Below are 237,952 nucleotides of genomic sequence, written 5' to 3'. Positions count from 1 at the left end.
ATATACTGACAAGCTCCTAAAACAATTTACAAGTTTTGTAGTTCTATATGTTTGTATTCTATAAGGTATAGTAGCTGAACATGTTTGTTTTCTACAGGTATTCATCATGGGATACACTGAGAAGCTTCTACAACAATTTACAAGTTTAGTAGCTCCAAGCATTTGTATTCTATAAGGATTAGTAGCACCACATGTTTGTGTTCCACAGATGTCTATCATGGGATGTACTGACAAACTCCTACAACAATTTGAAATTTTAGCAGCTCCCTACGTTTCTATTCCATAAGGTTTAGTAGTTTCACATGTTTGTATTCTACAGATGTTAATCATGGGATATACTGATAACCTCCAAGATTAATGTTCAAGTTTAGTACCCCCATATGTTTGTTTTCAATAAGGTTTAGTAGTTCCATATGATTGTGTTCCACAGATGTCCATCATGGGGTACACTGACAAGCTCCAACAACAATTTACAAGTTTAGTTGTTCCATGTGTTTGTATTCTACAACATTTAATAGCTCTACATGTTTGTGTTCTAAAGATGACCTTCACAGGATATATTAAGAAGTTCCTACAACAATTTACAAGTTTAGTAGCTCCAAGCATTTGTATTCTATAAGGATTAGTAGCACCACATGTTTGTGTTCCACAGATGTCTATCATGGGATGTACTGACAAACTCCTACAACAATTTGAAATTTTAGCAGCTCCCTACGTTTCTATTCCATAAGGTTTAGTAGTTTCACATGTTTGTATTCTACAGATGTTAATCATGGGATATACTGATAACCTCCAAGATTAATGTTCAAGTTTAGTACCCCCATATGTTTGTTTTCAATAAGGTTTAGTAGTTCCATATGATTGTGTTCCACAAATGTCCATCATGGGGCACACTGACAAGCTCCAACAACAATTTACAAGTTTAGTTGTTCCATGTGTTTGTATTCTACAACATTTAATAGCTCTACATGTTTGTGTTCTAAAGATGACCTTCACAGGATATATTAAGAAGTTCCTACAACAATTTACAAGTTTAGTAACTCCATGTGTTTCTGTTTTATAAGGTGTAGTAGCTCCACATGTTTGATTTCTATGACCTTCGTAGGATATACTGGCAAGATCCTGCAACAGTTTACAACTTTAGTAGGTCCACATGTTTATGTTCTACAAATGTCCATCATGGGACATACTGACAAGCTCTTAAAATAATTTATAATGTTTTTGCTACATACGTTTTTATTCTATAAGGTTTAGTAGTTTCACATTTTTGTGTTCTGCAGATGTGAAACATGGGATATACTGACAACCTCCTACAACAATTTTCAAGTTTAATAGCCCCATGTGTTTGTTTTCAATAAGGTTTAGTAGCTCCACATGTTTTGTTCTACAAAAAACAATAACAGAATATACTGACAAGGTCTGACAACAATTTTCAAGTTTAGTTCCTCCATGCATTTTTTATGTTATAAGATTCAGTAGCTCCACATGTCTGTATTCTCTGATACTCTTATAATATACTGACATGCTCCTACAATAATTTACAAGTTTAGTAGCTCTGTATGTTTGTATTCTATAAGGTTTAGAAGCTCCATGTGTTTGTATTCTATAAGGTTTAGTAGCTCCACATATCTGTGTTCGATCACATTCCTATGATATACTGACATGCTCTTAAAATAATTTACAACTTTAGTAGATCCACATATTTGTGCTCTACAGACTTCCATCATGAAATATACTGACAAGCACCAACAACAATTTACAAGTTTAGTACTTTGAAGTGTTTGTATTCTACAAGGTTTAGTACTTCCACCTGTTTCCATTCTATTACCTTCCTGAGATATACTTACAAGCTCCTACAACAATATATAAGTTTAGCAGCATAATCTATTTGTATTATCCAAAATTTAGTAGCTCCACATGTTTTTGTTCTTAGGATATACTGTCAAGCTCCTGCAACAATTTCCAACTTTAGTAGGTCGACATGTTTGTGTACTACAAATATCCATCATGGGATAAACTAACAAGCTCCAACAACAATTTATAAATTCAGTAACTCCATGTGTATGTGTTCTACCAGGTTTAGTAACTCCACATGTTTGTGTTCCACGACCATTACATCATATACTGACAATCTCCTACAGCAATTTACAAGTTTAGTAGTTCCATATGTTTGTATCCTCTAAGGTTTAGTATCTTCTCATGCTTCTGTTCTACAGATGTCCATCATGGTTTATACCAACAATCTCCAACAACAATTTACAAGTTTAGTAGTTCCATGGGTTTTTATTCTGTAAGGTTTAATAGCTACACATATTTGTCTTCTACTGATGTCCATCATGGGATACACTTACAAGCTGCAACAACAAATTACAGGTTGAGTAGTTCCATGTGTTTGTATTCTATAACGCTTAGTAGCTCAACATTTTGGGTTATACAGATGTCCATTATGGAATATAGAGAAAAGCTCCAACAACAATTTAGAAGTTTATTTCCTCCAAGTATTTGTATTCTACAAGGTTTATTAGCTCCACATGTTTCTGTTCTTCAGATGTCTCTCTTGGGATATACTGACAAGCTCCTAATACAATTTACAAGTTTAGTAGCTCCATCTGTTTGTATTCTGTAAGGTTTAGTAGCACCAAATATTTGTGATCTGCAAATGTTCATCATGGAACATACTGATAAGCTCCTACAATAAATTATAGGTTTGGTATTTCCACGTGTTTTTATTCTATAAGGTTTAGTAGCTCAACATGTTTGTGTTCTATGACCTTGAGGGATATACTGACAAGTTCCTATAATAATTTATAAGTTATTAGCTTCATGTGTTTGTATTCTGAAAGGATTAGTAGCTCCACATGTTTCGGTTCTTCAGATGTTTTTTATGGGATACACTGAAAACAATCAACAGTTTAGTAGCTCCATGTGTTTGTGTTCTATAAGGTTTAGTATCTCCACAAGTTTGTGTTCTACAGATGTCCATCATGGAATACACTGACAAGCTCCTACAATAAAGTATAGGTTCAGTAGTTCCATGTGTCTGTGTTTTATAACATTTAGTGGCTGTTTGTGTTCTATAGACGTTCTTCATAGGACATACTATCAAGCTCCTAGAACAATTTACAAGTTTACTAGTTCCATGTGTTTGTATTCTACAAGGTTTAGCAGTTCCACGTTTTGTTCTCTTACCTTCCAGGGATATACTGCAAGTTTCAACAATTTCCAAGTTTAGAAGATCCATATGTTTGTATTCTGTAAGGTTTAGTAACTCCACGTTTCTGTTCTAAAGATGACCTTAATAGGATAGATTAACAAGCCCCCACAACAATTTAGAAATTTAGCAGTTCCAAGTATTTGTATTCTACAAGGTTTAGTAACTCCACATTTTGTATTCTATAACTTATTTAGGATATACTGACAAGCTCCTGCAACAATTTACAAGTTTAGTAGTTCCATGTGTTTGTGTTCTATCAGGTTTAGTAGCTATACATGTTTGTATTCTACCAGGTTCAAGTCGCTCCACACGTTTGTTTTCCACAATCTTCATGTGATATACTGACAAGCTCCTACAAAAATTTAAAAGTTTAGTAACTCCATGTGTTTGTATTCTATACAGTTTTGTAGCTACACATATTTCTGTTGTATGACCTTCTTAGGATTTACTAACAAGCTAATGCAACAATTTACAAGTTTAATACTTCCACATGTTTTTCCTATAGATGTCCATCATGAGAAATACTGACAAGGTCCAAAAATAATTTAGAAGTGTAGATCCATGTGTTTGAATTCTACAAGAATTAAGACTTCCTAATGATTGTGTTCTATTACCTTCCTGGGATATACTGACAAGCTCCTATAACAATTTGTAAGTTTAGTGGCTTCATGTGTTTGTATGACACAAGGTTTAGTAGCTACAGATGCTTGTGCTCTATGAGGTTCATTGGATATACTGACAAGTTTCTAAAACAATTTATGAGCTTATAAGCTTCATGTGTTTGTATTCTAAAAGGTTTAGTAGTTCCACATGTTTCAGTTGTACAGATATGTATCATGGGATATAATGACAAGCTCATAAAACAATTGAAAGTTTAGTAGCTCCTTCTGTTTGTATTATATAGGGTTTAGTTTATCCACATGTTTGTGTCTTACAGATGTCCATCATGGGTTATACTGACAAGCTGCTAGAACAATTTACAAGTTTAGTAGTTCCATATGTTTGTATCCTACAAGAATTAGGACTTCCAAATGATTATGTTCTATTACCTTCCTGGGATATACTGACAAGCTCCTATAACCATTTATAAGTTTAGTATATTCATGTGTTTGTATTCTATTGGGTTTAGTAGCTTTACATGTTTGTGTTCCACAGATGCCCTTCAAGGGCTACCCTGACAACCTCCTAGAATAATTTAGACGTTTAGTAGCTCCATGTGTATGTATTCTATAAGGTTTAGATGCTCCAAATGTTTGTGTTTTAAAGATGACATTCATAGGATATACTGACAAGCCTCTACAAACTTTGCAAGTTTAGTTGATCCAAGTGTTTGATTTCAACAGATTTTTGTAGCTCCACATGTTTGTGTTGTACAGATGTCCATCATGGGATATAATGTAAAACTTCTTCAACAATTTACTAGTAACTCCATGTGTTTTATTCTATAAGGTTTATTAGCTCCACATATTTGGATTCTATGAAATTCATAGGATATTCTAACAATTTACAACTTTAGTAGCTCCATGTGTTTGCATTCTGTAAGGTTTAGTTGCTTTACATGCTTGTGTTCAATAGATGTCCATCATGGGATACATTGACAACATCATACAACAATTTACAAGTTCAGTAGCTCCATATGACTGTATTCTGTGAGGTTTGGTAGCTTCACATGTTTGTGTTCTGGAAATATCCATCAAGGAACATAGTGACAAGCTCCTACAACAATTTAGAAGTATAATACCTCCATGTGTTTGTATTCTACCAGGATCCTAGCTCCATATGTTTGTCTTCCATGACCTTTATATGGTTTCCTGACAAGCTTTTACAACAATTTATAAGTTTAGTAGCTCCATGTGTTTTATTCTATTAGGTTTATTAGCTCCACTGTTTTTGCTATATGACTTCCTTAGGATATACTGACGTGCATTTGCAACAAATTACATGTTTAGTATATCCATGTGTTTGTGTTGTACCAGGTTTAGTAGCTCCACATGTTTGTTTTCCACGACCTTCATGTGATACATTGACAAGCTCCAACAAAAATATACAGGTTTTATAGTTCCATGTGTATTCTATAAGGTTTAGTAGCTCCACATATTTGTGTTCTACAGACATTCATCATAGTATATACTAACAAGTTCCAACAACAATTTACAAGTTCAGTAACTTCATGTATTTGTATTCTACAAGATTTAGTAACTCCACATTTTCTGCTCTACAGATGCCTATTACGGGATATACTGACAAGCTACTCCAACAATTTCTGTCTTTAGTAGCTCAATGTTTTTTCTATTCTCTAAGGTTCGGTAGCTCCACGTTTTTATTCAACAAGTGTCCATTATGCAATACAATGACAAGCTCCAACAAGAATACACAAGTTTACTAGTTCCACATGTTTGTGTTCTAGAGTTGGCCATCATGTGATATACTGACAAGCTCTTACCACAATTTAGAAGTTTAATTGCTCCATGTGTTTTTATTCTATAAGGTTTAGTAGCTTTACATCGTTGTGATCCACAGATGTCCATCATGGGATATAATGTCAAGCTCCTACAACAATTAAAAAATTTATAGCTGCATGTGTTTGTATAGTATGAGGTTTAGTAGCTCCACATGTTTGGGTTCTATGTCATTAACAGGATATACTAACAAGCTCCTAAAACAATTTGCAAGTTCAGTAGTTCTATGTGTTTGTGTTTTACCAGGTTTATCAACTTCATGTGTTTCTATTCTACCAGGATATAAGTTCCACAACTTTCTGTTCCACAACCTTCATGTGATATACTGAATAGCTTCTACAACAATTTACAAGTTTAGTACTTCAATGTTTTTGTATTATATAAGGTTTAGTAGCTCCATATGTTTGTGTTGTAAGACCTTCTTAAGATATACTGACAATCTTCTACAAATATTTATAAGTTTAGTACCTCCATGTGTTGGTATCATACCAGATTTAGTAGTTCGACATGTCTTCTATCACCTTCTTACAGGCATGCCAATGACATTTATGAAAAAAAGAGGAAAAGGTATATAGCCTGGCGCCAGAGGCGCAACAGCGCGGCGCAGCCTCACCTGACTAGGGGCGTCCAGGGGCATGCCCCCTGGGAAATTTTTAAAAAATGGATGCTATTTGGTGTGATTTGGTGCAATCTGGGACATAATTTCTTTATGTTTTTTGACATTGCAATGTTGGAAAAGTACACAATATATATCATATAAAATAAAAAAAGGAAATTAAAAGACTAAATCAAACTAATAAAAACTATAACTTTCATTTACAGTTTTTAGCAGATTGATTTATTCTTTTAATTTGCATTCATTTTTTAGAAGATATATCAAAATATCTAAAATTAACAAATAAAATAAAAAGTAAATAAATGAAATTTAAGATTGTTTATTTGCTATTTATTCAGTTTAATTTTTTTCTAAATCAAAATATATTAGTAATATGAGTTAATAAAGCCAAAATAACTCAGTAAATATTTCAAATACAAATCATTTCATTATTATCCTTTTTTGTCATCAATAACATCATCAACTACTGGTATGCTGCCAATTAAATGTTTTACAGTCATTGCCAATAACTACTTCTCTGCTGCATATATTCCATACAATTTTCAAATCACATAAAATTACTCTTTTGACTAATCATGACTACCTACAGTTCAAATTGTTCATCTATGCAATCTTGTCATTATACTACTGGTACCTTAATGTCAGTGAATTTTCCATTCTTTCACAAATTGACAATACAAACTAAAACAGCATATGAAGGAAAGCTATGACATTGCTTAAAAATTCAACTACTGATATGGTTCAATATTAAACTACTGATATCAGTGATATGCCTCAGAAATTAAATTTTGTACAGTCACTGACATCAACAACTACTGCTCTGCTGCATGTATTCCATTAAAATTTTAAGTTACTTAAAATTATTCTACATGACTACCTACAGTAAAACTTGTTCATCTATACAATCTTGTCAGTAAATTACTGGTACCTCAATGTCAGTATATTTTTCATTCTTTCACAATACAAACTGAAACAGCAAATCAAGGAAAGCTTTGACATTGCTTCAAAATAAAATTAATGATATGCTTTAAAATAAACCACTGGCACTGTATGCTGCAGATAATAATAAAATGTTTTTCAGTCACTGATATCAACTTCTGCTCTGCTGCATAAATTACAGTCAAATTTCAAATCACTTAATTTCCTTCAATCAATCTTGGCTACTTTCCTCTTTTTCGAGACAAGGGTTTCCAGTGCTCTCTTCCGAGCTTTTTTTCTCTCCTTCTCTGAATGGGCAGCTCTCTGTGCCTCTGCGGCTTTCTGGACTTTTTCTTTAGCCAAGGTGGCTGGGCCAGATTTCACAGAACCATAGGCCTCAAGCCTTTCTGCCCTTTTCTTCTGATTCTCCCTCAGCTTTGAGGTATACTTTGAAGCTGCTGATCTAATGTCCTTACACATTCTCTTGTCTACAGGATCAAAATGAACATCTTTCCTTTTAAACATTTCAATCGCTGTTGTTTCTTTGGAGCATAGAGAATATTTTATTGTTTGGTATGCACACGATACCAGACCACGAGACCTGCAACGAGATGAAACGAGACTGCCTCCAAGATGGCGGTCAGATTTTTTTTTTCTGCAATAAACATTGAAAAAATACGATTTCTCCTCAAAAACCACCTACCCAGCACCCAAATCGCTCATATTTTCTCCTCAAATTTACATGAATCTCGTGGGTGATCGTTGGCCATTTGAAAACTGCGGAAATCCGCGTTTCAGCGGAAAAATGGCACGCATGTTCTTAGGATATACTGAAAAGCTCCTACAAAAATTTACAAGTTTGGTGGTTCCGTGTGTTTGTATACTATAACATTTAGTTGCTCCACATGTCGGTGTTCAATGGCATTTACAGGATACACTGACAAGCTCCTGCAACAATTTACACGTTTAGTAGCTCTGTGTGGTTGTGTTCTACAAAATTTAGTAGCTCAATGTGCTTGTATTCTACTACGTTTAGTAGCTCCATGTTTGTTTTCCATGACCTTCGTGTGATATACTGACAAGCTCCTACAATAACTTGGAAGTTCATTAACTCCATCTGTTTGTATACTATCAGATTTAGTAACTCAACAAGTTTGTCTTTTATGACCTTCTTAGCATATACTGAGAAGCTGATGCAACAATTTACAAGTTAATACCTCCATATGTTTGTGTTCTACAGATGTTTATAATGGGATATACTGACAAGTTCCAAGCACTACTTACAAGTTTAGCAGTCCATGTGTTTCTATTCTATGAGATTTAGTTACTCCATATATTTGTGTTCTAAAGATCACCTTCATATAACATACTGTCAAGCACCTACAACAATTTTGAAGTTTAGTAGAACCATGTGTTTGTATTATATAAAGTTTAGTAGCACAGCATGTTTATGTTCTAGTGTCTTTGATAAGATATACTGAAAACCTCCAACTACAATTTACGTGTTTAGTAGCTCCATGTTTCTGTGTTCTACCTAGTTTAGTGGTTCGAAATGTTTGAATTTCACGGCCTTCTGACAATCTGCTACAACAATTTACAAGTTTAGTACATCCATCTGTTTCCATGCTATAAGATTTAGTAGCTTCAAATGTTTGTCTTCTATGACCTTCTGAGCATATACTGAGAATCTATTGCAGCAATTTACAAGTTTAGTTCTTTGTTTGTTTTTGAATTTCGCACAAAGCTACTCGAGGGCTATCTGTGCTAGCCGTCCCTAACTTAGCAGTGTAAGACTAGAGGGAAGGCAGTTAGTCATCACCACCCACCTCCAACGGGGATGAGAACCCGCAACCCTCATATTATGAGTTGCACAAATTAACACGCTTGGCCGTGCCGGGCCTACAAGTTTAGTAGCTCCATGTTTGTGTTCTACAGATGTCCATCGTGGGATATACTGACAAGCTCCAACAACGACTTAGAAGTTTAGTTCCACGTGTTTGTATTTTATAAGGTTCAGCAGCTCCACATGTTTGTGCTCTTGAGATGTCCATTATGGGATATACTGACAAGTTCCTAGAACAATTTATAACTTTAGTAGTTCCATCTCTTTGTGTTCTACAAGGTGTAGCAGCTCTATACGTGTTTGTTTTACAAATGTCCATCATGGGATATACTGACATTCTCTAACAAAATGACAGATGTTTACCAGTTCCAAACGTTTTTATTCTATTACCTCCCTGGAATATAATGACAAGCTCCTACAACAATTCATAAGTGTAGTTGCCTCGTGTGTTCATATTCTACAAGGTTTAATAGCTCCACGCTTGTTTCTACAAATGTCCATATTGGGTTATACTGACAAGTTCCTAGAACAATTTATAACTTTAGTAGTTCCATCTCTTTGTGTTCTACAAGGTGTAGCAGCTCTATACGTGTTTGTTTTACAAATGTCCATCATGGGATATACTGACATTCTCTAACAAAATGACAGACGTTTACCAGTTCCAAACGTTTTTATTCTATTACCTCCCTGGAATATAATGACAAGCTCCTACAACAATTCATAAGTGTAGTTGCCTCGTGTGTTCATATTCTACAAGGTTTAATAGCTCCACGTTTGTTTCTACAAATGTCCATATTGGGTTATACTGACAAGTTCCTACGACAATTGATAAAATTTACAAGTTTAGTACATCCATCTGTTTCCATGCTATAAGATTTAGTAGCTTCAAATGTTTGTCTTCTATGACCTTCTGAGCATATACTGAGAATCTATTGCAGCAATTTACAAGTTTAGTGGCACCACATGATTGTGTTCTACAGATGTCCATCATGATATACACTAAAAAGCTCTAACAACAATTTATAACTTTAGTAACTCTATCTGTTTGTGTTCTACCAGATTTAGTAGCTCAACATGTTTGTTTTGTACGACCTTCATGGGATATAGTGACAAGTTCCTACAACAATTTTAGTTGTTTAGTTTAGAAGTTTAGTGGCTTCCTGTGTTTAAATTTTACAAGGTTTAGTAGCTCCATGTTTCTGTTCTTTTGATGTCTATCATGGTACATACTGACGAGCTCCAAAAACAATTCAAAGTTTAGTAGCTCCATGTGTTTGTATTCTATAAGGTTTAGTAGTTCAACATGTTTATGTTGTACAGATGTTCTTAATAGGATACACTACCAAGCTGCAATTACAATTTAGATAGTTTACTAGCTCCATTGTTTCTATTCTTCAAGGTTTAGTAGTTAAACATGTTTGTGTTCTATCAACTTTGTGGGGTTTACTGATAAGCTCTTACAACAATTTATAAGTTTAGTAGCTTCGTGTGTTTGTATTCTACAAATTTAGTAGCTCCACATGTTTATGTTCTAGAGATGTCCATCATGAAATACACTGACAAGCTCCTACAACAATTTTTAAGTTTAATAGCTCTAGGTGTTTGTATTCTATAAAGTTTAATTGTTCCACATGTTTGGGTTCTATAACATTCATAGGATATACTGACAAGCTCTTTCAAAAATTTACAAGTTAAATAGCTACATACATTTTGTTCTTCCAGGTTTAGTATCTCCATATTCCACAACATTCATGTGATATACTGACAAGCTCCTGCAACAATATACAAGTTTAGTAGTTTCATGTGTTTTTTCCCTGACATTTAGCAGCTCCACATCTTTGTATTCTAGAGATGTCCATCATTAGATATAGTGACATGCTCCAACAACTATTTACACGTTTAGTAGCTCCATGTCTCTGTATTCTATAAAGATTAGTAGCTCCACATATTTGTGTTCTACAGATATCCATCATGAGATATACTGACAAGCTCATAAAACAATTGAAAGTTTAGTAGCTCCTTCTGTTTGTATTATATAGGGTTTAGTTTATCCACATGTTTGTGTCTTACAGATGTCCAAAAATTTACAAGTTTAATAGTTCCATGTGACTGTATTCCATAATGATCACTAGCTCCACGTTTGTGTTCTGCAGATGTCCATCATGGACTGTGATGAAAAGCTTCTGCAACAATATAAAAGTTAAGTCGCTCCACGTGTTTGTATTCTATAAGATTTAGTTGTTCCACATGTTTGTGTTCTAAAGATCACCTTGATAGTGTATACTAAGAAGCTCCTTCAAGAATTTTCAAGTTAGGTAGCTCCAGGTGTTTGTATTCTATTAGGTTTATTAGCTCGATATGTTTGTTTCTTTATACACTGCTGGCCAAAATCTTAAGGCTAATGAACAAAGACAAAAACATGCATTTTGTGTTGTTAAAATGAACTACTTATTTGAGTAAAGCTTCAAAAATGAAAATAAGAAAAGGGAAAATGACAATAAAAACCTTTTTAGCATTTAATAGGGAAAATGTGAACACCATAAAATTATCCTAAATACTAGCTGGTCAAAAGTTTAAGAACATATCAAAAAGAAGTCCTAAACAGGGTAGGAAATGCCCAACAAGAAGTCTCAGTAGTGAGTTGCAAGGCCATCATTGCAAACAACTTAAAACATTCGCTTTAGCATGGTCAATATAAGCATTTGTAAAAGGATGGCTGGAATGTTATTTCAAATGGTGTAGATGGCTTCACGAAGATCATGCACTGTTTGAAATTGACATCCATTTCTATAGACTTCTCCAGCCATCCATCCCCAAACATTTTCAATGGGGTTCACTTTGGGTAAACACACTGGATGGTCCAAAAGAATCCCGTTATCCGCCATGAAAAAGTCTTTTGTCCTGCAGGCATTGTGGATTACAGCATTGTCCTGCTGAAAGATCCAGTCATTTCCACACAAGCGAGAGCATTCAGTCAATAAGAACGCTTTTTTCAACATGCCAATGTAGTCACCTGCTGTTTGATGCCTCTGTATAACCTGAAGCTCCATTGTTCCATGGGAGGAGAAAACACCCCAGATCATGATGGAACCTCCTCCACTGTGTCGTGTAGAAAATGTCTCTGGTGGGATATCCTCATTGTGCCAGTAACGTTTGAAGCCATCAAGATCATCCATGTTAAATTTTTCTCATCAGAGAACAAAACCTTCGACCACTTTTCTACATCCCATGTTTGGTGCTTCTCAGCAAAGTTTAATCGAATTGTTTCATGATGTGGAAGGAGGAGTGGCCTTTGAAGACGTTTATGGTTTTTAAAGCCTTTCTCTTGTAGATGCTGTCTTATTGTTCTTGAGCTGCATACTGTGTCTGTAAGGGCCTTAATCTGGTTCTAAGATCGCCTGGTGTCTTGCCGGACAAACTCATCAAATCCTCCTGCTCAATTTTCTTGGGTCGACCACTTGAAATTCTCGTTTTGTATCCCTTAGGGTCTTTTAAGAAATTTGCAACAGCAGTTTTACTACACCCAATCTCACCAGCAATGACACGTTGGGAGAGACCTTGCTTTTGCAGCTCGACAATTCTGCCATGTTCAAACTCTGCTAACTTTTTAGTCTTTGCCATGTTTTACCCAATGTCACACAGGAAATGTCAGTGGGAGATGTTGACAAAGCTAATGCTTGAACATAAATGACTAAATTTCGGTACGTGTTTACCGATTGACTCTTCGTTTCAGTATGGTCTTAAACTTTTGACCAGTTAGTATTTAGGCTAATTTCATAGTGTTCATCACATTTTCCATATTAAATGCTAAAAAAGTTTTTTTATTTTCCCTTTTCATATTTTAATATTTTGAAGCTCTACTCAACTAAGTGGTTGAGTCTAACAACACAAAATTCATATTTTTTCTTCATGTTCATTGGCATTAAGATTTTGGCAAGCAGTGTAGGTCCATCATGGGTTATAGTAACAAGCTCCTACATCAATTTACAAGATTAGCAGCTCCACATGTTTGTGTTCTACAGATGTCCATCATGCAATGTATTGAGAAGCTTCTAGAACAATTTACGTTTAGTTGATCCATCTGTTTGTGTTGTATATGGTTTAGCAGCTCCACATGTTTCTGTTCTCCAGATGACTTTTACAGGATATACTGACAAGCTACTAGACCAATTTACAAATGTAGTATCTGCATGTGTTTGTATTCACAAGGATAAGAAGTTCCACGTGTTTGTGTTCTATGACATTTGTAGGATATATTGACAAGTTTCTCCAACAATTTACAATATTAGTAACTCCATGTGTTTGTGTTCTACAGATGTCTATCACGGGATATACTGACAAGTTCCAACAACAATTTACAAGTTCTGTAGTTCCATGTGTTTATATTCTTTGAGGTTTAGCAGCTCCACGTTTGTGTTCTGCAGATGTCCTTCATAGGATATACTGACAATATAAGTTACATTAAGCAAGTGATAATGACATTTTAATGGGACAGTGAAAGATATTGTTTCCTTATACATACAAAAGTTCTAAACATTTAGACTGAACAACATTAGTTGTTTGTGAGGATTTTCAACCTATCTGTGGAAAATGGAATGTAATAAGCAAAGTAATGAATACCAATTATTTTAATTAGGTTTAGTGTTGTCTAGTTTTAACTGAGAATGCTGTAAGAATGATTTTACAGAAAGTTTGTAATTATATAAACACTGGATAACTTTAACAAGTTAATAGTTTTATGAATCCAAAATAAATCTGATTTCATTTCTGCTGTATATAAAATATGATGTCTTAGCCATAGTATAATATCATAACAAAAACACATTCTTGTATACAAGTCAGTTAACAACATACTTGATGTTTGTTTCTTAAACTTGTTCTAAAGCTTCATCCACACTATAATATTTAAAACTAGGAAATGTAACAACACATCTTTTAAAAATTGATGTAATGTGCATTACACCTTAATATAAAAATATTTATTCTTCAGACTAATACTACTTTTGAGATTATATAAGAAAAGTTTAACTTGACTATGTAAGAGTTACTACTAAAATAATAAATTCTTCAGAGTTCAAGATGTCTTTGCATAATCCTATTTTTTAGTTCATTCTGAATTTTTTCAACCTATAAAGATAAAGAAATATTAATATTTTTTATTTCTGTAAACAAACAGATAAAATGTAAGGTAACTCTATTTAATAAGAAAACAATATCAACTTTTATGTCTTTAATTTTCTGTGGCATCACAGAAATAAAAAGAGAGAACTGTTGTTATTCTTAGCATGTCTCAGTTATAAAACAGGATGTTCGATAGTACTAGTTGTACCAGACCACACGTAATACACACTAGTTGAGTGTCGTTATTCTTGATGTCTCAGTTATAAAAGAGGATGTTTGACAGTACTAGTTGAACCAGACCAGATGTAATACACTGTACTTGGCACATCTCAGTCAAGACTGAGAATGTTTGACAGTACTAGTTGTACAAGACCACACGTAATACACACCAGATGACTTGTTATTCTTGACATGTCTCAGTTATAAAAGAGAATGTTTGACAGTGCTAGTTGTACCAGACCACACATTATACACACTAGTTGACTGTTATTTTTTGCATGTCTCAGTTATAAAAGAAAATGTTTCACACAACTAACTGCACCAAACATCTGCTACACACCACAGTTGTTCAGAAATTTACCATTTCAGTATCAAAGCTGGAGACCTACCTTATCTGCATACTGTTGAACATTCTGCTCTCTATTCTTCTGTCCTGGTTTTTTATCACCTTCCCTGCCAGAGTGAAGTTCCATTTCAGCTTCAAAGTACTTCAACTTCTTTACACGATGCTCAAAGTGTTCAAGTTCTTCCTTTAGAAACAAGTTCAGTGGTTACTGTGTTTATTAAGAAAATATACAGAGACTGTATCAGTAGTACAAGTAATTAATTACAGGTATTTTGTCAGTGACAGGTATAACTAGTTACATGGACTGTGTCAGTCATGAATGTAACGAGATACAGAGACAGTGGATTTCATTATATCCATAAAGGTTTGAAATATACTGTTCTCATTAGTGAAATGTGTCAGTGGTAGAAGTTACTAATTACAGGGACTGTGTCAGTGACAGATGTAACTAGTTACAGGGAGTTTGAAAGTGACACATGTAACTAATAACAGGGACTGTGTTAGGGACAGATACTACTAGTTATAGGGACTGTGTACTTCATTAAATCCATGAAAGTTCAAAATATACTGTTTTCATTAGTGAAATGTGTCAGTGGTAGAAGTAACTGATTACTGAGACTGAATCAGTTACAGGGAATATGTCGGTGACAGATGTAACTAATTACAGGGACTGTGTCAGACATAGATATAACTAGTTACAGGGACTGTGTTGGACACAGACATAACTCGTTACACTGACTGTGTCAAAGACAAATACAACTGGTTACAGGGTCTATGTCAGTGACAAAAGTAGCTAATTAATGGGTCTGTCTCAGTAATAGAAGTAGATAGTTACAGGAACTGTGTCAATGACAAATCTAACTAGTGACAGAGATTGTATCAAAGATGGATGGAACTAGTAACAGGGACTGGGTATTTCATTAAATTTATGAAAGTTTGAAATATACTGTTGTCATAAGTGAAACGTGTCAGTGGTAAAAGTAACTAATTACAGGAACTGTGTCAGTGGAAGATGCAACTAGTTACAGGAATTGTGTCAGTGGTACAAGTAATTGATTACAGGTATTGTGTCAGTGACAGATGTGGCTAGTTACAGGGACTATATTATTGACAGATGTAACTAGTTACTGGGAATGTTTCAGAGACAAATGTTACTACTTACAGGGACTATGTCAGGGACAGATGTAACTAACAACAGGGACTGCATCAGTAACAGATGTAACTGTAGCTAAATACAAGGACTGTGTCAAAGACAAATGTAACTTGTTACATGGACTGTGTCAGGGACAGATGTTACCAGTTACAAGGACTATGTCAGTGACTGATATAGCTAATTACAAGGACTGTGTCAGTGACAGATGCTACTAATTACAGAGACTGTCTTGGTGACAGATTTAACTAATTACAGGGACTGTGTCAGAGATACATGTAACCAATTACAGGGACTATGTCAGTTACAGATGTAACTAGTTACAAGGACTGTGTTAGTGATAGAAGTAACTAATTACAAGGACTGTGTTAGAGACAAATGTAACTAGTTACATGGAGTGTGTCCAAGACAGATGTAACTAGTTGCTGGGACTGTGTCAGATACAGATTTACCTAGTTACAAGCACTATGTTAGTGACAGAAGTAAGTAATTACATGGACTGTGTATTTCATTAAATACTTATAGGACTGAAATATGCTGGTCTAATTAGTGAAACAGGTCAGAGGTAGAAATAACTAATTACACAGACTGTGTCAGTGGAACAATTAATTAATTACAGGTTATGTGTCAGTGACAGATGTAAGTAGTTATATGGAATGTCTCAGTGGTAGAAATAATTAATTACAAGTATTGTATCAGTGATAGATGTAAGTAATTACACGTACTGTGTTTTTGGTTTCTTCGATGAATGAGATTAGTGAATGTGTCAGTGACAGATGTAACTAGTTACAGGGACTGTGTCAGTGACAGATGTAACTAGTTACAGAGATTGTGTATTTTATTGTTCTTATAAGATTTGTCTATAGACTAAAACAAACATTTGGGTAGATTTGGATTATACACGTTAAAGTTGGTTTTAAACAATGTGAAAAAGAAAATAAACTTTATCAGCATAAAACAGTGCTAATCATGAGCAGTAAACATTTCAAAGCTGTATAGAATTTATTAATGTAGGAATATTATTTGGTATAGTCTGTTATCTTACTAAACAGTAGGTAGAAAATCGGAGCCTGATTTACTTCTTGATATTAAAGTCACAACTTCCTACCCTATCTACTCAAACTTTTATTGATGTATATGAATAAACCTGGCATCAAAACATTTGTAAAGAATTGAGTTTTAATACTGTATATGTTGAGGTTCTTATTTTGTAATAAAATATTTTAATATCCTCAGTTTCTCCACGTATCAGAATTGTAACATTTTCTCTCTAGGTCTTCCCATTTCACTAATTTATTTACCCTCTTTCAATGAAGTATGGAATTTGAAGTAAATTAGTAATTATAATATAAATGTTACTCAGGTAAAACAATTTTTAAAGCCTTCAATTTTACTTGTTTATATATTTATAAACTATAAAATCAAACCCAGTTGCTGCAGTCATCTTTCCCATCCTCTGTTTCACAAATTGCCAATAGTTCTATCAGATGTTTGATGCTATACAGGGATTATGTATAGTAACAGGGACTACTATTACTGTTACAAGTGACTGAACTACACTAATTACAGTGACAGATGGTACTGATTTATTTCTTGTTGTTAAAGTCAGAACTTCCTACCCTATCTATTCAAACTTTTATTGATGCATATGAATAAATCTCATAGACTGTAGTCTCCTATAAGATACTTAGGATAAACAACTGCAATCTCATGTTGCAAATGGCAGTCATTCTGGGAAAAATAAATAAATAAAATTTAGATTTAATTCCCCCTTTTTTATGGTGGTTATGAGGTCAGTCAATTTGATTGACCCCATACAGAGATAGAGTAGAGAAAATTACAGATAAAGTATGTTTTTTCTGAAAAAAAATATTGCTATTTATTTACAAAGTTTTAAAGATTATACAATTTAATTCTGATAATTTTCAGATGAAGATACCTATTTTTAACCTTAAAATCAAAACCACATTGAATGGTCAACAATCTGAGTGTAAAAATTCATGAAGAAATATTTGATGAGAATATTCGATTAAAACATATGACCTTGTAATGTTTACTGATAGTGTGTGAATTTTCATGAAGGTATGCACACATTATCAAAAGTTATAGTATGACTAACCTAATAGTTACTTTAATGGTATGGAAGGAGTTAAAGATTTAGCTGTTGTTTTTTTTTAACTGAATATGAATCTCTTCAGGATATTGAACTTACTTTTAGTGATGATAACTCACTCGGAGTGAAGTCTGCTTTTTGGGCCAAATTCCATAGCTGCTGAACACGGACTTCCTCAAATTCAGTTTTTTCTGGGCCTTCAACAACATATTTCACTAACCTTTCATACCCATTCTTGACTTCCTTATGCTTTTCTTGAATCATCTGATGTGCTGCACTTACATTCTTCTCCGCACCTTCTGACTCTTCTCCTTCCAGTATTGCCTCGACAGAGTTGTCCATTTCGTCTGTTTAACGGAATATTTGTTTTGAGAATAATTAACAAAACTGCATTTCCAAATCCCAATTAGATAATACAGAAGGCTTAACACATGTTTATTTTTGTTCTACATATCTGTTCTGATTAATTTCATAGAAGGACAGCTGTTTCAACTTCATTTTAACATCTGGAAAATTTTTTAAGTCAAGTAACAAAATGTTTGTTCAGTTATGACATTCTAAAAACAAAGTTAAGCACATTAATAAGCTTACAGCTTCAAGTATGATTCTGTATCCTGCTTATACTTCACATATAATGTATAAGCTGTTCATATTTTGCACCAAGTATTTGTATGGTCAAACACATTTCAGCTGAGAAGCTCTAATAAAAATGTATTACTTTTATATTTAGATAACAAACAGGTGGAATGTGATCTAATCAGGGTAGGTATTTCATGTTTATTGGCACAAAGCGACTAAGCTATCTGTGCCAAACAAGATTTAGTACATTATAATGGTATATGAAAATTAATGTAAAAATATGTAAAATATGTATAATTAAGACCTAACATGCAGACGAAAGTATTATGTTCAAACTTGTTGTCAGTCACCTGAAGTTGGCTTTTCCAGTCCTGGGTTCAGGTCAAAATAAAAATTAAAATATGTAAAAGAAATCATGCTAAAACAGTATATAGTCTAATAAAAACATTAAGTTAAAGAGACCAATGACTCTTAAAAATGTAAAAACATGAGTGAGGCAACCAGTATCACTGATGACATGGTTAATATCAAGGGCAAACCTACCTTAAAAATATGTTTAAAATGGCATCATTGTTCTTGGTTGTAACAATGGCATGATAATAAAATATTTATGATTGTGACCACACAGACCACACATTGGTGCATCAGTACCAGATAAAAGGAAGTGGTGAGTTAAAAAACTCTGACCAATGCATAGCCTAGCCAAAACAACTTCCTTCCTTCAATCTTTACAGAAACAAAATGGCCAAAAAGCTAAAAAAGGCTTGATTTGAAAAAGCTTATTATTTCGTTGCAAACTGCAGGTCGACTGCCAAATGGTGTACAGTCAAGTTTTCATAACTAGACCATATTCCGTGTACGGAACAGGTATGGTGGTGATAGAGCCAGAGCAGATGGACTTTGCTGCTCTGTCAGCTAGCTTGTTCCCACGAATACCAACATGACCTGGTATCCAAAAAAACTGGAGCGATATAGATGATAGAGAAATGGGCCAGTTTGATTTGGATATTAATAAGAATAGGATGGTAACTAACATGGATGATGTAAGGGCCAATATACAGCTGAGTGAATAAGTACAGATTGTACAATTTGTATATTTCATAGTTTCAATATGATTCAGGGCAAGAGAAATGGCATACAATTTGGCAGTGAACAGATAAACTGTAGAGGGGATTCTGTGTGCTACAACCGAACTGTAACAAACCATGGCAGAGCCTACAGAGTTACCTGGTTTTGAACCTTCTGTATATATGAGAATTGATGGATCATTTGAAAGATGTTCAGCAAATAAAGAGTGATATTTCCAGTCAGGAGTACTGGCCTTCCTCAGATGACTCAAAGATAGGTCACAGTTGATGATAGTAATTAGCAATGATGTAAGAGGCCAATCTGTTGATACTGTTATGTTATTCAAAGATAGATCCAATTTTTCTGATTGTGCCTGAATAAGAAGGCTAAAAGGAACAATGGCAGATTTTCTATTATAAAAAAGTGTGGCCCACTGATGATGGAAACACAACCCGAAGTAGGATGCTGTGGTAAAAAGCAAAGTTTGGAAGCATACATAAGAGACAGTTGCAAATGGTGAATATACAGAGGGGGTTCATGAGACTTCACATACAAACTTTGGACTGGAGAAGTATGAAAGGCCCCAGTGCATAGCTGAAGCCCCTAATGGTGGATAGGATCCAACATTTTCAGTGCTGAGATTCTGGTAGAACCATAAACCTACAGTCAAGTTTGGATCGGATAAGGGCAAAATAAATTTTAAGCATGGAGTATCATTCTGCTTCTCAAGAGGTGAAAGAAAGGACACAGAGGATGTTCAGTGCTCTTATACATTTGATACAAAGTTGTTTAATGTGGGAAATAAAGTTTAACTTACAGTCAAATATAAGACCCAAGAACAACAAGAAGTACAACATCATCAATACGAAGTTCTGGATCTGGATGAATACCCTGTTGGTGGCAGAAATGTATATAAACAGTTTTAGGGAGAGAAAGGTGAAAACAATTTACTGTGATCCATTTAAGTATACGATTGACTGCAGTTTGTAGCTGCTACTCAATAAACCTCATGTTTGATGACTGACATGAGATGTGAAAGTCATCAATGAAATGACCATTTGCAACTGTAGTATGTAGCTGTTCAATGACAGGATTAACCTTTATAATGAAAAGAACACAGCCCTGAGGGACTCCAAGATCCTGCAGGAAAAAACAGGAAAGTGTTGAGCCCACACCGACCTGGAATTGGCAGTTCATTAAAAAATGCTTAATAAAAAGTGGCAAATTGCCATGCAATCCATATGAGTGAAGGTCTCGCAGAATGTCATTTCTCCATGTTATATCATAAGAATCTCTAAATAAAAAAAATAGAAACAAGATGTCGCTTCAAAAAGACTTCTCTGACTGATGTTTCAAGGCAAATTAAATGGTCTATCATGGAGCATTGTCTTCAGAACCCACACTGAGTGGGTGAGAGAAGGTTATTTGATTTAGGAATCAAATAAGATGAGCATTAATCATCTTCTCTAAGGTCTCACTAAGACAACTCATCAAAGCAACTGGCTGGTAATTCGAAGGAATCTTTGGATCCTTCCCAGATTTCAAAATAGGGAGTACAACAATATGGAGCACAAGCATCAGGAAAGACATTCTCCTGCCATATCCGGTTAAAGACAGCCAAAAGAATAGTAAGAGAGACAGGAGAAAAGTGGCATAGCATTTTCTAACATATACCCTCAGGTCCAATTGATGTATTGCCAAAATGATGAAGTGCAAGTTTGAGTTCCACCAGTGTAAGAGTGGGATTGTAGACAGAGGGATAATCAGTCAAAAAGGAGAGAAACATGTTCAACTCATGTTTTACTAGCTAAGAAGGAAGGGGATGAGTTTGAAGAGCTAGATACATGAGAGAAACATTCACCAAAAGTATTGGCAATGCTCTGAACATCAGCAACTTCATGGCCATTGAATATTAAGATAGAGAGGGGGGCAGAAGAAAACTTTCCATTCACTTTCTGGATCTTGTCCCACATGAATTTTGAACTGGTGGTTGAAGAAATGCTGGAGGTGTATTTTTTCTTGCTTTGAAGTTAACTTGCCGAGACTGTGCATGGGCTTGTTGAAATGTAATGTGGTTTGTAAGAGTGGGATATCTACGAACTTTATCCCAAGCACGTTTCTGAGCTTTTCATGTTATAGAACAAGCAGAATTCCACCAAGGACAGGAATGCCATGGGAAAGATGTTGAGGTCTTGGGGATGCACTGAGCAGCTGCTTGAATAATACAGTTAGTTACTGCTGCTACACTATCATCTTTTGATGATTTACATAAGATGGCAGGATAAAGTTTTGATAGAGCAGTGAAAGAGAGCTAGTTGGCCTGGTCCAACTTCCACTGGAAGGCACACAGGTCAAGTGGCACTGACCACAGCCAATCTCTCTTAATATGATAGGAAAATGATCACTACTCCATGGATTGACATCAACCTCCCAAGAAAAGCAAGTGAAAAGTAAAGGGTTAGCAGATAGAAATATCTATAGCAGTAAATGACTAACTGGGTGCATGAAAATAAGTGTAAGAGCCAGTATTGAAGAGAGACAGGTTGTGATTCAGGAGTACTTGCTCTATAGCATGACCCATCACATCAATACTAGAACCACCCCTGAGGGGGATTATGCTCATTAAGATCTCCCAAAATTAAAAAGGGGGTTGGGAGTTGCTCAATGAGGGCATCAAGGTCTGATGGATGATAATTTTTTCTGGGGGTAAGGTACAGAGAGCAAACAGTGATGGTACGACCCAAGGAGATATGGATGGCTACAGCCTCCAAGGGCATATTCAATGACAAGGACCGGATGGTCACATATTGATCAACCAGCAGTGCTACTCCCCCATGTCCTTGTCCTATACATGACCTGTCATTTTGGTATAAGGAGTATTGTCAAATTGTGACTGTATTAGTAGGTTTTAAAAATGTTCCCTGCAAAGAAAGGCATTTGGGATGATAAAAGTCAATCAAATACTTGATGTCATTCACATCTGATTGAAAACCTCAACAGTTCCACTGGATTAACATGGCCATTTTTATTTATTTTGGAAGAGTATATGGCAATAAGACCCTCTGCTTGCAGCCTTGCTTTTTTCTTTATTGGATGTGGGTCAGTCACTCTCTAGTGATCCTGCTCTGGATCAAGTTGGCAGATCGGTGTTTATAGACATATGTTCCAGTGATTGACGACATGAATGGTTTGTTTAATTTTTGGGATGTCAAGAGAGGAAGACCCCACAGAAATGCCTGAGCTTGAACAAAGTGAAGTTGGGCAATGGTTGGAAGATGTGGTTGGGACAGAGATAGAAGTAGATACTGATTTGTTAACTTTGTTGATTTTGGAGGGTACTAAATTAAGATGTGCTGTTAAGGATTCTGTAGGAGGTACAGAAAGGTCTCTAGTAGTGGAATGGATTACAGCAGCATAAGTCAAAGATGGAATTGGGAATAGTAATTTCTGAGCCTCTGGGTAAGTAATATTGGGAACTATCTTTAGATATTGTACTTCTTTCTCTTCTGCCCATTTAGGGCAAAAAGTAAAATTGGAAGGATGTGGACCATCACAGTTACAGAGATGCCAACCATTATGATTTGAGCATAATCATTACGATATTGGTGTGTACATTACAACTATATGCTCATACAGACAAATATTACAACTTGTTGCAACTCCCAAATTATTATATATTATATAGGCCTATACAATAAAATGATAAATTGTTCCCCTAGGGCTTGAAAGGGGTGAAAAGAAAATTTCTAGTGAGATACAAATAAATTTTGATAATAAATAAAAGACATAGTCCAAATGGCTACTGCCGATAATCATGTTTGTGCTTGAAATAATAAAAAATATTTGTATCTCCGAAGTCTACCAATACTTTGAGTGTGGTGCTTCTCCATACTGGGTACGTGGGGGAATCCATAGTTACGTCATCAGCGCTTGTCAGCCAATCAGCGCTCGCATAGAAGAGTATTTCTTATTTTCTAAGTGGCATAGAAACACCACTGTGATTGTTCACAAGATGGAAAAAAAGAGACCTCGTTCACCAGATTGTCTTGTTTCTGGCAAATCTAAAAGGACTCTGTCTACAATCACTATGCTCAGTCATTTGAAATAGCTGGCATCTCTGCAGTTAATACAATGCAGTTCTAGTTGGCATTCAAAAGCATCATGATCTTTACCAGCACAAGGGGCACCTGTCAAGGAACCACAGCAAGATGTTTTTGAATGACCAAATCACTGACAATGTAAACATCTAACAGGGTTAGGAATATAAAGCCGTACCTTAAAATTCAGATATCCTGCCTTGACTCTGGTAGGAGGATGTGATGTTTGCCAGTAGTTGGATTTTTCTCTATGCTGTCATGCTTGTTTGTTTTTTTTTATTTGAGGGGTATCCATAATAGAAAAAGAATATTTTGGTGCCCGCTGACCCCATCCACCATGGAACCCTATGAGGGGAAGCACTACTGTGCCATGTAAGGTCACTGCAATGACACCAGGGTTTCATAAGCAATATACGTGAACACCAGTATCAGACACAATGTCCACTACACCTGTTAAGGACGTCCTAAGCTAGCACTCAGTTGACCCTGGCCCAAATGGACAAGCCGATTGATCTTGGGAGCCACCCCAAGACTGCCCATCTACAGCAATTCAAGGCCAAAGTGGTGTGTTGGAGTTGGGCCCCTCAACCACCAGGGTCTTCTCCTCTCCTTCATGAATCACCACACATGGCAAACATGTAGGTGGATGTTTAGATCCCAGAGGAGGTAAACTGAAAGTACAGAGATTTCTCTGGGAGGTCTCCTCACCACATACAGGATCACCACATCAAGGGGGATCTAATCAGGGTTGTTTTCAACAACTTCAGAGCTAATTACTGGTGGATTATGATCTAATCAGGGTTATATTTTCAAGAAGTACAGAGATAAATACTGATGGATTCTGATATAATCTGGGTGTATATTTTCAATAAGTCAAGAGCTAAATCAGGATCATATTTTCAACAAATGCACAGTTAATTACTAGTTGATTCTGATATAATCTGGGAATATATTTGCAACAAGTAAAGAACTAATTATTGGTGAAACAGATCACCTGAGTTAATTGGACAAAAGACTGATGAAATAAGCCATATTCATTCATTTTACAAAGTAAAGAACAGCAAATCATTTTATTGTTTTAACATTATGGAGGTATAAATATTTTATTTTAACAGTGGTGAGATAAAAAAATCATCTTATTGTTTTAACACTGTGGATGTATTACAAATTATGTTATTATTTTAACATTAGAGAGGTATAAATATTTCAATAGTGGTGAGGTATAACAAATTTTATTGTTTTAACACTGGATGTATGACAAATTATGTTATTTTAACATTATGAAGGTATAAATAATTATTTTATTTTGACAGTGGGAAGGTGTGACAAACCATTTTATTGTTTTAACAGAGGGGAAGTATGACAAATTGTTTTGACAGAGGGAAGGTATGACAAGTAATCCTATTGTATTCTAAAGATGCTATTATTTTAACATTACAGAGGTATAAATATTTTATTTTAACAGTGGTGAGATAAAAAAATCATCTTATTGTTTTAACACTGTGGATGTATTACAAATTATGTTATTATTTTAACATTAGAGAGGTATAAATATTTCAATAGTGGTGAGGTATAACAAATTTTATTATTTTAACACTGGATGTATGACAAATTATGTTATTTTAACATTATGAAGGTATAAATAATTATTTTATTTTGACAGTGGGAAGGTATGACGAACCATTTTATTGTTTTAACAGAGGGGAAGTATGACAAATTGTTTTGACAGAGGGAAGGTATGACAAGTAATCCTATTGTATTCTAAAGATGGCTAGTAATGGTATGGGTATTAAAACTTTCATTAAAATATAGCACAGAACAATGTCTTGACCTTCTTAGGCCATCTTCAGGTTAAGAATTATCTTTAGAATCAGAATCTTTTAACATATTTTATTCAAACTAATAATTGATGCATGTGACAAAAGCATAATTTATTCTGACAACATGAGCTTGTGATAAAACCTTAGAGTATGGCAGGCAGAATCTAACTGTAAAATGTTACCACTATAAGTTAAACCTTCAGACACCAGTAATTTAGTTCAATATAAACTCACACTAAGCAAAGAACATTTGTTTTGAATTTCAAGATATTAAATATCCTTCATTGATTGCTATTGAGGGAGTTTATCTCAAAGAGTCTGCACTTACATTCCCTTCTCATTTTCTAATTAAATTAATTAGGTAATGTAATTATGTAGAGTTGAGGTATGAATGTTTGGCTGTTACTGGTATGAAAAGAAACAGTTCATTTAGATTTTAACATATTAACAAAACAATTGAAAATGTCATACTGTATTTTGTTGTCAGCAGTTTCTTCTACAGAAATGCTACAAATATCTAAGAGAAAGAATAATCAAGAATGCAGTAGCAGTCTATAACATCACCAAAAAAGGGCAAGAAGCAATAGAAGTGGTTTGGACACACAGTAAGAAGTATGAAGAACATGCAGTGAGAGGGACCTTGGAAATTATAGTGGAGGGACAAAGAAGAGATGCAGTAATGGACAAGGTGTAATGGTCTAAAATGAACATACTGCTACATTGAGGATTCAACAACAGTTAATAAACACAATCCTGGTCATGATTTTGCACCAATACTAATAAACAATTTACCACAAATATTAATAAATCAATAATAATGGAATCAGGAAAGAAGCACCAGAAAGATAAAAACCTATTTCCAAAAAATACAGCAAATACAATATTCAAACAATACGTTTCAACACTAACAAGAATAAAGTAACAAACAGTAGTAACTATATAATTCAATAAATCTCATGACTATATTTCCTTTAGCAATGGTATTAATTCACTGAATAGGTCATCAGAGTACAAACTTGTGTGACCATATATTTACATCATAAAGACATGTACTTATTTACTCTAAATACAAATAATTATGTACAAGATGTGTTAGTGTTTTAATGAAACTAAATATTCACAGACAAACTAAATCATAGAAGGAAGTAACAAGTGAATAATGAACACAACCATAATCACAAGAGATATAAAGAAGGTCAATGGAAATACAATTGTAATCTATGGACAAGGAAGCACCAAGCAGATGATCCCATATCAAAGTGGGATTCAGACTGAAAGAAGTGGTTGCTTCTGTATAAAGGACTTGTATATTTATCAAGCTTATGTATTAACAAATTTCACTTGTCTTTACAAGTTGAAGATAATGATGTTATATTACTCAGTGAAAACCAAAATATCAGTTTGCATGTTATAGATGGTAAGCAATGTTATAATTGTTATAAACAAATAAGGTAAACATAAGTTATTAATTACATTTAACAAGAAGATATATACTCATACAAACAGAAAGTACATTAACTATTCATTTTATTCTTACCAAAAAATAAAATACTTTAGAAATCAATTATTGTTATTAGTTGTCATGACACTGGCCATGCAGCCAGTTGTTGTTTATATATAATTTGACAGCTGTGTGTAACTCAGATATTTAGATTTTAAATGGCCTAAACCAGTAAAGTTAGATGCACAGTAATACAATATTGTGGAAATATGTTGTGTACAGACATCAAATACTTGTGGGTGAAAACTTAGTCAATATTTTAAAGCATAAATTACAAAAATAGATATTAATTACTAAAAAGAAGAGAATTGAAAAAATTGGGCATGACCAAACTAACATTTGATGATCTATTTTCTGCATGACAAGAGTCCTCAAGGGTATTCCTACCGATTGGAGGTTGCTACAGATCAGTGACACACTGTGAACATATCTCATCTTGTCAGAAAAACTAGGTATTGTTGATATAAAAACAGAAACAGTTAATTTAGTACAAATTAACATTTACTGTTTAAAGAAGTCAGATACAGCATCAGCCTGCAAAACATCCACATGGAAGGCAATACAGCAGTAAGTCTACAGATTTGCAACACTAAAATCAGGGGTTTGATTCCCTTCAGAGGAAAAAACAGATAGTCCAATATTGCTTTGTCTTAAGAAAAGACACAAACACTGTTTACAACCTTTATGCATTTTTTTTTAAACATGGACTGAATAATTAGGCTTAATAATAACACAAAATTAAATTTAAAAAAATAGTTACTAACCGTGACAATGGCTGATATTCATTTACTGTACACATTTAGTTCATTGTGATTGTTGTATAAAGCCAGTGTCTTTGCTATGCAATGAAACCTTCATTAAACAAAATATATATTCATTAAATAATACCCTGTACTGATTTTTCAGACCAATACCTCCTGACAGTGAGAATGTGAAATAAATATTTTACATACTATGAAAATAGGAATTTTACTTTTACAGTAGTAATATGCAAAACATTCTATTCCTATCATCTTGTTTTAATTTAATATGTGACAAATTATTCTTGTTTCTTTACAGATTCCATGATGTCAAACAAACAAAAGATACAATAATGTCTATGTAAATACTTATCACTGTTTAATTAAATACCCTCACTATTTACATCTACTTTATAGAATTACTTTAGTTCTCATATTTTTTTTTGATTTGGCACATACCATTCTGTAATTCAGCTCCCTGGTTAGCTTTCTCCACCAGGGTGTGGTACTGCTCAATTTTCTCCTGATGATGCTGAAATTCTTCCTTTAATTTCTTAAGTTCTTCATCTGTAAAACTTTTGTTTATTACGATGGATACAAATATGTACTTTTGTAATACTAAACTCAGTTCTCTTGTAAAATTCTGTATTACTGGAAATTTAAGATGCAACTTTTTCACATTTTTCCAAACTCAAAGTTAGACTTAAATTAGAGATATTATTTTTCACTCTTAGAAAGTCTCATAAACATTGAAACATTACTTTCCTCAAACAACAAAGATTTCCGAAAAATCTCCTGTATCAACAAACAGATTGGACAATATTTTAAAAAGAACTTAGAAAGACTGAAAATACACATGTAAAATGTCGAATTTGTCGATGTTGGTGCCTCTAGCGGTATAGTTGGATAACGGCGTTCTCACTCTTTATTTGACTTTCCTGTTGTTCAAACGCTATTTTCTTGTGTTATTTATTTTCATTGCATTTTTTACCCATAAAAAACATTTTACGTAGGATGCCAAATATAAAACAAAAGTTATTTTACATGCCAATCACATTGCAAATCATGCAGCCAGTATACAGTAAGTGAGGCAAATGTATATCACTGGTGTGGTATGAAAACCAAGTTGTTTTCTTGCAAGAAAAGTACAAAGTAATTTTTTGGCCCAAGAAAAGGAAGGCATCTTGAAACTGATGCTGCCATTTTAACATATTTCAAAAAGTTATAAAATAAAGGACAGACTGTAACGAGAGAAAATGTTAGAAGCTAAAGAATATGCAGGAAACAGTGCTATTTCTTTCAAGGCTATTTGTGGCTCGTGTGAGAAATTTATGAAAAGAGAAGGTTTATCATTAAGGCAAAGGAAAACAATTAGTCAAGATTGCTGTAATATTTTGAAACAAAACTTATTTAATATGAATGTTATGTCTATGCCAAAGGAATCAATATTCCCTAAACAAAATTGGTAACACAGATGAAACAGCAATTTTATCGACATGCTGTCGATGTAAATGTTAAACATAGGTGAATATCAAAACCACTAGTCATGAAAAGATAAAGAGTTGGTGTCATGCTATGTGTAACTGCAGATGGAAATAAATTACCACCGTATGTCATTTTAAACAAAAAATCATTGCCAAAAGAACATTTTTTGCAAAGATGTAATAGTTTGCACACACAAAAAAGTGCATGGATGACATCAGAGTTAATGGAAGAGTGGTTGAGATGTGTATGTAACGTCAGCCTGGTGCATTACTAAAGCAATGGAGCATGCTGGTAATGGATGCATTTCATGACCATCTTGAATAAAATTAGGGTAGATTAAGGAATAAAATCAGCTATCTTGTGATAATTCGTGGCAGAATAACAGGTTAGTTTCAACTTCTTGATGTGGCCATTAACAGGTCATTCAAAGATCGTATCTGTAAGCATTATGATGTTTAGCTGAATAAAGAGAATTATACTTTGACACTGAATGGCAAAATAAAAAGGGCATCAGCATTAACAACAGTAGAGTGGATTTCAAATAGATTGGAGAGAAGTATTGAACAATATTATTAGAAAACAGTTTATAAAGTGTTGTTTATCCAATGTGGAAAATGGAAGGCAAGAAGGCATTCTTTGGGACAATAGTGGATCAAGCGATGAAGATACTTCAACTTCAGAATATAACAGAGAGTCGGAAGAAACATCAGAGTAACATTCTTATTAAATAAAGAAAGCTGGAAGAAACATTATTGTAATGAAATTTTTAATTTCCTGTATATTTTATAATTATTTTTTGTATTTCATTTTAAATACATTATTCATATTTTTGATTTGTTAATAGACTCTTATAAAACATATTTAGTCATTTCTAATTATCATGCAAATTTTTTTGTGAGATATGTCTTAAATTCAAAGTAATATGATATTTACATATAAACTCGAATCTCAAAGAAATAATTCTCACATAATTAGCAGATGCAACCTCTATGTTGTTGATGATAAAGAAAAATAAAGAAGAGGTTTGGTGAATATATACTGCAGTATTACTAGTTTAAACTTAAAGTAAGTAAATAAAACAATAAACATATTTGTAACTTGGATTTAGGAATGACTGGTACAAAAGAAAATGAACATAACAGAGATGTTAATGTTACATTCTATACAAATCCCTTCTTTGCTCCAAACCTTCCCTACATTGTATTTTCACAACAGAAAGTGTAATATAAACACTTCCTGATCCTGTTCCCTTTGCAATAGTCTTTCCTACATGTATTCATAAATAATTTACATAGAAACCATCTTGTATCAAAAGATGGTTTCTACATATCTCCTCAGAAGCTACACAGCTTAAACATTAGTAAAATAGTCACTATTTACATTTTAAAACTGTTACCTGTAAATCCTGACTTTTCAGCTTTCCACCATAACTTGTTTAACTTTTTATCAGTAAAGAGTCTCTTGTTGAGAAATTCAACAGACTGATCATTGTACAACTGATCATATTGACTTTCTGGATCAAGTTTAGTATCACTTCCCAGGCCATACTTTTTCATTATACCTGAAGAAAAAATATCTTCAATATCTGTCTTTTCTAGTTAAAAAAAACATAGGACACAGAATCTCAGTCTTTCATGCTATACAAGTATTACTGAAATAGCAGTGGTCTTCTCAACCATTCAATAAGCCACTGAGATACATTTGAATCAAATCCTTCAACAGTTTTAGTCTTTATGAGCTAATTCATAATTTGTTTTTATAAATATTAGAAACAAAAATCCCAAAAGAGATACTAAAGATGACTCAATGTTAGAATTTAACATTAATATAGATTTTCTATTCTACCACATACCTTCTCCTCTAATTTTTTACATTTTCAAAACACCTAAGACTTAAGTAAGCAATTAACCTTATGTTCATTAACTTTTTATAGATAGTATGAATGTGGCAGTAAACAACACTCAAAACTGACAAACAGACGTGTGCTAGGACATAGGTCAAAGATCTTAAAGAGTAATATAGCACTTCAAACAAGTATTAAAAGTGTACATCTTCTGTCAAAAACAGTATAGAATTAGGTAATGATTCCTTGTATTATTTGTACTACTTGAATATGTTGTGAAAGTTCTGTAACCAAAATGTCTATCCCTATAAACTAATCACAAGAAGGTAAAGCTTTCCTACCATTTTATCTCACAAAAAAGCTTAAATCAAAATGTCTATTTACAAGGAAACTGGTCCTTATTAGGTTATGAATAGATTGGAAGCATGTTATCTATCTCTACAAAATACTTGTTTTGGGAAGAAGGAAATATTTACCTAACCAAGTATGTCTTGAAAGTAAGAACATATTGTATCTCTCTTAAAAAAATACTTGTCTTGGGAAGAAGATACAATTTACCTCACTGAGTATGTCTTGAAAGTAACAAGAACATATTGTCTTTCTCTAAAAAATACTTGTCTTGGGAAGAAGGCAATATTTACCTGATTAAGTCATTTAAGTAATAAGAACATATTGTCTATATCTAGGTCTAAGGAAGGAAGGACTTCCCAAACATTGGTTTCAAATACTGACTGTCAATTTTGAAACTATTAGTGCTACTTGGTACTGGAATGCAGTGTAGTGCTTGATTTAGGGGAGAGGGAGGTGGTGTAGGTAGCAAGTTTGAAAGAAATTACATATAGAGAAAAGTTGGAAGCTTAACTTGAAACTAAATACTTGTTTCCTAGTTTCCACTAATGTAAGTGTAAGTTAATGAAATAAATGTTTTCTATTTATTAACAGAGTGAAAACCCTAAGGCTATTGAGTATTAATTACTAACTTAATAGAGCCAAAAGTGGCAAATTTTAAACTTGCCAGAGATGTGAACTAGAATACAATTTGTATTGCTAACTGTTTTACTTAACAATAATAAGTATTATAACAGGTTCTTTGTGTTAAAGACTTAGTTAAGTTACTAGTAACACATCTTTTGGTTATGTGCATACAATGTGGTAAAAGAAATATTTAAAACTTTATAAATCTCATTACAATACAGGATTAATAATAAAACACAACCAGTGAGTTTTCTTCTCAGTTCAGCTTCTTTTAATCCATCCTTATCTTGTCCATCAGCTTTCAGTTTTTTCAATGTCAGCTCTTCTTTGTCCTGAACTTTTAGATCCAAATACAATTTTTTAAGCTTCTGTTCAATCAATCTCTGGTGGAAAATTATATTTAAAAAAAATACAATTGACAAGTACATAACTATTTGAATTCACACAAGTTCACTCAAATAACAACTCAAGAAATGTTTACAAAAACTTAAATAACATAGATGACATACATACAGGGGGCCACGTCATTCAAGGATGTCCCTGCTACAACCAGTTTTCTGGAAAGTAAACATTTACATCTATTCTTCATTTATTAGGAAATCATAAATTCCCCTCTTAAGTTCTACAATAAATATTAATTTTTTTACCAGTAACGTAATATTTCTACTAAAAATTAATGATATTCCTCTGCAAATAGTCCAATTCCTTATTAACCTGTGACCACCAGGAAAACAGTAAAGCTTTTTTTTTTTTTTGGTACCAAGCTGTACCTAAACCTCAAATGACAATTACTGTTAATTACACTGAAAAGAATATTTCGGTAAACAAACAAATGATTACTTTTGGGTTCCTATACAGTCTGCATAATGTTGGCAATAACTTTTGAATGTTGGCGAAGAAAAACTAAAACAGAATTAATGCAATTACGACAATACGCTGATAAAATTTTCTTTATAGTGCTATTCAACCAACGATCGTCTATAGTTCGTAACACTTAAACTTAAGTGAAACAATATTACTACAAAAACAAAATAATACACACCCTTTGAGCTTTTTCCCATATTAAATTAATTGTCTGCATGCGAAAAGGCTTTTCAAGAGTTCCATATTGGGTCGTTTGGACATTCATTTCTTCTGAATATTTTGACTTTGAAAACGCAATGCCTACTCCTACAGTTCCAAACAAAGTTACAGACCAAAGATTAAAGACTTTCATCCCCATAGAAATAAAAATTAAGCTTAGGCGTAACCTGCCTCTCATACTTTTCACAAAACGTATTTTAAAATAATGGAACGTAATTAACTCAACAGATTACGTATATAGATAATAATATTTTCTACGTAAAAGTAACTTACGCAGACGGTTAATAATATAGTAATTTTAATATTAATATGATAATAAGAATATTATTACACTTGCAGAAGAATCACGTAACCACACATCTCAAATAGCCAACAAACAACAGCGTTACCTAGTGGTACTAAAATTGAAAAATTGTGGAGGGAATTTAAGTTTAGAAAAGTTTCAAAAAGATTTTGGGATCTGAAAACCAACACAGGATGACAAAGAAAGAACTCAGTAGCATTTATATACTGTCTTCAATTACTATTTACACCTACAAAAGTGAAGTAAAAATATGATATTAGAAAAATTACTTATTTCATTTGTTTGAAGGCTTTAGTTAGTTTTGAATTTTGCGCAAAGGAGCATGAAGGTTATCTGCGCTAGCTGTCCCTAATATAGCAGTGTAAAAATAGAAGGAAGGCAGCTAGTCATCACCACCCACCGCCAACTCTTGGGCTACTCTTTTATCAACGAATAGTAGGATTGACTGTCACATTACAATGCCTCCACGGCTGAAAGAGCAGGCGTGTTTGGTTTGACGGAGACCTAATCCGCGACCCTCGGATCACGAGTCGAGTGCCCTAACCACCTGCCCATGCAGGCCCTGTTTAAGGGTACTATATAATCTTACATCTGCAGTAGATAAGATCCAGGGATTTTTTTTTTCATTTTCACAAGTTTTCGTAATCAGATTGGTAAATTAAAACTTATCCTTAAACTTTAAATGAAATTATGTGTAGTACAAAATCTTTGACAATCAAGTTTAAAAATTGGCCTCTAGTCTTCAAGTTATAATAAAAAAATTTAGTTCAATTAACATTTTGCCACACCAATTTAACAACCATTGGTAGCATAAAAAAGTGACTCAAAGAAATATGTACAAACATAATATAATGTTATGGGACAATAAGAAACCTGTTGGTCCATCTCGGATGTATCATCCTCTAAATTAAACTAAATGATATGTAATTGCTATAGTACTGATCGGAAAATACGATGTGTTGATATTTTTGTTGAAGCAGAACAAAAACTCTCAGGTCATTACGCAACATAAAGGATGTAGAACAGGGGTGTGCAACATTTTTCGTCGGTGGGCCATATAACCAACTTCATCAATCAAGCGGGCCACTTAAAAAACAAGCTTATTCGTGTACATGCACAATAAATAAAAAAAAATTCTCAAAATGCAAGCAATAATATTTTATATTTTTGCATGAGTGATCATTTTAGTGCGACACTTGAAATTTAGAGTCCTTGCAGAGCTTGTCAATATCAGCTTTGACAGAAGTGGTTGCCACTCTTAACTGACTGGTCAAATGTTCATCAGTCAGCTGACTTCTACATTTGGTTTTGATGAGCTTCATTTTGGAGAAAAATTGCTCACAGCAGTAGGTGCTACCAAAAAGGGAGGCAATTCTTTGTGCATGACGGGACAAATTGGGAAACTTTTCACGTACACAGAGTTTGTAAAAGTCTAGCAAACTGTTTTCAGAGAATTTCCTTTTAGTGTCCATGTCAGCCTGCAGTTCAATGAGTTCCATTTGGCAATCATCAGGACTGTCTTCCACTGCCAAATCAAAAGGTTGAGCGAACAATTTCAATCTAATTTCAGTTTGTCTGAAATCTGGAAATCTGTTTGCAAACTCATCACGCAGCTTTTGTACACTGGTTCCATATTTGGTGCAATCCAGATTAGAAATTCCAGTTTCCTGGTTGCAAGACATGTAAAATGGGTCAATATGGCTCTTCTCAACTGAACCTGGAAAAGTTCCAATTTCTTCTCAAAAGCACAAATATGCTCAAACAACTTATTCACAAGTTGACTTTTCCCTTGTAGTTTTAAGTTTAAATCAGACAGATGCTGTGTAATGTCTGTGAGGAATGCTAAGTCATTCAGCCAGTTCTCATTGCTCAAGAAGTCCACATTCTGACGTTTGCTCTCCATGAAGAACTTAATCTCCTCTCGCAGATTCCAGAATCTCTTCAAAGTAGCAGCTCTACTAAGCCAACGTACAGCAGAGAAGTACAAAACATCTGAATACTCACTGTCCAGCTCATCTAAAAAAGTTTTAAATTGTCGATGATTTAATCCTCGTGTTCGAATATAATTTACGCATTGGACGACATTTTTCATGGCTTCTGCAAAATCCAGAACTTTGGTGCACAAGCTCTCTTGGTGAATAATGCAATGGCTTACAACTACGTCTTGTGCTCCAATTGCAGTTAGAAATTTTTTGGTGAATCCATTTGTCCTACCTGTCATGGAAGGAGCACCATCTGTTGTAACACCACATAATTTATAAGGATTTAGTTCAAACTTTTCTACAACCTTAAGCACTTGTTCACAAATATCCTGTCCTGTGGTTGTGGAGAAAAGGCTTGCCATATCTAAAAACTCTTCGAAAACATCAAAGCCTGCAGTAACAGCTCTGATGAAAATGACAAGTTGGGATGTGTCATTGATATCAGTGCTTTCATCCAAAGCCAGACTGAAAGCTTCACACGAATTCAATCTCTCTTTCAAAGTTTCTTTGATGTCCTCTGAAAGATCTTTTGTCCTGCGTGAGACAGTAAAGCGGGAAAGGCTAGTTTGCTCCACCAAATATTCTTTCTCTGGACATGCATATTCTGTGAATATTGTTAAACAATTTTTAATAAATTCTCCATCACTGAAAGGCTTTCCCTTTTCTGCCATACATTCACAAAGCTTAAAACTCAGTTTTGTCACCAGTTCTGAATTTTTCTTGAAAGTGGTAAAAACACCTTGTTGCTTTTCAATGGATGTTTTTAAATGTTCAATTTTGTCCTTTCGTGCCTGACCAACAATTTCATCAAACTGGGAGGAGTGCTTAGTTGCGTAATGTCGCTTAATATTGTACTCTTTCATGACTGCAATTGTAGTTTGACAGACGAGGCAGACAACACCTTGATTATGTGGGACAACAAGATATTTTGTGCACCATTCACTGTTGAATAACCTTCCCTCATCATCAATTTTTCGTTTCTTAACTGCTGACATTTTACTAGCCCTGAAATCAAAACAAAAATTATTCTCACGAAAATAGCAAAGTAGAAAAAAACATAGAATTTATTTACACATGGAACCTCTTATGGACAGAAACACATGTTTCTAAATTGGCATCCCGATCATAGCCTTCCGGTACTTAAATTAATTGAGAATAGCAAAATACAGTGTGACCTCGCCTATTCGCGGTTCGCCATTCGCGGCCCCGCATATTCGCGGGTTATGCGCGAACTGCGTTTTGTAGGTCACAGAGACTGAAAGGGCTTTTCGAGGAGATTTCTGTTGTATTTACTCAATCAAGCCGTTTTATCAATTGTCGTCTTCACCAAACAAGATTGGACTGCTATTGGCTGACTGCCTCAGCTTCCCCAACAACGCAAACGGCAAAGCACAGCCCGGTAACGCACGGTACAATTTAGTGAAATACATAACAGTATGCAATATTGCTACATTATTACTGCATCAATGAGTATAAGTATCATTAGTGTTTGGGAAGCATTTCATATAGTATATAATCGCATACATATACGTTTTAAAACTGCGTCCAATATTCGCGGTTTTCGCTATTCGCGGGAGGGTAAAGAACGTAACCCCGCGAATAACGAGGTCACACTGTACGTAGAATCAGATGCATCTGAAAGCAAAAATTTTAATAAATTCAGTAAAGTCACAACAATATGCTAAATAATAATCAATTTACCTTCAATCTCTTGTAGTAACTGTAAAAGGTAATAAAATTTTCACCAATAATGAATGACGGACAGCAGAGGTTAGGGAAAATTGTCGCCAGTGGGCGAAGGCGAGGTTCAGGACATGACGTTGAGTCGTAGACAATAGTGCTAGTGCACGTCACCTATTCATGCCCTAAGGAGGCCGACCAATCGAATTCGGCCTGCTCCTCTCTAGCAAAGATAATTTTAGAAGTTTGTCGAGTCGAAGCCTGGGAATCCCGTAGGATCGATGCTTTTAAAAATATTCCATTTGCGTTGGATTACAGATCAGGCCACATGGTTAGATTACAACAACTAGGGCCACACTAAATGGCTTGGCGGGCCGGGTTGTGGCCCGCGGGCCGCCTGTTGCACACCCCTGATGTAGAACGTGTTAAATAGTGTCGTGTTACAATAAGTACTCTAAATACTAAATTGGACGTGTTCAATACGCTGATATACAAGTAAGCTCCGTGAAGGTCCGTCATGGCCATGTGGTTAAGGTACTCGACTCGTAATCTGAGGGTCGCGGGTTCAAATTGCCATCACACCAAACATGCTCGCCCTTTTAACTGTAGGAGCGTTATAACGTGACGGTCAATCCCACTATTCGTTGGTAAAACAGTAGCCCAAGAATCTGCGGTGGATGGTAATGACTAGCTGCCTTCCCTCTAGTCTTACACTGCTAAATAAAGGATGGCTGGCGCAAATAGCCCTCAAGTAGCTTTGCGCGAACTTCAAAAACAAACAAGGTCTGTGATTTAACAACAAGTGACACTGTCTACAAGAAAAGACATATCTATTTTTACACATTAATTTAGGTTATAAAGAATATTCATATAAATTCATATAAAAACCACGTCAGACATTCACTCATAAAATTTGACTTATCTGGAGACATCTCTCATTAAAGACAATTATTAAACTAGTATTATTCCTACTTTATAACATAATACATCTGATTACGTAGCCAAGAATCCATAAATGTAGCCAAATGCTCTGAGAGTGAGAAATGTAGTTTTACTTTTCATATATAAGAAAAATGTATTAAATACATTTTGTCTTGTTGACTTGTGGGTTGAACATTTTTGTTTTGTTGTTAAACGTTTCTACTTCTGATATAAAAACAATAAATTCACTAACTTTTTTCCTGTTAAGCAGCGGATTGAACCTCTTTAATTTCTTGCAACACGTTTCTACCCTTGATGTGAAAAGAATGCATTCATTAAGCTTTCTCTTCTTGATAAGAGGATTGAGCATTTTCGTTTTGTTGTTACACATTTCTACTTCTAAAATAAAAACAATGTATTCACTAAACTTTCTATTGTTGACTAGGGGATTAAACATTTTAGTTTTGTTTTTACAGGTTTCTACTTCTGATATAAAAACAATGTCTTTACTAAGTTTTGTCTTGTTGACTAGAGAATCGAACATTTTGTTTTATTGTTACACATTCCTACTTGGGATATAAAACAATGTATTGTTGATAAGAGGACTGGACATTTTTATTTCTCGTTACTCGTTACTACTTCTGATATAAAAAAATGTATTCACTAAGCTTTGTCTTGTTGATAAGAGGATTGATTACATTTTTGTTTGTTGTTACACGTTTCTACTTGTAATATTAAAACACTGCATTCACTATGTTTTATCTTGTTGACTATTGAATTGAACATTCGCGTTCTGTTGTTAGACGTTTCTACTTTTAATATAAAAATGAAATATTTACTAAGTTTTCAGTTATTAAGAAGAGGATTGAACCGTTTTGTTTTGTTGTTTCACATTTTTACTTCTGATATATTTACTTCTTTCTATTTTTCAAAAACAACAATTTATTCACTAAGCTTTGTCTAGTTGACTACAGGATTGAACATATTGGTTTTGTTGTTAGAAGTTTTTACTTTTGATATAAAAACAATGTATTCACTAAATTTTGTCTTGTTGAGTAGTGGATTGAACATTTTTGTTTTCTTGTTATGTTTTTTTTACTTCTGATATAAAAACAATTTATTCACTAAGCTTTGTATTGTTCAGTAGTGAATTAAACATTTTTATTTTGTTGTAACATGTTTTAACATCTAATGTAAAAAAAATGTATTCATTAAGTTAACAAGGAATTCCAAAAACATCAGCTGCGTTGGTTTATATTAAAAAAAGAACTATAGATAATAGAGACAGTATATCAAAACATTCACTTGTGTTCTTTCAGGTTATATAAAAGAGCTATAGATATTAAAGAAGAAACACCAAAACATTCAGCTGAGTTCTTTCAGGTTAAATAAATGTAAAGTAAATTCTTACTTACTAATAGTTGGAATACTAAAACATTGACATATGTTCCTTTAGGTTAAAATTACTGTAGATACTGAAGAAGGAATTCCAAAACAAACACCTGTATTCCTTCAGGTTAAGTAAAAAAACTGTAGATAGTGAAGAAAGAATTCCAAATCATTCATTTGTGTTCCTTTAGGATAAAAAAATACAGTACGTACTGAAGAAATTATTCCGAAAATTCACCTGTGTTCCTTTAGGTTAAATGAAAAACTATAGATACTGAAGTAGAAATACAAAAGATTTACCTGTGTTCTTTTAGGTTAAATAAAACTACTGTACATGCGGAAGACGGAATTCCTCTGACATTTACCTGTGTTTCTTTAGGTTAGATAAAAGTACTGTAGATACTGAAAAAGGAATACCAAAACATTTACTTGTAGAAAGAATACGAAAACATTCACATGTATTCCTTTATTTTAAATAAAAGTTGTATAGACACTGAAGAAGGAATTTCAAAACTTTTACATGTCTTTTTTTAGGTTAAATAAAAGTACTGTAAATACTGAAGAACGAATTTTATAACATTCACCTGTGTTTTTTTAGGTACTGTAGATATTAAAAAAAGAGTTTTAAGATATTTACATGTATTCCTTTAGGTTACATAAAAGTGTTGTAGATACTGAAGAATGAATAGCAAAACATTTACGAGTGTTCCTTCAGGATAAAATAAATACTGTAGATAATGAAGAAGGAATTTCACAACAATCCCCTCTATTCCTTTAGGTACTGTAGATCCTAAAGAAGGAATAACAAAACATTTATCTACATTCCCTTAGGTTAAATAAATATTCTGTAGAAACATAAAAGAATGTCAAAAGTTTAGCTCTTTTTCTCTATCATAAATAAAAGTACTCTGTGTTGTGGAGAAAGAATTAGAAGTGAATCACCTGTTTTCCTTTAGAATAAAAAAAGAACTGTAGATACTGAAGAAAAAATATCAAAACATTCACTTGTGTTTATTTGGGTTATATAAAAGAACTAAAGATACTGAAGAAAGAAAACCAAAGCATTTACCTGTATTCCCTTACGATAAATAAAAGTAGTGTAGATACTAAAGTGTGTTTTTTTTTTGTTAAATAAAAGCACTGTATATAGTTAAGAAAGAATTTCAAAATATCCACATGTGTTCATTTTGGTTAAATACAAGTACCGTGGATATTGAAGAAGGATTTACAAAACATTCTTCTGTGTTTCTTTAGGTTAAATAAAAGTACTATAGATAATAAAGAAGCAATTTCTAAACATTCATAGATGTTCCTTTAGGTTAACTAAAAGTACCGTAGATACTGAAGAAGAAATACCAAATCATTCAGTTATGTTCCTCTAGGTTAAATAAAAGTACTGTAGATACTGAAAAACAAATTCCAAACACCAACCTCGGTTCTTTTAGGTACTGTCGCTACTAAGGAGAATATACCACAAGATGTACTTCTGTTCCTTTAAGTTAAAAATACTGTAGATACGGAAAATGGAATAACAAAACATTCAGCTGTTTTCCTTCAGATTAAATAAAATTACTGTAGATGTTGAAAAACGAATTCTATGACATTCACTGTTGTTTCTTACGGTACTGTAGATATTAAAAAAGGAACTTAAAAACATTTACCTTTGCTGATTTAGGTTAAGTAAAAGTACTGTAGATAATGAAGAAAGAATTTCCAAACATTCACAAGTTTCCTTTAGAATAATGAAAGTACGGTAGATTTTTAAGAACAAATTCCATAATATCAACCTGTCTTACTTTAGGTACTGTATATACTAAAGAATGGGTACCAGAGCATGTACCCGTGTTCCTTTTAGTTAAAAAATACTGTAGATACTGTAGAAGGAATTGTAAAATATTCAACTGTGTTCCTTTAGTTTAGATAAAAGTACTTCAGATAGAGAAGAAATAATTCCAAAACATCCACTTGTATTCCTTTAGGTTAGATAAAGGTACTGTAAGGGAAATAAAGGAACGAATTCTGTAACATTCGCCTGTTTTCCTTTAGGAACTGTAGATATTAAAAAGAAATTTCAAAACATTTACATGTATTCCTTTTGGATAAATAAAAGTACTGTAGATAATAAAGAAGGAATACCAAAACATCCAATTGTGTTTCTTTAAGATAAATAAAAATACCATAGATACTGAAGAAAGAACACAAAAACGTTTACATGGGTACCTTTAGGTTAAAAGAAATATCGTAGATACCGATGAAGGAATTTCACAAAAATCACCTCTGTTCCTTAAGGTAGCGTAGATTTTAAAGAAGGAATAACACAGCATTTACTTATATTCCCTTATGTTAAATAAATGTACTGTAGATACTTAAAAGGAATACTAAAAATTTACCTGTATACCTTTATATTAAATAAAAGTACTGTATATACTACAGAAAGAATTAAAAGACAATCACAAAGGGTACTTTAGATTAAAAAACATAACTGTAGATACTGAAGAAGGAAAAACAAAAGATTTACCTTTGTTCCTTGAGCTTAAATAAAAGAACTGTAGATACTGAAGAATGAACACCAAAACATTTACCTGGGTTCCTTATGGTTAAAAGAAATAACGTAGATTTCAAAGAAGGAACTTGACAACAATCACTTCTTTTCCTTTAGGTAGTGTAGATTTTAAAGAAGGAATAACAAAACATTTACCTATATTCCCTGAGGTTAAATAAATGTACTGTAGATACTTAAAAGGAATACCAAAAATTCACTTGTATTTCTTTATGTTAAATGAAGTACTGTATATACTGGAGAAAGAATTAAAAGACAACCACCAGTACTACTTTAGATTAAAAAAAGAATCGTGGATAGTTAAGAAAGGATACCAAAACATTCACCTGTATTCATTTAGGTTACATAAAAGAACTTAAAATACTGAACAAAGTATTCTGTAACGTTCACCTGTGTTCATTTAGGTACTGAAGATACTAAAAATTGAATACAAAAACGTATGCCTATATTTCTTTAGATTAAATAAAAATACTGTAGCCACTAAGGACGGAATACCAAAAAAAATTACGTTTATTCTTTTAGGTTAAGAAAAAGTACTAAAGATACAGAAAATGAATAGCAAAACATTTACATGCGTTGATTTAGGCTAAGTGATATATTATAGATACTGATGAAGGAATTCCAAAATATTCACTTGTGTTACTTTAGCATAAATAAATGTACTGTAGGTAATGGGGAAGCAATTCCAAATCATTCATCTGTGTTTTTTTTTGGTTAAATAAATGTTATGTAGCTACTGAAGAACGAATTTCCTGACACTAACCTAGTTCCTTTAGGTACTGTTGATTCTAACGGAAAAATACCAAAATATGTACCTGTGTTCCTTTAGGTTAATAAAAATACTGTAGATACTAAAGAACGAATTCCATAACAGCAACCTGCTTTCCTTTAGGTACTGTAGATACTAAAAATTGAATACCAAAACATGTACCTGCGTTCCTTTAGGGTAGAAATATACTATATATACTGAAGAAGGAATTCCAAAAAAATTATCTGTGTTCCCATAGGTTCAATAAAAGTACGTCAGATACTCAAGAAGAAATAGCAAACATTCACTTTTCTTCTTTTACGTTAAATAAAAGTACTGTAGATACTGAAGAAAGAATTCCTAAATACTGGCCTGTGTTTTTTAGGTTTAATAAAAGAACTATACTTGCTGATGCAAGGAACACCAAAATATTTGCCTGAGTTCCATGAGGTTAAAAAAATACTGTAGATACTGAAGAAGGAATTTCGAAACTTTCACCTTCGTTATTTTAGTTAAATTATACAACTATAGACATTGAAGAAGGAATACCAAAACATTCACCTGTGTTCCTTTAGGGTAAACAAAAGTACTGTAAATACTGAAACACGAATTCCATAATACCAACCTGTGTTCATTTAGGCACTGTAGATATTTAAAAAAAAAAGTAATTCCAAAACATTTTCATGTATTCCTTCAGGTTTAATAAAAGTACACGGAATACCAATACTTCCAATTGCGTTCCTTCAGGTAAAATAAAAGTAGTGTAGATACTGAAGAAGGAACACCAAATCATTTACCTGTACTCATTTAGGTTAAAAGAAATACTGTAGTTACTGAAGAAGGAATTTCAAAACAATCATCTCTGTTTCTTTATATTCTGTAGATACTGAAAAGAAATGTCAAAAATTTACCTGTATTCCTATAGTTTAAATCAAAGCACTGTATATACTGGAGAAAGAATTCCAAATCTTTCACCAGTGTTCATTTAGGTTATGTGAAAGAACTGTTTATAATAAAGAAGGAATACCAAAGTATTTACCTGTATTGTTTCACGTTAAATAAAAGTACTGTAGCTACTCAAGAAAGAATTTCAAAACATTCACCTATGATTCTTTAGGTTATATAAAAGTACTGTGGATTTGTTTTGAATTTCGCGCAAAGCTACGCCAGGGCTATCTGCAGTAACCGTCCCTAATGTAGCAGTGTAAGACTAGAAGGAAGGCAGCTAGTCATCACCACCCACCGCCAAATCTTGGGCTACTCTTTTACCAACAAATAGTGGAATTGATCGTACTATTATAACGCCCCCACGGTTGAAAGGGCGAGCATGTTTGGTTGGACTGGGATTCGAACCCGCGTCCCTCGAATTACGAGTCGAACGCCTTAACACACTTGTCCATGCTGGGTCAGTACTGTAGATACTGAAGAAGAATTGCCATAACATTCATTTGTGTTCCTTTTGGTTAAATGAAAGTATTGTAGATACTGAAGATGGAATTCCAAAACATTTCTTCTTCAGTACCTACTTTACTTTTATTTAACCTGAAGGAACACAGGTGAATGTTCTGGAATTCCTTCTTCACTATATACAGTTCTTTTATTTAGTCTAAAGGAACACAGGTAAATGTTTTGGTATTCCTTTTTCAGTATCTTCTGTACTTTTACTTAGCCTAAAGGAACATAGCTCATTATTTTGGTATACCTTTTTCTGTATCTACAATACGTTTATTTAACCTAAAGAAAGACAAGTGAAAGTTTTGAAATACATTCTTTATTAGCTACAGTACTTTTATTTAACCTAAGGAATACAGGTAAATGTATTGGTATTCCTTCTTTAGTATATATAGTACTTTTTAAACCTAAAGGAATACATGTAAACGTTTTGGTGTTTCTTCTTTAGTATCTACAGTACCTAAAGAAAGATAGGTAAATGTTATGAATTTTCGTCTGCAGTGTCTACAGTACTTTTATTTAACCTAAAGAACACAGGTGAATGTTTTGGAATTCTTTCTTCAGTATCTAGAGTACTTTTATTTGACCTAAAGGAATATAGTTAATTTTTTTTTGGTTTTCCTTGTTCAGTATCTACTATACTTTTTTTTTTAACCTAACGGAATACAGGCAAAAGTTTTGGTTTTCCTTCTTTAGTGTCTACAGTACCTAAAGGAAGATAGGTAAATGTTATGAATTTCTTTCTTCAGTATCTACTGTACTTTTATTTAAACTAAAGGAATACAGGTAAATGTTTTGGTATTCCTTATTCAGTATCTACTACCGTATGTTTTTAAATCATCCAAACAAGTAGCAGCTTATATTCATACTAACGATTACCACAAGCACTTTGCCACCAAATATTACATCGTCATCCACCAGTCTACTCAGCTCAAGCGAAGTCGAAAATTTCGAGAAAGACTGAAACAGGATCCATAATAGTCAAGTTCCATCATAATTAATTCAAGACAAGCCCCTGTGAAGACGAACTCCAACAAGAGCCCAAGACGATGAATGATTAATTTTAGGTTTACGTGGAACTTGTTTTGTTTGTTCCAGCACTTGTTCTGTTCCTAAGCAGCACATAGGAAAAGATATGTTTGAACGTATTGGTTTCATGTAGGAGAGCTATTTCTTCTTTAGCAGATAGGTTTCTATATATAAATGCTGTAAATATGAAGGTATTGGGATTTTATGTAGGATAATTATTTCTCCCTTAACGTACAGGTTTCTACATATAAATGCTGTAAATTTTAAGGTATTATTACATTTCATAATATCAAAAACCCGCTTAAAGTAAAAGTGTATTCTACAGATAGTTTGTATGATAATTAAAATTTTAATTAAAATATAGGAGAGAAACTCTTCTACCTTCTTATGTCATCTTCTGATCAATAAACTTTCTGTATTAAGCTGAAGATGACCTAAGAATGTCGAAACGCTGTTCTATGCATAATTTTATTTTAAGGTTTCTTACCCATACCAAACGCCTTCAGAATACGTCTTTTAGTTGTGTGTGTCTCATTGTTAAGTTTTATACGTTCAACAAAGGATAATAATATAGATTGTAACGTTGTTGCTGTTAGTGACATTTTTCTATATTTAAATGTTTAGAGCTTTTCTAGAAGCTTCTGACGATTAAACAAAATGACAAGCTTAAACAATTCCTCTAATGAATTGATAAGTTGCCAAACACCACTGTGATAAACCATTTTAGGAAAACAATCGTTCTATTATACAATGTAGATAAATATTCACGTTGTGATTATTTGTTTTGTACCAACTCAGCACAGCACGCTGGTAACTTGTAATGTTTTGTTCAATAATTAGAACAACTTTAATTTTGAAAACTGTATGTTATTCTTTTGTTTTTGTTACTATTAACTTCAAGAAGAAAGTTCTCTAATCACAAGCCCAGTGAAACTTAAAGAAACAACCAACAGATTAATCTCGTTTAGCATAATAACGAAATCAATTGGAACATGTTGAAAGTAAATACGATTAAAGTAATTTTCCCCAGTCGTTCAACCATATGTCTGATGTTTTATAATGCTAAAAATGTGGGCAGAACACAGACAGCATTCTGTGTAACTATTTGCCTAAAAACCAACCAACAAATTATAAATTTTGATTATTCCTCCTTTTCTTTCTTCCCCCCCCCAAAAAAAACAAAAAACAAATCTGCACAAAACAGTTATTATTAATCTGTAAAACTAAGATGGCTTATAAGGTGTGTAGATTCATATTTCTTTTGTTATTGAAAGTAAGCTTGGAGTGTAGCTTTGACACTCCTAAAAATGTACGGGTATAAACTGTTTCTTAATACGGTATACCATTTAGACACATTTTGTTGTTATCTCTTTCAACTAATCAGAGTTGCTTAGAAACAGTATCACAAATTATTGCAGTCTATGATAAGGGTTACCGTACCAATATCTTCTAGATAAAGATGTTGATTACTATATTTATTACTTTATACATACAGGAAATGATCATATCTCAGAACTGTAAGTAATTTGCCTACGATTTTCTAGAGTTTATACGATTTGTTTTCGTTAGTTTTGTCAGGTACGATATACATAGTGGCATGATATCTTTAAATTCAATAATAATAAATAACGTTTCAGTGTGATTACTGGCGACGATAGCAAAGTTCACATTAGAAGTATATGTTAACTATATAAACAAACCTTTCAAAAAATAACTCTAAATGCCCTAAACTTTAGTGTTGTGTCGCTCTAATAAGTTTGACCAATTCTTCAATGAGATTTGAGGGTTTAAAATTATATAAATGTCAAAAACTGTAAAGTTGTGTTGTTGTAATAACTTTGACTCACTGTTGAGTGAGATCTGATGGTTTAAAATTATATAAATGTCAAAAACTGTAAAGTTGTGTTGTTGTAATAACTTTGACTCACTGTTGAGTGAGATCTGATGGTTTAAAATTATATAAATGTCATACTCTGTTGTGTTGTTCTAACAAGTATTACCAGCTGTTGAGTGAGATTTCGTGGTTTTAAATTGCATGTATATCATAAATGTTGTGTTATGTTTTTCGAAGAAGTTTGACCAGCTGTTGAGTGAAATATCATGAATGAAAGTTATATAAGATCCATAAATTGTAGTGCTGTGTTGTTCTAATAAGTCTGACCAACTGCTGAGTGAGATTTGATTATTTAAATATATATACGTATTATAAGCTGTAGTGTTATGTTGTTCTTATACCTTTGACCAACTGTTGACTGTGATTTAATGACTTGAGCTTATATAAATGTCTTAAACTGAAGTTTTGTGTTGCTCCAATAAGTTTAACCAACTGTTGACTGTGATTTGATAGTTTAAACTTACTAAATATCATACACTGTATTATTGTACTGCTAGAATAAGTTTAACCAACTGTTTACTGTGATTTAATGGTTTGAAGTTTCTAAATGCCATAAATTGTAGTGTTGTGTTCTTCTTATACATTTGACTAACCATTAACTGTGATTTGATAATTTGAAATTATATAAATGTCATAAAGTGTATTGTTGTGTTGTTCTATTAAGTATGACCAACTGTTGAGTGAGATATGATGATTAACAATGATATAAATGTCATAAACTGTAGTTTTGAGTTGTTCTACTAAGTTTGAACAACTCTTGAGTGATATTTGATGGTTTAAAATTATATAAATGCCATGAACTGTTGGTTGTGTTGTTCTAATAAGTTTGATATGCTGTCGAGTAAGATGTAATGGTTTATAATTATATAAATGCCACAAACTGTTGTGCTAGGTTGTTCGAAAGCATTTGTTTAGCTGTTGAGTAAGATATAATGCTTTAAAGTTATATAAGTGCCATAAATTAGAGTGTGATGTTGTTCTAATAAGTTTGACCAATTGTGGACTGTAATTTGATGATTTGAAATTTTATAAATGTAATAAACTGTAGTGTTGTGTTCTTCTAATAGGTTTACATATCGTTGACTGTGATTTGATGGTTTAATGTTTCTAAATATCCTAAAGTGTAATGTCGTGTTGTTCTGATACGTTTGACCAGCTGTTCAATGAGGTTTGTGATTTAAAATTATACAAATATCATAAACTGAAGTGTTATATTGACCAACTATTGAATTTGATTTTATGGTTTAAAATTATAAATATCATAAACTGTAGTGTTGTTCTAAGGAGTTTGACCATCTGCTGAGGGAGATTTGATGATCGAAAATTATATAAATGTCATAAAATGTAGTGTTTGATCAATTGTTGAGTGAGTGAATTTTGAAGGTTTAAAATAATATAAATGTTATAAACTAAGTGTTGTGTTGTTCTTACAAGTTTGACAAGCTAATGAGTGATATTTGATAGTTTAAAATTATATAAGTACCATAAATTGTGTGTTGTTCTAATAAGTCTCACCAAATGTTGAGTGAGACTTGATTGTTTAAATATATATAAATTTTATAAACTGTAGTGTTGTGTTGTTCTTATACATTTGACCAACTGTTGACAGTGATTTGATGGTTTGAACTTAAATAAATGTCTTAAACTATAGAGCTGTGTTGTTCCAATAAGTTTAACCAACTGTTCACTGTGATTTGATGGTTTAAAATTTCTAAATGCCATAAACTGTAGTGTTGTGTTTTTCTCAAACTTTCACCAGTTTTGAGTGAAATTTGATGGCTTAAAATTATATAAATGCTATAAACTGCATTGTTGCGTTGTTCTACTAAGTTTGACCAGCTGTTGAGTGAGTTTTGAGGGTCTAAAATTATATAAATATCATAAACTGTAGTGTTGCATTGTTTTAATAAGTTTTACAATATGTTTACTGCGATTTGTTGGTTTAAAGTTTCTAAGAGTCATAAACTGTAGTGTTGTGTTGTTCTGATACGTTTAACCAACTGTTCACAGTTATTTTACGGTTTAAAGTTTCTAAATGCCATAAACTGTAGTGTTGTGTTTTTTCAATAAACTTGACCAAATGTTGACAGTGATTTGATGGTTTAGATATATATATAAATGTTATAAACTGTAATGTCGTGTTGTTCGTAAACATTTGACCAACTATTTAGTGTGGTTTGATTATCTGAAATTATATGAACGTGATAAACTGTTTTGTTGTAATGTTCCCGTAAGTTTAACCAACTAACTGTTGAATGTGATTTGACGGTTTAAAATTTCTTAATGCCATAAACTGTAGTGTTGTGTTGTTCCAATAAACTTGACCAAATGTTGACAGTGATTTGATGGTTTATATATATATATATGTGTGTGTGTGTGTGTGTTATAAATTGTAGTATTGTGTTGTTCTAATAAGGTTAACCAAATGTTGATTGTAACTGCGTGGGTTAAAGTTTCTAAATGCCATAAACTGTAGTGATGTGTTGTTCTAATACGTTTGACTAGCTGTTTAATGAGGTTTGATGGTTTAAAATGATATATACATCACAAACTGTAGCGTTGTGTTGTTCTGATACGTTTGACCAACTGTTGAGGGATATTTTATGTTTTATAATTATGTAAACGCCATAACCTGTAGTGTTGTATTGTTCTAACAAACAGACTCCTAACAATATGACATCAGTTGTAACACCTTTCTCTGAGGGAACAAATTTAGTCTACATAACTTTTAACATCTCTTTCTGGTGAGATACTCCTAATAACCTTTCATCAGTTGTAACCTCTCTCTGATGGAAAAACTATAGTAAAAAGGAACTTCAACATTCTTTGTGAATAGTGATCCATAATTACTTTTCATCAGTTGTAACAAATTTTCGTGGTGAATGACGCCTAATAACCTTATGTCAGTTGAGCATAATTCCCTGTTGGATGTCTCCTAATTATCTTACATCAGTTGTAACACTGTCCTGTTGAGTAAATCCTACTAACTTTAGATTAGTTTTAACATATCACTTTGATAAGTAACTACAAATAACCTTACATCACTTGTAAAACGTGTTCTTGATGAGTAATTCATAACAAGTCGATATAACTTGTAACATCTTTCCCTGGAGGATAAGTCTTAATAACTCTAATATAACTGCATAGTGAATACCTAGAAAATGAGCACTGTGGAATGTCATCAAAAGTTCATTACACTGATAAGGCTTGGTCTATAGACCTTTCTTGAATGGGACAAATTAAGAGCTGGCATTTCCAATCGAAATTTTACCTATAGTCCATGACATTATTATTACGTTACAATTTACTTACAAAATGCTTTTCATGAATTCATTTTCCCAACTTTACCACTTTTCATTCTGTAGCATCTTCTTCCTGAAGTTCGCCCTTAAGGTATATTTATACAAAATATCCAGGTTTATGAACTACCTAAATAATATTTTGGAATTAAACTTTTTTCTAGAACACCTTTTTCCTGGGGATCTTCTATATTCTTCTGCAAACAGGCCAATGTTCTGTTGAAACATGTAGTATGTTTGTTTGTTTGCTTTTTGGATTTCTTACACTGCTAAATTAGGGACGGCTAGCACAGATAGCCCTCGTGTAGCTTTGCGGGAAATTCAAAAATGATGATAAATTGTCACAAAAAGCTTTTTAAATATGAAAAAGTGAATTATGTTTGGGGTTATACTACATCTTTTCTAAATCACACCAAACATAATTCACTTTTTCATATTTAAAAAGCTTTTTGTGACAATTTATCATCATTTTAACATTATGTTCTCTCACACATTGTATTGTATGAATAAGAAGAGATACATGTTGTTAGAGTTTCTATCATGAAACAGAGTGCATTGGTACTTTCACATTTAAGCGGTCTTCTCTATACTAGAATGACAGGTTGTGTGATATACAAGTGTATAGAGAAGTGACACTGCTGGTCGACCAGCATGTGCTCACCTTATCTTTGTCACTCAATACATCCTTGGAGGCCATAGCCCTCTGTGTTTCTCTGGGTCGTACAACCTCTGTTTGTTCTCTCTACCAAACTCTTGGAGAGACTTTCGCTCAATCAGAACTTGATGCCTGCCTTGAATAGTTGTTATATCCCTTTTTACTCCTGGAAGACATTAAAGGACACAATCCCTTTTGAGATGGTGCTGTTAATGATGGGAGAGTTCGTTCCTTAGAGTTTATGCTCTTAGATAACATCTTTTCTCTTATCTATACTGGTTCTTATAGCTATTTTCACTGCTTTTACTGCTATTGATATCTCTACTTGCCCCTTCACTTTTCTTGGACGGTTGACAGTGATCATTTTTTATCGTTTTGATGGAAATTGGAATTTCTCCTCCCATTATCTGTTTGCCATTAATAGACTACCACATGGCAGTAGTAACTGACTGTATCATCCAGGCAATTGCTCAATCTATTACTAAGATATTGATACATTTTGCACTGTATCCTCGCCCATGTTGGAGTCCTAGTTGCCAAGAGGCAAGGAAGGCTCATAAATGGGCCAGGGATACCTTGCAATGATATCCTTATCTTTCTAACCACTTCATTTATCAGTGGGTGGAGAGAACAAACAGAGGTGGTACACTTGGGAGGTCAGGACTCAAATCCAAAAGAAATCTTGCATTAACTTCAAAACTAGCATCTCTTCTACCACGAAGTTCCAAAATTATCTGGGACAAAATTCGGTAGCTTATTGAAGAATATGCCTCCCGTCTCTTTTTGATCTTGCTTTTCAATGGCCAGGAAGTTGCTGATACAATAGGTGATAGCTTTTTTCGTGCATCCATTACTTCTGTTTCTTCCCTACCGTTCTTGTTCATCATGTCTCAGGTGGAGAGATTGTCTTTTTCCTTTGATTTTGATCGTCCTTACGCCTCTTTACACTGGTGGAATTCAAGCTTGTTCTTCACTGATCTGACTTATATCAGTTAGATCGGATGATATTCATTGTGAGATGTTGTGCTATCCCTGCTGCTTCTCTTGCTGTTCTTCTGGTTATTTATATCCAGATCTGGTAGAAGAACGTTTTCCTGATTCTTGGCACTGTGATATTGTGCTCTTTTTCTCTAAGCCTGGAAGGGATCCCAAGTTTCCTTAACTATCATCTAACTACTTTGACTAGCTGTCTCTGTATGGTCTTAGAGAGGATAGTTAATGCTTGATTCTTTGAATCAAAGAATTTCCTCTCGCTCACCTTAGTTTCGTCAACAGTGATCAATTGTGAAATACATGATTCGGCCTGAAACACCAGTTAGAGAAGCCTTCTCACGTGGGAACATTTTGTTTCTGTGTTCTTTGACCTTTAGAAGTGTTATGAAACTGTATAGAGGTACAGAATTTTACGGAATCTCCACTCCTATGAATTTTACTGGATTCCAAGTCCATGTGGATTCGACACCTTCCCATTCTTTTCCACAGGAACTCGGAGTCTTTCAGAGTTATGTCTTAAGTGTGACAAACAGACTTTATTTCGACGATTTCCACATCTCAAGTCGGTCGTTGAATATGAGCTTTATTCAGTGTCAGCTTCAGACTGCCCTCCATTGTTTGTTGAAGTGAACCACAACAAATGGTTTAACGTTTTCTTTTCTCCAAAGCCATTTGCATGCATTTTATCACAAACAGTGTATACATCCTGATTCCGAGCTACGTCTTAGTTATTTCCTTCTGCTAATAGTCCCGGAGACAAAGATCTTTGGGTTTATCATTGACAGTAAGCTGACTTTCATTCCTCACATTAAGCAGCTATTCTTCTTCTTTGGAAGCAAATCAATGTTCTATGCTCAAGATTTATTGTGCTATCATTTGTACAAAACTGGACTATGGGTCTTTGTTGTATGTTTCTGCCAGGAACTTGGCCTTGAAGATACTAAACCCATTCACTCTCTGGGACTTTAGCTCTGCACGGGGGCTGTCCTGATAACCTCCTCTTTATTTCTACTGTTTGCAGGTTTCTTTGCAGTATGCTATTAAACTTCAATCCTTACATAGCACTGCACTTGGGGTGGTCTCTTCCTTTCTCAGTGTGATATGCTCTTTTGGAATAGATTCCCAGCCATTCTTTCTTTTGGCTTGGCCTTCACATCCAAAGCTTGCTGAATGGGGTCTGTTCTTGATTGACATTAACATTACCATACCCACCTGTGACCTCTCTTTGAATCGTCAGAGGAATGCACATACTTCCAATTGGAAGTATCATCTTTTCTTTTCTGAACATTTTTTGAACTATTCTTTCATTCCTGTTTATACGGGTGGTTTAAGAGCATGTGGTTATGTTAGTTCTGTCATGGCGTGTTGTGGATCACAGGATCCTCTCAACAATTTCCGTGTTCATTGCTGAGTTATATGTCATTTTCCTTGCCCTGAATTAGATAGAAGATATAAAATACACGTAATGTACAATTTACACTGACCCTCTTAGCACTGACCATGGAATTGCTTTGCTTTAATTCTCACCCTGTTCTTTATTTTATATTCATATACAGTGCTTGTGGATACCTGGTAACGTCGTTATTTGTAGGAATGAGTTGGATGACACAGCAGCTAAGTTCGTTATCTTTGGTGCCATCACAATATTCTATATCCCATATGTGGTCCTGCATTGAAGGCTCGGTTTCGTGTCAGCTGGCAGTTAACTTGCAGTGAGCAACAGTTAGAAGCTTCCTCAGATCAAACTTTCTGTTGCTCTTTGGCTGTTTTGTTTCTGTAAGTCGTCCTAACTAGGCTATGCAACGGTCACAGTTTTTAATCCATCGTTCTCTTTTATCTGGGACTAATCTACCAAGGTGTGGCCTTTGTGACACTTAAATCATAATAGCCCATGTCGTATCGTCGTTACGTCTGTAACTAACAGCACCATTTTAAATTTCACTTAAATTTTTTATCCAAATTTTGGACATTGAAACAATGAAATTTGATGAATTTTTACATTTTATAATAATTTTATTTTTACAATTTTTACGGGTTGCTACGCGCAGATAACCTAGTTACTTGGCGCCAATGAACGCCAAACAACCAACTTGTCATAATAATGAATATGCAACTGGGACTAAAACTACTTATTGAACAATAACTCATCATAAACTATTCTAGAAATATTAAAGCCAAATCTGAGCTAATGTTATCATTCTTAATTAGACCTAGAAACGCTGAAGTAAATATGGTAGAAAATCTACTGTAATTAGAGATAGAAGATGAATAGCTGGTGTTAAAAATAAATACACCAATGACTAAAAACATAGGAAGTTAATGAATTTAAACAATGGAACATATGAATCACAAATGTTGTATGGTGCTATTTTATGTATATGCTCGACGTGAAATGATTGGATTTGTTGGTCCGCAACCATTTCACATGAAGCATAGTACACGAAATATGCGAGTAAGGTTAAAATACATTTCAACAAGCTGTTCATTTGTTCTTCAAACATAAATAACTTGTCAACAATTAAATGTCATCAAGAAATTAGGATATTATGAAGTACAATAATTGTAAGAACGTCAGGTTTAAATAAACAACTCTTTGTTAAGAATAGAAACAAAATAAACCTCAGAAAAGAAAGTATTTCAGTTGTAACTTCAAAGAGCTTTTCTCCAAGAACTGCAGATAAAATACATTAGAAAATAGAAAGTGTTCCCAAATGGAAGATAAAACTGTTATAAGTTTGGGAAACACGGATATTGCATCCAAAGCTGTGATGAACAAGTAAGTAATATCATCCAGGTTGGAACATATTAACTTTTTTGAAATGTCTTTAGCCACGAATAATAAAACTCGATTTTTAGAATCTTAAGCCTCTAAACCTACCTCTGACCCACTAGGGATCATTTAATTGAAAGTACCAAATGAAAATGGTATATTACCTCTGGTTTCATAATATCCTACAGTATCCTAGTGGATAGATACTTATTTAACAAACGTAACACTTATTCGAAGTGTTATTATTATGTGAATGTTATAATTAACATTGCTATATCTTAAAAAAGTTACATGTTTTGCTTCTATTTAAATTACAGTTTTATAAAGCAATGAGCAGATTTTGTAAGCTTCCTGGAATTTTAAAAATAATAAAATCAACATTAGAAACAAAAACTTCAGAATTTACAAAAATAAAAATTTAAAGTTAAGCCCTTAGCTAAACAAGTGTCCACCACGAAGAACCCAATGGGATTTTAGTTTAAAACAAACACGTTGTTTTTGTAACGTGTAACTATACGAAATGGGAAAACTGGTAGTGTTCTATATTAATGAAGTTGTGTGAAAAAGTTACTGTTAAAGCATCTTCACTCAAAAATCTTTACAACATCGAATTTTTACGTCAAGTCAATTTTTCAGTTTATTTAAATAATTTTAGCTTGAACACTTAAGATTAATTTACTCAATTTAGAAATTTATTTGAAATAAATTTATGTTCAATAGGAAAGAAACGACATAAAAATTCACGAGAAAGTTGTTTCAGGGAACAGGGATCGTGCTTGTCTGTCTGTTACTCACAACAAGACTACTGAGTGGTAAGTAAATTTGAAGTAAAACACGTTTAGGAAGAAACTAGTTAGGGTCAACGACACAGTTTCAACTCTGCTTATTTACTGAAGATATCTTTAATTATGTATGATTTCCATGACTCTAGATATCTACTCTTTCCAAGTGATCTTCAATAATGTCCGCTTTCCAATGCTCTAGTTGTCTTCTCCTTCCAACTTATTTTTAATTATGTCTACTTTCCAAAGCTCTGTGTATATTCTGTTTTCAAGGTATCTTTAAGACGTATGCATTCCAAGGCTTTAAGTATTTTCCTTTTCCAAGTTATCTTTAATTATCTATACTTTCCAAGCCATCAGACCAAATGCCGATGCTAGGAGACCGTAAAAAAAGTCAGTGAAAATCGTAATAAATTGCAGGATTGGTTTGTACTTATTAAAACAAGTGAAATGTAGTTATTTTATTAGGAATAAAGATCCGTTAGCGCAGGAAACTTTATCATTTCATGATATCCTGTCCTGTGACTGTAAAGGAATAAAGAGGGTGAAATTTATATTTCTAAATGAAAGGATGTTTCTGAACTTTAAATATCTTAAGAAAGCAAGTAGAGAGAATTAAATAACTTAAAATCTACAACCTAGGGAAAACCACAGGTTGCGACAAAAACTCTATACTGGATGTAACCCAAGAATAAAGGTCCATTACATATAAATGGCCCGCATAGCCAGGTGGTTACGATGCTCGACTCGTCATCTGAGGATTGCTGGTTCGAATCCCCGTCGCACACAACATGTTCCCTCTTTCAGCCGTGGGGTCGTAACAATGTGACGTTCAATCCCACTATTCGTTGGTAAAAGAGTAGCCCAAAATTTAGTGGTGAGTGGTGACGACTAGCTATCTTCCTTCTAATTTTACATTGTTAAATTAGGAACGACTAGCGCACATAGTCTTCGTGTAGCTGTGCACGAAATTAAAAACGATCAAACAAACCATATGAATTTGGAACAAATCTATAGACTTAAACAAAACAGTTCAAGTGGCTGTCTGTCCTAGAAAAGGAATAACAATTAAAATGATCATTGTGAGTTACTGTTAATAAGAAATCAGTTAAGTAAAATGTTCATTACTAGTTACTGTTAATAACAAACGACTTAAATAAAATGTTCATTACTAATTGCTGGTAATAATAAAAGAAATAAGTAAAATCTTCATTACTAGTCACACGTAATAACAAAAGATATAAGTAAAATCTTCATTACTAGTCACACGTAATAACAAATGATATAAGTAAAATCTTCATTACTAGTCACACGTAATAACAAATGAAGTAAGTAAAATGTTTATTATGAGCTATTTGTAAAAAAAAAAATGAACTTTTAAAATTTTCAATGCTAATCTCTACTAATAACAAGTGAACTGAGTAAAATGTTCATTACTAGTTACTATTAATGACAAACAAACGAAGTAAAATGCTCATTATTAGTTACTGGTAATAAGAAATGAAACTAAGTGAAATATTCAGTACTAGTTACTGTTAGTAACAAATGAACTAAGTAAAATGTTCATTATTAATTACTGGTAATAACAAATAAACTAAGTAAAATTTTCATTATTATTTACTAGTAATAACAAGTGAATTTTGTAAAATGTTCATTATGAGTTACAGATAATAACAAACGAATGAAGTAAAATGTTCATTTTTAGTTACTGTTAATAAGAAATGAACTAAGCAAAATTTTCATTTTGGTCACTACAAATAACAAGTGAACTAAGTAAAATGTTCATTACTATTTACTATGAATACAAATGAACTAAGTAAATATCCATTATTAATAAGTAGAAATAACAAATGTTCATAAAATGTTCATTATTAGCTACTGGTAAAAAGAAATGAAAAAGTAAAATGTTCATTATTAGTTACTAGTAATAACAAATGAACTAAGTAAAATTTTCAGTACTAGTTACTGCTAATAACATATAAATTAGTTAAAATTTCCAGTACCAGTTCATGGTAATAACAAATGAACAACGTGAAATATTCATTACTAGTGACTTTAAATAACAAATTAACTGAGTAAAATGTTCAGTATTATTTACTGGCAATAACAAATGAACAAAGTAAAATGTTCATTACTAGTTACTGATAATAACAAATAAACTAAGTAAAATGTTATTTACTAGTAACTGCTAAAAGCAAACGAACTTGGTAACAATGTTCAGTATTATTTACTGATAGTAACAAATGATCAAAGTAAAGTGTTATTACAAGTCATTGGTAATAACCAATGGACTGAGTAAAATTTTTCATTACTAGTTACTGGTTATAACAAATAAACTATGTAAAGTGTTCGATATTAATTTGTAGTAATAACAAATGAATTATGTAAAACGTTCATTATTACTTACTGGTAATGGCAAATGAACAAAGTAAAATGTTCATTACTAGTCACTTCTAATAACAAATGAACTATATAAAATGTTGATAAGAAATGAAGTTGAAAACATGCTCGTTACTAGTTACTGTTATTAAGAATGAAATAAAAACATGTTTATTACTAGTAAGTGCAAATAAGAAATGAACTGAGTAAAATTTTTAATCACTAGTTATTGATAATAACAAATAAACTAAGTAAAATGTTTATTGAGAGTTACTGGTAATAACAAATGAACTAAGTAAAACGTTCATTATTAGTTATTGGTAATAACAATTAAACTAAGTAAAATTTTCATTTGTAGTTATTGGTAATAACAAATGAAATAAGTAACATGTTCATTACCAATTACTAGTATTAACAAATGAACCAAGTAAAATGTTCATTACTAGTTACTATTAATAACAAATGAAATAAGTAAAATGTTCATTATTAGTTACTGGTTATGACAAATAAGCAAAGTAAAATATTCATTATTAGTTACTGGTAATGACAAATAAAGAAAGTAAAATATTCATTATTAGTTACTGGTAATGACAAATAAAGAAAGTAAAATATTCATTACTAGTCACTATTAACAACAAATGAACTAAATAAAATTTTCATTACTAGATACTGGTAACAAGAAATATATACATAAAAAGTTCGTTACTACTTATTGGTAATAGCAAATGAACTAACTAAGAAATATTGAGAACTACTTACTTCTAACAACAAATGAACTAAGTACAATACTCACTCGTAGTTACTGGTCATAACAAATAAACGAAATAAAATGTTCATTACTAGTTACTATTAATAACAAATAAACTAATGAAAACTTTCAGTCTTAGTTACTAGTAATATCAAACGAACACAATAAAATGTTCATTATTAGTTAGTTGTATTAACAAATAAACTAAGTAAAATGTTCAGTATTATATACTGGTTATAACAAATGAACAAACTAAAATATTTATTAGAAGTCACTGGTGATAACCAATGAACTAAGTAAAATTTTTCATTACTAGTTACTAGTAATAACAAATAAACTAAGTAATGTGTTCATTATTAGTTACTTGTAAAAACAAATAAACTAAGTAAAATTTTCATTATCAGTTACTGGTAATAACAAATGAGGTATGTAAAATGATCATTAATAGCTACTGGGAATAACAAAGAAATTAAGTAAAATGTTCATTTAATTTTTTTTCATTACTAGTTTTTGTTAATAACAAATGAACTAAGTTACATGTTCATTACTAGTAACTGTTAATACAAATGAACTAAGTAAAATGTTCAGTTTTACTTACTGGTAATAACAAATGAACAAAGTAAAATTTGCATTATAAGTCACTGGTAGTAACCAATAAACTGAGTAAAATGTTCATTACTAGTAAATAGAAATAAACTAAGTAAAGTGTTCATTATTGGGTGCTGGTAACTAAGTAAAATTTTCGTTAGTAGTGACTACTAATAACAATGAACTTGGTAAAATATTTATTACTACTTGCTGGTAATAAAAGGTTGTTTAGTCCTTCTTTAGTCGAACAACAAAAATTAAATTTTAATAAGAAATTGTTTTAAAATCCAGTATATAAACATGACATATTGTTTAGTTTTTCCCCCACTTGTGAGTTCACTGTAGTAACACATCATGTTGGGGTGGTAGTGTTTTTGTTCTTTTTATTTTCTACGACTTACCAAGATTGTTGAAAATTGTATTGGAATATCTTCTTATTTTGTTTGGCTGTAAGTTTACTGATATCCTACTCTGGAATGTGACTTTGTGGACGGATGTGATATAGTCTGCCTTAAACGTGAAACGTACATAATTTATTATCATTTTATTGCATTACTTAATGCATGTATTTAGTATTTAACCTGCTTGTCACGGAAGTTTATAAACACTACCGATTCTGTGTTCATGTTGGATGGACTATATTATAGTTAAACGCAGTGCAGCGTTGATAAACTATCTTTCCGTTTAGTTTGTTCTTTAATATAACGGATTTATTACAATAATAATGCAGTTGTAATGAGTTTTGAAATACAATATAAGGAATCACTGTAATTGTAATAGGTTTGAAAATACAATATAATAGATTACAGTAGCTCTCTTAGGTTTTAAATGACAATATACGAGATTAAAGTAGTTGTATTAGGTTTTAAATGACAATATACGAGATTAAAGTAATTGTATTATGTTTTATAATACCATATAAGGGATCATTATAGTTGTATTAGTTCCTACAATGCAGTATAAGATATCACTGTAATTGTATTAGGTTTTAAAATGCAGTATAAGGGATCATTGCACTTGTATGTTAATAAATAACTTAGAGGCACCATAAAGCCCCTAAAGCAAAACAATAGAAATTAGAGTTAGATTCTTAAGCTGAGCGACATGTTTTTACTTCTACTTTCAGCTTAAGAAATAATAAATATAACTCTAATTTTTATAGTTTTACCTTTATGGACGTTATTGTGTGTCTAAGTTATTTATTAACATACAACTACAGTGATCCCTCATACCGTATTTTAAAACCTAATACAACTACAGTGATCCCTCATACTGTATGTTAATACAACTATAACGATCTCTTACATGGTATTATAAAACACAATACAACTACTTTAAAATCTTATATCGTAATTTAAAATTCGTTAAACAAGTTTCCACAGTAAAACTTTTATACTAAAAAGAAGTGTAAAATATAACGTGTAATTAAGATTAACTGATTGTTAAAACATCAATTAAACCATTAGATTTAATACTATACTTTTATTTCTTTTCTGTTTGTATATATATATATATATATATATTTAACTTGCACCTTAACATTTTCTCTTTCTTTATGACATACTGATTTATTAAAAACTAATTATTTATTTATTGCAGTTACAAGTATAGAATTTTCACAATGGTGTACGAAAGGTAAAGATGGCGTAACGATATATGATGACCATAACAAAGGTAATTATATTTATTTCTTTACGTTTTGTTAGCAATAAGCTAATTTAACTAATGAAATGTACGTTGCCATCGTATTGTTTCTACCATACAGCAGTGAATTTCATGTTAATAATACAAAAATGTTACTATATATCACATTGTTGCAGAATTGACGTTAGGGATATACTATTAATGTGTTCAGCATTCCTAAACTATGTTTGTTGTTATTGTATATAAAATTATTTTTGCTTTGAAATAAAACTTAGCATTTACCATAAGTGAGTTTAGACTTTCCAATGTTTTGCATAACATAATGTTGTATTACCAAGTGTTAGTGATTTATGCAAATTTAAAACAAACGGTAGAAAGTGTGACTACCTCCTAATAGCTTCACTTACTATAATTATACTTACCAAGCATAAGTTACTAAAACGTTCACTTCATACTAAATGCATGGTTCTGATTGATCTATGACTAGGCTTAGCTTCGCATTTTCTCCAACATCTTGAGGATATAAATCTATAGCTTCCTGTTAAAATCAGTTGATTGTTACCTTACAAAAATATAGCTTTAATACGAACTGGTATTTTTAAACATTAAATGTAGCTCAAATAAGAGTGACTTAACATTTTTAAACTCGTTGGCCGCCTCAACTTCTCCACATCTCTGCATTTCATCAGATCAAGCGAAAGTAAAGCCTTCCGTGTCAAGATCCTTGTTCATTCTCCGACTTCTTTCAAAGCTTAGAAATAATTATGATTTAAAACATTCTCATGTAGAAATAATGATTGTTTCTGAATATCTTAATTGTGAAGAACCAATAACTTTCTTGTTGTTGTCTCTTCCTTCAAGCTTTATTCATATACAGTTTTATTGTTGTTATTTTAGTTGATTGATGTTTAGAACATAAGTAAAAATATGTACAACAGTTACTTGCCTGCGGCCTTTCCTAATTTAAAAATAATATGACAGAAGGAAGGAAGCTAATGAACTGTCAACTTTAGAGTTACTCTTATTTGACCAAATACTTGGATCTGAACACACTTCCGATAACAAAGAGTAAGCACGATGTTTGGAGGAAAGAGACGCGACTATGAATTTTCTGAGTCATGGTCCCGTCACGATGAAACTAGTCCACACATGTCGCAGATGAAATAGAAGTAATCTTAATAAGATGGACACATGAATTAAGGAAAATGTTAACTAGATTTAACGTTACGTGAGTGATTATATTAACAACAGTGGTACACAGATTTCGATTTGTAAATAAATCAGTCTTGAAGGCAAATAAGTGAATTCACAGGTAAGGCATTAGCGTAATGAACTACATTATTTATTTTAAAATTTTGGTTATATACAATACAGATAAATTATTTACATTATATATATGTGTAGTTAAAAGTAAATACCTTGCAGGAATCTATATAAATATAATGATACTGTATTTTCGCGTAACAACTTCACAGGATGTGGATGGATCTCATCAAAGATCGTACGGTGGTTCACAAGAACCATGAGGGGTACTTAGAAATTGTCAGTGTTATATTTTTTTCTGTTTTTCGTGTTTTACCATTACTTCGTCCCATGATTCTTCACAACATGTGGCATGAAGGTTTGCTGGGTCTGTAGGGAGAAACATGCAAATTTTGAGTTGTTTTTTATAATCACATATAAGGGAAACAATATTTCATGTCCTAAGATAATCTTCTATTAATCATGAATTTATATAACTTCTGTCGCGGGGACAGGAACTCATTTACTTACAATTATTTTTTAGGATAAAAATAATAGCATGTCCGTTATTTAAACAAGCTTACTTCAATGCAGATCCTTGGTGATACAATAAACTTTTCTATAATTTTAAGTGTTTAAGCAACAGAACTACCTCCAATTAAAACTGGTTCTCATTCAGAAAAGAAACCAAAACAATAATGTATAGTCTTAAAATTAAAAAGTAATAAATAAAAACGTGCATGAATACCAAGTTTTGAAGCCCCGGCATGGCCAGGTGGTTAAGGCGTCGACTCGCAATCTGAAGATCGCGGATCCGAATACTAGTCACATGTTCGCCCTTTCAGCCGTGGGGGCGTTAAAATGTGACAAGCACTTCCATTATTCGTTGGCGAGTACCTAAAAAGTTGGCAGTGGGTGGTGATGACTAGCTGTCTTCCCTCTAGTCTTTTACTGCTAAATTATGGACGGCTAGCTCAAACCAACCAAGTTTTAAAGACGTATAACATTTTGAAAACATACCAGTGAAAGCGCATTGACTTTTACAATTTATTGCTCGAAATACTTTTCTGTCACATAATTATTTACTGTTGAAAGTAAACTGTTAGTTAAAAAGTTAATATTTAGTAATTGTCCTTTTGATAACACAGATACTCCTATTAAAACGATAAATTGTGAAGAAAATATAACTGTAGAACGTCCAAAACCAGTTAGTGGAGAAACTGAAACTGTCATTGACATAGAGTATCATGCCGATAAAAACGTTATCCATATAAAGCTGACGACGAGTCTACGAACAAAGGTATATATTTTATTTTTACGTATTTTGTTCATATCATGTATTTTTTAGCTGAAACTGATTAACAAGATAAAAGTTCCGAGATATGAGAAGTGTCATTATTCTAAGATTAAACAGACACACAATGTTATTATTACATTAATATTATGATAACAGAGTTCAGTAAAGTGTTATTGCTATATATATATAACTATAAAGAAGTCACAATTACTGAAATAGGTTTATTGGGTATGTGTATGTTATATTAATATGATTACAAAGTGTAGAAACTTTGGCTAACTGCTATTATTATATTAATGTTATCAAAACTACTATTTACCACTAATTAGTAATAAACGGTTACCAACTGTAATTCATATTATTAAAATTGTATTTACTTTTCATGAAGTGATAATGTGTTAATATTTTATGAATGTTACCACGATAGAACGTATTAACCAAGAAGTACTAAAGTGTTATTGTTGTATTAATGTTACCACAACGGAACTTAGTAACCAAGAAGTAGCTGTTAGGAGCCAGGAATAAGAATATGATGTTGTTGTATTAATATTGGCAAAACAACACTTAGTAACCAAGAAGTAGCAATATATCATAGTGGTATTAGTGTTACCATAACAGCACCTAGTATTCATGGAGTAACAATATGTTGTTGTTGAATTAATGTTAACACAACAGTATGAAGTAACAAAGAAGTAGGATTATGTTACTTTGTAACCACGAAGTAACAATAAGTTATATTTGTATTAATTTTACCACAACAGTACATAGTAAGAATGAACTAAAAATATGTTTTGTTGTATTAATGTTAACTCAGCTGTACTTAGTAACTAAAACATAGCAGTATGTTACTGCTATATTGAAGTTACCACAACTGTGCTTAGTAATGAAGAAGTAACAATGTCTTATTGTTGTATAAGTTTTACCGTAATTGCTGTTAGTAACCGAGAAGTAAGAATATGTTCCTTTATTAATGTTAGGACAACAGTACGTAGTATCCAAGAAATAGCAATAGATTATCGTTGTAATACTGTTACCTCATCTGTACTTAGTAACCAAGAAGTAACACTATGTTATTGTGGTACTAATGTTAACAGTACTTAGTAACCAAGAATTAACAATATGTTATTATAATTAAATCTGCCACAATTGTACTTAGTAACCAAGCAGTAACAATATGTTACTGTTGTATCAATTCTAGTATAAGATCTCTTAGAGACCAAGAAGAAACAGTATGTTATTGTTATATTAATGTTAACACAACAGTACTTTCTAACCAAGATGTAACAATATGTTACTGTTGTATTAATGATAACAAAACTGTAGCTAGTAACCAAGAAATAACAATATTTTATTGATGTATTAATGTTACCACAACAATACTTTGCAACCAAGAATTTGGTTGGTTGGTTTGTTGATTTGGTGGTTTATGGCAGAAAGCGGCGAGGCTAACTGTGCCAAACATCCAGTAAAAAGTTGAAATTAAAGTACAATTAGGAAATTGATAAATGGAATTTAAGGTAAAAAAAGCATAAAACCTATGTTTACATCTAGTCTACAGTATTAAGAGAAAAAGTACAATAATACAAGTGTTAGAGGACTTTCTGTAGCATAAATGTAATTATCATAACTCGCCAGAAAGACTGACATGTATGTACAAAAACCACCAGCAGTCACCTGAATTTGGCCTTTCCAGTCCTGGTTCCGAGTTATTTGACGTTATGACCATTTTGAAAAAGTAAAATAAAAAAAAGGTAATAAAAATTTAAAAGCCATTTGTTGTGGTCCACTTCAGTAAACGATTGAGGGCAGTCTGTTGCTGTTGCTCGATATACCTCATGTTTGACGATTGACAGAAGATGTGAAATTCATTGACATAGAGCTCGTTTGCAACAGTAAGAGGGAGTTGTTCAGTTTTGGCATTAATCGTTATACTGAAAATTGTGACACTCAGAACACAGTCCTGAGGAACTTCAAGCTCTTGTAGAAAATAACGGGAAAGTGTCAAACCCACACAAACTTAAAATTACCTGTCCATTAAAATTTTTTAAATAAATATGGACAAATGGCCACGTAACTGTAAAATGACATACCTCCAAGTTGTATCATAAGCCTTCTCAATGTCAATGAATAAGATGTTGTTTGAGAAAGGTTTCTCTGATGGGCGTTTCAAGTCGAGTCAGGTGTTCCACGGTGAAGTGCTGTCGTTGAAACCCACAATGTGTGGATGAGAGGAGGTTGTTTGATTCGAGGAACCAAATGAGTCGACCACTAACCATCCTCTCTAAGGTTTTACAGAGACAGCTCATCAAAGCAATTAGACGATAGTTTGATGGAATTTTGGGATCATTCCCAGGCCACTACGAATATGGAAACTCACTTCTTAGCATCATGAGCTCAGAGACTTGCCGCTGAGTCAATGAAAACATCTGACATCATTAATATATGAATTTAATCGAGAATAATATATATGTAGAAAGAGAGGTAGGTTAGTCAGTAACACTGGGACAATATAATTAGGTTATCACCCCACTGACCCGGCGGCAACAGTACTTAGTAACGAAAAAGTAAAAATATGATATTCTTGTATTAATATTTTCTCAACCGTACTAGTCCCCCGCTGGCACAGCGGTAAATCTACGAATTTACAACGCTAAATTAGGGGTTAGATTTCCTTCGGTGGACTCAGCAGGTAGCCTGATGTGGCTTTGCATTAAGAAAACACACACGCACACTGAGTAGCTAAGAAGTAACAACAAGTTATTGTTGAATTAATGTTAGCACAACTGTACTTAGTAACCAACAAGTAACAATATATTATTGTTATATTATTTTTACAACAATAGTACTTAGTAATCAAGAAGTATTAATATGTTATTGTTGTATTAATGTTAACTCAATTGTACTCAGTAACCAAGAAGTAACAATATGTAATTGTTGTGTCAATTATTCCCTAAGAGAACGTAGTATCGAATTATTTTAATTAAATTTAACATAACTGTACTTAGTAACCAAGAAGTAACAATATGTTATTGTTGTATTAATGATACCATAACTGTGGTTAGTAACCAAAAAGTAATAATATTTTATTGATGTATTGATGTTACCACAACAGCACTTTGCAACCAAGAAGTAACAATAAGTTACTGTTGTGATAATTTTACCTCAACAGTACTTAGTAACCAAGAAGTAACAATATGTTAATGTTGTATTAGTGTTACACAAAAGTACTTAGTAAACAAGAAGTGACAATGTTATTTTTGTATTAATGTTACCTCAACTGTACTTAGTAACTAAGAAGTAACATTATGTTATTCTTCTATCAATTGTACTATGAGGGCACTTAGTAACCAAGAAGCAACAATATGTTATGTTGTATAATGTTACCACAACAGTACTTAGTAACCAAGAAGTAACAATATGTTGTTTTATTAATGTTACCTCCCATGTACTTAGTAACCAGGAAGTAACAATATGTTACTGTTGTATCAATTTTAATATAAAAGCATTTAGTAACCAAGAAGTAACAATATTTTGTTGTTCTATTAATATTACCACAGCACTACTTAGAAACCAGAAGATAACAATATGTTATTGTTGTATTAATGTTGTCACAAAAGCACATAGTAACCAAGAATTAACATTAAGTTATATTTGTATTAATTTTACCAGAACAGTACTTAGCAACCAAGAAGTAACAATATGTTATTGTTGTATTAGTGTTACCTCAAAAGTACTTTGTAACCAAGAAGTAACAATATGTTATTTTTGTATTACTGCTACCTCAACTGTATTTATTTGACAGTAATTAACAATATGTTATTGTTTTATTAATATACCATAAGAGCACTTAGTAACCAAGAAGTAACAATATTTTATTGTTCTGTTAATATTACTCCAACAGTACGTAGTAACCAAGAAGCAACAATATGTTATTGTTGTATTAATGTTACCACAACAGCACTTAGTAACAAACAAGTAACAATATGTTATTGTTGTATTAATGTTACCCCAACTGTATTTAGTTATCAGTCATTAACAATATGTTATTGTTGTATTAATGCTACTTCAACTGTACTTAGTAACCAAGCAGTAACAATATGTTATTGTTGTATTAATGCTACTTCAACTGTACTTAGTAACCAAGCAGTAACAATATCTTATTTTTTATTAATGTTACCATAAGAGCACTTAGTAACCAAGAAGTAACAATGTTATTGTTGTATCTATTTTACCATAAGAGCACTTAGTACCGAAGAAGTAACAATATGTTATTGTTGTATTAATGTTACCACTACAGTCCTTCGTAACCAAGAATGATGTTAACAATATATATTAGCATTGAATTATATAAATAAAACATATGTTCAGTTTTCAACCTACTTCAATAAAACAGTTTGTTAAAAAGAAATGGTAAAAAGTATTATGTACGGATGATATCATACCAAATGTCTTCGTTACCCTTTTGTTAGTGGTGGGCTAATGTCATCACGCACTAGTACAGTTGAAGTTAAATGAAACAGCCTATCAGAAGTCATTGTGGTGTGCGGTCGTGTGTGAAAGAAACAAGCAGAAAAAATAATGTTTAGATTTATAACTACCAGCTCTGAAAATTACAAAAAATTAAAATAATATTCTGACGTTTGTGAAGAATATTTCATGAGATGATTGCCTCATGAGTTACATTACAGGTTTAGTGCTGTTTATATTGTTATCCTTGCAAAGGTTGGAATTAGTGCAAGGCAAATGGCCTTCAAATCTCATTGGGATATAAGTGAGAGAAATAGCATTTATGTGTATCTGTTGGAGATATGTTTGAAATTATTAAAATGTTAGTATGTATCACAAGTGGCAAGAATATTTTTATAACGTGATTTGATTTCTTGTAATATACGTCTCTATCTAGGATTTAATTCAATTAAGCAGATTTTTGACATACTTTTTTTATTTTATCTCTATTGTTCATTTTTACGGCTTTGGTTTATTTGCTATAAGCATACGATTATTGTTGGAACATATTTTTTATCGGATAATTAATATCATTAGTATGTATAAGAACCTTTCTAAAAATGTAGACTTTGAAATAACACAATATTAACTCATGTTTATTTTCAGATATCTTACCTCTACACTTATAAAATGGAATTTAAACAAACTCAAGAAACCAAGGTAATATTTAGAATAATGAAAATGAATAACCTTAGTGAACATATAAGATGTCATTTTAATATTTTGCTATCTGCATATGAAAAGCATTATAAAAATCCTTAAATCTCGTGAAAACTGAAGTGTGTAAACTGAAGGTTTATGATGTGAATTAATAGAGTTTGTATGTATGTAATTATATGTAATTATATTGTAATTAATTACTAAACTCTAACTCAACAATTATTTATTATCTTCTCTGCTTTATCTCGAGTTTTAAGCTGCTCAGTGTTTTGAAACTTGAAAAAAATTCCAATTTTTAATTTATGTTCATCACGTTAATTGAAATGGATTATTGAAAATAACTCGACTTCATATTGAAATAGTCCAAGGCATAGATTTACAAATTATTATTTTACTTCGTTATTCCTAAGTTCACTTTGTAAGTTATTTTTTATAACTTCTGTGGAAAGTCTAAAGTACAATATTCATTAGTAGCCTTCTTGTGTCCGATTACTGAGTTACTAACCTCAGACTTGAGTATGATTACTGTGACACCTCTGACGTGATGTATGTGTTTGCTATGGCATTGACTTCAGGGATGATTAAATGACTTGGAATTTAAAATTTGGAACGTAAAAACAAAACAAGAAAACAACACAGATATACTTATGTATGTTATATATGTATACATACGAAAAGCCTTAATACAATCTTAAATTAATACAAATCGGGAAAAGATCGAGTAAAGGCAGAGAACAAAGAATAATGAAACAAATACCTATAAAACATTAATTTTATAATCACGTATAAAAAGGAAATTATGAATAGATGATAAAGATAAACAGCAATGTAAAGTACAATGTCACATGAAATAAACCACAGTCGTGTCCATTAAGCAAGAAACAACACACTATTTGTCCTTGTAAGTACACAAATAAAATCACACACAGAAACAAAAAGAAACATCCTTGAAAACATAAACGCTCTTGTTCTAACACTATGTAAATATGTAAAGTGTCCGAGGAAAATGCTCGAAGTGGATTCTTGTATGTGGAGAGAGGATCTCCAACACGAAGTAAACTGAAAGTACAGAAAGTTCTGTCATTTTAGTTTTCATTCTCTGAGATCAGAATATCCACCCACGTGTTCGTCGTACGTGGCGACCCATGGAGGGGAGAGGACGATCCCGGTGGTTGAGGGGTCTAACACCAACACGCCACTTGAAATCACGGAGGGTCAACTGGCTAGTCCTCTTGAGCTGGAGTCAACTAAGTACCAATGTTGGACAGTGGGCAGTAGGAAACTGATGATGCCTGGAACATTGCCGATACTCTCAGTGAGAGTTTTCATGCTTCTAGAAATTTTTTTTTGTTCCTACATTTTTGGTCATCAAGTCTTGGGCAGAGCAATCGCCTCTTTCTTTTCAAACCAATCATCTCTCTGATTATAATTGCCCTTTTACACTGGTGTAACAGAAATTTGCTCTTCATCAGTATGGTAGTACACCATTTGGACCTATTGATATTCATTATAAGATGATACATCTCTCTCATGCCTCTCTTGCTATTCTTCTGTTTGCTTTTAACTGGATCTGGCAGGATAATAATGTTTTTTTCTGATGCTTGTTGCCGGATTATTTCCTCCCTTTATCTAAGCTGTTTCTGTAAGGTATTAGAGAGGATGGTTAAAGCTAACCTTGTTTGGTTATTTGAATCAAACAATCTACTCTCGCCTACCCAGTGAGTGTTCTGACTACAGTGCTCCACTATGAGCCATCTGATTCGACTTGAAATTTCGACCAGAGAAGCCTTTCTCAAGTAACAACATCTAATTTTCATCTTACTTATCTCTGGTTCTTTGAATCAAAGAATCTCCTCTTATTCACCTGAGTTTTGAGCTCTAATTCATTCCAAATGGGTCTCTGATCTATGGTTCTGCCAGTAACTCGGCCTTAAAGGTGTTAAAATCTGTTCACTATCTTGAACTTCGACTCTGCACGGGCTTTCCAAACTTCTTCAGTCAAGAGTTTGTACATAGAATCCAGTTAATCGCCTTTTCACTTCCAATACTTGCAACTTTCTTTACAGTACGTTTTAAAACTGCGATAGTTACCAAAGCACCACATATGGTGTTGTATTTTTGTTCTTCAGTGGGCTATGCTGCTTTCAGAATACACAGTTTTCTACTCTTTCATTTGGCCTTCGTGTTCTGGCACAGCTAGCTAAATTGGGTCTGTCCTTGGATGACGCTACTGTCTACACTGATCAGCCCATCACCTTGAGGGCTTATTATCATCCCCATCTGTGACCTTTCTTTGAGTCACCTGAGGAAGGGAATACTGGAAGTATTCTATTTGCCAAACATCTTTCAAACCATTCTTTTATATCTGTTTATATATCAGTTTCGAGGTGAGGTGTCTCTGTGAGCTATGCCATTGTTGTGGTTCAGTAGTTTCTCACAGGACCCTCTCTACTGTATATTTGTTCACTGACAATTCGTATGCCACTTCTCCTACCTTTGACCACATAGAATCTATGCAGTACAGGAATTGTAATTTTTATATTGACTCGCTTCTCATTAGTTCCAAACCTGTTCTTGTTAATATTCAAAACTGAGTGCCCCATTTCTCTTCATCTTTTTTTTTTATTTCTAGATACCAGGCCACGTCGGTATTTGTGGAAACGAGCTCACTGACACTGCAACTAAGTCTGTCTGCTCTCGTGCTGTCACTGCTATGCCTGTTCTATGTTGGGATCGTGGTTCGGTCTTATATTCAAGACTCAGCTCCACGCTACTTAGCATTCGACTAGATCAAACCTTCTGATGCTTTTTTGACTGTGTTTTTTCCTCAGGATCGGAAGGAGGAAGTTGTTCTATGTAGGCTACATTGGAAACAGTTTAAACTCTTTCAGTGATGACGAGAAAACCCACTTGTAGAGAAAAATATATATGTAAAAACGTCAGATTCACGATGACGGAAGAAGGTCGAAACGTTGTTCGCACCTCTACATAGAATTTTCTCAATCCATACCAGCCGTTTTTACATATATATTTTTCTCTACAAGTGGGTTTTCTCGTCATCACTTATAACGTGTTTACTTTCATGTTTATCTTACCAGTTATTTGGCAGAGACAGCACAGTGGATTTGCGCCAATAAACTCCAAACAACCAACTGAGAAATAAAATAAGACACTGTACATGGTCGATAAAATGGGTGGAGCCCTTCCTTCAAATAATAAACTAAAAACAACCAACTGACAAAGACAATAAAACACTGTATATTTTCAACTTTTGAAAATAAAGTTTCGTGATCATTTGTTGCACCGTTTTCGAGTATCTATATTGTTTGGGGTTCTCCAACTTGTTTCAACTCCCCTTTTTCTCTAGTGCAGTATGTGAGTTTTTAGTGCTTACGAGTTCCAAGTCTCAACCAGATTATGATCAAAATGCTTTTCACCCCTAGGGAAATCCAAACCTACCTTCGTGTGGATTTTTTTACATCTTGGGCTGATTTTACATTTTGAGTGAATTAATTATCATAAGTCCTCACACAGGTTCAGGGTTGCCTATCTTCTAGTCCTGACTTCCCCCTTATATCTTGTAGTCACAACAGGGGTGTGTGGGATTGTTCTAGCTCTATCATTGGCTCTCTATTTACCGGATGTTATTGGCCTTTGGATGGCCCCAGCCTGTTTCACAGTCAAGGGAGATGATTGCATGCAGATGATAAATTCCTGGCCCTTTCAGTCGGAGCTTATCCTGTGTAATATCCAGAAATATGAGTGATTTCTATTTCCTTGGTGTTTAGGTTTGAGGCTAATATGGTATGATACTCATCCTACTCGTGCAAAGATGTTGGTAACTTGCAAGAAGATTTTGGATGTAATTGTGTTACCAAGTACATCTGCTGCACTCTCGCTACGCTATACTGTGAAAAACATCCTTGTTTACCTTTTTTTTTACTGTGGGATTGAGTTACTATATCCTTCTCTGGCTAGGATCACTTAACTATCATATTCTCTCTCACTCAGATGCGCTCCTATCTATTTCTGCTATGATTTCTTATACATTTTACATAAGGGCGATGAGTATATCTGGATGATTAGTGGTGCAGTCCCCCTATTCAGATCTGACTCTTTCATCTTCAGTGGTTTTTTTTTATGTTTTTGAGTGGTATGTTTGCTTTTCTTTCGCACTGTTCCATCCTGCTAATCAGTGTGGAATTCTAACATATCTTGTGAAAGAGTGAAGTGAAGTACCATATTGGAAGTTATAGTTTTTCTACACTATATGCTTTCAATAAGTACTTCCTTCTTTTCATATTTCCCACCTACTTCCAGTACTTCTGTTATCTGCCAAGCTTTTAATAGATAGTTTAGTAGAGACACATACTATTTTATTAGTGGAGAAGTGATGTATAATGATTTGCATCAGAGACTCGTTGTGGTCATTAGATTCTAAAAGGGAGGTGCATAAAGCTTGTGGCATATGTAGTAAAAACGTTCGCATATAGAAAAAAGCAATGAATGAGAATAGCTAATCTTGTTAGATGATGGAAATACCTATCGAGAAAACATTTCCAGCATATGAAAGCTATCTCTTTGTTTTATTTCTATCACCAAAAAATTACATTTATTTTGTGTCTAACATCGAAATATTAGGTTTACCTTATTTCTGATATCAAATTTCAAAGCTGATGTCTCGGTATACTGAAGCTGATTATTTATATTAGGGGCAATTTCAAGTGTTAAAACTTTATTCCTCAACAATTCAATAGTTACACTGAAGGCTTATAATGCTAAAAACTGGGTTTAAAGATCTATTGTGGCCAGCGAATAGATAGCCCATTGAGAAATTGTGTACTTACCAATAAAGCAAATAATCTTATGCCCACAATAACCAATCCATACTCAGTAAAACACCTAAAACTATTGCTAAATGATCTTGGAAGTTATAACATGAGCTGAAAACAATAAAATATTATATACTGCAAAGTTAAAAACGCCAACATCTTTTAGTAAGTAAACTAAAGAAGCTCTTATTGTCCATGAATTTATATAAGATATAAAGCTGCATTTGACGTAGTTATATGTGTTTATAATTATTATAGAGAATAAACTGGGTTTTAAAGTGATGTAAATATTGGTTATTCTTCGATGTTTAATATGTATGATGTAGAAGTAACAAAAGCATGGAGTCTAATGTATTTTCTCTTTTTCAGACTTGTATATTTACACTTAAAGTCAGACCATCTAACCAGTTTCCTCCATACTTTAAAGCCCATGAAAGCAAATTTAGTATTTCTGAGGTAAGTGTTGTTGATTATTTATAGGTTTTTCCATTTAAGATATTCTATCGTTTCTTGTCACTTTGAGTATAATAACTAATATATTCATAGTTAGAATGCATGTTTACTTTTGTAGTTGAATAACCAAAAGAACCAGGCATGACCTAAAATGTCGTATGCTAGCTAAACATTGAATAGTAAAGTTTATAGTTTCAATACGTTAATGAGCACACTACACACTTTCATCTGTAGGAGTATATTATAATGACACAGTCAATCTGGCAACATTGGCAGGTGTTCTTTGCTGGCTGGTTGGCCACCCTTTGTCCGGTGGTCCTAATATAAGGTGATTATATGACCTATTCATCTCGCCAATGCGTCAAAATAAGTGCTCGAGTTTTGGGCCTCATTTAAAAACCTAACCGTTTATCTCATGAGGTGTCATTCTAATTGTAAATACCAAACATTCTAATTTCATTGGCAAATTTTCTTGTTTTTGGTTTGAATCTTTCTGAACATTTCACACAATGAATTTACAACTATAAACATATTTATAACAGCTGGCTAGAAAGTTAATGTTGAACATTTTTATTATTAAGTGTTAATGTTGCACATTTCTATTACTAAGTATTCAAGAAGTTTTGTTAATTATTTAACTTCTTCGAAAGTTTCTAATGCTGTAAATAGATTACAGGCACAGGAACGAAGGTACAAATTGTAATTAAAGTATTGGAGGAATTATCACAATGCTGGAGAACTGTTATCACATTGTTTGCATGTCCAGTTTCGGAGAACTGCTATGATATAAATAGTCTACAGTTTCATAACATAATTCTATTTTGTGTAACACGGATATAGGATTATCATTTCTATTTTTTGTTGTTGTCCAGTTTTATGGCCAGGAAGCTGAGAGAAACTAAAAACGTATCTCAGAACGGCTTATATAGATATTAACACTTTTATTGATAAGGAGAGAACAACGTTTCAACCTTCCTAAGTCATCTTCACGTTGAGAGAAACTAAATCATAAATGTTTTTTGTCATTTTTAAATAGGTCTATTTTTTGAAAGAAACAAGTTTTGCTTGTTAAGTCTGATCTAGATTTCAAATTTCAGCTTGTCCATGACATGTATAGTTTTCCTCTTAGTTGTTTGTTTCCAAAATAATCTTACATTCTCTTACCCAGACTTATCCTGATCTGCTTTATAAGCATTGCTAAAAGTTTGTACCAAAAGGTCACCAGTCATTTATACCTTTCAATTTACATAATGTTTAACATGTACTGATTACGTGATCATTCTCCACCAATCATGTTGTGTCATCTGTACTGGCACAGCTAGCTCTTACAATTCTAGAACAAACCTCACTTTCTCTTCATGTATTTATAGGCATTTGATTTGCTTGATCACACATTTCTATCAGTTTGTGTTTCTAGTTTCGACTACATGCGTGTGATTTACTTTGTCTTTACTCGTTTGTTTCAGAAATATTTCTGTTTTCTAAATTTTAATCCACTTCGGTAATAAGTATAAAAATAGACAATGGTTCTTCACACGTCCCCAAGTATCAAGGTCGATGATATCTGCTGGTAATGTCCAGGTTGCAGTTTATAAGGAGTTCTTGTCTTATGTTCAGCCAGTGATATTTTCCTTCCACAACTGCTTTCTGAAGCTATTTGGCACCTTCCACCTATTACCACGCCTCCATGTAATCTCCTCGGTTAGGTATTGTTCTCTTTCCAAGGAGATCCGTGTTAAGTTTTTTTTTCCTCACCCCCAGTAAATATTCACATATTTCGCTGTTTGTATGAGCTTGCGTGGTTAGGCTGGTATAATAATTTAACCCTTTCATCTGTCCTTAGCTCATTATTTGGCGAGTTAGATTTTCATACTTCTTTTGCTATCTAATCACTTTAGTTTACCTTTGTGATTGGTGATTGATTCTTTCTTTTTTTGTTTAAGTTTTGGATATAAGTGTACGTTTTACATGTTGGTTACTATTTAGGTACTTATAACCTCTACTACACTTGTGTTTGTTTTGGTTCGTTATGTGTATTTCATTAGCTCTTTTTGTGAGTTAGCTTCTAAATTTGTTGTAAAAAATGGTAATTTTTGCAGATTTGTTATTATTCTGTACTTGGTAGACAATTTCTAGATTTTGTTACTTCGTTGGTAATGTATACTTTCTTCCAGCATGTTTCTTTTATGTGTTTTTGTGGCTACATTTTGCGACCATTTTGTGGTTTCTATCTAAGGATTTCAGCCTTCAATTCTGGTACCCTCCTATCAACTCACTTCTTGTTTCTTCCTTCCTCCTCTCTTGGTCGTATTGCCTTCTCTATTCTACTTCTATGACACAAAAGAGCTGTCAAATAGTTGTCGCTCACTGAACCAGGGTTTTACTCCTACCTAACTTTTGTTCTTCAAGCTGGGAGATTACATATCAGTGCTAGATCTTTACTAGTTTAGCTCTTATCTAGAACCACCTCTCTTTTCATCCTGTGTCTTTGAGGGTTTTGTATGGAAGTCTAATGGATCAAGTCACCATTATAAATGCTTCTCTTTATATCCCTCCTACAACAACATCTCATTGTTTTCTTTGGTCCATCTACGAGGATTGTGTTTTTTTAATTCTGGGTGTTGCCATTTATTCCATTTTTTGGTTCCTTGTGTTTTGTCAAGTGGTATGTTCTTTTGTCTTTCATATTATATTGTTGGGTCTTTGGGTTTTCCTTCTCATAGCCTCTTTCCATGTTATGTCGGTCCACAACAGCTGCTTATTTTTTGGGAAGATCATCAGGTGGAGTTTTCAGTTCAAGTTGGAGATGTCTTTTTTATCCCAATCAATATCTTGTTCAATTATTTTTTCTCAATTTCTGTCCTCATTCGATCCAGTCTTTTCCACTTTGGCTTGGGAATATGGAGAGACAGTCTTAATATCCATGCCTTCTTTTTCACTGTATAAGGAATTCTATTTATATTATAGGTATGGGCTTACTTAGAAGCTCTCATTCCCTTAAGATATGTTCACATATTTTCCCAATATTACATACTTCTGGACCAATGTACCTTATCCCACGATCTTTTGGACCATTCCATTACCCCTTTTTCTAGGTTAGGAACTGACCTTGCTAGGTGGCTCAATGAGGTACTGACCATGATGTTGGTTTTCATTTCTCCACCATGTCGATAGTCTCACCTGTCTTTTGACGCTTTCTTGGTAAGTTGAGTTTTTCTCTACTCTCAAGAGAATTCCAGTCAGCGGTACATTGAGAGAGTTACTCCTTATTTGACATCCTGAAACTTTTGAGAGTTCACTGGGTTATTTCTTCCTGCTCCTCAATAGGGGGAGATATAGTTCATTCCATATATTCCACTGTCGTCAGGAATCTAACCCAGATCTCTGTGTTTCCTGACTCTAGTTCTACTTTATTGGCCTCAAATTTCCAATGAGATAGGGACCACTTCCATGAAAAAAACTGATTGAGTCAATATATATGTAAGTGTTCGACCATCAGATAATACACCTACCAACAACTAATACAGATGTGTTTGCCGGTCATTTGATTGCAAGCCTTCCTCCCTTGTGGTCTTTGGTTATATACTCATTTGTTCTGTAAGTAGATACCTTCACCTATATGTTCACTTTCTGACCACACTTCTCTTCAGGGTCTTTTTTTCATTATTCTGATCACTTCTTGTCATTCTCTGCTTGTTGTTCTGTACTGGCCACCCCAGGTGAAATTATTATGCCCTGGCGCTTACTGGAGCAGCAATCCTGCCATTACCTTTGTCTTAGCTGCTCCTTGAATTACTTCATTGGCAAGTCAATTATCCCAACTTTACCAATTTCCTTCTTCTTGTGTTAGATCTCACCATTGTCATTTATGTTCTGTTTGTTTTACCCGTGGAAGTCGTTGAAATATATTTCTTGTACTATTTTTAAGTTCAGTCTTTTTTCCTGCTTCTTTTACTATTCCTCTTTCTTTCTCCTATTTGATTGCCTCCAATCTCCCACTTATACTTCCTTTTGAATCCAAATACACTTCTGTGTTCAGAGTGTTCTTTGCTATGTTATGTGGTTGATAAAGCCTCCTTTTATGGTTCTCCTTTCCATTTTTTATTTATAGTATATTTTTGTTTCCTGTTTTCTGTTACATTCCATGGTTAATTTTGTAAACTGGTATGATTTACGTATTCTAACTACTTCATGGAGGACTGCTATTTGCTCAATATTTCTTCACACCAAATTCATAACATATCATAATGTATAGGGACAACAAGGGATCTATTAGTGCATCTCGGCTGTCCCATCCTCTAAGCCAAACTAAAACTATTAAACAAATAATGTAAAAACGAATTTAGAGTCAGCCTTTATTTATTATTCATATATTTATCAAACTTTCTTTTAAACTAACTCAGAGTTACTGCTTCCACAACACCTGAAAGCAGCCCATTCCATAAGCCAACCATCCTAATTGAAAAATAATATAGTCTTAGCTGAAAATAGCTCCTACGTTGCCTAAATCTGCATTTGTATCCTCTAGTTCTATAATTCTCATTGTTGAATATGAAAAATATTGATGCATCGATATTATCAATTCTGTTTGAAATTTTAGACATGAAACTGTTAAGGTTATTCCCATCAAATTATACTCATAATTGAAATTATGACAATCTACGTGTGATATCTTACATTTATCATAATAAAACTTATCTGTCATTTCTAAAACAACAGCACCATCGTCATGGTCAGTAACACCCAAGACTTTGATACCACAGCAAATTTAAGTAATTTATTGACCAATCCTTCATCGTAATTAGTGTAAATCAAACAAGAGTAATGGCTTTAAGACTGAGGACTGAAATAACACAGCTTGCAATATTAATACAGTTTGACTGAGCTCCATTTATAATAATCATTTGCTTTCTTAAATCAAGGTATACTTCTATCTAATTAATAAACGTATCTCCTCATACTTGTACAGATAAGTTTCTTTACAAGCCTTGCTTGTGAAACTTTGTCAAATGTTTTATTAAATTCCAAATGCACCAAATCTACACTCTTTTCTCACCTACAAATGCAGTAACATCTTTAAAGTACTTCAAAATATTTGTAAGGCAAGATTTTCCCTTAGTGAACTCATGATGACTATATGATGAACTTCTAAACTCTATTAAATGACTGTGGAAAGTATCTTTTAGACTTTCCAAAACTTTCCCCACAAGCGATGTAAGATTAATAGACCAATAATTACTGGGGCAGCTTCTATTACCTCCTTTGAAAATAAAAGTGACATTAGCTAATATCCACTATCCAGGGCTTAAGAGACAATCAGGAACACTGAGAAAAACTTTAGTTTCTCTTCAACTTTGGTCACAGAATTAGGATTTGGTTTAGCTGGGAAAGAATAATGGCATTACTTGGTTGGTATGCTAGATACCGGATTATTTGAGATGGATTCAGTCTGGATTAATGTTAACATTAAAAAAATTGGAGAAAACTGTTATTCATATTAGAATGTAAAGAAGGATAGCTGGCTTGACTGGTAGGAAGTGGTATCTTGGGGATTGTCTAGGTCCTTGTACAGTTGTGAAAACCAAGATTGCAGTAGAGTAACGAGTTCCTGGATTAAGAAGTTAAAACTCAAGATATGTTTTACTGTGACTGACTAGAACTAGACTATATCTTACACCAGCTATAATATTAGTTACAACTTGATTTTAACTTTACATAAGAAAGCTCCTCTTCAGGGCATAGATCACAGATACCAACGATTCAAGGTAAATAATTTTTCTGTGAGGGGAAACGGGAGTACCCCGAGAAAACCCACTTTCATGGCCAGAGCGCTGAATTAAATAACCTGAATGTGCCTGGTGAAGGCTGTATGGAAGAAAAAACTGGTAAATGCAAATAAGACTCTAAACTACTATAATGGAGAGAAATTTCTGAAAGAGGCAGAAAAGACTGGCTAAAATCGTTCTGAAGGAGTGGATTATCATCCTCGTAGGTGCTGTCGTAGGAAACTGGCCTGTCGACTGGTTTGACTCAATGTTAGACATACGATTGAGTAGTGTTCTGAAGGAAAGAAATCTTCTTAAATTATCATATAGTTGTTCTGCAGGTTGTTCTTTGGTTTAAACTTTCCTTACCATCTTGATAACACGACTTTGGGTTTTTATATTGTTTATCGTGGCAGGCTCGTTGGCTGTAGAGACCTGCTTCATCAAAATGTGAGATTGCACTGCTTGGGTCATAGGAAGAATTATCTTGTCTTGAGAGGTCTTAGTGAATTTGTTGTATTGTTGGTTGTTAGACTGGAGGCTGTTATTGGCATTATTCAAGGTAGTGTTATTTTTTACCTATGGAATATGTAAAGAAACAGTGTTTGGTGGAGCTGAATTTGACGTTCTTAAAGTTGAAAGACTTGTTCAACCTCTTGATCTGTAGTGGTGATTGACGGCTGGTGCTTTCAGCTCTGAAGTGGAAGAAATGAAAAACAACCATTTGATAAGATGTGGTTGGCTACTTGTTTGTAGGTGGTTACTACCTTCATGAACTGAGTGGGGAACCTTTAGTCTTGGATTGGATCCAGTGAACAGTGTGAAGTCTGGATTCAGTGGCTACTTCGAGTGAATACTGAATATCTGCTGGAGGGATAGAAGGACGGTCGTCCCTTAAGCAGACAGATTGGATGTGTTTTCGGTGGTGGAACACCAGACATTAAAGTGCAATGCTTACATAAATAAGGTCGGTCATAGTAGAGGGCTGGAGAAAACCTCTGTCTCAACAAAGGATTCAAGTCTTTCTCGGGTCAATAAAATCTGAGTTTAAGCTAGTTAATGAAAGTGATGTTTGGCGAGTGATAATTTTCAGTAGTAATCTATCAAGAATTACCTTTGGAATTGGTGAGTTATTGTTATTTTGCAAATACCTTTCTGTCTAGGGAAATATCTTATCAGCAATTAATTCACACATCTGGTCTGCTCGGCTAGAAGACTTGGAATGAAAAAGAAAAAATGGAGGGACTGGACTTGTTCATATCTTAAGTGTCCAAGGCACTTTGCCCTGGTTTTGTGTGGGATTACCACACTAGTTGATTCTATATCTCATGCAAAGCACTTTAACTGAATGTTTCTGCATCATTAGATCACACTTTGCATGATTCTTAATATCCCGAGGTGCTTCCTTTCGATGTTACTTGCCTAGGCAGACTGCTTTTCTTGAATTCATAATCTTTTGCAAGTCACTTCAATTGTTGTTTTTGGAGTTAACATAAGATGTTGTATTCCAAGGTGCTTCCCTTGAATGTTTTCTGCCCAGTTTATTTACTCATGGTCTTCCATCGCGAGCCACTTCAAGTCACTTCATGTTTCTTATGCATCTTATTTTGACTTAATATCAATTGTGCTCTTCTTCATCTCACAATCTTATACAAAATACTTCCCCTCGATGTCTCTTGTCTGGGAACACTACATTTGGTAATAATATCATGTATCCAAAACATTGACCTACGTGTTTTTGCTCAGTCTGATTGTACTTGGTCTAGTCACGCATAATTTTCAGTCCTAGCCACTTGTAATCATTTTATGTTTCTCAGACACATTATGTTGGCCTAACATAATTACATTTGATACTATGTCTTGTTACTTATGTGGACATCAAGTTACATGTATATTGACAATGAAAAGGTTCAGACAACCCATATTAACAATATTTTATCTACAGATGTATTTCTCATCAGTTTATGTATCCAAGCAGTTCTTCTTGATGTTATTACTCGGGAGAACTGCAGTAGTTGATCGTACAGTTTCTTGTACAAGGTGCTTTCACTGGATATTTTCTACCCGGACAGACAACACTTGTTTGACTTTGTTATGCAAGGCATTGCTCATAGCACGTACTTATATGAGTCAGTTCAGTTTCACTCATACTGGTATTATGATTTTGATTACTGTTTGAAGAGCATACCTGTTCTGGAAGTAGTTCTATACCTTTCACGTGTGATTTTCCATCCTTATTTTACACACTCCTGATTCTTTGGCCATCACATTCTGCTTCTTCAGTTATTTATACACCTTCACTGACCCATCATCCTCACCTATGCAATTTGAGATTCTTGCGCCGCTCTGGGTGAGAGAGGTAAGACTGTTTTGGAAGTTAACATTTTTTTTTATATAAACCGAAACTGTATTTGTGATAGGTACTTACATCTTCTCACTCACTTCTGACTTTTCATCACACTGAAGTACCAGTGTATCTGATGTGTAATTGTCAATTTGTGAAAGTGAGGTTTGTTCTAGAATAGTAGAGAGATTGTGCAGCATATTTGGCTGAGAATGATTACGTGATCAGCATATGTTCAAAAGTAAACTGGGGTAAATTGAGGGCTATAAAAGACTGGTGGGCTTTTAATACAAACGTTTAGCAACGCTTGTAGACGGACGAAGAATGAGACAACTCTTGGTAAGAGAAGGTAGGTACCTTAACAAATATGTTTTCGGTGTAAGAAAATTTCTTTCACCTTCTCATTTCTTTAACTTCATCCAATTGCACATATCTACCAAAAGAGAATCAGTTTTTCTTTAGTTTATTTTAGCATACTCGTTTTTTAACTATTATCATTTGGTAAGACCAGTGCTAATTATATACACTAAACTAGATTGACCAGTATCAGTGCACAGTCATTATTTAACATAACAAGTACTGATTATTTGTCAATTAGAAGAGCCAGTATTGGTATGGTCAGTGTTAATTACATGTGAACTAGAAGGTCCAGTATTTATGAATTCTTGTCAGATTGTTTCTTCTTGTGAAGAACAAAACATTACAGTATTGTTCAGTCAGTAGTTAACTATTTATTTACTGAAATTTATTGTTTCATTTACTAATTAGTTTCTTTAGAAACATCATAAGACAAGTTGTCGATTCAGTTCTTTGATTTTGAAGGCTTTCCATTAGTCTGGTAAGTTATCACAAGTTATTAAATATAAAGATATATTTATGTGACTAATCATTACAACATTTATCACAAATTTGAAAAAGTTTCATAATTGATCCTTGGTTTAATTTATTGCTTTGTTCAAATTTCTTATTCTGACTCATGTAGGCCCGGCATGGCCAGGTGGTTAAAGCACTCCACCCGTAATATGAGGGTCGCAGGTTTGAATACCCGTCTCACCAAACATGTTCGCCCTTTCAGCAGTGGGGGCGTTATAATGTTATGGTCAATCCCACTATTAATTGGTGAAAGAGTAGCCAAAGAGTTGGCAGTGGGTGGTGATCACAAGCTGCCTTCCTTCTAAATTAGGGACGAGCAGTGCAGTTAGCATTCGAGTAGCTTTGCACAAAACTCAAACCAAACCAAACCAAACCTGACTCATGTAAGTATAATGATTTATATAAACCAAGTGCAGCTATTTTTTTATTAAAGGACTCCAATCTTTGACGAGTTTAACATTAATTAAGGTAATCCATCTGTTAAAATTATTGTGTTTTACTTAAATATTTTATTATTCTTACAGAACAATGGAACACGCTTTGAAATAGTGAAATTACAAGCAGAAGTTGACGACAAAATGCCAATCAATAAAATTATAGAAATGGGCATCAATGTAAGCTATCCCTATTCAAATTTTTAAACATTAATAAGTTAGTAATCAATATGAATTATACCGTTAGACTAGAATTTGTTATAAACCATTTTAATGTACGCTATCCCTATTCAATATTTTAAACGATAATAAGTTAGTCATCAGTATAAATTATACCATTAGACTAGGATTTGTCATAAACAATTTTAATGTAAGTTATCCATATTTACCTTTTTAAACATTAATACGTAAGTTATCAATAGGAATTATACCATTAGACAAGGCTCTTTCATAATCCATTTTAAGGTAAGCTATCCCTGTTCAACATTTTAAACAGTAATATGTTAGACTAGGCTCTATCGTAACCTATCCCGGCATGGCCAGGTAGGTTAAGACATGCGACTCGCAATCTGAGGGTCGCGGGTTCGTGTCCTCCCTCGCACCAAACATGTTCGCCTTTTCAACCGTGAGGGCGTTATAATGTGACGATCAATTCCACTATTCGTTGGTAAAAGAGTAGCCCAAGATGATGACTAGTTGCCTTCCCTCTAGTCTTATACTACTAAATTAGGGACGGCTAGCGCAGATAGCTCTCGAGTAGCTTTGTGCGAAATCCAAAAACAAACAAACTGTCATAACCCTTTTAATGTAAGCTATCTTTATTCAATACTTTAAATATTGTTAAGTTAACCATCAATATGAATAATACCATAACCATTTTAATGTAAGCTATCCCTACTCAACATTTTAAATGTTGATACGTTAAACATCAATAGGAATTATACCGTTAGACTAGAATTATGTATTAAATCATTTTGATGTACACTATTCCTATTCAATATTTTAAACGATAATAAGTTAGTCATCAGTATAAATTACACCGTTAAACAAGGTTCTGTCATAAACCATTTTGATGTAAGCTATCGCTTTTCAACATTTTAAAAATTAATAAGTTAGCTTGACAATTACTAGTATTCTTCTTATGTAAGAGTTATAATTAGCTCTTACCCTAAGTTGATATTACAACCTGACAATTATTAGTAGTCTTGTAATATTACAGTCACAGTCACCATTTAACCCAAGAGTTGTTCTTATAACCTGACAATTACTAGTAGTCTTCTTATGTGACAGTCATAATCAGCACTTATCCTAATGGTTGATTTTACAACCTGACAATTACTACTAGTCTTGTTATGAAACAGTCATAATCAGCACTTATCTCAAGTGTTGTTCCTACAACTTGATATTACTAGTAGTATTGTTATGTAACAGACATAATCAGCACTTAAACCAAGAGTTGTTCTTACAACCTAACAATTACTAGTAGTTTTGTTATGTTACAGTCATAATTATAACCCACCCTAATAGTTGTTCTTTCTACCTCACAGTTACTAGTAGTCTTGATATGTTACAGTCACAATCAGCACTTACACTAAGTGTTGTTCTTACAACCTGGCAATTACTAGTATTGTTATGTAACAGCCATAATCAGCACTTACCCTAAGTGTTGTTTTTACAAACTGACAATTAATTGTATGCTTGTTAGACAACATTTATAATCAGTACTTACCCCAGCTATTGTTCTAACAATCTGACAATGAAAAGTAGTCTTGTTGTGTGGCAGTCATAATAAGCACTAACCCTAAGTTGTTCTTCCATCCTGACAATTACTAGTTGTCTTGTTATGTAACAATGATAATAAGAACTTACCTAAAGTGTTGCTCTTACAAAATGACAACTACTAGTAGTCTTGGTATGTTACAATCACAATCTGCTCTTACCACAAATGTTCTTAGAACGTGATAATTACTAGTAGACTTATTTTGTGACAGTCGTAATCAGCACTTATCCTAAGTGTTGTTCCTACAACTTGATATTACTAGTAGTCCTGTTATGTTACAGTAATAATCAGCACTTACCCTAAGTTGTTTTTGCAACCTGACAATTACTAGTAGTCTTTTCATGTAATAGTCATAATCAGCAGTTACCTCAAGTGTTGTTTTTACAACCTGGCAATTACTTGTAGTCTTGTTATGTAACAGTCAAAATCAGCACTTACCCATTTATTGTTCTTACAACCTGAGTATTACTAATTGTATTGTTATGTAACATTTATAATCGGAACTTACCGTAAACTTGTTCTTACAACCTGACAATGTCTAGTAGTATTGTTTTTTGACAGTCATAAGAAGCACTTTTCCTATGCTACTTTTACATCCTGACAATTACTAGTTGTTTTGTTATGTTACAGTCATAATAAGAACTTACCCAAAATTGTTTTTACAACCTGAAAATTACCAGTATCTTTTTATGTAACAGTCATTATCAGCACTTTCCCAAGTGTTGTTCTTACAACATGACATTTACTAGAAGTCTTTTTATGTAACAGTCATAATCAGCACTTAACTTAAGTTCTTTTTAGAACCTCACAGTTACCAGAAGTCTTGTAATGTAACAGACATAATCAGCACATACTCCAAATATTGTTCTTATAACCTGAAAATTACTAGTAGGCTTGTTATGTTACAGTAATAATCAGTACTCACCCTAAGTTGTTATTCAACCTGAGAATTACGAGCAGTCTTTTTATGTAATAGTGGTAATCAGCAATTGCCCTAATTTGTTCTTACGAGTAGTTTTGTCATGTAGTAGTAATAACTAGCACCTAACTTCGTTATTATTCTTACGACCTGACAATTACTAGCAGTCTTGTTATGCAACAGTCATCATCAGCGCTTCCCCAAGTGTTGTTCTTACAGCCTGACAATTACTAGTAGTCTTTTTGTGTAACAGTCATAATCAGCACTTACTCCAACTGTTGTTTCTACTAACCGGCAATGATTAGTAGTCTTGTTTTGTGAGAGTCATAATCAGCACTTACCCCAAGTGTTGTTTTTACAACCTGACAATTACTAGTAGTCATGTTATGTAAAAGTCATAATCAGCTCTTACCGTAAGTTGTTCTCATAACCTGACAATTACTAGTAGTCTTGTTATGTAACAGTCATAATAAGCACGTACCCTAAACGTTGTTCTCACATCTTGACTGATATTTACTTTAATACTCATTCCAAAACTTTGAAACTATAGCAGAAACCTTATTAATGTCTGTCATACCTTCATAATTCTGGTTATTCTAAGTATAATTTTCTGATATTCTTCTTTCTTATGACTTTTGAGTGTTCTCCTCCGTTAGTTATGGAACTGTCAGGTCCGAGAGACTGTATAGTTTTTCTTCTTCACATGATATTCCTTGTTCATTTGCAAAATAACAATTTTAAAGACAATTTGCGTCTTTATTACATGACAGGTTAAGCATTTCTTGTACTAACGTTTGTCTGTTGGCATGTTTTGGCTTTCCCCTTCCAGAAGGATGATGTTTTTAATGTCACAGACTAAAAGTATTTAGGTTTGGATAAGTGTGGTTTCTAGTTGGTTCATGTGATCACGTTGAACCAATATTACCTTTTTGTATTTGTTTGCTCATCACTCTTGTCCTGTAATGTTTCTTCCCTTACAAAATGTCAGAAGCCTCTCAGTGGTCCCCACATTCATTTGCGTATAAATAGAGTCTTCTATTTTAGTTAGATTGATTGCTTCTGTTCTTTGTGTAGAGATACCTTTGTGAAGGTACTTTGTCTACCTGATGAGTACCCAGTACTCTGGGTGTTACATGTGGCTTATTTTTTATCGTCATTTGTTGTTTGCAGTTTTTCAAAGGCATTTATATTGAGTATTGTCATCGCCCGTCTATTTTTTGGCGTTATTGATATCTCGACCTTCTCTGGCTCTAGTAGCTGAATAGACTGAGACCTTAGTTTGAAGGCCTATTCAGTTGTACTAACTGACACCAATGGTATCAGTGGGAGAAGTTAGTTACAGTAATGGACATCTGGTATTCCTTCTCTCTAGTACCACAGGTACTTTGGGTTTTCGTATCAAGGTTGGTCTTTCATTGAATTCTCCACCACCATTATTCTATAACCCTGTAGTATTTCCATCTCTATTTTTGTTTCATGGCTACCAGAGTTACTGACCACGGGATTGGTAATAACAGTTGATCTTGTTCTTCTGCAATTATATTTCTATTTATTAGTTGTACCCGAGACAAGGGGACGTCCACAGACAATTTTCATTCTTTCTTTTCTCGAACCATTCTGTTCCACAATGGAGGTCTTTTTCATCCTATATTGTCTTTCTTCACCAAGTCTGTGGATGTTCAAGTTGGAAGTCGCTGAAGCATTTCTTCACATTAACAAATTAATCACGCCTTTTGCTATGTTTCTTATACAGAGATGAGATTCTACAGTTCAGAGGTATAGCCTTTGATCTAGCATTATTACCATAGTCATCGATATTCAACTACAAACTTTGGCATCTCCATTACTTCATCTTCAAGCTTGGGTGGAAGATGCAATAAGTCCTGCTTGGATGCAATGTAAGTTCTATGATTTTCTCTCATTTCCTTGGTTACTCAAAGTTCTAACTATATTTAGATCTTCTACTTGCAAACTGCTGCTAGTCTTTACTTGTAGCGTAGTCATGATTTCCTCTGCTACAGCCTCTTCATGCAAGTCCATCTCAGCATCTTTCTCTTTGGATATCTTTATTGAGACGTCCTCAATCCAACATTTTGCATTAAGAATTTTCCCAGCTCATTAGAGTTTAACATTTACAGTTGCTTCAGGTGTGTCTCACAAAACGTTTGGACCAACTTTACCAAATGTGTCCATCACATCTTGTTTTGACCTTTTTTTTGCTTGGGGTTAGCTTCGTCTTCTGTCATTTAGGCCAGACAACTCTTTCATTTCCTTTTATATATCCCAATCATCTGAAAGTTTTGATTTCACAATGCTATCTAGCCTTATTCTCAAATGGCATCTTATTTTACTTAATCGGGATATTAAGGTCGTAATACATGCCTTGTCTGAACAACCATTTAAGTCTCTGGTTACATGTATTACCTCCACATTAATGGGTATTTTGTTGCTGCTGACATATTGATATCATTGTTGGCATGTTTGTAGGACTCTTTTTCTGTCTCCTTAAATCCTTTCTTTCCAAGTCTAAAGTAACTGGCAAAAGGGGTAAATCTCTTCACAATTCTTTTGTCAAATATTTCTTACCTTTACTTTGATCACTTACTTTTGTTCTGTCAAGGCCAGAGGTAATATGTGGCTTGCTCTAAATATTTTGTGGTGACAGTTTTTGCCTTTGTATTCTTTGGATCCTTTAATTTCCAGAGATTTATCCCCACTTCCTTGCTGTTAGATTTTAAATATTCATGTCACATATTCGAGATTTTATGGGCGAGAAAATTTTGAATTAAATCTCATCATATTCACCACATTTGTCTTTCACTGCCCATTTCTTTTATTTTATATGGAACATTTAATGAGCCTATAGGTGTACTTTTAATGTTTTTTGCCCCCTTTTTTATATAATTTGGTACTTTTCGTCTGTGATTTTCCACTGCCCTTATAGCTGTTTTAACATTTGCTTGTTTATACAAAGCAGGGAAAAATCTTATCTTTCTTTTCCAGGTCTTTTACATGTTCTTTCACTGAATCCCAGTGTTGCGCAGACTGATGTGCTTCTATCAACTCAATTCCATTCTAACAATACATCAGATTATACTTACTACTGGTTGCAACAAGCTCTATAAAAATAAGGTTTCCATAAGACCATCTAGGTGCCATCACAGTCCACTACTACTCCTGGGTTACCAACTGTAAACCTAAAGGGGATTCTGCTTGTCTATTCTGATCATTGGATTGAATAACTTGAGGTTGAGTTACTTCTAAAAATTTAGGAAACTATTTCACTGTTTTCCAGACTTTTCAATATACGTTACCCCTCAAAATATTTACTAGTGGAGTTCAGAAGTCAGATTCTAGTCAATGGGTTGGTGGACATAGATTTTTCTCCAGAGTGTTTAAATGTGTTATCTCACTCTTGAAGAAGAGGGAGAAGCTTGGGGCCTTCTTACCTGAATCTTTGGATGTATTTCCCGACATCACTAGGAGTGGCACCAGTCTCTGCAGGAGTCTCCTTGTCATGCTAGTTCAGATTTGATCCTACACTATCTGGTTGGTGTATACTTGGTCCTTCTTATGAAAAATTGGGTTGTATATTGTTAATGAATGGGGTCCCCTATCTACTAATAATTTAGAAAGAAAAGTTGTTTCATCCTAAGATATTGGTTTAACACTGTTTCATGTTCTCTCCATAGCTCTGAAGGCAAGTGAAATGCTCCTTGCCAAATTGGTTGGAGAGTGAAAATGAATGTTCATAATTCCAGACTAGGTGAGTTCTGTTTCTTTGGTTGAGTCTGTCATACACGATCCTGCCTGATGTGACTCCTTTTAGACTTCTTCAGGTGGATTAGAAAGTTTCTCAACTTCAGTATTGCTTCCTTTCTTGTTCTAATTGTAGTGGTTCAAAACGCATCACTATCGTCATAGGTTGGAATTCAATCAAAAGTATATTTTGCAAACGAGTCTGGAGAGAGAGAATTTATATTTAGTTTTTTTGGTACCTTTCTTTAGTAGGCCAGCTTCTTATGAGGATCAGCCACCTCCAGCTCCTATTCTTCAGATAGTCAATTTTGTATGTGATGTTTTGGATTTTTCCCCAGTTGTCTTTAAGTTTATTCCTTCATTAATAGCAAAAAGGTCTGACAGCAATTACTTAGTTCTTCCTTTATCAGCTGATATTGCTGTTCATGCAAGGAGGTTTACCACTTAGTAATATGCTTTGGCTTATCACTGCCATGGAAATACATATGTAGACTGTCAAAGACTAGACTAGCTTTTGTGAAAATGAGTTTATAGAGCAGAGCTTGTGATAACTTCACCAGATTACAATATTCTAGGATTTGCCTGACCCTCACTATGGTAATGAGATATTTATCATTACTTCAAATTTTTGTCAAACGTCTCTCAGTGATCGCCATATCAATTTCACGATGAGCTGAGATCCTTGTTAGTCTCTAATTTGGTACAACTATCAGCTTCTGGTATGTTGGGTAGCGAGGTATTGTTTTAGGGTGTTTATCTACCTGCTGCCACACTCTGGGAACTTCTTGAGACCTATTTTCTTTGACTCTTGATTTTTGTAGACATTTCAGAGTCTTTAGAATTGTGAATTGATCTTACCTGTCTCCACTCATCATTATCATTGTTCACTTCTTGAATTTTCTTGGCTTCTACAGTGAGTCACAGTTCTACCCCGATTCAAGTGTCCTGGGTCACAACATTAGTCCATTGATACATTGATACATTGATATTCATAATAGTTTCAATCCTATGCTGGTGAATTTTCTAGAGACTTGCCTACGACATTTTTTGTTGCATAAAATTATTTTACTGATCCATAGGTGCTACAGGTTCTTCCACTGGGCTAGTTATTCGGTTCATGTCTTCAACACAAATTATCTCACTTCAACCTGCAGTTGTTTTGCTTCCAACAAAATCTTCTGTTTTTGCATCTTCATTCCAGGGCTAGTCAGAAAATTTTGGTTCAAGAGGCAAAAGAAAAGAAAGTATACTCAGTTTTTCTGATGTTTTATTTCCATCAATTTGTTGTGCTCAAGAAGATAACTTATAATTGATTTTTCCTGTTTCAATCAATTCTTAGATCCTCCCAGGTTCATGATGGAGTAATTCCTCATCGTACCTTAGCATTTTTCACTAAAAGTATGGATAAACAAGTTCAATGTTGCCAGTGCCAATCTCCACATTCCAATAATGGAGTCTTCCCAACACTATCTAAGTTTTGTTCACAAGGATCAGGTACTACAGTTCAAGGTTCTAGCCTTTTGGATTAATATCAGCACTGTATGCGTTCTGTAGTATACTGCAAGCGTTTTCTCATCACTTGCATTTTCTAGGCTTGTGCACACACCACTATATGGACAACAGTTTTTTCTGGTACAGTCTCATCAATTTGTGGAAGGTCACATCTACATTCTCCTTTAAGATGCCACCAAAGCAGGATTTATTATCAGAGCTGAGAAATGTATTTTTAATCCCACTCAATGTATTGTTCATCTTGATGATTTTCAACACATATCTCAGTCAGACTCAGTTGATTCCAATCAAAGTCCATGCTATGAAACTGGCAGTGATTCTTACTCACATTTCATTCTCCCATTCTTCGAAGAGTTCTTTCTATTTTGGAAATGTAGGCATCTCTAGAATATCACATTCCTTTGGGATAAGCACACATGAGATCCCTTCAGTGGTCACTGCACAACCAATAGATCAGAAACAACTCTCTCTTCAATCACACAGTCTCTTTATTCACGATCGACATCTTAGATTTCAAGTGGTGGTTAAATTGGAACAATACTATGGTAGGTGTTCCTCCACTGTCCTAAGATCCATCTATTCACAAGTTCCCCACTTTAGAGATGGGGTATGTATATTAACAGTTAGGAGTTCCAGGGTCTATGAATGGAGACAACGAAGCTTCCTTCCACATCAATATTTAAGAACTTTTTGCTGTCCACAGGAGAGTGTCTTGAGATGTGGAATTATCGAAGGAAAAGTAATCGTGGTTCACTACATCAATTCCATGATAGTGTTTTAATTTTCTGTCAAAGATCACAGGATCTTTGTTTTCAAACATTAGATCTTCTTTAAAAGTCTCACCCCATCATATCAGCCTCCTAGTCTGCTATATTCTAGGGGTGATGAATTTAATAGCAGATCAATTGTTTCGATTCAATTTACTCTCTCAACTAAATGAATATTACATTTCAAGGTTTACTATTGGACTTGCTCTCAGTTTTGGACACAAATGATTGAGACTTTTGTCACTCATTGTGGCAATAAACTATAGGCATTTTGGTCCCCCAATACCTCATCCTTGTGAATTGGCAATAGATACATTCAGACAGGAATGGACAGGATTGCGCCTCTTTGTTTTCCCATCAATTCGTTTATCACTCAGTTGCAACTATGGCTTGATCCAGTCTTTGTCATGTATTCTTGGTAGCACTATATTGCCCAATTCAACCATGAGTTTTACTTCTTTAGTGTCTTCAAGAGTTCTCACCTCTACCTCTTTATATTTTGCAATTTCTGTTGAGGCAACTTCGATCTGGTATCATACATCCAGGTATTCAGAAGTTTCAGCTTAATGCTAGAAATTTATGTGGCTCTTCACATGACATCAGAATTTAACTTCTAAGGTTTCCCTGTATTTATCTCAGCCTGTATAGCTGCATGATGGAAATTTGTCAAAAGAAATAGTACAAATATTGACAATGGTATCGCATGAGGAGGTTGAACCTACTTCATCCATATCATTTATTCCTGACTATTTTTGAAAGCAAGAAAACTTTTTATAAGTCAGATTAATCACAGTTCTATATCTTTAACTGCCTGGTTTAATTGCTTCCTGAAGGACATTGCATTGTGGACCTCTCCCAATACATTTACCTCACATTACTTGAATGATACGACAATTTCTTCCCCTGAAGATTTTTCTACTTGTCTGTCAGCTAGATCATACATAGAAATTATTGTTCTTATTGTTCCTCTTCTCTTTATTTTACAGTGGCGAGTGTTACCAAAGTAGGCATGTATTGAGTGTTACCGAAGCAGATGTGTTTTTCAAACCTAGTACACACTAACATACACTAGTGCCTTATATTTTATCTAAACTGCAACAGGCACTGTAGGAATGAGTTGTTCCATAAGACCACCTAGAGGCTGACAAGGTTGATATTACTGTATAATGCTGAACAGACACTCATGGACGACAATGAGTAAATCATACAAGGATCCTGCCTGCTCCTGCCAATCATTAGATTGAATAAATCATGGTCTGCTTTTAAAAATTTGGAAACTTGGTTCAACTATTACATTGTTTCCAGAGTACTGTTCCTCAAGACTTTTTAGTATACATTACCCCAAGGATTCTACTAGTGAAATTAGTGGAGTCCTAGCTTCATCTGGTTTTCAATCACTGGGAAGGGGGGTAAGCAGAGGCTTTTCTCTCGTGCTGGAATGAATTTCCTTCACTCTTGAAGAAGAGTTTGGAGTTTGGAGTTTGGAGTGCTCTTACCTGTGTTCCTGGAAGTTTTATCCCAGGTGTCAGAAGCAGAGGCACCAAACTATGCAGGAGACTACTTGTAATGCCTTTTCAGTTTTGATCATCAGCTATCCAGTTAGGTTGAGTATGTCCCTTCATTTTGATCAATATTTGTTTTTTACATTGTTCATGGAAGAGGGATCATTGTCTCTTCATAATTCCAAATTCAGAAAGGTTTCATACTGGTTATTTGGATGAGCATAGTTGTCTCACATCTTCCCCATAATTCCGGGTCAAACATAAATATACCAGTCCTGCCTGTTTGAACGAGTGCTCATAATTCCAGACCAGATAAGTTCTGTTCCTTTGGTTGGGTATAGTATACAAGATACCATAATTTCAGTCCTGAGATGTTGTCTTTTAAACTTCTTCAGATTGAAGAGAAACTTTGTCCACTCCAGTGTTGTTTAGATTTTCATTTTGGTTCTGGTGGCATGGAATACATCACACTGTGTTTATAAGTTAGGATCCACTCATAAGTGTGTGTATATATATATATAATATGGTGGTCAAATTTCCCTAGCCACTGATGTGAGATCTAGGGACCATGGTCCTATAAATCCAGTCCTTGGCTACCTGGTTAGAACTTAGCCATTAGCGATAATAACTCATGTAAAATTCCATACACAGTACATGAATTAAGTTCTGGATGAATAGCATACCTGCTTCGGATATAGTGCAGCTTCCCCAGATGGGTGTATCATTGTACACATATATATGCTTTCTGTATGGACAATGCCTTTACCAGCTCCTCCACCTTCTCAAAGTGGGATTCTAGTTAAAGTGGCAGCAGATGGTACAAATGGAAGTTAACATTCTTCTACATTTAAAATACAGTTTAATAATGCTTACCTCTGCTAACATTCTCCTTTCTTTCCTCCCCACTAAGAGCCAGTGTTAAAAACTGGGATTTGGTCTGCCTTGAAAAGATGATAATATCTGAAAGAGGTGCTTATATACAATACCATGATAGAGGGTTCAATGATGTAAGTAGAGAGAGTTATAAGACATATATCCCAAGGGCAATTAAGTGTGATATGAAAAACTTTAACAACTGAGAAAAAAGTGGACCAATGGTTGGATAGGTAAAGAAAAAAAAACTCTGGCAGTCAAGTAATAGTTGTAGTGTGAGATGGGTAAGTATTGCTGGAAATACACTTTCAATTTAAGTAAATATTAGCTTATGTAACTGTTTAAGATCATACATCTCGAGTTCCATTGTTATGAATTACCAATTGTTTACAATAGCGAGATTATTACATCGTGTTACTATAATTTTCTCATGTTCTGATGGTTGAATTGTCATGTGGAATGTTCTAGACTTCTGTTGGGATACAAATGTGCATTAATAAATCATTATTAAGTTCTACTTTTCGGCTGTGTGATTGTGAGTTTCGCGATAAAAAGAATATGGTGATAATTTTTAAAGTGGAATTATCACAGATTCTATTCTGATTACAGTATTAGAAGAATAATTCAGCCTGTTAACTGTTTTCTAAAGTAAATGAACAAACCTGGGTGAAGTTTGACAAAAAGAGACAATTATTTATAGCTTTGAATACAACTGTGAAAACAACCAGTTAAAAAACATTTATATAGTGTATTTTTGCAGTTCAGATTATATTTTTAACATATGATTTCAATTCAATGTTAATAACTGTGTGCGTAGCAATAAAAGTGAGTTATACATTAGATTACTATTCCAAAAGATAAGTTTTGAAAAATACTGAGAGGAAATTACCAGAGAAGGGGTCTTAATTAGGGAAAATATTAGGCTGTCGAGAAATAAATGTCGGAATTCTCATAATGACATTTAGAAGCTGAATATTGAGTAACTTATCGTTGGTTGGTTTAATTCAACGTTTGTTACTTACAAGGTGTCTTAATAGCCTACTATTTCATTCAACTCTACTAAGAGTGCGTTTCGCAATCTCCAAGGCAGCATGGATAAGGACTTTCATCTGATATTTCTCTACGAGTTCAAATATGGATAAACAGCTACCGAAACCACATGGATCATCAACCAGGGATTTGGCCATGGATCTGTTACTGAACGTACAGTTCAACATTGGTTGCAGAGGTTTCGACCTAAAGATGAAAGTCTTGAAGACCACGAAGGTCGTGGAAGGAAACCATCCTTAGATGAAAACACATTAAGGGAAGCAGTTGAGACAGACCCTCGCACAACAATATGTGAGCTTGCAGAAACGCTAGGCACAAGCAAATCAAGCATTGCCAATCACCTGAGTGCGATTGGAAAGACGAAAAAGTTGGATAAGTGGGTTCTACATGAGCTAACTGAAGATCAACAAAATCGGTGTTATGAAACCTGTCAAGGATGACGCTCCTAAAATTGAAGAAATTGCAATTCGAGGTTCTGCCTCATCCACCTTATTCCATAGACTTGTCTGCTACAGATTTTCGTTTTTTCAAGCACTTTGACAACTTTTTGAACAATAAACGCTTTCAAAAGCAGGAAGATATAGAAGAAGCTTTCAGGGAGTTCCATGACCATAGAAACTCTGATGTCTACAGCAGGGACATAAACAACATCGTTACACGTTGGCAAAAGTGTGTTGAAGCAGTTGAGGCTTACTTTGATTGAAGCATGTTTTACAACATTAGTTTACACTTTTCCAAACTTCACAGTTCAAGAATGACATTTAATTCAGGACAACCTGATAAATTTGTTTATTTTTGAATTTCGCGCAAAACTACACGAGAGCTATCTGCGCTAGTCGTCTTTAATTTAACAGTGTAAGACTAGAGGGAAGGCAGCTTATGATCACCACCCACTGCCAACTCTTTGGCTACTTTTTCACCAATGAATAGTGGGATTGACCATAACATTATAACACCCCACTGCTGAAAGGGCGAACATGTTTGGTGTGACGGGGATACGAACCCGCGACCCTCAGATTACAGGCCGAGTGCCTTAACCACCTGGTCATGCTGGGCCAACCTGAAAATTAAATAGTTGATTTGCTTTTAACGTATATACATTTGAACTGTATTTCTGTTAGTTTGTTGTTGAAATTTATTGCCAACAAGTCACAGATATCTACAAACGTGACACTCATTTGACCTGAGTACCGACCTACTCATTCTATGCTGAACAGACTTTGAATGAACTCTGGCTATATTTGTTTTTGTTATTGTTAAAATTGCATTATTTATCGTTGTTTGTAGTATGTTTTTCTTTTACTGTCAGTTGCTGTAGCTTATTATATTCACTTCTTAATGAACAGTCATAAAGGCAGTATCTTATAAAACAAATGAATAGCATCTTCCATATGCAAAATATTTCAACGAATCACTAATGACAGTTGAAAATGATTTTACTATGCGTTTTATTTAACTAATTTTCCTTGTAAGTTTTATTTAATATTAATAAAAGAGTGTTTTTTTGTATAAAAGTTCATTAAAAATAAATTTAAATATTTATTGTTATTTTTTATAATCTTTAATCTAATATATAGGAGTTATTTACAGATTTTTTTTATATCTTTTCTAGAATTTCTAAATAACAGTTTGGAAAATGATTTATTTACAGGTTTTGTGGGAAATTTTATTTATTTCAAAGCCTAGTTTCAGAGATATATAAAAAGTTATATTTTATGTTTTGTGTAATGTTAAACTGTCTTTGAGAACAGTACTTAATTGCAGATTAAATTTGATTTATTTTGTAAGGTATTTAATTCACACTCTGATTCATTTATACACTTTCAGGATGAAAATTCACTGGATGATAAATTTGAACTGAATTGGGAAAAAATGTCAAACTCTGCATCATTGTTTCTCATTGCTCCTTTGGATTATGAAGAAAAACAGTTTTATAGGATCGAAATTTTTGCAAAAGTACAGTTGTGAGTTGTATTTTGATTTATTCATTTGTTATATTTATGACAGCTTTTACATATTAAAAAATCTTTTGTAAGAACTGAAATAACACAATGTAATTTCTAAATGTTATTGCACCTCTTGAACAATTTTTTTTAAAGTTATATTGATTGATGAATTTTTAAAAACCAAATTATTTTCATTCATTAAAACATTAATATAAATTGGAAAATAATTCTAAAAATTTGTTCTTGTAAACACGCCAAATAGCAAACAGAATTTCATTTATTAAAATATTTATTTTTAAAAGAAATTCATAATCACCTGGTGAAAGATAATTAATTATCTCAAATCTTCATGGAATATCATTAATTTTTTTCCTGTCTAATAACGCAAACATTTGGAGATTTATGTTTTAAAAAACTGATTAGTGAGTTAAACGTTTCTTATTTTGGAAGATGTTCTGTCTAATGATGAAACACAACTGATTATATTTTGATCAATATTTTAAACATTATTATAATAGAAAATTTGATACACATTTGGCTCAGTGAATCAACACAACCAGTAGTAACCTGATCAACATGTTAAACATTTTTTATGACAGTAATTTGGGTGTACATTTTGCCTAGTGATAAAATATAATTATTTACACCTGCAAAAAGTATTAAACAATTATGCATGATGTGGTCTACCTACAAATATCAAATTAGTACATGATGATAATACAATGGTAAACTGGTGAATTATGATTTATAAGTAAAGAAGTGCATTATTTAAGTCGGTGAGGATGTTCTTTTAACCTGGTATTAACAATGCTATATTTTTCCATTATTTTCAATTAATTACCCATAGGATCAGGGTAGAAATGAAAGTGAAGAGCCTTTGTGTGCAACTACAACCATCTTTATAGATGTGAAAGATGAAGATGATCAAATGCCTGTTTTTGCCAAAGTTTGTTCTATTTCAACCATGAAAGAAATGGAAAAGATTGTAAGTAGCTTCAGTCATTGTAGAATACCATAACTTGATGTTTGTTTGAAAACAAAATTATTGCCTGAAGTATAAAATTATCTTATGAGTTATTAATGGATTTCTTTTAGTCTTATCTGTTCTATTCAACACAGTTTTTCTATCTCCTCTGCTATTTTGTTTTATTCTTACACTGACACATGATTTTGAGGTATAGGTAAAAAGAGATTTCATGTATAATTAGCCATAATATTTTTTACTCAAGACATTCAAAGTACAATTACATTAGTACTACAAGCTATGTATGAACTCAATTGAAACTAGTACCATCACTATAATCCTGGCTAACAATACAGTAATTTCAATAGGATACTCTGTAAACATTAACTAACAGTATTAAAAAATAATAGTTTTTTTTAGTAGAACACAATATTAACACAACTGGCAATATAGGAAACAATATATTGATTTCAATAGGATACACCATCAAAGCAGCTAACAACAGGGGAGGACCAACCATAAAGTTTTGTACGGTTCAATTTAATTAAGTAGATACAAATTAAAGTAATCCATTATGTGAAAGTTAACTATAAAATTATGTAATCACAGCATAATAGTTACAGATCAACAGTAATGTTTTTTATGTGTAGCAATGAAATCATGAAAATATATTTTGTTATTTTTTTTACATTTATTACATTTTAATTGAAAATGCAGAAGCAAAGAACGTTGGAAATATTTTGTAAAAGGGATAACATGAAAATGATTAAGACTGCAGAATGTCTTAGAATGAAGCTCAGTTGGTACTGATACTCCAAAACCCAACCTAGAAATGAACATGGACGTGCCAAAGTAACCTACTTTCTCGAGCAGTGAAACGTTGGTGTCAGAATTGAGAGTCTACAACTTCTATAGTTAGTTATAACAGGTTAAATATGACTTTACCATGATGCTGTATTTTGTTTCTATAGCTGTTGCTTTATTCCAGAAAGTGGTTCTGTAAAACCATGCTATGTAGTTAGTAGATTAAGAAAATTAAAAACAAATTAAATATAAATTGATAGCCCATTGAAATAGAGAAATTCATAAATCTACTTTTTCACTTTGTGGATCAACATGTGTCAGCTTCACCAACACTACCTGTTGTACATCAGCAATCCATGGTACACAATAGAAAATAACTTGTTGACATTTTGAATGCTGTAATACATTTCACCAGCAAGGGTTTAGCATTGAGAAGATATGAAGTGTGATTTTTCAAATAAAGGAAATTTTGTAGAAATGATTGAACTTTTAGCCAATTATGGTTCTTGTTTAGCTTAAAATGTATCAAATATACAAACACAGAAATGTAGAATGATCTTATTGAAGCATCTGTACTAACTGAATAAATTACTGATCTCACTGTAGTCTTATTACCAATAGGCTTCACAGCCTGATTCTGGACAAAGTGCAATGATGTCATGTCTGGCAAGTGTAATGAGGTACAGGTCAATCTCTTCCAGGTTCATCCCCATGCAGTCTGCAGTTATAGCCAGACACATAACCTTAACCTTGCTGTAGTTGATAGTGGAGAATGTCAAAGTGACTATACATTTTCAAAACTTATGTTTGTTTTTCATTCAGAATTCAGTGAATGAAATGAACAGATAAGAATCTTAAAGCTAAAGAACTTTTATGCACTTCAGAAGAAGATGGGCTTGTAAGTGGAGAATGTTAAGGAAAAGTCTTAATGTATAAAAAAGTACTTGTGGAACAGCAATAACTCCATATAAACAGAGAGATGCAGACGTTGATGATAAACTTTGTTGTACCTTAATTTTATGTGACTTTCTTCTGGGTATCAGTGAAATATTCAATGATTTTTGCTGAATCTTGAACTAGATCTTGTGCCATGTGCAATGAATAATATTTCTTTGGAACTTCTTCCTAAAAAGCACTTTATTTTGATATAATATCTTACCTCTATTTACATAGCTTTTCCAATTCATGTCTTCCCTCCATATACACAAATTATTTTGTTTGCCTCTAGCCTTGAAACTTCCATTTACCCCACAGTTCATTATAATCCCTCCATATTGTAGCATGTAAAGAAGCATGTGACAATAGTCCACCAACAGAAGAGCTATACATACTTCATTTCCAGCTGGATCTTTTTTTACTTTAAAACTCTATCCTTGCTTCTAATTAATCAGGCACAGTGGAGATCAGACACCTTGAAAATTGTTTTCATCTTAATTATTATTAGTGCACATTATCTTTTGTGTTAATTCATCAATTTTTCCCCTCAGTATATTTATCACTTCCAGTTCATTTAATATCAGTTAAACTTCTCCAGAGGCCAGATAAGACATTCTTTTTTCTATGGAGTCTGGGGAGGAGGTTAAAGATTTAGAGAGCTTGTTTCCTCATTCAATGTTTCTCCCATGAATGCTTTCAGGCTGCCTTCAGCCTTTCTAAGTATGGTGTCACAGGTATGTTACCTTTTCTCTATATTCCTGGTTTCATATGACTTCTCTCCTACCCTTAGCTAACTCTTTTTTTCCCCTTGTCTCCACATGTTGGAATCCATGCTTACTAATTTCAGACATGATTGCATGCAGGGGCCAGTAAACTGCATCTCTCTCAAGCTTTATGTGAAAATTGCATTATTATACCATCAAGCAAATATCTTGCTTTAGGATTTCTAAGACCTGTAGTCATTAAGAAAGGGTTGAGGTTTTGAGTCCCTGATTCTTCTGTAAGATTCTCTCATACACAGTTTTACATCTTTGTTTGACTTTAACCAACTTCTTGAATTACCTTTCCTGTATTCACAGAGGCTACCAACCAACCTCCATGAGGTTTGTTCAGGATAATTGTAACCTTATTTTCTTCACATTGACATGCTTATCTTTATTGACACATTCCCTCAAAATATGGCTCTTTTGTTTTGGTAATCTCCAGGGTAGAGATTCACTGTTAACTAATGTCCAACTACCCACAATATATCTGTTAAATCTAAAGATATCTCCTTTTTCATGTTAATTGACTTCTGGGGATTTGCCTGAATCATTAGAGTCATGGATGGAGTTTGCTCGACTACATTTTTTCTATGGTCTCTCAGATGTTGCCTCCTTTTCATTCCTTATCCCTCTTGCACTCCTTCTTCAGCTCCTTTTCCATATTTTTAGCAGGAAGTTGTCAGACTATTCAACTGTCACCTCAGTGAAACTGGGATAACATCATTATTTTGTTTTTTAGTTATCAGGTAATAAAGTAGCAAAAGCAGAAACTTTTTGCTATGATATTTCCAGAACTTGTGACTCAGTCATTTCAAACATATTGTTATAAAAGGAAACGCTGTTTATTATTTTAATGATCTGATGACCTTCTGAGAAGATATCTAAAATATCATTTTGGTAAACAATCTGAGCTGTCTACACATATGTAGTGCTACCATCTCTCTGACAATTTAATGACTTCATAAGAGTCCAATGTCAAGTTTAGCTAACAGTATAGAAAAGAGTTTATTCATTTTTAAAGGGTAAACTATCACACTAATTAAAATTGATTTTCAACATAATAAATGTTTCAGTGCAAAATGAGTTATGTTCTCCATTTTCTACAGGGTTATGAGATGTTTGAAGTGAAAGCTATTGATGGAGATTTTGGAATTAACAATGAAATTAGGTATTCTATTGTAACTGGTAAGCATGTCAACTTGTGTTATAATTGTTTATTTAGTTTTGTTATTAACTGTAGAAAGTAAACTATTCTTCTTCTTCAAGTATAATGAAAAAGTATTTGAAACTACTTCAGTTTTGGGTCATATATCAACATTCATTTTATGTATTATGTGTAAATATGTGGGCTAACTTATTTATTGGAATAAATTATTTTAAGAATATGACAGTTATGAATTTTTAATTTTCTGTTTCAGGGAATTATTTTGTTCACAAACAATCAATACTCTATACAATTATTGAAATATTATGTTTTCTTTAGTAGATATGAGTAGAGTAGTATTTAATTTTATGTATAAATCAGATGTACTTTTTAAACTTACATACAGGCAATAACACTCTTCTTAGACATGATGCTGATAGCCACAAACAAACACTCTTACAATAAATTGACAGTAAATTGTATATAAACATTATTTTTCATCCCTATTAGTTCTTTTAAAGGACAACAGAAGTAGAGATTAGCTAGAGAATGAATTACATTCACAGCATTTCCACTATGAACAAAGGTTCAGAGTATTTGTTCACTTGTGTTTCTTACCTATCTAAGTTTATTTATTCTTTTCTTAAGTGTATGGAATCTGCTGTATTGATACTTTTGCACTATGAAGTACAGTGATCACTTTAAAAATCCTATTCATATTAAAAATAAGCAAAATTACATTTAACATATTGACATATGATAAAATGAAATAAAACTAGGATGTACATCACAATAAAATGAGATAAAATTTTGATGTTGACATTATAATGAAATGAAATAAAACTATGAGGTGACATTATAATAAAATGAATTATTGGTGTTATTACAGGATTATATAAAACTACATTAGTCGTATCATAAAAGAGCAGTATAAAACCCTCATAATGACAAACAATAGAACAAAATAAAACCCTGATGATGATATATAACAGAAGAGGTAAAACCCTCATGATGATACATGACAAAACAGCATAAAACCCTGATGATGATATATGACAAAATAGTGTAAAACCCAAATGATGATACATGACAAATCTGTATAAAATCTTAATGGTGATACACAACAGAACAATATAAAACTATGATGGTTAGAAAAAACTAACTAACTTTCTGTATATGTGAATCCAGCAATTGTATCATCAGCATACCTGTACCAGTATAAATGTGGGTGTAAAGCTGAATTGATCCCTTGTAATTCAGTCTGTATGTATCATAAAAATGTTGGCTCGATCTAGTGACACGGGATTTTCCATGCCTAGACCATTTATTTGTAGGTAGTTTTGATTACTGAACATAAAGTTAGTTTTGGTGGTAGTTAATTCTATAAGGGTTAGTAATTGGTTGCTGTGGATGTGTATCAATGGGTTGGGGGGCTTGAATGTAAAGTTCTAAAGCTATCTTGCAGGCTTTAGTTTTTGGGTTTTCTGTGAAGAGGGAAATTACATCAAAACTGGCCAATTAAAGCTTTATGATTTAGTTCATTAAGAATATATTTAAAGTTAAAAGAGTCTTTGAAAAAGGAGCTGGCTGATATTACATATTTAGTAAATCCCCACGCTATGTATTTACCGAGCCTGTTGTTAAATGATTCATTATAGGTTGTAGTGGACAATCGCTTTTGTAAGGTTTGGGGGTGCCATATAGTTGTGGTGTGCGTGAGTCGGTCTTTTGTAGATAAGAATAAAGGTTTTCTGTGATTGTATTGGTTGTTTTCACTTTTAGTTGTATTTTCCTTAATTTGATTTCATGTGTTTTTGTTAGATTTGTGTTTATTAATTTAATCTTTTTTTGTATCTGACGAGATGTACTTTTCTTGAATGTATTCATTTATGTTCATTATGACTATAGCATTGCCTCTATCTACTTTTAGAATTTTCTTGTTGTTTTCTTGTTTTAAGTTGTTTATAGAATTAATATCTTTTTTGTGAGGTTGTTTTTTAGATTTATTTTCTGTGAAATTATGTTGATAGTTTTGTGTGAAAATTATTTGAAAAAGCTGTTTATGATACTGTTTGAGGTGTTTTAGGGATATAGATGTTTTTAGTTCTGCCTGGAAAGATAGATTGTTGGTTGTCGATGGAATTGTTGTCAAAGTTGTCTTCTTTCTGGTGGTTGTTTTTTGTTGTTTTGTAGGTGTTATCAGTTTGTGTAGAGAGGATCACTAGTCTTTCAGCTAGGTCTTCCAGGCAGGCTTTCATCTGGATGGATGGAATATTTCTAGGTGTTACTGCGAAGTTGAGTTCCTTTACTGAGTAGAGATATTTCTCCATTGCTTAATTTTGGTCGGATTTGTTAAATACGAGTTTTGTTGGTGGTTAGTCTTATTGGCGTCTTTTTTGTAGTTGACACCTTAATAAATTAAATATATTTTATTGTTGTGGGGGACCTTCTTTTCCTTGTAGTTCCTACTATTGGAAGTTTTTATTTCCGTAAGTAGTTTAACTCTTTATATATAGAGAGCTTAACATGGCTTTTAGTAGTTCTTCTGTAAATTACAGATAATGTTTGTACAGTAGGTAAAATTCTTCGATAGTTAAAGAATATTATACTTTGTTTGGGTTAAAAACAGAACAGTATAACACCCTGACGATGATACACAACAGAACATTATAAAAGCCTCATGATGACACATGACAGAACAGTATAAAACCCTGATGGTGATACATATAAGAAGAGTGTAAACCCCTGATGATCATACATGAAAAGAGAGTGTAAAATCCTCATCATGGTTGATGACAAAACCGTGTACACTCTGATGATGATACATGATAGAAGAATAAAACCCCCATCATGATACCCAGCAGAAGAGTATAAAACCCTGATGATGATGTATGGGAGGACAGTATTAATCCCAGATCATGATACATGACAAAAGTGTGTAAACTCCTGATGGTGATACATATCAGAAGAATATGAAGCATTGCAGGTGGATGTTAGGTTATTAATTAGTATAGGTATAAAGTTGTTCCTTTATATTGGTTTAATTTTAGTTTTAATTGCTGTATAAGTAGGTCTTCTTTGATTTCGGGTTTGTTAATATTTGTTTTCCTACTTCTGGGTGCTCTCAATGCTTATGTTATGTTTATTTGTTCTGTAGGATTCAAAAACGTGTGAAGGTGTTTTTTTGTGTTCTTTGAGTCTAGTTTCCATTTTTCTGCTTGTTTCTCCAATGTAAAAGTCATGGCAGTTATTCCATTGTGTTTTATAAATTATGTTGGTGTTGGTGTTGTCTTTACATAGTATTGACTTTATTTTTGTGGCTTGTTTTTGAATAAATTTGATGTCTACTGGAATGTTGTGTTTTGTTATGAGTTTTTTTCCAAATATAGGTTATTCTTTCTCTGATGTCGAGAACGCATGGTATCTAGTAATATAAGGTTTTGTATTTGGTTGTATCTTGGGATTTATTGTTTGTTTGTTGTTGGTCTAGGTGTGTGCATGTAAAGAGGGAAATTTCATCAAAACTGGCCATTAAGGCTTTATGACTTACTTAATTAAGAATATATTTAAAGTTAAAATAGTCCTTGAAAACGAAGCCGGCTGATGTTACATATATTTACCCATATATTTGCCACGCCATATAGTTACCGAACCTGTAGTTAAATGATTCATAGGTCGACATTATAGGTTGTAGTGGACAATCCCGTTTGTAAGGTTTGGGGGTGCCATATAGTTGTGGTGTGCGTGAGTCGGTCTTTCATAGGTAAGAATAAAGGTTTTCTGTGATTGTGTTGGTCGTTTTCATTTGTAGTTGTATTTTCTTTGATTGGTTTTCATGTGTTTTTGTTGGATTTGTGTTTATTAGTTTAAACTTGTTTGTATATGACTAGATGCTCTTTTCTTGAATGTATTCATTTCTATTCCTTATAAATCTTGCACTGCCTTTATCTACTTTTAGAATTTTGTTACTGCGAAATTGAGTCCTATGCTGAGTCGATGTATTCCTTCACTGCTTAATTTTCAGTCGGATCTGTTAATTACGAGGTTTGTTGGTGGTTCATCGGTTTGGTGTCTTTCTTGTTGTTGGTACCTTAATTTATCAAGTTTTTTTGTTGTGGTGGATCTTCTCGTTTTTACTATTAAGTTGATTGATGTTACGTTGTATGCGTCCATGAAGGTCTGGTGTAATGCAGCAAGCCAGTTGATAGTTTAGATTAAGTTTTTGTTTCTGAAGAGTATAAAGACCTGATGATTATTCACAACAGGACAGTATAAACCCTGATCTTTATACACAACATAACAATATAAATCCTGATGATGATATATGACAGGTCAATTTCACACTCTGATCATGATACATAACAAAAGAGTGTAAAATCCTTATTGTGATATATATCAGAAGAGTATGAAACCCTGATGATTATACACAACAGGAAAATATAAAACCCTGTTGATGATACATAACAGAATAGTAAAAAACCTCGATCATGATACCTGACAAAACAGTATAAGACTCAGATTATGATACATGAAAGATTAGTATAAAACCTTGATTTTGATACCCAACAGAACAGTATAAAATCCTTAGAAGAGTGTAGATAAAGCTGAGAGTACTGTAATAATCCAGGTGAGAAACCGCTTAAATTGAAGGCAAAAAATAGCTCTATTGTTAACTTTCTTATGTACTATATTGTCGAGTGTGCACTTTGTTATATTTGGCTAGGATAATTAAGTGACTAATAACATGTTTAGAGCTCTTCAAGTTCGTGTTAAGTATTATTCATACACTTCACCTTGTGGTTGTTGTTCTATCATCACTTAGATAAGCTGTTTGACAGAGCAACCTTTGATTAAACAAAAGATGTACAGCCCTTAATTTCCATGTTTTCTTATGGTATTAAGAAACATACAGTGTTTGTAATACGTTGTAGTGTTACCACTAAATCAGAACTTTTAGAACAGTTTGTTGCAACTTTAATTAGCTGTTTGAGTTGACAGGCTTATCAGCATCTGTAGAGAAAATAAAAAGATATCAATGAAGATCAAGATTTGTGTGAATACACTTCTTTTATATGTGGATGAAAGTTTTAATATGGTATTCCACAAGAAATTAAATTTATATACTTGAACTACTACATTAATCTAAATACAATTCAAATAACATCAAACCATTTTGGCATATTTATGTTTTTACTTGTCTAAATATGCCAACTTCCTAGCTGTTTAAACATAGTTGCTTAAATGCCAGCTTGAGACTTGAATTTTCAGCATGTAATGTTTACCTTTGTGATATGATTAACATTTTGACATTTTTATTATATGAATATAATGACTTGAAGCAGAACTGCATGAAAGATGATAAATATTACTTAAATATTATTCATGATATAAGAAAAAATAATAGGTTCAACAAGTTTTAATTCAAAATGATAAAAACCCTAAAATTAAAGCACTTTTGAAAGATGGACATTATCTCAGTTTACCCCTAAAGAAGAAAGGTCCACCTTTACAAAAGCAGTTCAAAGGGTAACATTGTTCTTTCATACAGAAGTTTATAAAATCCTCAAAATACTGTGAAAATACATGTGTATGAGCATAAATATTTATGTTTTGGACATTTATTATGAAACAAATTTACAGTATATTTTGGTATTTGTGTAAAACCAAGCCCGAATTGATGGTTTTATATGATTTGATCAGTGAATATGTAAAAACCCATAAACATTTAATAATTTATTGATTTCTTTTACACTTTAATTGATGCTTGATTGATATATTAAATATTTATGTAAATCCAGTAAGAATAATGAATTTTGCTTTTTTATGCTTAGCATCTGAAGATATGCACAACGAATATTTTAAGATTGGTGAGCAAAATGGAATTACCAATATAACGAAGGAAATTAATTGAGAAGAGCCAAAACTGAAATTGGCAAATGACCCAGTGTTGGTTATTACTGTAGAGGTAAGATTACTCATATACTTTCTACATTGATTAAGATTACTTATTTACTTTCTATATTGATGAAGAATACTCCTATATTTTTTACATTGATAAGGATTACAATATACTTTGTACATTGATAAAGACTACTCATAAACTTCCTACACTGATAAAGATTGCACATATATATTTTCTACCTTGCTAGAGGTGACTGATACACTTTCTACATTGATAAATATTACTCATATAATTTCTATATTGATAAATATTACTCATATAATTTCTATATTGATAAAGATTACTCTTAAATGTTCTACCTTGATAAAAATTACTTATTTACTTTCTCTATTGATAAAGAATATCCATATAATTTCTTCATTGATGAAAATTACTCCCATATTTTCTACACTGATAAAGATTACTTATATACTTTCTACATTGATAGAGATTACACATATATATATTTTACTTTGATAGATAATACTGATACATATTCTATATTCATAAATATTATTCATATACTTTACACATTCACAAAGATTACTCTTATACTTTCTACATTGATAATGATTACTTATATAACTTCTACTTTCAAATAAAATATTCATGTAATTGCAACATTGATAAAGATTACTTACTATTTTCTACATTCATAAAGAATACTCATATACTTTCTATACTGCTAGAAATTATATATATATTTTATACTTTGATGAAAATTACTCATTTACTTTCTACATTAATGAAGATTACTGATATATTTTCTGCATTCAAACAGATTTCTTACATACTTTCTACATTTACAAAGATTACTCATATACTTGGTACATTGATAAAGATTACTCATATACTTTCTACATTTTTAAACATAGCTCATACTTTCTACATTGAAAAAGATTTCTCATACATTTTTTTTCATAAATATTGCTCATATACTTTGAACAATCATAAAGATTACTCATATAGTGTCCATATTAATAAAGATTACTCATATACTTTCTACATTAATAAAGATTACATATATACTTTCTACTTTGATAAACATTACTTATGTACTTTCTACGTTGATAAACATTGCTCAATACTTTCCACATCAATAAAAATTACTCATTTACTTTCCACATTGATAAAGATTTTTCATATTCTCTCTACATTCATTACGATTACTCACATAGTTTCTACATTATTAAATATTACTCATATACATTCTACAGTGATAAAGATTGTTCATATATTTTCTTCCTTGATGAAGATTACTCATATACTTTTATTTCACTAGAATTACTCTTATAGTTTCTACATTGATAAAGATTACTCATACACTTTCTACATTGATAATGATTACTCATATACTTTCTACATTAATGAAGACTACAGATATATTTTCTACATTGATTTAGAATACTCATGATTTGTGCATTGATAGGGAATACTCATATATTTTCTACATTGATAAAGAATACTCGTATACTTTTTATGTTGATATAAACTACACATATATTTTGTACATTGATGAACAACACTCATCTACTTTCTACATTAATAAAAGTTTCCTATTTACTATCTACATTGAAAAAATTTACTTATATTCTTTCTATATTAATAGATCACTTATATACTTTGTATATTGGTAAAAATAACTCATATACTTTCTTTTTTCGTAAAGATTACTCATATACTTTCTTTTTTCGTAAAGATTACTCATATACTTTCTACATCAATGAAGATTACTTATGCACCTTTTACATTAATATAGAATACTCATGTAATTGCTACATTAATAGAGAATATTAATATACTTTCTACACTAATAAAGATTACTCATATATTTTCTACGTTGATAAAGAATGCTTATATACTTTATACATTGATAGAAATTACACATATATTTTGTACATTGATCAGAATTACTCATTTCCTTTCTCCATCAATCAAGATTACTGATATATTTTTTACATTCATAAAGATTACTTTTAAACTTGCTACCTTGATGAATATTACACATTTACTTTCTGTATTGTTGAAGATCACTCAAATAATGTCCATATTGATAAAGATTACTCCTATACTTTTGAAATAAATAAAAATAATTTATATAGTTTATACATTCATAAAAATTACTCATTTGCTTTACATATTGACAAAGAATACTCAAATAGTTTTACATTGATAAAAATTACATGTACTTTGTATATTTATAAAGACTACTCATATGCTCTCCACATTGTTAAAGATTACTCATATACTTTCTACATTTATTAAGATTACTCACATACTTTTTACATTTATAAAGATTACTCATTTACTTTCTACATTTATAAATATTACTGATATACTTTTTACATTGAAATTTACATTGAAAATTACTTCTTTACTATCAACACTGATAAAGATTACTTATACATTCTAATTTGATAAACATTACACATTTATTTTCTACCTTGATAAATGGTGCTTTTGTACTTCTTACATTGGTAAAGGTTACTTATATACTTTTACACTGATAAAGATTACTCATATACTTCCTACACTGATAAAGATTATTCATTTACTATCTATATTAATAAAGATTACATATGTTCTTTCTACATTCTTAAAGAATACTCATATTCTTTCTATATTGATAAAGAATATTTAGTAACTTTATACATTGATAAAGATTACTTATTTACCTTCCATATTGATTACAATTACTCACATACTTTTTACATTGATAACGATTACTCAAATACTTTCTTCATTAATGAAGATTACTCATATACTTTCTACACTTATACAGAATACTCATATAATTTTTACATTGATAGGGAATACTCATATACTTTCTACATTGATAACATTTACTTGTATACTTTCTACAATTATAAAAATTGTTTATATACTTTCTACATTGATAACGTTTACTTGTATACTTTCTACAATTATAAAAATTGTTTATATACTTTCTACATTGATAAAAAATTACTTGTATACTTTCTACATTCATAACGATTACACATATACTTTCTACATTAATGAAGATTACTAACAAAACCTTCCACATTCATAGAGAATATTCATGTATTTGCTACTCTGATAAAGAATACTCATGTATTTTCTACATTCATAAAGAATATTCATATACTTTCTATATTCAAAGAAATTTCACATATATTTTGTACTTTGATGAAAATTACTCATTTACTTTCTACATCAATGAAGATTACTGATATATTTTCTGCATTCAAACAGATTTCTTACATACTTTCTACATTTACAAAGATCACTTATATACTTTCTACATTTATAAAGATTACTCATGTACTATCTGCATTGATTAAGATTACTCATTTACTATAGACATTCATTAAGATTACTCATTTACTATATACATTGATAAAGATTACTTACATACTTTCTACATTAATGTAGATTACTTATATGCATTTTACATTCCTATAGAATACTAATGTAGTTGCAACATTGATAGACAATACTCATATACCTTCTACATTGATAAAAATTACTCATATATTTTCTTCATTGACAAAGATTACTTACATACTTTCTACCTTGATAAAGATTACTTATATTCTTTCAACATTGATAAAGATTACTTATATACTTTTTGCACTAATAAAGGTTACTTGTTTACTTTTTACATTGAAAAAGATTACTTACATTTTCCCAGTTGAAGGGAGACTACTCATTTTTTATTCAAAAGTTAGAATCTCATTTTTATATCGTAGATTATTAAAATTATTCAGGATCTTGCTTAAACGTTAAAACTTACTCTTGTGATTTTTGTTTTCTAAGTTTACTTGCATCAATATTAAATACATCAATTAATTTTGAGTTAGGAGAACATGACTTGGCTTTTGGTTGTCATTAAGAAAAAAAGTGACCCATAATTCAGTTAACAGTTGAACTATGGGTCAATTTTTTTCTTAATTACAACCAAAAGCCAAGTCATTAAGAAAAAAAGTAACCCATAGTTCAGTTAACAGTTGAAGGTATATATTATAAGATAGTAAGTTTTGTGGTTGTGACACATTTACTGTTGTTCAATAACCTTAAAACAATTCTCGTGTATAGGACAAACATTTGGAAGAACCATTTTAAAATATATATACAAGATTATTTTGTAATAGTTCAAGAGAACTTGTCTCAAGATGTATATTCTTATAGTTTCTGGATTGGTACCCTTTAGAAAATTTTGTCAGTGAATAAAGGTAAAATTAATCTTTACTAATAACAAGCAACTTATGGCAAAGTGGACAGAAAATTTTCACCAAAATCTTTTAATGCATACAGATTAATATATTTTAAACTCATAAAACGACAACAAATTTTGAATATTGTTAATGATATAGACATTTATATTGAATGCAATGCTCTAAATATTTGCAACTTATACTTACCAATGCCTTTCAAGAATGCATTTTAATGAGTTATTAAAAGTTGGATAATGTGATAAGTGTTTGTGGTTACATAAGATCTGTTAACAGTTACATATTGTGGTCAGAGCTGCATATTTTTATTAGGGTATGCTTCTAATCTGAGAAAAATAGAAGTATTTAGGGTGCACACTACTGGTATTTTTCTCAGTTTTTAACTACTTGTATACTGTTTTCTTCAAGTTACTTTAGAGTTCCTCATTTTTTCATCAGGTTTATCATTTTTTATATTTTGTTTTAATGATTAATTCTAGCTGAATTATTATGTACCTCTTAGTAACTTAATATTGTTTATGAGAAGATATATAAGAAACTTTTTTTTCTGGCTTTATTCTATAGGCATCAGAATGGAATGGAGTACAACGTGTTCCAAACAGAACAACAAAAATTGAATGCAATGTAATTATTGAAGACATCAATGACAACCCTGCAGAATTCAATCACAAACAATACAAAGCTACTGTCAGAAAAAATGCACAAGCAAACATTCCGGTAGAATTTACTGAGGAACCTTATGTAATAGATTTAGATATGGTAAGCTATGAAAAGCTTTATTATTTTATCTTGTGAGCCTAAGTGGCCTTTTAATATAGTGAACTATGAATAGTTTTGCTATTTATCTGATTAATTGACCTTTGAATGTGTTTCAAATTTTCTGATGAGCTTTACCATTTATAATCTTCTAAGTTTTAGTTACTTTACAATTAAAAATACTGCATGATATGAAGTATTGACTTTGTGAAGACATACTGTTGTTACAATTCACCTTAGTGGTATTTTGAGTTTTACTGTTACTTTTATTTACAAAACTTGATTTATTTGTATATACTCTTGTATGTATTTATGATATTAATGTTCACAGATATCCAACAAATAACTGAAGTATCCACAAGAAATGTTTATTCACATGCAAGTTCTTAGTTTCCAGTCAACTTCTTGATTGTATATGTGATCAAACCACTTTCTGATGAGGAAGAAGCTTTCTACACGTATTCATACAAGAAAAACAAATAATTATAATACAATGTATTTTCTAAATCATAAAGCTTTTATGTTTCGTATACCAAAGTTCCAAACTGCCCACATCATTGGCTGTTACAGAAAACATATACATATGACTTGAGTTATAAGAGTGAATGATGTATTTAGTTTACTCATTTTCCACATATAACAAGATTTATAATGGTGAATGATTTGTCTCATTTCCTTATCTTAAAGGTATAATGATTTATAAGGATGAATGGTTTGTTTAGTTTCTTCATCTACCAGACATAACATGGTTGATTAGGGTGTATAGTTTCTTTAGTTTCCTTATCTTTCAAATATAACATGAGTTGTCACACTTACTGATTTGTTTATCATTCTTGTCTTTCATGATTGTTCTGAGAGTGACCTCATTTGTTTTTGACAAGCTAGAATTATTGTAATTATATATAAATATTTTTGAAAAATGCAGTGAAAATATCTGGGAGAAGAGCATTAAAGGCTTAATTTATTTTGCTTATCAAATGTTGGGTAATGTTACTGGAATACAAATCTTGAGTTTATGTATAATAATTATGTTTTTCATTAAAGGGGAAGTTAGAAGTGTTCTTATCTTGAAATTAATAAACAGTCCTGTTTAAACAGTAAAATGCTGTGTAATAACATCCAAGGACTGTTAAAGCTACACATAGGAATGGGGCTTGTAAATGAAATGTTTAAATGATTTGGTACAAAGCTTTTAAGTGAAATGTTCAAATGATCTGGTATTTAGATTTTAAGTGAAATGTTTAAATGATTTGGAATAGAGATTTTAAAAGAAATGTTTAAATGATTTGGTATAGAGATTTTAAGTGAAATATTTAAATGATTTGGTACAGAACTTTTGAGTAAAATGTTTAAATGATTTGGTACATAGGTTTTTAGTGAAATGTTCAAATGATCTGGTATAAAGATTTTAAGTGAAATATTTAAATGATTTGGTATAGAGATTTTAAGTGAAATGTTTAAATGATTTGGTGTAGAGACTTCAAGTGAAATGTTTAATTGATTTGGTATATAGATTTTATGTGAAACAATTAAATATCAACCTGTTGTTACTTTCAAAGATAATCTACTGTTGAACCCTTTATCTTAATAGAGTGAGAATGCAAAATTTAAGCTAAAGGTGGTAAATCATAGTGATATTTTTGAAGTTACTCCTGCTATCGGAATAAACAAACTTCCCTTCTTTATTCGTGTTAAAAATTTATCTATGTTGAAATATGACTGTTCAACAGAATGCAAAGAGAAGGTTTTCAGTTTACAGGTGAGTTAGAACATAAAAATTCAATGTAATTATTTTAATATAGGTGTGATTATGGTAAAATGTTAATTATTAAATCAACTTTGATGTATTGTTTTCAAATCTGGAGTTTTACACAATTTTATAAATTAATGTAAAAACAGTAGTTGTTTAACTTTTGAACATTTTTTTAGCTTAACAACACTAATGTGTATATTTCATGTATTTAACCCAGCTTGAAGCCAGAGAAACAAAACAAAATGGCAGTGGTAAATATGGTACTGATTATGCTACTGTAAATATAACTATGATAGATGAAAATGATCATTTTCCTGAGTTTGAAAACATAACAGAAGCCAAGGTCAGTGAAAATGTTTCAGCTGGAGCTTTTGTAGCAATGATCAGGGTATGAAGTGTTTTCTTCGTGTTTACATTATTTCATTTGATGATATGACCAATAAAATTAGATGGTAATTAAGAAAAGATAATTTTGAGATGTTTTTTAATGATTCATGCAAAGTTTGTATAGCACAATGGCAAATTCATGCTAGAATTTAATGTGTTTTATCACTTCTAGAACAATGTGTTGAATTTCAGGCTAATCAGATAGTTTTCTGTTATTGCTAGAATGGTTTGCTAAATTTTGGGTCAGTCAAATGGCTTATATCACTGCTAAAGTAGTGTGTTGTATTTTAGGTCAATCATATGGTTTTTATCACTACTAGAGTAGTGTGTTAAATTTCAGGCCAATTAGATAAGATTTTATTACTGCTAGGATAGTGTGTTAAATTTCATGTCAATACGATGGTTTTTATTACTGCTTGAATAAAGTGTTAAATTTCAGGTCAGTCACATGAATTTTATCACTCCCAGAATAGTGTATTAAATTTCAGGTTTAATAACAATCTGTAGATGTGTTGTTAATATCTACTAATCTCATAGTGGGCTAGAGATACATTTGTGGGTCTACAACACTAAAATATGGGGTTCTAGTCTCCACAGTGCTGATAACTCATTGTATAACTTTACGTGATAAAAACAATAACAATGTCCACCTGTTTTTTGGTATATTTTAATTCCTACTAATCTTTGGGTATTTTTTTAATAACCATTAACCATAAGCAGCTATTAAGGAGACTTATATGGAAAAGGCTTAAATAAAAATTTATCTCCCCATACTCACTGAGATATTTAGTGGTTGTATTTGACATCGCTAGCTCTATGTTAAAAACTTTAAGATAGATTCTATTTTATCTCACAATCATCAAGATTCATTGTGTGTGAAACCTTTGTGTCAGTGCTAAAAGGAGTTTACTTGACTAACAGGAAAGTAGCTGTAAAGAACTTAAGTCCTCTCCATTTAAAAACAGTTAATTTTATGTTTTTATTTTATTATGATAGAGAAGGAAAGAAAAGTGGTAAACATGGCTGCATTTGATGGTAACAGTTTATATTAGTGTAAAGAAGAAGATGTAATAGCAGTAATAGATTTTAAACATTAGATTTCTTTGTAACAGAATTTAATTTTGATTTGTTCTTTTTTTAATATATTTTATGAACTAATTACAATAATTTGTTGTAACATTTTTCTTTTAGGCTACAGATAAAGATATGGATTTTTTTGGTACAAAAGGCATTCGATATTCTCTTGTGGAAGGAAGTTTCTCAAACAGGTAACAGACTTTATCTCCTCTACATCCTTATTAAAATCAGGTGATAATTTTTCACATGTACATTCTTGAGAACAGGCAACAGAATGTTTCTTGTGTAGTCCTCCTAGAAAACAGGTAACAGAATGTTTCTTGTGTACGTCCTCCTAGAAAACAGGTAACAGAATGTTTCTTGTGTACGTCCTCCTAGAAAACAGGTAACAGAATGTTTCTTGTGTACGTCCTCCTAGAAAACAGGTAACAGAATGTTTTTGTGTGCATTTTTCTATGAAACAGATAACAGGATATTTCTTGTGTAAATCCTCCTAAAGAACAGACAACAGGATGTTTCTTATGTACATCTTCCTAGAAAACTGGTATTAAAATTCAGTGTTGTAGTGCTAAATAAAGAAGTACCAGAATGCCTTTTCAAATAAAGTGGGACTCATTTTAAACAGAGCAAGAACAGCATTCTGGCTTTTAAAAACTACAATTTTGCTGTGCCTACACATTCTTATTCCATTACATCTCATTAGAAAGTTTCTCATGAACATTCTTCTTAGAAATGTAGTTTATAACATAAACATGTTTAAACGATCAAAGTAATTTAAATTACAAAACATTTATAATCTTTTAAGTTTTAAACTCCAATATAGTACTTCTGTCCACTCTCTCATGTAAATCATCATGTGCCATTTCTCCGATAATACAAGAACAGTACAGACGTGTGATGTATGTGACTACCTTTATTTGCTCTACTGAACTGTCGCTTTTCGTTTGTCAGAACTTGCACTTGGACATCTCTCATTTTCATTTTGAATAATGAATGAGATTGGATTAGCTCTTGAAGTGGTTTAATTTCACGTACTCAGGCTCAATTACTATTGTTCTACTCACATTTATTTCTTACTTCAAACACTTTTATCAACTGATACAACATGAATTCTGTAGCTAATGTTACCATTTCAGGTGTAACACTTTCGATACGTGCTTACTTCAGGTGCTGGTAATCCATTCAGAGACTTATATATGCTTATTTGCAGGGAGATTGAACATTCTATGGGTCACTTTCTATCTCCAAATATTGCCTCACTTCCTCCTGAACCTGTAGAACGTGGGCAGCTGACAAGGAGTTTGATTCCTTATTTGCATCTCCTGAATCTTCCATGCCTTTCCACACCTTCTTCTTGAAGATTCTATTCAGCCTTCCACAGTTTCTCCAACTTTATTTCTCAAATATCTGATGTTTTATCCCTTACTTTTAAATGTTATGACCTGCAACTTTCATTATTGCATGAACCTACTTCCAAAACCTATTTGATTTTTTCTCCTGTTCCCTAATATTTCTGTTCATGTTGACTAATTTACCTTTCAGTTGAGCAATGGTGTTAGTTTGCCTTGTCCCCCATGGGCTTTGAATCAGTCTGCCCTTGCATATCATGAGTCATACTGTCCATATTTTGACCACAAACTGATGAGTTTGTTCCTACACATTTGTGGATGGGTGGGGCCCGAATCTTCAATTATTCTCACCCATGTCAATTTTTCTCCCTCTATCTCATCATCACGACACTTTTGCTGTATCTTTCCACAATTTATCTTTTATCTATGGTTTTTCAGAGACATCCTGAGGGATGTTTATAGAAACATCCTCTCCCACTTTACCTCCAAGTTAGCTAGCTTGTTACCTTTGGCTTGGCTTTACAAACATTGTTTGTCTGTTGTTGGAGGTCGTGATGCTGTTTTATAGAAAACACGTTTATCTGCTCCTTATCTCCAGAATTTGAGTATGGCTCCATTTTAAAGAGATTTTGTCTTAAATATGGTCCACGCATTCTTACAGTTTCAGATAGTATCCATCCAACAACAATCTACCCATTCCAGTCTGATATCCCGAGTGTGGTGCTAATTCCAGTTTTCCATCCTTCTCCTTTCCAACCCTCACGTTTTTACCTGCAGTTCATTTCTCTTGATGATGCACAATATTTGCCATCAGATCCAATTATTACCTGGTGGGAGGCTTGATTGCAACATTTATTCATCAGTAGCATCCTTTCATCATCAGTGTTTGGATTCTTTAGGTTTCATCAGAGGAACTTGACATTCTTTTTTTTTCTCTGCTTCCTTTGTGCCAGGTACTTGTTTCTTTCCCTTTTCCTCAGGATCCTATAGTTTGCCAGTGTCTATCTGAGGCAGTAAAGGACCTCCTCACCCACCAAGCTATTGAATGTGTTGTACATCATATACCAGGATTAACTTCCATCTGTATGTTGTTCCTAAAATGACTGAGGCCAGTCATCAATCTGTCCTACCTCAGACAATTTATTCATCTACCACATTTTACCATGGAGTACTACCTCACTGTTTGGTAGGTCTCTGAATGATCAATATGGATGTCTCCAATGCTTGTATGTAAATTCCCATCTTAGGAAGATCTCGTTCTTATGTCGGGTTCATCTGTTGAAGGGTGGAGTACCAATTCTGCACCCTATCCATCAGGTTGACTTCTGCTCCTTATGTTTTATGTCATGTGATTGGAGCTTTTGCATTTCATTTTCATACCATTGAGGTTGCATTTCCATTTTTGCATGGATTACTGGCTACTTATGGCCCATTTTGAAAATGAATCATCTAGCCACATTGATAAGCTCCTCGAAGGTACATGAGTAAGTTGGTTGATCAAACTGAAAAGTCCTTCTTTTTGCATACTATCCAATACTTTGTGCATTTGGGTGTCTCTTTCAACACTCTCCTCAACCTCCTCCTTTCTGACTCCATTCATTGGAATTGTTAATTTGTCTTTCCCTATTTTTTCCTTCACTCTCTACACATCAGATTTGTCACTTATGGGGATGTGGTCTTCTGTGACACCCATTAATCTCCCTTAGCTATTCACACACATGCTCCTTTGAGTGGGCTCACATGATTAATGGAACTCTGCTGGAGATTTCTTGGATACTTCCATAACAATTCCTCTTTCCCTTGTAGATGATTTCCTTTGGTGGTTAGACAAGACTCACACATTGGTGAATTTCACGTTTCCTCCTCCTGGTCCAGATCTATATATAGTTATGGATGCACACCTTCATGACTGGGATACATGAGTCAATCACCAAGAGGCTTCTGATCATTGGCCTATTAACAAAATGTCTTTTGCTACATGTATCAGTACCCCAGATCTCGTAGTCTTTTTTGGGCTTAGGATTATTTTTCCATTGTCAGGTATTGTCTGGTAATGATACATTCAAACAATTCAACAGTGATGGCTTATTTCAATTACCAAGGCAGCACCCTCTCAAGATCCTTCTGTTTTTGTATCTTGAATCTCCTATACTGGGCCCACTAGAAACACATTTGTTTATTTATGTGCCACATTCCAGATGCTTTTAATCTTGTGGAGGATTTTCTTTCTTACACTCATAAGATTGGTCCTTTCATCTTCTAATTTTCTGATGGCTGTGCAGTCTGTGAGATTTTCCTCACATTGATGCATTCATCACCACCTTAAATAACCACTTACCCCTCTTTTGATTTCCAGTACCTCATCTTCAGGTTTTGGCCATAGATACCTTTAACTAGGATTGGTCTCATAAATTCCTATCTAATTTATTCTTGTGGTACTTTCCTTTGTACATACCACTATGTGTCACACCATTCTGATTGTTCCCTACTAGCTGATCAACTATGGTTTTGTGTACTCCAAATACAATTTTTCCATCTTGTATCATTTCCATTACTACCTGACCTCCTTTATCAACTCCAGTTACCAGTTTTGTATTCCACACTTTACATCCTCCATTCATGTCTGGGTTTTGTCCAGTCCTTGGAGAGGAGATCTGATTTCTCCCACTGTGTAACTTTTTATTTGGCTCAACCCATCCATCTTTCCTCCATGGAAGTGTATCAGTGAAAGTGGATGGTCTTTTACACATGAGCCCAGGCTCAGAGATTTTCTGCTGCTAATCCTACTGTTGCTGGTATCTCTGAGTTTCTCAAAGGGCTTTTTGCCTGAGTAGATTTATTACATACCTTTCATCTTTCCCTTTACTGCAGAGCTTTTCTCTTTCCTATTCTAACTGTATCACTCTGTTACTTCTGGATTTGTTAATATCCTCATCAATCAGCTTCTCCAGATTGGAACTTTAATGTGGTCCTCCATTTCCTTAATTTACCTTGGTTTGAACCTATTTCATTCTCTTTTTGGCTGATGGAAATTGATGACCTATCTGATTTGCCATTGATGTCACTCACACACTTTACCACCATACCTATCTTCTCCTTTTTCCAGGTTGTGCCTTTGTTCATACAGCATCAGGGAACTGTAAGGGTAACTCTTCTTTTCATTAATTACCTTCCATTTATTTATCATCTCTAACCATATCCCTATCTGGATAGACTTCTATGTATTGTGCATGTCCTAGTAGTTTTTTCATCCAGAGATCTCTCCCCTTTTGTTCTTTTACCAATTAGGTAATTGTTAGATCCAGTTGGCTTATTCCTCCTTGTTCCCTTCCCACCATACTTTGTTTTTGTTACTACTAATCAAATCTGACACCACATTTTTTTCTTTGTTTCTTGTTTTCGTCAGCCTTTGGAGGAAATCCTACAAACAGGTATGTGGACTAAACCTAACACATTCATCTCCCATTATTATTTTCCTAAGGTTTTTGCTTTCTACCTGTGGCTGTAATTCAGACTATGGTGCAACTCTAGCACTGGGTAAGCCTTTAATAATACTTTTTTTCCTTTCAGAGGCTCATTATTCACACCTTCATTACACAGATCCCACTGTGTAGCAAGTGGTACCTGACTAGTATTCTTTAACTCTAAATCTGCACTGAACACCATGTTGACTAGCACTTTCCTTTCCATAGCATAATATACACACTTTTGATACGAGTTTTTTAAAAAGATCAGTATAGTTGCATAATCTTGCAATATTTGCTTCATAAATTTACCTGTTCTGGATTGTACAAACTCATCGACTTCATGGTTAAATCAGAAGGAGATAGCCACCAATATCTGCAATGCCCAGACTAACTAAATTGGTATAGTCTGCTGTTCAAAATAGTGTTTTGTGATCACCTATTGCACTGTCATGGGTTTCAACATTCCTCTGGGCTCTCCAACACATTTTCAACCCTTCCTTTTTTTCTATGGGAGCATGAAAGCCCTTACCACTTATTATTTCCAAGCCACTGTGATGGTCGATCATGGAGGCACCCTGCTGGATAGGTTACACATTAGATAGCTATAACCATTCAGCTCAGAGTCAGGTGGTGGTGTTTTACTAGCGTAGATGATATAATATTCTCCAATTTATGATTAACCATACAATGGACTGAGACATCAAAATGTAGGCACCCCTTCAGTTGGGAATTCTCATCCTACTCTCACACAAATATACTCCACAGACTGGCTTCAAATCAATCTATGCAAATCCTCACACAGGTTTAGAGTTGTCTATATTCTTTTCTTCATTTCCTCCTCTTGCATTGTGGGCCACAGAAGAGATATGTAAGACATTTTTGGTTTTATAATTGTTTCTCCCTTTTTCTTTGTTATGTTGCAAATATTGTTGCCCTTTAGATGGTCCCAAACTGTTTCATAGTCGTGGGAGTTAATTGCATGCGATAAACTTCCTTTTTTTATCAGGTGTTACATTTCTGGATCTAAAGCTCAGCTAATTTTCAGAAATCAGAGTGGATCTCAGCTTTTGAATTTTGGGTTTTAAGTGAAGATGATAATCGTCATTCACCCTTTATGGAAATTTTGGTACCAAAAGAGGAGGTTTTGATGTAGTTGACTTACAATGTATGATCTGCTCTGCCCTTGGCACTCCATCCATGGGATGCATCCTTGTTTGTCAACTTTTCTTATTTTGGGGTTGAGTTACTACACACTTCCTCCTAACTTACTTCTGATGCTTCCATCATCTGCCAATATTCAAAGTGAAAGTTTGGTACAAGTTCATAGAGGAAGACACATGTGTCAAATGAGTGGGAAAGTGACACATGGTGATTTGCATGAGAGACACAATGGAATTATTTGTTTCCCATAGAAGGGGAATAGAAGGCTTGTGGTATGCATATAAAAAAGTTAATCTGTAGAGGACAGAAATGAACAAGAATAGCCAATCTTTTTGGGAAAAAGAGAGTACCTATTATAAATGAATTTTCAGGATAGTAAAATTATAACTTTTTTATGTTCCCTAAATAATTCAAGGTTCGTTATTAATTTTTGTTAAATTATAAATTGTGCTTATATCTTGTTTTCATTTTTAACTGTCATAGGTATCTTTTAAACAGGGCTATATTAATGGTGAAGTAGCTGCACCAAGGTGCCAATCACTTGAGGTTCTGGTGCAAAAAAGAATTTTGGAATTTTTAACTATTGTGTGCACTAATATTTATTAGTGTGGTTGACTACCCTGCAGTCCAAGACCTCACCCGACCTAAATCTGGTGTGTTCTTTAACTAAATTCATGTAAAACTCAACAAATTCTTGTGGTCATGTTCAAGGGTTACTGAAATTTGGAAATTTTACACATATGGGAGTGTAATACTCCCATTGTCATGTGGCAGCTTTAAAGCTATTTCTTTAAAAAAGTAAAATTATGACACTATGTATAGAAACCAACAAAGATAAATGAGCTGTATGACAGAAGTTTTATTTATTGCTGAAACAGCATTTGAAATGTATTTTAGTCTTACTATCAATCAGAAAAACTACTTTAATATCATATTGTTGTGTGTTGTAGCTGCACAAAATAAGTCATACTCTTCAAAAATTATTTCTTTTACTTTTAGGGTCAAAATATTTTTATTATTTTAAATCTGTGTTTTGTTTTGTGAATTATTGGACTTTGAAGTCAAAATATGCACTAGAAGGCAAAAGAAATTATAAATATTGAGTATAGCACTGCTAAAACAATTTTTAAAATTTTTGTCAAAGAATATAATATGTATACATAAACTAAAATATTTAAAACTGAGAGACTAAAAGTAAAGTCATAAGTGTTCATACAAATAAAAACAACATTGTAATTTCTATTAGACTTTTGCATAAAATATTAAGTCATTATTTTCTCTTTCCTTTTTTAGTTCTTTTCTAAGATCACATGCAGATTGAGAACTTATCTGAATAATTGAAAGGGATGGAAAGTTTTGAGAAATATATAATTCCAAATTTTCTTTTATTTATTTTAAGGTTTGTTTGTGATGTCTTATTGGACACAGTCTGCAAAAACACTGTATCAATAGTAATAGAATAATTACCCTATTCTTAATATGGTATACTGGTGGTAGAATAAACATTGTGTCTTTAATACAGTATAATAGTAATAGAATAAATACTGTATTCTTAATATGGTGTAATTATGACTGCATAAAGGATATTTTAATCTGACATTATTATGATAACAGAAACGCTGTATTTTAATATGGCATAATAGATATACCACAAAGTTTGAGTTTTAATATGGTATAGAAGTAATAGTGCAAAACTTATATTTTGATATGGCATACTAGTTATATCAGAAAGACTCTATTTTAATATGGTATATTTGTGATAGTACAAAGACTATATTTAGGTATGGCAATGCAGCTGAAAGGCCTAGGATATTAGGGTTAACCCATAATCCTAGAATAATTGAAAGTTAAAATTAGTGAATGTAATAACAAAACTTTAAATGAGATTAGATCTGAACAGTTATGTAAGCCCAGCAACCTTAAAACAAACAGCACAGACATGAGTAGGCATTCTTTGAACACCATGCTTGTTTTTCATAATTTAATGATTGTTTGTTTTTCAATTTCGCACAAAGCTACATGAAGGTTATCTGTGCTACCAGCTCTAATTTTGCAATGAAAGACTAGAGGGAAGGGAGCTAGCTAGTCATCATCCTCAGCACCAACTCTTAAGCTACTCTTTTACCAATAAACAAGGAGCTTGACCATCATATTATAATACCCACATGAATGAAAAGGTGAACATGCCTGGTGAAATAGGGATTCAAACATGTGAGTCAAGCTCCCTAACTACTTGCTGGGCACATTCATGGTTTATCATTTGTCTAATTATGAGAAATAGGTCTTTTCAAGAGGATTAACTTTTTCTCTTCCACTTAAGAAAGTTACTGGAAAATATTATTCTATAATTTTAAAACAAATGTTTAAATGTTAATTTGGTAAAAACAGGTGTATAACTTTTAAACAGATGAATAAAAAAAAATTGATGATTGTGTTTTTGAATGATACAAGATTTTAAACAATAATGTAAACATGGCTGTTAGAAACTGTAAGGATACTGTGATTATTGAACTTGAAAAAGATATTGGAATTGTGATTTTAATTATTTAAAAACGATTACATAAAGGAAGTGGTATTGATAACTTTAAATGAATGGAAGCTAAATTTATAGCTTAGTTTTTGAAAGTTGAAAAATAGACATGACACCATGATAATGAAATAAGATTTTTGAAACATCTGACCAATTGGCTCAAAAGTTTGCGGTTCTGTATACAATTTCCAAGATTCAACAACAGAATTGTCAATTTAAACCAATGGTTTCTAGACATTTATAATCAGTAGTTAGCAAGATGTTTAATCATGTTTTTTTTTTAAAGTTTGCACATAATGTATATTGTGTTAAAGAATGTTCTAAATATAAAAACAAACTCTCTTTAATGGTGATGTTTTTTGTATATTTTCAGCTTTGCCATAGATAAAAACAGTGGAAATCTCACTGTAAAAACTAATGATCATGGATTGAACAGAGAAAAGATTTCAAGTTTTTACATTACAATCGCTGCTCAAGACAATAACGGAACTGGGAATCGTAACATGTTACTGTTGAAGATTATACTACTGGATGCAAATGACCAAGTTCCAACTTTTGTACTTCAGTCTTATAAAGCATACATGTTTGAAAACAGTAAGAAATTTACAGAGAATCTGGTACTGTTGGTAAGACATCTTCCACAAATATACCATATAATATCTGAAACTTTGTTACAAATTCATACTGTTCAGTATGATATATATATGAACTTGGTTTTAGAAACTGAAGTCACTCTAATATATATGTTTATGTCTAGCAAGTACTTCTGCACACACTACATATTCATGTTACAAGTTGTTTTGATGATTTCACGTTTAAAACCAGCAAATCTATGAGATACAAGCTCATATTTCAATGTGTTATCAGTGTTTGCTCTTATGATTGAACTAAATGACAAGTGTTTCTGATATGAAGTATGTTTCAATGTGTTGTGAATTTCTCCTGTCACAGTACTACTATATAACAAATCTAACTGATATAAACATGATAGAACAATATAATTGTGTTCTATTGTGTGTTTTTTACAGGCTACTGATTTGGATGAAGAAAATACTAACAACAGCAGAGTAAAATATCAGCTTATTGATTCAAACAATTTTATTCTGTGTGAAACAAATTCTGATGAACCGAAAATCTTCCTGAACCGAAATGTGGAGATAGCATGTCAGTATGTACACGTTTGTTTGAGTTGGAGGTTATGGCTTATGACCTTGGTATCCCACAACAAAGCTTCACTGTAAATGTCTACATGGAGCTAAGAGTATGTGAATTGAAACTTATAATGTTTTATGTACTTAGTCATAAAAAGTAATGGTTTAATTCAAGCTAAGGTTGAAAATAAGTTCACTTCTCACACAATAATTCACCTCCTCACACTGTTTGCTATCTTCATTATGTATTTTCCAAAGAAACTTGCTTGCCACTTGACTTGAGATCAACACCCATCTTACTTTACTTGTTTTGATGTAATTTGCTTTAATGTATGATTGTCATAATTCAACAATGGTTTTTCTCCACTAGGAAAGTGAGACACAACACTCAGTCACCTGTGCTTGCACTCCTTAGCACTGTATTTATCAAGCACGTTTAAATTTGTCATCTGTGTTCAATTCACTGAGATTTGAACCATTTGCTTTTGTTTTGAATCTTTAATTTTCATTATCTGTTCTGAAATAATGGTGATGAGCGAGTGGCATTGTTCACACATAATCATTATTTCTACTTTGGCTTTACGAGGCTCATTAACTGGTTATTACAGCCAGTGTTTAATTGTATTGTAACTTTCTACTTACTTACTGGGCCTGTTATTTTCTGTCGTGCTGACAAAATTTCTTTTTCCATAGTTGGGAATGAATTCTTGGACTATGACTTTAATCTGATTTGCTGTGAATAGTATCTCATCATTTGTGAAATGACACAATTTTTTAAGGATTTCTCTCTATGTTCTTTTTTTTTTTCTCGCTCAATGATCCAAGATTCTAGTGGTTTGCCATATCTTTTGTCTTTTCTTGTTATTAGAATTTATACTATTTCTTTTTTTCGATGCCCAAATGCCTCATCTCCCTCATTTTCACAACTTACTTTCATGTGATTTTTAAACTTAAATACTTTCCTTGATTTCCTATTATTGATATCTATCTGCCCTAGTATTGAGTTTCTTACCTTCTGTTTTCACTTTCCAGTTCTCCATTTTCATATTTTCTTTTTCTACTGGTTGAAGAAACTAAGCTAATTGTAGACAAATTTGAATAAAAAAATCTAAGAAACTACAGCAGGTGTATAGCAACACTTTTTATGAGAAAATGTAACTAAAATCATAAAGTTTGACTTACAAATGTCAGCATTAAAATTATGATTTGATATTATATTTAAACAGGTTTCGTTGAGTATGTTCTACAAACATATAGTTTTATATATTTATCTGTTGTATAATAAAAGATAATACAAATTAACAACATTTTCAAGGGTGGTGTTATTTTGTCCACCCTCTGTATACATATATTTACTAAATTGTCCAATTCAAGTCTGACCTATTCCGTAGACTACTATGGATAAGTAAGAACCAGGGAAGTGTTCTACCACTTCTCTGGCTCACATGTGGTGGCTTTTAAAAGTAGGGATTTGCAGACAACCATTGCACTTTATCCAGTTGAAGATCAAGTGGGGATCCAAACACTTTTACTGAGTCTCCCTAGTGGGAATTCTCCCCATTCATTAAGTGGATCACAGGAGATTCTTGCTACTTACTATTTCCCAGCTGCTGAAGTGGTGGATGATGTAGAAACCTTGAGTAGAGTGGTGGTGACACTGTCAGTGTAATGCAGGTCATACCTTTCTTATGCATAACCTATACCAGTTGTGTTCTCCTACTTCATCCAAAGCCTGTTCATTAGAGTTAAGGTGAGCTCACTTTACAGCAAAATAATATCTATTTGTTGTACCCTTCTCCTCCAACCATTGTTTGTTCATTATAGAGTTGAAAATAGCACACACACTATGAATCAATAACCTGCCCTCTTTTCACTGCTAGAGCCTGATTGTACAGTTGAGATATACACAGAATTTAATACCATATAAGTAGTGTGTCTTTCTTTCACAACTGAATTATGTCCTGTAACATCTGACAGTGGAGATGAGACGAGCACACCAGGATCATCCTGAACACACCTAAACTACACTACGACGATAGTCATCTGACCACTTGTGTGAAAAGTACTTGAATGGTCACGTTCTCATTTCACCCATCATAAGGCTTGGTTACCTTTCTTTCCTTACATTTTCAGGTGAAGAGTATACCCTGGTCGAAACAAGATCCAGACACCTACAGCTGTGCTCCTATGGATCTCCTCACCTTATGTGTATTGTTTGGGTAGTGAAGCGAACTAATCTAGGTAAAATTTGTACTGGCACTTTCACTAATTCAACATGATATTCAAGTTAAAATGTGTGAGAGATGAGTTTTGTCACAGATGTTAAAATTTTCCTTTCCTGAAAATGTATTTAACATAGATACTTACCTCCTGATATATTTTCACTCATCTTTCTCACTTTTGTGCATTTTTTTTTCTTTTTAAAGAATGAAATTATCATAATTCTATTTCTTTAGGTGAAGTTATTGTGCATGAAAGTGTGTTTCATTCCTATTGGTTGAGTGTTTTTGCCATAAGATGATATAATCATGTGCCAGTGTAATTTATGTTAAATCATGAAATTAGATGGGAGCTACTTCAAGGCTTGCAGTATGCAAACTTTTTATGACAAAGATGCTTGAGGAAAACAGCAGACTGTGTGAAAAGGTGAATATCTATCAGAAATAGATTTTAAAGTAAGAAAAATCTTTAATTTTGAAACATTTAGTAGAAAACACGTTTTATTCACATTTTCATTCTTAATTGTATTGATGCTTGGTTTGGATTAGGATCTGGTCCCTGATAAATAAGGTTTCTTCTGTATTAACTCTCACAATGAATTGAACTAATGATTTGAAACCTATTGCTGTGAACAAGAAGATCACGGTTCCATACATATAACAGCTTAGAAACCATTCTTTTAGAATGCTCTTTAATCTGTATTTTATAGCATTTGAATAATTGAAACAATTTAAAATCTCTTACAGAGAAAACACAAAATTTTCATTTTCATATCAATAAATAAAGTCATTATTTATTCCAAATGTTCCTTGTATATCAATTGAAAGAAAGTTTCTCCAACAGGATGAGAATGATAATGGTCCAAAGTTTAAGAAGGAACGTGTGATAAAATTGTGACTATAAACGAGACAGCAAGTAAAGGTTAGTGTTTTTTTATATTCTAATTCAAAATAAATAATAAAGTTGAATAGTAACACATATTTATAAGATAATTTTTTTTCACACTGAAAATATGATTGTTCAAATTACTTAGGAGAAGCAAATCAGATCATTTACTATGGCTACCATGAACTTTCATTAAGAATATTAGATGATGTCACAGATTTAGTATGATGGAGAAAGGATGAGCTTTTGTGTAGTTTTTATCATAAAATGCTTCATAATTTTACAGTTTTACTTTGAAGAAGGTATAAATTGTAGACGTGGTCTTATCAGGAAGTAACACACCAAGCCATAGTTTTAGTTTGATGGTGAAGAAATGAGTTGGTAGATAGTTTTATTAGGTAGTATTATGCCCTTACGCAGTTTTAGTTTGATGATGAAGAGATTAGTTTTGTGTATTTTTATGAGGAATTGTTACATTATTCCACATTTAGGATTCTCATAATACTTATATAAATTATTTATATACATAATTATAATGGTATTACAAAGACTGTATTCATGCAACATTTAGAGATTGTTGACTGAAAATAAAGGTTATTTTCCTCTAACTTTATTGCCAAAACTTGTTGGTTTTTTTTTGGGTTTTTTTCAACAACGTTTACTGAAGCCTATGTTCACTTTACTAAACGTTTCAACAGAAACTCCAGTACTGATTAGGCTTAACACATAAAAACACCTACTTTAGGATTTTGGAATGGATTCAGAATAGGACTACCAGGATGACACCTGGGATGGAAAGGTTTTCATATGAGGATAGATTAAGATTTCTGAACTCATTTTCTCTTAAAAAGAAGAGTTATAGGGGAGGTGATTGAAGTGTTTATGATTTTTAAATGAATTCATATTGTTGATATATTCTCGTTTTATATATTTAATATTCAAAATTATGACACTAGGGGACACAAGGTTAAGTTTTGGCAGTGAAGGAGTATCACTGAGTTTTTTATTTGTTATTATGCAATTGAATTCAAACAATGGTTGATCTTGTTGTTTCTGTAGTGTATTAGAAACCACAACTATAGAGTATTTTTCAAATGGTGGTTAGATGTGTGTAGTAGCTGTAATAGTACTGTTTTTCCCTTCTAAATACTATTCTGCTTTTTTGTTCTTTACATATTACCCTTTTATTTTCAAAGGAAAAGCAATTAATATGTATATGTGTCCATAATTTTTTTTCCTGATTGCATCTGATATTTATCTTCTTTGGTAATTGTTCCATGTTTTCATTGTTAAGAAGGGTTGTAGTAATCTTGTTGTTTTTGTTTTTTTCATTTCCTTGGCATTGTCAACATTAAATATGTTGTTCATTTTAGGAACTAGACGATCTATGATGCCTATCATTACACTGTTAGTTTAGTTTCGTTGGTGTGGTACTTGAAGTATTTGTATATGTTAGTTTCCTGTAAACTCAAGTGTTGTAGAAGTATGTGTAAGAATTATACCTAGGAATGAGAGTTTATTTTGTTCTGCTTCCAAAGTGAGTGGTATTTAATGGTGTTGACTGTTTCCATACTTAGCCATATGATATCTTGATATTGTTATGTGCCTTTGAACAATTATTGACTGGTCATGAAGACAGAAAATATGTTCTCCACAATCACTATTCAGTAATTATGTTATTCTACTCTTCCCTTTCTGCTTTTTGTTTTAATATATTTAACCTATATACTTGAGCATGTGTGCAAATCTTAATGTTTAACATTTCAATAATCAATAATAAATTGTTTATAAATATGCCTAAAGTAATTGGCCAGATGGTTAGGGTGCTCGATTCACCATCTTTGGGTCCTGGGTTTACATCCTTTTAACTCTGAATATACTTGTCCTTTCAGTCATGAGAACATTATAATGTGAAGGTCAATCCAATTATTTTTTGGTAAAAGAGTAGTCCAAAAGTTGACAGTGGGTATGTTGATTAGCTGATTTCGCTCTAGTCTATAACTGCTAAATTATGGACAAGTAGCATATATAGCCCTTGTATAGCTTTCAGTAAAGTTCAACCAAAACTAAACCTAAGTTTATTAGTTTTTCTTCACAGTACTACATAAAATTGCTGGTCTTCAAAGTTCTCTGTTTTTCTAGCATTCATGGCAATGCCTTTAACAGCTATGCAACATTGATATGATTTGTTGCCCAGCTTTTAAGGCAACATTATGAGTTGTATCTTGAGATGTTGACTGTTCTGGTGGCCAGTGGTGATCTTATGTGTAGTGTGAGTGCCTATATTACAAATGTGTTATCAACATACTCAAATGAAAATCTGAAACATTTATGTAGTATTATATAAAAATTACTACTTTACAGTAAGGGTTAGTTGATCATATATGCTGCTATCCATAAAAATGTGATAATAAGATAATTTGCAAATGTTTGAGAAAACTGGAACATTAGCAATCTATATTCTTTTTGTCACAACAAAGTTGGGTAGATAAAAAAATAATGTTAAGACCAATTCACATAACAATAAAGAATTGATTGATTTTTTTCAATAAAATTTGCAACAGGCTACATGAAGTGACAGATCTAACTTCATAAATAAATTATATTTTATAGTTTTTATTGACTGTCTAACATGAAAATTATTAAATAAGTGTTACATTTTATAATAGACTGATGAGAGCACAAAAAAATAGTGATAAATATGTATGATTTAGGTACCAAGATTTTCAAAGTTGAGGCACATGATGCAGACATTTCTCCTGCTTACAAGAAGGTTTTCTACATTATCACAGAAGGTGCAGAAAATAATTTTATTATTGACCGAGACCAAGGAAATATCACTGTGGCTGGAAATGCCATCTTAGATCCTGATCATGATTGTAATGAAACATACTGTGATAAAAAACTTATACACATCCTTAAAGTAGAAGCCTCAGACTCCCTGATGAATAAGGAAGATGGTGAAATATGTGAGATTCGAGTAAATGTAAAAGATATAAACAATAAACCCCCAAAATTCAGACTTGAAGAGAGAAGTTTTGAAGTGACAGAAAATGTTGAAAATGCACCTATTACCAATCTTACAGCTTATGATTTTGATTCAAATAATAAGTTAAGGTATCGAATTAATTTTACCTCCTCTACAGCTTATATGCCAAACTTTAGACCAGTTGATGTAGGGAAATACAACTATGAAAAGTTGTTTAATTTGAATAAAGAAACTGGAGAATTACAGGTTCAGGGAATGCTAGACAGAGAGAGCGTAAAGAGAATTGAAATGTTTTTAACAGTAGAAGACGAAAATGCTGAAGTAGGAAGACCACAAACAGCTCAAGGTATTGTTGAACATTGATCTTCTGAAAGAGTTAGTTTTAGTTGTTTAAAAATGTATATTAGCTGGACATATGTGAAATTACAAACTGAAACAGTATAAGTTGTGTGCAGGTTTTTCAGTTTGCTAAGTATAGTAATGTCAGTTGAAAATTTAAAAAAGTTATATTTGACATATTTTTAGAGTGCATATCATTTTAAAACACAGGCTTGCTAATTTAAAACTCACAAAATTTGTATTGGTTTTAATAACTGATTGTCAATAATTCCAATATGCAGATTTTGAAAATAACATTTCTTTTTATCACATAAGATTTTTTTACAAATCTGGAAAAAAATTTTTTTACTTAGATCAAATCATTATTTCTTTCACAACAATGACATTTTTTATTACTATGTTTGTTAACAAAAATGCAAACACACTGAAGAAAAATGAAGAACATTGATGTCAAAATAATTTGTATCTTCATTCACCCTGTTTTTTCTTTTCTGTGAAATCTATGTCTTAGTCTCAAATTTACATATTCTGTTTTTTTTTAAGTATTTATTGTGTCTGGAGCATCTCTTTTCAATGATCATCAGCATTCAACTATCATCTTCCTTTCCATTTCACTGTCTTTACGAAACCTTTTTCTTTGTTCTTTGCTGATGGCACTGAAATTTTCAGTGAAATAGTCAATGAGGAATTTAAGATTGTGTGAGCTCAGGGGCTAATAATTTTTGTGGATGCTACATCTCATGTAATTTCACAAAGAATAAAATTACCAATGGGCCCCCATTAAAACCTTGAGCTCCCTCTAGCTCATACCTAAATACACCACTAGAAATAGTTAATTGGTGAGTGTAAGAAATTAATTTTCAAGCTCATATTACAACCTAACTTTTTGAATTTATCAAGCATGTTGTTGACAATGTTTTCATAATTTTGGTCTTTGTTCTTTCCTAAAATAATTGTCAATAATATTAAAGGCAATCCATGCTTCCTTTTCAACTTTCCTTATTACCATTTCAAACTGTTTATCCATAGCCAGTTTACCAATCTGAGACCCAGCAGAAATCCCTACTTTAAGTTTTTTGTTACAGCTGTGATACCTCCTGACTCACTAACACACAGTAAAATATGTAACCAGATCTCTGTGTTACCTCCTGACTCAGTAACACACAGTAAAATATGTAACCAGATCTCTGTGTTACCTCCTGACTCAGTAACACACATTAAAATAAGCAACCAAATTTATGTGATACCTCCTGACTCAGTAACACTAACACACATTAAAATAAGAATCTAAATCTATGTGATATCTCCTGACCCACTAACACACATTAAAATAAGAAACCAAATCTCTGTATAACTCCTGTTGAACTAACACTTAAAATAAATAACCAAATCTATCTGATACCTGCTGACTCACTAACACACTTTAAAATAAGTAAAAAATATGTGATAACTCATGACTCACTAACACACATTTAAATAAGTAACCAAATTTATGTGATAACTCCTGACTAGCACACATTGAAATATGTAACCAAATCTATGTGACACCTCCTGACTCACTAACACACATTAAGTACACAAACCTCTGTGATACCTCCTGATGAATTAACACTTTAAATAACTAACAAAATATATCCAATACCTAATGACTCATTAACACACATTAAAATAAGTGAGCAAGTATCTGGGATACATGGTGACTCACTAACACAGTTTAAAATAAGTAAACAAATTTTTGTGATATCTGCTGACTCAGTAATACACTAAAGTAAGTAACTAAAGCAATGTGATACTTGCTAACTCACTAACATACTTTAAAATAAGTAACCAAATCTCTGTGACACCTTCTTATGAACTAACACTTAAAATAAGTAACAAATCTCTCTGATACCTGCTGATGCATTAACACACTTTAAAATAAATAACCAAATCTCTGTGATACCTATTTATTCACTAAAACACAACCTTTGGTGATGTTACAAAAACAAGTTGGCTGGAATAAATTAATATTGTCTTTATCTTGAATTGTGCTGAAACATATATTTTTTACTTTTAATAAATAGAAGCACAATGCGATTGAAAAGAAATCTAATATATATAAAAGCAATGTTTGTCTTTAAGTGACACTTCTTTTTTATGGTAGTGCTTAATAATATATAATATTACTTGGTAACAAACCTGTGTCATGATACTGTTGTTAGACCAATAGTTGTGTGTATTTTGAATGTAATTATATATGTTGATTAAGAAACACTAAAGCATTCCATAATAGTTAATAAAACATTTCTATAATATCTCATATCATGCTTCTATTGCTAAGCAACATAAGTCATTGTTGGAATACAGTATTACAAAAGACAAAATTTCCTGAGTGCTCACATTACTTAGAAATCCAAACATATTTGCCAACAGTGAATTGTATTCAATTGCCTTTGCTTAAAACCAAACTCAATTTAATTTGTGTTAGTGAAATAATGTATGGTATGGTAAAGGATAGATAGTTGCATTTGGACCACTGGACAACCACATTTCTATATGCTGTGATTCTAAGCATTTAATTGACTGCAGTTTTGTTTTATCCATCACTACTTTTTTGGAAAATTACCAATGAATTTTTTTAAAATGAGCATCTGCAAGTTAGGATATAAAACTTGCTAAATAACCAATGAATGTCTAAACACTGTTTCATAAACTGTTTTCTTATTGTATAGTCTATTCTAAGTAACCAGACAAGTTGTAATTAATTTGCTATATATGGCATTTCTTTTATTGATATTTACAGATCGAATTGAAATTGTAGTTTGTGATGTTAACGACAATAATCCATATTTTGTGAATAATGACACCGACGATGGATACTTGGCATTTGTGTGGGAAGAAAGTCCAGGCCTGGCATGGCCAAGCGCGTAAGGCGTGCACTTCTCAATCCGAGGGTCGCGGGTTCGCGCCCGCGTCGCTCTAAACATGCTCACCCTCTCAGCCGTGGGGGCGTTATAATGTGACGGTCAATCCCACTATTCGTTGGTAAAATAGTAGCCCAAGAGTTGGCGGTGGGTGGTGATGACTAGCTGCCTTCCCTCTAGTCTTACACTGCTAAATTAGGGACGGCTAGCACAGATAGCCCTCGAGTAGCTTTGTGCGAAATTTCAAAAACAAAAAAAAACAAACAAGAAAGTCCAAAAAACCAGACGCTAAAAAATATAGTTCCCAGGGATGATGATGAGGACAATGAAATAACATATAGTCTCAATGAAAATGAAAGGTTAAATCAAGAATTGTTTGTTTTGGGAGAAAAAAGTGGTAAGAGTACAGAGAATTACATTTTATACAAACTTAACTGAAATTTTAAAGTGATTATATAACTTAATGTGGATATGAAAGTGTTAATACAAGAGGAATAATATTAAGACAATCTATTATTGCATATGGTAGTACTTAATAGTAGCAATTAACAAGGAAGAAAATGAAGGCTAAGAACAGAATTTTCCAAAACCAATCTTATAAAAATCTTTCCCACAAAAGTCTGCTATGATACATATACACAAGAAAAACACTTTGACTTGCTTTGAGAAAAGGTTTAAAATCGTTTCTTTAAAGTTCTTCAAACTTTCTGAAATAACGATCATTTCAGATCTCTAAAGCACAAGCAAATAAATAACTTGGTCCAATATTGTCACACTGTACTTGGTTCAATGGTTGGCTTTCATTTTTTGCCTTTCCAATAAACGTCGATATACCTATACAGGTATAAGATAAATAGTAAACATATCATTCACATACTTGAATATCTCTCAAACCAAATGGATGTTGCTACATAGTGATGGATAGATACATGATAATTTCTAAAGGTAAAGTATAGAGTTTATACAGGTATAACATTAAACATAAAAAAACAAAAGTATTAGACATTTTACAAAAATTAATGAACAAGACATAAACGTGGTGTCACAAAATTATGAAATTGAATTCCTGCTTTGGCAGCTTTATACACTTATCTGTAGGCTAAAGGATTGAATTTTATAAATTTATTAATGTGGTATTCTTGTTTCATTACTTTTTGTTACAAGATCCTCACTCCCTTTTAAAATTTGTAATTTTTTAATACTATTGTACAAAAATAACTACATGTTTTAAATTGATTATATCAATTACTAAGAGAAAGAAAACGATGTAAGCAAAGGAACCATATAAAGACACTGTATAATAGTACAGGTTGGTTATTTCATTTATTGAGGGTAAACATAGTAAAAGAAAGGCACTTTATTAAAACCTGGTGATTCTGGTTCAGACAGCAAATAAATACTTTACCATGACCTGTAGTGAATTTTACAATCAATTGTCACATTTAAAAACTCGATATTTTACCATTATTTAGAACAATCTTTACATAGAATTATCAGGTTTAGAACTCGATATTTCATCATTATCTACAGCAGCCGTTATACAGAATTATCACGTTTAGAACTTTATATTTCACCATTATCTACAATATTTAAACCCTTATTTAAAATTATCACATTTAGAACTCAATATTTCACCATTATTTACAGCAATCTTTACAAAAATATTATCACATTTAGAAATCAAAACTTTAGAATTATTTACATCAATCACATATAATTATCATATTTGGAATTTATTACTTCACCATTATCTACAGTTGAAAGTATACAAGTTAACAATAAACACAAGTAGTAATATGTCAATAGAAATTGTATATTATAATTTCTTGTCAGGCACATTGGGCTTATATATTAATAGTATAAAATACAAAATCAAACATTTTTTGATCAAATGAAAAGTAAAATATTATTAGTTACAGATAACTACCGTCAATAACACATTTCCCATCATCCGTATACAACAGAGGTTGGAAGTCTTACATCAGTAAAAATGGGTGGTTTATTTCTACTACAAGGTTATTTTTATATCTAACTGTTGCGATGTTTTCCTCATTTGGTAATGTTTCCAGAAAAGAGTGGAGGCTGGGAGTCTTGAAACTGTAGAGGTTACTTCTACAAGACATTTCTTCATGTAGTATTGGTTGGTGGGTCTGCCCTCCCACAGCTTGCTGCAGATAGCAAAAGGCAGTAGGAATTGAGATGTTGTGGGTTTAAGCACTCAACTCCTAAACTATAAGCTGTTTTCCGTGGCTGCTAACAACTATTACCACACACATTTTTTATTATTACTTAGTGATAATGTTGGATGGATATCCCCAATGTGTTTTAGCAACTATTACCACAAACATTTTTCATTACAACTTAATGGTAATGCAAGTAACTTTTTAAAATCTCATTGTGAATATTTTGATTTGCATTCCTTTTACTACTGTTATTTAGTGCTGATTTTATTACTTATTTACAATTCATAGTATGAAACTTTGTGGAATGGACGGCAACTGCATGTTGTGGAGACACAAACGTAGAGGACGACGCTTCCAAAGTCTTCCGCCTTTCGTGTTCAAGTCAGTGTGTGTGCAAACACAAACGAACCTGGCAGGGGTTTAGTTAAGAGCGAGAGAAGTCTGAAGAATTCTCTCCTCAACAGGGGTGGTCAGGAACGTTGTGGTTCCTCTTTTTCCCCTCACATAAAAGATTATTTAATTTTGCCTGTATTTTACTTTTACTTGTTTAAGGTGATGCAGTGCAGTGGGGCATTATAAAATTGACGAGTGAGAAAGGAGGAAGCGAGACAAAGGTGGAACAGAAGAAGTGAGCCATGCCGGAGCCCGAAAAGTAGATATCAACTAAAAATGACCCGATTCAGGGCTGGGCAATAGTGTTGCCTTGGCTGGGATCTAAAAATCCTGTGCCGGATCTGAAAGAAAATACACGTAAATATAAACATGTATTTTGTTGAATGATTTGTATAGTTTACAGGTGTGTATGATGGTAGTCTGTTTGCTGTTTTTAATATTTTATTTTGTTGTATTTGGATCTTCTGTAGTGTGTTAGACATTATATGTGACTTGACATCCATATTCTATTAACGGACGGATGTAAGCCTTGTATATTTGAATGATGGTTTCTGGTGAGCAGTTTGAATGTTTGCTAGATATGGTCATCAAATGTGAAATGCGTTTTTAATGGATAAGTGTATGTTGTTAACATGTTTTTTCCATGTTAATCTTGAGTCGAAAGTGATACCAAAGAATGTGATGTGCTTGCTTATGTTAGTAGGCGTATTGCCGAGTGAGATGTTTACTTTTTCCAGAGTTTTTGTGTGTCTTTTGAATTTCCTATAAAAAGTGATTGCTAGAGTTTTTGTTGGATTTAAAACCACGCTCCACTTGTTGTTCCTGCTCGAGACAGTATTTAGTGTTTCCTGAACGTGAGACATGGCCATTATTTTTATTAATGTAAAGGAGACAGGACGGATTCTTGGGACACTCCTGCTGTTATATTGATAAGGTTTTATTGACTTTTACTTGAGCTGTTCTATCTGTTAAGAAGTTTGATATCCAATTGATAATAGTTTGATTAACATGGAAAAAACATGTTAATAACATACACTTATCCATTAAAAACGCATTTCACATTTGATGACCATATCTAGCAAACATTCAAACTGCTCCCCAGAAACCATCATCCAAATATACAAGGCTTACATCCTTCCGTTAATAGAATATGGATGTCAAGTCACATATAATGTCTAACACACTACAGAAGATCCAAATACAACAAAATAAAATATTAAGAGCAGCAAACAGACTACCATCATACACACCCGTAAACTATGTACACAAAATCAGTAACCTACCAACCCTTAGAAACAGGCTCACAGAAATATCACACAAATATTAGTTAAAAGCAGAATATAGAAATCAACTAACTGCATCATTATTTAAATTATCCAGTGCATCTACAAAATACATTTTACCATATAACATGCACCCTTGTGCAAATTAATTGAAATAAGACGGAAAATTACGATTTTTTTTCAATTTTTTGCGTTTTATTTCTGAGAATCCAAAAATTACTTACAAATTAATACATGATATGACTGCCTTTACTTTTAAAAAGATCATTAATCCGCTTTGGCATCGAGTCCACGAGTTGACTGCAATCTTTACTAATTTTTGGATCGCGGTACCACACCTAAGTTATGGCCTCAATTAGCTTATCTGTCGTAGTACAGTTTTTTTCCCGAAGTCTTTCTTTACAAATCGCCCAGAGATTTTCAATAGGATTTACTTTCGGAGAGTTTCCAGGCCAGTCCAGCACCTTTATTCGCGTTGTAGTCATAAAATTCTTCACAAGTTTCGATGTGTGACACGGAGCCAGATCTTGCTGAAAAATGCCAGATCCATCTGGAAATCTCTTTTCCAATTCTGGAACGACTCTTCTTTGCAAAACTTCGATTTACTGTGGTCCTCTACGATATTATACCTTCTACGATATGTAAGCCTCCGACGTCATAGTAGCTGAAAAGGCTCCAAAACATCTTCTTTAAGGGATGTTTTACGAACTGATTGATGTGAGAGTGATGTGACTGATGTGAGTTTCTCACCTGGAGATCTGCAAACATGCAGTCTTCTTTGACCCTGTACGAAGAAATGAATCTCGTCACTGAATAACACCTTCCTTCATTGTTTTTGCGTCCAATACTTGCATTTCAGACCCCATTGATACCGTTTTTTCTTCATTGAGTTGGTAAGAAGTTGTTTTTTGACTGGTCTCCTTGCCCTTCTAACGCAATTTCGAATGACATAATATTCCTCAACATTTCGGCATATATCCCAAAAATAGATTGATCGTACTGCAAAACACAGCTAATGACGCCATCTGTGTGAAAAAATGACTATTAAAGAAAATCAGCGGGGTCCAGCGAGCCTACACCGGCCGCCATGCTGAAAATATTGTAAAATGACCATTTGTTTCAATTAATTTGCACAAGGGTGTATTTCTACAATCACAAATCACTCAATAAAATACATAATCACAGATAAGTTGAATACATGTTTATATTTACGTGTATTTCCTTTCAGATTCGGCACAGGACAGGTAAAACTTTCGGCGCCTGTCCTGTGAAAGTGGGCTTTCTCGGGGCACTCCTGTTTCCCCCCACATCCAAATCTCAGGCATTGGATCTTTAGATCCCAGCCAAGGCAACACTTTTGCTCAGCCCTGAATCTAGTCGTTTTAAGTTGATATCTGCTTTTCGGGCTCCGGCATGGCTCACTTCTTCTGTTCCACCTTTGTCTCGCTTCCTCCTTTCTCACCCGTCAATTTTATAATGCCCCACTGCACTGCATCACCTTAAACAAGTAAAAGTAAAATACAGGCAAAATTAAATAATCTTTTATGTGAGGGGACGAAGAGGAACCACAAAGTTCCTGACTGCCCATGTTGGGGAGAAAATTGAACACGAAAGGCGGAAGACTTTTGAAATGTCATCCTCTATACTTATGTCTCCACAACAGGTTGTTGCTGTCCATTCTACAAAGTTTTATCATGAATACTCTGCCTAAAATTTATTAAATAATAATTTATAGTACTTGAACTCTGTGTCATAAAACTTGATGTTATTCTATGCTGATGAAAAGCAAGTGTTTTTTATATAACTAGGGGATCTCACAATAATTAAGAAAGTAGATTACGAAGAACACCAATGGCTCAATTTCACTGTGACTGCAACAGACAGTGGAAATCCTAACCATTCATCTAATACGTTTGTCTTTCTGGAGGTTGGAGATGTAAATGATAATGATCCAGTGTTTCTTAATGAATCCTACAAAGTTGAAATTTTAGAAGAAGGGATGAATTATTTACTTTTATTAACAGTTAAAGCAACTGACAAAGATTCCAACACCTATGGCATGTATGGTTTGGTCAACTACAGGTTACAAAGAGGTATCACCTATACCAAATTTTCTGTTGGTAAAGAAAATATAAGTTGACAGATTACTATGTATAATTCATCATGTATTTGCTTATTGTCTTTTATTTTGATGTCCTTACCAGGTAAATCTGTTTCAAAGTAGCCTACTTATTGAACACAGTAAGTTGTATTGTCAGAAACTCTTCAATCTTGTGTTAATTTTATCATATTTCTAAAAATAATGTGAAAATTGAAGATATCAAAGTTCAACAGTTTTTGTGCTGCATTTATATTTTAGTATTTTTAAAATCTGTTCTTATATGAAATTCTTTTCAATAGTCTCAGTGGTAATGTAAATTAACTGATCTGAATGGTTTTATCATCAAATTTTGAGAAAATTATTTTCAGTCTTGCACTTGTGAGTTATTTAGGCTTATATTTTATACAAGATGTTTTAATTAAATATCTTAACTTGACGAAATGATTAGTTCCAATGTACCAAAATGTATTTAAAATACACATAATACACTTCGATTGGGAGATAGTGTTGATAGAATGTCTTTATTTCAAATACAAATTTTTAGTTTCTAGTTCCTTCTCTTGTCCAGATTGAGATTTCATTACAACAGTGGCTACTGAAGATTCCCTTTTGCTTAACTTATGTAAATCAAGCTTCTGAAATTGTAGATTTCTAAAGTTGCCCTATGGTTTCATGTACCCCTTAATTATTCACCTTTCAATCCATAATCAAGCTGTTTAAGACTGTTGCACAATATCCTAAAATGAGTTTATAAGTTAATGTTCTTTATTTTCTAGGGTTCAATCTTGAACATAGATCGTCTAGATCGTAAAGTACAAGAAACATACGAGTTTGTCGTGGAAGCTTTTGACACTCCAGATGATCCCACAAAGAGTAGGAAGGCTACTACTCCAGTATGTTGATTCTTAAAGTATTCTAAACTTGCACACAATCCAACATACAAATCAATTGTAATTCCATTTGCAGATGTTCAAAACCAATAACACTTTCATTGTTCAATACAAATGCTGGACCTCACTTGATCAAAGTATTGCATATCACTAATGATAAAAGTAAAATTATGACTGATTTAATTAAAAACTAGGTCTTCAAAACAAAAATAATGTCATCTTCCCTTAAAACCAATCTACTGGTAAACTATAGTTTTAATAATTTAATTTGGATTTTTGTTTGATAGCAGAATCTTGTTATGATGCAATATATAGAAGTTCCATACAATTAAGGCTTTGGTATCAAAATATAATCTTCATGTAAAAAGTAGAAAACAAGTAATGATATAAAATGATAGAATAAATCAGTTAGTTAATTAGTCAAACCTTAGTTACTGAGATTGAATACAATGTTAGTTAGGGAGTTACACAGAATAGCTCATAGCTTTTTAATTGTCTGCTTGTTATTGATTTATTACTGAGAAAATTATGACAGCAAGTGTATATGTAAGTTAGACATACATTAGTTTTGGAATTTCTGTTGAAAGTTTGTTAGTAAAGTTAAGTCTATCAGTGAACAAAGCCTTTATTTAATGTTATTGAATAAAATACATTTTGGCAAAGTTAGAAGAAAACAACATTATTTTGGCCAACATTTTGATGTTATGGCTTCATAAAGTTTATTAGTACATTTTTATTTTACTAGATCTTATAAATCTGTGTTGGCAAAGGTTTGGTTGAAACAAGAAGAGTTTTAAGTAATTGGTTAATACAGCCTAGTTATGTGAATACAGTGTTGTAAATATTATTATGATTATATAAAAATAATTCAAGTAAGTATTGTGAAAACTCCATCCTTTTTAATGTTATTATAATTACATGAAATTAGCCTAATTATTCAAATTTTGTGGGAATCCAGTCTTTATTATGTTTTAATTGTTTTGAAACTATTCTAATATGTATGTACTCTATGGATCTAGAACCTGTAATGTTATAGTTATATGAAAATAGGTTTCCTGTGTTTATATTATGAAGACATATGTCTTCATCTTTTCTGTGTATATCTAATTTTCTTAAGTAAATTGTGTGCATCTTTCTTAATGTAAATATATATGTCAATTAAGATTTATATAAATATATATGTCCACATTTAATGCAGTATTGTAATTTGAATAAGCAGCACTTTTATTGGCTAAAACAGATATTTATGTTTCATTATCAAATGTTGTGTGAGAACTGAAATAAAACAACAATAAATTATTTTAAAGTTTGATGCATGAATACAGGATTTAGAAATTTAATAAAATGTCTAAACTTTTATAATGTTTAGTCAACTTTAATACATCAGAAACTATTTTCAGGTCAGTGTGACTCTTCTTGACATTAATGATAATGTTCCAGCATTTGAACTTTGAAAGGAAGATTGTGTTAAAGTCCCTGAAGATATGGAAGTTGGATCTGAAGTTGCAAAAGTTCAGGCAACAGATCCTGACAAGGGATGTAATGGCAATGTACAATACTTCTTTAATGAGAATGAGGAAGTTGAAAGTATGAAATTTACTATTCTGAATGTTCACTTTATTTATGTTAATACATCAGAGTACACCATGATAATTCATATACATTTAAAATCTTCCAGTATTATAAACTAATTGCTTTCATGTTTTTCATTATTTTCTGTGGTATGGGTTTAAAAAGTACATTAAAAACCATGCACCAGCCTAAATGCTTCAGTTGTTCATAGGTAATTAAATTAGACATACCCATAGAAAGGCTTTTAGTTCAATAAATTATTTTGTAAGCTATATTAATAATACTCTAATTTAAATTTTGGATAGATGGAGCTACAAAACTTAATGACAATCTTCAGATCAAAGTGTAATAAGAGAGGCTGGGAACATCTTTTAAGGTCTAAGGATGTAACATAAAGTGTTCTGGCATAATTGAAGCTAAATGAGATAGTTCTGAAGTATACAGAGATTTTTATTGAGAATTGAATTGTTTATAATGCTTTTCTCAAATATTTTGATCTATGTTTATCATCTGACTTTTTACAAGTAACTTATATTGTCAACATCATTTCTAAAGTAGAACCTAATCAATTTATAGCAGTATACAAGTGTTGAAACTTGTATTATTATATTATAACATTAAAGACAATTAACATGTTTATCTAGGCTGTCCTGTTTGTTAAACTAAAATAATTCCTTGAAAAAAACTAGTCGATATTATTCAAACATGTATAAGGTTTTCCTTAAATCCACCACATCTGAAGACTGTTTGTTCCAGAAGGTTATTTCTTCATTGCCAAATTTATACTTATGTAAGTTAATCTTAGATTTCTCATTAGTTAAAATAAAAACAAGGATCCATCATCACTATTAATTCCCTTAATTTTAAACATTTCAATCAGATTCTCTATAATTTTTTTCTCAAGAGCAAACAAGTCTAGAGACCTTAATCTATAATCATATGACAACCCAAATATTATCTTAGTAGTGCTTTCTGTCAGCTAATTGTACTTTTTAAGGTAAAGAACCAAAAACTAGACACAGTACTTCCAATGAGATCATGTGACCTATTCAATGACATTATAAACACTTTAGGTTTGCATTCAGTTTTTTTACAGGTACAACCTAAATTCCTGTTTGCCTTCCAACTAGCAACACCATTTTTTTTTGAATAGGTTAAGTAACTGATCAGTCAGAGTGCCTGTTTTATAACACTGTTCCCATCCATATTATACTTCTAATTCAAGGGTTGTTGACATTTGGAATGGATTTCCTTTGGATGTTGTGGAAGCAATAAATGTATGGGAGTTTATGAGAAAGCTTGGTAATTCTCTGAATGATAAGGACTGGCTTTAAGATTGTTTTTTAAATGTATTTATTGATAGTTTTAGTTTACTTTAGAAGGTGGAACAGCTGAGATGGACTAATGTTGTTTCAAAGCATTATATGCAAAAGGAAAAAGAGGTCCAAACATTAAGCCCTAAGATACCTTATTCACAGCATTAATCCAGTTTAACTGAACTCCATCTATAACAATCTTCTGCTTTCTTTCATCTAGAAATTCTTCTTTCCATTGAGCTAACTTATCCCCCACATCTTCAAATATAACTTTTTAAACAAATTTTTATGAATCACCCTGTCAATGCTTCATGAAAATCCACATCCACAATTGTAACCTTATCTACCAAAGTATGTGTACTGGACCTTGAATTATTTTAACCTGGTAATTTAAAGGAATCTGACAATAAAAAGACAATTCTGCAACAATTAGTTAAATAAAACATCTACAGTTGAAGTGCTTCAGAATAAGTCATGCTCTTAGAGGTTTTAATTTTGTATTGAATATTTTTCAAGTAGTTTCAACGTCCATGTAAGCCAGATGTCAAAATTTGATATACATCTTTAACTTGTACATCAAATATATACCTTAAGAATTATTCGGTAGCACTTGTGTTAATAAGCTTCTGTATAACATGGAATGACATCATATTCATTTTGATGGTTGGCACAGAAACTTGTTCAAATTAGTGTGAGTTGGTTATCTCCCTTCAACATATAGAATGATCATCGATGTATGTAGCTTAAGGTTTGTGAAATATCATACTCAGGCTTTAGTCTGTCTTAAACTTATTATGTTGTTTAGAACCTTATTTGGAAACTGAGACTACACATTTTGTATAAGCACATTGTTCTAAGATCTTTCACAAGTTTCAATAAAAATAACTCTAAAAAGAAGTTGAGAGTCATGCTAAACTGTTGCTTTATTAGGATATACAAAGTGTAAACAAGTAAATTATACGTGTATTACATCATAAAATGGAAGAAGTAATGAATTAGTATATCCATAAATGAAGTGTTAATTAGTCCTAATACACATAGCTATAGATTTACCACTGTGTATTTGTTTTAGTGCCTACGTTTGCGTATAATCGTGACATCTATTGTTGACTATGTATTGCGCAAATCCCGCCTGTTCTCAGAAAGTGTAGGACATTCGTGCTCGTAAGGATCAACACTGTATTAAATGTGTAATAATATACTTGTGATCGAGAGTATTGAGAGTAAGCAAACTTTGTGTAATTTGTATAAAAGCAATGTGCCAAAAGGACAGTTACGATGATCCATGCTCGGCCCTGAATTGGCCCGTTTGTGTATTGTTCATGTTTTTTATCTGGCCTTCTTCTCGTCGTCTCTCCTCGTCTCTTTTTGGAGGGGGTTTGCTTTGCCTTCGCTTTGTTGCTTGCCACGCCTACCAGACAAGCATTTACACGAATAAAATCACACTCATCAATCTGTCTATCCTTATTATCCATTCACTTAATTATTTTCCTAATTCCTACCACGTGCGGGGTTGAAGGAGGACTGTTTAGTCTTCGATCAACCCAGGGGACTAATGTTTCGCAAGAAACATTAATCTTATACCTAAACACCTGCCGTAATTGTGTGTGTGACAGTTACGATCAGTGTGCTGTAGGCCTAGAAACCTATAATTGTTATTAACGTCTGTTAATTGGAAAACTACAGAACTTGACCAGAGAAGTTAGATTCGAATATTACAAACCATTTAACTCCAATGAATTACTTAGGACATTATTACTTCAACGAGAATATTAAATGTCACCTTCGGTAAGAAATTAGCTTTAACCGGCGTGAGGCCAAATGAACTAGGTAATTTAGAATTAATTTGCTTGGCGTATACTTGAATCGTCCATAACACATCCAGTTCTAGACAAGATATAATTCAGTGTTGTTTGTAAGTTTGTAAAACTGTTGTATATAAAACATCATTTATAATAACTATCAGTAATAATTGTTACTATAAGTTGCATTGTTTTTATGTTTGTACATTAAAGTATATTTGTGTCAAAAAAGGAAATAGTGCGTATCAATCTTGTTGGTAAATAACATAAATTTTTTACATATTAACCGTTAATTAACTACTAAATTAAAATTTCCTGTTATTTGAAGTGGTAATTTATGACTTACATAAAGTAGTAAATCGACTATTACAATGTACATTTATTTTCATTTCGCCCCCCGGTAGTACAGCGGTAACTCTACGCTAAAATCAGGGGTTCGATTCCCTTTGGTAGGCTCAGCAGATGGCCCAATGTGGCTTTGATATAACAAAACACACACAAATACATATTTTCATTTCCTTTAGAACTCTTCCAAATTGACCGTGCTACAGGAGTGATTACTGTTAAAAGTAGTTTATTGCAATACCACAAAGAATTCCGTATATCTGTGAGAGCGGAAGACAAAGGAAGCCCACCTCTATACAAAAACCAAATGTTCTGTATTTGTGTTGAAGATGTGAATTTAAACTATCCCAAGTTCATAAAGGCTGAAGAAACAGAAATGGTTTATATCCAAGAGGTAAAGAAATTGAACCACATATTTTTTAATGTATATTACTTTTAAATGTTTCTGATTGTTTGTGTTAAAAACCTGCTTTTCTATGATGATATCAAATAAAGACTTGTTGATTTTGTTACTTGATTTATTTAAAATTTAGTTATTTTTCTTTTTATCATCTACAAAAAAGAAAGAAAGGCCTTAAAGAAAGTTATAAATTAGAAAAAGTAATAAATTTAAAGTGAACAAGCATTATTAGCATATGGTCCTGTCTGTTATTTGGACCACCAAATTTATTTTATTTTTTTTACCTATTTAAAACACCTAATTTAGGTTCCTTTTTACTCTCTGAATTATCAAATGTAATTGAATTGGTTTATTTTTGTAGTTGAACCAACAACCTCAATTCATTCTTTTCCTGTATTGAAACTATCAATCTTGGTTCTTTTTCCTGCATTTGAACTACGAAGTTTGATTTTTTTCTTATATTTGAACTATCATTCTTGGTTCTTTTCTTGTATTTAAACTATCAGTCTTGGTTCTTTTCCTATTTGCCACATGATGTCTATGATTCATGCAGTGCACAAGTGAGATTTTGAACTTACACTAATTTCTAAACCTTTTTTGTCTTTTCTTTCATTTTGAATATACATTTTTCTGTTTATAAACTGTCATGAAGTATGGTAGTACTTGATAGTAGAGATCAACAAGGAAAACAATGGTGGCCAAAAAAAACAAACTATTTCCCCAAGACTGTCTTATAAAAACTTTTTTTTTTAGAAGAAACCTACTGGGATACATAGATATGACTAAAACAACATTGTATCTTTTTTTTTATTCACAAAAGGTAAAAAATTGCTCATAAGCTCTTAAAAGTTTCTCAGAAATGTTTTACACACATACACATAATACACACAATATAAATACTAGAAGTATCTTGCACATAATTAACAACCTTTTATTCCGAATGGATGGATAGATATATGACATTTTCTGAAGGTAAAATATTTAGTTTTGCAGGTATGACATAAAATATTCTTGTAAGCACAACATATTTTAGTACTTTGCTGATACAGTTTTTGTATTTTATGGTAATTCATTAAATATGTTTTACTGTAAATTAAAAGAAACAAACTAGACACAAATGAATACAAACCATATAACCTGAGTGCTTTTGAAAGCCAGTTCGCCCCTCAAGAAGAAAGATCCATCTTTTAAAAGCACTGAGGTTATAGGGTGTTTATTCGTTTCATTAAAAATAATTAGAATATTATTACAAATAATGTTTTTTGTTAGTAGGAAGAATGAATAAATGAATTGCTACTTCTAATTGTCAAAAATTTTGGAAAAGTCATTGATACATGTGTGTATATATAATAATAGGTAGGGTGATATTCCTAGTAGTATTTTAGTATTGAATACATGATATAAAGTAAACGTTTACTGAGCTGTTGGGTGGCATGTAATATTGTTGTTGTAATTAACACTCCTGTGAATGAGATTCAAGGTTATTATTTTACATACGCATATTGTTTGATTGCACAATGAGGTTCAAATGTTTTCATAATTAAAATTATTTTGAGAGATGCACCTTACTTTTGTATTAATGAATACTGTGTTTATCAATAGTAAAGAAAATTAGTTTATTTAGTTGTTACTTATACCTAGTAATCTCTGCCCATCAGTTTGGATGACAGAATTTCAGTAAAACTTTCTATTTTTTAAAAAATATAAACATTATAAAAATTGTTAAAAATACTTTGTTTGTTAGAAGAAATCCAAGGTTATTATTTTGTTAAAAATACTTTGGGAAAAGAGGTTCAGGCCACTCGTAAAAATGCTTAGAGATTTAAAACTTGTATTATGCTATGTTATGAGAGATTCGAATTACTTTTAGTGTTTAAAAAAACCTCTGGTGGTTGAATGATATTCAGTGTATTAATACTGAGGTAAATACCATATTTGTAGGAAGACACTCCAAAGGAAAATGTGATAAAAGTAATGGCCAAAGATAATGACTCATCTCTTACTGAAAATTCAAAGATTAAATATGAAATTTGTTCCGAGTGTGAGGATGGAGAAATAAGCTCAAAAACTTTTTTCAGTCAATGAGAATACTGGTGAAATATCTGTAAAAGTTAAACTGAAGAAAAGTGAAAAACCTGAATATTTGGTAAGTTGAGCTTTGTATTAGAGATATTTGTTTGATGTGTCATGAAACAAGTGAGATACATATTGGTATCACCTTAAATATAACTAGGAAAGTTTCAAGATCATTGTTAAAATATACATATTTTCTAAGTTTTGAAGTGTTTTAAATGTATGTATCATAGGAATGATAAACACTGTCTGTTAAAGTTAATTTTTAACTCTATTTTTTTAACTGCAAATGTCCTTCATTTCCCATACAAATGTCATCTGAATTGACTTACAATGAAAATAGAATTTTGTGATTTCAATAAAATAATCTTTTAATATTATTCAAATAATAAATTAACATCTTGATATTAATGTATACATTCCACATGCATTGACTGAAAACAACATAAGATCTGATTATTGAAAACACTTTCACTCTGTTATCTTGTTTAAATAAAGATATTTTGTTTGTGATTTTGGAGTGACATTAATATCCTAAGTGTTTATTTTTGAAAATTGAAAGTGATATTAAATTTATTGGTAACTGTTAATATCCAAACATAGGCTCAAACTGTGCAATGGGTAGAGTATTCAAGGCACGTGGGTAGAAATGTTCATTTTTTTATATAGAGTTGAACTGGATGTCAGCTAGAGTTTCTAAAATGTGGCTAGATGTTGTTTATGTTTTTAAGAAAGAACAAAGGTAATTTTTTTTCAGTTAAAGTAACATTTTTTTTTGTCAATGCATGGAACAATAACTTTTAAATTACAATGTTATAGTGATGTATAATAGTTTTCAAGAATAGTTTTGATAATGTGCCTAAAGTAACATGCTGTGAGTAATTTTAAGAATAAAGTCAAAAATTGATTTTATATTTAATCCAAAGAATTAATAATGTCAATTTTTGTGGAGCTATTTTCACAGTTATGTGAATGAATCTTTTGTGTTCTTTTCATAGGAAGTTTTATTCAACTAAAATGAGCTTCATGTTCATTTATCATTTTAGCTCACTATCAAAGCGTGCGACAAAGGAACCCCTCCCAAATGCACAGAGGAAGAAACAGATCACATGCATGCAAAAATTAAAATTATTGTTCGAAATAAAGATGACACTCTACCTCAATTTCATGGTAGAACTGTAAGTTGTATATTTTGTTATCACAATTAGCAATTTTTGGTGACATTTTTACATTTTGATACTTTTAATGATTACAATTATCAATGATTATCATGAAAGTTAAAAACAGTAGCTGTTTTCTTCAATTTTAGCTTTTTAATCTTTGCTAATATTTTATGATTTAATAAATTGTTTGTATATGAAAGCATTTTATTTTGTTATCATGTATGTAATGTTCTTTTGTATGGTGAGTAACTGGTTTGTTTACATTGTATACCTCACAGGGTTATCCATGTCTTAGTTACATACATATTGTTTATTATTTCAAATAAACTAATTGGTGTGTTTACATTGCATACCTCACAGAATTATCCATGTCTTAGTTACATATATATTGTTTATTACTTCTAATGATAAACCAACTTCTATGTTTGTCTTCACCCTTTGTGGCAGACTAATGATTTTTCTTCTTTACTTCTATTCTCTCTCTTTTTCTTGTCACTGTTTTTTAGTTTCTCTGATCCAGCTCTCAATGGTTAACTGTATCTATTGGTTATTTCATCAGGGATCTACCACAGGCCTTGAATTAACATTGTGTTTTCATCTCTACTGAAATGTGAAGATCACATTTTTCTGCCTTTATGGGATGATTGTCACTTAGTGCTAGTATGTTGTTTTCTCATTCAATGTTATGTTCTGATGTCTATGTTCAGTATATTTCTTTGCAGTGAAAGTCTTATATTTTAACCATAAACTTTGGAAATTCAAGAAATGTTGACATAGATGATTATGACAGTATTATTTTTCTAAAAGTTCTTGTTAGTGTTTTCTGTCCAGATTCAGCATTTTATCAGAAGTTTTTTGTATCACTATTTGGACAATTTAAATATTACCATAGGATTCCATGATTTGACTATGTGCTATGAATAATAAGTTTATTCTTATCCTTTATATTTCAATATTTTTATTTTTTATGAATGTAATGATATGAGGTACACTTTTGTAGCCAAAGGTTTTGTGAAGAGGAATTTATTATTTATTTAATTTTTTTCAATTTCATTTCTTTCCTCTCTCTACTTTCATTATTGAATGAAACATAATTAAGAAGCATCCATGGTGATGAGAAAACCAACTTGTAGAGAAAAATATATATGTAAAAACGGCTGGTATGGTTAGAGAAATCTGTATGTAGAAGAGTAAACAATGTTTGAACCTTCTTCAGCCATCAAAGAAGGCCTTTGGGTGTTCCCCTTGGGTCAATCAGCTGATCCACTTGGGCTAGAGTCAATCAAGTACCAGTGTTGAAAGTTCTCAACGGGTGTTGAGGACATTATGTCTGATGCTGGTGTTTGGGTATAGTGCTCACGAAACCCTGGTGTTGCTGCAATGTCCTTGCATGACATTGTAGTGCGTCCCCTTGTAGGGCTCCATGGTGGTTGGGGTCAGTGGGTACCGAAATTGTCCTTTTTCCTATGGATCCTCCTTCAAAAAATTTAAATAAAATAGTGAAAAAACAGTCAATAGGTAAATGACCACGTCTTGAAGACTGAGCAGCAATCTTCAACATCTGTAACACACATACATCATTTTCTTATATTACATTTTCTTTCAGAAAAACCTTTAGGGCAAAACCGTTTTTATTCAGAAGGGACTAGAGGGTCTTGCTGGCTCTCCGAAGTTCGTAAAGAAGCTCCGATCTGGAAACATATTGGTTGAAACATCCACAACCCAACACAGTAAACTTCTCTTGAATTCAAATGCATAGGGGATATACCTATTGAGGTTACTCCTCATGCTACCTTGAATTCATCACGAGGAGTCGTTGAGAGGGATTTGAAGAACGTCCCCGAGTCAGAGATTCTCGCTGTTTTCTCCACTCAAGGAGTTTCTGCAGTGAGGCTCATCTCCACATGCAAAAATGGAGTTACACTGCTGATGAATAACATTGTTTTCACTTTTACATCACCACATGCACCTGAAACCATCAAGGCAGGTTATCTAATTTGCAGGGTATGGCCGTACATTCCAAACCCTCTCCGATATTTTCAATGTCAGAGGTTTGGCTACTCTAAGACTGCATATCATGGTTCCTTGACATGTGTTCGTTGTGGTGGCAAGTACCACAATGCCTATGAGTGTGACACGGACCCACATTGTGTCAACTGCAATGATTCTCACCCTTCCTACTTTTGTTCTTGCCCAAAATGGTTGGAGGAAAAAGAGGTGCAGCGTTTGGAAACGACTCATAACATTAGTTATCCTGAGGCTTGGAAATTGCTGTCCACCACTCCATCTCGGACATATGCTGCTGCACTTCATTCCACAAATACAGTGGGAGTGCAGACAGATCTCTCTGTACCTCAAAGAGAATCGTTTTCAAAACAAATGAAAAGCCTTTTGACTTCCATGGTTAAAAAGGTTCATGAATCGACTTCCACACCCACCTCTGTTCCTCCCATACATTCCAACAAACCTCAAGATCCACATCCTTCACTTTCAAATACAGGCATTTCTTCTGATACATCTTTTTTGCCCACCCCAAGATGCAAAACTATCATTTGTTCGTGTCCTCAGTCACTGGAATTCCCTTCCAATAACGAAGACCTATCCAATCGACCCAGAACAGGATCCATGGAGGTCGATATATTTCCTCCAACTAAGGACAATAAGGAAAAAGGATGTGGTCGTAAACAGAAGGATTCTCCAGCCACTTCGCTTACCCATCGTTAAAAATGGCCACCTTGATACAATGGAACTGTCAAGGTTTACGTTCTAATCTGGATGATATCAAAACACTGATTGCTTCCTACCATCCTGTATGTTTTTCCTTACAAGAAACATTTCTAAAATCTGCTGATACAGTCACCACTCAGCGGTTTTCTCTGTACAGAAATGACAGGCTGTGTGATGGACGAGTACATGGAGGAGTGGCACTATCGGTTGATCAGCATGTGCCCACCCTGTCTTTATCTCTCAACACACCCTTGGAGACTGTAGCCATCTGTGTTTCCTTGGGTAATACCATCACTGTTTGTTCTCTCTACCTGTCCCCTGGAGAGACATATGATCAATCAGACCTTGATGCTCTTGTTGAACAGTTGCTGTCTCCTTTTCTAATCCTGGGGGACTTTAATGGACATCATCCCCTCTGGGGAAGTGCTGTTATTGATAAAAGGGATCACTCTGTAGAATGTATGCTCTCTGATTACAATCTTTCTCTTTTCAATACTGGTTCTTTCACTTATTTTCATGCACCTAGTCAGTCCTTTACTGCTATTGATCTCTCGATTTGCTCCCCTTTATTATTCTCCCATTTTGTATGGAGGGTTGACAATAATCCACTAGGCAGTGATCATTTTCCTATACTTTTGAGAGAGAGTGGCCATGGTTGATGCCACCTTGCCTACGTGCCCCGGTGAAAGCTGGATCAGGCAGACTGGTTCACTTTCACTGCTCTCACAGAACTTGATCCTGCCATCGTGAATCAGCCATTAATAGACGACTGTGTGGCAGCAGTAACTGACTGTATTATACAAGCAGCTGCTTAGTGTATTCCTAAAACCTTGGCACGTTTTCCATGAAATCCTCGTCCATGGTGGAATCCTGCTTGCCACTTGTCATGGAAGGCTCAAAAATGGGCCTGGGATACTTTTCGTAGATATCCCACACTTTCGACCCGCAATGCTTTCCAATGGGCCTGTGCATATGTTAGGTGGGTAAGACGTCAAAGCCAGAAGGAATCTTGGATTAAGTTCACAACTTGCATATCTTCTACCACCAGTTCCAAGGTCATATGGGACAGGATTCGAAAGGTTAGTGGGCACTACAATTCTGTCCCCCTCTACATCTTACTCTCTGATGGCCAAGAGGTAGCTGATGTCCGGAGCATTGCTGATACTCTAGGTGAAAGCTTTTGCCAGGTATCTAGCACTTCTGCTTGTTCCTTCACCTTCATGGCCATCAAGACTCGGGCAGAGCGCTCACCTCTTTCCTTTCGAACTGACTGTGTCTTTGACTACAATTGTCCCTTTACACTGGTGGAACTGAAAATGGCCCTTCATCGGTCTGGCAGTACATCTGCTAGACCTGGTGATGTACACTATGACATGCTGTGCTATCTCTCTCCAGCTTCTCTTGATATTCTTCTAATTGTCTCCAATTGGATCTGGCAGCAGAATGTTTTTCCTGATGTCTGGCACCAGGCTATTATCTTACCTTTCTCTAAGTTTGGGAAAGATCCCAAGATTCCTTCAAACTACCGTCCAATTGCTTTGACGAGCTGTCTCTGTAAGACCTTAGAGAGGCTGGTTAATGCTCGTCTTGTTTGGTTCCTGAAATCAAACAACCTCCTCTCGCCCACCCAGTGTGGGTTCCGACGACAGCGCTCCACCACGGACCACTTAATTCGACGTGAAACATCAATCAGAGAAGCCTTTCTCAAATGCCAACATCTTGTATCAATATTCTTTGATATTGAGAAGGTTTATGACACAACATGGAGGTATGGCATTTTCTGAGACCTCCATATATATATGGGTTACATGGCCATTTACCCATGTTTATTAAAATTTTTTAATGGACAGGAGATTCCATGTTCGTGTGGGTTCGACACTTTCCCGTTCTTTTGTACAGGAACTTGGGGTCCCTCAGGGCTGTGTTTTGAGTGTCACACTTTTCAGTATAAAGATAAATGCCATTCCTGAACAACTCCCTCTCACTGTTGCAAATGGGCTTTATGTCGACGACTTTCACATCTCATGTCGATCTTCGAACATGAGATATATTGAGCGGCAACTACAAACTGCCCTCAATCGTGTGCTGAAGTGGACTACGGCAAATGGCTTTAATCTTTCTCTCTCTAAAACCATTTGCATGCACTTTTGCCACCAAAGGGATATTCACCCTGATTCTGAACTCCGTATCGGTGAAGTTTCACTGCCAGTGGTCCCTGAGACCAAGTTCTTGGGGCTTATCTTTTACTGTAAGCTGACCTTTATACCACACTTAAAGCAGCTATGTGCCAAATGCACAAGAGCACTGAATATCCTTTGTGTCCTCTCTACTGCCAGTTGGGGAGCGGATTGATGTCCTATGATAAAGATATATCGTGCTCTTATTCGTTCAAAACTCGACTATGGATCAATAGTCTATGGCTCTGCCAGACCCTCGGCCTTAAAGATGCTGTACCCCATTCATCAACAAGGACTTCGACTCTGCACTGGGGCTTTCTGCACCTCTCCAGTTCAAAGCTTACATGTAGAATCTCATGACCTTCTCTGCACCTTCGCCATTTGCAACTGTCTTTACTATATTCTTCGAAACCTTGTTCCTTACTAAAGCATCCCATCTGGGGATGTGTTTTCTTTCCTCAGTGGGCCATACTTTTTCAAAACAGACGATCTGCCATTGCTCCTTTTGGCCTTTGCATCCAGGCACATTTGGATGAATTGTGTCTGTCCTTGGATAACATTGCAGAATACACCATGGTTTATTAAATAACAGCTCCCAAATGTGACCTTTCTTTTAGTCATCTGAATAAGGCAGATACTCCCAATTGGAAGTACCATCTTTTATTTACTGAACATCTTTCGAACAATCATTCCGTTCCAATTTATATGGATGGTTCCAAATCAGGTAATTCTGTGGGCTCTGCCATGGTTTGTTGCAGTTCGATGGTTGCGTTTTTGTTCACTGCTGAACTGTATGCCATATCTCTTGCTCTGGATCATATTGAAGCTCAGCAGTACTCCAACTGCACTATCTATACTGACTCGCTTAGTTCTCTACTGGCCCTGGAATCACTTCACATTGGCTCACACCCTGTTTTTGCTGATATTCAAAACCGACTGGTCCATTTCTCATTAACATCTACTTCTATCCAGTTTTTCTGGATATTAGGCCACGTTTGTATTCTCGGGAATGAGCTTGCAAACACGGCAGCTAAATCTATCTGCTCTAGCAGTATCATCACTGTGCCTATTCCATACATGGACTATGGTCTTTTATTCAAGGCTCGGCTCTGTGCCAGCTGGCAGTCTACTTGGAGTGAGCAACGCGACAACAAGCTTTTTCAAATAAAACCCTATATTGGGCTTTGGCCGTCTAGCTTCCCTAAGATTTGAAAGGAGGAAGTTGTTCTAACTAGACTACGCATTGGTCACAGTTTTTTAACTCATCGTTTTCTTTTATCTGGAACAGTTGCACCAGTGTGTAGTTTGTGTGACACTCAAATCACTGTAAGCCATATTTTACTTTCTTGCCATCGTTACGACTCTCAACGATGGCACTATTTTAAACATGTTTTCTCCCAGGGTTTGTCCATAACATTAGACAGTGTTATTGGTGATGGTGACACTGTCCACCTTGATAAAGTTTTTAGTTTTTTAATGGCCATTAAGCTTTTTAATCTCATTTAAGTGTTTGATATTTATTCATTACACATTTTTAATTGTCGTTCCCTTTTCAGTCTCAATTTCTCTAGTTCAATTTGAAATTGGAAAATGGGCAGAACATTAAATAACTCGACACCAGGATTGGAAAGGCCAATTTCAGGTGACTAATGCTGCTGTTTGAACTATCCTTTTGAAATACCCGTTAGTCTTCCTGGCAAGTTATTACAATTTTGCTGTATGTCTTTTAATACTTTTATTACTTTGCCTTTTAGTTCTGGCCATAATGACACATAACCTGGAACCAGGACTGGAAAGACCAACTTCAGATGACAGATGGTGGTTCTTGTACTTACCTGTTAGTCTTCCTGGCAGGTTATGATCATTACCATTCTGCTATAGGAAGCCCTTTACAACTTTGTAGACTGGATGCCAACATTGGTTTTATGCCATTTTCTGTTTTTAATTGCTGTTTTGTTTATACCTTTGTTTCCTTTTATGAATTTTACTACATTTACTTTCCTTTTACCTTTTTGCAGGACATTTGGCTAATTATTATTATGATTTTGCTATATGTCTTTTAACCCTTTTCTTATTTTACCTTTTAATAATGGCTGTTATGACACATAACCCGGAACCTGGATTGGAAAGGCCAACTTCAGGTGACTGACGGTGGTTCTTGTACTTACCTGTTAGTTTTCCTGGCGGGTTATGATCATTACCATTTTGCTAGAGAAAGTCCTTTACAACTTCTCTTATTCTGCCTTCTCTCTTAACATTGTAGACTAGGTGTCAACATTGATTTTATACTTTTTCTGTTTTTCAATGATGTTTTGTTTTACCTTCATTCCCTTTTATGTATTTTACTACATTTAATTTATTTTACCTTTTAATGGACGTTTGGTGCAGATAGCCTAGCTGCTTTGTGCCATAAAACACTAAATCAATCAATCAATCAACTCTACTCATATCAGCTGTTTTTACCTATATATAATTGAGAAGGAAAATAGGTACTTTTCAAGTTAATTCTTTTTACACAAATAGTGCCATGTGGCAGAGATACTATCATGTGACATAAATAGTACGTAGCAGAGGTAATATCAGGTGACATAAATAGTACCTTGTGGTAGAGGTAATATTGGATTAGATAAATAGTACTATGTAGCAGAGGTAATATCAGATGACATAAATAGTACCATGTGGCATAGGTAATATCAGATGACATAAACAGTGCTATGTGGTATATCATTGAAACACAATGTGTCTGGATTTTAACCACACTGAACCCACTCTATAGGTAAGAAGAAATAAATTGAAGTTAAGTCACAAGTCCCCATATTCCTAAGGTTGTTTGTAGCTGTTGTTTGAAACTGCGTACAAAATATACAATGGGCTATTTGTGCTCTGCCTATCATGAGTATCAAAACCTCAGTTCTAGTGTTGTTAGTCCACTGGGAGGCACTTCTCACCTTTAAAAAATGTTGCAGGGTAAACCAGTACTGATAGCATTGCTTCTCAGTGTAACAGGTTTTGGTATAGTTGTATTTGTATTATTTTTTGTGTTTCAGAATGTAGTTGCTTTTGAAGAAGAAACACTTGAAGGAAAAGTACTCATTCCAGAGGCTAAGTACCAAGAAGTACCATCTGTTATTTTATTATAAGTTAGTCAAATGTTTTATTCTTATGCAAAAAAGGTGAATTAGAAACATATGAAATTATAAAGTTATTTATTTCATAATAATTATCATATAATAGTCATAAGGCTAGACTGCAAACTTATATTGTTTTATTCTTCCAAAGTAATTATCTTAAACCTCTGAAGGAAATAACTATAGCAGCAATTTAATCTTAAACGTTATTTTATCTGTGTAACTTAACTTTGAGAAAATTCTAAACCATGTTAATAAAACATGATACAAATGGTTAATGTATTTGTAAGTAAATACCCATGAAATAATAACCTTGTTGTAAACTTCTACATAGCAGTTTTACATCTTTTGAAAATGTGTGTAATATCAATGTAATTAAACTCTATCTATATGTATACCTTCTATGAAGTTACACTATGTCTTGGTTAATAGTAATTCCCAGACTTTGGAATAAAACTGAAGTTCTTAAGCAGTTCACACCACTACCAGTTGCATAATTAATTGTGAAAGTCACAATGATAATAATACTGTAGGCTCTAATTAAGCAAATTAAGGTGCTATGAACAGCACTGGCCAGCATTTATGCAAATCACATTTGTAAAAAATACACTTGTTCCTGTGTCTGTTATGGAAGTGATGTGTGTGCACAGTATCTAGATATTAAGCTGCATGCACACGTTGTCACGATAAACAAAAACTAAGTATTATTATTATTATACACAAAGAATGATAATCACAGACACCAACATCTTGTCATGCTATAATAATGCTGTCTGTATGCCTTATAAGCATGCATAGTAACAGTTTTACCCAGAAAAACAGTGTAATTATCTTCTGCACCAGAGAGTTGAAAAACTCAAAAACAAGTCACTGCAACTAGACGATAAATGAAGAAATAAAAAATAGCAGATTTAAATGTTTTTTTACTAACCACTTAGTACAATAACATTATAAGTTTATTCATTGACAGTATTAAATATGTAATATTTAGTCCTAATTATCCTAACGCAAAGAAAATATATGGTGAAATGTTCATTTTTTTGTTTATTGAACATAGGCCTAACTTTAGTTAAGATTTTATAAAGTACGATCTAATTACAAGTAGACTTGCACATTTTGATGTCTATGATTACATTTCATTTGTATTATTCTGCAGATCTTGAATCTAAAAAAATACTGTTACAATAATAATATTACTTTGACAGCAAGTGTTTCTGCTAGCTTCGCATAATTTTTATACATATTAAACATTTTGAGAACATTTGTTCATTTCAATATTTTAAATTTGTTGAACAGGTGGTGACATAGAGTATTTTGTGTTGGATAAAATTTCAAGAGAGTTGACACTGCAAAAGAAACTGGACAGAGAAAAAATAGCTTTTCATAATGTAATAGTGAAGGCACAAGAAACTTGTTCACAAAAGCCTGAAGCAGTTGCTGAGTTTAATAGAAATGATTTAACAACTGTTAATATCACAGTTAATGTTATTGACATCAATGACAATCCTCCAATGTTTACAGAACAAAGATTTACAGGTGGAGTCAAAGTAACTGATAAGTACCAGAAACGTGTGCTACCAGTGGTGATAAGTCATTTATATAGTTTATCCTTTACAAGAAAGTTAATTGAATAAAAACCACTGAATAAACAACCTTTTAGGGGTGTTTATAGTATATAAAAGAACAGTATATCTTATCTCACTATTGTCTATTGTCAATGAAATAATACTTGTAAATGAAAGGTTTTTGTTGATTCTTGATGCTATTTTAGCCTCTTGTTTGTTTGCTTTCACAGATAGTAACAGTTGCCTATATAATGACCAGTTTGAAATATTTTCTGAGTTAGTGTTTCAAACATTTGTCACTAAAGATCAGATGTACTAAATAATCTTTCTTTACAAGAAGTGAAAACTTTTAAACAACTCAAACTTCTAAAATCTTCAAAATCAAGTGAAGTTTTGTTAATGCATTATTATAATAATTATTAATATCCAAGTTTATTCCTGCATTTTAGTAAAATCTTCAACTGATGAAAATGAACTTTGTTTACATGAAAGTAACATACTGATTTGGAAAACCCCTGACTAAATTTATATTACTACTGCCAGATATAAGCTTTCTAACACCCCTTTAATGACAGTTTAACACAAGTATTTTCTGTGGTTTTGAAATATTTATTGCACACTTTTTGTGATGTTTTATTATGAGTGTTTAGTGACTTTGAAACATTTGTAGCACTTATCATGTGATAGTGTAACATAATTATTTCTTTATGTGTTTTCACTGCATAGGTTATTTTTGATTATTTGCTCAAACTATCACAAATTCTAGATCATCTAACAATAATTTATTTATTTATATCCTCATAAATAGTAACTACAGACTCTTCACTCTTAGCAGAGATGCCAACCATTATGATTTGAGAGTAATCATTACGATTTTGGTGTATACATTACAACTATACGCTCATACAGACAAATATTACAACTTGTTGCAACTCCCAAATTATTATATATTATATAGGCCTATACAATAAAATGATAAATTGTTCCCCTAGTGCTTGAAAGGGGTGAAAAGAAAATTTCTAGTGAGATACAAATAAATTTTGATAATAAATAAAAGACATAGTCCAAATGGCTACTGGCGATAATCATATTTGTGCTTGAAATAATAAAAAATATTTGTATCTCCGAAGTCTACCAATAGTTTGAGTGTGGTGCTTCTCCATACTGGGTACGTGGGGGAATCCATAGTTATGTCATCAGCGCTTGTCAGCCAATCAGCGCTCGCATAGAAGGGTATTTCTTATTTTCTAAGTGGCATAGGAACACCACTGTGATCGTTCACAAGATGGTAAAAAAAGAGGCCTCGTTCACCAGATTGTTTTGTTTCTGGCAAATCTAAAAGGACTAAAACTGTGAAAGGGTTCTGTCTACAATCATTACGCTCAGTCATTTGAAATAGTTGGTATCTCTGCAGTTAATACAATGCAGTTCTAGTTGGCATTCAATGGGCTAACTGTGCTCTGTCCACCACAGGTATCAAAGCCATGTTTCTAGCAATGGGAGTCCACAGACTTACACTGGTGGGCATATCTGATAGTTTTAGTTTTAGAAAGGTTGAAACATTGTTCTTTCCTTATCAATAAAAGTGTTAATACCCATACCAGCCATTCTAAGATACATTTTAAAAATATTCTGTTCTGGAGAAGAAAATGTTTATTTTTTTATGTTCTAAAATGCATATTTGAAGATTATGCAAATTCTTTTTTGGACTTCCAAAGTTCTGAGACTCAACAAGGCTTAGTGAAGAATATTTAAAAATTAATTTTACTCAAGTGGAAAAGAGCTCAAATACATTTTAAGTAAATTATTGTTTTTATTTATATGAGCTTCAATGTATGTATAAAATGATTGTTTTGGTTTTTTTATATTATTTCTGGGCTATGGGAAATACCTAATGGGCTTCTGTAGTGATGTCTTGCCTTTTTGGAAAGTGCACTTCACTACTGCAAGTTACAAAAATAAAATTGAAAGAAAACTGATGAGAAAAGGTTATTGTTGAAGTTAAAATAAGTAATTTGAAACTGTCTGGTCAATACTGCAATCAATGCAGTTGAAAAAATGGTATTTATTTCATGTTTTTACCTCATGCAATAATTTTAACACAGTTAATGTCAGGACAAAGGAAATGGGAGAAAAGCTTTAAACTATTCCTGAAGTTATATAAATGTAAGGTTTAAATAAATGTTTTATTTTTAGCATAATACTCACCTTTCACTCAGACTGACTCTGAAAACTGTTGAAGATCTTAAAATACTTTATTATTAACTGTAGTGTTTACTAGAGTCTTCCAGATTTCATGAAGATGCAGTAATGAATTCAGAACTGTCCTAAACAGAACTTATGATGTCTAATTTGATCAAGCCCTTGAACAGATGGTTAGGTGGAAATGGGGCTACCACAGTAAAGAATTTTTTTATGTGAAGCTTTTTTCACCATGAATGCTTGTAAGTTCATTAGTTTATCAAGAAATAATAGTGAACAAGTGTTCATCAGTAGTCATCTTGTTTTATGTGGTAACTAGTAAAAGGATTAGTATTTGGCCACTATTTTACCCATTTGAAAGGTTGAAGATGCTGCAGCAGTAGATTAATATTTTTATTTCCATTCTAAAATGATCATGTTTAGCCTACATACCTGTTGAAGGAAATGTGTAGAACGAATTGTGTTTCACAGGCTACTGATCTAGATGAAGGAGAAAATGCTGTTGTCCACTACAAGCTGGTTGGCGACTTCAAAGTGAAAAAAGATGAGAACATTGAACACATTGAGACACCTTTCTATGTAAACAGTGTATCGGGAGAGGTCGCCCTTAACTTTTATCCTAAAAGTGACATGAAGGGGGACTTTGATTTTGATGTCATGGCATATGACAAGGATAATTTAAACAGCACCACTCAAGTTCTGGTGAGATTTTTATTTTTATGAAATGAATTCTTACTAATGAAATAATGAGAAACTTTAGAGCTGGATGAGTGAGGATTAGTAATGGAATGTCATATTTTCACTAGTATTATTGTTTGATTTTCATAAAATTTATATTTATGGATGGTGTCTATATATAGTTATGCATTAAGCTTTAGCTTTATGTATGTTTTAGTTTGTAACATGTAGTAAACTTGTTCTTAATATGTTATATGAAAGATAGTACTTACCTTTTTTAACTTGAAATTAAAGTTATTAAGTTTTTCTCCTATTTTATATTGGCAAAATTAAGTAACCTATAAAATTATTGATAAGGTATTTGATAGTATGAGTTGTCTGATAATTTTAAGACATTCTGTTCCAGTGAAGAAAATCTTTATTTTTTGTGTTCTAAAATGCATATTTGGAAACCATGCAAATTCGGAGACTCAACAAGGTTTTTCTTTGATAGATTGTTTAGGCAGAGTATTCATGATGAAACTTCGTAGAATGGATGGCAACTGCCTGTTGTGGAGATACAAGTGTAGAGGATGGCGTTTGAAAGTCATGAAGACGAAAGGTGGAAGCCTTTCAAAATGTCGTCCTCTACACTTGTTTCTCCACAACAGGCAGTTGCCATCTATTCCACAAAGTTTCATCAACAAGGTTTAGTGAAGAGTATTTAAAAATGAATTTTACTTAAGTGCAAAAGAGCTCAAATACAGTTTAAGTAAATTATTGTTTTTATTTATTTGAGCTCCAGTGTCTATTTAATAATGATTGTGTTTTTACATTATGGCAGAACTGTAAGGATGAGCATACAGACTAAGAACAGTTGCTTTTATATGATGGGAGTTGTTTTTAATCCACTGTTATGACTTGTTTGACCTCTAATTGGAAGTTCTAGCTGATAGAGCATTGGGCTGATTGCTGTAATATAATAGAGTTGAGTTTTCTGACTTCTAGATGGCAGTACTAAGAAGGAAAACAGTGTTTCTACTAATTTCTGTTATGGTCTTGTGTTTGGTCTCTTCTGTTGGCACAGTAAGGTGCAACTGGACACTGTATATAGGAAGAACAACAAACACTGTCTTTGGTTCTAATTTACTGGGATTTGAGATTAAATGGTCACAAAAAGGATAGCTACTATACGTTTTCTTCGTGCATATTACTTCATAGATATTTTTACATTAATGGAAAACTGGGTTTATTGTATATTTAACTGTGTAGGCAAGTGTAAAAGCTACATTACTACAAGTAATGAATGTGGCTGAAATGTTTGATTAGTAATGACAGTGAATATTGTAGATCACATAATGTGATCTCTGTTTATTAATTGTGGGTAAAAACATTTTGCACATGAAACAAAGACTGACATGGTGAGGGATTGGTCATCACAGTTATGCATGTCCATAGGGGAAGTCACATGGATTACACATATGTAGACTCTTGGGGCAACCCCATTGTAACATGTGGCATGAACATTGCCTCTCAGTTTTTTTTTATGGTCTGAGTGGTAGCAACATATAACCTCACATTGCTTGCTGAACTTCTGAGCTATCACAGGCTGATTGACTTTGAGGTTTTAATCCCATCAAAAATCTGTGATTATTGACCACTACTTATTTAATATGTAATTTAGTCATGAGGTGTGCAGTATGATGGTGGATCTTCTAATGTAAGTGAAGACTGGACTTTCTGATTTGAACATTTCATGCAAGTATTCTGCATTTGGCTGACATTCTTAGAAGCAGAATGTGGGTTATAATGAATGTACTTTGCTCTTTGCTTTGGGATAGATTTAGATTCCACAGTGATAATTTCATAGACCTTATACTTGTTTGATTATGCTTCTTTGTCATCGATCACCTGGAATGCAAGTTATACTTAAATAAAAGAGTGGTTCAAATTAGTGTGAGCTGTGAGTTAATATATTTTTGAATGGAAATTATTGTAGACAAAAGTAACCTGAAAAAAACAGTTAGTCTGTTTTAATAATGTTACAGGTAGAACCCTTTTGTTTTTACCTGTTCTCTCATTTTTTGTAGAGAGAGGCAGTTGATTCCTCTCTCTTTTGCACCTAGTCTACAAACAAATTGTAAGGCTGGCAAGGTCTAGTGATTAAGGCACATGGTTTGGAATTTGCAGGCCACTGTTTATTAGTAAAATAGTAGACCAAATGTTGATAGTGGGTAGTGTTGACCAGCTACCTTTCCTCTTTTCTATAATTTGGAATGGTTACCACAGGTACCTCTTGACCAAGTATTGATAGTGGGTGGTGTTGACCAGTTGCTTTCCCTCTTTTCTATAACTAGGAGTGGCCTGCACAGTTACTTCTTGAACGACTTTGCACAAAATTCAACAAGAAAACACAATATTGTTATCAGTCAGTACTATAATGAGACACTAGTGTTTTGTACTGTTGATAATTATCATAATGTTTCCTTGTTGTACACGTGTACTTGATTCTTCTTTTTTATCCATGACCAGTTTATTCATTGCAAAGTGTTTGCTCAATCTTCATCTGTTTATTTGTGATTTTAATTCTTTCTTATTTGGTATCAGTTCACATCAGTACTTCAAGATTAATTGTTAGCTTGATTGTTGGTTTAAGTGTATTATTAAACATCTTATAGTTGGTTTGATTTTTTGCCATATTTTTATGTACAATTTGATTTACGATTTTAATTTTTTACTTATTACAAGAATCTGATTTTTCTCTTCATGAGGTTCTTTCTTATAATCTATCATAAGATATAAAACTAAATAAAATTGAATAACTAAATTCCTGTTTCAAGTTTTACATATACTCTTCAAAAGAAGAAACGCAAAAGGCAAAATATGAGACAAATTGTTAACAAGTTTATTCCGGGTAGTTCTGTATAACATGTGTGAAACTTTGCACATTCACTGCTGAACATCCAAAGTCTGCAAAGGCGAAGTCCACGCTCACTAGGTGAAGTTTAACGTCACTCAACGTCAATAACGAGTATGCCCCCCGTGAGCATCAATAACTGCTTGGCATCTCCTGCCCATGGAAGCGATGAGATGACGAATCACATCCTGTGGAATGGCTGTCCACTCAGCCTGCAAAGCTGCTGCAAGCTGAGGTAGAGTCTGCGGTTGAGGTTGTCGCCGTCGCAGACGTCGGTCCAACTCGTCCCAAAGATGTTTGATGGGGTTTAAATCTGGTGATCTGGAGGGCCAGGGAAGAGCGTTGATGTTGTGGTGTCTCAAGAAGACAGTGGTGAGTCGGGCTGTGTGAGGTCGGGCATTGTCATGTCGAAAAACATCGTTGACGTTCACAATGATGGGTTGTACATGGGGCCTAAGAATTTCGTCGACGTATCGTTGAGCCGTAAGATTCCCTCGAATGTGCAAAAGGTCTGTTCTGGCATTGTAGGCGATGGCAGCCCACATCATTACGCTGCCACCACCATATCTGTTAACATCCTGCACGCAGTTTGCTGCAAAACGTTCACCTCGGCGATGGTAAACACGGGTCCTTCCATCCTGCCTACGAAGCATAAAACGTGATTCATCGCTGAATCAAACATGCCTCCATCGTCAATGAGGCCATACCCGATGTGCCTGAGTCCACTGCAGCCATGCTTTACGATGTTGCTGGGTGAGGTTGACACCTCTGACTGGACGTCGAGGTCGGATTCCTGCATCTCGTAGAAGGTTGTGTACGGTCTGATCGGAAATCCTACTCAGCCCTGGTATGGTTGAGGCAGTAGACGTCGCAGTGGTGGTCCTATTCCAAAGGTCACGTAACCGGATGTAGCGAAATTGTGCGGGCATGATCACACGAGGTCTGCCAGATCGTGGACGGTCACGAGTTGATCCATAGTCTTGTGATGGTGCTTGGGTGGACATTCACAGCTCTGGCAACATCTGATCGAGATTCGCCTGCTTCCAAGGGATCAATGGCGTTGTTGCATTGTGCTTCAGTCAGTCTTGGCGTAACTGTATTGCGTGTCGGTGGCTTAACACTGAGCTATGGAAACCGAGAACCCGTCACTTTTATAGGGCATTTGCACATGTTGCACTTGCAGAACATGCAGATCTCTCAAACAAATTTATTGGACACGAATGCGTTTTGGCGAAAAATTCGATGTTTTCCTCCGTTTTCAAAGTGCACAACTTTTATTGTCACTTTGGTCTGACAATCAGTGTTTTAACACGTGTAACATCACATACTCTAAGCTTGTAATGTTATTACATATATTTCTCTTTAAAATAACAAAAATATCCCTTTTGTGTTTCTTGTTTTGAAGAGTATATTATAATTTAATCATCATACAACTTTAGATTTATCTACTGAGAGAAGACCAACAAGTACATTTAACACTGAAGATAAAAGTGGATGACCTCTCAGAAGAAAAGAGAATGAAGCTTAAAAGGTAAGTAGTAAGCTCCAAAATAAAACTGAATAACTGCCTTGAAATAAGAAATTGGGGCTCAAAATGTTGACTAGTAACACTAGAGCCTCAGAATGTGACCTGAAAGAAGTTATGAGACCAGTATCAAAACTGAAAGTACAGGTTGTAGTTTAATACAAGATTAAAAACCTTCAAAATGGTGATTTGGTGATGAACAGAAGAAATTATTGTTAACTGAGAATGTGAAATGTTCCAGAAAAAGTGATTGTTGAGTTACATTACTTACTGAAATTTCAATAGGTTACTCTTCTCTCCTCATAAAATTAGCTATTCCCATTTAATGCTGCCTTATATATGTAAACTTTTTATTATATATGCCACAAACCTTCTGCTTCCCCCTACTGGAATTAAATGATTCCAATATTCCTCACATGTGAATCATCATGCATCACTACTCCACCAATAGGAGCATAGAACACTCACATGACTTATTTGATTCTTTCATTGCACCTCTACTGAAGTATCACCTTTTATTTGATAGTGCTTGTGCTTGAAAATCTTTCTTCTTTTTTTTTGTCTTTATTATAGCTTTAGACTAAATTATATATTGAAGTGGTTTCAATTTCATATCCTCAAGAATTTTTGTCAGTAGTTCAGCACACTTATCCTTCTTTGGTCACATTTAAATTTATTTCAAACAATTTTCTCAATTGCTGCAACATGAATTATGAAGTTCATGTCACCGCTATGGGTGTCTTGCATTTGATAAGCACTTTACCACAGGCTTTAAGTGCAGGCAATCCATTGCAAGATTTGTGGGCCTTTATTCACAGGGAGATTGAACATTACTTAAGTCACCCTTTATCTCCAGAACATGTTCCACTTTCTCCTGAACATAAGGAACCTAAACAAGCTGATGAGAACTTTGATCCCTGGTTTCCATCCACCAGTTTGCTGTGCCTTCCCATGCTCTTACTGAGGATTCTGTGCAGTCTTTCACAGTTTTTATACTTTATTTCTCAGGTATATGAAGTTCTGTCTCTTTCTACTATATCTCACGACACACATCCATAGTTACTGCATGATTATACTACCCATTTACTTTACCTCAATTTCCCAAAATTCAAGTTCCTGCTGATCAGTTTGTCTGTCAGTTAAGTGATGCAATCAGAATGTCTTCTTCCCTGTAAACTTCTGATTAGTGTGCTGTAGCATATCATATGGATGACTCTCTATATTTCTATAATTAATTTTTGGGCTCGGTTTTACTCCTTTGTGGGGTGGGTTTTGAATCTCTCCTTAATCTCACCCATGCCAAATGTACCAGTTTTTGTCTTACCCTCATGGCTCTTTTGCAGTACCTATCCACTATTTGTTTCCTGTTTGATGAACTTCACAGAAGTTCTGAGAGATTTTTCGGATACATCTTCTCCCTCCTTACCTCCACATTGGCTTGTTTGTCATCTTTGACTTTGACTTTGCAAACATGGTTTGTCTGTTGTTGGGACATTTTAGGTCATGATGCTGTCTTATCTATGAACCCATGTACCCTATCCTTATCTCTATGGTTTGCATATGGCTTCATGTTTAAGATGTTTCATTTTTGGTACAGTCATTGGAGTATCAGGTTACATCTGCCCAACAATTTACCTCTTTGCATCTGGTTTCCTGTTTATGTCAGTCAAAGCCTGATGTGGTACTTGTTCATGTTTCTTGTCCTTTTTCTTCAAAACTGTTACTCAGTCTCTCCATTTCAACACTGATGTTTGGGTTCTTCAGGTTTTGTTAAAAGGACTTAAATTCCATTTTTCTTCTCACCTCTCTTGTTTTAGGTATACCTGTTTCCTTCTCTTCTCCTCAGGATCCCATAATGTGCCAGTGTCTATTAGAGATAGCAAAGGACCTTCTTACCAAACAATCTATTGAACCTGTTCAGCATCCTTCTCCAGGTTTGAGGCCCAGCATGGCGAGGTCGTTAAGGCACTCGACTCATAATCTGAGGGCTATAGGTTCAAATGCCCATCACACCAAACATGTTTGTCCTTTCAGCCAGTCAATCTCATATATTTGTTGGTAAAAGAGTAGCCCAAGAGTTGGCAGTGGGTGCTGTTGACTAGCTGCCTTCCCTCCAGTTTTACACTACTAAATTAGGGACAGCTATCGCATATAGCCCTTGTGTAACTTTGTGCAAAATTCAAAACAAGCAAACAAATTATCCAGGTTTGTTGTTTTTTGTTGGTTTTCTTTTTTTTTTACTCTTGCCTGTTTGTAGTTTCCAAGAAAACCTGGAACTGGAGGACCATCAATCTGTTCAAAATTGTTTTGTTAACCTTTTGGGAATATGGTCTTCATCCTTTGGCTGCTTCCATTACCATTCCTTCCCCCACTGTAGACAATCTACTTTTGTAGTTGGACAAGGCTTGTATATCAGTGAGCATTCCACTTTTGTCTCCTTTTTTTGACTCACATTTAGGCCCAGCATGGCCTAGCATGTTGAGGCGTGCGACTCATAATCTGAGGGTCGCTGATTCGTATCCCCGTCGCACCAAACATGCTCGCCCTTTCAGCCGTGGGGGCGTTATAATGTGATGGTCAATCACACTATTCGTTGATAAAAGAGTAGCCCCAAAGTTGGCGGTGGGTGGTGATGACTAGCTGCCTTCCCTCTAGTCTTACACTGCTAAATTAGGGACGGCTAGGACAAATAGCCCTCGAGTAGCTTTGTGCGAAATTTCAAAACAAACAAACAAATCGACTTACATTTATTTATAGATGCATTCTTTCAAGACTGAGATGCAATGGTATTCACCAGGAAGCTTTGGGTCATTTGTCTTTTGATGAAAGGTTTTACACATCAGTGATCTAGAGCTTCTGGCCATTTGTCAATCTTTGAATCATATTCTTCCCATTTCCAGACATTGTCTCATGGTGATTTATTCTGATAATTCAATGGTGGTAACATATATAAACCACCAGTTGGCACCCAGTTGAAATTGTGCTGTTTCTATGCATTTAATCTTCTGTATTGAGCTGATGTACAATACATTCATTTGATTGTGTGTCACATCACTTGTGCTTTCAACCTCATGATACATTATTTAATCAACTTCAACATGATGTACCTTGATTCTTGAGCATTCAGGTAGCTTTGCAGTAGTGGGAATTCCTTTACCACTGCTTTAAATTATCAGTTACCAAAGTACCTCATCCTCAAACTGTAGCTATAGATACCTTCAGCAAGGAGTACTCCCAAACATTCTTCTATGTTTATACTTTTTGTTTACTTTAATAATACCACTCTGTGCTAGGTCCTTTTGATCAAACCCTACTGACTGGATCAACCATTGTTTTTGTTATTTACTTTGTTAGGCCCAGTCACAGGTTCTGCATCCTGCACTTCTTGTGCTCTGTCTTTATGCCTAGCCTTTGTCTGGTCCTTGGTTAGGAAATATTATTTCTCCTATTGTACAGTCTTTCATCTGGCTAAATCCATCCATCCTTCCTACACATGTATGAATGTAAGTGGAAGGCCTTTTGCAGACTTCCTGCTGTTCATGTTATTATTGCTGGTGTTTCTAAGTTTCTTGCATGGCTTTTTGACACCAGGGTTTTCAGTCTTCATGATTTTTGGCTATTGAGCAGCCTTATGACATACTTTCTATATTTTCAGGGTTTTCTTTTACCATGTTAATCCATTTCTTCTGGACTAATTGAACCTATTTCCTCATGATCTTTGTTTCATCTGTCCCTTAAGACATATTTATTTCCTTATTTTTTTAGCCTGTAGATGTCAGTGGTCCTACTGCTATGTGATTGTTGTTACCCCATGACCTGGTTTTAGATTTAGAGTTAACCAATCAACATAAGTAGTATCACTGTTTTTGGGTTATCTCTTTTCCTCCCTCGATTTCCTGTCTGTGTTATGGGTTACAGCATTGGTAGGGGTGATTATTTTGATCCTATCCTTGACTATCCATCATTCTCTCTTTTTATGGGGATGTTATTGCTATTTGCAATACTTTGGCCTGTTTCACAGTGGGAGTGTTAATTGCATGCAGTAGATATCTCTTTGATGCCAGATTTCATATTCCTGGAATGAAAGCTCAGAGTTAATTCTGCATCATACCCAGAAATTGATGTGGTTTTTCAATTCTCCAGTTATTCAGTTTAAGGTGAATATGACAAGATTCTCATCCTACCCTTGTTTAGGTTATAGTTGTCGTACTCAATATGGTCCACCATGACCTAGTCACTTTACATGCTTGTGTACCAACTTTGTGGAATTGATATAGTTTTTTTGTCAGTTAGGATTAATTTCATACCACATTCTCTCCCCCTCAGATGTGCTCCTGTCATTTTCTTCTCTGCTTTCTTACACATTTAAACAAAGAGTATACCTGAATAACAAGTGATGTGGTTCCCCTCTGACTCTCTCATATACAGAGGTAGTCTTTGGGTTCTTTTGGAGGATACATTTGTTTTTCCTTCACACCAGTCTTTTCTCCTAATTAATGTGGGATTGTAGCTAATCTTGTCAGAAGAGGGGAGTATCAGATATATATATATCATAAGTTGTAATTTTCGTATACTGAATATATATTTTGAGATAATTCTCTTCACTCACACTTTCCATTTACTTCCAGTACTTCTGTTGTCTGCCAAACTTTCAAGTGGTAGTTTGATAGAGACCATAGAGAGAGTCTCACAAGTCAAGTGAGTGTACTGTTTTATTTGTGGAAAAGTGTTGTATAATGATTTGCATGAGAGACATGTTAGAGTTATTTGATTCCATTAGAGGGTTGCAGAGTCTCGTGGCATGCGAACACTAAATATATATAACACACAAAGTAAGGCATTTTTGTAGCAACATTGCTATATAACATCACATATAAAAAAAAAATCTTAAATTATAAACTTATAATTTTCCTATAGTGAAAATGTATTTTCAATAGGTACTTCCCTGCACTCAGAAGATTAGAACTTTCTTCTTTGTCACAATAATCTACTGTCTCTTTAATTTCAGATAGTACTTTATGCCTACATCTGTATTGTATTACTTGGAAATTACATTTGGAATTTCATAATGAAAGCTTGTGTTCAGCTGAACATTAATGATTGGAAGATATCTGATATGAACAAATCATATTTTTATATATAATCTTATTTGTTCATTCCTGACAGTTTGTCTTTTTACATGCACTTATTAGATGAGGGAATGATGAAAAAAATCTTCATGACAAGAAAAAGATCTGGATTAGATCTAGGTACATTTGTAAAGCTGCTATTTTGTGGTTCAAGTCTCAGTCAGGACACTATAATCTCATGAAATATTTTTTTTTATTACTAGATACATGGTTAATTTTAATAATTGGGTGGTCAAGGTTATAAATCCAATTTCTAAGAGCAAAAGGATGACTTGCAAGGAAAGCTTCTTTAAAGATATTTTTTTCACCAGCATCATTTGTCTTTGTTATACATGTTTAATATTGTTGACCTGACGTGCACTGATAACTTCAGTAATTGTTGTGTAATATTTTATGTTGTCTTTTCAAAGTAAATGAAGTCTATTTATTGACAAATGTTTAACACATTAGTTTGTTTAAAATGTTTTATGATGTTTTCAGATCAACTACACCAGATGTAGGCCTGTAATGAACACACTTCTATTTATATGTTAGATGTTTATGAAGCAATTAATGATAATTACACCAGATATAGGCCTGTAATAAACACACTTCTATTTATATGTTAGATGTTTATAAAGCAGTTATTGATATCTAAATCATTTGTAAGCCTGTAATTAACACATTTCTATTTACATTTTAGATGTCTATAAAGCAATTAGTGATAATTATGCCAGATGTAAACCTGTAATGAACACATTTCTCTTTTGTATGCTAGATGTTTATAAAGCAGTTAGTGATAACTATATCAGGTGTTGATATACAACCAGAACAAGTGCTGTTTATACTTAAATGTTTTTACAATTATTGGTGAATAGGTATACCACACGTAGGCTCAGCCAAAAACTAATTGTTTTAAACTTTGACAGTTTATTCAGGTAAAGTGATAAAATAAAAGGATTCAGTTAATTAATAAGTTCACCACATGTTGAAGTTTTGATAGTGTAAAGAGAGTTTCATAGTTTTTAACAGTGTTTATAATAATCGTGCTCATAGTGTGTATTTTTAATACTGTTGAAAACACAAACCTCTTTGATATAACCTGTAGTTATGGTTCTATATTCATAGATATTTTAATCAGATTTTTCTGTCTTTGATATAATGATGTTTTCATAGGCTACTTGAGAATGTATTATCCGAGATAGTTATCATCGATGATTACAGAGCTTATGCTGGTGATGACAACCGATACAACCCTCAAGAATAGTAAGTAATTATTTGTTTGAACAATTGTTTTAGAAACTTGTTAATGAATTAATTGCTTTTGAAATTGGTTTTTCTTAATGATTAAAATACATTGTTATATTAATAAGTAGAAAGAATGATTACAATTAGTGGAGACAGATTAACCCTTTTCTGATGGGTGGATCTAAGTACACATGTTATGATGTTTTAGTGAGCTACATACTTAGAAAACGAAAAAAACCTGTGAAAATAACTAACAATACTTGGATATGGGGTAATGTTTGAAAGATCTACAGGGCTTTAGGGCTGAGAAACACTTATAGACAACATGTTTATATCCTATGACATGTAGCTCTCACTCTTAGGTCACTGACACACATAGCTCTCACTACTAGGCCACTGACACATGTAGCTCTCACTGCTTTGTCACCAAAACATGTATCTCTCACTACTAGGTCACTGAAATGTAGCTCTCACTATTAGGTCACTGAAACATGTAGCTATGTAGTTCTCACTTCTAGGTTATTTAAATATGTAGATTTCACTGCTAGGTCACTTGAACGTGTAGCTTACAACACTAGTCATTTAAATATATAGCTCTCACTGCTAGATTACTCAAACATGTAGTTCTCATTGCTAGGTCAATGAAACATATAGCTCTTGATGCTAGGTTTTTCAAATGCATAGGTGTCACTGCTAGGCACTCAAACATTTAATTTCTCACTACTATGTTACTTAAACACAAAGATCTATGAGTTAAGCGTATTGTGACTTGTTTGGAAACCCAAATTATTGAGAGATGAATTTCAGGAACACTGGGTTTCCTGTTTTAAAGATATGTTGTGGGGAAAATTATACCTAGCAATACCATTTGACTTGCTGCCTTAAGGATATGTTTGGCTGGGTGATAGCTAAGATCATAGTAATTAATATCAGACTTACTGCCTGAAAAATACATCGTAATTAGCTGTAGTATTAAATCTACTTGACTTTTAATGGGAGTTTTATGATTTAGATAGTTTAAGCACAGTGTGAGTTAAATGTAGTCATTTTTAGATGTCATAGTTTATCTCAAGTTTGTTTATCTCACTGGTTACTTATAAATCATTTGTTTTTTAGTTCACTAGTTATGAATTGGACTTTATTGTGTTATTGTGTCATGTTATTAGAACCTTCTAAGTTTTCCTCATTGGTTTAATTGAGCATTATACATCATAATATCTTGTGATGTGTGGAATGTTCTAGGCCTCTGTAAGGCTATTAATATGCATTCAAAATACATAGGTTGAGTTACTTATAGAGATAGATAGATATATTTAGACTTTGATTGTAAGTTTTAATCATATTCTATTGTGATAACATAATTAAGGAAAAGTGTTTTGTCTCATGTATTGAATTATCCTGTGTGAAATTTTAAGAAATAAAAAAAGACATTTTTATACCTCTAGTTACAACTGTGATAACCAACAGTGTGGTATACTTTTGTATGTATGTTTAACTGATTTTAATATATTATTCTGTAACAGGTGGATTGTGTGCTGTTTATTTGCTGTTGAAACTTATCACCAACAAATTGCAGACACTTACTATAAAGAATCTTGACCATATGTATGTAAAAATCTAACAGCTGCACCTCATGCCAGCATAATTATAAATTTGTATGTTGTTAATATAAATTTCTTTTTCTATCCAGTACAGATGTTTTGTTCCACGTTGTACAGGAGGAGGACAACTCTGTGATGGAGGCAGAAGAAGCATTGAAGTAAGAATCAGTTGGTTAGTCAAAACATATATTTGTACAGATGTATGTATTTTATACATGTAGAGAAAGAAATGTAACTACTTCTATGAAAACCATTAAAGAAATCATATGTACTTACAAGTTAATTGTTTCTATAAACAATTATTAATCACTAGAAGTAAACCTGTCTGTTGGGGTAGCTAATGTATAACATTTTTCACTAATTGAAATGAAAACCATACAAGCTGTTAGGATTATTTTCAACATTTTTTTGGAATATTTTTTCTCTACTAAATCAGTGTTGCAAATTGAGATGTTGATTTATCTTTGAATTATCCACACATCTTTGTATGTTTGTGGTGTGTTTTTTCAGATTAATTGACAAGTACTGGGGAAATATTCTTGAAAATACAGTAAATGACTTTTACATTGTTGGAGCACAAGTAGGTGTTACAATTATTATTTATTGTTCCAAAATTTATTGTAACACAGGTAGCTTTTTGCCTAGTTTTTAAAGGGAATGGAATTTTATAATTTTACACATTTTTTAGAAAGTCAAGATATTTTTCAGTTCTAATATTGTTGAAACACAATTTAATGCTGAAATTTATATTCTAATATGACACATTACCTTCTCTCATATAAATAGCTATTCTCATACAGTTCTGTTCTCTGTACAAAAAAAAAGCATGTCAAAAGCATTTTATCTTTCTTCCATTGTAATTGACTAATTCTAGTGCATCTCTTATGAAAATCATGCATTAATTCTCCCACCAATAAGAGTGAGATATACTCTCCTGATTCATTTGGCTACCTCCATTGAACTGCTTGTCATTTGGCAGTCCTCATATTAACTTTTTTTTGTGTTTATCATGTGAATTATGATGTCAATTGTTTCATTACAGATGGATATTTTCTTAACATTGAAGAAATATTTTAATTTAATTTTCCAGTCTTTTTTTTCTCATACTTGCATGTTTTACATCAAGCACTTTTGTTTGATTTAATGTATTTCAACAATGAATTCTGAGGTTTGTTTCCAGTTCAGGTGTCATATCTATAGCACTGTTATCACAGGTTGCTGGTGGGGAAGACTCATTGTTGGATTTCTCTTCTATTATCCACTGTGAGACTGATTGTTATATAGCTAAACCTGATCTTTCTGAAGAAACCAAAGTTGTTCAGGGTCAATGAAGATGATTCCGTAACCTTTTTACGCTACCAAATGTTGCTGTATTTCACTTACCCCTACTGCAGAATCAGCTAGGCCCAATACAGCATTTTTCTTCGTGATTTTTTAGGTATGGTATGTTTTATCTAATTTTCTGTTTCTCTGTGATTCCTTATTTCTCCATGATAGCTTGTTTGTCATTCTTCAGTTCTCACTTAACACTTTTGGTTTTACCCTAGTTGGAATTTTTTGCATCATAATGTGACCTTGTCTTGGGTTCTTTTAATTCCCTCTTTTATGATTTCTGTATTTTTCTTTGGTGATACGTTTTGATCTGTGATTTTGGGATTTTGTGTTTAATATATGGATCAACACCTGACCTTTTCCTCTTGCACGTTTGTCACAGTTGGAGCCATGACATAACCCTATTCCTTTCCTGACAATGTCGTTATCTACTTGTCCCTGTTTACCTTACTGGGGTTTTCATCTCATCATCACCAACAGTTATCTGGGTTTTATCAGATGGACTTATCATCTAATTCCTTTCCCATGACGGGGGATCCTACCACTAGTCTGCATCTGTTTGAGAAGGTACAAGATTTTCTGCTGTTGCACCTGTTCATCATATTTCTACAGGCTTTTTATTCCAGGTTGTTTATTATTGTCATGCCAAACTGGAGACTGGTGGCCTGTACCAGATTTCTCCCATCTCATTCTAATTTTCAATCTGCCTGTTTTAATTTGGAGTCATTTCTCATCCCAAAATAGTTTTTTCCTTGGTTCATCTTGGCCAAAGAGAATGTCACAAATGCTTTTTTACATATCCCAATATTTCATCATTTGCAACCCTCTCTTTAGTTTATTCTCTTCAGAGTGGTTTTCTGTTTCACACACTGACCTTCAGGTTTCCTCCAGGCCTGTAAGTTTCAGTGGATGTTCACTGCATTCATTCTTCACTTATACATTCTTATGTTGAGCATTTTTCTTTCTTTGGTCCACTAGCTATTATTTCCTTGTTTCAAAAAGTAGTCCATCTATTACTATTATTAGCTGATCCCAGAGGTGGCTATAATGGGTTGTTAGTTAATCTTTTCCATTTGGATGTTTTTCTACACTTATCTCAGTCGTCCTGCCCTTCCACTCTTGTACTTTATTCATTGGGTTTTCAGTTCAATTACAACTCATGAAATTCTATAGCTTTTGGAAATTATTTTCCATGGTAACCTTGGCTCCTTAGATCAGGCTCAGTGGAATTTCACAAAGATTCATGTTGGCTTAAGTTACCTATCCTCCTGCCTTTGTCATTGATTAGCAGTAATGGTTAGATATGTTTTGCATGTTGGTGGTTGTCCCATTTTCTCGTCATCATCAGATTTTATATGTTTCATGAATTCCCTTTGGGAATGGTTGGCTGGTGTTGATCAACTAGAAGATTTGGGGGGTTTTGGTTTGTGGTTGATAGGTCTTATGAATGTCCTGGAATTTCTTTATTTAGGTCTTGCTTTGTTCATTTTCTTCTATTCTCTATCCCTCTCTATTTGTACACCGGATCTTCTTTTTCTAACCCACATTCTCAATATTTCTATCATTGCATGTCACGTTCTAGTTGCTTGCACTCTTTTTGTAGATCAGATTCATGTCCAGACAATATTTATCAAATTGAGTGATCTTTCAATCCTTTTATTTTAATTAGTTTTGATTACAGTGGAGTCTCTTCACACTGAGGCTATTGCTACATTCCTTAATCACAAATTACCTCACTTTTGGCCTTTGGTTCCTAATCTTCTTGCTCTGATTATTGATGTTTTCAGCTAGGACTGGACCTACACATTTATCCATCCTTCCATTCTCTTTATTCTGTGGCTAAATTTGCTTTTTCTTAGGTTCGTAGCTCTTTCCTGTCTGTCTCAGCTGCAGTTTTTATGGCTTCTATAACTACAGCTTTCTTTTCTGCTGTTGTCTTTTCCTCTGTCTCCATCCTTTTTCCACTACCCTCAGTCACTTATATTTCATCTAGACCTTCCTGTCCTTCATCTTCACACCCGGTTTCTCTCTGATCATTGGTGAGGTGACTTGGCTTTTCCTCTGGGTCAACATCTTTTCTTTGTACTTTCTATATGGAATTTTCCCTATGCAAATGGAATTTTTCTGTCATTGGTTTCTTTGTCTAGGGTTTTTCTCTAATCAGCCCACTGTTCTTTGTTATGCTTATTTCCTCTCTTGACTTTCAAGTTGGAGATCTTCTGTTTCTTGTCTCAGATCTTTTAGTAATCTTGTCCCATACCTTTAGTTTTTTTTAATCTTGTAGGTATTTCACTCTCCTACTCTTTACCTATGGTTATGCCCCTTCCTGATTTGTTGTCTGCCTTGAAGTTTTAAAGTCTTTACCACTTTCCAGTTTAAAACTGCTAGGGTGGTGGACCATGAAGGTGTCCTCTTGAATCCTTAATGAAATAGAAACAAAATATTCAATTGAAAGTAGGGTGGTGATGGTATTATACTGGTGTAGATGATGTGATATTCTCCAGTGTGAAAAATTAAAACGAATATGAGTGAGATGTCAAAACTGCAGTTCACGCCTTCAACTTAAATCCCTCATGGATATCAGACCTCAGATATCATTATAGAGATAATGGTTATGGTTCTTTACCTTCCACCATCCCTTTATATTTCTTATCCCAAGGATGTTAATGTGATGGAGATGGTTTATTTTATGTGGATGTACTAGATGCTGGATCAATTTATCATATTCACATATGCCTCATTCATGAGATAGTGAGGTATTCTATTCCTTCTGGTCTCATGAACTTGAGATGAAGACACTATGATCCTCTTTCCTTCCCCTACCAGATGGCTGGGTTTTAGATTGTAATTGACTTACTGACTTTATCATCCTCATCCTAGATCTACATGGATATCTGTACCTGGTGGCTAGATTTTGGATGTACTTGACTTACTTTGGCCCTTCCCCAGTGGCATAATGGTATGTCTGTGGAGTTTCCAGCCAAGGCTCTCTCTCCCAGTTGAACATGTTTTTTTTATTTTTGACCCGTATGTGTAACATTTTTCTATAATGGGTGAAGAGTATACCTGGTTCAGAAGTGATGCAGTTCCCCTCATCTGATCGTAGAAACTGACTGTATCATCTTAGGGAGTGCCGTTTGAACACTTTTTAAGGATGCTTCTTTCCTTCCCTTGCACTGCGTCCTTCCTCCATGTATTCAGTGAAGCTATTTACATGGGTGGAAGTAATGTACTGTATAGGAACTTATAAATTATCCTTCACGGAAAATATATTTCTGAAAGGTATTTTACACACATTTCCCATTCTTCTTTCCCACTGCAAACCAGTGCTTCCTTTATCTACAGAAACTAGAATTGTTAGTTTGGTAAAATTTATTAGAGGGAGCTACATATGTCATGAGAGTATGTAGTATTCTTATTGGTGAAAGGTTGATGCATAATAATTTGCACGAGAGACACATTGGAATTAAGTGATCTTAATGGAGGAGAATTTGAAGGCTTGTGACATGAATAACATTTTCCACATATAGAGGGCAGCATTGAAACGAGAATGTTTATATGAGAGGAGGGGAGTAACTTTCTGAAATACATTTTCAATTAAGAAAAATTATAACTTTTATTTTAGACTAAGAATAGTTTTATTGTAATATCAGTAGTGTTTAAACAAAATGTAACTGTTACAACTTCCATAAGGTAAACAAAATATAATTGCAGTTTGAAAATTCAAGGATAAACATTTACAACCTGTACAACTGAACTACTAAAATCTGCTTGTTCAAAATTATACCTTAATGCAAGAAGACGGGAAAAAGAATTAGAAAAAAAAATTGTTTAGTTTGTTTTATAAATTACCACAACATCTAGTGCATTTAATCAAAAGAAAAGCACATTATTTCTTCAATTGAAAGATCTACAAATTATATAATCTATAACAAAATTAATTGTAAGAGATAGGCTTAACTTTCAAATAAATAAAAGTGGTTATTTATTGCAAGCTTAATTTATTTCATGTGTTTAATACTTATACTTTGTTGAAATAGGCACTAAATACCCAATAATCAGTTGTCCTCTAGTATATACATTTATTTATATATGGTTGTGGGCTATATTTTCTGGGTTTTAATTTGGGTGACAGCATATGATCTAAATATCAAGTAAATTTGTGGGAAGGGGCCTAAAAGTTTCTAGATGATATCACAAACTACTCTACTAGCTTTGTGTTGGTCCCCCACTGGGAAAGTGGTAAGTCTGCAGATTTACAATGCTAAAATCTAAAATCAGGGATTCCATTCCCTTAGCTGGACACAGCAGATAGCCTGGTGTGGCTTTGCTATAAGAAAAAAATACAAGCTGTGTGTAGTATTTAGAAACTAAGCTACACTATAAGTAGAAGGATCAACTGGTATAGAGTGCATTTTTAGTTTTTAGTGGTAGAGTGATAGTAAAAGTAAAGAGTATGAGTGAAATATCTGGATTGAAAACTCTGTATTTTTAAACAGCTGTATTTGGTAGATTATGTAGTAGTTAGGTTAAATATTACAGTAGTGTATTATGTAATGTAGTATAGAAAGATAAAATACTTGAATAGCTTGTTTCATAATACACTATGTACATGATATATTACCATAACATTTTATAGACTGTTTCAGATAGATGAAGTACTAAAATAACTTGTTAGAAAATGTACAGATTATTGGTTACAATTTTATATTACAGAACATACCAGTTTTTTGAAGTATAACTGGATACTTCAGCACTTGCTGCTCATTCTTTCTGTTAACTGACAGAAATATCTGCCCTCTGGGCAGGTATAATTGTTAGTTCCTGCAGAAGACTATTAGGCTTGCAGCCTTTTTTGTAATATTCTAACACTTCTACGACAACGTACTCACATTTGACATCCAGTAATGTTCACCATTTATGGAAAAAACAGTTGTATTTAAATTTTAGTTTAAAACTGAGCTATCATCACAGTATTATATTATTTAAAACTGAACCATCATCATAGCATTATATTAGAGAGTATATTTTATTGAAGAATTTTGTGGACTGAGTTAGCAATGAACGTTTTACGTTTTTCTGTTCCAACACTTGTGAGATTTTTTCTAATGAAAAACAAATGACTTGTTAGTGTTTGTTTTATGTTTAACACTTACTTCTTGTAATTTTTATTGGTTAAGTTTGAAACATAACATTTTTGTAGATATTTAAATTGTTATCTATTGCTGAACTATAAAAATAATACCTGGTTATGATTGGTGATAATTAATGCAGTAGTTATTGAGATCTGAGTTTTTAATGTATACAATGCCAGCTCCATTATAATAAGATAATATGTTTTGCATGAAGTTAGGCTAGTTATATACATATTTCTCTTTGGTTTTCTGGATTAAATATTAAAGCATATATGGTGTTTGAATTTTTATACATAGTCATTATTCATCTATTTCATTGGTTTAGAAAGCTAAAGATGATGATATTTCTGATTCCTGGGAAAAGCAACTGAAATTTATTTTATTCGGGGTTTCATCTGGCCTCCTTTTAGCTCTCTTCATCATGTCCTTGGTTTTCTACCTCAAAATAACCTCATAAGTACTTTACATCATGGCTTGTCATTAGTGACTCTTTGCTTCACAGTAACTTTGTAATTATAACAGGACATGATGGTTCCTCTTAGACAGCTATTCATCTTTCTTGATAAAGGTTTCAAAACTAACTAATTTCATCTTTGTTTTCTGTCAGTAAAGTGCTAATGTTGATATGAAGAATACCCAACTTATTAATAAAACTAAAATCATAAAATAATTAAACTATTTTGAAATATACTCACAGTTATTGATCTTTTGTATTTTAAAGCCTGTAGAAAAATTATTGTAGAAGTTGTTTATACTGACTATAGTTTTAAGTATTGTATGAATATAATTAAATGTGTTGTTGCAATTATACATAAATTATTGAACCACTTAATTAATTGAATGGAATATGATTTCAATAAGATATACAATTGAAGTTTGTGAAATAATGGAAGCTAACCCCCCAAGTTGTTTTCAGTGGTGCCATTAATACAATACATCCAGACATAGGCACAATTTGTGGCTAAGCTCAGGTGATAATCAATCTCCATCCTTGTACATACCAGTATCTCCAGTTTGATCTTTAAATCTAGTCTCTTTGTCAGCTGTTTATCTGGCATTATTCCTATTTTATTCAATTAAGAATCTGGTTCAGACATTTCTCTCTTTCATTTACTGGGTGTAAAGAACACATTATTTAATTACACTATGTAACACTTGATAGTATGTGATATTTCTTAATTGCTTATGTTGTAAAAGTACAGAAAATGGTCATTATTTCCTTCAAACTTTGCTTTGGTGACCTGGATAATGAAATTTAGAATTTAACTTTTTATAAAAAAAACGGGCAAATTTACACATTTTCATTTACATAAGGTCTGAATAAAACAACATATGAATCAAGATTTACATGTATTTATTCTAAAGTTATACAAAAATGTTTAGAAGTGAGTAGTTTTTTGAGACTTGTGACTGTAATGTAAATTACTTTCATGTATCAGCCCCCAAATATAGTTTCTTATCATGTTTTCATTATATGCTCCTTGGTAGCGGCATTCAAAGTCCAGTATATCTTGGTGGAAGCATCGCCTTGCTCCTCTGAGTATGCTCCCATGTTCTTGAATTTATCAAGATGAGTGTCAAGGATGTGGATTTTCAGGGACATCCTGCAGCCCATTTTGCCCTAGTTCTTCACCAGAGCCTTAACCAGTTCCACATAATTTGTGGCCTAGTGATTGCCCAAGAAGCCCCAAACCACTGCGACAAAGCTGCCCCAAACTTTTTTAATCTTTCCTACTGAGCTTCTTGGGGAATTCTGTATACTCCAGGATCTTCTTTATAGTGGTCCAACGAAGACACCAGCTTCGACCTTTGCCTCAGACAGCTTAAGGAAGAAGTCTCAAAGGTACTTGAAGGCTGCAGGCTTCTTATCAAGAGCTCTGACAAATTGTTTCATAAGACCCAATTTTATGTGCAAAGGTGGGAACAACACCTTCTGGAGGTTCACTAGTGGCTCACACTTGACATTGTGCCTCTCTACAAAGAACTCTATCCATTGTGGCCAGTGCTTTTTGTTGTAATGCACTGTGGTGTCCTTACTGTCCTAACAGGAAAACTTGGTAAAGCCTCCTTGGAGACCCATCAGGAATGACACCATTTTGAACTCTCCGATAACTTCCCAGACATACTCATCATATTTCAAGGCTTCTAGCAAGGTCTTGACACTGTTGTATTCCTCTTTGAGGTGCACCAAATTTTAAAAGGTCTAAAATTTGTATAATGTAAAATCTTACTATTCAAGCAAGCAAAAACTGTCCATCTTACCTTCTAGAGTTTTTTTGCAGTGCTCACAGGTAAAATGATGTGCCCAGGGTTTGTCTTGATCCCCAACAGGCATGCCAAAATATGCCTTTTAGGCTTCACACATTTTAGCAGATGCTGCCTCAGAGTACTTTTTCGTTCTTGTCTTGATAAATTGGCCACATCATACATAGTAGAATGCATCTGGAAAATGCTTGCAGCTTCTTGATGCCATCTCTGATGAAATCAGATAGGTCAGATGTGTTCAATTAGGCAGCTAGAACTAAACTGAAGTGGTGAATGGTGAGCCTCTGTATTTCCATATTACTATGGAAAGTTCAAGAAAATTTTAAATGGTTCTTGAAAATTCTTGTAAGTTCTACAACATTCTAGAAAGTTCTTGAAAATTCTTTTAAGTTCGGGAAAATTCTCTGTCAATAACTCAGTAATGAATCTACCTGTAATGTTCTTGAAAATGGGTAACTTTGAAAAGTTCATAATCCAGGTCACAAAAGCAAAGTTTGAAGAGAAAATTAGGTCTTTTCCATTTAATTTAAGCATAAGCAATTGGGAAATAACTTTTTCTGCTCAGGAACAAGAAAAAGTAAAAATTGTGTTACATAGTGTTATTCATAAAGTACAGTAGTTGTTAATTAATTCAGTTAATGACATGTTTTTAAAACATTTCTTGAGCTACAACTATACACACTCAATAGATCTTTACCTTATTTTTTATTTCTCTCTAAAATACAAGGAGAAACTTTTAAAGCATATTTTTTTCTGTTATGGTGAAACATTGAAAATATGATTAACTCAATACAATTTTTAAAAACAAACCTGAGCATGTTATATGATGTTATTTTGTTCTAATGCATGTCTATTATATGAAAAAGTGCATCTTATGATTTCTTTTTGTGTGTGTCTTTAGGCTTGTTTCTCTTTGTGTGTGTTTTTGGTCTTGTTTCTTATTGTGTGTGTTTTTGGTCTTGTTTCTTATTGTGTGTGTTTTTGGTCGTGTTTCTTATTGTGTGTGTGTCTTTAGACTTGTTTCTTTTTCCCATTAAATATAAAAAGGTTTTAAACTTTTTTTTTATAACTTTAGTATGGAACAGCTGAGAACTTTGGTGTTTCATTTATATATTCATATATATTACACAGGCTTACAAGGAAACTAAGGGCTGCAACTGCAACATCTTTTGGTAAGTAATATTTTAGAAATTTCTTTAATACTTCATTTGTTTTTATCTATAGTTATAGCTAAGTTTCTATTATCAAACAGATGCTCACTGGTGCTAGGTTATTGTAATAGAATTCAAAAATTTTGTGAAAGTGGTTTGATTTGATGCTATAAAATAGTTCAAATAGCTTATTATGCTTGTCCTGTCATCTAATTGGACATTTTTAAAGGAGCTGGTAAGTTTGTGTGCTTATAATAAGGTCTGATTGTTTTCCATTTACCAAATTTACTTTGAATGCTGTTAAAAACAATTATGTTATAGTTTGTGTTTGCAGTAAAATGTAAATATTACAGTATGTAACTTGTTTTCAAAACCAAATCTGTTAGTTGGTTTCATTGAACAACAAGCAGCAGATAAATGTGAAAGATTACAACAGAAACATGAAAATTGCAGGAAACTAGAAAGTATTGATTTTTAGTTGTATTTTAATATTTTGTTACATCACATATTTGAGGTAATTTGCAGGTTTTAAACAAGTAAAAATAGTTTTGCTGTTTTTAAAATTAGTTTATAGTTCATTACTTAAACCTTCCTAGTGTATACTTTCTTGAAATTTAGCTTTAAGTTATGCTGGTTGGGTTAGTAATATTTTTTTTACATTTCTGTTCTTTACTTAGCATACTTTAAAGTTATAACATTGGTATTTATTTCAGGGATTCTTAAAGCTTATTGTTCTTTAATTCTCACTTTGTTTCTTAATGAAGTGGAAGCATACTAAAACACAGATAATATTAATAATTTATTAAGGTCCTGTACACACAAAGATATGTAGGTCAAATTTACTACCTTTGTAAAAAAAATAAACGTTGAAATAAAGATAAATAATATTTAAACAGAAATGAAACATGACTAAATGAATAAAGAAAAACACAAATGTTAATGCCTTAACAAATAACTGTTACTTAAATTGTAGGTTAATTTTCAACAAACAGAAGTTAATAACCCTTCTCAAGAATTAATACAAATTAATTATGAAATGATAAATAAATTCACATAATTTTTTTCTTAGATTTCGGAAAGTAACTTATCATATTTTAATTTTAAATCAAGAAGTGAAAGTGAAAGGTGTATAAAAGATTCTTCTCTGCAAATAAATATTCATTTTCACATATTCCAGGATCTCAAGATTCAGGCCTCAACCGGATAGGCATCAACAATCTCCCAAATACAAATAAACACACTGTGGAAGGGTAAGAAGATGTTTAGTACACAACAAACTTAGACTCTGTCTCTCCAAACACTGTAGTTTACTCACTGCACAAGGGTAGAAAACTTAAATCCTGTACTGTACACACTATACAGATTAGTGAAACTTGGAAGCTTTCAATTTATACACTGTAAAAAAAATAGATAAATTTAGACATTTTTACCTTGTGTATATAATCGATCAGGTTTTTTTCCAAATAAAGACAATATTGCTTAATTTTGTATGACATTTTTTTTTTAAATAGTTGTGTCTTGTTCCAGGTAAAAAAAAAATAAAGATACGTTTTGTTTGTGTTTAGCTCTAACCCTATGTGGAATTGTCAAACACAACTAAACAGTCAAGAAGATGCTTACAGGTATGAATATTACAGATTATAATTATCTATTTTTATTTAATATTAGGTATAGTTATATATAGAAGAAGAAGAAATAAAAGTGTTAAGTTGCTAGTAATGAGTAGGTTTATTAATTACTCGATTTAATTATATGTAAGGGATGAAATTAAACCAACAAACAAGAAGTTTACTGGTCAGTATATTAATAATTCCTTCATTCTATTTGGTTTAAATGAATTTTGATGTCTGGTGAGGAACCTACTGAGTAATTAATTTAATTAGGGAAAGTCTGATTTCAATAATTATAATTTTTTTACCCATGGTATCAGATCTTCATCATCAGGTAATAGTTACAGTGAATGGTAGCGATGATAAGATTTATCAAGTTACTCTTCAGTTAAATTTCAAATGCCTTTTCTAACAATCCATGTAAAACAACTGTTTCTCTGTTTCTTATATATTTATTTAAGTTTTGTCTACAAAAAGAAATATATTTATATTTTGCTCCTAACAAATTATTAGTTACCATAATATAACATCTTCAGTGGTATAATTATATTATCATTAACATGTTTCTGTATATTTGTGACATCAAAAGTTTACTGTGTTATTTATTGGTTGTGTCTAACGACAGACAAGAAACTGTTTCTAACATAGTACTTACCTCCTGTCACAAGATTTTGCTATTGTTGTTCAGTGCTACCATCTGTATGCAAACATTTTTCTTTACACATGCCACAATCTCTGTAATCACCCACTCTTTTGAAATTGTCATGTGAATCATATTTTAAGCTTGCATTTAGAAGCTCATGTTACCACTTTGAGTCAGTATAATTTATCTGAAACCATAGTTTAGGTCACAGGTAAGGGTGACATGTTGGGGGATTTTGTGAAAATTTGAACATTATATGGACAACCTTTGTTTTATGACCTCTTCTTCTTGTACCTTTCACTCCTGATCACAATGATGAGGATTTTGAATGTTCGTTCCGTACTCCCTAATTTACCTTGCCTTTTTTGCATCCTGCCTGATCTTCCTGTTTAGGTCTCATCAGCTTTTGACTCTTCTCATACTCCTCGGTCAGGCTTGTATGAGGTCCCATCCATGGGTTCTCCTTAACCAATGGCTCCCATCATGCTTTTTTTACCTTATGGTTGATATCTGTTAGAGGTTGATGGGTGTCTTGCTTCCTTCTCCATGACCAAATTTACATGTTCCTGGATGTATATATTTGGGCCTAGGGGTGTGGCTTCAGGTCATTGGTCCATGGTGGTATGTTCTCTTCTCATCAACATTCTCGAAGTCCTTGCTGTTTTTTGGTATTTGGATCATTTCTTGCTTTCTCTAGGAATCAGTTGGTCAAGATTCACTCTGACAGTTCACCAGGAATAGCTCATATTTATCTTTAAGGTGCACCCAATCGAATTTCCTGTTTCTCTCCTCAGATATTTTTGTTGGACCCACGATCATCACTTCCATTTCCCTACTAGACCAGGTTTACATAATAGAGTGGTCCTTTCACCCTCTTATTTTTTGGTGGTGTTGCAATCAGTGGTGTACATTTCACATCGATGCATTTACCACCTCCCTCATTCATCAGTTATCTTTGTTTTAGTATTCTGTTCCTTATTCTTGGGTTTTGGTTATGGCTGCCTTTACCCAGGTTTGATGGAACAAGTTACCTTTTGTAATCCTCCTATTCAATTACTTCTTCTGTGCATGGCCCTTCTAATTGCTCCTTACTGGTCCATTTGACTGTGGTTTCTTTGCTTGCTCTAGTTATGGTTATTTCCTTCTACCTTTATTTCCCAACTTTCTTTGTCAACCTCAGTTGCAAATTCTGCATCCTCTACATCATGTCCTCCATTTTCTTGCCTGTTTTTTGTCCAGACTCTGTTGGGGGAGGTTCAGTTTCTCACGTTGGGTGCAGTTTCCTTTTGCTTATTCTGTTTCTTTTTTTACCACAGGGTCTTTCCTTTTTATGTCATTACCTTTTTGTTTCCTTTTTTTTCTGGATACCTTGGCCACATCTGCATCAGGTACTTTTGTTACTGTTGTACTTCATTCCATACTTTACCACTGTTTGAGCCCAGTGCCTCATGTTCTTTGTTTTACTTATCCATTAAAGTATATTCCCTTTACATCTTGACTTTTGGGTAGTTTTGATCAGATATATTTGCTATAGTCATCCCTTGTACACTATACCACTCTATATGTGTTCTCCTTTCTACAAATCATTTCTTCCTTCAGTCAATATTGGTGACTTGTTAAGGTAACTCCTCCATTTCTTTTCCTGCTCTTTCTCATTTTACCCTTATCATGATCCAGATAGAATTTTATGCTCAGTGTGTGCACTTTGTTGTTATATTGCCCACACAATTTTCTTCTATGATTTTTGTTTCTGGGTATTTATTCCTTGGCTTTTATCTTCCTCTTGTGATATTTCTAGCTGTACTCTTCTCAGTTGGCTTTACTCTTCTCAGTTTGATTTATTGCTTTATCTTGTTGGTTTATTTCTCCTTTCCCTTGACCATCTTTTGTTATTTCATTTTATCTTGCATCAAATCTGCTTTTTCACCTTTTTCCATCTCTTTTCATTTGGCATTTAGAGGAGATTCATCTTCTGTTATCTTCATCGCATCATGGTTTCTGCATCCTCAGGGTATTGCCTATGGCCTGTGGCTCTACTTCACACTTTGATGCAACTATGACATTGGACAAATCTTTATTAATGCTTTTTCTTTTTACAAGGGCCCTTGCTTTGGATTCATCTCGTGGATTTTACTTTGAGGTAAGTGGTGCCTGGCCAGGTACTTTTTAACATCAGAATTCACACTGTACACCATGTTGATTATGCACTTGTATCCATGGTTCTGCACTGTCATTGTAGAGATGGATGTTCCACGAGATCACTGGAAGGTTTTCTTCCTTGTTATAACTGCTTCATAAATCCATTCCAGACCATACCACTTACAGACAGCTTGAGTAAAGCAGAAGGGGATAGCTGCATATCTTTGCCAAACATTGAGTGATGGTCAGCTTTCCAAAATATGGATTAATGGTCACCCATTTCACTGACTTTAGTGATGACACTTTTCCAAAATCCTCAACACATAGTTCTACCCTTCCTTAAGTGGAACATGGGACTCTTAGCCACCCTCCAGTTTGAAACTATTAGGGTGGTAAATTGTGGCAGCTTCCTCCTGAATGTTTGCAACTAAAATAGTTTGCTATAACCATTCAGTGGAGAGGAGGGTGATGGTGTTCTGCTGTTGGATATGGAATGTGGTCTCCACTTGTACTGATCTGTCCCATTAAAGGTGGATGTGGCCTTCTGATACCATTTATAATTTACTGTAGTTAATCCATCCTTAACTGAATGACGTGATCTCTCTACACTATTCACTTAGACATACTATCACACATTTCATGACACCTCAAGTTGAGCCATTGTACATGTAATTTACCACTTTGATTGGGTGTTTTCATCCTACCCTCAGGGAGTGTTGGTTTCTTGTAGAGAAAGTTTTGGATTAGAGTGAATCACTCCACCCTACACAGGTTGAATCCATCCTCATGCCAGATGCCTAGTCCCAAATTACTGTGGAGTATCAATCCTTGTCTAGTACCTGGGAATTGGTGCAGATCTTAATCCTAATTCTTGGGTTGGAGGTGAAGATGGTATGGTCCTCATCCTATCCCCTCAGGATGTTAGTTCCCTGTATAGCAGGTTTTTGGATGCAGTTGCCCAACCAGGTATGGTCTGACTTATCCTAAGCACCTGCACCTCACATTTTCTGTCATTTTGTTTCACAAGTTATTCACAAGGATGAAGAATATATCTGACTCATAAGTGGTGTGAAAACCCCCATCTGTTCTCCATATATTTTTTTCTCATGATCATTAATATTCTTCAGACACTTTTGGGGCCCTCTGTTTCTTCCTCACACTAGCTTTTCTTCTTTTTCAATGTGGGATTCTAGCTGATCTTGAGAGAAAAGGTATGTACCACATTGGAGATAATTTTTTTAAACTGAAAATGTATTTCCTCTCACACTTCCTACCCTTCCTCCCCACTTTTTCTGGTGCTCACCCCTTCTGTCATACTTTTAAGCAAAGGTTCAATGGAGAAGTGTAGAGGGAGACACATTATGTTTCCATTGGTTAATTAGTGATGCATGATAATTTGCATATTGGAATATTCCAATATTAACTATGGGAAGCAGAAGGCTTGTGACATGCATAAAGAAAACTTTTGCATGTAGAGGGTAGCACTGAACAAGAATATTTATAGGAGGTCACACCTATCAGAAATACCTTTTCTTGTAGGGATGTTATAACTTCTGCATGTTTCTATTTTTTGAGTACATTATGTTTTATTGCAACTCTTTATATCCTATCATGACTTTAGTAGTGATTATTGATAAGCAGGGTAAAAACCTAAGATTACATTTGTGATGTGAACATCTATTTTCTTCTACAGTATGAATGGATCAGAAATCTCCCTGGACTTGAAGGACTTTGATGGATATTTTGATTTTCTTTTGTAAATAATTTATCTGATCCAGATGTTTCCATAGCTAACAACATTATTGTGCAATCTCCAGTAACATCTGAAAAGGAAATGGAGGCACTGGCGATTCAAAACCAGAGTTCACCACCACCGATGGTCTCAAAACAGAACACATTTAACACACTGAAGAGCATGGAAAGTAAGTGGAGGTGCCGCCTAACTCAAGGAGAAGTTCAACTCCCTCCTCCTTGTGATCCAAACAGAAGAAGGAGCATGTTCCTTCCTTCCCAACCTTCTTCTGAGCTTTGATTTCTTGAGATCAGAAGAATAATGAGTGATTCATCTGTAATCTGTATAATGTTAAGACCTGAACTGTTAACAATATCTGATTTGTCATTAAATACTTGGGTTTGTTGTATAAGGTTGTAAGGTTCAGTTTCAATATTGGCACGTGTACTTTTTAAATTATTTAGTTAAATACCAAACTAAGGTATTTATTCTTCTTTATTATTATCAAACTTGATATGGATTCTCGTATTTAGCTGATAATGATGAATAATTAGTTGTTGAAGGTTCTGATAACAAGTGTCATTAACAATGTCTTAATTTTCAAAGGACTGTGATAAAAAAACCTCACACCTCACCCTTTTGTTGAGCCTCAGATTAACTTTCTTTCAGTTCCAATAGTCAAACCTGTAGTACCTATTTTAGAGTTCAGGTGAAGCTGCACAGTCTTGTTATGCATCTAATCACTGAACAGTTTCTGAATATAGTTGTAGATACTTCTGTGACTAACGAATGTTTCAGAAACATAGGTGTAAAGTTATTACTGAAAACAGGCTGAAGAAGTCATGCATTGGGAAACAGTAACTGTAGATAATTTGTTGAACCAGAATAATTAAAAATGATTATGAAGTGTATCACTTTGAAAAGAATTAATTTAAATAGTGTTTTTTTCCAGTCTCCTTTTTTCATATAAGAAATAAATTTCTAATTTTATATACAATACAATACCACTAGTGAAGTTTTTGTAATTAAGTCTCAATATGTTAGTTAATTGTTTACAAATTTGGTGTTGTTTTTTTTCTGTATATGAAATGTACAATGTCTTGTATTTAATAAATTAATTTCTGCTTGAACAATAAAAGGTTTTTATTAAGTAACAATGTACTAAACAAAATCTTCTTTAAATCTTAGTAACCAAAAATAAAAGTATGATTTTGTATTACTTTGTAGTATTCAAAGAAGACATGTTTTTCTATATCTCGACACTAACATTCCTTCAACTGTATTGGATAGTCAAAAATAATGATTGAAACAGAAATAAAGGATAATTTACAAGAAAAGTAAATACACGCAAATGTAAGTCAACAAGAGGCCCAAAGCATTACCAAATATACAACAAATTCTTCAAATATTATCCAATACATAAAGAAGCTCTGTTTAGAAAGATTCTATATGTGTTCATGCAAAGTTGTCAGCTTACTGAAACATAAGAACATTCACGCTTTACGACCCAGGAGACTATACAGGGAAACTTTTGATAACCATGGGCAAAATCTGAATTTTGCAGTCAGTTAGTACAAACGTTTATTCAGATATATTTAAATTACGCAGCAGAAAGTTAATATCATGCAATAATACGATTATGAAAGTTGTTTAAACATGAAGTTTTTTTAAATTGATAGGATCAGTATAGAGTACAGGCGAATCACCATATTTCTTCCTGTTGATCTGGAATTGCTCTAAGCTGCATCTGAGAACCACAAATGAGTTGAATCATTTTGCAGGTGTTTCAATTCATTGAACCAAAAAACTCAAGTTGGAATATCTAATTTCCTTCCAACATGTGTTTAAATTATTTCATCGGAAATTAAGTTTGGTTTCCGGGGCAGATCTGTTGATATGTTTTTCTCATTGTATCCAAAACCAGTTTGTAGTTAAATTGAAACATATATTTAATATTGAGGTGTCTGACATTTTAGAGTGAAATGGCCTTAATTTTATGTTACTTAATCTTATTAAGAAACATGATCAGTTAGGTTTGAAAGCACTGGTTGACCACATTTAACGAATCAAGTGAACTTAAATGTCGAGGAACATTTTCAGTCAGGTTTAGAGCCACTAATTGAGTACGACTAACGAATTAAATAATGTTTAACTGTTCATGTCCCAAAACGTCTTTAGTGAGGTTTAGAAATACCAGTTGGTTATGTCTAACGAATCAAGTAATGCTTAACTGGTCAGAGTTTAGAAGCACTAATTGATTATGTCTAATGAATCAACTAATGCTTAACTGGTCATGTCCAGAAACATCTTTAGTGAGGTTTAGAAATATCAGTTAGTTATGTCTAACGAATCAAGTAATGCTTAACTGGTCAGAGTTTAGAAGCACTAATTGATTATGTCTAATGAATCAACTAATGCTTAACTGGTCATGTCCAGAAACATCTTCTTTCAGGTTTAGAAACACTAATTGATCACATCCAAAAGGATTAATAGATGCTTCAACATCTGATGAATTTTGGGAAGAAATATACAGGTTTTAACTTTCACAACCAAATCGCGTGTTTGAAATATTAACCTTAGTGTTATTGTAATTTATTTCTAATGTAAATCATATAATATATTATACACGTAGTCTATCTTTCTGTTGAGAGTTGTATGTCATAGCTCATACAAGAGAAAGGTAACAATTTTAGAATTTTCTATATTTATCATTGAAATTTATTCCCAATAAATACAGAAAATGAGTGTTACAGATATGTAAAAGTAGATTCTATTATTGTAAAGTATATAATATTTGTGATATAATTCTTATAACAATGAAAAACATACTGTTGAAAGACATGTTCCACTCATACTTTTAAGATATCTGAGTTTACATAAAAACATCTCATTTTTTATTATGTACTAATCTAATGTACAAGAGACCATTTTCCACAATATACGTTAAAAGGAAATTAAACTTGGGTAACTCTATACATCATTCAGATGACACAAGTAAACTATAGTATAGTAATGAGGTTTTACAAATCATGCAGATGTCATAAACTATTATCATAAAGATACCACAATGAGACTATAGTCAGAGAGCTTTATTCAGAGTTGGGTTCTTCTACGGATAAATTGGTCAGGATGTAGAATGTGCTAATGATATACAGAAGGCTGCACAAGTGTAGGTTTAGACCAGTGCAATATATGGTTGTTTCATTATTAGGTTTCAATGTTTGCAGGACAAAGTACTACAATATTAGGTTTACACGTGTACAAGTTAAGGTGCGAAATATTAGGTCTTTTCATGTACAAGTTAAAGTAATATAATATTACGTTTCTACAAGTACAGGTTAAAGTATTAAATGTTAGGTTTCCCCGCGTACAGGTTAAAATACTATAATATTATATTTCCACAACTTCTGGTTTAGGTACTATAAGATTAGGTTTTACGTGTCCGGGTAAACTGATAATATGATTGGGATTTCAATAGTGGAAATTAAATTATTGCAGTATGAAAGATGTAGCTAAATCTTTTATTTTAGTATTGTGAAGGAATTATTTTTCTTCGATAATTTTAACAAATCATGAGATGATTAGGCTTAAGTGGTGATGTAGAAAGTTAGGAGAGAACTGATGACTTTTAGAAGAAGCCAACGATGAAGCTTACTACAGGAAGTTCAAGATTTTCAGAGTATCTTTATTATATTGAGTTATATATTCCTCTTTATTATAATTCGTTGCTATGTATAGAAAACCTATAATATGTAAATTTAATATACAGTACATAAGAACCATAAGAATAATTACGCATTATTCTAGAGTAAACCCTTAGATCTACATCAAGAAATATTTTAATATCTAGTCCACCGTGAATTACACATCTATGAACTTCGTGTTACGTCAGTACAGCGTAGATTCTGATGTTTTATAATGACTAAGTTCTGGGCTAGCGTTGAGCTTTTTTTTTTTTTTTTTTTTGGTTGTGTAAAATCAGGAGAAGAACGAACACTAGAATGAAGAGGGTTAAGGTCACGGCCATCATGATCCAAGCTAAAGCTCGGTATGCGGGCTTTATTTTTTTCTTCCACAAGAGACGACTTGTTGAAGGAAAAGTGCGAACTTCTGTGAGTGAGGTAGATGGTTCATCCACAGACTACATTCCTTTTGACGATACCCTTTGGCATTTGTCAGGTCTCGTTCAATGCGATAATAAATAAATTTCTCTGTATGTAGACGGGGCCATTTTGCAAGGTACTGGAAATTTACAAAATATGGCATTTCTCTAAAAAACAATAATAGCAGTATTTGGACATATTATTTGAAGGAACTAACAATTAATCGTTAACATTTAGCAATAGCAATAACAACTAATTATAGAAACACATATTTATAGATATATTTTTTACCAACTTACTACAATAATAAGTGGATATTTTTTTGAGGGAAGGCATAAACTGTCGTTAAAATTGAGCAACAATTTTGATAAAATCTAATTAGCAAACTTTACATTTTCCAAATTTAACAAGAATATATTATTTCTAAAGAAACTGGTAAAATTAACTTTATATTATATCTAAAGAATCTGGTAAAATTAACTTTATATTACTTCTAAAGAGTATGGTAAAATTAGCTTCGTTTGAGAATACTGTCAATTTTGAAATTATTTCAACACAGGAAGAATAACACCAATGTGTTGTGATAATAGCTGATACAGGAATGATAATCATTGTAATAGACAATATGTGTGGTGATAATAGCTGATATAAAAATGATAACCATTGTAATAGACAATATGTGTTGTAATAATAGGATTATTATGGTGTTAGTGTCAACATTGTAACAGTAAACTATGTCCATGTCTATAATATCTTTACTGTTACACTTTTTAATGGTGTTACTGTGAACACTGTAATAGTAAACTATATCCTTATCTGTAATACCTTTACTGTTACACTTCATAACGGTATTAGTATGAACATTGTAACAGTAAACTATATTCATGTCTACAACATATTTACTGTCACACTTTAAAATGGTGTTAGAATGAACATTGTAAGCGTAATTTATGTTCATGTAAAAACATCTCCACTGTTACACTTTATAATGGTGTTAGTATGAACATTCTAACAGTAAACTAACTCATATCTATAAAATCATTTTGTTACGTTTTATAATAGTGTTAGTATGAACACTGTAGCATTAAACTATGTCTATGTCTACAACATTTTTGCAGTTACACTTTATAATGTGTTAGTTTCAACTTTCTAAGATTAAACTGTATTCATGTCAATAACATTTTTACTGTTACTGTATGGGTATTTGTATGAAAATTGTAACAGTAAACTATGTCCATGTTTATAAATATTTACTCTTACATTATATAAAGACGTTACTATGAAAATTGTAACGGAAAACTATGTTCATGTCTATTACATCTTTACTATTACACTTTATAATGGTGTATATATGAACATTGTACCAGTAACTTATGTTCATGTCTGCAACTTATTTTCTGTTCCACTTTATAATGTTTACACATGTTTACTCTTATATTTCATTAAAATGTTAGTATGAACACCGAAAGAGTAAACAATGTCCACAACCATAACATCTTTACTGTTACACTTTAAAACGGTGTTAATAGGAACATTGTAACAGAAATATATGTTGATGTCTATAAAATATTTATTGTTAATTTTTATAATGGTGTTTCTATGAACACTGATCTAGTAATCTATCTTCATGTCTAAAATATATTTGCAATTACACTTTATAATGGCATTAGTATGAAGAATGAAATGGTAATCCATTTTCATATCTGTTTACTGTAACAATTGATAATGGTGTTCATATGAATTTTGAAAGAATAAACTATGTAAATGTGTATAACATTCTTACTATTACATCTTATAATTGTTTCAGTATATACATTGTTTCAGTTGACCCTTTCAATGTATACAACATTTTTACTGTTACACTTTATGATGGCGTTAGTACGAACACTGTAACACTTAACTATTTCCATGTCCATAACATATTTACTGCTACACATTATAACGATATTAGTATGAATATTGTAACAGAAAACTATGTTGATGTCCATAACATATTTACTGTTACACTTTATAACGGTGTTTGTAAGAACATTGTACCAGTACTCTATGTTCATGTCTACAACGTATTTACTGTTTCACTTTGTAAAGGTGTTCATATGAACATTGTAACACTAAACTATGTCCATGTCTATAACGCCTTTACTCTTATACTTTATAATGGCCTTAATGCGAACATTGTAAGAGCAAACTATGCCCCTGTCTAAAACATTTTTACGTTTACATTTTATAATGGTCCTAGTATGAACACTGTAACGATAAACTATGTCCGTGTATATCTATAAAATATTTACTGTTACACTTTATAATGGTGTTAGTTGTTTGTTTGTTTTTTGAATTTCGCACAAAGCTACTCGAGGGCTATCTGCGCTAGCCGTCCCTAATTTAGCAGTGTAAGACTAGAGGGAAAACAGCTAGTCATCACCACCCACCGCCAACTATTGGGCTATTCTTTTACCAACGAATAGTGAGATTGATTGTCACATTATAACGCCCCCACGGCTGAAAGGGCGAGTATGTTTGGCGCGACAGGGATGCGAACCCGCTACCCTCAGATTACGAGTCGCACGTTTTAACACGCTTGGCCATGCCAATAGTTTATCTAATATATACTCTTGGTAGACACCTGATTAGTTTTGTCTATTAGCTACATTTGGCAGATAGTCGACTTGTTTTACCTCTTACCTACATATAGTGGACACCCGGTTAGTTTTTATATAATAGCTACACTTGGTAGACACTCGGTTTCTTCTTCTATTACACACACTTGGCAGACAACAGGTTAGTTTTATCTATTAGCTAAACTTGGTAGACACTTGACTTGGTTCATTTATTTTTCTCTCTTGGTAGACAATCGGTAAGTTTTTTGTATTATATACACTTGGTAGACAGTCGATTAGTTTCATCTATTAGCTACACTTGGTAGACACCCAGTTAGTTTTATTTATTTGTCACACTTTGTGGACATCCGGTTAGTTTTTCTATTATATATACTTGGTAAACACCTAGTTAGGTTGATATATTAGCTAAACTTTATATAGACCCGGCTAGTTATATTCTTAGTAACACTTGATAGACATCCGGATAAAATTATCAATTACCTACACTTACTTACCAGGTTAGTTTTATCTATTATATACACTTGGTAGACATCTGGCTAGTTTTATCTATTAGTTACATTTGGTAGACAAACAGGTAGTTTTATCTCTTTGTTACGCTTGGTAGAGACCAGTCAAGTTTTTTCTAACCTATACATGTGGTAGACACCCAGCTATTTTTTTTCTATTAGCTACACTTGTTTAAAGTCGGTTAGCTTTATTTGTTCTTACACTTGGCTAGTAACCTTGCATGCTTTTTCCATTAGTTACTCTTGCTTGACAGCCAACTAGTTTTATCCATAAGCTACACTTGGTATTAACCAGTCTCGTTAGTTCCAATATATACACTTGATAGACAGTCGAATAGTTTTATCTATTATCTACACTTGGCTGACACCTAGTTACTTTCATCTATTAGCTGCACTTGACAGACTCCAGGCAACTTTATTCTATTACCTACACTTGGTAGACAGTCGGTTAGTTTTATCTACTAGCTACACTTGACAGACAGTAGGTGTATTTTAGCTATTAGCTATACTTGGCTAATAGATTTATTTTAGCTATGAGCTACACTCGATGTACACTCGATTTCTATTATATCCACTTGGTAGACACCAGACTAGTTTTATCTATTAGCTACATTTGGTAGACACCCAGCTAGATTTATGAATTAGCTACACTTGGTTAATACCCGGCTAGTTTTATCTATTAGTTACATTTAGTAGATACCTCAATAGAGTTATCTATTAGCTAAACTTGGTAGACATCCGGCCGGTTTTATGTATTAGGTAGTCTTGATAGACTCCTGGCTTGTATTATCTATTATTTGCACTTGGTAGGCACGCGGCTAGTTTTATTTAATAGGTACACCTAATACACAACCAACTAGTTTTATCTATTAGCTACCTATGGTTGACACCCGGTGAGTTTTACTATTAGCTACAAATTGGTAAACAACTTCCTAGTTTTATCTGTTAGATACAATTGTTAGACATCTGGCTAGTTTTATTAGCTATACTTGGTGTACACCAAATTAGTTTTACATATGTATATATATATATTATTTATATATCTGTGGATGTCTACAAAATAAACATTTATCTCTAAAGTTAAACCTGGATGTAATGAGTTCAACCTTGATCTCTACAAGTTAAACTCGGGTGTCTTGTGTTAAAGCTTGATCTCTACAAGATAAACCCGGAAGTCTTAAGTTAAACTGAGATTGTGTAGTTTCCTGTTGAAGAACTGTGTAATCTTACTGAATTAATTATTGGTCAGCATTCGAAAGATGAAGTGTATTATTATTGAATTATTTATTGTTCACCATCAGCAAGATAAAGTGTATTCTTATTGAACTATTTATCGATTACATCCGGAAGATGAAGTGTATTTTTACCGAATAATTTATTGGTCCCTGTCAGGAAGATGAAGTGTATTTCTATATATATCGGTTTCACTCATTGATAATATTATATTAAATAAACATTTAATTTTTTGGTAATTTTAATTTATTTTCATTATGTCCAAACGACAACTGGCAGAAGTCGTACTCTTGAATAAAATAACTTAATGTCCATAACTAACGACCTCTCTTCTAGTAGTTTGGTAAATAGAATAATTTGTCTTTGTCTTTTATTGAAGTTTTAAAATTATCCACCTTGGATGAGGGCAACATCACCACCAACCGCCAAGTCTTTGGCTACTCTTTTACCAACGAATAGTGGGGTTCATCGTTATATTATAACGCCCACACGGCTAAAATAATCACAACATATATTTGACAGCTTCAAAGGAACACGTTAAATGCGACTTGAAAGTGAATGAAAATGTTTCATCCAGGGTCAATTCAGTTAGAACAACCTGATAAATAAATAGAGACAACTTCCAGAAAACTTGTCAGAACAGTATATATTATGACATGATTTAAGAAAGTGTTTTCACTCTACAAAATTTATTAGGCGATCTTTCAAGTCAAATGATTCATTGTGTAAATGTATGGAGAACAAATTTCTTTGCACTAAGACCGATCCGGTTATTACAAAGGATAGTCTTAAGGCTAATGATTAGTCTTTAGTATACAGCATCTGTGGCTAACAAATGTAAATAATAAGGAATTCTAACTGTTTATCAAGCCTTTGCTTATCGGTTCATATGCATTGTAAAGGATATTATTACAGTTAATCCTGATTGTTAATTCTATCTGAAGGAGAGTTTATATTCATCTCGAGAAAATAAAAAAAACAAAAAAACAAGCTACGTATGTCAATTTTGAGCTTCGAGTTTCGATACCCATAGTGGACAGAGCCCAGATATGTCATTGTATAGCTTTGTGCTTAACTTCAAAACCAACCAATAATCCAAATATTTTTATTATATGGCTCCGATTTTTCTAAACAGAGATCCAACACATGATTGATTAATTTCCAATACTAAGTTAATGAAAATAAAAACATCTAATTATGTATATTCTAAATACTCTGTGTATAGTTTATCATCTCGATAATTATTCCGTAGAGTTGTTTTTTGTGTTTGTTTTTCTATTGTTAATTTTCCGTTGTTGTAGTAGCTTTGTGAATAAATAAAAACAACCAAAAATAAGTATTATTTAAGTTAAAGAGAGTGTCTACAAGTTCAATATGGACATCTATAAGTTAAAACTGGATATCTTCAAGTTAAATATGGATATCTATAAATTAAAACTGGATATCTTCAAGTTAAACAGAGTATCTTTAAGTTAAATATGGAAATCTATGAGTTAAAACTGGATGTCTTCAGGTTAAACAGATAATCTTCAAGTTAAATATGGATATATATAAGTTAAAACTGGATGTCTTCAAGTTAAACAGAGTATATTGAAGTTAAATATAGAAATCTATAAGTTAAAACAGGATGTCTACAAGCTAAACAGAGAACCTTCAAGATAAATATGAATATCTACAAATTGAACCTGGATGTCTACAACATAAACCTTGATATCTATAACTTAAACCTAGATATCTTGAGTCAAACCTTGATCTTCACAGTTAAACCTGGATTCTACAAGTTAAACCTTTATCTTTAAAGTTAAACCTAGATGTCTTAAGTTAAACCTTAACCTCTACAACTTAAACCTTGATCCATACAAGTTAAACCTGGATATTTTGAGTTAAATCTTGATCTCTACAAATTAAGCCTGAATGTCTTGAGTTAAATCTTGATCTTCACAAGTTAAACCCTGATCTATGAAGTGAAATCTGGATGTTTTGAGTTAAACCTTGATCTCTACAAGTTAAACCAAATCTACCTACAAATAAATGGCCTAAGTATGGGGAGTCTCGTGTCACCAGTTCTAGCCAACATTTTTATGACGCAGCCTGAATCACAAACGATCAATTCAGCCTTACATCTACTACTATACTGGTAGAGATATGTTCATGATACAATTGCTGTATTCACGTTTACAGAACACACACGTAGTTTTTTCAGTCACGTTAACTTGATACACGTCAACATTAAGTTCACGTTGAACAGGAAAAAACTAACCAAATAGCAGTTCTTAATTTTAAAAGTTAAATGTGAATACCTACAAGTTAAAGCTGGATGTCTTCAAGTTAAACAGAGTACCTTCAAGTTACAACTGGGTGTCTTCAAGTTAAATATAGATATCTGTAAGTTAAAACTGGATGTTTTAAGTTGAACCAGGATGCTTTCAAGTTTTGTCTTGTAACTTTACACTCCTCCAAGAAAGTGTTTCGATCAAATCCCAAGATGGATATAAACTAGCAAGAAAGAACGATAGGCAACGTAAAAGACACAGGTAATGTTATAAAATAATACCAATAAATCTAAAACTTGGATGAGGACAACTGGAGTAAAGTATTTACAAGCTGCTTTAAAATCATTATCTTTTTTTTGTGAGAGAAAGTTAGGTTAAACCTCATGTTTTTGGCATGATACCCGAGTTAATCTTAGAAAGTGAGCGTCACTCTTCAACCTGCGTCTTTCGTTTAAACGGTGCGTGCTCTCATAATCATCGCGAAAACGGAGATCAGCAGAACCTTGTTTCGAAGTTGTTCCTTCGTTGAGGATAGAAAGTAATTGGTACGATCGATCGAAACTCGAAAAGTAGAGAAGAGAACGTAGATAATTATACCAAGTAAAGATCTAAAAATGTCCTTCCAAAGACCATTTCTCATCTCCTTGAAGCGATCAGACTCCCAGCAACCATGGGGATTCAGGATCGAGGGAGGAAGAAACCAAACCCTTCCCATAATGATATTCAAGGTAACGATTAGGATATTCTTAAAGCCATGGCGCACTTTAAAACTGTTTTGTTGGAAGTTTATGATACTATATTATTTGTAGTCGTGTTGGACGTCTATGATACTGTATTTATTGTAGTGGTGTTGGAAGTTTATGAGACTGTATTTCTTGTTGTGCTATTGGAAATGTATCCTACTTTATCACTTTTAGTTGTATTTGAAGTTTGACTTATTTTATTACTTTCAGTTGCGTTGAATGTTTGTCGTACTTTATCACTTTCAGTTGTGTTGGAAGTTTGTCTTTATCTGTTTCAGTTGTGTTGGAAGTTTAACTTACTTTATCACTTTCAGTTGTGTTGGACGTTCTTCTTACTTTTTCAAATTCAGTTGTGTCGGAAGTTTGTCGTACTTTATCACTGAGTTATGTTGGATGTTTGTCTTTATCACCTTCAATTGTGTTGGAAGTTTGTCTTACTTGATCACTTTCAGTTCTATTGGATGTTTTCTTACTTTATAACATTCAGTTGTGTTGGATGTTTGTCTTACTTTATTACTTTCAGTTGTGGTGGAAGTTTGTCTTACTTTACCACTTTGACTTGTGTTGAATGTTTGTCTTTATCACTTTCAGTTGTGTTGGAAGTTTGTCTTACTTTATCAGTTTCAGTTGTATTGGATGTTTTTCTTACTTTATCACTTTCAATTGTGTTCGAAATTTGTCGTACACTACCACTTTGAGTTGTGTTGGATTTTTGTCTTTACCACTTTCAGTTGTGTTGAATGTTTGTCTTATTTTATCACTTTAAGTTGCGTTGGGAGTTTTTATTTAATTGAAACTTATTTTAAAACGTTTGATAATATTTGATACAATACGTTTATTACTTTACAGTTGTATAAAACTTTTGTATTTTAGTATTACATGTTCCTTAGCGCGAGAGAACTTGCGGTTTCAGAAGACAATCAAAATAAGTTGTCATTGATTATTCACGTAGTTTTCTTACAAATAAACCTATACAAAATAACTCTTAAGTTTTGGATTGTTTTGTGTCTCAATTAATAGAAATGTGATGTTATTTTAAGATTTTTAGGAAACGGCACACTGTTATAAAAACATCATGATATTTTAAACTAGCAGTTTGTTTGTATCTTATCGTCTAGAAACTCGGTGAGGGGAATGTGAAGGGCGTCCGCTGATACAGTAGTTCTATTTTAGGTTGTACACGAAGGGAGTTTTGTTTGTGATCCTATAATCATCTTTACTGACTCATAATATATTTTAGTCACAATAAACTTCTCGGTTATCTAGTAAATTCAACGTCTTTTTCCTTTTGTTTCTTTTTCCATAGTTATACGGTGTAAAGTGTTCTGTACAAAACCCGTCACCTTTGACTACATTGTAGGTTTATAAAAACGTATTTGAGTTATAAATATGGTTTACGTGAAACGTCATTATGTTTGTATTCCAGAAAAGAAACTTAAAATAATCTGCATGAAGAAATTTTTGGAGTTACAGAAAATAAAAAGGAACTTTCATCATGCTAAACATATTTAACACGTAGGAAACTTGTTAGGACTGTATCAAACTCAAGATGTAGGAAACTTGTTAGGACTTATAGCTGACACAAGATCTAGGAAACTTCTCAGAACTTATACCAGACACAGATGTAGGAAATTTGCTAGAACTTATATCAGTCTCAAGATCTATGAAACCGTGTAAAGAGAACTGTATCTGTTTTGGTTTTCACCAAGTCTAAAAGTTTGGCTCTTAATGCGCATCAGGTTTATCATGTCAATTTTAACTCCATCTACATATCAAGGTTAACTTCGGGAACACTCGTGGTTATTCCCATATAAAAAGTTTTAATAACAGAATAATCAGGGAGTAAAGACACTATAGTACGAAGTTTGTTTAACTCACATGTTACATTTCAAAGTTAATAATACTTGTAGTATTTTTTTTTTAGGCCTACAAGTCTTAGGATTAATCGAGATAACGATAATGACGATTGAAAAATCAGTTTTATCTTCCTCACGTAGATCAAATTAATTATAATTACTGATTATATTTTTCTTTGGTGAGTGACTTTCTTAAAATGGCAACGAATGTTTGACTAGTAGGTGCGTGATCAGTAGGTATATGGCCAATATGTGTATGAACTGTAGGTACGTGACCAATGAGTGTGTGGGCTGTAGATGTGTTACCAATAGCTGTGTGACCAGTAGATGTGTTACCAACAGCTGTGTGACCAGTAGGTGAGTGGACTATAGATGTGTTACCAGCAACTGTAAGACAAATAGGTGTCAATGTTATAGATTTAAGAACCGACTTTGTTGGTTTTTTTTTTAATTTCAGAAACTTGTTTAAAGATGAAGGTGGTAGACTGTGTACGTTCTACGATATGATGGACTGTATACGTTCTAGCATGTGATGTACTGTGTACGTTCTACTCTTGTTGACGTTAATGTTCGGCTGTTACAACCACGGAAGTCGTCAACTAATTATTATTAATGTTCAGTTGTCACACGCACTAGTGTCTTGTAAGAATTGATATAAATGTTCAGTTGTCACATGCACCAAAGCCCTGTATGAACTGATATAAATGTTTAGTTAGTATATCTGTTAAGCATCATTGTTAAGTAATATAATTATAAGTGATTAAGTTGACGAGTGTTTGAAATTTCTACGTCACAAAAAAACAGAAAGAACTTTGTAACACAAACAAAAACGTCATATTGAGAATCATTGTACTGGTTACAGTTGTTGTAGTCAAAATACAACAACCATTAATTTCATGATAATAACAACCCAAAAATGTTTCATTGTAGGAATAACCATAAAGCTTGTTTGTTTTCAATCTCATTTTTGTTGCGATATGCTTGTTCACCAGGTGGATCCAAACAGCATCGCTGAGCACGCAGGACTGCACGAGGGAGATGAAGTGATTCAGGTAGGACGTGAGAATGTACAGGAAATGACTCATGACAAAGTGCAAGAGATCATACGACTTTGTGGAAACCGGTTGGAAATGTTTGTAATAAGGTAAACATTAGAAATGTTTATTTCAGGAAAACCATGTAACAAGTGAAACCACTACCTCAGTATATGCTAACAACAAGAATCCAACAGAATTTAAACTTTCGTAAGGAATCAAACAAACAAAAATGTTCGTCGTGTATTATTTTGTCAATGAAGAAAATCTTTCTGAATATCCACCACTTGGATGACAGGATCTTTCATTAGGTTTCAGTTTCAGTATTCTATTACGAATTGACAAGCTAAATTGTTTGGTTTGGTTTGTTTTGGAATTTCGCACAAAGCTACTCGAGGGCTATCTGTGCTAGCCGTCCCTAATTTAGCAGTGTAAGACTAGAGGGAAGGCAGCTAGTCATCACCACCCACCGCCAACTCTCGGGCTACTCTTTTACCAACGAATAGTGGGATTGACCGTAATATTATAACGCCCCCACGGCTGAGAGGGCGAGCATGTTTAGCGCGACGCGGGCGCGAATCCGCGACCCTCGGATTACGAGTCGCACGCCTTACGCGCTTGGCCATGCCAGGCCGACAAGCTAAATAACAGATTATCTGGGTGCACTTCTTTAACCGTAAGCCAAAACTTTGTTTTAATAAGCAAATTACATGAATTAAATGTTATTTTAATCCCAAATCTCAATTTGCCCATATAAATTATTAATATTACTAAGAAATATTGAAGTATTATATAGGGCAATTAAACATGTAAGAGACTAGAAGGTTATTTACTTACATTAAATGTCACACATTTGTCCATACATTAATATCAGAAAATCTTTATCTGGTCCCAAAATATTAATCATGTAAAAAAACAATAATAATGTGTTACGTCACGTCTAATGAATGATCAGAACCTTAAAATAGTATGTTTTTCTTATTCTATAAACCAAATTATACATGCATGTTCCGAAACTATACGATCCAATCAATTTAATAAGTTTTCTTTTCTTTTCTCTGGGTTTAGAGAAGATCTCTTGAAAGAACCAAAACAAGTAAGTACGAAGTAAATTTTTGTCACAAATCTTTGTCGACGAACTACAGCATTTTATAAGACATATATTAACTTCAGACATAAAGTACAGTTGGAAGAGATGTTTTATTATTAGACGATAATAGAATAAATACATAAGGTTTTATCTACAGTTACACAAGCTGTTGTGGTTTTATCCTGAAGTCTACAGTTACACAAGATAATATTGTTTTATCGCGAAGTCTAGGGTTACACAGGTTAATGTGGTTTTATTATGAAGTCTACACAAGTTGTGGTTTTATCATGACGTTTACTGATATACAACTTGTTGTGGTTCTGTAATGAAATCTACACATACACAATTTTATTTTATTCTATCACGAAGTATACAGATGCACATTTTAATGTGGTTCTCTCACGAAGTCTACTGATACACAAATTGCTGTGGTTTTTGCTGGTAACACATTACACCTATTTTACAACACACGCTGGTAAATCCTAGGTGACATTTATATATTATTTTGCTGATTAAGTAGTAATTTAACAAGTAAAATTCAGGGTTCGATTTCCGTGATGAACATTGTGTAGCTCTGCGCTAGAACAACAACTTAAGCTTTTGATTAATTAGAATATGATTAAGCCTAACTTCAAGAACACGTTACTATATTTATATTTTGTTTTTGTAGGGAGAGCCACGTACTGTGAAGGCGGTGGTGCATGCGCAGTATAACTCTCCAATGGACTTGTATTCAACGGAAAACGTGGCCGATACTCTTGCAAGACATGCTGAAGTGATAATGGACGGATATTCAGAGTAAAAAAGAATTGCAGTATATGTTATTAAGTATTAATAACATTGTGCCAACAAGAAATCAATAAAATAGCTCACCATAATTTAATTTGTTAATCACTACAATCAACTACTGAACTTATATTTTCTATAAATAGGCGAAAAGTTCAGATATTTATAATGACGTTTAGAATAAGTTTATAAACCCATAAGAAGACAGGCCCATCTGTTTAAAATAAGCATGTTTGAAACAAATAAATAAATCCATAAGAAGACAGGTCCACCTGTTTTAAATATGTTAGTAAATCCATAAGAAGATAGGTCGACTTTTTGCTGCACTTGTTTCACTATAATGATATTAGCAGAACAAGACTTTTTATGAGTAATAAACTGCAGAAGTAAAACAAATTATTCCTCTGTGAAATGTAATTTATACAGGTAATTAAACCTGAAATACCAGGTGTTGGTGCTGCTTTTTTTTTAACAGTGCTTCCAAGGCCAGGCACCCAGGATTTAGGCTCTATAACGGAGTTTACTATATAACATCACTTTGGAATGAGATAAAACTTTATTTTTACCGTTTTCAGGTTAAACTAAAATCCAACACAAAGTTTTAATAAATAATTTGCGGGTTAAGTGACGTTATCACATGTTTTTAACTCATAACAGTAAACTCCACCTTAGATGTACGTGTGGTGTTGACTTACCCTCTTGGTTAAAATCCAGTTAGTTGTCTTGCTCTTTTTTTTTTTTCAGACCTTGGTGTCAGTGGGATAATTCTGGTGAACTTGATTAAAGGTACTCTATCACCCATACTAATACTAAACAGATTGTACTGTAGATTCTAGCTGGAAACCAGACTACAGTCAATTAAAGTTCCGTCTAGCTGTTTCAAAACCTTGTTTTCCAATCTTCAGTCTGCCTTTCACGCCTTTCAATGTCATCAAATAACATAACAATACAAAGATTACTTTCCTCCGGCGGAGCTTGATGCACGTGTTTGGTAGATAGGAATTACTTCGTATCATCATATTTCTTACATGTGTCATTTTCAGTAATATAGTGAACAGAATCCTGAATATACTTATAAAAAATACAAAATAATCAGTTTTTCTTGTCAAAAGCGCTAAAACTTGAAACCTTCCATCAAGCTTTTTCATGTGAAAAGTTTGTCGCTGTGGATTCGATAGCAAAGAACGATAATAGAATATACACTGTTCCTGTTGGAGTGCCACAACAACGACTTCCTTTTAAACTTGAGTTAATAGATGACCTGTGATGTTTCTTCCTTTAAAACTTGAGTTATTGGATAATTTGTGGCACTTCTTTCTTTTAAACGTGAGTTATTTGATGATCGGTGGTGTTTCTTCCTCAGAACTAGTGTTAGATATTTTATTTTCATCATTCTCAAAAGGAATCAGTTTTTTCTTTTTTCTTTCTTTATACCTTTAATTTGTTCTGCAGCTGTTTTCCATCCACTTTTTGAACTATTTTAACCTTGGTTCTAAACCGTTATATCCAAACTAACATCAAGGTCACTTCCCACAAGTACCACACATAACCACTTTCAATTATAAATAATTTTCTTCTTTTCTTGTATTAAAGTTGATTTATCAGTACAAGATCAGTGCTCTTACTCCCTAAATGTCGATATCTCTTTTGTGGCCAACCGTAAATCCGGTTTTAGATAGGGGGTGGCAGTCGTGTGCTTTTTCTCCAATGAGGTTTTGTTTTAAATGTTACTCATTATACAAACGATCCGAAATAACTTGAAAAATAATTAAGTTCTGCTGAATCCTGGGCGCAAGCCCTGAGTAAACATTATTAATATTGAGAAGTTATAGAAATACTCAAGGCTCAAACGATAGTGCTGGCTACTTACTTTAACCTCGAAGGTTAATAGAGATAAGTAAAAGCTGACACGACAGTTGGTAGTATTTTAAAGTTGAGGGTTTAACTTGTAATTCATCACGTAACATCTTAGAAAAATAGTGTCTCTTCTGTTATTCAAATAATTTAATAGTCGACAGTGGAATTGGAAAATATTTAAAAGTAACATAGTGACGTCAACTCAAGTGTGGTGTGACAGTACTACAAAGAAATTTCTTTATTATCATGAGTGTGGTGTGACGAACATGTGAAGCTACCATAAATTAATGACTTTACTATTATGAGTGTGGAGTGATGAACATATGACAGTACTACAAAGTAATGACTTTAGTATCATGAGTGTGGTATGACAAACACATGAGAGTACTATGAAAGGATGACTTTAGTATTATGAGTAAGGTATTTATTGATACAGCCGAGTTTACTCACAGGATGACTGTTCGTGTTTCTACATAACAGGTCAGATTACAAAGCAAGGAGTCCAAAGTCATCGCCTGTCATTCAGAGATCCGCCGTTCTACAAGCATTGTATGAAGATGAAGCTAAAGGTTAGTATCTTTAAGAATTGTACACATCAGTATATGCACAGTTGAAGGGTAAAAGTTATAATGTATATGTACAGTAGAACAGTAAAGGTTAGCATTTTTAATAACAATAAAGATCTGTAGATGTATAGTAGAACGGTAAAGGTTATCCTGTTTAATAACCGTACACATTTAATATTTACAGTAGAACGATAAGGTTAGCATGTTTAAAAACTGTACACATCTGTATATGTGCAGTAGAACGGTTCAGGTGGTCATGTTCAATAACTGTACACGTCTGTAAATGTAGAGTAGAACGGCGAAGGTTAGTATTTTTAATAACTATGCACATCTGTAGATTACAGTAGAACGGTGAAGGTTAGCATGTTCAATAACTGTACACATCTGTAGATTACAGTAGAACGGTGAAGGTTAGTATGTTTAATAACTATACACATAACATGTCTGATCTGAGGGATAACAAAAATGCCCTCTTTGATCTTGGCCTCAGTAATTCTTGGGAACATCTGTCTTAAATAACAAAAACCTTCGCCTTCTTTGTTCATTGCTTTCACGAAATTCTTCATAAGTCCCAATTTTATGTGAAGAGGAGGCAAAAAAATCTTTGCCGGGTCGACAAGCAGTTCATGTGCCACATTTTTCTGTCCTGGAACTAACGTTTTATGAAGTAGCCAGCTCTGTCTAGGATAATGTGACTCTTTGGCACGACTGTTCCATTCACAGATGAAACAACAGTACTTTGTATTGCCGAGCTGCAGTCCCAGTATCAGAGTAACGACTTTCAGGTCTCTACAGATATTCCAGTTGTACTTGCTGTACTGCATGTGCTTCAGCAACATTTCCATGTTCTTGTGGGTTTCTTTTATGTGTGATGCATAGCCAACAGGTATTGAATGGTGAACGTTATCATTGTGTAACAAAACAGCTTTTAGGCTTAACATTGATGAATAAATAAAGAGACGCCACACTTGCGGGTCATGGTCACAACCCAAAGCAGAGAACAATCCTTTAATTTTAATACAGAAACAGAGACCGTCAACTTGTGCAAATAATTTGGTTATATCATCTTGACAGCTTCAGAAAACAGATATTTTCGTACCTGGTGACAGCAAACACCATTCCTGCAGTCTCAAACCCAGCAAATCGGCTTTTGCTTTTGACAGACTCAAATTTCTGACCAAATCGTTTAATTCTGACTGTGTTATGAGATATGGATCGCCTGAGAAGCACAGTTTAAAATCTGGATCAATGTCACTGCAGTTCTCTGCATTGCAGTTTCTTCATCTGGTTCATCTAAGGTCCGTTCCTCTGGTGGTTTCGGAATTGGAAGACTGTCGTCATGTGGCACGGGTCTCATTGCTGAAGGCAGATTAGGGTATTCAACTGACTTCTTGTTTTTGGCAGAGAAACCAGACACATTAGTCAAACAGAAGTAACAGTCCGTCACAGGTCTTTCTGTTCTCGACATATCATCGGGACAGCAAACGACATTGTCTTTCGAGTGCCTCTGAGCCAAGCTCTCAGACAGACAGCACATGTCGCACAATAAATGCGAGGCACCCATTCCTGGTCTTGATCACCAATTTTGCAGCCAAAGTACAGATGATATGCTTTCTTCACTAGAGAAGTCATTGAGCGTCTCTGATGAACAAGCGTTTACTCGCCACAAATATAGCGAAATGTATCGCGGCTGTTACGACATTGATGATACATACTGACCGACACCAATCGTCCTGTAAAACGTCTATAACATCTAACTTACTTGCTACAATGCTACTAAGGCAATGCTATATTCTGAAACAATACGCACACACTGTGAGGTCTATATTAATCCAATGAGTAGCATCTGTGTATGCAAGCCACTTTTATAGCCTGCTGAGACAGTGTCAAGCTGACTCCGGCCTGTCCAGGCATGTACGGGCTACATACTTCCACAGAACAGCTTTCAACCTGGCCTGATTTCATGCTTGGACATACCCATACTGCTCAAAACATAGTTCATAGGTCTCTTACAGAAACGAAAATTTTGGACACAAATATAAGAAAAACATGACAAAACTGAAGATTTCGATGAAACAGTACGTGATGGGCAAATGTGGATGTGATTTTTGTGATCAGCAGCCAAAAATCTATAAGGAACACCCAACAGTGTTCAAGAAGCAAAAACTTTGTTGTGCAGTGTAACTGTACACATCTCTAAATGTAGAGTATAACGGTAAAGGTTTGCATGTTTAACAACAGCACCTATCCATGTATTGATTACTTGTACGATAGAATGGTAAAAGATAGCTTGTTTAATAACTGTACTAATTTGTATATTACACTGCTAAATTAGGGATGACTAGCGCAGATAGCCCTCGTGTAGCTTTGCGCGAAATTCAAAACAAATCAAACAAAAGACTAGTCATCACCACCCACCACCGACTCTTGGGCTACTTTTTTACAAATGAATAGCGATATTCACCGTCACATAATAACGCCCCAACGGCTGAAAGGGCGGACATATTTCATGGGACAAGGATTTAAACACGTAACTCTTATAAGACTAGTCGAACGTTCAAACCACGTGGCCATGCGGAGTCGTCTCCCGAGAGAACCATACATGCACTGTTTTTTTTTTTTGTACAAAACATTTTTCAGTCGAAAAACCATTCCTTCATTTCTTTAATGATTGATTTGAAAATTAGTACGTTTATACCTTGGTTAACTACGCCATGACATGTTTTACCTTTTTAAGACTTCTTCTTTTAAAGAAAATCATGAGATGAAAGTTGAAACAAACTAAAATTGTATAAATTTGGCTCATCTGTAGTCATATCTACAGCAATCAAGAAAGAAATTGGCAAAATAATGTTAAACATAAACCCAACACATTGAAATATTTGAATTTCCCCATTTTGAATTTCTTCTCGAAGTCGAAGGTCACAAAGAAGCCTAATTTTGTTTTTATGGTAAATCACTTAGTCATATTTTGATCAATTTAAATACGATTTGATACAAAAATACTTTTCTACAGGTCCCGTACTTATACATTACAAAAATGTGGTACATGCCCATTTTTGGTGATTGTAGGTAGGTCAAAAAATATAATGTTAGGGTTTTAGTTTTGGTTTACTTCTTGACCATACTTGGATCAAAGTTTAAAGACTTTTTACAAAGATATAGGCAAATCTGAAATGTGTGTGTTGCGCAATTTCTGAGAGAATAATTACATTTTGAACTATTCATGGTTTGTCTACCAACGTACATGTGATTTGGTACAAAGATATCTTTCAGCAGGTCCCAAGTATCCATAAAGACACTTTGATATTTTTCTGTTGGACGTGTTGAGATTGCGTGGCGTAGACATGTTGCTTTTGTCGACGAATATATTTCTATTTAATATTACAAAGTATTGTATAACATTTAGAACACTTAATTGTAACTTTATATACGTAACTAGACTTCATTCAACTAGAACTAGGAAATGAATACAAGAACTACACGTTTGCTAGATCTAGAAACTCAAAAACAACAACTCACATTACAGAAAATTACAAAATCTAGCTAGAAACTCAAAATAAAACTCACATTACAGAACGTCAAAAAAACCACCTATAAACTAAAAAAAACACCCACATAACAGGAAGTTAGGAAAATCACAGCTGAAAATACGTATGGGAAAGTAATGGTGAGTACGAGGAGAAACAGTCATAACCTGATGTTCTTTGACACTGACAACTATCTATCTATTTTAGAGTATCATAGCTCGTGGCAGAAACACTCACCAAAAAAGACAACTTGTCAGAGTGGGGAACATGCCTAGATAACGTCATGATTATCGAACACTTAATTCAATTGTCTTAATACAAGTACACACTACGGGCAGGAGATATATATATATATATAAACTCGACCAAATCTTATGAAACTAATTTTCTACATACTTCTATGAATAACAAATTTACCTTCTAATTATTGCAGAAAGACGTCTCATTGAACGGCCTATCACTCCTCCAACATCAATGTAAGTAAAACCGTTTGGTAATAACATCAGCCAAATATATATAATTTAATCAGGGTCTTTAATTATTTTGGCAAAATATGACTAAGGCTCACAAATCGGTGAGTATGAGTTACTCTATCATGCTAGACAATTTTTAAACGAAGACTGTAATTTAAACTCACCTAGTTGTTAATGTTATTCTGAAGTGCCTAAATGTTGTTTAACAAAGACTGGTACAAATTTACCATGTTGTGAAAGGTGGTCTGTGGTGCCTGAATAATATAGTTTAACAAAGACCGGTACAAACTTACCATGCTCAGCAGATTGTTCTGTGGTGCATAAATACTGTTGTTTAACAAAGATTGGTACAAATGTATCATGTTGTAAATGTTGTTTTATGCTGCCTTAACACTGTTGTTTAACAAAGGCTGGTAAAAACTTGCCTTGCTGTAATTGTTGTTGTGTGAAGTGCTTAAATACTCTTGTTTAGCAAAGACTGGTACAAACTTAATAGTTTATTAGAGACAATGGCCTAGAAAGAAGTTATTGATGAAAGTATTTTTTTCTGGTTCGAGAGTTCCGTAGTTTTTAATTAGTCTTCAAAATATAATGACATTAAATTCAGTTTCTAATTCCGAATTTCAGATCTTCTTCGTTCAATACTGCAACTAGTAGTTTAATTGCGGTAAATATAATTATAACTGAGTTCAGAAAGGTAAAGCTGTTTTATTGTGTCAGAAACATGGAAAGTATCTTAAATCTGTATTGTTTTCTCCAGGAAACAACCACCACCTCCTCCGCCTAAGCCCAAGCCTCCAGTTCGTAGTGAAATTTTAAAATCATCCCCAGAGGCATATATGACTTCACCTTTTCACCAGGGATCTGAGAGGATTTCTTATTTTGGCTCAGACCAAGAAGTGAAAAGTACATCCACGTACCATCATAAACAACAATATTATCGAACTGAGGTGCCTTACAAGGAAGCTGTTCTTCAGGAGAAACAAACACCCAAGGAAGAGAAGAGAACATCCACGTACCAGCAGAAACAGCAATATTATCAAACTGATAGGTCTTACACACAAGCTGTTCTTCAGGGGAAACAAGCAACAGATTCTCATCTTGAAGAAGGTGCTCCTCTGGCTCCTCTTCGCGCTTTTCAATCGACATATCCACAACAGCAACCAGCAACCACTCAATCATCACATCAACACATAACCACTACAAGTGTCCAACTAACAGCTAGACAACCCAGCACTCCTCGCACTGTTGGACGTGCTGGACCACATTTCTATCAGCCAATGTCACCTCAAACTACCATTCGTTCTGCTCAGTCAATCTCCGCTCAAGCGAAGGGAATTTCTCAGATATCCTCTTCATCCCCTACAGCCGAACTTGTTCAACGAAATTATGAAAGACAGTCTCAACAAACATCTTTGTGCTCAGTGGCCCCTCGTAGTCAACCTTACTGGCCACAACAGAACCGTCCAGCAAGCCAATCATCTTTGACCAGAATGTTCCCCAGCCCAACCGCCTCTCCATCTTTATCTCGTAAATTTCGGACTTCAGAAGGAATTTGGCCACCTAAGGTGAGTTTGTTTTTTGTTTGAAATATTTGTGTCCCGTGATATACAGTTTCACATTAAACCTCAGTACGAATCAGGATGTTACACGTAAGAAGAAGATTTTGATCTACACACGTCGGACTTTTTCATTAACCTCACTTATATTATTTAGTATGATTATTTCATACTTAAATAGTTTATTTGGTTTGAATCTTTTTCACTTACAAGGTATGATCAGTCTGATTCTTTCTCACCTTATGGGTTTGTTTGGTTGGATTTCTTTTCATTTAGTGGATTTATTTGGTCTGATTCTTTCTTACTTATCGCGTTTGTTTGGTTCGATTCTTTCTCACTTTATACTTTTATTTAGTTTGATTCCTTCGCAATCAAAGGGTTTCTTTAGTCTGATTCTATGTCGCTTAATGGGTTTCTTTGGTCTGATTCTTTCTCACTCAACGAGTTTGTTTGATTAGATTCTTTTTCACTTCATGGGTTTGTTTGGTTGGATTCTTTCTTACTTAATCCGTTTATTTATTCTGATTCTTTCGCTATTAGAGGGTTTGTTTAGTCTAATCTTTTCACACTTAAAAGATTTATTTGGTTTGAATTTTTCTCACATACTTTGTTTGTTTAGACTGATTCTTTCTCACTTAATCGGTTTGTTTAGCTCGATTCTTTCTCATTTAATAGGTTTTCTGGTGTGATTCTTTCTCACTAAACTGGTCTGTTTGGTTGGACTCTTTCTTACATAATCTGTTTGTTTCGTCTGATTCTTTCGATATTAAAAGGTCTCTTTAGTCGTGATTCTTTTACACTTAAAGGGTTTATTTGGTTTGAATCTTTCTCACTTACAGGGATTGTTTAGTTTGATTTTTTTCCACTTAATGGGTTTGTTTGGTTGGATTCTTTCTTATTTAAAGGGCTTGTTTAAACTAATTCTTTCTCACTTATTGTATTTATTTTATCGGATTCTTCCTCACTTATTACGTTTATTTAGTCTGCTTCTTTCGGATTTAAAGGGTTTGTTTATTCTGATTTTTACTCACTTAAACGATTTTTTGTTTGGATTCTTTCTCACTAAAGTGGTTTGTTTGTTTGGATTCTTCCATACTTTGTTTCGTATGATTCTTTTTTCATTAATGCGTTTACTTAGTCTCATTTCTTTGCAGTTTACTGGATTGCTTAGTCAGATTTTTTTTGGAATTAAAGGGTGTGTTTAGTCTTATTCTTTCGCAATTAAAGTGTTTTCTTAGTATGATTCTTTATTATTCTTCTTTTGAATGATTTTATTTTCTCTTAATCCGTTTATTTGGTGTGACTCTTTCTCACTTAATGGGTTTGTTTATTCAGTTATTTTCTCACTTAACTGATTTATTTAGTTTTATCCAATGCTATTTACTGGCTTTGTTTTTCTGATTATTTCTGACTTAACGAATTTATTTAGTTTGATTTTTTTTCCTTACTGGGTTTGTTTAGTCTGATTTTTTCATTAAAATATTTATTTTGTTTTATCATTTGTCCCTTACTGGATGTGTTTAGTCTGATTCTTTCTCACTTAATGGATTTGTTTGGTTTAATGCTTTTTCATTTAATGGGTTTGTTTAGTCTGGTTCTTTTTCATTTAAAATGATTTATTTAGATTTATTATTCCTCATTTCTAGTGTTTATTTAGTCTCATTTTTTTCTATTTTAAACGATTTATTTACTTTTATTTCTTAACTTTCTCGATTTGTTTATTATGATTCTTTCTCACTTAAGGGATTTATTTAGTTTGATTCTTCTCACTACCTGAGTTTGTAGAGTCTGATTCTTTCTCACTTAAACATTTACTCAGTTTCATTCTTTTCACTTACTGGGTTTGTTCAGGTTGATTCTTTATCAGTTAAAAAATCTATTTATTTTCATTATTTTCACTTATTATGTTTGTTTAGTCTGCTTTTTTCTCAGTTAAAGGATTTATTAGCTTTTTCTTTTTCACTTACTCGGTTTGTTTAGTCAGCTTCTTTTTAACTTAAAAAATTATTTAGTTTATTCTTTGTCACATACTGGGTTTCTTTAGTCTGTATTTTTCTCACTTGAAAGATTTATTTAATTTGATTCTTTTCACTTACTGGGGTTGTTTAGTTTGATTCTTTCTCAGTTTATGGATTTTTTTAGTTTTATTTTTTCCCTTACTAGATTTGTGTAATCTAATTCTCTTTCACTTAATAGGATTCTTTGGTTGGATTTGTTCTCACTTAATGGGTTTATTTATTCTGATTTTTTCTCACTTAAATGATTTATTTAGTTTTATCATATGTTACTTACTGGGTTTGTTTCTTCTTATTATTTCTGTCTTAAAGGATTTATTGAGTTTTATTCTTTGTAACTTACTGGTTTTCTTTTATACAATTCTTTTTAAATTAAAGATTTATTTAGTTTCATACTTTTTCTTACTGGGTTTGTTTAGTCTGCTTCTTTCTCACTAAAAGGATTTATTTTGTTTAATCTTTTATTACTTACTAGTTTGTTTAGTCTGATTCTTTCTCACTTAATGGGTTTGTTTGGTTGAATTCCTTTTTGTTTAATGGCTTTGTTTAGTCTGATTCTTTCTCACTTAATGGGTTTGTTTGGTTGAATTCCTTTTTGTTTAATGGCTTTGTTTAGTCTGATTCTTTCTCACTTAATGGGTTTGTTTGGTTGAATTCCTTTTTGTTTAATGGCTTTGTTTAGTCTGATTCTTCTTCACTTAAGGGATTTATTTAGTTTGATTCTTTTCGCTTACAGGGTTTCTTTAGTCTGATTCTTTCTTACTTAAACCATTTATTTAGTTTTATTCGTTGTCGCTTTGTGGATTTGTCTAGTGTTGTTCTTCCTCACTCAAACGATGTATTTAATTTATTCTGTGTCATTTACTGGGTTTTAAAGGCTAATTCTTTTTCAGTTAAAGGATTTTTTTAGTTTGATTCTTGTCACTACCTGAGTTTGTTTGGTGTGATTTTTTCTTCCATAAAAAGTTTATATAGTTTTATTCTTTGTCACTTACTGAGCTTATTTAGTCTGATTCTTTCTCACTTAAAATATTTATTGAATTTGATTCTTTTCACCTACTGGGTTGTTTAGTCCGATTTTTTCTCAGTTAAAGGATTTATTTAGTTTTATTTTTTCTCTTACTGGGTTTGTTTAGGCTGTTTTTTCGCACTTTAAGAATTTACTCAGTTTATTCTTTGAAACTTACTGAGTTTCTTTAATATGATTATTTTAACTTAAAATTAATTTAGTTAGGTTCTTTTCCCTTACTTGGTTTCTTCAGTCTGATTCTTTCTCATTGAATGGGTTTGTTTGGTTGGATTCTCTTTTGTTTAATGGGTTTGTTTACTCTGATTCTTTCTCACTTATTGTGTTTCCTTGGTTGATTCTTTTTCATTTAATACGTTTATTTAATTTGATTCTTCAGCAATCAGATGGTTTCTTTATTCTGATTCTTTTTTACCTAATACATTTGTTTGGTATGATTCTTATTCATTTAATAGTTTTTTGATGGATTCTTTTTTACTTAATCTCTTTGTTTCGTCTTATTCTTTCGTTATTAAAGGGTTAGTTTAGTCGTGATTCTTTCATACTTAAGGGATTTTTTTGGTTTGAATCTTTATCACTTACAAGATTTATTTAGTCTAATTCTTTCTCCCTTAATACGTTTATTTAGTTTAATTTCTTTGCAATTTATTGGTTTGTTTAGTCTGATTCATTATTAGTTTATGGATTTGTCTAGTTTTGTTCTTTGTCTCTTGCTGGGTTTGAGTAGTCTGATTCTTTCTCACTTATTGATTCTTTCCCCAGCAAAGGTTTTCTTTATTCTGATTCTTTTTGACATAATGAATTTGTTTGGTCTAATTTTTATTCATTTACTAGGTTTTTGGTTGGATTCTTTCTCACTAAAGTGATTTGTTTGGTTGGATTCTTTTTTACTTAATACGTTTATTTAGCCTGATTCTTTCGCACTCAAAGGTTTGTTTATTCTGATTCTTTTTGACTTAATGAGTTCGTTTGGTCTGATTCTTACTCACTTAATGTATTTTTTTGCTTGGATTCTTTCTCACTAAAGTGGTTTGTTTGGTTGGATTCTTTCATACTTAATCTGTTTGTTTTGTCTGATTCTTTCGCTATTGAAAGGTTTCTTTAGTCGTGATTCTTACGCGCTTAAGGGGTTTAATTGGTTTGAATCTTTCTCACTTACTGGACTTCTTTAGTCTCATTCTTGTTCCATTAATGCCTTTGGAATTTATTGGTTTGTTTAGTCTGATTTTTCTGGAATTAAAGGATTTGTTTAGTGTGATTCTTTCGCAATTAAAGGGTTTCTTTCGGCTGCTTTTTTCTCACTTAAAATGTTGTTTGTTTGGATTCTTTCTGATTTTATGTGTTTACTTGGATTTGTTTAGTTTGCTTCTCTCTCACTTAAAGGATTTATTTTGTTTTATAATTTGTTACTTATTGATTTCTTTAGTTTGGTTCTTTCCCACTTAATGGGTTTGTTTGGTTAAATCCCACTTCCTTTAATGGGTTTGTTTAGTCTGATACTTCTTCACTTAAAGGATTTATTTAGTTTTATTCGTTGTCACATACTGGGTTTGTTTAGTGTGGTTCTTTCTCACTTAAACGGCTTACATACAGGGATTCTTTCTCACTAAATAGGTTTATTCGGTTGAATTCTTTCTCATGTGAAGGGTTTGTTTAGTTTGTTTCTCACTTAAAATATTTATTTAGTTTTTATTCTTTCTCACTTGCTGGGTTTCCTTATCCTGATTATTTCTCACTTAAACGATTTATTTAGGTTTATTAATTGTCACATACTGGGTTTGTTTAGTCTGATTCGTTCTCACTTAAAGTTTTTATAGTTTCATTGTTTGTAACTTACCAGGCTTCTTTAGTATTATTCTTCATAACTTATTGAAAATTTATTGAGTTTCATTTTTCCTTTACTTGATTAGTTTAATCTGATTTTCTCTCACTTAAAGGATTTATTTAGTTTGATTCTTTTCAGTTATTGGTTGCGTATCGTCTGATTCTTTCACATTTAAACGATTTATTTGGTTTTATTCTTTGTCTCTTACTGGGTTTGTGTAGTCTGATTCTTTCTCATTTAATAGGCTTTTTTGATTGAATTCCTTCTCATTTAATTGGTTTGTTTACTCTGCATTTTTCTCCCTTAATAGATTTATTTAGTTTTATTCTGTCACTTCCTGGGTTTGTTTAGTCTGATTATTTCTGACTTAACGGAATTTTTTCGTTTGATTCTTTTCACTTAGTGTTTGTTTAGTCAAATTGTTTGTCACTTCATGGGTTTCTTTCTGTCTACTTCTTTCTCACTTAATGAATTTGTTTTGTTGGATTCTTTCTGACTTAAAGGTTTGTTTATTATGATTCTTTCTAATTTAAACTATTTATTTTGTCTCATTATTTCTGCTTAATTGGCTTTTTTCGTTGAATACTTTCCCATTTAAACTAACACAACGGATTTACATAGTTTAATTTTTCAATAGATATTTTGATTCTTTGTCACTTTAGTGTTTTGTTTGATCTGATTCGTTCTCACTTAATTGCTTTGGTGATTTTGATTTTATAAACGGTTGTGAAATTTTCGAAAAAAATGAACTCGTATTCAAATTTATTTCATGAAAAGGAGTTATTTTCAGTTATTCAGTTTCAGGAGTTATATTCAGTTATTTTCATTATTAATTATTTTTCTCTTACTATTTTCTGTACTTCTTTATACTATTTTCTCTTTTACAGAATCCTAAGGCACAAGAGCCTTCAAGAATAGGATTTTCTTCTGGATGGACGCTAGAGAGTAAGTAAAGTAATTTATGTTTCTGTTTTACACAAGAAAATGAGTAGAGTGTAGATCGTGTTTCTCTCTGTTTCGGGCACAAAAAAGTGACATGAGTGTAGAACGTTTTTTTTATGTTTTACAAAAGACAGTGAGTAGAATGTAGATCGTTTTTCTTTGTGTTGGGCACAAAACATTAAAGTAGATTGTAAATCGTATATTTTTGAATTGGACACAAGAGGATGAGTAAAAAGCAGATCAAGTTTCTTTCTGTTGGACACTAGACACTAAGTAGCGTGTAGATTGTGTTTTTTCTGTTGGACCCAAGAGGATGAGTAGAGTGTAGGTCGTATTTCTTTTTGTTGGACACAAAACAGCCAGTAAATATTTGATACAGTTTCTTTGTGTTGGACACAAGAGGGTATGTAGAGGGTAGATCGTGTTTGTTTCTTTTTGACACAAGAGGGTAAGTTGAGTGTGGATCACGTTTTTTTGCGTTAAACACAAGACAGTGAGGATAAGGTTCATCGTATTTCTTTGCATTGGACAGAAGAGGATGAGTAAAGTGTAGATCGTGTTTCTTTGTGTTGGACACAAAAAGGTGAGTTGAGTGAAGACTGTGTTTCTTTGTGCTGGAAATAAGAGTATAAAAATAGCGTAGATCAGATTTCTTTGTGTTGGACAGAAACAGTAAGTAGATTGTAAACCGTATTTCCTTGTGTTGGTCACAAGAGGATGAGTAGAGTGCCGATGAAGTTTTTTCTTTATTGGACACAAGACAGTGAGTAGAGTGTAGATCGTATTTCTTTATGTTGGTAACAAGAGAGTGAGAGAGACTAGATCTAATTTTTCATTTGGATACAATAAAGGAGCAGTAGAGGATAGATCGTGTATCTTACTGTTGGACACAAGAGGATGAGTATAGTGTAAATCGTATTTCTTTCTGTTAAACACAAGACGTCTAGTAAAGTTTATATCATATTTCTTTGTGTTGGACACAAAAGAGTGAGTAGGGTGTAGAACGTGTTTCTTTGTGTTGGATCCAAGGCTGCTTGTAGAGTTGAGGTGAAGTTTCCTTGTGTTGGACACAAGCAGAAAAGTAGAGTGTATCTCAGGCATATTTGTGTTGGACAGAAAAGAGTGAGTAAAATGTAGATCTTGTTTCTTTCTGTTCGACACATAACAGTGAGTAGAGTGTATGTCGCCTTTCTTTTAATTGGGCACAAAAGAGTGAGTATAGTATAGATCGTGTTTCTTTCTCTTGGTCACAAGACAGTAATAGAGTGTAGATCGTGTTTCTTTCTGGTCGACACTCGACAGTGAGTAAAGTGTAGATCGTGTATTTTTGGAAACAATACAATGAATAGTGTTAATCGAGTTTCTCTTTTTTGGGCACAAGTGAGTGATTAGAGTGTAGATCGTGTTTCTTTGGGTGGGACCCAAGAGTGTGATCAGAGTGTATATCGTATTTGTTTATGTTAGGCCCAAGACAGTAAGTAGAATATAGATAGTGTTTCTTTATGTTGTCCACAAGAGAGCGAGAAGAGTGTTGTTCCTATTCCTTTCTGTTGGAAACAACAGAATGAGTACAGTGTAGATCGGGTATCTTTGTGTTGGACACAAGAGAATGAGTAGAGCGTAGATCAAGTTTCTTTGTGTTGGACACAAGAGGATGAGAATAGTATAACTCAGGTATCTTTTTGTTGGACACAACACAGTGAGTAGTGTAGATCGTGTTTCTTTCTGTTGGACACAAGAAGTTGAGTAGAGTGTTGATCGTGTTTTTTGGTAATGGACACAAAACAACTATTGAAGTTTACATCAAGTTTCTTTATTCTCAGGTATATTTGTGTTAGATTCAAGAAAGTGAGTAGTGTGTTGACCGTGTTTCTTTGTGTTGGGCACAAGAGAGTGAGAAGAGTGTAGTTCCTATTTTTTCTATTGGAAACAAGACAATAAGTAGAGAGTATATCCTGTTTCTTTCTGTTGAACATAATATAAAGAGTAGAGTGTATATCGTATTTCTTTGTATTGAACACAGGACAGTTAGTAAAGTTTAGTTGATGTGTGTTTGTGTTGTACACAAGAAAGTAAATAGAGTGTAGATCATGTTTCTTTCTGTTGGACACAATAGGGTAAGTAGTGTGTAGATCGTGCTTCTTTGTTTTGGACAAACTAGTGCAAATAGAGTGTAGCTCATATTTCTTTTTGTTGGGCACAAGATAGTGAGTAGAGTGTAGATCGTGTTTCTTTCTGTTGGACACAGTACAGTGTTGTTGAAGATAATTTCTGTGGAACCAAGACAGAAAGTACAGTGTAGATAGTGATTCTTTGTGTTGGACACAAGAAGATGAGTAGAGTGTTGCTCAAGTATTTCTTTTGGACACAAGAAGATGAGTAGAGTGTTGCTCAAGTATTTCTTTTGGACACAAGACAGTGAGTAGAGTGTTGCTCAAGTATTTCTTTTGGACACAAGACAGTGAGTAGAGTGTAGATCGTGTTTCTTTTTGTTTTACACAAGAGAGTGACCAGAGTGTAGCTCAGGTATCTTTGTGTTGGATCTAAGAGGATGAGTAGTGTATAGATCGTGTTTCTTTTTGTTTTACACAAGAGAGTGACCAGAGTGTAGCTCAGGTATCTTTGTGTTGGATCTAAGAGGATGAGTAGTGTATAGATCGTGTTTCTTTCTGTTGGACACAAGAGACTGAGTAGGGTATAGATAGTTTTTCTTTCTTTTGTGCAAAAGAGGGTAAGTATATAGTAGATCACGTTTCTTTGTGTTGGACACAAAATGACGAGTAGAGTGTAGACCGTGTTTCTTTGTGTTGGACACAAGACACTGAGTAGAGTGTATCTTAGGTTTCTTTCTGGTGGACACAAGACACTGAGTAGAGTGTAGATCGTGTTCTTTGTGTTGGAGACAAGAAGATGAGTAGACTGTAGATCATGTTTCTTTGTGGTAGACACATATCAATGAGTAAAGTGTAGATCGTATTTTTTTATGTTCAGTAAAAGGGGGTGCGTAGAGTGTGGATCGTGTTTCTATGTGTGGAAAACAAGACAGTGAGTAGAGTGTAGATCGTATTCTTTGTGCTGGGCAAAAGAGAGTGAGTAGAGTGTAGATCGTATTTCTTTCTGTTGGACACAAAATAGTGAGTAGAGTGTAAATCGTACTTGTTTACGTTGGACACAAGAGGATGAGTGGAGTGTAGAGTTAGAAAAGGCAAGCTGATATTTTTCAAAACATGTGCATGTATGTGGTAGGTGAGGCTTACCACCGATGATTTTTCTGTGTTTAAATTTCTCGTATAAAACATAATAGATTTATAATTGTTTTTGTATTGTAACGCTACTTTGAGGGTTACAGTTTACTCTAAAAACGTCTGTAATTTTGTAGGTAGTCAAGGGAGGAAGCTCGTTTGGCCACCCCCGATACTTGGTGAAACAAACGATATCTTTGGAGGTCGTACTACCCCACCTCGTGCAGGCACTGTGACTAATGTGTGGCACCCTCAATCCTATACACCCCCTTGTCGTACTCCTCCGTTTGCTGGAGGATCCCCTTTGTTGGGCCGTCGGAACAAGGATATCGTATGGCCACCCCCCCAGTCGCAAAATGTAATTTCTAAGAGGTCCTCTTCCAGACCGTTAAGGAAGGCTCAAAGTTTCGAAGATTATGTGGTGCAGCACGCCAGTGTTACTGTCCCTCCAACATATAGACCACCCCCTGGTTCTCAGCATGTGCAGCCTTCCCATGCGTAGTGTAGAGTTATCTAGGTGGTAGATAATAAAAGTTGCTGTTTTTGTCTTGTTGTTAGAAGGATAGTAATTTAAGCGCAATCATAGCGAGATAACATTTTATTATATGCTATTTTTGCTATTTATGTTTGGTTAATGAAGTACAGAATTAATCGAAGTTGGCGTTCTTTAATGTCCTATTTTTATTTATCTAAGATGGATTTTGTTTCATTCGTGAATTTTACACCATTTTTCGTGGAATTTCTTTTTTTTAAGGAGTTTTAAACATAAGTTTTGATACCATATTTATTAATATGTGATACTTGAACACCACTTTGAGAGGTACGAAATATTGTCTCCCCCTCCAAACCGTCCGCTTTTTGTTCTAATCTTCTTACCAAAATGTCCGCTTGTTCTCATCTTCCTACTAAAACCGTTCGGTTCTTGTTCTAATCTTCATATTAAACGGTACAGTTCTTGTTCTAATCTTCCTACCAAGATCTACCGGTTCTTCTTTTAATCTTCCTACCAAAACCTTTTGCTTCTTGTTCTAATCTTCCTACTTGTATGAACTAAGTTCACTTCAAATACGTTGGCTCTTCAAAAACAACGGTGGAGATCGAATACGGGTAATTTTTTAATTCTTCTCCTAACTTCAATTAAACTGATTCATAATTTATTATAATCTTGAGAAAAGTTATATTGTCTATATTGTTTATGATTATTAACACTAGAGGAGTTGGTAATAAGTTCAGTTGTTGTAAATTCCAATTTTTTTTCAACGATGTGACATTTCTAATTTGCAATATTAAAATATTGCTGGAGATTGTAAATAGGTTATTCTAATAGAAACTTGTATCACAATGTTGACAACTAAAGTAATAAATAAATACTTATAGAATTGTGCTGTTAGAAAATGTCACTATGAGAATGTTATGAAATAGTTTCAAAAGAATGATTCGAATTCGAACTACCCTATTCTAATATTTATGAAGTTTAGTGTAATAATCCGTCTTGTGAAGAATGTATATTTTATTTTAAAAATTAACATATGACATTATATGTTTGAAATAAATACTTTTTAAGGCTATTACTTGACTTTGTTGCAATTCTTTACTAAGAAATCTCATATACCTGATTTTTTCAAGACTAAAATGTAACTTTCACGACCTGTTTTGAAATTAAAATAGTAATAATTTGGATTTTACTCTATTTCCTCGTTGTTTTGTAGTAAGTGCTCAAGACCCTCCACACACTCAAACATTTGAGTGTCTCTTCTTTCTCACTACTTCATAATTCACTCTTTAACAGTTTCTGTTCAATCATTATTACATTTAACTATTCACAATTTTCTACTTTATTTACAGCTTTCACTACCTGGAGCGTCCATCATTTCCACTAGTGAAACAACCTTGTGACCCTTTTTGGCACATTTTTCTAGTATCGTGTATTTCTCACCTATTATTTGCTCTTAGATTAGAATGTGTAAAAACCTGTACGCCATGTTAACATATTATGTATATTAATTCTTTGATACTGATTGTTGTTCAATAAAGAATTCTCAGATTTCATCTTGTGAAATATCTCGTTAATTCCCGCGGGAATACAATATTTAACTATCATATTAAAACAAAACGGTTGAATAAAGGATTTGAATATCAGATATTGCTTCTCGAATTGTGTAACACCTAATTAATTCTAGTGTTATTTTTGAATACAGCAGCTGGCACTGCACATTTCTTCGAAAACGACGTAATATGTGAGAAAAAAAACTTTGACCAATAGAAATAGTAATTAACAATGTGTTAAAATTAAGACGATATGTAGTAACTATATATCAATAAAATATAAGATAGTCGCTGTTACTACGTTGAAACTACGACAATGTGTAGTAAAAATATATCAGTAGAATATAAGATAGTTACTGTTACTGCGTTGAAACTAAGACTATATGTAATAATTGTGTATCTGAAGAATACAAGATAGTCACTGTTACTACGTTGAAACTAAGATAGTATGTAGTAATTATATATCAGTACAATATAAGATAATTACTGTATTACCGTTACTACGCTGAAACTAAGACGATATATAGTATTTATATATCAGTAGAATGTAAGGTAACACTATAACTACGTTGAAACTAAGACAATATGTAGTAACTATATATCAGTAAACCGCTACAACTAAACCTCGCACATGAAAACGTTGCATTAATGACGTATGACATAAATGACATTTGTACAGTTTGTTCTAGTTCTTTTAAAGAATTTCTCATTAGTAAATATTTTTTACATAACAATCAAGACTGCCTTTAATTTCTCTCTTACCAAATTAATTTTTTGGCGCCACTCTTTCTATAAATGACGGAATTTTATACAAAAACCTACAAACAGATCACGATATCTACATTATAAAAGCTCTGAACCATTCACACTAAACGAAATATTACCTACACTATAATAAATAAATTTAGTATTCCGAAAATTGTATGATCTCTAAGTCTGAGTTTCAAGGAAGGTCCAGTTCAACGTGTGCTGCTAGATTATACTAGAATTCCACTCGTCATCAGTAACCTATAACACAGGCTAACTAAACAAATATAAGATTGACTTATATCATTGTGAAAAGTACGAAACATACCGTTGATGTGAACGCACTTTGTGTTCACAACGAAGAACGTTTGCTACATTCGTGCTCTTAAAACAAAAGAAATTTATTCAGATAAAAGTGATTTCAGAAAACACACCAAGGACCTAAAACAAACTATATTGCAAGAAGTATACGAATATACTGAAATTGAGGGACGGACCGAAAAATCTAACGTTCAGTGGAAAGACCTCGTAAGACAGAATGTTGCTAAAATAAAATAATTACTACCTATCACTTTGAACTTTATTAAATACAACTGAAAGATCAACTTAAACTGATATTTCTAAAATTCCTAACGTCTCCTTGTGGAAAAACAGAAATCTAAAGGAGAATTATACACTAAAAAATGTTGTAACCCATGTAATAACGTTGTCATACCCGAAAGTTCATGAAAGCTACTAGCTCCTATTCTGGCAAGAACCAGATTAACTCAAATTTCTAAAGAAATCGTTCAACTTATACAATGTAAAAAATGTAATCACTACCATCCAGGACATAGAAGAACAAGTCTTTGAGAACTTTTCAACAACTAAATACCTTGTTAACATCCTGTTGCTCAACACTTCAACCATAACAGTTTTCACAAGGCATAAAAATGCTACATTGTATTAATGTTGTGTTTGTTTGTTTTTCCCAGTGGCATTTAAGATGACATTTTACATGATGGCTCTAAGGGATGGTGGGGAATATTCAGTTTTCTCCCCACATATAAGGGGAGGTATAGTTCGATTGATATACGACATCTTCCCTTCGAAATTAGACGTTCTGAGTTGAACTTTCAGTTTTAACTTTTACTAAACCTGAACCTTCATAAACGACACTCAGGATTTTAAACTTCATTGCTGACGAAATGGAACCACTCTTAGCATATTCATTGGATACAAGTCACATAAAGACTTACAATGATGTTGATGTGATTTGTTTGTTGTACTTTACATGCCACATTAAAGTACACAGGGATGTTTTTGTTACTTCTTTGTTTTATTTTACAAGCCAATTTAAACTATACAGTGACTTTTGTTGTTGGTTCGTTTTATTTAATAGATCACATCAAGATATAAAACGTTGTTTGTGTTTTTTGTTTTTTGTATTTTACAAGTCACATTAAGGTGTACAGTGATGTTAAAGTGATTTGTTTGTTGTATTTTGCACGCCACATTAAAGTATACAGTGATGTTTCTGTTATTTCTTTGTTTCATTTCACTAGTCAATTTAAAGTACACAATGATTTTTGTTATTGGTTTGTTTTATTTAATAGGTCACATTAAGGTATAAAATGACGTTACTGTTATTTGTTTTTTGTATTTTACAAGTCACATTAAGGCATACAGTGATGTTGGTGTATTTGTTTGTTGTATTTCACTAGTGAAGTTTGTGTTATTTGTTTGTTGTGTTTTACAAGACACATTGAAGTATACAGTGGAGTTGGAGTGATTTGTTTTATTGTATTTTAAACGCTACATTAAAGTATATAGTAATGTTAGTGTGATTTGATTGTTGTATTTTACAAGCAACACTAAAATATACAGTGATATTTGTGTTATTTGTTAGTCGTGTTTTACAAGCCATATAAAGAATACAGTAATGATGGTGTGATTTGTTTGTTGTATTTTAAAAGCTGCATACAGTTATGATGGTATGAATTGTAGGTTGTATTTTACAAGCCACATTAAGGTATATAATGATGTTCGAGTGAATTCTTTGTTGTATTTTACAAGCCACTTTAAGGAACACAAGGATGTTGCTGTGATTTGTTTTTAAGTCACATTAAAGTTTAGAGTGATGCTGGTGTATTTGTTTGCTGTATTTTGCAAGTCACCTTCAGATATACAGTGATGTTTCTGTTATTTGTTTGTTATATTTTACAAGTCACATTTAATTTATTGTTATCTTTGTGTTATTTTTGTTGTATTTTACAAGCCACATAATGACTTATATTGATGTTTGTGTTATTTCTTTGTTATATTTTACAAGTATTTAAAGATATGCAATGATGTTCGGGTTATTTCTTTGTTCAATTTTACAATTCACATTTAAATATACAGTGATATTTTTGTTATTTGTTAATTGTATTTTACAAAGTACTTTAAGGCTTATAATAAAGTTTGTGTTATTTTCTGAATTTTAGAAGTCACATAAAAATATACAGTCATGTTTGTTTTATTTGTTTGCACATTAATTTAAGGTACTCAGTGATGTTCGAGGGATTACTTTGTTGTATTTTTAAGCCACTTTAAGGCAGAGAATTATGTTGTTGTGATTTGTTTTTTTCATTTTACAAGTAACATGAAAGTGTACAATGATTTTTGTGTTATTTGTTTGTTGTATTTTACAAGACACATTAAGATATATTGTGACTTTGGGGTCTTTTGTTGTTTGTTGTATTTCACAAGCCACATTAAATTATACATTGATGTTTGTGTTATACGTTAGTTGTATTTTACACGCCACATTAAGGTATACAGTGATGTTTGTTGTATTATAGAAGCTACGTTAAGTAATACAGAGATATTTGTATTATTTTTTGTTGAAATTTCAAGTCACATTAAAATATACTTTGATGTTTGTATTATTTGGTTCTTGTATTTTACAAGCCACATTAATAAACACAGTCATGTTTCTGTTATTTGTTTGTTATATTTTACAAGTCACATTAAGACTTACAGTGATATTTGTGTTATTTTTGTTGTATTTTACAAGTCACATAGTGATATATATTGATCTTTGTGTTATTTCTTATATTTGTTTGTTGTATTTTTCAAGCCACATTATGGTACACAGTGATGTTCAAGAGATTACTTTGTTGTATTTTCAAGCTACTTTAAGGCATAGAAGAATGTTTTGGTGTTTTTTTTTTGTATTTTACAAGTATAATTAAAGTGTACAATGATTTTGGAGTATTTGTTTGTAATAATTTACCATCTACTTTACGATATACAGTGACATCAGTGTGATTTGTTTGTTGGATTTTTAAGCACTATAATGATTTATAGCGATGTTTGTGTTATGTGTTTTATTTTACAAATCATTTTAAGGCATACAATGATGTTTGTGTTATTTGATTGTTGTATTTTACAAGATCGTTTAAAGCTACAGTGGTGTTTGTGGTATTTGTTTCTTCTAACTTACAAGTCACATTTACCTATATAGTGATGTTTATATTATTTGTATGTTGTATTTTACAAGTCACCTTAAGATATACAATGATGTTTGTGTTACTTGTTTTTTGAATTTTACAATTTACATTAAAATGTACAGTGATATTTTTGTTATTTCTTTATTGAATTTTACAAGACAAACTAAATATACAATGATGTTATTGCTATTTGTTTCTTGTATTTTACAAGCCACATTAAAGTATGCAGTGAAGTTGGTGTGATTTGTTTTATGGTATTTTGAGAGCTACCTTTAGGTACACAGTGATGTTAGTGTGATTTGACTGTTGTATTTTACAAGCCACACTAAAATATACAGTGATATTTGTTGTACTCATTAGTGGTGTTTTACAAGTTACATTAATGTATGCATTGATGTTGATGTTTTTGTTTGTTGTATTTCACAAGTCATATTAAGATATAATTTGATGTTTCAATTATTTCTTTGTTGTGTTTTACAAGTAAGTTTAAAATATCAATGATGTTTGTGTTATTTGTTTGTTCTATTTTACAAGCCACATAATGATTTCTAGTGATTTTTGTGTTGTTTGTTGTATTTTACAAGTCACTTTAAGTCATACAGTGATGGTTGCGATATTTGTTTGATGTATTTTACAAACCACTTTAAGAGATACAAGTCACCTAGAGATAGGGTTTGGTGTTTTTTATTTTTCGTATTTTACAAGCCACATAAAGATATACAGCGATGTTAGTGTTATTTGTTTGTTTTATTCGACAAGTGACATTAAGATATATAGTGATGTTAAAGTGATTACTTTATTGTATTTTACAAACCACATTAATGAGTACAGGAATGTTGGTGGGGTTTGTTTCTTACATTTAACAAGCCATATTAAACTATACAATGTTGGTAGTGTGATTTGTTTCTTGTATTTTCCAAGCCACATTAAGGAATACAATGATGTTGTTGTGATTTGTTTGTTGTATATAACAAGTCATATCATGGTATAAAGTGATATTTTGTATGACTTAGTTGTTGTATTTAGAAAGTCACGTAAAAGTATACAGTGTTTTTGGTGTGATTTGCTTTTCTTTAACATGTCACATGTTGGAGTGATTTGTTTGTTCTATTTAACAAATCACATGTTGGTGTGCTTTGTTTTTGTATGGTGTATATCACATTAACATATACAGTAATGTTCGTGGTCTTGTTTTAAAAGAGATGCTAAGGTATGCAGTGATGTTGGTGTGATTTCTTTGATGTATTTTACAAGCCACATTAAAGTATTGAGCGATGTCTGGGTTATGTGTTTGTTGTATTTTACAATTCATATTAAGGTATACAATTATGTTGGTGTGACTTGTTTGATGTATTTTGAAAGACACATTAAGGTATACAGTGATGTTAGTGTATATTTGTTTGTTTTATTCCACATGTTTTCCTTAGTATCGCTATTTTATGTATGTGTACATATATATTCGTGACTATTAAAATAGTTTAGATTGTATAATAACATGAACCTTTTTTATAGTGTACGTTGTACGACTTCTTTTCTTTAATAATAAAATAAAATAAAATTTATTTTTATCGTATTTCATAGCAGGTAGTCGTATTAATGACTTGAATAACGAACTTGGTGTATAGTTCCTTTCAATTAAAATGTTGGTATTTGATAGCAAGCAACCAACCAATGATGTTCTTATCAAATACTTACTTCCGTGTTAATTTCCTTGCTTTCACCACGAATTCCTGTCCTTTTTGACCTACTTCTTCCAGTCCAAGGGCAAATCTTGTTTTTGGAAGTTCGTTTGTATGTTACAGTACCTTTGGAAACATATCTTTCAAATTCTGCACTGATTAATCTGACTAGGTGAGTACATATTTACTTTTTATTTCGTTCTTATCAAAGGGATAAATAAAACTACTTAAATAATATTCTTAGTTGAAAAAATGTATTCATAAAAATTATCAATTATGGAATATTTTGGATAGTAGTAGGGTTAGTTTTAACATTACAAACTATTTTAATAAGACATCCTTGATGGCAGTAGGGTTAGTTGTAACATTGCTAACTGTTTTAATGAGACATCCTTGATGGTATTAGGATTAGTTTTTTACTATTTTAATAAGACATATTTGATGACATTAGGGTTAGTTTTAACGTTGCAAACTGTTTTAATAAGACATCGTCATGGTATTAGGGCGAGTTTACGTTGAATGTTTTTGGTTTTAAAATGTCTACACACCGTATCGTAATCCAATTGATAGCTTGTTTTGTTTAATTTTTTTTTAAATGAGAAAGAACTAGTGTTTTGAATTTCATGCAGAGCTACACGAAGGTTATCTGCACTAGTCGTCCCTAATTTAGCAATGTAAGACTAGCGTCCCCACAGCTAAAAGGGTGAACATGTTTGATGTGAAAAGTATTGGAACCCACATCCTTCAGATTAGAAGTCGAGCACCCTAACCACCTGGCCATGGCGGGCCTGACAAAGCACTAGGGTTTGTAATTTAGACAAAGCTACACAAGGAATTACAGTGGATAATAATAAACATTTTATGACAAAAAATACAACTATTTTTGAGTAACCTGACGATGCTGATTCTAAGCGATATTGGAAATTGTTGGTCATCTCTGGTTTCTAGTTATGATATATTTATTCAAAATATTCTTATATATCGTGAAAATAACATTCTCCTTAACTTTTCCATTTATTGAAAATGGTATGTAAGAATGAATGATCCACGACAAGTTTCTTTGAAGTTCATAGCATGAACAACAGAAATCAATGGCTTATTTTTGCTATAGTACTAAAGTACCACTTTCAGTCTAACTTTGTACAAGTCGATGAAAACTCACCATTTTTGCGGATGGTGTTCAGTACCTAATTCTTCTACTAGTACATCTACATATTTATTTATACAGACACAAAGTATCTTGCATGATGTAGTGAGAAGCAAAATTTTAATGGTGAGTTCAAACTCTTGTTCCTGGAACTAATAAATTCCATTCCTGTAAACAAGAGCCAAACCTTTCCCATGTTGCTCTGAGAGAGACAAGACATGAATCAGATCATTTAGTTTAGTGTGATCAGATGGGGCAGTTGATATCGAGGTGCCACAGGAATAGAATTACTAGTTGAAAATGGTTTATTGTCTTCTTCACAGGATAATTCTTACCCAACTCGCCGGTAAATGTAATTGAAGTGTAAAAATTATGTAAAAACTACACTGACAAACACCACACTAACATTATTTATAAAATACAATGTGATAACTGCCACGACTTCTATATTGGAGAAACAAGTAGAAAATTGGAAACCAGATTCAAAGAACATAAAAGTCAGCTTCACACGTTTTCGAACACTGCAAGTCAAATAAATTCAACGTAACCATAGAAAACACTCAAATACTAAATGAAGAAACAAACATAAACAAACGCAAAATTAAAGAAGCCTTACTTATACAACAACTTAAACCCAAAATAAACCAATATAAAGGAACGCCTTTATACCTATATTAATATAATAAAATAAATAAAATTATATATTCAACATATAACACCGCCATCTACATTCCGACACTCAGTTACACAACCCCTTCCAAACATGTGGTCAGCTTCCGGTCAGTTACCTCTTTCTTTGTGAACCTGACGATGACCGAAGAAGGTCGAAACGTTGTTCGCTCTTCTATGTAAAATATTTTCTCAACCCAAACGAGCCTTTTTTGCATATAAATTTCTCTACAAGTGGGTTTTCTCGACATCACTGAATCATTGTGATGTTTGGAAACTTAACAAGAGTACTAATTGTAAAAGAGTGAATATTACTATAATTATATGAATATTACATAACAATGGCTAAATTGAATTTGTATTTTTCTGTTTAATAAACGGTTGAAGCAACTATGAAGATACAAAGTTTCCTTTCGGTCTCGAAACGCCCTCTATCTTTCCTGCTCTGGTGGTTATCCTCCTTCCTTCCCCTACACTATCTTAATGCTGACTCAGGTAAGTTCTCAAAACCATCTTAACTACCTGTCCTAATGGTGACTGAGGTATTCTTAACTATTGATTCTTTGTGTAGAACTAGTTTGTTGTGTTAGTTAGTTTTGACATCACAAACTCGTTTTGATATTTAAACTCTGAGTAACTCACAAATATATGAATAAACCTTCAACTGTTCCTTTTTTTTTTCTGTATGTCAAAATTCCTATTTGATTTTCTTCGATAGAACATTTCGTTTATTTCTCTGGTAGGATTAAAAATAGAATAGAAACTGTAGCTGTCTGTCGTGTTATAATCTTTTGCATGTGACGTATGTGCTGTTAAAAAAACAAACTGTTTCCCAACTTCAAGAAAACGAATACCCTTCTCGACATCGTTGTTAAACGTCACCATTTCATATGAATTTTTGTCACCATCAAACTGTATTCACCATAATCAACATTACAAAAACAACAAAATAAGTGAAAAAAATCTTCCATAACTCTGTGACCTTGCTCTCAAGAGATGAGTGAAAAGTTAGTCATGTGACATTACTGAGCACGTTGTGAATGGTACACAAATTCCAAATCAAAACAGATTGATGGACACATCTGGACGATTGGGTGAAAAGAACGAATACTTCTAAGAAACAAACGTAATCGAAAAGAAACCATTTCGGTGGATGAACGGTTAACAAACAAAGAACTGATAAAAGATAGTGAAAGTTAACTACAAAATGATATATTATGAAGATTTCAAAGGTTAAACACCTAAAACAGATGTTGTTTGATTCATATCTACTGTATTTCATGTCGCCAGCGGTTGTTGACTACTGTCACTGAGTTGAGAGGTTAAGAGGATTTTTACTTGACAACCCCTTTGATATCTCTAATTTGTACAGTTCATTACGAGACACTCTCGTTCTCACTGAACTGAGGAGTTTATTACAATCCCGTTGTTGTCACTGATATGTACGTTTTTATTACGAGACAATCTTGATATTGTGATTGAACTGAGGAATTTATTACTAGATAATCCCGTTTGGTCACTGATATGAAGGGTTATTACTAGCAATCCCTTTGTTGTTACTGATTTGAGTTTATTACAAGGCAATCCCGTTGTTATCATTCAGTTGTAGGGATTATTACCAGACAATCCCGTTGTTGTTACTGAATTGAGTAGTTTATTACGAGGCAATCCCCTTTTTATCACTGATAAGAAGGGTTTATTACTGGACAATCCTGTTGTTGTCACTGAATTTAGGAGATTATTACAAGGCAATCCCGTTGTTGTCACTGAACTGAGGAGTTTATTACTAAACAATCTCGTTGCTGTCACTGAGTTATATGGTTTATTACTGGACAATCCTGTTGTTGTCACTAAATTACGAAGTTTATTAATAGAGAATCTCGTTGTTTTCACTGATATGCAGCATGTATTAAGAGACAATCGCGTTCCTGTCACAAATATGTATGGTTTATTACGAGACAATCTGTTGTTTTCAATTAATTGAGGAGTTTATCACTAGACAATCCGTTGTTGTCACTGATATGTAAGGATTATTACTACACAATCTTGTACCTGTCACTAATATGTAGGGTTTATTATGACACAATCTCGTTGTTTTCACTGAACTGAGGAATTTATTACAAGACAAACCCCTTATTCTCACTGTATTGTAGGATTTATTATTAGACAATCACATTGTTGTTACTGATACATAGGATTTATTACTAGACAATCCTGCTGTTGTCATTGATATGTAGAGCTTATTACAAGAATCTCTTTGTCACTGAATTGCTGAGTTTATTACTAGACAATCCCGTTTTTGTCACTGATATATAGGGTTTGTTACTAGACAATCTCGTTGTAGTAAGTAAACTGAGAAGTTTATTACCAAACAATTTTGTTGTTATCACTGATATATATCGTTTATTATGAAACAATCCAGTTGTTGTTAATGACGTTTAGGGTTTATTACGAGATATCCTCGTTGTTGTCACTGAATCGAGGTGTTTACTGCTAAACAATCCCGTTGTTATCATTGAGTCGTAGGGTTTATCACTAGATATTTTTGTTGTTGTCGCTGATATATACCGTTTATTACTGGACAATTCCGTTCTTATCACTGACTTGTAGGCCTGGCATGGCCTAGCGCGTTAAAGCGTGCGCTTCGTAATCTGAGGGTCGCGGGTTCGCGCCCGAATCGCGCCAAACATGCTCGCCCTCCCAGCCGTGGGGGCGTTATAATGTGACGATCAATCCCACTTTTCGTTGGTAAAAGAGTAGCCCAAGAGTTGGCGGTGGGTGGTGATGACTAGCTGCCTTCCCTCTAGTCTTACACTGCTAAATTAGGGACGGCTAGCACAGATAGCCCTCGAGTAGCTTTGTGCGAAATTCCAAAAACAAACAAACACTGACTTGTATGGTTATTACAAGACAATCCCCGTTGTTGTCACTGATATGTATGGTTTAACACGAGAAAATCCCGTTGTTGTCACTGAAGTAAAGAGTTTATTACTATACAATCCTGTTGTTGTAACTGTTATAAAGGGATTATTACTAGACAATCCTGTTGTTGTCACTGATATGTAGGGTTCAATATCAGACAATCTCGTAGTTTTCACTGATATGAATGGATTATTACTAGACAATCCCGTTGTTGTCACTGATATGTATGGTTTAACACGAGAAAATCCCGTTGTTGCCACTTAATTGATGAGTTTATTGTTACACAATCCCGTTTTGTCACAGAATTGATGAGTTTACTACTAGACAATCCAGTTGTTGTCACTGATATGAAG

The 237,952-nt window shown here is 33.1% G+C and overlaps 6 protein-coding genes and 1 long non-coding RNA gene across 22 annotated transcripts in view; 5 read left to right on the top strand and 2 right to left on the bottom strand.

Moving 5' to 3' along the window:
* Window positions 1-13,511: 13,511 nt before the first annotated feature.
* LOC143247157 (alpha-2-macroglobulin receptor-associated protein) lies at window positions 13,512-33,590 on the bottom strand. Of its 4 annotated transcripts, XM_076494797.1 has the most exons (9): window positions 33,522-33,590; window positions 33,150-33,277; window positions 32,621-32,664; window positions 32,349-32,490; window positions 30,686-30,850; window positions 28,264-28,371; window positions 18,099-18,346; window positions 14,780-14,920; window positions 13,512-14,177 (listed from the first exon to the last, which is right to left on the bottom strand). In XM_076494797.1, the coding sequence occupies exons 3-9, from the start codon at window positions 32,633-32,635 to the stop codon at window positions 14,118-14,120; spliced, it is 879 nt and encodes a 292-aa protein (XP_076350912.1). In that variant the 5' UTR covers window positions 32,636-32,664; window positions 33,150-33,277; window positions 33,522-33,590; the 3' UTR covers window positions 13,512-14,117. The 4 variants fall into 4 exon arrangements, with proteins under 4 accessions (XP_076350912.1, XP_076350910.1, XP_076350911.1 ...); XM_076494795.1 differs by lacking the exon at window positions 32,621-32,664 and having other exon boundaries at window positions 33,522-33,576; XM_076494796.1 differs by having other exon boundaries at window positions 33,150-33,567.
* A 13,141-nt stretch (window positions 33,591-46,731) lies between these two features.
* On the top strand, window positions 46,732-114,752 carry LOC143247156 (uncharacterized). The gene is made up of 12 exons (XM_076494793.1): window positions 46,732-46,772; window positions 60,963-61,037; window positions 63,398-63,549; window positions 68,659-68,712; window positions 73,914-74,000; window positions 83,504-83,593; window positions 97,403-97,539; window positions 98,369-98,506; window positions 102,096-102,174; window positions 107,965-108,098; window positions 112,853-113,047; window positions 113,376-114,752. Exons 1-8 carry the CDS (start codon window positions 46,754-46,756, stop codon window positions 98,424-98,426), a joined length of 672 nt encoding a protein of 223 aa, XP_076350908.1. The 5' UTR covers window positions 46,732-46,753; the 3' UTR covers window positions 98,427-98,506; window positions 102,096-102,174; window positions 107,965-108,098; window positions 112,853-113,047; window positions 113,376-114,752.
* A 57-nt stretch (window positions 114,753-114,809) lies between these two features.
* On the top strand, window positions 114,810-143,645 carry LOC143247155 (cadherin-86C-like). Of its 4 annotated transcripts, none has more exons than XM_076494792.1 (8): window positions 114,810-115,140; window positions 116,376-116,452; window positions 125,142-125,394; window positions 125,797-126,029; window positions 128,053-128,160; window positions 128,485-128,565; window positions 128,983-129,060; window positions 131,739-131,971. In XM_076494792.1, exons 1-4 carry the CDS (start codon window positions 115,000-115,002, stop codon window positions 126,007-126,009), a joined length of 684 nt encoding a protein of 227 aa, XP_076350907.1. In that variant the 5' UTR covers window positions 114,810-114,999; the 3' UTR covers window positions 126,010-126,029; window positions 128,053-128,160; window positions 128,485-128,565; window positions 128,983-129,060; window positions 131,739-131,971. The 4 variants fall into 4 exon arrangements, with proteins under 4 accessions (XP_076350907.1, XP_076350903.1, XP_076350905.1 ...); XM_076494788.1 differs by having other exon boundaries at window positions 114,810-115,185; XM_076494790.1 differs by lacking the exons at window positions 114,810-115,140; window positions 116,376-116,452; window positions 125,142-125,394; window positions 125,797-126,029 and adding exons at window positions 140,923-141,207; window positions 141,992-142,108; window positions 143,506-143,645 and having other exon boundaries at window positions 126,038-128,160; window positions 131,739-132,359.
* Window positions 143,646-149,546: 5,901 nt separating this feature from the next.
* LOC143247154 (cadherin-AgCad1-like) lies at window positions 149,547-192,784 on the top strand. Of its 8 annotated transcripts, none has more exons than XR_013026405.1 (11): window positions 149,547-149,686; window positions 150,660-150,791; window positions 163,047-163,277; window positions 167,589-167,680; window positions 173,959-174,048; window positions 175,721-175,789; window positions 176,142-176,211; window positions 185,495-185,535; window positions 186,692-186,764; window positions 187,080-187,136; window positions 191,600-192,784. XR_013026405.1 is itself a non-coding variant. In XM_076494784.1 (11 exons), the coding sequence occupies exons 3-11, from the start codon at window positions 160,291-160,293 to the stop codon at window positions 191,664-191,666; spliced, it is 774 nt and encodes a 257-aa protein (XP_076350899.1). In that variant the 5' UTR covers window positions 150,656-150,791; window positions 158,728-158,820; window positions 160,105-160,290; the 3' UTR covers window positions 191,667-192,783. The 8 variants fall into 8 exon arrangements, 5 of the variants coding, with proteins under 5 accessions (XP_076350898.1, XP_076350899.1, XP_076350901.1 ...); XM_076494784.1 differs by lacking the exons at window positions 149,547-149,686; window positions 176,142-176,211 and adding exons at window positions 158,728-158,820; window positions 160,105-160,344 and having other exon boundaries at window positions 150,656-150,791; window positions 191,600-192,783; XM_076494786.1 differs by lacking the exons at window positions 149,547-149,686; window positions 176,142-176,211 and adding exons at window positions 158,728-158,820; window positions 160,105-162,817 and having other exon boundaries at window positions 150,656-150,791; window positions 191,600-192,782.
* A 1,549-nt stretch (window positions 192,785-194,333) lies between these two features.
* LOC143247152 (uncharacterized) lies at window positions 194,334-202,731 on the bottom strand. Its single transcript, XR_013026402.1, has 2 exons — window positions 202,403-202,731; window positions 194,334-195,880 (listed from the first exon to the last, which is right to left on the bottom strand). It is a non-coding gene; the product is annotated as an uncharacterized LOC143247152 (long non-coding RNA).
* Window positions 202,586-226,965, top strand: LOC143247151 (uncharacterized). 2 transcript variants are annotated; one of them, XM_076494780.1, is made up of 10 exons: window positions 202,586-203,099; window positions 205,963-206,114; window positions 207,073-207,100; window positions 207,765-207,892; window positions 210,218-210,306; window positions 214,267-214,309; window positions 215,067-215,874; window positions 221,620-221,677; window positions 225,054-226,023; window positions 226,762-226,965. In XM_076494780.1, the coding sequence occupies exons 1-9, from the start codon at window positions 202,986-202,988 to the stop codon at window positions 225,416-225,418; spliced, it is 1,785 nt and encodes a 594-aa protein (XP_076350895.1). In that variant the 5' UTR covers window positions 202,586-202,985; the 3' UTR covers window positions 225,419-226,023; window positions 226,762-226,965. The 2 variants fall into 2 exon arrangements, with proteins under 2 accessions (XP_076350895.1, XP_076350896.1); XM_076494781.1 differs by lacking the exon at window positions 225,054-226,023.
* A 5,920-nt stretch (window positions 226,966-232,885) lies between these two features.
* Window positions 232,886-237,952, top strand: part of LOC143247149 (PI-PLC X domain-containing protein 2-like) — an 8,601-nt gene continuing 3,534 nt past the window's right edge. Inside the window, exons 1-2 of one of the 2 annotated variants that reach the window (XM_076494778.1) lie at window positions 232,886-233,033; window positions 235,065-235,172. In XM_076494778.1, the coding sequence (XP_076350893.1) occupies window positions 235,070-235,172 (103 nt within the window). In that variant the 5' untranslated portion in view covers window positions 232,886-233,033; window positions 235,065-235,069. Of the gene's footprint in view, window positions 233,034-235,058; window positions 235,173-237,952 lie in introns of both variants that reach the window. The other variant, XM_076494779.1, reaches the window with a different exon arrangement.

This window comes from Tachypleus tridentatus, chromosome 3 (genome assembly GCF_004210375.1).
Source record: "Tachypleus tridentatus isolate NWPU-2018 chromosome 3, ASM421037v1, whole genome shotgun sequence".
NCBI classification, from domain to species: Eukaryota; Metazoa; Arthropoda; class Merostomata; order Xiphosura; family Limulidae; genus Tachypleus; species Tachypleus tridentatus.
This window is presented reverse-complemented; position numbering and strand designations above follow the sequence as displayed.

What these genes read in the sequence shown, in the direction of transcription:
- LOC143247157 (XM_076494794.1), bottom strand. Translation starts at nt 33,368, where the DNA reads ATGAGAGGCAGGTTACGCCTAAGCTTAATTTTTATTTCTATGGGGATG. An exon ending in TATGGGAAAAAGCTCAAAGG is followed by an intron (nt 32,491 to 33,149) that starts GTGTGTATTATT and finishes ATTTTCCACCAG; the next exon opens with AGATTGATTGAACAGAAGCT. An exon ending in ACTGAGAAGAAAACTCACTG is followed by an intron (nt 30,851 to 32,348) that starts GTTGTGTTTTAT and finishes TTTTTTCTTCAG; the next exon opens with GTATAATGAAAAAGTATGGC.
- LOC143247155 (XM_076494788.1), top strand. Translation starts at nt 115,000, where the DNA reads ATGTATTTAACCCAGCTTGAAGCCAGAGAAACAAAACAAAATGGCAGT. An exon ending in CTTTTGTAGCAATGATCAGG is followed by an intron (nt 115,186 to 116,375) that starts GTATGAAGTGTT and finishes TTTTTCTTTTAG; the next exon opens with GCTACAGATAAAGATATGGA. An exon ending in CAGAGAATCTGGTACTGTTG is followed by an intron (nt 125,395 to 125,796) that starts GTAAGACATCTT and finishes TGTTTTTTACAG; the next exon opens with GCTACTGATTTGGATGAAGA.
- LOC143247156 (XM_076494793.1), top strand. An exon ending in ATATGATGACCATAACAAAG is followed by an intron (nt 61,038 to 63,397) that starts GTAATTATATTT and finishes TTGATAACACAG; the next exon opens with ATACTCCTATTAAAACGATA. An exon ending in CGACGAGTCTACGAACAAAG is followed by an intron (nt 63,550 to 68,658) that starts GTATATATTTTA and finishes GTTTATTTTCAG; the next exon opens with ATATCTTACCTCTACACTTA.
- LOC143247151 (XM_076494780.1), top strand. Translation starts at nt 202,986, where the DNA reads ATGTCCTTCCAAAGACCATTTCTCATCTCCTTGAAGCGATCAGACTCC. An exon ending in TCTTGAAAGAACCAAAACAA is followed by an intron (nt 207,101 to 207,764) that starts GTAAGTACGAAG and finishes TTGTTTTTGTAG; the next exon opens with GGAGAGCCACGTACTGTGAA. An exon ending in TTCTGGATGGACGCTAGAGA is followed by an intron (nt 221,678 to 225,053) that starts GTAAGTAAAGTA and finishes GTAATTTTGTAG; the next exon opens with GTAGTCAAGGGAGGAAGCTC.
- LOC143247154 (XM_076494783.1), top strand. Translation starts at nt 150,723, where the DNA reads ATGCATGCAAAAATTAAAATTATTGTTCGAAATAAAGATGACACTCTA. An exon ending in CTCAATTTCATGGTAGAACT is followed by an intron (nt 150,792 to 163,046) that starts GTAAGTTGTATA and finishes TGTGTTTCACAG; the next exon opens with GCTACTGATCTAGATGAAGG. An exon ending in TGCAACTGCAACATCTTTTG is followed by an intron (nt 185,536 to 186,691) that starts GTAAGTAATATT and finishes CACATATTCCAG; the next exon opens with GATCTCAAGATTCAGGCCTC.